The sequence below is a fragment of the Loxodonta africana genome, chromosome 22, assembly GCF_030014295.1.
Source record: "Loxodonta africana isolate mLoxAfr1 chromosome 22, mLoxAfr1.hap2, whole genome shotgun sequence".
Taxonomy (NCBI): Eukaryota; Metazoa; Chordata; class Mammalia; order Proboscidea; family Elephantidae; genus Loxodonta; species Loxodonta africana.
Window position 1 is genome coordinate 55,506,543 of NC_087363.1, and position 288,358 is coordinate 55,794,900.

Sequence of the window (288,358 nt, forward strand, 5' to 3'; positions counted from 1 at the left end):
GCCACCACAGTATAAAAAATTGACAGATGGATGATGATAAGTATATAGTAGATGCTGACTTAGTTACCTAGTGCTGCTATAACAGAAATACCACAAGTGGATAGCTTTAACAAACACAGATTTCTTTTTTCATAGTTTAGGAGGCTAGAAGTCCAGGTTCAGAGCACTGGTTCTAGGAGAAGACTTTCTCTGTCATCTCTAGAGGAAGGTCCTTGTCTCTTCAGCTTCTGCTTTCTGGTCCATTGAAGATCTCCTTGTGTCTTGGCATCAATCTTTCCCTGGGTCTAGGAGATTCTTAGCACAAAGACCCTGGGTCCAAAGGATGTGCTCCACTCCTGGCTCTTCTTTCTTGGTGTAGTGGGTTCCCTCTTCTTTCTGCTAGCTTCTCTCTCCTTTTATCTCTTGTAAGATAAAAGATGTGACTCAAACAAGGGTGTGACTTGAAGAAGGGTGAGACTTAAGCAAGGGTGTGACTTGAGCCATATCCTTTTATAAGGCTGTGAATCAAGGTACGCCTCACACTGATCCTGCCTCATAGAGGTAGAATTTATAACACACCATAAAATGGAGATTAATTACATCATTTCACAAAGTGGAGGATAACCACACAAAACTGGGACTCAAGGCCTGGCCAAGTTGACACATATTTAGGGGGACACAATTAAATCCATGACATTCTACCCTTTGGCTCCCAAAACTTCATGTCCTTACCACATTTAAAACACATTCACCCCATTATATCATCTCAAAAATCTTAAATTGACTCCAAGTCCAAAATCTCATTTTCTGAATAATCTAAATTAAATATGGGTGAAACTTTAGGCATATTCCATCCTGGAGCAGAATTCGTCTTCATCTGTGAACCCGTGAAATCTAGAGTATAAGTTATCTGTTTCCAAAGTACAATAGTGGAACAGGCACAGGGTAGACATTTCCATTACAAATGGGAGAAATTGGAGAGAAATAAGGGATAACGGGCACTAAGCAAGCCCAAAACCTAGCAGAACAATTTACATTAGCCCTCAAGGCTTGAAAATAATCCTCTGTTCTCTGAGACCGTCTAGGCAGTGGCCCTGCCCTCCAGACCCTGGGTGTTGGCCATGCTTTCTGGATTCTGGATGGAGGCCCCTTGGCCCTGGTATGCAGCTCCACCTTCCAGGCCCACTGGGACAGCAAGTCTGCTCCTTCAGCTTTGGGTGGCCACATTCTCCTACTCCATCAGAGTGGTGACCTCACCCCCTTGGCCCTGGTATGCCCTGTTCTTCTGCTTCTTGGGTATGGCAGCCCTGCATCCTCAGCTTTGGACAGCAGCCCCATCCCCTGGCATGCCTCAACTACAGCCCCACACTCAGGAACTGAATTGGCAGTAATCCAACTCTTTGAAACCTAGGAGGCTGTGGTCCCTCCTTTTGAGATCCAGGAGACTGTGGCCCCATCCTTTGAAACCCCAGGGACCACGGCCCCACCATTTGAGATCAAGGCAGCTCTGCTTCCTGCGCTCTTTCTGACAGTTATGCTGATATCCGAGCTTCTCCAAAGATGGCTCCCCCCTCCCCGGCCTTGGAGGACAACGGATGAGCTCCTTTGGCCCATTTCCTGCCTGTAGTAGCCTTCCAACAGGCAGACAGTGTTCATTCCTTTTGTTTTTTCTCTGTTCCCTTCAGTCTAAGCTGATGGGCTTTCTGCTGTGGTAGTTGGTTAGATCCATCAGTCACAGGCTTAATCTCTTTAACAAAAGTTTGTGTAGCCATGTCTTTGGTGAAAATACTAGGACACATCTCCTTAGTTTGTACAACAGAATTTTCCAAATCTTTAAGTTCTGTTTTCATTTTGCACTGCTCATTTTTTAATCCATCTCTTTCCTCTCACATTTTATTATGCGCGTCAAGGAGAAATCATGTGGCCTCTTTAAGATCTTGCTTAGAAATTAATCAGCTGGATATTCAAGTTCCTCACTTACAAGCTCTAACTTCCACCACAGATTTGAACATAATTCGGACAAGTTTGCCACTACATAAAAAAGTCACCCTTCTTCAATCGCCCAATCATGTGTTCATCCACGGAACATTCTGTTGCTGGGCATCATATCCATTCTCTCAGATGATAGAGATGTTCCCTATAGCTCTCCCCACTTCCTTCTGAGCCCTCACCAGAATTGCCTCTGACTTCCATAATACTACCAGCAGTCTCTTTATGGCAATCTAGGCTTTTACTATCAGGCACCTTAAAACTCTTCCAGCTTCTATGCATCCAATTCCAAAACCACTTCCACATTTTAGATATCTGTTAGAGCAGCACCCCACTTCTGGTACCAAATTCTGCCTTAGTTATCTAGTGTTGCCATAAAAAATACCACAAGTGGATTACGTTAACAACCAGAAATTTCTTTTTCTCACAGTTTAGAAGGTCAGAAGTCCAAGTTCAGGGTGCTGGCTCAAACAGAAGGCTTTCTCTCTCTGTTGATTCTAGGGAAAAGTCCTTGACTCTTCAGCTTCTGCTTCCTGGTTCCTTGGAAATCTCCATGTGTCTTGGCATCAACCTTCCCCTGGGTCTAGGAGGTTCTCAGCACAGGGATCCCGGGTCCAAAGGATGTGCTCCACTCCTGGATCTTCTTTCTTACTGTAGTGTGGTCCCTCTTTGCTCACTTCTCTCTCTTTGTCTAAGATAAAAGGTGTAACTCAAGCAGAGTATGACTTGAGTAAGGGTGTGACTTAAGGGTGGACTTGAGTAAGGCTGTGACTCAAGATACACCCCACATTGATCCTGCCTCATTAATATAGAGAGGTTAGGATTTATAACACATCCCAAAAGAGAGGTTAATTACATCATTTCACAAAATGGAGGACAGCCACACAATACTGGGGATCAGGGCCTAGCCAAGTTGATACATATTCTGGGGGGACACAAGTCAGTTCCTGACAATTGCTAATAAAGTTTGCCTGAATTTGGATTCAATTTGGTCAACTAATAGTATGAGTAGACATGTATACACTAGAGTTGCATCATCTCATTTAATTTTATTAACTATTTTCACTATGCCCATGGGAGAAGAATAAAGCAAAATTGAGACATAATTTAAATAATGCAAATTAATTCTATCTGCTCAGCACACGCTGTAAACTAAGTGAGCATGCGAGGGGAACTTGGAGCTGCTGTGCTTTGAGTATTCTTTAGTCCCCATGAGAACTCATAAGGTGGTAATTACACCCTGCTGAGTATGAATCCGAGGATGCACTGTGTGCATTGTTCATACAAGCTGTCCCCTCAACATGAGCCAGCACAATCATTTGGTGCTCAACTGGAGAGATCAAGGTCTATTTCAGTGTTGGAGGAAAACTGGCTCTGGTGGACTTGTTGGGAGATCCTATATCAGTTTCTAATGTGATGCATAAATGTGGCCACAGAAAATCTTGCATCCATGCTACTACAAATATAAACACAACACTACAAATACAGAGAACAGAAATTCATCAAGTCAAGTTACCAGGCACTCTAATGACTACAATGTTGAGAAGTCAGGTACAAGATACTGGTAATATGACCATACATGATTTTCACCTCACTTGATGTCTTTAGATTATAACATCCAAGAGAGGTACAGCTCCATCATATTTATGATATTATTATAAATCTAAGCTTTGAAAATTTGTATTTACTGACACACATTTTCTTATTTTCATTATAATTGAATTTGAAGCACACAGGATAGCTGTGTAACCTTGAACTAGCCACATTAAATTCTGTTTCCTCGTTTGTAAAACCAAAAGGCAGGACTTTTTGATCACTTATGTCCGTTCAAGTAATATTATTCTCATTCCAAATACATTAAGTCCCATCTTGTATGCAGAATAATCTAATTGGGAGATGATTTGGCTGAAGCTTCATTATAAAAATCAGAGCTAGGAAGCCATTTTGTGACACGGAGAATAGTCAGGCAGAATTGAGCATATGAGCTTGCTGAGTGAATTATTAAGATTAATACTAATGAGATTCTATTTTTATGAGATATCCCTTGGCAGCAATTCTTAAATAAAAAGATAGGACTAACATTGTAGGCATAATTCACTGTACAGTCGGCAAATAAAGAAGTACCTTTATTAAATTACCCTTGAATCCAAAGCCTGCTGTCTGTGAAATTAGCCCTTACTATCATTTTTTATTAAAAAAAAAAGGCTGTCATTTATGGCTTTGGGTTTAATTTGAGGACACGTTAGAAAAAAATAACTATTTAAAGCAATTTTACACGTTTAAGAATTCATTGAGCATATTTAAAATTCTATTCACAATAAACACAGGAGGAAAATAAAAATAAAGTGTGATTTCTGATCATTCTTTAGAAGCACTAGAACCTTAACCATAGTGAAATGATGAGACCGTTCTTTAATTATACATCTTCTGCTACTCTAATAAGACAATTTGCTAAAGAGCCAAGTGTGTCACAAAAAAAATTGTTTGAGATGTATTAATATATAACTAATAGAGCTGTTTTGAATTATGTTCCTATTATAAAAGTGTACATTTTCACCCAGATTTCAGCATTGCCTCTACTTTGAAGAGAAGGCTATCAGTCCATGGGGGAAAAAACATCTTTCCCAGTTAAACTTCATATAAGAAATGTTTTTGCCGGTGGTTGTTTGTTTTGCTTTCATAAGGCGTGGCTAACCTCTTTTTCTTTTTTTCCCTAGTCTTTGTGCCCTCTGTTTATATAGCCTGTTTATATAGCCTTTATTGCAAGACAATATTGAAACTTAGATATTTGTCAAAGTTGATTAAGAACCACAGGACTAAAAATTAGCAGTGAGGTTATTTAAAATTATCATTCAGGTTATTCATATGTAATCAGATAATATATGATGTCTTGGCCAACATGTTTTTAGTGCCTGGTGTTTATTGCTACTTCATGGCCCTCCCCCTTCTAGGTAGCAGCTTGAACATTTTAGAAAAGCAATGACTCAGAAGAACACAAAAGAGTCAATTTTTTGTTTTTGACTTTAAAGAAACATAATCATTGTTATGCAAAAGCTGAATGTTTCATGAAAGAAGGTTTCCTGACCCCTCTCTTCCTGTTCCTAATCCACATGACAGTGATAGTACCATGGGTTCCTGAAAAGGAAGGAGAATTAAGGGAAAAATGAAGATCTTGGAAGTTAGTGGTCTTCCAGAGGGAGCCCTGAACCCTTAAAATTAGTCCCAAGGTGGGGGCAATAGAATCACTACATAGGCCTGGTGCATAGAAGGGCAGGGTGGCTGGGCCCCTGTCCCTGGCACAGCAGATTCCCCTGGTTGCCCCACCTGCATGCACTAGACCCATTGTCTCCTTTCTTTAGTAGCAGAATTTGCAAGGTTAGCTGCCACATGGCCTTCCAAGCAAAAAAAAAAAAATTGTATTTCTCAGCCTTCCTTGCAGCTAGGTTTGATCTGTGATTTGTTGTTAGTTGCCTTTGAGCCCACTCCTACACATGGTAACTCCATGTTCAACAGAACAAAATGTTGCTCAGTCCTGTACCATCTTGGCAATGATTGGTATGCGGTATACTTGAGTGGATTGTTGAGGCCACTGTATATATTGAGTGTCTGCCAACCCTAGGGGGCTCATCTTCCAGACAATATTCCATTATGATCCACAGGGTTTTCACTGGTTAATTTTTGGAAGTGGATCACCAGGCCTTCCTAGTTGGTCTTAGGCTAGAAGATCCCCTGAAAGCTCTCCACCATAGGAGAAATAGCAGTGGTGTAGTTTTCAGCATCATAGCAACATGCAAGCCACCCCAGTACAACAAACTACAAATTAGTGATGGATCAAGTGACAAAGTATGGCCTTCCCCCTCTTCCTCCTGAATGAAATGAAAAAGGAATGGTAGAAGTTAAAGCAGCTATCTTTGACCGCAAGATGGAAGCCACAGATTGTAGAAGTCGTAGAGCAACAAGACTAAAAAAAAAAAAAAGCCAAGGTAATGAAACATTTAAAGCATCATATCAGCTCTAAGCTACCATGCCAGCATGGTACCACCTTCCCATATTTTTATGAGATGAAGAAATGAGCTTCTATCTTATACAAGTGACATTATTTTGATGTCTCATAAGGCAGATGAACTGCTATCCTAATATATTAGGTAAAGCCTAAAAGATGGGCAGATACTTTCCCAACCAGCATGGTTGGGTATAGAAGAAATTTCTGCAAGATATATCTAGGCAGATGGAACTGAGACTGCCTCAGAGAGTTTCTGTGGCTATAGCCTAGTTTGGGAGGACCAGGGAGCATAACAGTAGAGATTCCTACCACTCACAGAACTGGCAGAGAGAAGAAAGACCTGAAAATGTCTGGCAGCTGGAAACAAGGAAGAATCTCAGTGGCCACATGGACTGGTGACCAAAATCCAAATGAGAATGAGGACTTCTCAGCAAATGCCAGTGATGACAGATAACAATGAGCCAAATCAGCTTGTGCCATCCCTCCCTCCTCTAAACTGATATGCCTTGACTTTACATAAACTCACTGGAATTTAGACACAAACCCACAGAGAAAGGGAGGCCAGAGGGGATTCATTGAAATCAAGTTTTTACCTCTTAGAATAATAGAATCTTATAATAGACCTTAAGTTCTACTGTAGAAAAACAAAACATATTCCCAGTTCTTGCATTTCTTGTTTTGTGGTTTGTGACTTGCACTTACTATCCAAAGCAAGTGGTGAAGAGTGGTGGAGTTAAGAATCTTAAAATAATATCCAGTTTCTGGATTATTCATTGTATTTATCCATTTACCATTCTGTCTCCAGCCCCCTACACAATGTCCAGCACATAGTGAACACTCAAATATTTTAAATTATTTATTAAATTATTCCAGTTCACTGAGTACGGTACTATATGAATAAATTTAGCTCCATAAATATTTACTGGTAAATATAAAATTATCCCCCTGCAGAAAGACTGCTGAACGTTTCTATAAAAGTCCCCTAGCCTATGTTGTTGTTGTTATATGTCATCAAGTCGGTTCTGATTCATAGCAACCCTATGTACAACAGAGTGAAACACTGCCTGGTCCTACACCATCTTCACAATCATTACCTGAGTCCATAGTTGCAGCCACTGTGTCAGTTATGTTGTTCAGGGTCATCCTCGTTTTTGATGACTCTCTACCTTACCAAGCATGATGTCCTTCTCCAGGGAATGGTCCCTCTTTATAACATGTCCAAAGTATGTGAGACAAAGTCTCACCATCCTTGCTTCTAAGGAACATTCTGGCTATACTTCTTCCAGACAGATTTGTTCGTTCTTTTGGCAGTCCATGGTATATTCAATATTCTTTACCAACACAATTCAAAGTCATCAATTCTTATTTAGTCTTCCTTATACACTGTCCAGCTTACATATGCATATGAGGTGATTGAAAATACCATGACTTGGGTCCGGTGCACCTTAGTTCTCAAAGTGATATCTTTGCTTTTGTACACTTTAAAGAGGTCTTTTGCAGTGGATTTCCCCAAGGCAATATGTCATTTGAGTTCTTGACCGCTGCTTCCATGGGTGTTGATTGTAGATCCAAGTATAATGAAATCCTTGACAACTTCAGTATTTTCTCTGCCTATCATGACCCCTGGAAACCCTGGTGGCGTAGTGGTTAAGTACTACAGCTGCTAACCAAAGGGATGGCAGTTCAAGTCCACCAGGCGCTCCTTGGAAACTCTATGGGGCAGTTCTACTCTGTCCTATAGGGTCGCTAGGAGTCGGAATCAACTTGACAGCACTGGGTTTGGTTTGGTTTTGGTATTATGACCCCTAATCTGTACACTTCTTCATTCCCTTGAATATACGAGTTCCATATTAGAACCTATTTCATACTAAGCTACTGAATTTTGTGGCAATATGGGGTCACTTTTTTCCTTTCAAAGATATTTGAGTGGTATTTTGCAATTGGAGTATACATAGGTAAGCTTCCAATTCCCCTGTATTACCTGAGAAACTATCACATAAAATATTTATTTGACACATATTTTTTGAGCAGTCATTATGTACCAGGTACTGGGTTATCACTGCAGAGACACCAGAGAACAAACCCAATGAAATTCTTAGATTTTTATTAGGAAAGAAAAACATTAAACAGAGGCATACTGTTTAAGATGAGCCCTGAAGATCGAATTGCTTTCACAAGGCAAATAAGGTGAAAGAAGAAAGGGCAGGAGTCTCTTCCAGGAAAGGCAAACAATACATGTGAACTCTTAGATGGAAGAAAATGTATCTGATGAATTCCAAATTTGGAATGGCTATACCATAGAATGTTGACTAGCTAAAGCAAAAGGAAGAAATTATGAAGTAAAAGAACTGAAGATTTCAAAGAGCAGCCCGAGAAAACAAAGTCAAGTATTGTAATGACATGTGCAGAGAACTGGATACAGAAAACCAAAAAGGAAGAACATACTCAGCATTTCTCAAGCTGAAAGAACTGAAGAAAAAATTCAAGCTTCAAGTTGCAATATTGAAGGATTCTACAGGGAAAATATTAAATGACAGAGGAACCATCAAAAGAAGATGGAAGTAATACACAGAGTTGCTATACCAAAAAGAATTGGTCGATGTTCCACCATTTCAGGAGATAGCATATGGATAGGAACCAATGATACTGAAGGAAGAAATCTAAATTGCACTAAAGGCACAGGCAAAAAACAAGGCTCCAGGAATTGACAGAATACCAATTGAGATGTTTCAACAAACAGATGCAGCGCTGGAAGTGCTCACTCATCTATGCCAAGAAATTTGGAAGACAGCTACGTGGCCAGCAGACTAGGACAGATCCATATTTATGTCTCTTGTCAATAAAGGTGATCCAACTCAATGCAGAAATTATTGAACAATATCATTAATGTCACACACAAGTACAATTTTGCTGAAAATCATTCAAAAGTGGCTGCAGCAGTATATCAACAGGGAACTGCCAGAAATTCAAGCTGGACTCAGAAGAGGACCTGTAACGAGGGATAACATTGCTGATGTCAGACGAATCCTGGCTGAAAACAGATAATATCAGAAATATGTTTACCTGTGTTTTATTGACTGTGTAAAGGCATTCAGCTGCATGGATCATAACAAATTATAGATAACTTTGAGAAGAATGGGAATTCTGAAACACTTAATTGTGCTCATGAGGAATCTGTACACAGATCAAGAGGCAGTTGTTCAAACAGAACAAGGGTATACTGCATGGCTTAAAGTCAGCAAAGGTGTGATCAGGGTTGTGTACTTTCACCATACCTATTCAATCTGTATGCTGAGCAAATAATCCGAGAAGCTGGACTATATGAAGAAGAAAGGGGCATCAGAATTGGAGGAAGACTCATTAACAATCTTCATTATGCAGGTGATACAACCTTGTTTGCTGAATGTGAAGAGGACTTGAAGCACTTACTGATGAAGATCAAAGACCACAGCCTTCAGTATGGATTACACTCCAACATAAAGAAAACAAAAATCCTCACAACTGGACCAATAAGCAACATCATGATAAATGGAGAAAAATTGGAGTTGTCAAGGATTTCATTTTACCTGTATCCACAATCAACTCCCATGAAAGCAGCAGTCAAGGAATCAAAAGACACATTGCATCGGACAAATCTGCTGCAAAGGACCTCTTTAAAGTGTTCAAAAGCAAAGACATCACCTTGAAGACTAAGGTGCACCTGGCCCAACCCATGGTGTTTTCAATTGCATCATATGCATGCGAAAGCTGGACAGTGAATAAAGAAGACCAAAGAAGAATTGACACTTTTGAATTGTGGTGTTGGCCAAGAATATTGAATATACCATGGACTGCCAAAAGAACGAACAAATCCGTCTTGGAAGAAGTATGACCAGAATGCTCCTTAGAAGCAAGGATGGTGAGACTTCATTTCACATACTTTGGACATGTTATCAGGAGTGATCAGTCCCTGGAGAAGGACATCATGCTTGGTAAAGTAGATGGTCATCGAAAAAGAGGAAGACCCTCAATGAGATGGATTGACCCAGTGGCTGTAACAATGGGCTTAAGCATAACAACAATCCTGAAGATGGTGCAGTACCAGGCAGTGTTTTGTTCTGTTGTACATAGGTTCACAGTGAGTCGATACAGACTTGATGGCACCTGTCTTGGTCACCTAGTGCTGCCATAACAGAAATACCACAAATGGATTGCTTTAACAAAGAGAAATTTATTTCCTCACAGTAAAGTATGCTAAAAGTCCAAATTCAGGGCATCGGCTCCCGGGGAAGGCTTTCTCTCTTTGTTGGCTCTGGAGGAAGGTCCTTGTCATCACTCTTCCCCTGGTCGAGGAGCTTCTCAGGTGCAGAGACCCCGGGTCCAAAGGACATGCTCTGCTCCTGGTGCTGCTTTCTTGGTGGTATGAGGCCCTCAACTCACTGTTTGCTTCCATTCCCTTTTATCTCTTGAGAGATAAAAGGTGGTGCAGGCCACACCCAAGGGAAACTCCCCCACATTGGATCAGGAAGGTGACCTGAGTAAGGGTGGTGTTACAATCCCACCCTAATCCTCTTAACATAAAACTACAATCACAAAATGGAGGACCACCACAGAATACTGGAAATCATGGCCTAACCAAATTGATGCACACATTTTGGGGGGGATATAATTCAATCCACGACAGCACCTAACAACAATAACAAAATATCATAGAAGGAGAAAGGGATAGTAGCTGAGAAATGAAACTGAATAGGTAGGTGCGTGCTAATACAGATTTCAGGAGTCATAAATTCGTAGAAGGATCCTACAGGTAAAATCCAGGTCTCTAAAAACTGTTATAGAAAATTAGAGTCTTACCATCACAAGTCAAAATTTTGCAAACTTGAAGCACCTCTTAGTAATTTAGCTCAAGTCAATTGTTTTCCATTCCACCCCTTTGGAAAAGATATCAAGAAGTCTGGAGGAGTTAGTAACCCACGGATCTGACCACTTTCATGATTGTATATTTCAACAATTATTTAGAAGCTTGATGTATACTTTAGGTTAATTTTATTAATTTTCACAAAGATTTACAGTTTATAGATTTTTTTTAAAGGGATTTTTTCCATTGCCATTGCCAGTCCTCACTATTACCCTGGAAATCTGTTCAGAAAAGACAGCACCAGTTGAGATATACAGGGAAGACAATTAATTTACTCTCAACCCCTTACACTGTTTTACTCCAGAAGCAGAAATAAAGAATAAGGGATGGCCATTGGGTGCAAAATTCTTAAATTAGAAAAGAAAAATTCAGTTTATTATCAGATCATTTTCATCTTCCTAAACTCATAGAATTTGGGGTATTTCAATTTTGCAAGAAATAGGAACCTGAAGAATTTTCAGGGAAACAGGAGTATACTTTGGGGAAAACATCACCCTTTCTCAGGTCCTAGATACTAACTCACTGTGGCAAGTATCATGACTAAATTCCACTGATGACTCCAAAGAAGGAGCACCAGTTAAGCAGCCCATGATGGAAGGAGGAATCTGGATTTTAAGAAAGGATCACATTACATAATATTTCCTTAAAATTGCTAAATCAGAAAGCAGATCTATAAAGGTTGAATTTAAACCCGAATTTCTGAGATGAATTAAAGGCTATAGTTAAGAATTTCACTATACCTCAAGAAGTCACCAAAAAATGGTAGTTCACTAAATTTTAAGCCCCCAAGACAGGGAAACCAATTGAAAACAGCAGAATGGGGAAGAGCAGGAGAATATTTAAATACCCCAACTGTATACAATTCTAAAACTGGCCTTGAAAGGACAAGAAAAATAGAAAATGGACTGTATAAAGACATGCGGAAGCCTTTCTGTTAAGAGTAGATTAGATAAAGATTCAAAATTGTAAACAAAATAAGGATGAATAAATAAGTGACCTTAAAAATAGACTTCAGATGATGTTCAAACAGTATTCTGGGGTAGATCAAAGATGTGGTGACACCCATGTGAAATTGTGTACTACAGATTAGTAAGTAAATGCAATTAAGCCCATGTGTACCTTGCTCACTGTAAGCCCATGAGTACCTTGTTTACTGGTTAATCCACCTGCCCGTGATTTCTACTTACCTATCAAGTGATAGAAAAAAACATTTCACTCGGGCAGTTATTTGTGAATTATGGAAGGATTTGCCTCGTACTCAAAAAAGTCCAAATCATTCTCAATTCTGTGGAAAAGTAGGAAAAACATTAAACCTCAAATTTTCTAAGCAATCAGATTCTCTGAGCTCCTAGGGCCTTAGGCCCTACCCTTAGCTCTTATGACCCTGTGCTCTTCCCCTCAGAACCTCACAGATACTCTCCTCGTGAACTACCTCCTGTCAGAACCATGTGGTATAGAATAACTCTACCCATACTTTATTCCAGTTGATTTGGCTAAATATTACAAAGAACTAACCCACCATACTCAGTCCTGTTGTCAACAGGTAATGGCTATCATTCCTCACCAACCACCTAATCAGCACTCTCCTGACCTAAAAGTAGAAGATCTGATGTACTAGACAAACATCAGAGAAAAACTCGTGTACATGCCTTATCTCATTCAGATCTTGCAGGAACTCTTTGTTGTTGTTAGCCGCCTTTGAGTTTCTTCAACTCATGGTCACCTTATGTACAACAGAATGAAACATCACCTGCTCCAACCTTATCCTCAAAATCATCAGCATGTTCAAGTCCATCATTATGGCTGTTATGTCAATCCATCTGACCAAGGATCTCCATTGCCATTGTTGGCCCTTTGCTTCGCTGAACATGATACCCCACTCCAACATTGGATCCCTACCGATGACGTTTCCTAAGCAAGCAAGTTGGACAATGTTCTGTTGTGATCCATAGGATTTTCACTGGCTAATTTTCAGAAGTAGTTCACCAGGCCTTTCTTCCTTGTTTGTCTGAATCTGGAAACTCTACTGAAACCTGTCCACCTTAGGTGACTCTGCTGGTATTTGAAATACCAGTGGCATAGCTTACAACATTTTAACAAAACGCAAGCCACCACAGTAGGACAAAGTGATAGATGGGTGGTGGAACTCTTTGTAGTAGGTGTTATTATTATTATCTCAATTTCACAGAAGGGAAAACTCTTGGTTAATTCATCTTCCCAAGGTCAGACATCTAGTAAGTGGGCATTGAACTCAGGTTTTCCTTTTCAGTGAATTTAACCACGTAAAAAAATGGTGCATGCAAGGAGCATGAAAAATTAATTGTAAATTGGATAATTTTTGTGGATTGGGTAGCTCTTCAAAACTGAAACTCAATTACACTAGGTCTTATATTTGTAGAACCATGGCCAAATTTACCTGCCAAAACTGTTTGATCATCAATGTCTCAGGGATTTCTTTCTTCTCTCCATCATAGCTTTTTATCACATTGAAATTGCTGTTCAAAGTGTTTGTCTACTATGTGTGTCATAAGTAGGCACAAGTCTTAGAGATAATGATAAGAGAACACACAATCCAGCTGTCATGCAAAGGCCTGACCAAAACCAAAGTTGGTTTTTGAGAGTGGAGTGATTAGTTAGGAGAATGAACAGGTTTTCAGAGTCCCAGGTGGTTCCACCATTTTGTGGTAGTAATTATCATGAAAAGTGACCTGATTTCTTGAGTACTCAGAGTTAACTGTGATTGGATAAAAAGTCCTCGTCCAGAACTTTCTTCCAGTTCTTCAAATATGTGAGGCTGACAGCAACAAAGCTGGCAAATTAATGCTTACAGCATCATCTCACATATGTAGCTGGGCCCAGATTATACATAGGCATATTGGTTTATCATTAGCATTTACTGAAAGGAAAAGAGCAAGAAATAATAGAGACATATTGGCAGTCTGTAGAAAAATGGAAATAAAGAGGGTCTCATCGCTTTTAAATTTCTTTGAAAAGTATTTTTAGAAGACAATTTCTGTTGATCTTAATTTTCACTGGTATATTAAATAGCTGTCTTGAATTTGTTTTTGTTTTGCAATGGGCATGACATGCATTTTCCTGAAGGCTGGGAAATTAGATTCAGGCCCCACGTGCTTGCTTCATCCTGAAATTTACGTTACAAGCGCTTGACTTATCGATCTTTTAAAAGTCCAGAACACTCACAGATCTGCCAACAAACTTTTATTTATTATCAGTTTTCTTAGTGTGGACTGAAGTAACTCCATCAGTTATTCTTTGCCATTACCATATTCACCATCATCTACCTATATCCTTTTTCATTATGCGAAGTATTAATGTTCCTTTCAACTCCCTTTCTGCTCAGTGCTTCTCTTCATTTGATTTCCCCATCTTAGCCTTTCATTTCCTACGCTACATTTCTACTTACCTGGTGATTGCTTTCAAACCCTTTTCTATTAACCTTAGATTTTGAACTTTGTCATAAACACTTTATAGACCCATTTTCATTACAAAAAAAAAAAAGAGCATACTTAGTTTTCAAAATCCATTTGATTATAGGGCCCAGCCATTCGAATTCAAAGTGGATATATATAATAAAGAATACATTTGAAATGTACAGCATTCTATGCCAAATATCTGAATTTTCTGGGATCAGTTTTTTGAATATTATATAGGCCCTGACAACTGAGTAAATTTTAATTGCATTCATCAAATAAATATTCCCGAATGACTTAGAGTGCATCCTTTGCAAGAGAGACCTTGTACCCTGTCATAAATTTATGCAACCCATGAATAACGAAAATCATGTTCATTTAAGAGGCTTATTAATCCTGAATGAATTATTTAGATACTACCACCAGCCATTTTGTAGCACTGAGGTGTCACATTGATTTCATAAATGAATGAACAAATGAAAGGGTTGATAGAAATGTGGCAGAAATTCTAAAAATATGGACACAAAAGGCCTTTTTAGAAAAAAAAAAAAAAAACATTCTTCTGGACATTCTCAAACTGTGATTTCCCAACCAACTGTAACTTCTCATTATAAAACTAATTGCTGTGTTGTAGTATATTGTTTCTCTTCAATTCTGATACAAAAATTGCTTTTGATAGTCCCTAAATTTTCACATGATTGGATTTAACTTTTTAATAATAGATGAATCAAAGAATTCTAAAAATATTCATAGTTATTTAGGAATACATTTTGCTGAAGGTCTCAGAAAAACCTGCTATAGTGGCTTAAAACATATTTTAATATATTGGTAGGTTGGTGCTCTAGGACTGACAAGATGGTGAGTTGGCCATCCAGGACTGATATATGGCAGTTCAATGATAACAGGGACACAGGCTCTATTTTTCCATTGTTAATTATAGGTCTTCATGTTGATTAACTCATGATCACAAGATAGCTGCTATACTATGAGACCTCATTTCTGTATTCCCTCCCCACCACCCCCAGTTTGAATTTGCCTTTAATTCAAGAAAGAAAATCCCCCAGAAACTTTGTTCTCATACGGCCAGCTGAAACCTTCCTCAAAGCCTGGAAATTGAATATTTTTATTTTCTTGCCTGGAGACTAGAAAAAGATGAATAGGACTGTGAATGACTTTGGGTAACCAATGCACTGTATCTCCTGATGTTCCTATTTCAGGGTCTAAAGGGAAACCATGAAAGATGACTCAAGATATTTTTAAAACAAGGGGATTAAAAAATGATGATTAAGAATAAGCTAAAAAAATTTTTTTTTTTTTTTATATATGAGATAAGATTTGTGGTTTGTGGTGAATGATGAAACTAGACAGGTTTTTACCATATTTGGAAAACCTATGAAGAACATGCTAAGGAATTTGAACTTGATCCCACGGACCACCATTCTCCATTTGGCTTTACATTAGAATTGCTTGTGGGGCTTTTAAAAAATAATAATGGACAGTTAAATCAGAATTTCTAGCGGTAAGTCTTAAACATCTGTATCTATAATTTTCTCCAACCAATTTTAAGGTGCTAACTGAAATGAAAAACGTCTCTGAACTATAATGGAGAGAATGGAAGGTTTTAGGTAAAACCATTAATAGATTCCTTCAGGTTTCAGGAGAGGCAGAGCCAACATGGTGTGATAGCAGTACCATGCCATCCCTCCACAGCAAAGACCTGAAAAACTAAATAAAACAGAGACAAATGTCAACCCTGGAACCCTAAGCAGCAAATGAAGAGATAAAGAGCTCAACCAAACACTGAATGGAATAAGAAACTGACAGAAAACAGAGAGTGAAGACAGATGTGGAGCAGAAGTCCCCTATTGGCTAACCCAGCACGGATTCACTATCTTGAACTCCTGTCAGAGATCAGCAGACAGGGAGTAGGAGAAGGCAGCTTCATGGAGCTCACAGCAGGAGACAGAGCACCAGGTAATCAGCAATATATGCTTTCCCAAACCCCAGCCTTCTTCCCCGTACTCCGCCTCCACAGCTTCCTGGTGGGATGCAGTTGTCACCTGGGAGTCATCAACTCCATGCCACTTGGATTCTACTCACCCACACCAGCTGACTCCTCCTTCAGTGCATTTCTTTGTTGCTGATGTTGCTTTTTTCAGCTTCTTTTGGTTTCTTCCCTCTCTCTCACTTCCTCCCCTTCCTTTCTCTTGAACACCTGGCTCCATGTGCCCTCTTCACTTCTTCTTGACAGGGTGCGAAGCACTGCTAGGCTTCGGAACCACTTCCCAGGTCTGTGACAACATGCTGGTGGGCTCCTGGCACCTTTTTTGTTTGTTTTCTTTTTGTTTTTCTTCATTTCTCAGTTTCTCATCTCTCTCTACTTTCCTTCTTTTCCTGTCTCCTGAATACCTGGCACTGTGTGCCATTTCTGCCCCTTCTAGCTGGGCTGTACCTCATAGCTTTGGAGCCACTTTCCTGGTCTGCACAGCCACGCTGGTGGGATACCTGGGGGCATTTACTTTATTTATTTCTTTTTCTTTTTCGTTTTTCTTCATTTCTCAGTTTCTCATCTCTCTCTCTACTTACCTTTTTTTCCTGTCTCCTGAATACCTGGTGCTGTGTGCCATCTCTACCCCTTCTAGACAGGCTGTGCTCCATGGCCTGGGAGCCACTTCCCTGATTGCCAGTGGGATCCCTGGGAGCATTTCTTTCTTTTTTATTTTTTTGTTGAATTTTTATTTACTTATTTTTCTGTTTTCCTTTTTGATTTTCTTCATTTCCCAGTTTCTCATCTCTCCACTCCAACAGCAGACCCCTCAGCACCTTTTGGGGGGGGCGGTGCTCCTATTTCCCTCTTCTTTCTCAGCTTGCCTGTACCCTCTTAGCTGCACACATCACAACCTCCCCCCTCCTTCCTGCCAATCTGTATTGTGCGCTGAACATCACACCTCCTAGCAGCACAGGCATCAATAAAGAGAATGACCAAAAGGAAATCAGAAAACAATACCATTTCTAATACCAAAAAAAAAAAAAAAATCAAGCCCAGTGCCGTCGAGTCGATTGCAACTCATAAAATAGTGACCCTATAATAGCCCCTAAAAAATAAAATACTTAGGAATAAATCTAAACAGGGATGTAAAAGACCTATACAAAGAAAACTATGAAACACTACTGCAAGAAACCAAAAGAGATCTACATAAATTGAAAAACATACCATGCTTAAGGATAGGTAGACTCAACATTGTGAAAACCCAAAGCAATCTACAAATACAATGCAATTCCAATCCAAATACTAACAACATTCTTTAAAAAGATGGAAAAAGTAACCATTAACTTTACATGGAAAGGGAAGAGGCCCCGGATAAATAAAGCACTATTGAAGAAGAAGAAGAAAGTAGGAAGACTCACAGTACGTGACCTCAGAACCTATTATACAGCTGAGGTAGTTGGAACAGCCTGATACTGATACAATGACAGATACATTAACCAGGAACAGAATTGAGAACTCAGATGTAAATCCATCAGCCTAAAGTCACCTGATCTTCGACAAGGGCCCAAAGACCTTCAAATAGGGAAAAAACAGTCTTTTTAACAAATGGTGCTGGCAAAACTGAATGTCCGTCTGCAAAAAAATGAAACAGGACCCATACCTCACACCACACACAAAAAGTAATTCAAAAGGGGTCAAAGACTTTAATATAAAACAAAAATTACTCTACAGATCATAGAAGAAAAATAGAATCAACACTAGAGGCCCTAACACACAACATTAACTGGATACAAACCATAAGTAACAATGCACAAACACCAGAAGATAAGTTAGATAACTGGGATCTTCTAAAAATTAAACACTTATGCTCATCAAAAGACTTCACCAAAAGAGTAAAAAGAGAACCTACAGATTGGGAAAAAAAAATTCTTGCTATGACAAATCTGACAAAGGCCTGAATCTCTAAAATCTACAGGAAAACCCAACACCTCTACAACAAAAAGACAAATAATCCAATTACAAAATGGGCAAAGTAAATGAACAGACACTTTGCCAAAGAAGACATTCAAGTGCCTAACAGACACATGAGGAAATGCTCGTGATCACTAGCCATTAACCAAAAAAATCAAACCCAGTGCCAAAGTCGAATCTGACTCATAGCGACCCTACAGGACAGCATAGAACTGCCCCATAGAGTTTCCGAGGAGGGTCTGGCAGATTCAAACTGCCGACCCTTTGGTTAGCAGCCGTAGCACTTAACCACTATGCCACCAGGGTTTCCCACTAACCATTAAACCATTAGAGAAATGCAAATCAAAACTACAATAAGATGCCATCTCACAGTAGCATTATTGGCACAAATTAAAAAAAAAAAACAGAAAATAACAAATGTTGGAGAGGCTATGAGGAAATTGGAACTCTTATGCACCGCTGCCGGGAATGCAAAATGGTACAGCCATTTTGGAAAACAATATGGCACTTCCTTAGAAAGCTAGAAATAGAAATACCGTATGATCCAGCAATCATACTCCTAGGAATATATCCTAGAGAAATAAGAGCCATCACAGGAATAGACTTATGCACACCCATGTTCATTGCAGCTTTGTTCACAATAGCAAAAAGATGGAAACAACCTAGATGCCCATCAACAGATGAATGGATAAACAAACTATGGTACGTACAATGGAGCACTATACAACGATAAAGAATAATGATGAATCTACGAAGCATCTTACAACATGGATGAATCTGGAGGGAATTGTGCTGAGTAAAATATGTCAATCACTAAAGGACAAATATTGTATGAGACCACTACTATAAAAACTCATTAAAAGGTTTACACACAAAAAGAAAAAATCTTTGATGGTTACAAGGGAGGAGAGGGGTAGAAATGGAAAAACACTAAATAGGCAATAGATAAGTGGTAACTTTGGTGAAGGGTAAGACAGTACACAATACTGGGGAACACAGCACAACTTGTACAAGGCAAGGTTACTGAAGCTCCATGGACACATCCAAAGTTCCTGACAGACCAAATTGCTGGGCTGAGGACTGCGGGAACCATGGTCTTGGAAAACATCTAGCTCAGTTGACATAACATAGATTATAAAGAAAATGTTCTACATTCTACTTTGGTGAGTAGCGACTGGGGTCTTAAAAGCTTGTGAGCGTCCATCTAAGGCACTCCACTGGTGTCATCCCATCAGGAGAAAGGGAGAATGAAGAAAACTAAAGACAAGGGAAAGATTAGTTCAGAGGACTAATGGACCACAACTACCATAGCTTAGACCAGATTGAGTCCAGTACAACTAGATGGTGCCCAGCTAACACCACCGACTACTCTGACAGAAATCATGGTAGAGAGTCCTGGACAGAGCTGGAGAAAAATGTAGAACAAAATTCTAACTTGCAAAAAAAAGACCAGACTTACTGGCCTGACAGAGACTGGAGACACCGTAAGAGTATGGCGCCCGGACACCCTTTTAGCTCAGTAATGAAGTCTGTCCTGAAGTTCATCCTTCAGCCAAAAATTAGACAGGTCCATAAAACAAAACAAGACTAAAGAGGTATACCAACCCAAGGGCAAGGACTAGAAGGCAGGAGGAGACAGGAAAGCTGGTAATAGGGAACCCAAGGTCAAGAAGGAAGGGTGTTGACATGTCATGGGGCTGGTAACCAGTGTCACAGAACAGTATGAGTACTAACTGTTTAATGAGAAGCTTTTTTGGAGTTTGTTCTGTAAACCTTCATCTAAAATATAATTTTTTAAAAAAGAAGAAATAACAGTGATCACTACACTGGTCTCTTCTGTCTTTGTCCAACTTATTGATGAAACCAATGACTTGTATAAGGAGCCTAGTGGTGCAATGGTTAAGTCCTCAACTGCTAACCAAAAGGTCTGGGGTCCAGACCCACTAGCTGCTCTGTGGAAGAAAGATATGGCAGTCTGCTTCTTTAAATTACACCCCTGGGGCCATTCTACTCTGTCCTATAGGGTCACTAGGTTGGAATCAACTCCATGGCACAGAAGAGCAATAACAAGACTTGTGTACGTGTTTTTCCTTCTTCCTGGAACATCCTTCCCTGAGTCATAGTCTCCAACGCTCATCCTTGCATTTTGCCTAACTTAGTTTTAGTTATCGTCCAGCTCTCCTTCAACATGGCTTTTTCTACATAACAACTTCCCTAAACCTCTACGTTACTCTTTCTCTCTCTTAGCTGCCCTTATAACACCCTAATCATGTCATATTATGTACAGAATAGCATAGTATGTATCATACCCTACTATTAGCCCTCTCGTCTTTCTTGGGTTTCCCCACTACACGGTAACATCCTTGAAAGGAAGATCATGTATTGATACCTGTGGCATCTCCAATGTCTAGCCAAGCACCTGATGTACAGTAGGGTATCGGTAAATATTAATTGAATGTAAAGATGTTTAATAGGAAAGAACTACCTTCAATTTCTATAATCATACCACTAAAGTCCCAACCACATGTCTGTCAGTTTGTCATACTGTGGTGGCTTGCATGTTGCTGTGATGCTAGAAGCTATTACACCAGTATTTTAAATACCAGCAAGTTCACCCATAGTAGACAGGTTTCAGAGGAGCTTCCAGACTGACCGACTAGGAAGAAGGACCTGGCAGTCTACTGCTGAACAAATTGACCAGTGAAAACCTTATGAATAACAGTGGAACATTGTCTGATATAGTGCCAGAAAATGAGCCCTTCCTGCTGGAAGGCATTCAAAATATGACTGGAGAAGAACTGCCTCCTCAAAGTAGAGTCGGCCTTAATGATGTGAATGGAGTAAAGTTTTTGGGACCTTCATTTGCTGATGTTGCATTACTCAAAATGAGAAGAAACAGCTGCAAACATCCATTAAGAATAGCAATGCGGGATGTACAAGATATGAATCTAGGAAAATTGGAGTCATCAAAAATGAAATGGAATGCATGAAGATCAATATCCTAGGCATTAGTGAGCTGAAATGGATAGGTATTAGCCATTTTGAATCAGATAATCATATGCTGTACTACGCCAGGAATGACAAATTGAAGAGAAATTGTGTCGTGTTCGTTGTCAAAAAGAACATGAAGTACAACACTGTCAGTTACCGGATGATATCCATACACCTACAAAGAAGACCACTTAATACAACTATTACTCACATTAGTACACCAACCACTAATGCCAAAGATAAGGTAATTGAAGATTTTTACCAAATTTTATAGTCTGAAATTGATCAAACATCCAATCAAGATACATTAATATTTACAGGTGGTTGGACTGCAAAAATTAGAAACAAAGAAGAAGGATCTATAGTTGGAACATATGGCCTTTGTGATAGAAATGACACCAGAGATCACATGATAGAATTTGTCAGGACTGACTTATTCATTGCAGATACCTTTTTTCTACAACATAGATGGCAACTATACACGTGGACCTCACTGGGTGGAAAACACAGGAATCAAATCTGCTACATCTGTGGAAAAAGACAGTGGGAAAGCTCAATATCATCAGTCAGAACAAGGCCAGGGGCCAACTTTGAGAAACTGACCATCAATTGCTCATATGCAAGTTCAAGTTGAAGCTGCAGAAAATTAAAACAAGTCCATGGGACCCAAAATACACCCTTGAGTATATCCCACTTGAATTCAGAGTCCATCTCAAGAATAGATTTTATGACTTGAACACTAATGACCAAAGACAAAGCAAGTTGTGGGATGATATCAAGGACATCATACATGAAGAAAGCAAAAGGTCATTAAAAAGACAGGAAAGAAAAAAAAAAAGGCCAAAATGGATGTCAAAAGAGACTCTGAAACGTGCTCTTAAACATAGAGTAGCTAAAGTGAATGGAAGAAATGATGAAGTAAAAGAGCTAAACACAAGATTTCAAAAGGCGGTTCCAGGAGACAAAGTAAAGTATTATAATGGAGAGTGCTAAGACTTAGAGTAGAAAACCAAAAGGGAAGAACACACTTGGCATTGCTCAAGCTGAAATAACTGAAGAAAAAAATTCAAGCCTCGAGTTGCAATTTTGAAGGATTTAGATGGGCAAAATATTGAATGTCTCAGGAAGCATCAAAAGAAGATAGAAGGAAAACACAGAGTCACTGTAAAAGAAATGGTCAATGTTCAACTATATCAGGAGGTAGCATATGATCAGGAACCGATGGTGCTGAAGGAAGAAGTCCAAGCTGCACTGAAGGCACTGGCAAAAGGTAAGTCTACAGGAATTGACACAATACCAGTTGAGATGTTTCAACAAATGTACACAGTGCTGGAGGTGTTCACTCATCTATGCCAAAAAATTTGAAAGACAGCTTTCTGGTCCACTGACTGGATGAGATCCATATATGTGCCCATTCCAAAGAACGGTGATCCAACAGAATGCAGAAATTATCAACAATATCATTAATGTCACACACAAGTAAAATTCCGTTGAAGATCATTCAAAAACAATTGCAGCAGTACATCAACAGGGAACTGCCAGAAATTCAAGCCATATGCAGAAGAGAACATGGAATGATGGGTATCATTACTGATGTCAGGTGGATAATGGCTGAAAGCAGAGAGTACCAGAAAGATGTTGTCTGTGCATCTGAGAATACCAGAAAGATTAACTATGCAAAGGCATTCATCTGTATGGATCATAACAAATTTGGATAACATTGGAAAGAATGATGTCTTAGTTATCTCGTGCTGCTCTAACAGCAATGCCCCCAAGTGAATGGCTTTAACAAACAGAAATGTATTCTCTCACACTCTAGGAGGCTGAAAGCCTGAATTCAGGGTGTCAACTCCACGGGAAGGCTTTCTCTCTCTGTTGGCTCTGGGGGAAGATCCTTGTCACCAGTCTTCCCCTGGTCTAGGAGTTTCTCACCACAGGGACTCCAGGTCCAAGGATAATGCTCTGCTTCTGGCACTTCTTTCTTGGTGGCATAAGGTCTCCCTGTCTCTCTGCTCATTTCTTTTGTATCTCAAAATAGATTGACTTAAGTTACAACCTAATCTCTAATACTACCTCATTAACATAACTGCCTCCAGTCCTGCCTCATTAACGTCACAGAGGTAGGATTTACAACACTTAGGAAAATCAGATCAGATGACAAAATTGTGGACAATCACACAATACTAGAAATCATGGTCTAGCCATGTTGACACACGTTTTGGGGGGATACAATTCAATCCATAACAAATGGAAATTCTAGAGTACTTGTGCTCATGTGGAACCTGTACATAGACCAAGAGGCAGCTGTTTGAACAGAACAAGGGGATACTATGATGTCTAAAATCAGGAAAGGTGTGCATCAGGATTGTATCCTTTCACCATACTCATTCAGTCTGTATGCTGAGTAAATAATTTGAGAAGTTGCGTTATATGAAGAATAATGTGGCATCTGGCTTGGTGAAGGACTCATTAACAACCTGCAATACGCAGATGACACAACCTTCCTTGCTGAAAGTGAAGAGGATTGAAGCACTTACTAATGAAGATCAAGGACCACAGCCTTCAGTGTGGATTACACCTCAACATAAAGAAAACAAAAATCCTCACAACTGGCCAAATAAGCCACATCATGATAAATGAGAAAATACGGGAGCAGTCAAGGATTTCATTTTATGTGGATCTACAGTCAATGCCCATGGAAGCAGCAGTCAAGAAATCAAACAATGGATTGCACTGGGCAAATCTGCTATAAGAAAAAAAAAGATCTCTTCAAAGTGTTAAAAAGCAACGATGTCACCTTGAGAACTAAGGTGTGCCTGACCCGAGCCATGGCGTTTACAGTTGCCTATTATGCATGCGAAAGCTGGACAGTAAATAAGGAAGACCAAAGAAGAACTGACGTCTTTGAATTGTGGTGTTGGCAAAGAATATTGGATATACCATGGACTGCCAAAAGAATGAACGAATCTGTCTTAGAAGAAGTATAACCAGAATGCTCCTTGGAAGCAAGGATGGCCAGACTGTGTCTCATATACGTTGGACATGTTGTCAGGAGGGATCGGTCCCTGGAGAAGGACATCATGCTTGGTAAAGTAGAGGGTCATCAAAAAAGAGGAAGACTCTCAACGAGATGGATAGACACAGTGAGCGCAACAATGGGCTCAAGCATAGCAACAATTGTGAGGATGGCACAGGACCGGGCAGTGTTTTGTTCTGTTGTACATAGGGTTGCTATGAGTCAGAACCAACTCAGTGGCACTTAACAACAACAACGAAGAAGAATTGATGCCTTTGAATTATGATGTTGGCACAGGACTGGGCAGTATTTCATTCCGTTGTATATAGGGTTGCTATGAGTTGGAACTGACTGGATGACAGCTAACAACAACAACAACCACAACAATTCTTCCTAATTGGTATTAATTGATCTGTGACCTTTAAATATGGTTGTCTACAGAAGTGAGAATCCACCTAATGACTCTATCACCCAATCCAAATTTTTCTAAAAGGATATCCTGAAAGCCAAAGACTAATCCTCTCCTGAAATATTCTATTATTTGCCCATATCTCAAAACTTAGCAAATATCAGAAAACAAGATTCTTCTCTGGAACTGGATCTTAGTAAACATATACTGGTTTTCCAAGTTTTCTGATGTTTTCATTTTATTTTGTTCCTAAATATCCACTAGTTCTCTATTTACTAACAGAATAAATAGAGAAATCAAATGTGCTATTAGAAGCCTATGTCGAATGTTCTTCACATCTGGTGGAATGTAAGGCCAGCCCTCAGCACAGATAAATAGTAGATGCAGTGGTTTGTCATATTGCTAACTGTGTCCAGATCCTGGTTTTTAGCGTTGCTTTACAAATATTGATCGTTCCCCACCCCCAGATTGTTGGCACTGCAGACTGTTGTAAGGGGACATCTAAAAGCATATGAGTAATGTATCTTTTGTGATAAAAGTCTTCCTGGATTTTTCTCAGAGGGACTAATTTTTATGGTATAAATTGAAATTACATATGTCTACAAGGCAATGCAGAGTGAAAGAAAAGAAACCCAAAAAAAGCAATGTTTTACACAAAGCCAATAAAAAGCAGACAGATTAGCTCTAAATCAACTTGCAGTGTCAGAGAAGTAAATCTAGCTGCTCAGAGTCACAAAGGGAGAATCCATCTTTGTCTCTGTGGTTTGAGTAAGATTTTGACAAGAAATTTAATAACATGAAAGAATAAGTGCGATGCTATACACCGTAGTTTATTTCATGAAAGAACAGAAGAAAAAAGTCACTAGATGTAAGTCATTGTTCTCACTTCATTGTTTCTAATTTGCTGCATCTATTCATAAAACCCTCACTCAGTCTCCACGACTCCCACATTTGGAAATAAAAGTGGAAGGAGAGAAGAAGCTCCCTAGAGCTTTTGACTGACTGAGTGTTTGAGGCCCTGAACACTAAAACAATGCATTAAAAGGATACTATACCGTAAAACACAGAATGTTCTTACGTATTGAAATTAAAAATAGATTAATCCTAGATTTTCTGATTGCAAAATTTTGGATAAGTTCATCAAAACTAAATGTTTCCCTCTTCTCTAGTATTCCTGTTTTATAGGCGTCTTCAGCATCTCCGGTTTTACCAACCATATAATCCAACAGTGGACTTTTTATTTGAAGCAGTGGGCTTCTATTATTTTTAACCATTTCTTAGCAATGGTTAATCATCAGTAGCAAAAGTTTTCCCTCACATGTGCTGATTCCTGCATACTTTATGATTGCTTACATTGTAGAAGAATTGCATTACTCCTAGAACTTTCATGGAATAAGGTATTACCTAGTAAGATGTGTTGTCCTCAAAGGGGACGAGAAGGATTTTCATGATCTCTGAATTCCTTCATGCCTATCGTAGTGCCCGGCACTCTGTAGTGCTCAATAAACATCGTTTGACCAGTATCATGGAGTAGAAAGACTATGGTCTTAGAATTATTAAGACCTGGGTTTGAATTCTAACTTTTCCACTCACTATCTCAGTGACTTCGAGCAATTTCCTTTTGCCCTCTGAGCTTGAAATTAAAAGTAAAATGAAGATAATGATACCAGCTTTACAGAGTTGTTCTGAGGATTTGAGATCATGTGTGAGAAGGGGGAAAAAAAACAAGTAGGCATATGATACAATAGACCAACAATTCGGTTTATTTTCCAAGTATTTATGCATACCCAGTAAGCATACACCCTATGTGTGCAGAGTAGAACCTCACTCCATAGGGTTTTCAAGGCTGTGACCTTTCAGAAACAGATTGCCAGGCCTTTCTTCTGAGGTGCCCCTGGGCAGGTTCAAGCCATCAACCTTTCAGTTAGTAATCAGGCACTTAACTCTATGTGCCATCCAGGGACTTCCTCTTTTACCCTTTGGGTTGCTGTTTTATCTAGCCATTTCCCTTCCTTACACTTTCAGCATTTTCTTTTCACTATGTCTATGAACTTCCTCTGGGAAATGGAACAAAGCCACCAAAACCTTGCTTTAGTTCACTCTGAATCTTGGGGCCAATAGAGTTCACCACAGTGGTCACCTTTTATGTCCAACCCTCTTTGCCTCTAGCCAGTCAAGTGGCTCCAATCAGGCAAGAAGGACAACGAAGTGTGTGCAATCCCTTGGTCCTTATGACTGAAAGTAAGCAAACGGTTTAACATAATTTTTCATTATATAATCAGCAAATTTACAGTGGTGTAGTATCTTATTCTTTTTAAATTAGCTTCATGTTGAAGAACTAAAATTAAGAATTGAAGAACAGTTTAGAACCTCCTGGATTTGCCTTGATTGTAGGAATTCAGGTGATGAACCATTTTCTCATCCAGTTTTGGAGTTCTAAATTTCTTTCCTGTGTACTTAAAACAAACAAACAAAGAGTGAGCAGTTGCTATCGAGTTGATTCCAAATCATGACGACCCATGAGTGTCAGAGTATGACTATGCTTCATCGAGTTTTCAACAGCTGATTTTTTGGAAGTAGATGGTTAGGCCTTTCTTTGGAGGCACTTCTCAGTGGACTAGAACCTCCAACTTTCAGGTTACAGACAAGTGTGTTAATCATTGACACCACCCCAGGGACTCCATGTACTTCTTTATATAAAAGCTGTAGCTATCTTCATTCAGTGCCTTCTTCAGGTGGAAATAAGAGACAAACCATCACTTAAGGATTCTGACCCTGCACTAAAATTCTATGTTGCCACACCAAATGAATTGAAGGTTTAGTAGCCCTAAGTTCAGACTCTTTAAGCTGTTCAGACTTAACATAAATGCGTATGCACCTAGCACCCTGGCCAAGAAGCAGCTCCCCACCAGGAACTGACTAAAAGCTGTGTGTTTCCATTATTGTTTGTATTTGCCTCCTTTGGCTGAACGCATTTTCATGTCCCCTCAGGTTTTCCTTCTTTCCATATTTCTTAGTTGTGATCAGACACTTTGGCAGCGGCAGTTCAAGAGATGAATGCAACTAATTTGGTAGATAAAACTCTAATCTTTCCTGTCTTGATCATCAATTTTTGAAAGGTAACCTAGGATGATGTCTTCATCCTACAGTTTATTGTGTCGAGATTTGACTAAAGCCAGATTTGGAGCGCTTGAGTACATTCTTCCATATGGTCAGCTAAAGGCTAAGACAATGACACAGCATCTTATTTGGGAAAAAAACATACTTCTAAAATCCGTTGTGACAAAACCTCAGGTATCAATTTAGCAGTTAAACGAAGCGTTTATGAAGTCACTAATGAGCGATCCTGGCTTTCTTCCTCGAGGTCTGCCTTACACTGCTTTCCTTGGTCCTGCAGAAAACTGTTGGCATATACGTGAAGAACTGGAAAAGATATTTCTTTTATAGAGAATTCCCTCAGCTCCAAAGAAAATTCAGTCCCACAAAATAAACTCGATATCAGCCTAGGCAGGTGCCAGCCACTGGCATCTGGCAATAAAAAATATATATTTATTAAATTATACTTTGGGTTCAGAGTCATTTAAAATGTTTCTATAAAGTCATCTAAATAGCTCGTAAGGGCCGATGGTGCTTCAGTGATAGAATTCTCGCCTACCGTGCAGGGGATCTGGGTTTGATTCCCACCTCATGTGCAGCAGCCACCACCTGTCTGACCCAGTTTCAGTGCAGCTACCAGACTAAGACAGACTAGGATGAAAGGCCAGGTGATCTACTTCCAAAATTCAGTCAAATCAACCAATCGTGGGTATGGTGCAGGACCAGGCAGCATTTCCTTTCATTGTGCATGGCCTTGACATGAGTCAGGGGCAGGCTCCATGGCAGCTAACAAGAGCAACAACAAATTCCTTGTATATCTCTCATTGTCTCTCTCTCCCAAAAAAAAAAAAAAAAAAATGCGTATATGGTAGACCTCCTTGGAGCCTGCTAACCCTTAAATCCTTTAACCTCTTCATCCTGAAAGACTCTTCACACAAGTGAGTTTAAATGTTCTAACTTGAATTCTGGACTTTCTTTAAGCCAACAATGAGCTTGTTGCTGAATGGAATGGTACCTCCAGCGTTGCTGGCATGGTCTCCCCACGCTAGGCCAGGGCAGTGGCTCCTGACTTTCTCAGGTTTAACCTTTCATGTAGCACGCAACATCCTGAGACTTGCATACGTGATGAATGGAACCCCTGGCCCGTCTGAAAACTAGTTTGTGTCGGCAGGAAGATTTAGTATCCCCTGTGCACCCTCAAGATAAAAAACCGCTCAGGCTTGTGGGAGCCATTTGTCTAAGAAGAGTAATTTTAGAAATTCTTGCAATTACTTCAGAGGGGCTGAATTCATCGTGGTTTTCCCCTTGATTTTATTTCAAACCCCTGTTCTTCATGAACAGGCATAATTCGAAGCCAAGGTAATGGGGGCTGTGAATGCGTGGAAGACACAGAACTGACTTTTGTTCTTAGCGTGGCTTCTCTCTCCGTGTCATGTGCACGCCCGTGTGTGCCTTAAGAATGTTTACTAACTCCGGTTCATGCATTTTCAAAGCTATAGTCCCTATTATGAGCCTCTCCCAGTGTGATGACTCTAACTGATAAATTACTAAAACAAAAATAGAAAATTGATAGCTTTGCCATAACTCTTCAGTGCACAGCTGGTGCAAACATCTTGTTCTCACATCTGTGTGTCAGCAGTGTGCTCCCCCTACCCCACCGCCACGGCACTGCTTTCCTCCTTTGAAGTAAATCTCTTTGCCAAAAATCTGTTAGTTCTGCTCAACAAATGGCACGTGTTCTTCTTTGTGGGTCCTCTTGCATTTTCCACAGTCATAGTTTCAACTATTGTTTTCTTTTACTTAAACACTTGACCGGGGCCTAAGTTTATAACTCTTTCCTCCAAGTGGGCAAGAATATGGGAGAAGTTTGTCTCTGGCCTCCTTGGCATTTCTCTTGATAGCCAAACACTGCGACGTTAGTCTATCCAGCTTGCCTGGCAGTCCTAGGTAAGCTCGCTAGTCAGAGGCGGGTTAACCAATAAGCAAGGTACTCACGGGCTTAGTTGTGCTTACTTACTGATCTGTAGTGTGCAGTTTCACCTCTTTTTCAATACATCAGCCAACCAAAACCCCCTGCAGTCAAGTTGATTTCAACACATAGTGACCCCCTAGGGTTTCCAAGGCTGTAAATCTCTACGGAAGCAGACTACCACATCTTTCTCCTTTGGAGCTGCTGGTGGTTTTGAACCACCAACCTTCTGGTTGCAGTTGATCTCTTTAACCACTGCTCCACCAGCACTCCTTTCAACACATCAAAGATGTGATGAAACCCATGATCATCAATTTTTGCTTATTGGGTCATCCGTCCCTACAGCCAACCCTATAGACAGTGAGAGCAGAGTGCTTGAGAGCACTAAATCTGGAGACAGGCACATCAGACTTTTGTGCTTGCTAAGTGTGTGATCTGAGGGATTACCCCACCTCTCTTTGAGCCCAGTTTCCTCATCTGCAATGGAGCAATAGTGAGATCGTTATATACAGAATACAGGTAAGATATCATTTAGGTCAAGGCTAGACTCCTATAGGAGTCCCTGGGTGGCGCAAATGGTTAGGCTTTTGGCTACTAACCAAAAGATTGGTGGTTCAGATTCACTCAGAGACACCTTGAAAGAAACACCTGGAAATCTGCTTCCTAAAGTTTACAGGCATGAAAACCCTATGGAGTTCAGTAGTACTCTGCACACATAGGGTCACCGTGAGTCAGAATTGACTCAACAGCATCTAGTCCTGGTAGACTGATATAACTCAGCGACCTAAAAAACATGGTAGTTTTTATACACCACACTAAGAGTCTGAATGGAACATTCCAGATTGGGGGTAGCTCTGTTCAACGCAATTACTCAGAGACCTTTCTTTCCACCAAGTTGCTATGCTATCCCCTAGAACTTTGTTTTTATCTACAGGGTCAAGGTTGAGTTTCCATAGGTTCTGGCTCGGGATTTCTTAGGGATATAGAACATCAAGGAGGGCTTTCCACGGTCTTAGATACTAGGCTTGAAATGGCACAAATCACTTCCATTTCCATTCCATTAGGGTGGAGTTAGTCACATGGCCACACTTAACTGCAAGACCAAACCAAAACCCAAACCCACTGCCAACAAGTTGATTCTGACATACCGCGACCCCATAGGGTCTCCAAGGCTGTAAATCCCTATGGAAGCAGACTGCCACATCTTTCTCCCACAGGGCCACTTGTGGTTTTGAACCACCTACCTTTCAGTTAACAGTCAATTGCTTTAACAACTGTGCCACCAGGGCTCCGTAACTGCAAGGGGGGCTGGGAAATACAGTCTTACATGGGCCCAGAAACATGGAAAACAGGTTAAGGGGGATAGCCAGCAGTCTCCACCACCACAGTAATAGAACCTACCTCAGAATTCTCTGGATTAAATGAAATAACATGTATTTGTGACTGACACACAATTAATGTTCAGTATTTTATACATACACCCACATTACTAGTTGCGGTGGTAGTAGTAGCATCTGATAATTTCAAATGTTAAGGTGAAGACAGCTGATCAGAAGACTTTTTCATTTAGTTCTAGCACCAATAAGGAGTCCCTGGGTATTGCAAATGGTTAATGTGCTTGGCTGCTAACCAAAAGGTTGGATGTTCAAATCCAATAAGAAGCATAGCCAAATAAAGATCCGGCAATCTACTTTCAAAACATCAGCCACTGAAAACGCTGTGTACACACATGGAGTCACCATTAGTTGGAGTCAGCTCAGCAGCGACTGCTGGCAGGATATTAAGAGTCTCTGCCCTGCCAGAAAAGGGGTCTGGAATTATCTGATGTCTCAGCGTCCACTGGTCTGGATCCCAGGTGAAGATCTGTCCGCCTGATCAGAGTCCCACTTCATTTAGTGGCTAGGCTGAGATATTTTCTACCCTATCTAGCTCCTGACAGTTTCTTTTCTTGGGGGGATGGACCCTACTTTCTATAACCCCAAGTATCTAATAGGGCTACGCTGACCACCAATTCTGGATTAGAAAGACAAACAGCAGACTCTTTTCTGTGCTTTCTTGTGCTATCAGGACATGTAGTTTATCTTATTGTAATTGCTTGCTTACTTTTTTGTGTTCTGTCCCAGACCATGAATTTCTCAAGGGCTGGGACTAGGTCTGACTTATTTACTATTGTATCCTCAATGTTCAGCAAAGTACCTTGTATATAGTTAGTGCCCAATAGATATCTGAATGAATGAAAAACTAAATAAAAAACAACTGAAAAATGTCACTTGAAACTCATCATATCAGTATTCTTAGATTTAAACAACTGAAGCTGCTACTGGGCAGATTAAAGCAGATAAAGAATTTATTTTAACTCTGAGGCCAAGTAACCAAGACCTCACCTAGCTCCACCCTGGACACTGGTCTGAAGACAGAACTGTTGTCACCACTGAGTATGACATTACATTTGTATTGCTGCCACTTCCGCTCTCAGAACTTGAACTTGAAACTACCATCTCCCATGGGCTCAGCAAAACGGGGGCCCCCTGTTGCTTATTGCCTCACTCGCTCCCAAATGAAAACCCTGCATGGTTGCTTCTGATTGTTTGAGGCTACGTCACAAGCTAGTGCCCTAGCTGCAAGGGAGTGTCTCTAGTGTGATGCGATGTCTTCTATCCACCCGGATTCATAGTAGAGAAGTTCCCAAACGAACACTGAAAGGAGGTTCTAAGCCGTGTGGCCAAAATAAAAGTTTATTATACTCAACTACACCATTGCTAATTTAATGCCCTTGGTTTAGTCCAAGGATAGTTGACCTAACCAGAAAAGGTTTAAATTGCACCATACCATACTGAGTACAGCTGGTAAGAGTGCCTTTGAACACTGGTGGCGCAGTGGTTAAGAGCTACATCTGCTAACCAAGAGGTCAGCGGTTTGAATCTACCAGGCACTCCTTGGAAACCCTATGAGGCAGTTCTACTCTGTCCTATAGGGTCTCAACGAATCAGAATCGACTTGACGGCAACGGGTTTGGATTTTTGGCTTTATACCACATGACACCACACCACACCGTACCATGACTATTCCCAAGATGCTGTCTCGTTTTCTCCTATTCCCTTACCTTTATCTACATGCATATTTATAAATGACTTCTTAATCAATTTATTTATTATGGTAATATTCAGATTTTAACTCTCTCTGGACACACAGTAACTGCACAAGTATTTCTCAAAACCTACTGTCTTACAAAGTCAAGAGCTTACTTATGTACAAGATTAAAGAGATTGCTATGCTTAATGCTGTGGTGTGTTTCCTCCATGAGACTTACTGTGTATTTGTATATTTGTACGTTTGTTTATTGTCTTTTCCCCCTTCCAAATGTAATCTTTTTATGGGCAGGGACAAAGGTGTGTTTTACTGCTGTATCTCCAGCACCTACTACAGTGAGGAAGGAATGAATAAATGGATATGGGCTATATGAGTGTACTGGTTAGCACAAAAGTGAACATTGTGACCTGTTGGGTTTCTTCATGAAGTTTTGGTCTTTACATATTATCTTTTTATCAAGTAGGACAAGGAGACTACAGGAATCTACAAAGAACTTAAGTCTTTACACTTTGAGCTTTGGAACTAAGTGTTTAACCCCCAAAGTCTCCAATTCTGAAATTCTCGTCTTGAACCAAAGCCCTATCTTTCTACTTTTCTCACTCAAAACCTCCACTGAAACTGTCTTTGATTCCAACCTGACCACCAGTTCTGCAAACCCTCTTTATTATTATTATTCATCATCACCCTTGTTCACTTCTTGACTGCTCAGTGTATACTCTACAACCAATCATTTCAATGATACTCTCACTAGCTGTACTAAGTTGAATAGTGTCCCCCAGGATTCACGTCTACCCAGAACCTCAGAATATGACCATATTTGGAAATAGGGTCTTTGCAGATATAATCAAGTTAAGATGAGGTCATACTGGATTAGAGTGGGTTCTGATCCAATACGACTGGGCCCCTCATAAGGAGAGAGAGATTTGAAGACAGAGAGGAGACACAAAGGGAGGACCACCACGTGAAGAAAGAGGCAGAGATTGGAGTTAATGCTGCCACAAACCAAGGATTGCCAGCAGTCACCAGAGCTAGAAGAAAGGCATGGAGTCAACCCTGCCAACACCTCAGTCTTGGACTTCTGGTCTCTAGAATTCTGAGAGAATACATTGCTGTTGTTTAAGTCACTTAGTGCGTGGTATACTTTGTTACAGCACCCTAGCCCTGGAGTCCTTCCCCACTTTGTCCTCCAACAACCTCCTGTCACTGTACCCATTGCCAGTCCTGAGTCAGTCCTTGTACACAATTTTTATGTTGATTCTTTTTTAACTGAAAAGGGCTGCTAGAAAAAAGTTGCACATAGGCCCTACCCATGTCCTTACCCCATTTTCTTCCCCTACCTCGATGTCTTGCTCCAACAAAATACCCACCTCTCGACTCCCACTTCTTACATCTAGAGCCCCTTCCTCTTCACAACCCCTTTTGTAAACTTGTTTACCCTTAAAAACTTTCATATGGCCCTATTACCTCTACAAAGCCACTTTTCTTTCTCTTCTGCAAAGCTTCTTAAAAGAATAAACATACGTATTTTAACTATATCTACCCTACCCCCTTCCTTCCAAACACTTCTGTAAATGCTTCTTACAGTTCTTGACATCTCTGTGATATTTGGCCCTGTTGAGCCCTCTCTTCTTTCTAACATCTCTCTCATATATCAATTCCAGGGACTCTGCAATGACCTGGTCTCTTCCCACCTTCACAGCCACCCCTTTCCTTACTTCTCTTCCTCTTTTCATTATCCCTTAGTATAGACATTCCTCAAGTCTGGTCTTTCACCTTTTTCTCTTCTTTTACTATTTCCCTTAAGGATCACGTGTATTTTCATGAATTCCTCTGTCCACTCTGCTTTATCTATCAAACAATTTGGGAGGTTCTCAATACATGTTTGAATGAATAACTGAAAGAAAGTCAAATCTGTATCTTTCAGATTCATGCATTTCTAAATGTATAATATATATGGGACTAGGTTTTTATTAATTATATATCTCGATTGCCCAGCATAGATCTGTATTCTTTACATGTTAAATGAATGAATTCTTTTTTTACGCAAAATTCCCACTTGAAGAGACAAATTCAATAAATCCAACACTGAATGTATTTCTACCTATACTCACAAGCCAGCTCAGCCTTTTGATATTTTCACAACTATGACTTTTACATTAATGCTTAGAGTTGGCAAACTTGGAGTCATATTCAGTCCCTCTCTTTTTCTTATACACTGTAAGTTTCCATAGTCTTTTGAATCCACATATATAAGACATTTCAAATCTCCCTTCTTTTTCCCAATCCTAATTCTTTTGTTTGTTTGTTTGGTTTTAAACAGCTTTATTGAGATATAATTTATATATGATACAATTCACTCATTTAAAGTGTACAGTTCAATGGTTTTTTGCATATTCATAGTGTGGTCCATCCATCACTACAGTCAATTTTAGAACACACTCATCACCTCAAAGAGAAACCCTATATACTTTAGTTACTAGTACTCTAACCCTATCTTCCCAGCTCCTGGCAACCACCAATCTATTTTCTATTTCTATGGATTTGCCTATTCTGAACAATTCATACAAATGGAATCATGGAATGTATGGTCTTTGTGACTGGCTATTTTCAATGGCATAGTGTTTTCAGGGTTTATCCATGTTGTAGCATGTATCAATACTTCATTCCCTTTTTTTTTCTTTTCTTTTCCATTGCACTCCAGATGAAGACCCACAGAGCAAACCAGCCTCCCACCAAACAGCCAGGACACACATTGTTCCATGATATTGGTCAACAACTCCATGACATGCCAATACTCTTCCCTCTTGACCCCAGGCTCCCTACCACCAGCTCCCCTGTCCCCTCCCAACCTCCAGTCCCTGCCCCTGGGCTGGTGCATCCCTTCCCCCAGTCTCACCCTGTTTCATGGGCCTGTCTAATCCCTAGCTAAAGGGTGAACCCCAGGAATGACCTCACCACTGAGCCAAAAGAGTGGCTGGGGGCCACACTCTTGGGGCCTCTCCAGCTTCCACCAAGCCAGCAAGCCTGATCCTTCCCTGTGAATCAAAGTTTTGCTCTACATTCCTCTCTAGTTTCATCTGGGACCCTCTACAGTGATCCCTGTCAGAGCAGTCATTGGTGGCAACCAGGCACCATCCAGTTGCACTGGACTCAGACTGGTGGAGGCCATGGCAGCTGTGGTCCACTAGTCTTTTCAACCAACCTTTCCCCTGTGTCCTTAGCTTTCTTCATTCTCCCTTGCTCCCGAAGGGGTGAGACCAGTAGAGTATCTTAGATCACCCCTCACAGGCTTTCAAAGATCCCGGACGCTACGCATCCAAGTAGAATGTAGAACACTTTCTCTACAAACCATATTATGTCAATTGAGCTAGATGTTCCCTGAGACCATGGCCCCCACATCCCTCAGCCCAGTAATTTGGTCCCTTAGGGAGTTTGGATATGTCTATGAAGCTTCCATGACCTTGCCCAGGACAAGTTGTGCTAGATTCCCTGGTACTGTACATTGCCTTACCCTTCACCAAAGTTACCACTTATCTATTTTCTGTTAAGTGTTTTTCCATCCCCACCCTTCCCCTCCCTCCTAACCACCAAAAATTGTTTCTTTTTGTGTGTGTAAACCTTTTTGTGAGTTTTTATAGTAGTGGTCTCATACAATATTCATCCTTTAGTGATTGACATACTTTGCTAAGCATAATGCCCTCCAGATTCATCCATGTTGTGAGATGCTTTGCAGATTCATCATTGTTCTTTATCATTGCATAATACTCCATTGTGTATGTACCATAGTTTGTTTATCCATTCTTCCCAATCCCCATTCTTACACTACAGATTAGTGTTCACTTTTCCAGTGTTTTCCACATTCATTTCCATGGCATCCTGAATATCATAATTATATCCCAAATCCCATCTCTTTTCTTATCCAGCTCTTTTGTGGACAGAAAGTATAGCAATGTTATTAAGAATATCAGCTCTGGTGTAAGCTAAATTCAAGTCAAACCTCAAATCTGCCACTTACTGGCTATGTGATCTTGGGCAAGTAACACAATCTCTCAGAGCCTCAGCTCCTCTTTTGTAAAATGGTGGAAAAATAGTACCTATCATAGGATAAAGTCCCTGGGTAGCACGAACAGTTTGCATTCAGCTAATAACCTAAAAGTTGGCTATTCGAGCCCACCTAGTGGTACTGCAGATGGAAAATTCTGGCAACCTGCTTCCATAAAGATTACAGCCAAGAAAACCCTATGGGGCGGTTCTTCTCTGTCACATGGAGTTGCTATGAGTCAAAAATTGACTTGAAGGCACCTGACAACAAACGCTCATAGGGTAATAGTGAGGATTAAGAAGGATCACGCATGCAAAGTACAGGGCACAGTGCCTGGCATAAGAGAGTGTTCAGGAAATGTGAGAGGTCATGAGGGTAAAAGTGGTGTCCATAGTGGTAGCAGTCACTGCAGCCAGATGTCTATTCTCCAACTGCCCTTGCTCTTTCAGGAGGTTGCGACAGAGTACGTCTAATCACCAGCCATTCCCAGGCAGCCTTATACATTCTGTGAGGAAGAACACAGATGCCAGCAATTGACCAGCCATGAGGATGCTGAAAGCAACATCAGAGAATTATAATAGAAATTCAAAGAGAAAGTTCATATAAAAGGTCGGTCCAGTGCGTGGCCCAGACTAAACACTCAATGAATGAGATAATCTTTGGTGGTATTTTAGAAGAGGTATGAGTCACAGTACCAAAATGAAGATATGGGTAACCACCCAAGGAGATTGTAGCAGACATTAAACTTTCCTTAAGGCACACAAAAGGATTCTATCTTCCTGTCCCACAAAAGTTAGACATGTCCAAGTAACTTGTTTCAGCCAGTGAAATGTAAGCCACGGTGACTTTTACTACTTCCTATTGGAAACATTGAAATGCCAACACTCAGTTCTCAGAACCTACCCTGTTTATGAGAACTTCTGTTCACCTTCAATAGGCAGTAGGTATGAGCAAGAAATAGATCTTTGTTTTTCCAAGCTATTGAGATTCAGGGATTGTTCATTACCGCAGCATAACCCAGCCGATCCTGAGTATTCGGAATACTATGCCCCTTGAGAACTACCTAAACTCCCTTCCCTCCCTTAAATTATTTTTTAACAAAGGGGCTACAATTTTTTTTTTTTTTTTAATGAATGAATTAAAAAAATCCTTGGAGTTTTCTCTTTAATGAAGAGTGACCCTGATCCCAGAACTGGAACATGTTGAAAGGTCAAATACTGAAGGAACCTCATTTCTGCTCTCTAGCTTTAATACCTGTTTTGGTCTCTATTCTGAGTCCTGGGATAGAGTTTCCTATCAGTTCACATCTCCTGGTCTCAGCTTTACATCCATCCTTCCCTGCCTCACCTCCTCAAGTTACATTAGATGAATATTCCCCAACAACTCCATGTTTTCTTTCTTCACACATACAAGCTTACTGTTCCTTCCACCCAAAATGCCTTTTTTAATCAGCTTTTTTTTTTTTATCTGCATGTCTAAATTTTACCCATCATTCAGGGTCCAGCATAAACCCCATCTCTTTTTGGAAAACGTCTTGCCTTTCCCAGCAAGAAGTTATGGCTCCTTTTCTGATCTCCCCATGACATTTTATATATGGCTCTTTTGATTTAATTTTTATTTCCATTACTTTTTATCAACATGTATATTTTAAATCCCTTAGTAGATTGAAGCTGTTTGAGGGCTTGTTCCACAATTTATACATCTTAGCAGCTCCTGGGCTTTAGTTTAACAAACTATCTTAGCTGTAGTAAGTCCTTATAGATAATTGTTGAATAATGATGAATGAATATTGATTTTTAACTATGTGACAGGACTTGTCAATCTATGACACAAAAAAATAAAGTCTACTAATATTTTCTTTAATGTTGCAATTTGTAGGAAATCTAACTATTATGGGTTAAATAAATTATGTCCCTCCAAAATATGTATTGAAATCCTAACTCCCATAATTGCAAACATGACCCTGTTTGGGAATAGGGTTTTCTTTTGTTATGCTAATGAAGTCATACCAATATAGCAAGGGTCCTAAACCTAATCACTTCTGAATTATAAAAGGAGCAAAACAGACACAGAGACACACACAAGGGAAAGAGGAAGACAGACAAAGGGGACGGCTGTGTCTACTATCCCAGTAATGCCAAGGATTGCTTGCAGCTACTAGAAGCTGAAATAGGCAAGGAAGGACCTCCCCCTGGAGCCACATGCTGAATGTGTACTTCTAGCCTCCTGAACTGTGAGAAAATAAGTTTCTGGTTCTTTAGAGCTACTCCCTTGTGGTATTTTTGTTTTGGCAGTCCTCGGAAACTCGAACATTAACCACTCATCACTACTCCCTTCTAAATTCTGTCTCCATTGAGAAACTGACTCAGGGATGGAGTTTTGAATGATCACCTTTGTTAGTGGTAACAGTGGACTGGTCATTTGGATCCAAGACCAAAATGAGCCTTCCTGCAAGTCTCTGCAGTTGATCATACCCAACCAGTCACAAACATAACAGCCTTGAATGCTTACAGGCCTCTCCAGCAGAGTGGAGAACCTGCTCTGGTGAGGTTATAACACAGTGACCAGAGCAGAAAGGCAAGCAAACCAAGGGTCCAAGCAGTGTATGAGCAGTGGTCTTCATTCCAGTCTTCCCAGTGAAACAGTAAAGGAGTGGGATTAGAGAGAAGTATTTCCTGTTTGGAGTCCTGTTAATGTGATTTGTTGCTAACCAAAATGTTGAAGGTTCAAGCCCACCCAGAGACAACGTGAAAGAAAGGCCTGGCAATCTACTTCTGAAAAATTAGCCATTGGAAATCCTGTGGAGAATGTAATCAATGCCACTGAATTGTACATGTAGAAATGGTTAAATTGATGTGTGTTTTGCCATGCCGTATGGAACAGAGTTCTACTCTGACATACACGGGGTCACCATGAGTTGTAGTCGACTCGACAACAATTGATTTTTTTTTTTTTTCCCAGTATGGAAAGACCAGGAAGGAAGAAAAAACATTCTCCTTACAGAAGACATTGAGAGCTTAGGTCATAGAAACAAAACTAAATCACTTAACCACAAGTGGTGAGGGTCAAGAAGTAAGAGCACTCGATTCTTTTAATTTCTTTGTGGTTTTGATGTCAGATGTTTAAAAAACAAGTCAACACATACATGAAGAATTTAGATTATGTTTGGAGCCTCTTGGATGCCTGGAATCTCTGAAGTAAATTTCTAAAAAATATGTCAGTTTGGCACTATTTGGTTCTTTATTTACTCAAATACAATTTTTGCACTTTAATTAAAGAATATTAACTGAGCTACATCATATTGTCCAAAAGTCTTATGGAAGCAACAGGCTTAAATAGGAGCCACTGTTTACTGACTGCTTGGCTGGTCACAGGAGACCACGATGGCCCATGTTCCCAAGTGAGGCCAATGTTCATAGGAGCCACTGTTTACTGACTGCTTGGCTGGTCACAGGAGACCACGATGGCCCATGTTCCCAAGTGAGGCCAATGTTCATAGGAGCCACTGTTTACTGACTGCTTGGCTGGTCACAGGAGACCACGATGGCCCATGTTCCCAAGTGAGGCCAATGTTCATAGGAGCCACTGTTTACTGACTGCTTGGCTGGTCACAGGAGACCACGATGGCCCATGTTCCCAAGTGAGGCCAATGTTCATAGGAGCCACTGTTTACTGACTGCTTGGCTGGTCACAGGAGACCACGATGGCCCATGTTCCCAAGTGAGGCCAATGTTCATAGGAGCCACTGTTTACTGACTGCTTGGCTGGTCACAGGAGACCACGATGGCCCATGTTCCCAAGTGAGGCCAATGTTCCTGCGTAAAAATTGTGACATCTTCACTTTTGACACCGAAATCTTTCAGCCTGACCCAGAAATGTGAACATCCAGTTTTTTAAAGGAAGAATGTCAACTGTATATAGATTTAGCAGTCCAGCAACTAGATGGCTTCTCTGGTGAGAATAAGTAAAATACACTCCATTTAAACTTAGAAGTGTGTAGAAGCCAGATAAAAGTGTGTTATTGCTTCTATTGTTTGAATTGTGTCTTCTACATGGGTTTGTAACACAATATTTCATGTTATGTCACTTGCAAAGAGTTTTCAAATTACTAAAAGGCTCTCGTGAATACAGCGATGAACAAAGAGTAAAAAGGTATCCCTTCCCTCTCCCCAGTCCTCATCCGTCCCCAAAAACCAGCACTGGGAATGAATAAGCCATGCTATGCCTTCAAAAAAAGCTGGTGGAAGTGAGAGAAAAAAATAGACAAGATAGAATTAAGAAAAATGGATGTTATCTCACTGACCCTGCGTATAGAAGAGAAACATGGAGAAGGTGTGAACCCTGCAAGCTGGATGGCACAGTAGAAAAATATTTTATTTAAGAACCACATCTTCCCAGGTCTGCCTGAAGGGTTTCACTCAAGCTGCAAAAAAAAAAAAAGTGCAAACATAAAGCTCAGGATAGTCAAGAATCCATCACGTTGTGTGTAGGAGAATCATAAAATCACTTGCAAAAAAAAGACACCGCAGGAGTACCAACTTGTAAACCATTAAGTTCCTGGGCATGCATCATACTTCATCCTAAAGAACCAAAGAGGAATTTCAAATGAATGTCCTCTGTCTATGGAGTGGCTCTTTCTGACGACAAAGTTTGTCTTTCAAGGAATCAAACTCAGAGCTTTGTTTTGTTTTGTCCACCACTCACCTTCAGGAAGAAATGAAATACATTTACATTCTAGGGTCTCAAAAAAAAATATGAAAAATACATTGTAAATTGTCATCTCCCCCCAAAAAATTTAAAAAAAAAAAAGACACAAAAGTTACCTCTTGGCCCTCAAATTGAACACAGGTAGTGTAGTGGTTAAGTGCTGCGGCTGCAAACCGAAAGGTAGGCAGTTCGAATCCACCAGGCACCCCTTGGAAACTCTATGGGGCAGCTCTACTCTGTCCTATAGGGTCGCTATGAGTTAGAATTGACTCAGTGGCAACAGGTTTGGTTTTGGGGGGGGAGGGTTTGGCAATTCATGGAGTCCCTGGATAATGCAAATGGTTAACACCCTCAGCTGCTACCCAAAAAGTTGGCAGTTCCAGTCTACCTCAGAAGAAAGGCCTGGCAATCTACTTTAAAAATTCAGCCATTGAAGACCCTATGAAGCACAATTCTGCTCTGACGCACAATGGGTCACCTTGAGTTGGAGCGGACTCAAAGTTAACTGGTTGGTTGTAAGTCACCGGGGCAAGAGCTAGATCTAAAAAGAATAGTAATAACAGCTGCTTTCCATTTAGCACTTAAGAAGCCCTGATGGCGCAGTGATTAAAGTGCTTGACTGCTAATGGGAAGGTTGGCTGTTTGAAACCACCAGCAGCTCTGCAGGAGAAAGATGTGGCATTCTGCTGCTGTAGAGATTTACAGCCTTGGAAACCCTACGGGATCACTATGAATTGAAATTAACTCGACCAGCCTGGGTTTGGGATTTTTGGGGTCCATTGGCACTTACTTTTCTCTGGGTCTGTGATAAACATTCTGTCTGTATTTGCTCATTTAACCTGCACAATAACCCTGCAGGCTGGATGCTTTGCAGTAGGGGAAAGTGGTGATTACAGAGAGGTAAAGCATCTTGCTCAAAGTCATGCTGTTAGTAGGGGCAGAGCTGGCATTTGAATGCCATCTTTGTCTGACTCTAAAGCCATGCTGCAAAACAACATTTCTAAACATTGTCACTACTGTCATTTTGAGTCAGATAATTTTTTTTATGGGGGCTGCCCTGTGCACTGTAGAATGTTTAACTACATCCCTGGTCTCTAGCCACTAGATGCCAGTAGCACCCCACTCTCAGTTGTTAACAACCAACATCTCCAGACATTGCAGAATGATCCCTGGGAGGCAGAATTGCCCCCAGTTGAGAACCATTGCTCTAAACTAAAAAAAAACAAAATTGTAGACCATGGACTAGTTAACAGTTTGAGAACATAAGGAACTTGTGCCAGAATGCAAATCAACTGTGTCGGCAAGCATACTGTTTACTTCAAATGGCATTTGTTTTTCAATAACAAGACTTTTTCGTTGAAGGAAGCAGTGCATGGATTTTCATTCTGGCTAATCTCTTTATCGCCATGAAGACCATCACTCCTGAAATGGTGATGTTCAATGAGGACTTAAAAAAATCAATACCTTCAATGTTGATTTCCCTCTTAAGCCTGTATAATGTAGTCTTTAGTCTGGCAAAATACCTCTCATTAGTGACAGAAAATTATTATCATTAACATCTCTAAGGTTTGGTTTGAGTTTTTAATTGTATTGCCTGCTGCTCCCTGACCTTCACATTCTCAGATGATATTTCTCATTGGAAAAGTTCATTGTCTAGCTAGCCAACCTGTCTGCATGTTACACCATTACAAGGCCTATCGAAACTCAGTTGAGAGTAGCCATTGCAATCTATAGGTACCTGGGACTCTGCAAACCCCACCTCCCCCTCAGCCACTTTTCTCCTCTCTGTTGATCCAGCCCCAATACTGCAGCCTATTGTCATCCATCCTTTACCATCTCATCAACAAATACCCACAAATGTCAGCACATACTGAGGGGTAAAATAGCAACAGCAGCAGCAGCGGCAGCAACAGCACTGTCTAATAATAATCCTATGCTTCATTATGTGCAGAGAATTAATTAAATTCTGCATATCCATTAGCTCAGATCGTCTTCACAATAATCCTATGAAGTAGAATTTTCATCTCTATTTTACCTTTAACAAAAGTGAGACTCAGAAAAGCTAAAGACTTTGAGAGAAGTCTCTTGGCTGGAATCAGTGCCACATCGAATTCTAAAATCTGTTATATTACTTTTCTTTTTTGAACTTTTTATTATAAAAAAAAAGTAAAGCATATTTAAGAGTAGAAAAGTATAATAGTCATTCATCTAATTTCAGCAATTACCAACTCATAGTCAATCTTCTTTCATCCATACTCCAATTCACTTCCTCCTGCCAAACATTGTCACCCATAAATATTTCCGTATGTATATCTGAATTGAGTAGGACTAAGCAACATCATGATAAACAGAGAAAAGATTGAAGTTGTCAAGGATTTCATTTTATTTGGATCCACAATCAACAGCCATGGAAGCAGCAGTCAAGAAATCAAAAGACGCATTGCAATGGGCAAATCTGCTGCAAAGGACCTCTTTAAAGTGTTGAAAAGCAAAGATGTCACCTTGAAGACTAAGGTTCACCTGACCCAAGCCATGGTGCTTTCAATTGCCTTATTTGCATGCAAGAACTGGACAATAAATAAGGAATACTGAAGAAGAATTGACACCTTTGAATTGTGGTGTTGGGGAAGAATACTGAATATACCATGGACTGCCAGAAGAGTGAAAAAATCTGTCTTGGAAGAAGTACAACCAGAATGCTCCTTAGAAGCAAAGATGGTGAGACTATGTCTTACATACTTTGGACGTGTTATCAGGAGGAATCAGTTCCTGGAGAAGGACATGATGCTTGGTAAAGCAGAGGGTCAGCAAAAAATAGGAAGACCCTCAACAAGATGGATTGACATAGTGGTTGCCACAATGGGCTCAGGCATAACAAAGATTATAAGGATGGCACAGGACAGGGCAGTGTTTCATTCTATTGTACATAGGGTCACTATGAGTTGGAACTGATTTGATAGCACCTAACAACAACAACAATTTTTTAAAAGAAGCCCTGGTGATGCAGTGGTTAAGAGCTCGGCTGTTAACCAAAAGGTCAGCAGTTCAAATCCACCAGCTGCTACTTGGAAACCTTATGCGGCAGTGCTACTCTGTCCTATAGGATCTCTATGAGTCAGAATCAACTCAACAGCAACTTTCTTTTTTTTTAAACAGAACTTCCAAACCATCATCACACCTGAAAATATTGTCAATAATATCTTAATACCATTAAATGTTATCAGTTACATCATAAATGTTCTGAACATTTACTTTTCTGTTTTACAGTTTGTTTGAATGAAGATTTAAATAAAAGTAACTCATTGTGATCAGTTGATATATGACTTAAGTCTTTTTTAGTACAAGTTCCACTTCTCTTTTGATTTGCAATTTATTTATTGAAAAAACTGGGTCATTGGTTCTGTAGAGCAGGCGTCTGTGTAATATTCTTTTTTTTTCTCTGCAACCCCTAAAAATGTAAAAACCATTCTTAGCTCTCAGGCATACAAAGACAGGCCACTTATTGTCACATGCTGTAGCATAACTCAGTCTGGATTTTGAAAATTGCAACCTTATAGTGTCACTAACATGTTCCTCTATTCTCGGTATTTCCTACAAAATGTGGTATAAAATCAAATTTATGTTAAAAATAGGTATTTTACTTATATTTCAAGAGAGCTTTTTCTTATCCACAAACATAAAAATTCCTGACCCAAAATTAATCTTCCGGTAGTTTTTCTTTTACTCTCTCTCACCCCAAATGGCTGTTTCAGAGAAGAGGTCATAACAAAACCATCAACCTGTGATTAAAAAAGGAAGACTAGCCTTCTTTAATTTGAATTTCTGGAGCCCTTTTTTTTTTTTGGTAGTGAAGTGGTTAAGAGCTCAGCTGCTAACCAAAAGGTCAGCAGTTCCAATCCACCAGCCCCTCCTTGGAAACTCCATAGGACAGTTCTACTCTGTCCTGTAGGGTCCCTATGAGTCAGAATTGTCTCAATGTCAGAAGGTTTGGTTTCAGTGTTTGGTTTAGGACTGCAGGTGGGTGGAGTGGCAAGCTTCCTTGAAGTTACCTTTGTAATGTTAACTCAGTAGCCATCAAATACTGCATCACCATGGAAACCCGTATTCTTTAAGCAAAAGTTATTTAAGTCTGTGAAATCTCCAGTCTCTAGATTTGATTTCCTCTCATATTCAGAAACATTTTTCCAATTTGCAAACTGCTTATTAAAACATATAGCAATCAAATATTGTGTTATTCTTTTGAGTTACTACATGATTATATTTTTAACAGTGGTTAAATCTAAAAAAAATAATATATATATTTTTTTTAATCTAAAGACTTGATCAAATTCAGGATCAATTCTTTTGACAAGACTGCTTCATTTGTCAAGATTTATTCCATCTGGAACTGTATAATGTCTATTTTTCTCCATTAAAAAAAAATAATGATACTGCATTATTTATTAGGTCTGGTTTGCTTGCCCATTGCTATCCAGTCAGTTCTACTTCATTGAGAGCCAGAATAGAACTGCCCCATAGGGTTTTCTTTCCTTTTTTCTTTTTCTTCCTTCCTACCTTCCTTCCTTTCTTTCTTTTTTATTGTGCTTTAGGTGAAAGTTTACAGCTCAAGTTAATTTCTCATTAAAAAAATTTATACACATATTGTTATGTGACAGTAATTGCAATCCCTATAATGTTTGACTGTACATTCCCTTTCCACCCCAGAGTTTGCCATGTCCCTCCAACCAGCCCCTGTCCCTTCCTGCCTTCTTATCCTGCCTCCAGACAGGAGCCGCCCATTTGGTCTCCTATATCTGCTTGAACTAAGAAGCACACTCCTCACAAGTATTATTTTATGTTTTATACTCCAGTCTAATCTTTGTCTGAAGAGAGGGTTTTGGATGATGGTTTTAGTTCTTGATTAAGAGAGCACCTGGGGACCATGGCTTTGGGCTTCCTTCAGTCTCAGTCAGACTGTTAAGTCTGGTCCATTTACTTGAATTTGAGTTCTGCTCCACAATTTTCTTCTCCTCTGTCAGGGACTCTCTGTTGTGTTCCCTGTCAGGGCAGTCATTGGTGGTAGCCGTGCACCATCTAATTCTCCTGGTCTCAGGCTGAGGGAGTCTCTGGTTTATGTGAACTTTTTGTCTTTTAGGCTAGTATTTTCTTTGTGTCTTTGGTGTTCTTCATTCTCCTTTGCTCCAAGTGGGTTGGGACCAACTGATGCATCTTCAATGGCTACTCACAAGCTTTTAAGACCCCAGACACTACTCACCAAAGTGGGATGCAGAACATTTTTCTTAATAAACTTTGTTATGCCAGTTGACCTAGATGTTTCCTGAAACCATGGTCCCCAAACCTCAGCCCCTGCTACTCTGTCCCTCAAAGTGTTTGGTTACATTCAGGAAACTTCTTAGCTTTTGGTTTAGTCCGGTTGTGCTGACTTCGCCTGTATTGTGTGTTGTTCTTCCCTTCACCTAAGATGATTCTTGTCGACTATCTAGTTAGTGAATTCCCCTCTCCCTCCTTTCCCAAACCTCTTAACCATCAAAGAATGTTTTCCTCTGTGTTTCAAGCTTGTCTTGAGTTCTTTTACTAGTGGACTCGTACAATATTTGTCCTTTTCCAACTGATTAATTTCACTCAGCATAATGCCTTCCAGATTCATCCATGTTGTGAGATGTTTCTCAGATTTATCATTGTTCTTTATCGTTGAGTAGTATTGCATTGTGTGTAAAACAAAAAAATGTTGTGAGATGTTTCTCAGATTTATCATTGTTCTTTATCGTTGAGTAGTATTGCATTGTGTGTAAGTACCATAATTTGTTTATCCATTTGTCTGTTGATGGGCACCTAGGTTGTTCCTATCTTTTTGCGATTGTGAACAGTGCTGCAATGAACATGGATGATGGCTCTTATTTCTCTAGGATATATTCCAAGGAGTGGGATTGTTGGATCGTATGGTACTTGAATTTCTAGCTTTTTAAGGAAGCGCAAAATTGATTTCCAGAATGCCTGTACCATTTTACATTCCCACCAGCAGTGCATAAGTGTTCTAGTCTCTCCACAACCATTCCGACATTTATTATTTTGTGCTTTTTGGATTAGGGCTAGCCTTGGTATCTTCTTGTAGTTTTGATTTGCATTTCTCTAATGGCTAATGATTGTGAGCATTTCCTCATGTGTCTGATAGTGTTAGGACTCCTAGCATTGTCCCTATTTTTTCTTTCATGACCTTTATCGTTTTAGATTTTATATTTAGGTCTTTGATCCATTTTGAGTTAATTTTTATACATGGTGTGAGGTATGTAGCTTGTTTCATTTTTTGCACATGGACATTCAGTTATGCCAGCACCATTTGTTAAAGAGACTGTCTTTTCCCTGTTTAACTGACTTTGGGCCTTTGGCAAATATCAATCAGCTGCTCATAGGTGGATGAATTTATGTCTGGATCCTCAATTCTGATCCATTGGTCTATATATCTGCCTGTTTTGACTACAGTGGTGGTATAATAGGTTCTAAAATCAGGTAGTGTGAGGCCTCACACTTTGTTCTTCTTCTTCAGTAATACTTTATTTATCCAGGGCCTCTTCCCTTTCATATGAAGTTGATGATATTTTTCTCCATCTTGTTAAAAAATGTCCTTGGAATTTGGATCCAGATTTTATTGTATCTGTAGATCACTTTGAGTAGAATTGACATTTTCACAATGTTAAGTCTTCCTATCCGTGAGCAAAGTATATTTTTCCACTTATGCAGGTCTCTTTTGGTTTCTTGCAGTAGTGTCTTGTAGTTTTCTTTGTTTAGGTCTTTTACATCTCTCGGTTAGATTTGTTCCTAAGTATTTTATCATCTTGGGGGCTATTGTAAATGGTATTGACTTGGTGATTTCCTTTTCGAAGTTCTCTTTGTTAGTGTAGAGGAACCCAACTAATTTTTGTATGTTAACTTGTATCCTGATACTTTGCTGAAATTGTCTGTTGGTTCCAGTAGTTTTCTTGTGGAGTTTTCTGTGTATAAGATCATATCATCTGCAAATGGGGGTGCTTATACTTCTGCCTTACCAATTTGGATGTCGTTTATTTCTTTTTCTTGCCTTATTGCTCTGGCTAGGAACTCCAGCACTCTGTTGAATAAAAGTGTGGATACCCACCTGGAGGAAAGGAGAATGAAGAACACCAAAGAGACAAGGAAAATATTAGGCCAAGAGACAAAAGGGGTCACAAAAACCAGGGACTCCATCAACCTGAGACCATAACAACTAGATGTTGCCGGGCTACCACCAGTGATTGTACTGACAGGGAACACAGCAGAGTGTCCATGAAGGAGCAAGATAAAAGTAGGATGCAGAACTCAAAGACTAGTAAAAAGACCAGACTTAATGGTCTGACTGAAACTGGAGGAACCCCAAAAGACCTAGCTTCTGGACTCTCACTTAACCTAGAACTAAAACCATTCCCAAAGCCAGCCCTTTAGCCAAAAATAGACTGGACTATAAGATATAAACTGATACTCGTGAAGAATGTACTTCTTAGCTCAAATAGATACACGAGACTAAATGGGAAGCTCATGTCTGGAGGTGAGATAAGAGGGCAGAAAGGGACAGGAGCTGGTTGAATGAACATGAAAAATCTGGAGTGGGAAGGAGGAATGTGCAGTCACATTATAGGGATAGCAACTAGGGTCACCTAACAATGTGTGTATATAGTTTTGTATGGGACGCTAATTTGAGCTGTAAACTTTCCCCTAAAGCACAATTTAAAAAAAAAAAAAAGAGTGGTGATAAAGGGCATCCTTGTCTGGTCCTCCTTCTCAAGGGAAATGCTTTCAGACTCTCTCCATTTAAGATGATGTTGGTCATTGGCTTTGTATAAATGGCCTTTCTTGTGTCCAGGAATTTCCCTTCTATTCCTATTTTGCTGAAAGTTTTTTTTTTTTTATCATGAATGAGTGCTGGACTTTGTCAAATGCCTTTTCTGCATTAATTGATAAGATCATGTGGTTCTTTTGTTTTATTTATGTGATGGATTACATTGATTGTTTTTCTACTTTGAACCATTCCTTCATAACTGGTATGAGTCCTACTTGGTCATGGTGAATTATTTTTTTGATATGTTCTTGAATTCTATTGGCTAGAATTTTGTTGAGGATGTTACTGTCTCTTTTAATGAGGGATAGTGGCCTGTTATCATCTTTTTGTGGTGTCTTTACCTGGTTTTGGTATCAGTGTTATGCTGGCTTCATGGAATGAGTATGGGAGTATTCCATCCTTTTTCATGTGCTGAAATACCTTTAGTAGTAGTGGTGTTGACTCTCCTCTGAAAATCTGGTAGAATTCTCCAGTGCAGCCACCAGGGCCAGGGTTTTTTTGTTGTTGTTGTTGGGAGTTTTTTTTATTACCTCTTTGATCTCTTCTTTCATTATAGATTTATTTAGTTTTTCTACCTCTGTTAGTGTTAGTTTAGGTAGATAGTATATTTCTAGAAATTTGTCCATTTCCTCTGGGTTTCCAGATTTGTTGGAGTACAATTTTTCATAGTATTCTGTTATGATTCTTTCAATTTCAGTTGGGTCTGTTGTGATATCGCCCATCTCATTTCTCATTCAGGTTATTTGCTTCCTCTCCTGTTTTCCTTTTGTCAGTTTGGCCAGTCATTTTTCGATTTTGTTGATCTTTTCAAAGAACCAGTTTTGGTCTTGTTGACTATTTCAACTGTTCTTCTATTCTCTATTTCATTTATTTCTGCTCTAGTTTTTATTATTTCCTTTCTTGTGGTGCCCTAGGCCAAATTTTGCTTTTAACATTCATATTCTATATAAGCCCGTAACTTAAAATTACTTGCAAGTCTCTTGAGGGGACATAAAATAAATTTATACAAAAATTTAACAGTACCGAATCAGTAGTCCTCTGACTCATTCCTTCCTACTCTGGCATTTGGGTTACAGAGATGAAAAAGCCAGAATTCAGTCTTGTGATAAGTGCTTTGCTGGAGTCATGTAACAACCAGTGGAATAACTAATCCAGTTTTTCGGGAAACAGGGAAGCTACATCCAACAAGATGGAAATAGTAACAAAGATAAGAATTTGGAGAAGGTTGAGATCACATTCTTCTGCTTTGGACCAAAGATACTTCATAGAACTGGGATGAGTATTGCCTTCAAGGATAGGTAAGACTTTGATGGGGTGAATAGTGAAGACTCCGTAGCAAAGGAACAACATGAACTAAAGTAAAAGTGTAGGTGAGTCTGGGATATGTTAAATAGTGAGAGAGGTGAACAGTTGGGCTAAGCAGAGGGACTGTGTAGCATACGGAAACCTATTAGTTAGGTATTTCAGTGAAAAAAGTCTCCAGAATCAGAAGATCCTTTGGAAACTATCTAGTTGAATAACCCTTGAAAACCTTATGGAGCAGTTCTACTCTGTCCTATAAGGTTGCTTTAGTTCCATAATCTCATTTAATCTTCATAGTAATACCACTGGCTTAAAGCTATTATTCTCCATTTTACAGCTGAGAGAAAGAAGTTTCAAAATTCTGAATTCTCCTACCCAAATTATAAATGTCAGAACAAGGATTGAACTCAACTCTGTGCAGCACTGAGGTCATGTTTTTAATCACAATGTGCTATCTATACCTTTCTCAGAAGCACAGATCTCCCTATGTTATGGATGGAGTTGTGCCCCCACCCCCCCAAAAAAAATATGCTGAAATCCTTACTCCTATAGCTGTGAACTTATCCCCCTATTTGGGAATAGGATTTTTCTTTTGTTAATGTTAAGGAGGTCCTGCCATAGTAGAGTGATAGGTCCAAAACCTTATCCCTTCTGTTGCTGTTGTTGTTGTTGTTGTTGTTGTTGTTGTTGTTGTTGTTGTTGTTAGGTGCCCTTGAGTTGGTTCTAACTCATAGTGATCCTATGCACAACAGAAAGAACCACTGCCTGGTCCTGTGCCATCCTTACAATCATTGTTATGCCTGAGATCATTGTTGCAGTCACTGTGTCAGTCCAACTCGTTGAGGGTCTTCCTCTTGCCCGCTGACCCTGTACTTTGCCAAGCATGATGTCCTTCTCCAGGACTGATCCCTCCTGACAACATGTTCAAAGTGTGTAAGATGCAGTCTCTCCATTCTTGCTTCTAAGTAGCATGCTGGTTGTGCTTCTTCTAAGACAGATTTGTTCATTCTTTTGGCAGTCCATGGCATATTCAATATTCTTCGCCAACACCACAATTCAAAGGTGTCAATTCTTCTTCAGTCTTCTTTATTCATTGTCCAGCTTTCACATGCATATGATGCAATCTAAAATACCGTGGCTTGGGTCAGGCACACCTTAGTCTCCAAGGTGACATCTTTGCTCTTCAACACTTTAAAGAGGTCCTTTGCAGCAGATTTACCCGTTGCAATGCATCTTTTGATTTCTTGACAGGTGCTTCCATGGCTGTCTATTGTGGATCCAAGTAAAATGAAATCCTCGACAACTTCAATCTTTTCTCCATTTATCATGATGTTGCTCATTGGTCCAGTTGTGAGGATTTTTGTTTTCTTTATGTTGAGGTATAATCCATACTGAAGGCTGTGGTCTTTGATCTTCATTAGTAAGTACTTCAAGTCCTCTTCACTTTCAGCAAGTTGTGTCATCTGCATAATGAAATTTGTTAATGAGTCTTCCTCCAATCCTGATGCCCCGTTCTTCTTCATATAGCCCAGCTTCTTGTATTATTTGTTCAGCATACAGATTAAATAGGTATGGTGAAAGAATACAACCCTGATGCACACCTTTCCTGACTTTAAACCAATCAGTATCCCCTTGTTCTGTCCGAACAACTGCCTCTTGATCTATGTAAAGGTTCCTTATAAGCACAATTAAGTGTTCCTGAATTCCCATTCTTCACAATGTTATCCATAATTTGTTATGATCCACACAGTCAAATGCCTTTGCATAGTCAATAAAACACAGGTAAACATCCTTCTGGTATTCTCTGCTTTCAGCCAGGATCCATCTGACATCAGCAATGATATCCCTGGTTCCATGTCCTCTTCTGAAACCTGCCTGAATTTCTGAGAGTTCCCTGTCAATATACTGCTGCAGCTGTTTTTGAATGATCTTCAGCAAAATTTTGCTTGTGTGTGATATTAATGATATTGTTCTATAATTTCCACATTTGGTTGGATCATCTTTCTTGGGAATAGGCATAAATATGGATCTCTTCCACTCAGTTGGCCAGGAAGCTGTCTTCCATATTTCTTGGCATAGACGAGTGAGCACCTGCAGCTCTGCATCTATTTGTTGAAACATCTCAGTTGATATTCCATCAGTTCCTGGAGCCTTGTTTTTCACCAATGCCTTCAGAGCAGCTTGGACTTCTTCCTTCAGTACCATTGGTTCCTGATCATATGCTACCTCTTGAAATGGTTGAACATTGACTAATTCTTTTTAGTATAATGGCTCTGTGTATTCCTTCTATCTTCTTTTGATGCTTCCTGCATCATTTAATATTTTCCCCATGGAATCCTTCACTATTGCAACTCGAGGCTTGAATTTTTTCTTCGGTTCTTTCAACTTGAGAAACGCCAAGCGTGTTCTTCCCTTTTGGTTTCCCATTTCCAGCTCTTTGCACATGTCATTATAATACTTTACTTTGTCTTCTTAAGGCACCCTTTGAAATCTTCTGTTCAGTTCTTTTACTTCATCAATTCTTCCTTTTTCTTTAGCTGCTTGACGTTCAAGAGCAAGTTTCAGAGTCTCCTCTGACATCCATCTTGGTCTTTTCTTTCTTTTCTGTCTTTTCAATGACCTCTTGCTTTCTTCATGTATGATGTCCTTGATGTCATTCCACAACTCGTCTGGTCTTCGATCACTAGTGTTCAATGTTTCAAATCTATTCTTCAGATGGTCTCTAAATTCAGGTGGGATATACTCAAGGTCATATTTTGGCTCTCATGGACTTGCTCTGATTTTCTTCAGTTACAGCTTGAACGTGCATAAGAGTAATTGATGGTCTGTTCCACAATCAGCCCCTGGCCTTGTTCTCACTGATGATATTGAACTTTTCTATCATCTATTTCCACAGATGTAGTTAATTTGATTTCTGTGTGTTCCGTCTGGCGAGGTCCATGTGTATAGTTGCCATTTATGTTAGTGAAAGAAGGTATTTGCAATGAAGAAGTCGTTGGTCTTGCAAAATTCTATCATTCGATCTCTGGCATTGTTTCTATCACCAAGGCCATAATTTCCAACTACTGATCCTTCTTCTTTGTTTCCAACTTTCACGTTCCAATCACCAGTAATTATCAATACATCTTGATTACATGTTCGATCAATTTCAAGCTGCAGCAGCTAATAAAAATCTTCTATTTCTTCATCTTTGGCCCTAGTGGTTGGTGTGTAAATTTGAATAATAGTCGTATTAACTGGTCTTCCTTGTAAAAAAAAAAAACTATTTTTATATTATCCTATCTCTGACAGCACTGTATTTCAGGATAGATCTTGAAATGTTCTTTTTAACAATGAATGCAACACCATTCCTCTTCAAGTTGTCATTCCCAGCATAGTAGACTATATGATTGTCCAATTCAAAATGGCCAATACCAGTCCATTTCAACTCACTAATGCCTAGGATATCGATGTTTATGCGTTCCATTTCAGTTTTGACGATTTCCAATTTTCCTAGTTTCGTGTCTGTCAGTTTGCCATACCGTTGGGGCTTCTGTGTTACTGCGATGCTGGAAGCTGTGCCACCGGTTTTCAGATACCAGCAGGGTCACCCATGGAGGACAGGTTTCAGTTGAGCTTCCAGACTAACACAGACTAGGAAGAAGGACCCGGCAGTCTATTTCTGAAAAGCATTAGCCAGTGAAAACCTTATGAATAGCAGCGGAACATTGTCTGATACAGTGCTGGAAGATGAGCCCCCAGGTTGGAAGGCACTGAAAAGATGACTGGGGAAGAGCTGCCTCCTCAAAGTATAGTCAGCCTTTATGATGTGGATGGAGTAAAGCTTTTGGGACCTTCATTTGCTGATGTGGCATGACTCAAAAATGAGAAGAAACAGCTGTAAACATCCATTAATAAAAACATATCCCTTCTGAGTAGTGTCTTATAAAGGGGAGTATAGACACAGACAGATGGGGGGTAAGGAGGAGAGATGCCATGTGACCATGGGGGTGGATGTTTCTATAAGAAGTGAAGAAACACCAATGATCTCTGTGAACCAGGGAAGAGGCCCACAGAAGAAATCAACATGGCTGAGACCCTGATTTGGACTTTTAGCCTCTAGAACTGTGAGAAAATTAATTTCTACTCTTTAAAGCCACCCGCTTGTGGTATTTTTGTATGGCAGCCCTAGGAAACTAAGTAACTTAGAAGAATACCAACAAGGGAGGACCCAGTTTCTGAGTAAACATCTCTAATACTGAAGATTATTTAGAAAAACCACATCCCAGAAGGAACTACCACATTCCTTCTTCAGAGACTCTATTCTGTCCTCAAATCATTTAGATGCCTTTTCTTTTTAATTTAGGTCCACCACATTAAAAAAAAGACATTTGCTGAGAAAAAAAAAAATGCAGTGAAATTCCAAGCTGGAGAAAATCAAGTGAGTTATCCAAACTGGCCAATACAGCTGTTGTGATTGATTAAAATCTGGTTCAGGGCTCTAAGTGAAAAAGGAAATGGAACTAAAAAGATAGAGACGAAACTCATGCTTATTGAGCCTCTCTATACCTAGCGCTATGCTGGGTACTTTAATATAATTCCTTTAATGTCACATCTTCCCTGTGAGGTATTTGAGAAAGGTTAGAATCGTTTTCTTTGAAGACAGAGTTCTTGCATTTAGACCCAGAGAAATGTCTCCCATGGGGGACGCTGAGTGATGTAAGAGACAATGTTATCAGGAAAAGCTTCACAAACAGCACACACAGCCACCTCTGCCAGTTAAGACCCAAATCCTATCTTCGGTCTTTAGCTGCCTTTGCCAGTTAATACCCAAATGCTGGGAAACTCATGAAAATACAATTATCCCAGTGTGAAATTTTAGTCTGTCCAGTCTTTATGTGAGTTCAGTTTGGGGTGAATAGTGAATGCTAGTAATGGCCAAGATGACTCCTAAGTGGAAAAGAATAAGCAGAACAAGAATGATTATAATAAAAGCACACAGGTAGATACTCACCTGAGAAATGGGGTGAGAGTGCAGAATAAAATAAAGAAAAAAGCAAGTCTTACTTGAGCTTCAAAAAACCAAAACTAAACCCGATGCCTCTGAGTCTGTTCCGACTCATAGTGGCTTTATAGGACAGAGTGTAACTGCCCCATAGAGTTTCAAAGGAGTGGCTGGTGGATTGGAACTGCCAGCTTTTTAGTTAGCAGCTGTATATTTAACCACTATACCACAAGGTTCCCTGAGCTTCAAAGGTGGGTTGGTGAAGCTAACTTCTCCACAGCAAACAGTCTTACTCTGCTTCGAAGTATGATTTTGGAAGGACACTGAGCCCCGGTGGCACAGTAGTTAAGTGCTACACTCTTAGCCAAAAGATTATTACTTTGAATCCACCAGCCACTCTTTGGAAACCCTGTGGGGTGGTTCTACTCTGTCCTAGAGTCACTATGAGCTGGAATTGACTTGATGGCAATGGATTTGAGATTTGGGGGTTTAGTCCAAGCAACTAGCAGTTTGGTGAAGAGAGAACCGTGGAGTGTGCTGTAGAGACAAAAGGGGGGGGGGGGTGATTTGCTTATTCCTGTAAGAACATTAATGCTCATGAATGATACAATTAGGGTGCTAAAATTGAGAGGAAAAAAAGGTCCACTCAAATATCTAGCTCAAGGCCTCTCAACTGAAGTTTTTCCAAACTGAAATTAAAATAACCTTTTTTAAATGAAGTTAATATTTAAATCGAATTTGATTATCCCTTAAATGTTATCAAATTCAACATTTTCAGTAGTCAGACCAGGCATATCTAGTCTGATGGTAAACTAATTGCCGAATGATAATGAGAAAACAGTCCCCTATAATGTCTTTTGAGAGGGACCCTCCTCGGTTAATATGAACGGGACTGAAAATATTGATTCCAGAAATAAGCATGAAATGCCGTGACTTCCAATTATTCTAAAAAATTGGTCTTTGAAATTCTGAATTATGGAAGGTTAAAGCAGGTCCAATTTAATCTGTGAAACAGGACTTTGTCTGGAATCCTTGTTCAAGTTGAGAGCAAAAAAAGAAAAACAAACCAAACCTTAGGGCAATGACGGTGGGAGTGTAATATTGTCGACTGGTGCCCTCCAGTGGCCAAGCTTGGTGAAGTTTTTAATCAAAGTGAGATTGGAAGTGTCTTCAATTTTCCAGTCTCAGGGTTTTTGGACAAATTAGTCCAAACCTTTTCAGAGCCCAATAGTTAAGAATAAAACAGCAAAGGCTTTATGTTGTACTTTTTTTTTTTTTTTTCATCGTATGGTCAGTAGATACCAGCAAAGGAAACTGTTTGCCTTAAAAACAAAGTGGTCGAAATGGAAAAAGGCAGAGAGCCACAGGTGCTTTCAATTAACTTAGCAGAAAGCTGTTGTGAAGACGTTCTAGGTTCCTCAGGCTGTATGATGCCCTTTTATTACATTGCTTTACAATCTTCTCCTTTCAGTTGAAGGAATCACCCCACTCCTCCATCCCACCCCACCCCACCCCCCAGTGAGCAGGAGGTCCTCCCTGTAGGTGCAAACTCTTTACTTCGAGTTAGAGGTGCCAGCCCTCCTGTCTGCTGATGCGGGTATTCAGGGAGGATGCCAAGGGTCACACAGTCACCTTACAAATGTCGAATTTTGGATTTTATGATCATGCTCTGGGTCATTTATTTTGGAGCTAGCAGCCAGCAAGCCAGCCCCTGCCTCACGGAGACCCCATGCGCAACAGAACCAAAATGCGGCCCAGTCCCGCGTCATCCCCAAGATCAGATGCAGATCAGACCATTGTGATCCATAGGGTTTTTATGGGCTGACTGTTAGGAGCAGATCGCAGGCCTGTCTTCCTAGACTATCTTAATCTGGAAGCTCTGCTGAAACCTGTTCAGCGTCATGGCGACATACAGCCCTCCACGGACGGACGGGTGGTGCCTGTGCATGTGGTGAAGTGGCTGGGAACCGAACCCAGGGCTCAGCAAGGAAGGCGAGAATTCTACACTGAACCACCAATGCCCTGAGGGTCATTTATAGTCTTTCTTATTTTGATGTCTTAGCCTCAGCCTCCTTGACATGTCTCTAGGTCCATCTGTTTCCTTGTGGATCTCCCATGGTGCTTTCCCCCACCTTCCTCCAGTGTCTTCCTCTTAGCAACTGGCCATGCGCTCATTTCCCTTTAAGTCCCAGGGAGGGGACAAAGCTATCACATATCAAGAGAGGTCCGAGCCTCCTCTATATTTTTGAGGATCCTGATATATTGAAATATAAACAAATGCCAAGGAAGACTTAGCAGAATTGTCTTAAATTTTAATGTTTCCAAAACAGGGGTATATTTTCCTGTTAATTTTGACACCAAGTGCAATATAATGGTATCGTTCATAAGATGATTACTTACTATACTGATAAAAATGTGGCCCCTACCACTTCACACCTACTAGGATGGCTATTATCAGAAATACAGAAAGTAACATGTGTCGATGAGGATGTGGAGAAATTGAGACCCTCGTGCATTGCTGGTGGGAATGTAAAATGGTGCAGTTGCTGTGGAAAGTAACATGGCGGATCCTCAAAGACTTGAACACAGAACTGCCATATGACCCAGCAATTCTACTCCTAGTTATATACCACAAAGATTTGAAAACAGGACTCAGATACTTGTACATCAATGTTCATTGTGTCATGACAAATAGTATTGGACCCACTTATATTAAATACCTAGAATAGGCAAATGCAGAGAGACAGGAGTTTTTCATAGTTATCAAAAGAGAGGGAAATAAAGAGTTATTGCGTAAGGAGTCCTGAGTTTCTGTTCACGGTGAGGGAAAGCATTTGCAAATGGATAGAGGTGACAGTTGAATCATGGTGAATATAATTAATGTCACTGAATCGTAGACTTAAAAATGATTAAACTGGCAAATGTTGTCTATATTTTACCACGATTATTAAAAAATGAGCTCCGAGTGTTCTAAGAGATGGGTGATCTGGGCAAGGTCACAAAATAGGCTATTTGTACTTTTTTGTCTGGCTGATTTCCACATAATATTTTCAGGGTTCATCCATATCGTAGCATGTATCAGAACTTCATTTCTCTTTATGGCTGAATAATATTCCGCTGTATAGATACAAAACGTTTTGTTTATCCATTCATCTGCTGATGGTCACTTGGGTGGTTTCTGCCTTTTGGCTATTGTGAATAACGCTGCAGTGAACGTTGGTGTACACACATCTGTTCAAATCCCTGTTTTCAAATCTTTTGGGTATATGCCTAGGAGAGGAATTGTTGGATCATATGGTTTTTCTCTGTTCAGCTTTCTGAGGAACCGTATGATCAACACCATTTTCCTTCAGTCCTGTCAGCGCATCAACGAAGTGTAAACTCTCATTGAGGGATAATCTCATAGCATTAAAACTCTAAAATGATATGATAACATTAAAGCCCTTCCTGCATGTGAAATGTGGACCAAATGACCACTCAGCTTCCTTTGTCAGAGGCAGCAAGGAGTAGAATGTTTCTATGCAGCTGAACAAGGAAGTGAGTTTGGGGATGAAAACCTGTTGGAACTGAGAAAATATTTCAGTTAGGGTAGATAGTCTGCTTCTAAGTAACACCACCCATACAACCGTCAGTTAATTCAGATTCAAAGCATACACATTTTAACTGCATGAAAAAACACTTGTATTTTCTCTTTCCACACACCCCCCCACCCTGCCCCACCCCACCCCGCTCCACAAATCTGAGGAGGGTGTGCATCACTTCAGATGGAAGCAGGTGGTTGAGGACCTCTCTTTTTGGATCCTGACATCCACTAGATACAGTTTATATTCTCAGGATGTTATTAATTCTTTCAAACATTTTGGGGCATCTAGAAGAAATAACCTAAAAAACAGAAATAGGAAAGCTAATTATAGCTTACCTTCATTATCTTGTCATCATAGTTTAACTTCTCCAGTCAGTGTTTGCAGATACATGTAAGTAGCTAAGCAGGGTTTTGAGAGTAACTCAGAATGTTGTTTTAAGGAGAAAATAATCTTGTATTCTCTGCATCAGTTGTCGCGTTTCCTTCTCAACACAATCTAAGGACGCATGAGGGTCAGCACCCTTCAGGCTAAGGTCCTGTAGCTATTTAAAGGATGCTAAGTTTCTTGACTTTCAGTCTCATTCATTACTTTTCCGTTTTGCCAACTTGAGGGTTCAATAATAATGATTCTCCGGTTGCAAAAAATGTAACATGTAACCTCTTGCTCTAATATTCTGACCGGAATCTACTCTATGGATTTTCTTGCTGGGTAATGCTAGGAAGAAATGTGCAAAATCAGTAGCCCAACAGCCACCAATAACGATCCACAGCAAGGGTACAGTTAATAAGACTGAAGTTTTCGGGTACATCATAGAACTCGACTTCATTTTGAAAGATCACAGGTGAAAGTTTGGATTTGTAGTGTGAACCGTTGGTGGTGTGCATGCAATACTATAACCTAACATCTCTTTTTTGTACTAATCGGTGATTCTTATTTTATTTTTGGGGTCACTGACGTCTTTGACAAGCTGTCTAGAGCTACGGACTCTCTTCTCCCAGCCCCCCAAAATGCATCTAAGCACATAGGCACTAAATTTTATTTTCAGTTCCCAAAGTTTTGTTGACCTGGTTTTATAATGGTTGTTCTAGACCAGTAGTTCTCAACCAGGAGCAACTTTGCTCTTTAGGAGACATTTATCAAAGTCTGGAGACATTTTTAATTTCACGACTGGGGAGGTGCTGCTAGAATCTAGTGGGTAGAGAAAGGGATGCTACTAAACATCCTTCTTAAGCATAGAATAGCCCTCTACCACCAAGTATTATCAGATTCAAAAATATCAATAGTGTCGAAGTTGAGAAACACCATTGAAGAGTTGCTAGAAACCCTTTTCAAAATGTGCAGTGTCCAATATAGTAGCTGCTACGTGGCTATTGAGCTCTTAAAATGTGACTAGACTGAATTGGTATGAGCGGTCAGTGTATAGTACATGGTAGATTTTTAAAAACCCAACATTCTTTGCCATTGAGTGGATTCTGACTCATAGTGACCCTATAGGACAGAGTAGAGCTGTCCCATTGAGTTTCCAAGGAGCGGCTGGTGGATTCGAACCACTGATCTCTTGATTAACAGCCAGGCTCTTAACCACTCTGCCACCAGGGTTCCAGATTTAGAAAACTTCATATAAAAATATAAAATATTTCATTAATAATGTTTTGTATGGATTACATGTTGAAATAAAATTTTGAATAAATTTGGCTAAATAAAACATTATTAAAATTAATTTCACATATTTCTTTTTACTTCTTATAATGTGACTACTAGAAAACTTTAAATTACACATTTGACTCTTGGTTGTGGCTCTCATTATATTTCTACTGGACAGAGCTGCTCTAGGTGGTATATAAAATGGAATCAATGAAAAATAATTAACTTTTTGATTGTAAATCAGGGGTCAGCAAACTACAGCCTGTGAGCCAAATCCAGCTGGCAACCTGTTTTTATAAATCAAGTTTTCATTTTCTTTTTTTTTTTTTTTGGACTTTAGATGGAAGTTTACAAAGCAAATTAGTTTCCCATTAAACAATTAATACACATATTGTTTTGGGACATTGGTTGTCAACACTACGACATGTCAACACTCTCCCCTTCTCGACCTTGGGCTCCCCATTACCAGCTTTCCTATCCCCTCCTCCCTTCTCATCCTTGCCCCTGGGCTGGTGTGCCCATTTAGTCTTGTATATGTGGTAGAACTACATTTATTATTGTTTGTGTTACAGGCCTGTCTAATCTTTGGCTGAACGGTGAACCTCAGAAGGGAATTAGGTACTGAGTTAAAAGGGTGCCCAGGAGCCATACCCCCGGGGTTTCTCCAATCTCTGCCAGACCAGTAAGTCTGGTCTTTTTTTTGTGAGTTAGAATTTTGTTCGTTATTTTTCTCCAGCTCTGTCTAGGACCCTCTATTGTGATCCCTGTCAGAGCAGTCAGTGGTGGTAGCCAGGCACCATATGGTTGTATTAGACTCAGCCAGGTGGAGAATGTGGTAGCTGTGGTCCTTTAGTCCTTTGGACTAATCTTTCCTTGTGTCTTTGGTTTCCTTCAATCTTCCTTGCTCCTGATGGGGTGGGACCAGTGGAGAATCTTAGATGGTGAAATCAAGTTTTATTAAAACATATTCATACCCATCTGCTTGCTTACTGTCTATGGCAGCTTTCATGCTACAATAGCCGAATTGAGAACTTGTGACAAAAACTCTTTGGCCTGCAAAGACTGAAATATTTACTCTCTGGCTCTTTAGAGAAAAGGTTTGCAGCTCTTCCATCTAAAGGAATGTTCTCTACATGGGCAAGATAAAAATGCTGCCATCTTGACATTAGCAATGATTTTGTGGTTGAACTGAGCAAATCTGGGACATTTGAACAAGAGCTGGGTGAACAGACAGGGAACAGTTATACCAGAACCCACCGATGGGCCAAGCTGCTTTCATATTACTGTGCTTACATTCCTATACAACTGGAATAGGGCTCCTTACAAAGGAGAATAAAAATAGAAACTATCTCACTCCTTAAGAGACACTGAGCTTCTGTTAGAGGTGAAAGAAAAAATTGGAAACAGATAATGGGGTTGGTTACACAACATGATAAATATAACTGTAGGTAGCCCCTGACTTACAACTTATTCAAGTTAGGAGGAACTACACTTATGACTATTTTTTTTCTACATCTTATAGTTAATAATATATGCTACATACACTGGTAAAATATATCTGTAAATTTATATGTAATATTTCCAACCACAAAGACAAATGAGGATCAGATTTATAAAGATACTGGTAATAAAAGGCAATAATAATAAAAACTAAAAAAAAATAGATAGCTTATGTCAGAGTAGACTCACTAGGAGTCCTCGGAACAGAACTTTACTATAAATCGGGGAACTACCTGTACTGACACTAAACTGTACATGTAAAGAATGTTAAAGTGGCAAATCCTTTGTTACACACATATTTACCGCAATAAATAAGGTAATAACTCCTGTTAGGAATGGTTTATTAATTCAGTCAACAAGTATTTTTTGACCACTTACTATTTACCAGGCACTGTTCTAACAGCTGGAGATAGGACAGTGAACAAAAGAAACAAAGTCCCTGTCCTCATGGGGCTTACAGTCTACTGGGGAAGAGAGAACATAAAGAAATAGCTAATATGTTTAGGGATGATAAGTCCAATGAAAACAATAAGGAGCCCTGGTAGTATAGTGGTTAAGCATTTGGCTGCTAACTGAAAGGTCGGTGGTTCAAACCCACCAGCCACTCCATGATAGAAAGTTGTGGCAATCTGCTTCTGTAAAGATTACAGCCTTGGAAACCCTGTGGGGCAGTTCTACTCGGTCCTATAGGGTCGCCATGAGTCAGAATCGACCTGATGGCAACAAATGTAGTTTTCTGGTTTAGATTAAAGAGAGTTGGGGCAGAGAGATACTATTTTATTCATAATAATATGAGCATGGAAGGCTTTGCTGAAAAGCAACATTTGATAGTGTGGAAAGAGGTAACCCCACTTACTGTTTGCAGCATTGTCAATTGCAAGTCTTACCTGAGGGCAGTTTGATAACAGGTGTCTAAAATCTGAAGTGCTATCCAGTAATTCTAAGTGTAAGAAATTTAACATCACCAATTTTTGGAACAATCGAGCCAAAATTTGTGTACAAGATGTCCTCTGGCAGTTTCCTCACAATACAGAAATGAAAACGTCTCAAGTGTTCAACTAAATGTATTAATATAAACAATGTTCGTGGCATATTGTTATAAAAATGAAGGCAGAGAAGTATTACAGTTAGAACCTGTGAAAGCTGGAAACTGTGTAAGGCAGAAACCTGTCAGAGAAGGAAAACTCAAATATTTTCCACTAAAGTGAGCAATAGCAAATTGGTAAGACTGCGTGCACCCTGTCAGAGGTGGAAAACTTGTGAGGCCTGGACGGGCAAAGTAGTCCCGTCAAATGCCTGCTCTCACAGGTTTCACTGTATAATACAACCCAAGTTTCAGAAAAAGTTGTGTTTGCAGAACAAAAAGTCCCGAAGTCTTAACCAAAAATGTTAAGATAACCTGGAAGGTAGAATTTCAAGTAACTTTTACGTATGTCTTTGTTCTACAGTATCACTTAAAAAAAAGGCATGGATAAATAAAATTAAAAAAAAAAAGGGAGAGAGACTTTTTACTCAAATAAGTGAATACAAAAAAAAAAAAAACCCCAACTCCTTAAAGATTACTCTTATTATGATAATATTCCACTAAAACATCAGAGGTGAGTTGACAACAACGAGTAATTAACTTAATGAACAGAATGGATTGCCTTTTTAAACAAATCCAGTAGACTTGGTCTATAATCTACCCCAGAACTAGAGCAAACCTAATTAATGCCTTATCACACGGCCATGATGAAAGGCCCAGCAACATCAATGGACCAGTGGGAATCTCCACAGGGAACAGAGCTCTACCAATCGCAGATGGAAATTCCAGATGGCTACACTTCAACGTGGAGGACTCCAAGTTTCCAGTGTTTCTCAAAGCCTGGTCCAGGAACCTCTGCATGAGAAGGATTTGATGATGGTGGCGGTGGCAGTAGTGATATGTATGTACGTGTGTGTGGTGGGAGGGGGAAGAGTGCTTGTTTAAAATTCAGAGTCTTGGAACTTACCCCACACCCATAAATGGACGGAGTCCGAGATTCTTTACGTGTAAAGTGTTTCTTGAGGGAATTTATGCAAACCAAGGTTTTAAAATATGTGCTTATCGAAGGGGAAGAAGATCATTTTTAACTTTGTTATCTCTTTAGCTTATAAGTAAGTACTTACCTTCAGCAGAGAGAAGGAAAACCACTTCCGAAGATCTGGAGAAATACACATCTGAGCAGGACCCTTGAGAAAAAAAAGGGCAAGTTGGGACCTGCCTAGTCCTCGAGTAAACATTAGAGAAAGGATTCTTGCAGATTTGGGCCCTATAAGGAGGACTTAGGCTAATACAGGTTAGTATAGCCATCGGTCTACTTTTAAACATTGCTGATAGTTTTTGTCTGAGAACTGAAACCAGCCTATGTTCCTATCCCTGGTTAAACAATTGTGGGACCAGGCATATTTTCACATCTTTATGTTAAACAGTAGTAAGAACAAGTAAACTTTTTCCTGGAAGGAAATGCTTCCTCCTGGAAGATAAACCTGTCTAGGAGTCCCTGGATGGCACAATCAGTTATGCACATAACCACTAACCAAAAGGTTGGCCATTCAAGCACACCCAGAAGTGCCTCAGAAGACAAGCCCCAAACTGCTCTGAAGGGTCACAGCCTTGAAAACCCTGTGGACCAGTTCCACTCTGTACCCAAGGGGTCTCCATGAGTCAGAGTTGACTGGATGGCAACTAACAACAGCAACAACTACCAATTAACATACCTTACTTATCAAGACTTATGACTTAACTTATTAAGACTTCATTCAGGACCAGCACCTCTCTGCATTCATCATCAATGTAAAGCTAATATATCATAAAATCTGTTCAATTCCAACCATCCCTCCACCCCTCCCCCGCCCCCAACCTCCTAAGGCTCACCTTAATAGCACCCAGCTTGGGCTCTAAAACCTTATAAATAACATTCCCTAATTTCCCCATTTTGAAACACTACTATGACTGTTATGGTGGCACCTTTCCTTATTGCAGCAGGCCTAATAAGCATGACTTTGCTTAACCAACAGTATATTCTGATTGTCCTTGGAATGTTAATGATCGAAACCTCCTTATTTCTACTGATGTAAGCTGGGTATATTCCAGCCTCTCTAGGGTACATGTTGTATATGGGGTATATGTTATTCATAAAAAGTCTATTTCCAGGTAAGTCTTCATTGTTCCCCTTTCAGGAACCCTGGTTTCTTTCATTCACTACTAAGGCTCTTGGCAAACATCTGCACCCAACCTTGCGTTTATCAAGGAAGACGGTAACTAACAATAACACCCATATGAAAGACGCAGCAACAACAGGAACCAGATCTGTTGACGTTTCTGTAAGACTCGTTGCTAGTTTAAATCCTAGAGATACTTGTGAGCAGTGGCAGTTGAGGTTCACCTTTTATTAACTTTCTTGGTGCAACCGCTGTACCACCCATGACTAGGAAGTAGAGTATAAGCCCCAAGCTCAGTGGATAAACAAGCAAACACCAAAAAAAAAGAAACAGCAAAAATGTGCAAATTAAGAGTTTGGGTTTTAAGGTCAGATGTATCTGGATACATATCTGGTTCTCCCCTTCTCTGCCTGTGAGCCCTTTACCGTCTCAGTGCCTCTAAGCATCAGTTTCCTTTACTTTAAAATGAAAAAAAAAAAAAAAAAATTGCAGTGGTAAGGATTAAATGATAAAACTGAAATGCAATCTCTGTAAATGAGAGCTATTATTTTATTCCTAGAAACCCTTATATAAAAGCTTCCAGATGAAAATTTAAATAAGATATAAACTCACATTTACATATACATCCTGATTCTCTTATGAGCCATGTGTTCTTGGGTGATTAATTCTTTTAAGTCAGTTTTCCCATCTACAAAACTGAAAATACTACTATCCCCTCAAGTAATAAGTAATGTATTTAAAATACATAGCACACTGATCCACTTAGTCAATTCATATTGAGAGCACAGACTTGCAAGTCAGACTGTCTACGTTTATAATTCCCACTTATTCTCTAATACCTTATTCAAGGTACTTAAACTTTAATGCGCCTTAATTGGTCGAGTAAACATATACTAGATTTTGCTCAGAAGCAGAGCCCTGCTAGACCATTCCAGGGACACCCACCGCTACGATAATGCAAGGCTTCTCTTCCTTTCTCTCCCAAAAATTCTCTCATATACATCCATTTAAACTCAAACCTGATTCTTCAGAAAACCAATTAACTCCTGTAGTTCTGAATCTTTAGCTTTTCTCTACAAATCGCAGATGCCTTATTAGGTTTTTCCTCCCTTTCTCCTCCCTTGTTTTCATTTTTTGTTCTATGCCTCTGCATGCCTGTTTGAACCAGACATGATTTCTCCAGGGACTTACCCACAAAGTCATCACGAAACAGAATTATAGAACCAATAACCCGATATCTTGGATACAAGCCTCTTTCATGACTGAAGATTTAAACATTGGAAGTATTTTAGGAAGAAAATCGTTTCATGGTTGTTAAGATATTCGGAGGCTTTTCACTAGTACACGTCTGCTTTGTTTAATTTGTCTCAGAGCAGACAAGAAAAATGCCAAGAGTCTGCCTTTGGGGAGATGTCATTTCATGAGCAATGAAGCAATAATAAGTGGTAAAGATAGAATTTCAAGGAAGCATTTTTGAGAGGGAAATGCAGCCATAAAACTGTTCAGTTCAAGAGACTGTCATAGGCTGTCCTTATTTTCAGTTTTTTTTTTTTTTCCAGCCACCTACCTGTCCATGCAGTCAATGTTGTTGTCAGCTGCCATCGAGTCAGTCCCCAGTTCGTGGCAACCCCATGTGTTACAGAGTAGAACTGTTCCATGTGGTTTTCTTGGCTGTAATCTTTTATGGAAGCAGCTCTCCAGGCTTTCTTTCCATGAAGCTGCTGGGTCGATTTGAGCTGCCAACCTTTAGGTTAGCGGCTGATTGCAACCCACGTGCTCCACCTAGGCTCCTGTGTAGTCAATAAATATTTACTCAGTGACTGCAGCATCACAGGCACTGGAGTGTTGGAAAGATATTACAGCAAGTTCACTAAGATTCCAGGAGATGGCCCTCATTGTTGGAATATTTTTTTCAAGAGAAACAAGGCAGGAAGCAGTGTCAAGAAGTTGAATGCAAGAGGCAGTCCAGGAACCTGACAGTAGAAGCCATATTGGGTAAAAATCATGGAAGAAAGAAACTGAAGTGAACTTATACCAGAAATGCACCCCAGACCATCTCAGTCAAATGGAGGACAAGGATAATGTGGTCCTATTACAACCTGAAGAATGGACTTAGAGGCATGAGCCAGCAGCAATGTGAGGTTTTGACACTTCAGACATGTGATCTTATTCATACCTGACTCCAAAGGTCTTGTTTTTAACCACTACACTAGTGTTTCTTTCAAAGTATCTTTTAGGTGGCTGAATTAAAATGACCACCAGGGTCCCTTCCAATCCTACTTAGACATCTTTCCTCCAATGAAGGCTTCCCTGAGTTCAGAAATCTGTCTTAGTTTCTCTCCTCTATTCTCCCATAGCATCCAGTTCTTTCTCTTATGGTGATATTAATCACTCTGTATAATATTTATCGGCTGCCTTGTCTTTCTCCCGTGCTGGACTATAGGCTTCTTGAAGCCAAGGACTGTCTCTTGTTCACTGTAATATCCTCAGTGCTTTGCACACTGTCAAAGCTCAATAAGTACCCATAGATAACGAGGGGGAGTGGATAGATGAATGTATGGAGTAACACATTGACCAATGGATAGACTGATAGATCTATAAATGCTTAAAGCAGTGAGTGAAGGCACTGAATATTTGTTTACCTTAAGAAGTCTAAGATAATCAACATAAAGATAAATAGCTGCTGTTTGTCAACTTAGATGTCACTCAGTTACTGATCTTGCTGGAATTTGTGTTCCAAAGTATGAAGGAAAATTAAGTCTAAACTTTCCAATATCTGTACTGAAGTGGGAAGGGGGTGGAATGATGGTTGCTGCTCTGTTCCGATTGCCTCCAGAAGCGCAACTCTACTATGGTCTACATGCATACATGTGCTATGGGTAGAAGCAGCTCCAACCCAAACAAATTGGCTACTACTCAGCATCTCCCTTAGGAACTAGCCATAGACAAGTAAGCAACTTGAGCTCTTCTGCTCCTCCTTTTACAACACTTCATACCACATGATGTAGATTGAATTGTGTCCTCCAAAAAGATATGTTAAAGTCCTAACCCCTGTACCTGTAAATGTGACCTTGTTTGGAAACAGGCTCTTTCTTTGAAGATGTTATTAGTGAAAGAGGTGATACTGGGGCAGGGTGAATCCTAATCCCTTCTGAGTGGCGTCTTGTAAGTGGGAAAACAGACACAGACACAGACACACAGAGGGGAGACACCATGTAAAGATACATCTACAAGCCACAAAACAACAAGAGACACCTGGAGCCTCCACAAGTTGGAAGAGATAAGAAAGGATCTTCCCTTAGAGCAGACAGAGGAAGCATAGGCCTACCAACACCCTAAATTCATACTACTAGCTTTCAGAACTGGGAGGTAATAAATTTCTTTAAAACCACTCACTTTGTGGTATTTTGTTACAGCAGTCCTAGGAAACTGAGACAGAGTTTCATACCAGGAAGTAGGTGCCGTGGTAACAAATACCTAAAAATGTAGAAAGGGCTTTGGAATTGGGCAATGGTTAGAGGCCGAAAGAGTTTTGAAACACTCGATACTTAAAGCTTGGGTTAACTTCAACAGACTGTTGTTAGGATTACATACATTAAAGATGATCCTGGTGATGGCTCGGGCAGGAGTGAGGAGAGCTATACAGAAAGTTTCTATTGTCATGGACAGAATGTTGCTAGAAAGATAGATGCTAACTGTGCTGCTGGCGAGGCCTTAAAAGGAAATTGTAAACATAATAGTTAACACAGAAGGAAAGGTGATCTTTATTTTACTGTGGCCAAGAACTTGGCTGAATTATGTTTGAGTATTTTGTGGAAAGCAGAACATGTAAGTGATGAACTTGGATACTTGCCTGAGGAGATTTCTAAGCAAAATCTTGAAGGTGCAATATTTCTCCTTGCTGTTTATGTAAAATGCAGGAAGAAAAAGATGAGTGAGGAATGAACTGTGCAACAAGAAGCCAGAACTTGATGGTTTAGAGAACTCTCAGCCTATCCATGTTGCAAAATTGAGAAAGCATGCTCTGGAGAGAACATCAAGGGTATGGCTGGACAATTCTTGCTAAAGAAATCAGGTTTATGATTTATGGATTCAATCAACCATCTCAGCAGAAACACTGAGAGCTTAGACTGATGGGGACAGAGATAGGATGAACTGAGGGAAAGCTGTCCGAGTCCTGGAATTCTACAAGCAGGATATGGGCCAACGGAGCTACTTGGCTCTGGACATCTGTTGTCCTTCAGGAAAAGGAAAAAAAGGATCCTAGGAGCAATTCAGAGGCCACCAAGGCTGCCAGCATGGGTCCAGGAGGCAGGGCTGCTCTTTCCTGCATTTCAAAACCTCCAGAACTATGAGACAATAATTTTCTGTTCTTAAAACCACCCATTTTGTGGTATTTTGTTACAGGAGTCCCAGAAAACTAAGGCCCCCAAGCTAATGGAGAACAATACACGTTATCAGCCAGTGTGTACTATATGACCTGTTGTCAGGTGCCATCCAGTTGATTCCATCTCATAGCAACCCATGTGACAGAGTAGAGCTTCCCCATAGGAAGCTTCCCCGTTCTTAGGCTGTAATCCTTACAGGAGCCGATCTCCAGACCTTTTTCCCACTGAGCTGCTTGGTAGGTTCAAACTCCCAACCTTTAGTTTAGCAGCCAAGAGCTTAATCGTTGTGTCATGAGGGCTCCTTTATATGACCCTACTTAAGTAAAAAAAAAAATTTTAAGTCATTATATGCATATACAAATCTACAGAAGGAACCTGCCAAAATGATAAAGGGAGATATTCTTAGATTAGAGGAATGAGAAAAGGAGAATTTTTGGCTTTTTGATTACCTCTATTTTCTAATTTTTTCTTTTATTTTCTAATTTTTCTATAAACTGTATTTCTGTTGAAATAAAAACAAGTTTTAGAATAAGATAGCAATTCTGAACTCACAGCAATAATTGCAACCACTATTGCTTTAGCACTTAATATACCCCACCTCTCCAATTCACCGTAAATTCCCAGAGGTCACGTCGTGATATGCCTTACAGTGTCAGTTTCTTAGCCCTTAGCACAGGGCTCTGCAGAGTCGGAGCTAGATGACAAATGAATGGGTTCTGTTTCTCTTCATAATTCAAACACACGTACTAGAAGTGAGGATGGCGAATTCTTAATCTCATCTGAAATTTGGAGAAAGTCCGAAGGATATTTGTACACTTCAGAATTGTCAATCCTTGGGATAACGTGGGCTTGAGGCAAAAAAGGAGAGCAGTAAATGGTGAGTCAGTTGTGCAAGCATGCTCATTGATTCTGACTGTCTTTTAATGGTAAACCTTCTCCAGTTTTCTTCCTCATTCTTCTTAAATATGTGATTTTCCCTTGCAAAGTGGGCGTGTTCTTACAATGCCTTTTAGTGGTAGCCTTTGTCTTTGTATATAGTCTGGCTGAGAATCCAAGGAGAGCCAGGAGGCCAATATTAAATTTATTCTTTCTCTTCTGAAACAAGCAAACTGTGCACACCAGTAGCAAGCTTGGGAGGATCTTACTCAGAGCATTTCATCAGGGCTGACCTGGTGAAGAGCTGGCTTCAAGCAAGGTCACCTCTAATAATGAACACCGAAGGTAGGTACAGCACAGGAAGACCATCATGGGGCTGAGCTTTGCTTTTAAAGAATTGGAGCTATGTACATAGTTTCCAAATGGAATCAAGAGAGGCTCCTAGCACAACATGGAAAGAAACTTCCAGAAAGACACAAGGCAAAGGGTAAGCAGCAGGACTTTGGAATCAGGTGAACTTGAATTCAATGCCTGGCTATACTGGGCCAGCTTGGGGCAGTGTTTCTCAGCCTCGCTTTCCTCTAAATTGGGTATAATATAGTATAATGTAGTCTGTATCCCACAGGTTTCCTGAGAGGTTTTTAAAAAGACAGTATGTGAAGATGGCGGACTAGGCAGACGCTACCTCGGATCCCTCTTACAACAAAGACACGGAAAAACAAGTGAATCGATCACATACATAACAATCTACGAACCCTGAACAACAAACAGATTTAGAGACGGAGAACGAACTAATACGGGGAAGCAGCAATTGTTTTCAGAGCCTGGAGCCAGCGTACCAGTCAGGTACGGCACAAGCACAGAGAGCTGCTCCACCCCCCTGAACTAACCCCGGGAGGGGGACCAGCCAGTTCCGCGGGCGGCGTGGGACGCAGCCGGTAGGAGAAGTCCCCGGGAGGCAGTGACTGGTCTTGGAACTGGGAGAGCAGCGTCCCAGCCAGGGAACCATCCCGCCGGGATTTGGACTGGACGCAGGTACGGCATAAACACGGAGAGCTGCTCCACCCCCCTGAACTAACCCCAGGAGGGGGCCCAGTTGGGTCGTGCAGGCGGCGTGGGACGCAGCCGGTAGGAGAAGTCTCCGGGAGGCAGCGACTGGTATTGGAGCGGGGAGAACAGCATCCCAGCCGGGACACTCGGTCACGGCACAAGCACGGGGAGCTGCTCCACCCACCTGAACTAACCCCGGGAGGTGGCCCAACTGGTTCTCGGGGGCGGCATGGCAACGCGGCTGGAGGGACGAGAAGTCTCCGGGAGGCAGCGACTGATTTTGGAGTCGAGAGTGCACCGTCCCAGTAGGGGAGCCTTGACGCTGGGCGTGGGGCTGGAAGCGGAGGATCTGACCTTGACTCCAGCGGGCCAGACCCCCTGGGGGCAATCTCCACACAGCCAGCACACATAGGCGACGCGCCCTGCGGGAATCTCAGATATAATAGTCATTCCAAGCAAGACAAGCAACTCTGGCTATATTCTGAGGTGCTACTCTCCTATCTCTCTGTTCGCTCCCACACCCTCCCCAGGCAGCTTCATTAACATCCGAATAGCCTGAGCCAGAGGGAGAACTCTGATAGGGATCTGACTGCATTATTTTTTTAGCGGATTTTCTGGAAAAACTAGTTTCCCAGTGATGGCTCGGAGACAGCAGTCCATATCAAACCACATAAAGAAGCAGACTATGACAGCTTCTCCAACCCCCCAAACAAAAGAATCAAAATCTTTCCCAAATGAAGATACAATCCTGGAATTATCAGATACAGAATATAAAAAACTAATTTACAGAACGTTTCAAGACATCACAAACAAAATAAGGCAAACTGCAGAAAAAGCCAAGGAACACACTGATAAAACTGTTGAAGAACTCAAAAAGATTATTCAAGAACATAGTGGAAAAATTAATAAGTTGCAAGAATCCATGGAGAGACAGCATGTAGATATCCAAAAGATTAACAATAAAATTACAGAATTAGACAACGCACTAGGAAGTCAGAGGAGCAGACTCGAGCAATTAGAATGCAGACTGGGACATCTGGAGGACCAGGGAATCAACACCAACATAGCTGAAAAAAAAATCAGATAAAAGAATTAAAAAAAATGAAGAAACCCTAAGAATCATGTGGGACTCTATCAAGAAGGATAACTTGTGGGTGATTGGAGTCCCAGAACAGGGAGGGGGGACAGAAAACACAGAGAAAATAGTTGAAGAACTCCTGACAGAAAACTTCCCTGACATCATGAAAGACGAAAGGATATCTATCCAAGATGCTCATCGAACCCCATTCAAGATTGATCCAAAAAGAAAACCACCAAGACATATTATCATCAAACTCGCCAAAACCAAAGATAAAGAGAAAATTTTAAAAGCAGCCAGGGAGAAAAGAAAGGTTTCCTTCAAGGGAGAATCAATAAGAATAAGTTCAGACTACTCAGCAGAAACCATGCAGGCAAGAAGGGAATGGGATGACATATACAGAGCACTGAAGGAGAAAAACTGCCAGCCAAGGATCATATATCCAGCAAAACTCTCTCTGAAATATGAAGGTGAAATTAAGATATTTACAGATAAACACAAGTTTAGAGAATTTGCAAAAACCAAACCAAAGCTACAAGAAATACTAAAGGATATTGTTTGGTCAGAAAACCAATAATATCAGAAACCAGCACAACACAAGGTCACAAAACAGAACGACCTGATATCAACTCAAACAGGGAAATCACAAAAACAAACAAATTAAGATTAATTAAAAAATAAAAAAAAATACACATAACAGGGAATCATGGAAGTCAATAGGTAAAAGATCACAATAATCAAAAAGAGGGACTAAATACAGGAGAAATTGAACTGCCATATGGAGAGTGATACAAGGCGATATAGAACAATACAAGTTAGGTTTTTACTTAGAAAAATAGGGGTAAATAATAAGGTAACCACAAAAAGGTATAACAACTCTATAACTCAAGATAAAAGCCAAGAAAAACGTAATGACTCAACTAACATAAAGTCAAACACTATGAAAATGAGGATCTCACAATTTACTAAGAAAAACGCCTCAGCACAAAAAAGTATGTGGAAAAATGAAATTGTCAACAACACACGTAAAAAGGCATCAAAATGACAGCACTAAAAACTTATTTATCTATAATTACGCTAAATGTAAATGGACTAAATGCACCAATAAAGAGACAGAGAGTCACAGACTGGATAAAGAAACACGATCCATCTATATGCTGCCTACAAGAGACACACCTTAGACTTAGAGACACAAACAAACTAAAACTCAAAGGATGGAAAAAAATATATCAAGCAAACAATAAGCAAAAAAGCAGAGGAGTAGCAATATTAATTTCTGACAAAATAGACTTTAGACTTAAATCCACCACAAAGGATAAAGAAGGACACTATATAATGATAAAAGGGACAATTGACCAGGAAGACATAACCATATTAAATATTTATGCACCCAATGACAGGGCTGCAAGATACATAAATCAAATTTTAACAGAATTGAAAAGTGAGATAGATACCTCCACAATTATAGTAGGAGACTTCAACACACCACTTTCGGAGAAGGACAGGACATCCAGTAAGAAGCTCAATAGAGACACGGAAGATCTAATTACAACAATCAACCAACTTGACCTCATTGCCTTATACAGAACTCTCCACCCAACTGCTGCAAAGTATACTTTTTTTTCTAGCGCACATGGAACATTCTCTAGAATAGACCACATATTAGTCATAAAACAAACCTTTGCAGAGTCCAAAACATCGAAATATTACAAAGCATCTTCTCAGACCACAAGGCAATAAAACTAGAGATCAATAACAGAAAAACTAGGGAAAAGAAATCAAATACTTGGAAAATGAACAATACCCTCCTGAAAAAACACTGGGTTATAGAACACATCAAGGAGGGAATAAGGAAATTCTTAGAAAGCAACGAGAATGAAAATACTTCCTATCAAAACCTCTGGGACACAGCAAAAGCAGTGCTCAGAGGCCAATTTATATCGATAAATGCACACATACAAAAAGAAGAAAGAGCCAAAATCAGAGAACTGTCCCGACAACTTGAACAAATAGAAACTGAGCAACAAAAGAATCCATCAGAAGAAAACAAATAATAAAAATTAGAGCTGAACTAAATGAATTAGAGAACAGAAAAACAATTGAAAGAATTAACAAAGCCAAAAGCTGGTTCTTTGAAAAAATTAACAAAATTGATAAACCATTGGCTAGACTGACTAAAGAAATACAGGAAAGGAAACAAATAACCCGAATAAGAAACGAGAAGGACCACATCACAACAGAACCAAATGAAATTAAAAGAATCATTTCAGATTATTATGAAAAATTGTACTCTAACAAATTTGAAAACCTAGAAGAAATGGATGAATTCCTGGAAAAACACTACCTACCTAAACTAACACATTCAGAAGTAGAACAACTAAATAGACCCATAACAAAAAAAGAGATTGAAACGGTAATCAAAAAACTCCCAACAAAAAAAAGCCCTGGCCCGGACGGCTTCACTGCAGAGTTCTACCAAACTTTCAGAGAAGAGTTAACACCACTACTACTGAAGGTATTTCAAAACATAGAAAATGACGGAATACTACCCAACTCATTCTATGAAGCCACCATCTCCCTGATACCAAAACCAGGTAAAGACATTACAAAAAAAGAAAATTATAGACCTATATCCCTCCTGAACATAGATGCAAAAATCCTCAACAAAATTCTAGCCAATAGAATCCAACAACACATCAAAAAAATAATTCACCCTGATCAAGTGGGATTTATACCAGGTATGCAAGGCTGGCTTAATATCAGAAAAACCATTAATGTAATCCATCACATAAATAAAACAAAAGACAAAAACCACATGATCTTATCAATTGATGCAGAAAAGGCATTTGACAAAGTCCAACACCCATTTATGATAAAAACTCTTACCAAAATAGGAATTGAAGGAAAATTCCTCAACATAATAAAGGGCATCTATGCAAAGCCAACAGCCAATATCACTCTAAATGGAGAGAACCTGAAAGCATTTCCCTTGAGAACAGGAACCAGACAAGGATGCCCTTTATCACCGCTCTTATTCAACATCGTGCTGGAAGTCCTAGCCAGGGCAATTAGGCTAGACAAAGAAATAAAAGGTATCCGGATTGGCAAGGAAGAAGTAAAGTTATCACTATTTGCAGATGACATGATTATATACACAGAAAACCCTAAGGAATCCTCCAGAAAACTACTGAAACTAATAGAAGAGTTTGGCAGAGTCTCAGGTTATAAAATAAACATACAAAAATCACTTGGATTCCTCTACATCAACAAAAAGAACACCGAAGACGAAATAACCAAATCAGTACCATTCACAGTAGCCCCCAAGAAGATAAGATACTTAGGAATAAATCTTACCAAGGATGTAAAAGACCTATACAAAGAAAACTACAAAGCTCTACTACAAGAAATTCAAAAGGACATACTTAAGTGGAAAAACATACCTTGCTCATGGATAGGAAGACTTAACATAGTAAAAATGTCTATTCTACCAAAAGCCATCTAGACATTTAACGCACTTCCGTTCCAAATTCCAATGTCATATTTTAAGGGGATAGAGAAACAAATCACCAGTTTCATATGGAAGGGAAAGAAGCCCCGGATAAGCAAAGCTCTACTGAAAAAGAAGAAGAAAGTGGGAGGCCTCACTTTACCTGATTTCAGAAGCTATTGTACAGCCACAGTAGTCAAAACAGCCTGGTACTGGTACAACAACAGGCACATAGACCAATGGATCAGAATTGAGAACCCAGACATAGATCCATCCACGTATGAGCAGCTGATATTTGACAAAGGACCAGTGTCAATTAATTGGGGAAAAGAAAGCCTTTTTAACAAATGGTGCTGGCATAACTGGATATTCATTTGCAAAAAAATGAAACAGTACCCATACCTTATACCATGCACAAAAACTAACTCCAAGTGGATCAAAGACCTAAACATAAAGACTAAAACGATAAAGATCATGGAAGAAAAAATTGGGACAACCTTAGGAGCCCTAATACAAGGCATAAACAGAATACAAAACATTACCAAAAATGATGACGAGAAACCCGATAAATGGGAGCTCCTAAAAATCAAACACCTATGCTCATCTAAAGACTTCACCAAAAGAGTAAAAAGACCACCTACAGACTGGGAAAGAATTTTCAGCTATGACATCTCCGACCAGCGCCTGATCTCTAAAATCTACATGATTCTGTCAAAACTCAACCACAAAAAGACAAACAACCCAATCAAGAAGTGGGCAAAGGATATGAACACACATTTCACTAAAGAAGATATTCAGGCAGCCAACAGATACATGAGAAAATGCTCCCGATCATTAGCCATTAGAGAAATGCAAATTAAAACTATGATGAGATTCCATCTCACACCAGCAAGGCTGGCATTAATCCAAAAAACACAAAATAATAAATGTTGGAGAGGCTGCGGAGAGATTGGAACTCTTATACACTGCTGGTGGGAATGTAAAATGGTACAACCACTTTGGAAATCTATCTGGCGTTATCTTAAACAGTTAGAAATAGAACTACCATACAACCCAGAAATCCCACTCCTGGGAATATACCCTAGAGATACAAGAGCCTTCATACAAACAGATATATGCACACCCATGTTTATTGCAGCTCTGTTTGCAATAGCAAAAAGTTGGAAGCAACCAAGGTGTCCATCAACGGATGAATGGGTAAATAAATTGTGGTATATTCACACAATGGAATACTACACATCGATAAAGAACAGTGACGAATCTGTGAAACATTTCATAACATGGAGGAACCTGGAAGGCATTATGCTGAGCGAAATTAGTCAGAGGCAAAAGGACAAATATTGTATAAGACCACTATTATAAGATCTTGAGTAATAGTAAACCTGAGAAGAACACATACTTTTGTGGTTACGAGGCGGGGAGGGAGGGAGGGTGGGAGAGGGTTTTTTATTGATTAATCAGTAGATAAGAACTGCTTTTGGTGAAGGGAAAGACAACACTCAATACATGGAAGGTCAGCTCAATTGGACTGGACCAAAAGCAAAGAAGTTTCCGGGATAAAATGAATGCTTCAAAGGTCAGCGGAGCAAGGGCGGGGGTCTGGGGAACATGGTTTGCGGGGACTTCTAAGTCAATTGGCAAAATAATTCTATTATGAAATCATTCTGCATCCCACTTTGAAATGTGGCGTCTGGGGTCTTAAATGCTAACAAGCAGCCATCTAAGATGCATCAACTGGTCTCAACCCACCTGGAGCAAAGGAAAATGAAGAACACCAAGGCCACACGACAACTAGGAGCCCAAGAGACAGAAAAGGCCACATGAACCAGAGACCTACATCATCCTGAGACCAGAAGAACTAGTTGGTGCCCGGCCACAATCGATGACTGCCCTGACAGGGAGCACAGCAGAGGACCCCTGAGGGAGAAGGAGATCAATGGGATGCAGACCCCAAATTCTCATAAAAAGACCATACTTAATGGTCTGACTGAGACTAGAGGAATCCCGGCGGCCATGGTCCCCAGACCTTCTGTTGGCACAGGACAGGAACCATCCCCGAAGACAACTCATCAGACATGAAAGGGACTGGTCAGCGGGTGGGAGAGAGATGCTGATGAAGAATGAGCTAATTATATCAGGTGGACACTTGAGATTGTGTTGGCATCTCTTGTCTGGAGGGGGGATGGGAGGATAGAGAGAGAGGGAAGCTGGCAAAATTGTCACCAAAGGAGAGACTGAAAGGGCTGACTCAAGAAGGGGAGAGTAAGTGGGAGTAGGGAGTGAGATGTAGGTAAACTTATATGTGACAGACTGATTGGATTTGTAAACGTTCACTTGAAGCTTAATAAAAGTTAAAAAAAAAAAAAGACAGTATGTGTGTTTCACTTTAGCACAGTGCCTAGCATACTGTAAGCATTTAATAAAAATGTTCTCATTATTATGAGCAGTTGTAGTATAGTGTTGTTAGGTGCAGTCGAGTCAGTTGCGACTCACAGCGACCCTGTGTACAACAGAATGAAACACTGCCTGGTCCTGCACTGTCCTCACAGCTGTTGTTATGCTTGAGCGCATCGTTGTAGTGTAGTAGTATGTGATAACGGCATGGGATGGGGACCCACTGCAAATGGAGTCAGACTCTGGGTCCAATCTCTAGTATATCACTAATTATATCATTATGGCCAGATATGTCATTTCTGTCTCTTACTATCCTCATTGGTGCAGTAAATAAATTGGGCTGGATTTAGGATTGCAAACTAGCAACCCACAGACATGCTTTATTTGACTTCTTTGCTGTTGTTAGGTGCCGTTGAGTTGGTTCCAGCTCATAGCAACCCCATGTACAACAGAAAGAAACACTGCCCAGTCCTGTGCCATCCTCATAACTGTTGCTAGGTTTGAGCCCATTGTTAAAGCTATTGTGTCAATCCATCTCGTAGAGGGTCTTCTCCTTTTTCACTGATCCTCTACCTTAACAAGAATGATGTCCTTCTCCAGGGACTGGTCCCTCCTGATAACATGTCCAAAGTACATGAGATGAAGTCTCACCATCCTAGCTTCCAAGGGGCACTATGGCTGTACTTTGTCCAAAACAGATTCATTCGTCCTTCTGGCAGTCCATGGTATATTCAGTATTCTTTGCCAATGCCATAATTCGAAGGCATCGATTCTTCTTTGGTCTTCCTTATTTAGGGCCCAGCTTTCGCATGTATATGAGGCAACTGAAAATATCATGGCTTGGGTCACATTAGTCCTCAAAGTGACATCTTTGCTTTTGAACACTTTAGAGGTCTTTTGCAGCAGATTTACCCAGTGCAATGTGTCATTTGATTTCTTGACTGCTGCTTCCATGGACGTTGATTGTGGGTTCTTAGAATGTTCAAATAATTGGAGAAATTTTACTAAAATATCTCTATTTCCAATTTTTAATAAAATTCAGGCCAGCATTTTCATATGGCTATAAATGAGCAGCAGAATGTCCTTTTAGCCAGGGCATTCACTTTCTTTCCACCACACATTCCCCCCATGTCTTATTGTCTTACACTGGAACCACCTAACAGTTTGCATTAATTAACTGGTTCCTGTAGCCATTTAGGTTTGCAACCCGTGGACTAGAACAGGGACTCTTAACCCAGGTACGCATTACCATCACCTGGGGAGTATTTAAAAACAATAGTGCAGCCACCCCCAAGACCAATTAAATGAGAATATCTGTGGGTAAGGTCTGAGCACTTGTATTTTTTAAAACTTCTTCAGATATTTGAAATCTGCACTCAGTGGGCAAGGTATACTCACAGATTCTGCCATTGTGAGAGTCGCCTGATTCTGGAGTCATTGATTTTTCCATCACTCCAGTCAAAATGTAGAAACACCTACTTTATGAAAGGTACAACAGATATTCAAAATACAACCACTACCCATTAAACATGATGAAGCACAGCAAACAAGAGCCTAAACCATTTCTTTCTGGGCTTTCTTTTTAATAGCCACAAGAGAGCTTGGAGATGAATTTCCTTTGGCTTATTCTAAAAATAATAATTTTTTAAAGGGAAAAAATATACATAGCTGTTCTCACTTTAATGCTTTCTTTTTGCATCTTATTAGTTACCAGTTCCTATATCAAGCTTAGAAACTCTTTGTAGATTTAATGTAGATGTTCCACTGTGATTACTCTAGGCAAGAAAGAAAAGATGTACTATTATTCACACACACTGTATTACAGGAATAACAGAGCAACATTAATTTCCAAGTTTTAAAATATTTTCTTTACCCTTTCTTTTTCCTTTCAGTGCCTCTGAAAATGTAGGGATGCTTTTAGTAAATTTTCTTTTCTGCCTAACAAAGTTTGAAAAGTTCGCTTTAATGCTCTTCACTTTTTAATTAGAAAAAGAGCGTATTTGATTTCATTATTTTCATTTGCCTATCACTGAATGTTATATTTCTATCAACTGGGCTATCTAGAGAGTTGGGGGTGAAAACTGGAAAGCAAAATTAGTGTTCATATAAAGCAGTGGTCCTCAAATAGAGGGCCGTTTTGCCTCCCAGGGGACACTTGACTATGTCTGGGAATATTTTTGGTTGTCACAGCTGAGGAGAGGGGTTCTGTATGCATCTAGCCGGTAGAGACCAAGGATGTTACTAAACATCCTACACAACGCAGACAGAACAACCCCTCACAACAAAGAATTATCTGGCCCCAAATAACAATAGTGCCAAGGTTGAGAATCCCTAACATAAAGCAGGTTTTTTTTGTTTGTTTGTTTCTTTGTTTTTACTTTGCTCCAGATGAATAAATTGTGGGTTTTCAATCCCTGACCATGGAAAAATCATCCAGACTGTGCTTTACATTTAAAAATGTGGACTGTTTTTTTTTCCCCCTTCAAAGTACTCTGTGCTCTGAAATGAATGGTTAAATGCAAATTCTGGCCAGAGTTAGTCTGTGGGTTACTTAAGAATAAGAGTTCTGGTGGTGCAGTGGTTAAGTGCTTGGCTGCTAACCAAAAGGTCAGTGGTTCGAAACTACCAGCAGCTCTGCAGGAGAATGATGTGGCCGTCTGCTCCCATGAAGATAACAGCCTTGGGCAGCTCTACCCTGTCCTATAGGGTTGCTATCAGTTGAAATCCACTCAATGGCAGTGGGTTTGATTTTGGTTTGGTTTTACTTGGGAGTAGGAAGAAGACAAAGTATGGCAATGACTCAGGAAAGGAAACAACCAAAAAAATGTATTTCAGCATATTTATGCAAATTCTTCTATGCCTTACATTTTCATAAACAGAAAATTCTTGTGGGAAAGCCAGTCTTTCTTGGGGAATTAGAATTTGCCAATATTAGTCAACTGACATAATTACAAATTGGCGTGAGGAACCTATATATTGTACTGGGAAAAGTTCATCACCAGCAAAGGATGACCAGTTATAAATGGCCAAATTCCTGCCCTGAAAAAAGACACACTGTTAATTCCCAAGGCTTGAATACTCTGGTTTTTAAGATGGTTCTGGGTTGGTATGCATGTGGCTGGAGTGGGATTTCTCTTTGACCACAGTTACACAAGGTTCATGGCTGCTTGAATAATAATAATAATAAAGGCTCTCTTTGAAATAGAATTTGGAATGGGATGAAACATACGCAGTAACACTTATTGTTTGGTCAGAATTTTGCTTTATGTTTTTTGAGCAAAGAGTTCTCTTTCAACTCTACCTGGCCATTTCACAAAGCTCAGTTGACACACCTGGGGAAGAAACTAGAGAGTGCATGTTCCAGCTAAAAGCAAAGAGAAGCAGGGTCATGGAAACTTCAGAGACACATTCAAACTCCCTGAGGGATGGAATTATGGGACTCAGGGCTGGGGACCATGGTCTCGGGGGACATCTCACTCAATTGGCATAGCACAGTTTATAAAGAAAACATTCTACATTCTACTTTGGTGAGTAGCGCCTGGGGTCTTAAAAGCTTGTGAGCAGCCATCTAAGATATTTCACTGGTCCCACCCTGTCTGGAGCAAGGGAGAATGAAGAAAACCAAAGACACAAGGGAAGGACTAGTCCAAAGGACTGATGGACCATAACTTCCACAGCCTCCAACAGACTGAGTCCAGCACGACTAGATAGTACCCGGCTACCATCACAATAGAGGGTCCCAGATAGAGCTGGATAAAAATGTAGAACAAAATTCTAACTCACAAAAAAAGACCAGACTTACTGGCCTGACAGAGACTGGAGAAACCCTGAGGGTATGGCCCCTGGACACCCTTTGAGCTCAGTACTGAACTCACTCCTGACATTCACACTTCAGTGAAAGATTAGATAGGCCCATAAAGCAAACAGTAGTAAACATAGTTCAGCCACTTATAGGAGACTAAATGGGCACAACAGCCCAGGGACAAGGGTGAGAAGGCAGGAAAGGGCAGAAAAGCTGGACAAATGGAAATGGGGAATCCAGGGTCCAGAAGGCAAGAACGTTGACACATCGTGGGGTTAGCAACCAATGTCACAAAACCGATGTGTATTAATTGTTTAATGAGAAACTCATTTGTTCTGTAAACCTTCATGTAAATCACAGCAAAAATAAATAAAAAACAAAAGCAAAGATAAGACACACCAAAGGGACCAAACAAAACACACCTCTGACCAGTGTCTGGCCTACAGGCCACTAGCTTGAAACTGATGGAAGAAATAAACTCTAAAGTCTCTTTCAATTGAAAAATTGGGTGATTTCAACAGATGAATGGATAAACAAAGTGTGGTGTATACATACAATGGAATATTTTTAGCCATAAAGGGAAATAAAACTCTGACATGTGCTATGAAATTGATGAACCTTGAAAACATTATGCTGAGTGAAATAAGTCAGACACAAAAGGATAAATGTTGTATGATCCCAGTTTTATGAAATATCTAGAATATACAAATTCATAGAACCAGAAAATAAATTAGAAGTTGTAGGGGGATGGTGGGGGGAGATGCCTCGGGGGGGATGAGGAGTTCTTGTTTCATGGGTGCAGAGCTTCTGTTTGGGGTGATGGGAAAGTATTGGAAATGGATAGTCCTGACGGCTGCACAACAGTGTGGATGTAAATAATGCCACTGAATTGTATACTTACAAATGCTTAAAGGGGCAAATTTTTAAAAAAATCTATGACTTAAATTTTAGTATGAAAACTCTATCTTTACATCATTGCCAGGAATTTTTTTTTTTTTAATGCACCCTTTATTGTGTCATTTCCCTTCTCAAAAATCCACAGTGGATTAAGTTCATGCTTTTAGCACTATTTTTTTTTTTCTAAACATGGCTGAGTTCTAAAACTTAACCCAAGCCCCCCTCTTCCACCTGATTTCCCAGTATTCTCTGACTTTACTGCTTGCTTTCAGCCCTATAAGACTACTTCTTATTGCCTAAATGTAATTTGTATTCCCTTGCCTAGCGTTATCTCAGAGCAGACAGCTCTCTCCTACCCCATCTTGACCAAAGGCATTCATCCTCCATTCTTAAATGTCATGTTCTTTTTCAAGTCCTTCCTGATTCCTCCAGGGAGATGTCTAGCCATAACACTTAAATACAGCCCCAGCCACAGTCTGCCTCATATGGTGAAATGGATGAGAATTCAGGCCTGAAGAATATGCAATATACCATGGACTGCCAAAAGAACAAATATATCTGTCTTGGAAGAAATACAGCCATAATGCTCCTTAGAAGCAAGGATGGCAAGACTATGTCTCACATACTTCGGACATGTTATCAGGAGGGATCAATCTCTGGAGACATCATACTTAGTAGACAGTCAGTGAAAAAGAGGAAGACCCTCAATGAGATGGACTTACACAGAGATTGCAACAGTGGGCTCAAACATAACAGTGATTGTGAGGATGGTACAGGACCAGGCAGTGTTTCCTTCTGTCGTACATAGGGTCACTACGAGTCAAAACTGATTCGACAGCACTTAACAACAACAACAACAATCAGGCCTGAGCACTTAAAAAAAAAAAAAAATTTTTTTTTTTTTTTTTTAGCTTTGAGCAATTCATTTAACCCATTAAATCTCAGCTTCCACATGTCTATAATGAGAATGTCACCCAGGTGTCAGCTGTCTCCTTGGCCACAAGAGCTCCACATCAACTAGTTCACAGCACTCAGATCTTAAACTCATTTCTTTAAGAAATCCACACCATGCATTTTGTAAGTTTGTACTTTTTATTGAACACCTATTTTACTTGAATATATTTATATATATAGATGTTGAATACACACACACACACTGACCTGGTGGCTCAGTGGTTAAGAACTCAGCTGCTAACCAAAAAGGTCAAGAGTTCAAGTGCACCAGCCACTCCTTGAAAACTCTATGGGGCAGTTCTACTCTGTCCCAGGGGGTCACTATGAGTTAGAATTGACTTCAGGACAGTGGATTTGGTTTTAGTTTGGTGTATATATACACATTAAAAAAAAAACTAAACCCACTGCCATCGAGGCAATTCCAACTCATAGCGACCCTATAGGGTTTCCAAGGCTGTAAATCTCTATGGAAGCATACGGCCACATCTTTCTCCTAAGGAGCTTCTGGGTGGTTTCAAACCACCAACCTTTCAGTTAGCAGTCAAGCACCTTAACCATTGCTTCACCAGGGCTCCTTAAGTATGCATATATATGTATACATATGCATATGTGTGTGTGTGTGTGTGTGTGTATCTTCTCCATGGTTCTCTTCCCTGGCTAAACCTTCTTCCCCTTCCCCCCTCCCATCCCACCTACCTCTCGGGCCTTAACCTCTTGAGTTTTGATTTCCCGTTGTTGTCATTGGGTGCCATCATTTTGATTTCAACTCACAGAGACCACATGTGACAGAGTACAACTGCCCCATAAGTAATATGGACTACATTCTAGGCTTTAATCATTATAGGAGCAAATCGCCAGGTCTTTCTTCTCCAGAGCAGCTGAGTGGATTGGAGCCACCAATCTTTCAGTTAGCAGGCAAGCATTGAGCCACCAGGACCCACTGCCTTGGACATTTTAAATGTCCCAGCCTCCATCATTCAGAGAAATTTACTCTGTGCTTCTGTGTCCACTCTTGCAATTCCAAAGTCTTCTGTTTCCATAAAACAAGGCACTCTTTGGCTTCCTAGAAAGTAATAGAGAAGATAACTTTTTTTTTGTATCAGTGATAATAGAACCCATCTTATGATATTATCCTGAAGAAATACAATGTTTATAAAGTGCTCAGCATAGATCCAACACATAATGAGTGCTCCAGTCTTAGCCTTGCTATTACAGTTCATTTTATTTCTGTCTCTCTTACAAGATTATGGACACTTTAAGGGGAAGGTTCTTTATTTGTTTATGGTTCAATTAATAGCACAGCAATTAGATTCTCCACCTTGGTTCCACATTAGAGTCACCTAAGGAGCTTAAAAAAAAAAAGCTCCTAATTCAGATCGAATACCTCAGAACGCATCAGGTGGGACTGGGCTTCAGTGTTTTCCAGGTGATTTTAATGGGCATCCAGGGTTGCAATAGCCATTTTATATAATACCTCTCATGCAGCAATAATAATAATACAGACTACATTCTCATTATATGGCAAGCACTTTGCTTGAATCACCTTATCGCAGCAGTTCCCAGGCTTTGATGCACATTAGAAACACTGCACAAGCTTTTAAAAAGTCTCACAACTAGGTGGAGTCCCTGGGTGGTGCAAACAGTTAAGCACTCAACTACTAGCTGAAAGGTTAGAGGTTGGAACCCACCCAGAGGTACCTCAGAAGAAAAGCCTAGGGACCTCCTTCTGAAAAGTCCCAGCCTTGAAAACCCTATGGAACAGTTCTACTCTGCACACATGGGGTCTCCTTGAGTCAGAATCAACTTCATGGCAACTAACAACGATGATGTCCAGACACCCCATAACAATTAAATATCAGTTAGATCAGAAGGCACAGGGAAGGGGGCTGGCAGCAGTAGTGTTTAAAGACCCCCAGGTGATTCGAATGGCCAGCCATGTTTGGGAGCCAGTATCTTATTTAAACTCTCACTACAGCCTAGTAAGATAGAGCACCTTGTTATCCATATTTTACAGATGAGGGCTGAGGTTGAGGGAGGTTAGGGAACATGCTTGGGTCCCTCAGTTAGTAAGTCAGAACTGGAGATGGGATTCCAGCCTCAGCAAGCTGACCGGGAGCCCTAGCCCTGATCCCCGCACCTCTCCTGCCTTCTTTAGGAGTGAAGTAAGTGCCCCTGAACTGAGTTATGGAGCCTTAACCCCACAGGAATGGTTGCTTGTGAGGAATATTCTTGTGACCCCGTATTCTTTCCCTACCGTGGGCAACCTCGTGTTTCTTTCAGCAGCTCTCTGTGTCTGCTCACAGCATCTTTCCCTTCTCTGTGACTCTTTTTTAGCCACAGAGCTTGAAACGCTCAAATATATTGTTTGGTAGTATGACCAAATCCTGAGATCCTGATATGACTTGGTTTCAAACCCACCTTTATACTTAAGAATATTTATAATTCATTTATATTTATATATTTATAATTAAGAATATTTTCTTATCCAAATGTACATTAGTATGTTTGATAATAAAACCCATTGCCATAGCGACCCTATAGAACATGGTAGAACTGCCCCACATGGTTTCCAAGGAGTGGCTGGTGGATTCAAACTGCCTACCTTTTGGTTAACAGCCTGAGGTCTTAACCACTGCGCAATTTAGTTCGATCCCATAAATGGTTTTCATCTAAGAGATAGCAGAAAGCAAACGAAGCCAATATTTTCTTTATTTTCAAGTTTTGATAGAAAAAAAATATTGCTCTCTAGGTGGAAAGAAACAAGTATTGAAGTCATAATATTGCCAATACATGAGACCTATTTTTATCAAAAATGAGTTCCTTTGCCCCCTGAGGAAGCCATGCAGTGGGGTCAGACTTACCTCCCTGGCTCCTTCTCCCCTTCCCTTGGGTAAGCACCATGCTTCACCTTACCCTGCAGCGCACCCACTCAATAAACCCACCACCTCAGAGCATCTAGATCGGTGGTTCTCTGACCACGGCAGACATCGAAATCACCTGGCAGGCCTGTCCAAGCATGGACTGCTCAGCCCCACTCCCAGGGGTTCTGGTTGGGGTCCCTATGAGCTGGAATTGACTCCATGGCAATGGGTTTGGGTTTTTTGTTTTTTGTTTTTTTTTGGTAAAATCTGGAGCCCAATTATTTGTATTTCTAATAAGTAGCCAGGCACTACTGCTGGTTCTGGGATCACATTTGAAATCCGCTGATTTAGATTATCAAATAATCTATTAAAAGCTGAGTTTGTGTGCCTTTTCTGAAACTCAGAAATCAGAAACATGGGAGTTAAGCATAGAATCTTTTAACATCTTCTAAAGATGTGCTTTTGACTAACAACTGCTGACCGTATTTTAACAAGGAGGCAACATTTATTGAGGTCTAGATTCTGAGCAAGGCCTCCCTCCATTAAAAAAAATGAATTAATACTACAGATGGAGCCAGTTTTTCTGAGAATTGTAGCACCTCTTGGCTACCTGCAGGTGGCAGAATATTCTAGCATAAATACCTTCTTTGTTTCTCTTCCCTGTTGTGAAATCATTGACAACTTTCGGAAGGATTTACCACAATCACTGTTCCTATGTTAAAAAAAAGGGGAAAGAAAAAAACTAAAGGGAGGGAGACGTTTTAAAGTATAATGGATACAATTGTTCTTCTCAAGAAAAGGAATATCATTAGCAATTTGGATCATTTATTTGGCACATCTTGAAAAAGCCACCGCATTGAATAACCATTACTATAAACAGGTGCTAAACATTTGCTGTTATACCAGGATATAAATTAAATGTTTACATGGGCTCTGTCTCTTACTGTTCAGAACAGCCTGTAACGTTAAATATTACCCCTGTTGAGTAGAAGAGAAACCTAAGATTCAAAATTCTACCTATCCTCCCAGTCCTATTTAGGCTTTTACTTGTTCCGTGAAGCTTTTGTCAATATCCCAAATCTCAAGAAATCTCTCCCTCGCCTTCTCCTCAAGAGCCGCAGTAGTCACCTAGTTCTTCAGCAACTTATTGGAGTTTGTGCACTCATATTGCTCCCTCAGTTAGAATTAAACTTTTGAATGAGACAATATACTGTAATAAAAATAATAGCTGAAACATTGAGCCCTCAGTACGTGTGTGCTAAGCCCTATACACGCATTTTCATTTAATCTACATAATGAGCATATGAGTCCTGTCAACCTGTTACCCTGGAGTCGACTCAGACTCATGGGGACCCCATGTGTGTCAGTGGAACTGTGCTTCGTAGGATTTTCAATGGATGATTATTTTGGAGGTAGATCACCAGGGACTCCTGAGTCCTGTTAGGATCCCCATTTTATAAGGCAGGAAACTGAGGTCTAGAGAGGTTAGGTAACTCTCCCAGGTCACACACCTACTAAAGGGCAGTGCAAAGACTCCAACTCAGATTGCCCAGACTCCAAACCTCATCTACCTACTACATTTAAATATTTCTCAGTATTATGAAAGGAGCTCTGGTTGCACAGTGGTTAAAGTGCTCCACTGCCAACTGAAATGTTGACAGTTCAAACCCAACAGCGGCTCTGAAGGAGGCAGACGTGGCAATCTGCTTCCATAAAGGTTACAGCCTTTGAAACCCTATGGGGCAGTTCTACTCTATCCTGTAGAGCCACTAGGAGTTGAAATTGACTCCATGGCAAGGGGTTTGCTTTTGGTTTTGTTTTTGCTTCAGTTTCAGTATTATGGAGTCCCTGGTAGTACAAATAGTTAACATGCTTGGCTGCTAACCGAAAGGTTGGAGGTATGAGTCCACTGAGAGGCTCCTTGGAAGAACGACCTGGTGATCTACTTCCAAAAAACTCAAAATCATGACTCATATGGAGTTACCATGAGTCGGGGTAGACTAAGACAGCAACTGGTTTGGTTTTTCACAGTATTGTAGGAAATAAATGGGGAAACCAGAGGGACAGTCCTTTGTTTAAGGCCTTGGTTCACAACTTTCATTGAAGGAGGATTTAACAAATTAAGAAGGAATTTTTTCTTAGCAACACTGCTTAATGGCAGTCATAAAATTATAGTATCACTAGATTAATAGAAAGAACTATGAGCAAAAACAGATTATGAAGCAGTGATTCTCCAACCAGACACAACTGGCTTGGAGGCAGGGAGGGAAAATCAGGGTATTTGTGGGTGGAGTGTAATTATAATTTGAGAGAACATATTCAAGAGTATAATTTTGTACTTAGAGGATGAGAAATTTTTTATTTTAATTTAAGAAATTTTGTTCTCAAGTCTTTAATTCTATGTTCCTCAAAGTGTGGTACCTTGACCCCAGGCACCAGCTTCACCTGAGCCTTGTGAGAATCCCTTGCTCCCCCAGGCCTACTAAACCAGAATCTCTGTGTGTGGGCTTGGGTATGTGCCTCCTTAACAAGCTCCTGGGTTATGCTCCTAAATTTGAAAACTACTGCTTCACTTTTACAGCGATGATGCCACCAAAGGAGGACCTCACATTTAGAGATGGGATATGTGGTACATGCAGGGTGTGAAGTCAGTGGGTTTTGGTTAGAGTCTCCACACCACCACTTAGTAACTTTCTAACTTTGTGCAGTTAAATTGTCTGAAACTCAGTATGGTGAGTGAGGGGTGTCTTCATTCTAGGAGAGGAGGGGTGGGGTAGAGATTGGATGAAGGGATGTTGTAAAGTAAGAATATAAAGCAAATATCAATGATGCTTAAAATTATTCTTTTTTTATAGGTACTTTTTTAAAAAAATTATTTTTGTTGCTGGAAATATACACAGTAGATCATACACTAATGCAACAATTTCTACATGTACAATTCAGTGACATTGATTATAGCCGGCCCTCTCTATCTGCAGGTTCGGCATCTGTGGATTCAACCAACCGTAGATAGAAAATATTTGGGGGAAAATATCTACATTTTTTTTTTTGCTTGTCATGATTCCCTAAACAATATAGTATATAACAACTATTACATAGCATTTACGTTGTATTAGGTATTATAAGGAATCTAGAGATGATTTAAAGTATACAGGAGGATGTGTGTAGGTTATATACAAACACTATGTCATTTTCTATAAGGGACTTGAGGATCTGCAGAGTTTGGTATCCACAGGGGTGCTGGAACCAATTCCCCTGGATACTTAGGAACAACTGTACGTTCTTCAAGTTTTACAACCATTTTCATCCTCCTTTTCAGAATTGTTCCTCCCCGATTAATATAACGTCACTTCTTCATAAACCTCCTATCTGAACGTTCAAGTTGCTTTTGACAATTTGATCCATATAGATAGCTCTTAAAAGAGCACAACACTCAAGGCAGACATTCTTTACTAATTAAGCTTAACTATTGTTTGGTTTTAAGATGACTTCAGGGGATATTTTTGGTTAAGGTTTAAAGATTATCTTAGGGCAATAGTTTCAGGAGTTCCTCCAGCCTCAATGGTTCCGGAAAGTCTGAACTCTATGAAAATTTGAAATTCTTTTCACTTTCCCTTTTTGATCAGGATTCTTCTGTAGAATCTTCGATCAAAACATTCAGTAGTGGTAGCCGGGTACCATGCAGTTCTTCCGGTCTCATGGCGAAGGTGGCAATTGCTCATGGAGGCAATTAGCCATGCATTTCATTTCCTCCTCCCATTCCTGACTGTCCTCCTTCCTCTATTGCTCCATATTTAAAATTACTTTGAAAATGAAAATACTTTCAATTGACCAGAATTTAAAGATTTTTGCCTTTAGGGACCATGTATAGGGGAAAAATGTATCTTTAAACATTTGTCCTCGCCCAAGTATGTTTCCCACCTAACTAGACATACAAGGAAACACAAGCTCCTGGATACAAGATCTTTCTGTAGGAGATAGGACAAAGACTCCCACATTTGTTATTGTTGTTAGGTGCCGTCGAGTTGGTTCTGACTATAACGACCCTATGTACAATAGAACGAAACACCGCCCCGTCCTGCACAATCCTCACAATCGTTGTCATGTTTGAGCCCATTGTTGCAGCCACTGTGTCCATCCATCTTGTTGAGGGTCTTCTTTTTTGCTGACCCTCTACTTAGCCAAGCATGATGTCCTTCTCTAGGGACTAGGCCCTCCTGATAAAATGTTCAAAGTACATGAGATGAAGTCTCACCATCCTTACTTCTGAGGAGCATTCTGGCTGTACTTCTTCTACCACAGATTTGTTCGCTTTTCTGGCAGCCCACGGTACATTCGATATTTTTCGCCCACACCATAATTCAAAGGCATCAGTTCTTCTTTGGTCTTCCTTATTCATTGTCCAACTTTTGCATGCACAAGATCTTTCTGTAGAATGTAGGGCAAAGTCGCCCACATTTAGAGTCATTTTTCTTCCTGCACTTTCCTTCTGCTGCTCTCTCTCACGTTGCCAAGGGACTGTAGCTTAATTCATGTCAGCTGAAGACATTAATGATGGGATTCCAATGTATTCTCATCTGGAAAATAGATTTTACACCTTTTGTATTAAATTCTATTTTTAGTGCAGTGCCAGGCATGCTGTGACTCAGTAAAGGAGAGCCATCTATTTAAAGCTCCTGCTTCTACCATGCTTAGTTTAAGGGTTGTTTGAGGATTAAATAAAATATATGTATGGAATCTGGGCCATAGCAGATGCTTTTTAAAAATATCTATTATTCACTTCATATCCACTAGGATGGCCATTTATTTAAAAATATAATAATAAGTTTTGATGAGGAAGGGGAGAAATTGAACTCTCGTCCATTGTTGGTGGGTAAGTAAAATGGTACAACTGCTGTGGAAAACGGTTTGGTAATTTCTCAAAAAGTTAAACATAGAATTACCATGTGACTCAGCAATTCCACTTCTGGGTATATACCTCAAAGACTTGAAAGTAGGGACTCCAATAGATCCTTTACACCAGTGTTCATTGCACACTATTCATAATAGCCAAAAGGTAGAAACAATCTAGATGTCCATCAATAGAGAATGGATAAACAAAATATGGTACATACACAACAAACCAAAAAAACTGAACCTGTTGCCGTCGAGTCGATTCTGACTCATAGCAACCCTATTCGTACACACAATGGAATAGTATCCAGCCATAAAGAGAAATGAAGTCCTGGTACGTGCTAAAACATGGATGACCCTTGAAAACATTATCATAAGTGAAATAAGCTAGACACAAAAGGACAGATAATGTAAGATTCCATTTATATGAAACATCTAGAATAGAAAAATTCATAGAGTCAAAAAGTAGATTAGTAGTTATGGGCAGGGCAGGGGTTGGAGAGTTATTGCTTAATGGATACAGAGGTTCTATCTGGGGGATGAAAAAGTTTTGGAAATACATAGTCATGTTGGTTGCTCAACATTGTGAATGTGATTAATATCACTGGATTGTACACTTAAAAGTGGTTAAAATACCAAATTTTATATAGTGTATACCACATTAAAAAAAAAAGCTATTATAATTGCCTTCATGGCTTGGCCATAATGTCTGGATCCCAGGGATCCTGCTTATGTTAATCCTGTGTATCAGAGGGAACACCAGACACTGGCTAAGTGAAGGAATTATTTGCTGACCTTTAAAAAATAACTTTGGCATGAGCCTGTATTTACTTGAAAGTTTATTTCTTTTCTGATATCATAATTCCTGTCGAAGAGAAAGTCTTTAAAAAATGTTTGCCAGTTCAGTTATCTGTTGAAATAGGACTTGTTCCATATGGACCATTAACTTGCTAAATATTTCTAATTGGATAGACTAAAAACAAGTAGTTTGAAAGACCAGCCTCTTTCCCAATTGCTCACAGCTTAAGATGCTGCAGGAGGAAGACAACCTGAAATGCTTGCATCAGCACCATTAATTTCTCCACAGGGCTAAATTTGGCTGGTTATTTTTGGACGTATAATATTACTTATTCATTTTGGCAAACCACAGCTCCCTGTCTGCAGTTTTTTTCTTACACGTTACATTAGAGGTTGTTGGACTTCTCCACTGGATGGAATTATCTGCTGCATGATTGCATTCTCAGTCTCCTCAGTGCTTGGATCCCTGATGTAATAGGCCCTACTGGCTCCTCTGGTGCCCACTGGTAATATTGACACAAGCTCAGAATAAAGGCAGCTAATCATTCAGCAGAGTATGTGGTTTGGGGCACTGCGTCTGGGAGTCTGGGATGCAGGACATCACCCTTAAAAACTGCAGAGAAACCTAGAAATGTTAAAAAAAAAAAAAAAAAATCCATTAACCTCTTTCTAGTTCTTTGGTATTTCTTTGCCTTCTGACATTCCCCAATTTATGAAGTCATCTTAAATATAGTCACATATTTCCTTGAAAAGAGAAAGATCTATGGGGGAAAAAAATAAACCAGAAGGCTGAAAAACATTCAAATGAGCTTCTAGTTGGCAAAAAGGAGAATATATATTTAGACCTCATTGGAACTATTCAAAGGGAAGAATTTAGAATAGAAACGTTTCTTTTTTTTTTTGAAAGAGCTCCATTTGCTTTCTTTGATATATCTTGACACGTAAGCTGTACTGGCTACTATTTTAAGATTAACAATACTTTAGTTTGTGGGTACAGTACTTCACAGCATTATTTTAATGGCCTACACACTTTTTTAAACAAACTTTTTATAAAGGTATAACATACATACCAAAAAAAAAGGCACAGAGCTTAAGTGTAGAACTCATTTCTTTTTTTTTTTTTAACAAAGTGAGTACACCCATGTAGCTAGCACTCAAATCAAGAAACAAAATATTACCAGCACCCCAAAAGGCTTGATCTAGACTTTTCAAGGAGCTACTGTTCTCAATAGGTAACCAGTGACTTCTAACACCAGAGTTTGGTTTGCCCATTTTTTGAACTCTTCATAAACAGACTCAGACAATCGGTATTCTTTTGTGTCTGGATTCTTCTGCTCAATATTATGCTTCTGCATTTCTTTGGGTTACATGCTGTGATGGTTAAGATAATGTGTCAACTTGGCTGGACCATGATTCTCAGTGGTTTGGCTATTATGTAATGTTGTAATTTGTAGTCATCCTTCGTGATGTGATCTGGTATGATCAGCCAATCAACTGTAAGGGGAGTTTTCTCAGGGGTTTGACCTGTATCCAGTATCTATGCAGATGTTCTGGCAAATCTTGCTTATTTGCTCTGGGTCCTGAGTTAAGACACCTAAGTACAATGGGGCTAATTGGACCCTGTGGAGGTAGGGGCCAAGTGTTGGCACTCGATTGACAAAGACAAGGTAGGCGTGGTTACCGTAATGGACAGCACAGCCAAAGCAGTAATTAGAATAATCTGGATTTATGACATTGGCTACTTAATCATGGTGTCCCTAAGAGTGAAATAGATCAGAAATCTACTAAATATTTACTTGATATGTACAAGCAGAGTTCTAGGTCAAGTGAACAGCAGTCTAACATGAATCTTCAAACAGAGTCACAGCTTCTCAATTCCCAGACTCGAGCCAGTTTACAGACTCACAACCCCTTGAATGAAGGGGAAGCCAGGCCTCCTTGAGGAAGGACCCCACTACACTGCTCAAAATTTATACTGTTAATCTTTCTCCCAGCCTTCCCCAAAGGGATCTATGGCCTTTTACAAGGGTGACTGCTCATTGGGGAAAAGGAAATAATCAGACTTGGGTGATTACTGGATACTGGCTTTGAACTGGCATTAATTCCAAGAGCTCCAAAATGTTACTATGGTCCACCAGTCAAAGTGGAGACATATGGAGTTAAGGTTATTAAAGGACTCTTACCTCAGATTTTTCGCACAGTGGGTGCCCGAACCCATCCTGTAGTGATTTCCCCAGTTCCAGAATGTATAATTGGAATAGATTTACTCTGCAACTGGCAGAAACCCCACATTAGATCCGTGACATGTGGAGTAAGGGCTATTATAGTGGGAAAAGCCAAGTGGAAGCCATTAGAACTGCCCCTACCTGGGCAAATAGTAAACCTAGAGCAATACTGTACTCCTGGAGGGATTGCAGAGATTACTGCCACCATCAAAGACTTGAAGGATGCAAGGTTGGTGATCCCTACCACATCCCTATTCAACTAGCCTATTTGGCTTATGCAAAAAAAAAAAAAAAAAAAGAAATGGATCTGGGAGAATGACAGTTGAATTATCAAAAACTTAACCAGTTGGTGACTTCAATTGCAGCTGCTGTTTCAGGTGTAGTTTCAGAGCCTCAGCAAATTAATACATCTTCTGGTATTCACAATTTATCTGGCCAATGCCTTTCTCCCAATTCTAGTTTTGAAGTAACGCCAGAAGCAGTTTGCCTTCAACTGGCAAGGCTATCAATACACTTTCAGTGCCCTACCTCAAAGTATATCAACTCCCGAGCCCTATGTTATAATTTACTCCACAGGGACCTTGATCACCTTTCCCATCAACAAGATATCACACTGATCCATTACACTGAGGATGTTATGTTGATGGACCTAGTAAGGAAGAAGCGTCACTGACTCTGGACTTAACTGGTAAAACATTTGTGTGATAGAGGGTGGGAAATTAATCACACAAAAATTTAGGTGCCTTCCACATCAGTGAAATTTCTAGGAGTCCAGTGGTGTGGGGCATGTCAAAAATATCTTTCTGAAGCAAAAGAAAAATTCTTACATAAGGCCTTTCCTACAACTAAAAAGGATGCACAATGTCTGGTAGGCCTCTTTGGACATTGAAGGCAACATATCCCTCACTTGGATGTGCTACCCTGGCCTATTTATCAAGTGATTCAAAAAGTTACTAGTGTTGAATGGAACCCAGGACAAGAGAAGGCTCTGCAACAGGTTCAGGCTGCCATGCAACCTGCTCTGCCATTTGGACCACATGATCCAGCTGATCCAATGGTGCTTGAAGTGTCAGTGGCAGATAGAGATGCTGTTTGGGGTCCTTGGCAGGACCCAGTATTTTGGAGTAAAATCCTGCCATCCTCTGCAGTTTAACCATGGGCCATGAAGACACCATGTGGCCTTAGCTGCTCATCATGAATTGGGTGTTGTCTGACCCACAGAGTCATAAAGTTGGACATGCACAGCAGCACTCCATCATTAAATGGAAGTGGTATATATGAGATCGGGTTCAAGCAGGGCTGGAAGGCACAAATAAGTTGCACAAGGAAGAGGCCCAAATGTCCATGGTCTTCATGCCTGTCACATTACCTGCCCTCTCCAATTCTGCACCTATGGACTCATGGGAAGTTCCATATGATCAGCTGACTAAAGAAGAGAAAATCCGTGCCTGGTTTACAGATGGTTCTGTGCAATATGCAGGCACCACGTGAAAATGGACAGTGACAGCTCTGTAGTCCCTTCCTGGGACCTCCCTGTGAAAGACAGAGGTGAAGGAAAATTCTCCCAGTGGGCAGAACTTCAAGCAGTGCACCTGGTCGTTCACTTTGCTTGGAAGGAGAAATGGCTAGATGTGAGTATATATACTAATTCATGGACTGTGGCCAATTGGCTGGATAGTCAGGGACTTGGAAGGAACATGATAGGAAAATTGGTGACAAGACAGTATGGGGAAGCAGTGTGTGAATAGACCTCTCTGAATGGACCAAAGAAATGAAGGTATTTGTGTCTCATGTGAATGCTCACCAAAAGGTAACCTGGGCAGAGGAGGATTTTAACAATCAAGTGGATAGGACAACACATTCTGTGGAAACCAGCATCCTCTTTCCCCATCTACTCCTATCATTGCCCAATGGGCTCATGAACAAAGTGGCTGTGGTGGCAGGAATGGAGGTTACGTACAAGCTCAGCAACACAGACTTCACTCGCCAAGGTCGAATTGGCTACAGCCACTGCTGATTGCCCAATCTGCCAGCAGCAGACACCGACACTGAGTCCCCAGTATGGCACCATTCCTCGAGGTGACCATCCAGCAACCTGGTGGCAGGTTGATTACCTTGGATCACTGCCATCATGGAAAGGGTAGTGTTTCCTAGGGTAGTGTTTCCTCCTTACTGGGATAGACACTTACTCGAATATGAATTTGCCTTCCCTGCATGCAGTGCCTCTGAAAAAACAACCATCTGTGGACTCACAGAACACCTTATCCACCGTCATGGTATCCCATACAGCATCGTCTCAGATGAAGGGATTCACTTCACAGCAAATAAATTATGGCTGTGGACTCATGCTCATAAAATTCACTGTTCCTACCATGTTCCCCATCCTCTGGAAGCAGTTGGCTTGATAGAATGAAGGTTTGGGTCACCCTACCAGGCAAAGAACCATCACCAGCTGAGGTGTTTGCTGAGGGTAAAGGGAATACAGAGTGGGTAGTAGAAGAAAGTAGTTCTAAATACATGCTATGACCATGTGACCAGTTGCAGAAATGAGAACTGTAATTTTTATGAGTATTTCTTCCTTGTATGTGTACATCCAATATGTTTGTTTTCTTATGATATGTAAGATGTAAACAGGGCTAGTGTGTTTTCAGTTGTATGCATGTTAGTTGTATCATGTTAGGCATAAGTATGACTTGTACTTTTCTTTATTTAGAGATTGTGAATGTTTTAAGGAGATGTGTACAGGTGCCAAGTTGACAAGGGGTAGACTGTGATGGTTAAGGTTGTGTGTCAGTTTGGCTGGGTATGATTCTCAGTGGTTTGGCAGTCATGTAGTGATGTAGTTTGGTAGTTATATAATGTTGTAGTCCTCCTTTGATGGGATTTGATGTGATCAGCCAATCAATTGTAAGGGAGTTCCCTCAGGGATGTGGCTCGCATCCAGTATATATGTCTGGACATTTTGGCAAAGCTCACTTGCTTGCTCTGGATCCTGCAGCAGGTTCATCATCTGACCTCTAGTTCTTAGGATTTGAGCCAGCTGCCTGCCTCATTTCCTGTCAGTCATGGGATTCATCAGCCTCTGCAGCCTATGAGCCAATGGCTTGCCATCTGACCTGCCAATCTTAGGTTCGTCAGCTCCTACAGGCATGTGAGTCAGGAGAAGCCTCCAGCGTGATGCCTGACCCATGGATTTGGGACTTGGCAGCCTCTACAATCATGTGAGTCATTTCCTTGAGATAAACATTTCTGTCTCTCTTTCTATATATATATATATATATACACACACACATATACATATAACCCAAAACCAATCCAGTGCAGTCGAGTCGATTCCGACTCATAGCGACCCTATAGGACGGAGTAGACCTGCCCGTGTATATGTATGTGTATATATATATATATATATATATACACACACACTTCATTGGTTTTGCTTCTCTAGAGAACCCAGCATAAGACACAAACCTATGAACAAAGTCAAGTCATAGGGTAGGCATACATTTAGCTTGAGTAAATATTGCCAGAGAATTTTCTAAGTGCTGGTACTGATTTGTACACCTACCAGCTGTGAAAGAAAGTTTCAGCTGTTTCACAATACCTGATGTGATCTGTCATCTTTAGTTATTCTGGTGGTATAAAATAACGCCTCATTAGGGTTTAATTGCATTTCCTTGATGCCTGCTGAAGCTGAGCACCTTTTCTTATGTTTATTGGCCATTTGGATATTCCTTTTTTGTCAATTGCATGTTCAAGTCTTTTGCACATTTTACTAGTACGCCGTCAACTTTTTCCCTTATTGTTTTGTTGAGGGTCTTTGTATATTCTGGTTTCTAGTCCTTGCTCTTATTTATATTCTGTAATTATCTCCTTCCACCATGTGGTTTGTTATTTTACTCTGAGTGTTTTTTTTTTTTTTGATAAATAGGATTTCTTTAAATGTAGTGCAATTCACATTTTTTTTTTTTTTTTTTAATAAAAGCACTTTCTGTATCTTGTTTAAGAAATCCTTACCTATCACAGGTCAACAAGATGTTCTCTTGTTTTTCCAAAACCTCCATTGTTTCATTTTTCATATTTAGATCCACAATCAATCTAGAATTAATGTGTTTGGTGTAAAAAGCTGGTCAAGACTCTCTTTATCACTTGTGGTATCTAATCCTACATGGTTACTAAGACTGTTTCGCCACTGAACTATCTTAATTTTTTTCCCCACCGTTTTACACAAAGACTAAATATCTACAAAAATGAAATCACATTTTACTTATTTTAATATATTATATTTTATAACCTAGTTTTTATAGACTTAAGAGCTTATCAGAGCCCTGGTGATACAGTGGTTACCCACTTGGCTGTAAACCGAAAGGTTGGCAGTTTGAACCCACCAGGTACTCCATAGGAGAAAGATGTGGTAGTCCGCTTCTGTAAAGATTTACAGCCTTGGAAACACAATGGGGTAGTTCTACTCTGTCCTATAGAGTCACTGTAAATTGGAATTGACTTGATGGCAACGAGTTAAGAGCTTATCATGAGCCTCATTAAAATATAGGTCTGCATTTTATTTTGTATAACTCTGTAATGGTCTGTTGAATAGCTGTGCAATAATTACTTATCCCTTAGATATTCAGGTTGTCCTCAATTTTTCAGTACCCTAATCATTGCCATAAAAGAGATCTTCAAATGTATGGCTTAGTACATTTATCAAAACAGTTGTTTTGAATACAGTTCAGAATTAGATTGCTGGATCATTTTAAGGTTTTTGATCAGAAGTGAATATACTATGAAGGTAATGAAGCTTAAACTTCAGATCTTGTTGTTAATACAGGCACCTTTCAAGTCCCTGCATCAGATTTTTTATTTCTAATTTTGAATCCTTTAGCAGTAATTGAAAGAGATTGTTTCCCTTCATCTTTGCTGCACATGGTATCGTTAGTTCCAGTTTTGATTTAAAGAGGCCATCGTTGCTACTGGTATAGGCTACCTTTGGTTAGACAAAGTCTACTGAGTGCTTTTCCCTGTGTTTATTGTCCAAGCAGTTATTTGCTAAGAGGAAGAACCCCTTGGCTGAGCCTCTCTAAGGGATTTCTGGTGAGTTTTTGTGCTTATCTTTCAATCATGACGAAGAATGTCATCTATTTCAATCTCAAATCAAGATTGAAATTGCAAGCACCTCCTTATCATTGTGTGACAAGGAAATGCTAGAATTCACAGGTGTGTGTGTAACTCAGGGGGGAATGAGAAACGATTTGCAATTTACTTTTTTTTTTTTTTTTGGAATTCAGGCGACCTGAGCTTAATTTAAAATGAAAGTTAAGGTCAAACTAGCACACCATCTGCTTGTGTTGCAGCTTTATGTCTTTGCCCATAAATTTTCCCTATAAAATCTTCTTCCCAAGCACAGGAAAAGATGAGGAAAGGAGAAATAATTTCCTCCAGTCTATTTTTGCTGAGAGATGTAATAAATACAGCATAATCTGATCTGATTTCCTTGTTCAAATCGTTAAAATCTTTACCTAATCTCAGTCACTGAGTTCACTCAAATGATTGAGAGAATTTCTCTCTGCCTCATTTAAAACAATTTAGCTAACCTTTGTCTTAAAACAGAAACCCTGGTGGTGTAGTGGTTAAGTGCTACAGCTGCTAACCAAAAGGTCAGCAGTTCAAATCCACCAGGTGCTCCTTGGAAACTCTATGAGGCAGTTCTACTCTGTCCTGTACGGTCGCTATGAGTCAGAATAGACGGCAATGAGTTTGGTTTTGTTTGTTTTGTTTTTGTCTTAAAACTGTGAGAAAGAATAATTTAAATTTTGGAAACGCTGTTAGTTAAAATGGTATTATAGAAGCCATTAGTATGGACTTAAATTTGTAGACTGCTTGATTAATAATAGGTTTCAATTTTTGATCCACCCTCATATTGTAATAACTTAATTGCATTTCCCACCTGGTGGCTTTTTTTAAAATGACCGTTTTCCCTTGATGAGTTAATACACAACACCCTTTAGCAGAACAGCTTGTTGGCCATTTGTGCAAGAAGTAAAACCACTTTCATGAATACAAGGTAGTCATTTTTTGGTGTAAGTGCTTCTTCATATAATCATTGCAGCCTGCAGATGTTAGGCGTGCCGTCCATCACACAGAACAACCCCATGCAGTCAGATTAATCTAAGGCATCTGGAAACAGCACATCTGAGAACAGGCTTTATGACACCCAGGAAGCAGTCTTCTTATAATACCGAGAAGTTTCTGAGCAGAGAGAGCGTTGCCTGGTGAGCTTTGCAGAGAGGTTGCCCAGCACAGTAGGAGAAGTGATTTCGTTTTAGAACAAAGACCTCAAACGATAAGGCAACTCTAATCAGGAAAGATGTAAATAAATAAATAAAAGCCTAAGATTCCTAGGGGCCTCTTTGTGGTGGATTTTTCTCTGGTGAGCTGAGCACTTCTCAAGTTCTGCTGACTTTTTAAGATCAAATGGAAATAGAAATGCTGTTTTCCACTTTCGAAGCCAAGTCCATGTGTGTGGATAGCTTCATTGGGCAGGGACTGCTCTGAGCTCAGAAAGGCACCAGAAATAACTTTGAAATACTCTAGAATCACCCCATTCCCTTCCACCAGAAGAAATTTTTTAAAAATCTGAGAACTCTATGTTCAAGTTCCTTCAAGTCCTAAGGGTTCTTGATTATTTTTGAATGATGCTATTGTGAGATATGTCAAGCCTACAAGTAAGAATAGATAAAAGTATTAAGAATACCAGCGTATCCACCAGTCAACATTGTCACAGTTTTCATTTATTCATAATTTTAAAGGATATAACTGAGTCCCCCCTGAGAATCTCTCTCTGATTCATGCATGTTTTTATACTTGTGCTGAATATTTCATACTCATACACATTATAAAGTATCATCCTGGGGTTTTAAGACTTTATGTATAGCACATGTTGTACTTCTTTTTCTACAACTTGTATAGATTCATTCGTATCGAATGACTATACCGCAAATGACTTATCCATTCTCCTGTTGACGTATATATGAGTCGTTTCTGTTTTTTACACTTGCAAGTGTGTGTGAGTGAGAGAGGGGGATGAAATTGCTCAATGGAAAGATATGAGCACCTTCAACTTTTGAAAGAATGCCAAATTGCTCATCAATGAAGTTGTACCAACTTATCCTATTTGTTCTTTCTAGGTTCCATAGTCTCTGTTGAAAATTCAACTCTTAGACTTGCTTCTCCATTGAAAATAGTATACTTTTTCCTCTTTGATGGATTTAACATTTTTTCTTTTCCTTTGGTTTTCAACAGTTTGAGATAATGTGTCCAAGTGTGGTTTTCTTTATCCTGTGTGGGAGTCACTGAGCTTTTGGAATCTTTGAGTTGATGTCTTTCACCAGTTTGGGAAAATCCCTGTCCATTTTCTCTTTAGCTGTTGTTTCTGCGCATTTTTCTTCTCTTCTTCTAGTACTCCAAATAAATATATGTTTGCCTTTTTGTCTGTGTCCCTCATTTCTAATATGTCCATTTTTTATTGTTTGTTTTTTCCTGCTGCTGTTCTCTTTTTTCTCTATGCATCAGTTTGGATAATTTTTATTGACTCCTTTTCACATTCACTCTTCTATGTTTTCCAGTCTCCTGTCTGCTGTTAAATTCTTCCAATGAATACTTAAATTTCAAATATAAAATTATTTAATATTTTTAGAGTATTTGATCATTTTTATAGACTCTAATTTTCTATTGAAATTCTCGATCTTTTTATCAGTTTAATCCAGAAGATTCTCTGTATGAATCATGGTTATTTCAAAGTCATTCTTTGTTCATTCTAACTATCTGGGCCATATGTGGGTAAGCTTCCATTGGTTATTTATTTCTTGATTAAGTGTCACTATTATGCCTCTTTGCTTATCTATTACTTTTTGACTTTCTAGCAGATGTTGTATATAAAAGAACAACAATAAACTATAAATAAGATTTTCCTCAGGAGCAAATTCCCCTTCCCTCTGTTTAGAAGAAAGGATGAGGGGCTTATTACCTAAATCCAAGCAGGGGTTGAACTGGGTCAGGATGGGATTGCACTTTTGGTAAGCTATGTTCTCCTTTGCTTCATCCCTGTTCTGCGTTTTTGTTTGAGATCTTGATTTTTCAAGCTTGAAAAATGGCAGGAGATATAATGCTGCTCTGTGGGAGGTTTGAGGTTAGCTCGAAAATTCTATCCCCCAGAGCTTCAAAAGTCTGGCCAATGTTTTAAAAGGGAGAGTGACTTGTGTGTTAAAAAAAAAAAAAAAAAAAAAAGCCTCTTCCCTTCGTTGCAATTTGTCTTGTAAGCACTTCGAGATTATAGGAATTTCACTCTGACTTTAGGAGCCCTTGGTCTAGCTTCCAGTTTCCTGTGTAATCCCAGAACTCACTAAATGTCTTGCGGGGAAAACCAATTGCATTTGGGCCTCTTCAAGTTTTTAACCCATCAGGCCAGAATCAAGTGCTTGAAAAAAGCCTTCAAGTTTGCCCTTGCCTCTAGTACGGTCCTTCCGTTTAGAATAAACCTTATCCTGTCTGCAGCCCAAATCAGCAGGTATCCCAGGAAAGAAAATAGCTAGTGGTTATCAGGTCACCTCAAAAACCCCCCACCCTGAGTTCCGGTTTGCCTAGTCCTTGTTATTTCTACAGCTCTCCAATATTTTTAATCATATGCCTTTTGTAACTAGCTGGCTTTTCAAATTGTTGCAGTGGGAGTATAGGCCTGCTGTAAATTACTACGTCCTTGTTGCTGTTGTTAAGTGCCGTCAAGTTGATTCTGACTCCATATCAACCCCACTTGACAGAGTAGAACTGCTCCATAGGGTTTCCTAGCTATGATCTTTATGGGAGGAGATTGCCAGGTCTTTCTTCTAAGGATCCACTGTGTGAGTTCGAACCACCAACCTTTCGTTAGCAACCAAGCACTCAACTGTTACACCACCAGGGCTCCTTTACTACTTCCTACTCAAGAGCAAAAGCAGTCATTGCATTTCCTAAAACTTGAATGGTCACAGGGTTATTATAAACACTCTGCAACAGTCTCTGAGACTAGCCCTTATCATCAAAACCATAAGCCAATCTCAAAAATTGAGAATCATAAAAGAACAAACTTGTTAAATTGGGCTTCAGTCAAAATTGTAAAATGTCTGCTCTTCAAAGGATACCCTGAAAAAAATGAAAAAAAGCCACAGATTGGGATAAAATATTCCTAAAACATATGTCTCACAAAATATTAATTAGTATTGGATGTGTAAAGAATCCCTACAACTCAATAGTAAGGAGACAAGTAACCGAATTAGGAAAAGTTTTTGAACAGATACATGAATGACCACTAAGCACCTGAGAAAGTACTCAACTTTATTATTCATGATGGAAGTGTGAGTTAAATCCGCAATGAGATGCCATTACATACGTACCAAATGGACAAAATTTAAATGTCAAACACCACCAAATTGTGGTGATGATATGGAGTTGCTTGAGCTCCCATTCATAGTTGGTGGGAGTGTGAAAGTATCACTACCTTAAAACTGGGAAGTTTCTTTTAAAAGTACATATCAAACTGCACGATGACCAAGCAATTCTATTCCTAAGTATTTACCCTAGAGAAACAAAAACGTATGTCCACCCAAAACTTGTACAGCTTTATTAATAGTAGCCCAAACTAGAAATAACTCAAATGTTCATCAGTAGGTAAAGGAATAGTTCTCTTTGAAAGGGCTACGTGTTAGAATTTTGTGAAACTTTTATCATTAATTAAATGATATCAAGTATTTTTTCTTTGGAGGATTAAAGATAGTCATCATTCATTCGACAGCATTTTTCACAGATCTCCTATATTTCAGGCATTGTACTTAATACTGGCCTGACAAATACAATGGTGAACAGACCAAGGCATGGGCTATTTTCCCTTACAATCAGAAGGAAAAAGAAAAAAAAAAATCTGAGTTTACGAAGTCCAAAAAGAATCCATATCAAATCTTTATATTTGTTTTTGAGTCCATTAAACAGCAAGAAAGATAGTACTCATAGATGTTGATGAAGTACCTAAAAATAAGTTCTTATTAAAAAATTTGCCTTCCACTTAAGAAGTTTGCCTAAAGGCCACGAAGCTCCATAGACATATCCAAACTCCCCGAGGGCCCAAATTACCGGGCTGAGGGCTCTGGGGACCATGGTCTTGGGGAACATTCAGCTCAATTGGCAAAACATAGTTTGTAAAGAAAATGTTCAACATTTTACTTTGATGAGTAGTGTCTGGGGTCTTAAAAGCTTGTGAGGGACCATCTAAGATACTCCACTGGTCTCACCTCATCAGGAGCAAGGGAGAATGAAGAAAACCAAAGACACAAGGGAAAGATTAATCTAAAAGACTAATGGACCACAACTACCACAGCCTCCACCAGACTGAGTCCAGTACAAGTAGATGGTGCCAGCTACGACCACTGACTGCTCTGACAGAGATCACAATAGAAGGTCCTGGACAGAGCAGGAGAAGAATGTAGAACAAAATTCTAACTCACAAAAAGAGACCAAACTTACTGTCCTGACAGAGACTGGAGAAACCCCGAGAGTATGGCCTCCAGGTACCTTTATAGCTCAGCAATGAAGTCATTCCTGAGGTTCACCCGACAGGCCCATAAAACAAAACAAGACTAAAGGGGCACACACCAGCCCAGAGGCAAGGACTAGAAGGCAGGAGGGGACAGGAAAACTGGTAATAGGGAACCCAAGGTCAACAAGGGAGAGTATTGACATGCCATGGGATTGGTAACCAATGTCACAAAAACAGTATGTGTACTAATTGTTTAATGAAAAGCTAGTTTGCTCTGTAAACCTTCATCTAAAGTAAAAAAAAAAAAAAAAACTTGCTTAAAGGAATGCTTTATATTTTGGTTAGAGAGCTTTGGTCACTGAGAAGCTTGGAATTTTGATGCCAGTCTCTGCAGCTTCCGTTTGAAAATCCTTGTGGTCATTTAGAAAACCCTGGTGGCATAGTAGTTATAGTAGTTAATGCTATGGCTGCTAATCAAAAGGTTGGTAGTTCAGATCTGCCAGGCACTCCTTGGAAACTCTATGGGGCAGTTCCACCCTGTCCTGTAGGGTCACTATGAGTCGGAATCGATTCGACAGCAACGGGTTTGGGTTTTTTTGGTGGTCATTTCATCTTCTTTGCATTCTCAGCACCCCTCCTTCCTCACAAATAATCCTAAATTTAGGTATGAAATGTTTAAGAACCTCTCATCTAATATTACAGCCCACCTGTATTTTTTAGTCTAATAACACCAGATTGCTCTGAGCGGTCCCTATTCTTATTCAGCCCTCCATTGCTCATTCTCTTCCTTCCACTGGGCATGCTATTCTCCAATCTTCTTAACTACTCTTCATATTTTAAGATGCTGTGTAGATATCAGCTCATTAGGAAGACTTCAAAATTAAGTACACTACCACTGCCCCACCACCCCACCTGCATACTTCTGCATGCCCAACTTCATTATATCGGCCTATTAAAATCTCACAGCTGAAAACAGGCAGTGAATACTCCGTATTCTAAAAAGAGCTACTCGCAGTTGGTACCAACAGCCTGCACTCCAGGTTTTCCAATAGTTAGCTGAAAAGGCCCTGTGACAACCAACTAATTCACCCAATAGTCACAGTCCATATAAGTCAATCACAGAGGAAAAGAGGGAAGGAGAGAGAGTCAAATGCCAAAGACTTTCTGGAACATTCTGTCCCCTTCCCATGCTGCTCTTTCCAGGGTCTTACCAACCCTATCCAAGTGAAAAAGTAGATTTTGAGACATCCACTTAGGGAGAAAAGAAATGTCTCTATGAGGAGGAGGCTGGCATTTCTTTACCTGGTTCAGTATTTGCTCAGGCAAAGGACTTGACTTATTTTTGGTTCAATGGAGAAGAAATTTGGAGAAAGGTGACATAGTCATTTAATCCTCACAATCTGAGCCACTTTACTGTTAAATCATTCAAGAGGGCTACCTGCCAGCCAAGAGACTCCAACAGCTGGTGGATATGGAATAGACCACCAAGAGTAAGAGCTAAAAGAACAGGGGAAAAGGTTAAACCAAACCCAGACTCTGGAGTCGGCATGTTAGTCTCAAGTACCACTCTACTCACTAGTCTACATTTTCCCATCTATAGAAAGGGACAGTCTAAGTATATATACCTTATAGGATTTTAATGAGGATTACATGAAAAAAAAAAAAAAAAAGAACGAATGCTTAACACAGCACCTAGCATGAAATAAAAGCATATTTAATGTGAGTAAATAAAAGTAGCCACTGATTTTTGTTCTTTGCTTCTAAGACTGGACTTTATCTTAGATCTTTATCTGAGCTGGGTTCCTGTACCTTCTTTCCCTTGTTCCTCACCCTCTACGCTGCCTGCCCCATCCAGTATACAGTTTAGTTTCAAGTTCTCAGTCTTTTCCATTTTTCTGTATCTTTGTTGTTGTGGGTTACTGTCGAGCCAGTGCCGATTCATGCCAAGCCTACATGCAACAGAACAAAATGTTGCCTGATCCTGTGCCGTCTTCATGATCATTAGTCTGGGCCCATTGTTGTGGTTGTTGTTTCCAACCTAGGGAGCTCATCTTCCAACACTGTAGTGGACAGTATTCTGTTGTGACCCATAGGGTTTTCACTGGCTGATTTTTGGAAGCAGATCACCAAGCCTTTCTTCCTAATCTGTCTTGGTCTAGAAGGTCCTCTGAAACCTGTCCACCATGAGTGACCCTGCTGGTATTTAAAATTCTGGTGTCATAACTTCTAGCATCACAGCAACAAGCAAGCCACCACAGTATGAGAAACTGACAGATAAATGGTGATGACTGTCCTACTATTGTTTAATTAGATATGCCTTTCTGCATCCCGATATGATTAAATGATTGATTTTTGTAGTACAAACATTCTTATCCTACCTACTGAATTACTGCCAATCATGTGATATAAAAATACTCAAGAAATTTGCAAAAGTCAGAGGTAAAACAAATCCCGGTTCCCAGGTGAAATAAAGAAAACACAGATTTTACAGGATCTGAGATACATAGCTCAATAGTACAAACGGCTGCTGCGAACAAGCACTAAATGAATTTAAAAACAAAGTCATGTTTCAAATTTATCTTAATGAAATATGGTCACATATTAATCTTTGGCTATACGATACCAGGCATAAATGGCTATCTCCACTGTGGCGTAGGTACCATAAAGGCTTCACCTCTGACATCTCAAAAGCACCCAAAAGAAAAACAGCACAGGAAGAAATAAGTCAAGGCCCAGAGCACATGACAGGAAGGACATACAGATTTAAGAACCTCTAAAAGTACACAGGTGGCCCTGTTTGGCGCAAGCAGTTAAGTGTCTACTTATGCAAGTTTGGAAATTTGAATCCACCGCGAAGAGCCTTGGAAGGAGGCCTGGTGGTCTGCTTCCAAAAGATCACATCCGTTGAAAACCCTCTGGAGCATAGTTCTACACTGAAACTCATGGAGTCACCGTGGACTGAAACTGGCTAAAAGCGCATGAGGGTTCACTCCTCTCTTGTCAGTGGAGGTCAACTCTGAGAGAATGACCTGGTTGATCTGTAAGGTAATCTGCAAGTGTTACCTTAAAATTATTTACACACTCTGATGACTTTGATGACCTGTCACATCAGTGAGAATGCTTAACGCTTTTCCTTTATTTTTATATCACCCAGAAAGCTCTGTTGTTGTTGCTGTTGTTAGTGCCGTGGAGTCGGTTCCGACTTATAGGGACCCTATGTACAACAGAACGAAACACTGCCATCCTCACAATCGTTGTTATGCCTGAGCCCACTGTTCCTACAAATTTGGTAAGAATTCCCAAGTTTTGAGCAACAATCAGTTTTTGATCATTTAAAAAATATCGAGATGAAGCAAGTTATGTAATAATGTAAAGATATGCTAAAGTATTTCTTGATAAATACATTATTTTAGCTATTGAGGAATTTTTAAGTCCCCTTATCCTTTAAATGATTACCCCCCATATCTTTTCAGCCCAAAGGAACTAAGATATTTTGAGAGTTAACTTGTTTGGGGGGTAGAAGAAAGGCTGGAGCACCAATCACACAGTGGAACTTGGAAGAGGAGTTACTCTTAAACTTTTTTTTTTAAGTGCATTTTGACAATAACATCCCCAAGCTATGGAGCTAAATTGCTTTGTACATTTACGAGTATCTGTGTCTCCTCAATAAGTCTTTAACTCCCACAGCTGAACTGTGAAGCTGGAAATGGCATCCTCATTAATCCAGGAGAACCTCACAGTAGTGTGGAGTTCAAAACAAGGCCAGCTTGTCTTAGACACTTGGGCTCATATATTAAGGTCTTTTATATATATATGTGAAGAGAGAGAAACAAAGAGTTAACTTTGGTCCACATGCAGTCCCTTGTGCTGACTATGGGGTTGCTGTACTCTGTCAGGAGTAAAGAGTCCTCTGTGTGTGTAACGAAGTACCTTCAGGAGCACTTGGCTGTGATAAGAGCACCTCCCACCCAGTCTCTAGCTTTCAGCACAATCATCATTTCCTCCAAGAAGCTGCCCTGCCCACCCTCAGCTAGTTCCCATCTCCCTGTTATATGCTCTCATGGCACCGCTGACCTCTCTTTCTCTCGCACTTAGCAGAGTTTCAGTTTGGCATGTCTCACTGTGATTATAGGAGCTCGGGAGCTAGTGATTAAGTGCTCGACTGGTAGCCCGAAGATTGGCAGTTCGAACTCAGTAGCTCAGCAAGAGAAAGGCCTGAAGTAGAGAAGGGCCTGGCAGTCTGCTCCCATACGGATTACAGCCTAGAAAATCCTACGGGGCAGATGTACTTTTTCGCGTGGTGTCGTTATGAGTTGAAATTGACTTGACAGCACCTAACAACAACAAAGTGTAATTGTGGAGTCCCTGGGTGGTGCTAATGGTTAACGTGCTTGGCTGCTAACTGAAAGGCTGGCAGTTTGAGTCTACCCAGAGGAGCTTCCAAAGAAAGCCCTGGTGATTTACCTCCATTGAAAATCCTGTGGAGGATAGTTATACTCTGAGGCACATGGATTCACCAGGAGTCTGAATCAACTCCATGGCAACTGTTTTGTTTTGCTTTTTTAGGAATAAGTCAAGGATGCATAGTGAAATCTCAAGGTAACCACTAAAATAATTTCATGTAAATATAGTTCAGGAGCCAATACAGAGGGGGAAAAAATTGTATATACCAAGAAACAAACAAAGCAAACCAAAAAAAAAGCAGATCTAGCCACAAACAGACCTCATAGACCACCATGGCTAATGGAAAATTTTATTTCTTTCTGCCAATGTTTGTAATCAGAGTCCTTTATCCCCCCGATGTGTTGACCTACAACCCTCCTGGTAGATATGTGCTTTAAGTCTGAATGTGTGAAAAAGGGTTCCTCTTTCCAGCCAGTCAGTTACAGATTTCATGGTGGGAGACATCAAAACTAGTATACTCTTTTGGCCAAACTTTCCTCACTATATTTCTAAGTTTTGATTATAGATGAAACAGCCCACAGGGAAGTAGGATAAATACATTGCATTAGCTAGTTCTCACTAGATTATGCTACAATAACTAACAACCTCAAAATCTTAGTAGTTCACAAAGATAAAGGCAATTTCTCACTTATGTAACGTGACAATGGCAGGTTAATCTCAGCTCTATTCCATGTTGTCTTCATTTATGATCCAGACTGAAAGAGCGGACCTTGTCTGAAGCAGTTCCCCTGTTATGGCAGAAGGGTAAGAGTGTTTGCAAAATAAGACAATAACCCTCAAAGCTTCTGCTCCAAAGTGGCATGGGTCCCTTCTACTCACATTTCATTGGCCAACGCAAGTGTCATGGCCAAGGCTGATATTAACAGGGTCAGAAGTATATCTTCCAGCTGGGATAAGTTGAAGTAGTTGGCCTGAAAGCAATGGGTCCGAAAGGGAGGAACAGTGAATACGCTGAGTGAATACTACAATCAAGCATATATATGGTATTTTCCAACCATTCTAAATTTGTTACATCTTCAAGCCATTTGGATACTATATTTACATCTGTTCATGTAGGATTATCTGGTTAAATTGCTTCTTTTTGTTTTTTTTATAAGGCTGAGGCCAACTTGATGCTGTTTCCTATTCCCTTTTTCTTTTTAGATTACAATCTGGTTATATATACTGTGTCACCTTCTCCCCTCATTGCTCAGATTGGGGTGTATTTATATAAAATATATGTAGCTCTCCATGTATAAATTATTTCAAAGAAGCTGTTACTGAATCAAATATGTTAGTCAGTCCATATTATTTCAAAATCAACTATGCCTTTTATTTATCAGTCCTAAAGCATGTGTACATGAAGCAGGCGTAATTTCCTGTTTTTACAAGAGCTATTGATACTACTAGCTGCGATTCATCGTGGTTGGGGGACTACATCATAAAGAAAAATTTTACAAGCCAACACATCTTGAAAGGGTTGCACACAGATGCATCCTTTTAGTAATCTGCAATTATGGGCTTAAATCAGACTTTTAGAGTCAAGACATCAAACACCTCTCCCATTCTCTGCCCCATGTTTCACATGTAATTGCTACCCATGGCATCTTAAGCCAATGGAACTGGGTAAGGAGGAGGGGAATGACCACACAACAACAATAAGGATAGTATCTTACATAAACACCATGCTTTATAGTTTACAAAGCAGTTTCTCATCTGTTAACCTCATTTCAACTTGTATACCACTTTACTGTAAGCAGGACTGGTGTGATTATACCCCTTTTATACAAGAGTGAGGAAACCCTGGTAGCATAGTGGTTAAGAGCTACGGGTGCTAACCAAAAGGTCAGCGGTTCGAATTCACCAGGCGCTCCTTGGAAACCGTATGGGGCAGTTCTACTCTGTCCTATAGAGTCGCTACGAGTTGGAATCGACTCAACGGCAAGGGGTTTGTTTTTTTAGATTATTTTTATTGTGCCTTAATGGTTTTTTAATACAAGAGTGAAATGAGACTCTGAAGCATGAAGTGACTTGTCCAAGGTCACGCAGCTGTTACTTAAGTACATGTCTTTGTGCCCTGCCCACAAATGATTTTCAGATGTTATATGCCTAAGAATCAACAGAGGAATTTGTTTAAAACCCAGATTCTTGCTCTCCATTCCCTTCCATCCACCCGAAAATTCAAATTTAATATTTCTGTGGTGGGGCTCAGAAATTTGCATTTTTACTAAATTCCCAAGTGTTTCTGGTACAGGATGAGCTACATTTTATCTAATATGGGGCCTGAGGGGAGGGATGAGTCTGTGGGCACCATTTAGAATTTAATATTCATCACTAGCCTAATGAGAAATATTGTAGCTGACTCACTGCACCGATGTCACCGGTAACTTTAGCTGCCACGATAGTTGGTTATGATGAGAGAACTAAGGCTGCTGGTGTATTTTTTAAAAAAGTAAAAGTGCTCGTAACACCATTAAACTTAATATCATTCAAATTTTATGAATGTCTGATTCGAGTTGATTTTGCCTGATACTGATATTACTGTCAATAACACCCATGTGGCAAGGTCCACAGATGGGTTCCCTGCAGTTCCTTTGAGACAACCCTAATAAGATGGGACGTCCAGCCTCAAAAGGGTAACAGTTTCCTGATAGACATTACCCACTATTGTTCCCCTTATCTGCCAATCAACATTATAGACAGTGAATCTCCAACCGGTTTCTTTGGGTTTGATTCTGACTCCTGGCGACCCCATGTGTTACACAGTAGAATTGTTCTATATGGTTTCTTGGCTGTAATCTTTACAGAAGCAGATTGCCAGGCCTTTCTTCAATGGAGCCGCTGAGTGGGTTCAAATGGTAGACCCTTAAGTGCACCTATGTTCTTGACTGAAATTTCTTTGGTTCTTTTAATATGACTTTGAGCATCAAGACTTGCGAACTAGAATTTTCAGAGGACTACAATGCTTATCAAGTGAAGTCAAGAGTTGTGTTTTAAAAAGACTTCTTTTACGTTTCAGGAGGCCAAAATCAAAGGACAGTCTCTAAGAAAATGATGGCCTAGTGGTTTTTCACAAACGGAACAAGGAACTTTCATGTTACCATGAATCTAATACTGCCTCCTGTGTTTTCCTTTGCCATCTCTTCGATTGGATTACGTTCAAGGATACACAGGTCACTTGTCTTTTGAATCCATTTAAGAGTTCATTTTCCAACCTTGACATTCAGCTCAAGAGTTTCAGAAGCAATTAATCAGGACTACCCATATCAGAAACATCCTTAATCTTAGAAACATCCTTAATCTTTACCAGGCAGGAGTGATTATGTTTGCAACTGCACTTGAATGGACTCTTTTGGAGGTAGAATTTACTATTTTGTAAACGTTTTGAAAAGGAAGACAAGGCTTTGAAGCAAAGTAGGAGAAACCGTTAAAGAGTTAGAACTGAAACCCGAGAGTTATTCAACCCGTCCTGGAAGGAAACATTTGTTTCTGCTGCTGGTTATGAAAACAGTCACTTCCAGGTTGAACACCGTCCAAGGGTGCGTTAGGGCATATGGCTATCCATCCTTCAACCTTCAGTCCTTGGCCCTTCCCTGCCCACTCCCCTTGAATGAGCTCATTTCTTCCTGATTTCAATTATCACCTCATTGCCTCAGTGTAGATGACTCATGGATTTATTCAGTTACTCGGCAAGTATTGAATTCCACTACCACAATAACCCTTATCATAATAGCTTCCATTTATTGAGTTCTCACCATTGACAGGCACTGTGCTAACTCTGTGTATTGAAGAGGGCGTACAGTATGGTGATTAAGAAAATGCAGGGCCTGGAGGCAGTCTACCTGGGTTCAAATCCTTCCTCTGCCACTTGCAGGCTGTCTAACTTTGGGCAAGTTGCCCAGTTCTCTGTGGCTCTGCTTCCCTCTCTCCAAAATGGGGCTGAAAAGAGAACCTACTTATAGACTCTTTGTTGTGTTTTGTTTAGAATTAAGTAAAAGAGTTCAGGTAAAATGTTTAACACAGTGCCTTACTCATAGTAAACTTTCAATCAACATTGGTTATAATCACTGTTATTAATTATTTATCTTATTTTTTATATAATAATACTATACTCCCAGGATGTAGGTACTATTTCAACCAATTTAAAGATATGTGTGAGTTCTTAACCATCAAGATAAAAGCACCTCTAGATTATGGCCTGTGAGGACCAATGCATTGTTGGAAAAGGGAACGGTCCTCGACTTTAAGTTGAGCGTATACACAAATAAGACTGTGATAACCAAAATGATACTAAAACATGCTATGAGAGTTCAAGAAGATTCCGGGTGGTACAAACAATGAAATGCCCAACTACTAACTGAAAATTTGACAGTTCGAACCCACTCAGAGGGACCTTGGAAGAAAGGGCTGGCAATCTGCTTCCAAAAGGTCACAGCCTTAAAAACTATATGGAGCACAGTTGTACTCTTCACATATGAGGTCATCATGAGTCGAAATCAATTTGATGGCAACTAGTTTGTTTTTTTGGTTTATTATGAGCTCAAGACCCTAAATTTCTATCACTATCCTTATTCACTTCACTTACTTACCAAGTGCTTGTAGAGTCCCAGAACATTAGAGCTCCAAGTCATCCCAATAAAATGCTACAGTGATGGCTAAGAGCATTCATCTCAGAGAAACTAAGAGATGTGGCCGTAGTCACACAGTTAGTGGCATGGGCAGAGCTCCCAACTCTCTTGGCTGTACCACTCACAATGCTGTGCCATCACTTGGATATCCTACCATCAACACAATTCACCATTTCAAAACGTCAAGTTACCATTCAAGACATTCATTACCAATTTGCTACCCTTTAGAAGTCTACTCTTGGGAAGGCCTCATGCTTGATAACATCTCCCTTTTTCTCAGACACCACATTGTAATTAATCAAAACTGTCCATATTGGAGCCATCCTCAATATTTACCAGACAGAAGTGGTCATGTCTGCAACTGAATTTCAGTGGGATTTGACATTTTATAAATGTTTTGAAAGGGAAGGCAGGGTTTTGAAGCAAAGTGGGAGATGTGGTTCTTTTTTAAGTGCTCAGTTAGAACCAAAAACCGAGTTATTGAAGTAGTCCTGGAAGGAATCATTTGTTTTCTGCAGCAAGATACGAGAACTTCATCCTTTCATCTCCTTCCTTCAGGGAATCCTGTTGATTCTACCTTTGGATGGTGTACAGAATCTGACCATCTCTCACCTCCTCCACTGTTACCACACTGTTCTGAGACATGACTCTCCTACCTTGACTATCTCCCTTTTTTTCCCCCTCTACAGTCTATTCTCCACATAGCAGCCAAAGGGGTGATTTAAAACAAGTCAGATTATATTATTCGTACGTGCCCTCACCCTATAGGTCCTCACCTGACTCAGGAAAACTCAACTTCCTTACAAGGGCCTAAACCCATTACCATCAAATTGATTCCTATTCATAGTGACCCCATAGGACAGAGTTAGAACTGCCCCATAGGGTTTCCAAGGAGCAGCTGATGGATTCAAACTACTGACCTTTCGATTAGGAGTCTGAGTTCTTAACCACTGTACCACCAGGGCTCCTACAACGGCCTAGGGCCTGACAACATCTGCCTCTGCTCCTTTCTTCCCTGATCTTTTTTCCTAGAGCCCTCTCCTTCATTCATGCCACATCAGAATTCATTGGCCCCTTTGCCCTCCTTGGAAACCTTAGGTCCTTTGCCTTGATCCTTTTCTCTGTCTGGGATAATTCTCACTGAGACATCTAGGTGGTTCGCCTCCTTCAGGTCTTTGCTCAGAAGTCCCATTCTCGATGAGGCCTACCTGGGCTATCATGTTAAATGTCACAAGCTGGCCCTGAATGTGTATACACACAAACAAACACACACATTCCTGATCTCCTTTAACTGTACGTACCAATTCATATAGCATCTAAACTCAGTCACCATTTGACACGAAAAGGGACATTGTTAATAATTATGCTGGGACAATAGGAATAAACTGACCCTGCCCTGTTCGAACTGGGACATATTTTCACCTACCTTTAACCTGTTCCAATTTTGTCCTTTAGCATTTATCGCCTTTTGACTAAGTATAGTATTTATATATTTATTATGTGTCTCCCCCTCTTAGAAGGAGCCCTGTGGCACAGTGGTTAAAGTACTCAGCTGCCAACCAAAATGTCAGTGGTTCAAACCCACTAGCCAGCTCTGCAGTAGAAAGATATGGTAGTCTGCTTCCATAAAGATTTATAGCCTTGGAAACCCTGTGGGGGCAATTCTACTCTGTCCTACAGGGTCGCTATGAGTCAGAATCCACTTGATGGCAATGGGTTTTGGTTTCCCCCTCTTAGAGTATAGGCACCATGAGGGCAAGGCTATATTAGTCTCTTAGTGCCCAGAACAGTGCCTGGCAGCCTGGCATATGGTAGATTCTCAATAGACATTTGTTGAAATGAATGAATAAATGATTCAAAAGTCCGTTCAAACTTAAAACATGAGGTGAATTTTTCAGTTCAATTCCATCAAAAATGGTAAAAAAAATAAATGAAATAAATATGCATGCCTAAAATTTGTATCAGAGCCATGAAATTCTGTATTTTTAATACTGGAGCTGAAGGAGATACTAATTGATGATCTGGGTTCATCTCCTTCACTTCAGAAAGATGAGTGTTTAAATACTGCTCCCAAGTGATTTGCCTTTTCTTCATCCTTGAATCCTTTTCTTCTTGAAAAATCTCAGGTGGAAGTTCCTCCCTAAAATTTTCCATTTCCTCCATTCCCTACCCCTGAGAGCAAGTCACACCCATAAGACATTGTTGGTCGTTGTCTTGGAATGCTGTTATTTCTGTAGCTTGTGGGTGTTCTAGAAGTGTATATGTCTTACCGCATGATCTATTCCATCACTTTCCACAGTTTACTGTTCGTATGTTCTGTTTCTTCTCTGTGTCTTTTTTTAAGTTTTATTGTGTTTTAGGTAAATGTTCACAGTGCAAATTAGCTTTTGTTCAAAAATTTTATACACAAATGGTTTTTTGACATTAGTTGCAATCCGCACCATGTATCAGCTCTCTCCCCCTTTCCCTTTTCACCCTGGGTTCTTGTTGTCCATTCATCCAGTTTTCCTGCCCCTTCCTCCCTTCTCATCTTCACTTTTGGGCACATGTTGCCCATTTGGTCTCATATACTTGATGGAACTAAGAAGTATGTGCCTCACTTTTTTTTTTTTTTTTTTTTAAATAGCTCTGTCTAATCTTTGTATGAAAGGTAGATTTAGGGAGTGGCTTCAGTTCTGAGATAGCACGGTGTCTGGGGACCATAGCATTGGGGTTCCTCCACTCACCGTCAGACCAATAAGTCTGGTCTTTTTTGTGAATTTGGATTTTGTTTTGAGTTTTCCTCCTGCTCTGCCTGGGCCCTTCTATTGTGATCCCTGTCAGAGTGGTCGGTCGTGGTAGCTGGGCACCATTTAATTTTTCTGGGCTCAGGCTGGTAGAAGCTGTGGTTCATGTGATCTATTAGTCCTTTGGACTAATATTTTTCTTGTGTCTTTCGCTTTCTTCATTCTCCTTTGCTCTGAATGTGCTGGGACCAATAGATGTATCTTAGATGGCTGCTTGCAAGCTTTTAAGACCCCAGATGCTACATATAGAGTAGGATGTAGAACATTTTCTTTAGGAACTATGTTATGCCAGCCGACCTAGATATCCCCCGAGACCACAGTCCCCAGCCCTTAGGCCCAGTAACTCAGTCCCTCAAGGTGTTTGGATGTGTCTAAGAAGCTGCTATGACTTTGCTTTGGTCAGGATGTGCTGACTTCTCCTGTATTGTGTGTTGTCCTTCCTTTCACCAAAGTTGACACTTGTCTGCTACCTAATTAAGTGATTTACCCCCCCAACCCTCCCCTCCCTCATAACAATCAAAGATTGTTTTTTTCTGCATGTGAATTTTTTCCTGGGTTTTTAAAATAGTGATCTCATATAATATTTGTCCTTTCGTGATTGACTTATTTCACTCAGCATAGTGCCCTCCAGATTCATCCATGTTGTAAGATGTTTCTTGGATTCATCATTATTCTTTATCATTGCATAGTATTCCATTGTATGTATGTACCATAATTGTTTATCCATTCATCTGTTGATGGGCAGTTAGGTTGTTTCCATCTCTTTACTATTGTGAATAATGCTGCAATGAACACAGGTGTGCATGTGTCTATTCATGTGACAACTCTTATCTGTCTAGGATATATTCCTAGGAGTGGGATTGCTGGATTGTATGGCATTTCTATTTCTAGCTTTTTAAGGAGGCACGGTATTGTTTTCCATAGTGGATGTACCATTTTACAATTCTCCCAGCAGTGATAAGAGTTCCGGTCTCCCTAAAACCTCGCCAACATTTGTTATTTTCTGGGTCGTTGTTTTTTTTTTAATTCATGCTAGTAATGTTGGGGTGAGATGGTATCTCCTTGTAGTTTCGATTTCCATTTCTCTAATGGCTAGTGATTGGAAGCATTTCCTCATGTGTTTGTTAGCCACCTGAATGTCTTCTTTGGTGAAGTGTCTGTTACTATCCTTTGCCCATTTTTTTCTTGGGTTATTGGTCTTTTTGTTATTGAGGTGTTGAAGTATTCTATAAATTTGAGAGATTAGACCCTTGTCAGATATGTTGTAACCAAAAAAATTTCTCCCAGTCTGTAGGTTCTCTTTTTACTCTTTTGGTGAAGTCTTTTGGTGAGGATAAGTATTTAATTTTTAGGAGCTCCCAGTTATGTTATCTAGTTTGTCTTCTGGTGTTTGTGCATTGTTAGTTATAGTTTGTATCCTATTTATGCCATGTATTAGGGCCCCTAGTGTTGTCACTATTATTTCTTCCATGATCTTCATCATTTTAGGTTTTATATTTTGGTTTTTGACCCATTTTGAATTAGTATTTCTGTATGGTGTAAGGTATGGGTGTTGTTTCGTTTTTTTAATGGTGAGCATCCAGTTTTGCCTGCACCAGTTGTTAAAAAGACTGTCTTTTCCCGTTTAATGGACTTAGGTCCTTGGTCAAAGATTAGCTGACCATAGGTGGACAGATTTACATCTGGGTTCTCAATTCTGTTCCATTGGCCTATGTGTCTGTCATCGTACCAGTACCAGGCTGTTTTGACTACCACGGCAGTATAGTAGATTCTGAGATCAGATAATGTGCGGTCTCCTGCTTTGTTCTTTTTCCATAATGCTTTGCTTCCCTGGGACCTCTTCCCTTTCCATATAAAGCTGGTGATTAGTTTTCCATGTAAAGTTGGTGATTAGTTTTTCCATATTGTTAAAGAATACTGTTGATATTTGGATTGGGATTGCACTATATCTGTAGATGATTTTGGGTAGGATTGACATTTTCACAATGTTGAGTCTTCCTATCCATGAAAACGGTATGTTTTTCCATTTGTGTAGGTGTCTTTTGGTTTCTTGCATCTTCTCTGTATCTTTTAGCAGACTGTAAGTGTTTTAGCCTCGAGTTGCAATTTTGAAGAATTCTATGGGCAAAACATTGAAAGATGCAGGAAGAATCCAAAGGAGATGGAAGGAATACTCAGAGTCACTGTACCAAAAAGAATTGGTTGATGTTCAAAATTTTCAGGAGGTAGCATATGATCAAGAACCAATGGTGCTAAAGGAAGAAGTCCAAGCTACACTGAAGGCATAGGTGAAAAACAGAGCTCCAGGAATTTATGGAATACCAATTGAGGTGTTTCAATAAACGGATGCAGCACTGGAGATACTCGTCTATGCCAAGAAATTCAGAAGACAGCTACCTGGCCAGCTGACTAGAAGAGGTTCATTCATATTTGTACCCATTCCAAAGAAAAGTGATCCAAAAGAATGTGGAAATTATCAAACAATATCATTAATACCACAGGCAAGTAAAATTTTGCTGAAAATCATTCAAAAACAGTTGCAGCAGTACATCAATACAGAACTGCCAGAAATTCAAGCTGGATTCAGAAGAGGATGTGGAACAAGGGATATCAATGGTGATGTCAGATAGATGTTGCCTGAAAGCACAGAATACCAGGAAGATGTTGACCTGTGTTTTGTTGACTAAGCAAAGGTATTCAACTGTGTGGGTCATAACAAATTATGGATAACGTTGTGAAGAATGGGAATTCCAGAACACTTAATTGTGCTCATGCAGAGCCTGTATATACACCAAGAGACAGTTCTTCAAATATAACAAAGGGATACTATGTGAATTAAAATCAGGAAAGGTATGTGTCAGGGCTGTGTCCTTTTACCATATGTATTTAATCTGTATGCTGAGCAAATAGTCTAAGAAGCTGGACTGTATGAAGAAGAATGTGGCATCAGGATTTGGGGAAGACTCATTAACAACCTGAGATATGCAGATGACACCACCTTGCTTTCTGACATTGAAGAGGACTTGAAGCACTTACTGATGAATATCAAAGACCACAGTCTTCGGTACAGATTGCTCCTCAACATAATGAAAACAAAAATCCTCACAACTGGACTAGTAAGCAACATCAAGATAAACAGAGAAAATGCTGACGTTAAAAAGGATTTCATTTTACTTGGATCCACAATCAATGCCCATGGAAGCAGCAGTCAAGAAATCTAAAGTCGCATTGCACTGGACAAATCAGCTGCAAAAGACCTCCTCAAAGTGTTAAAAAGCAAAGATGTCACTTTGAGGACTAAAGTGCACCTGACCCAAGCCATGGCATTTTCAATCACCTCATGTGCATGGGAAACCTGGACAATGAATAAGGAAGGCCGAAGAAGAATTGATGCCTTGGAATTAATGGTATTAGTGAAAAATATTGAATATACCATGGAAGAATGAACAAATTTATCTTGGAAGAAATATAGCCAGAATGCTCCTTAGAAGAAAGGATGGTGAGACTTCGTCTCACATACTTTGGACGTGTTATCAGAAGGGGTCCTCAGTGGAGAAGGACATCATGCTGGGTGAAGTAGAGAGTCAGAAAAAGAAAGGCAGACCCTCAACAAGACGGATTGACATAGTGGTTTCAACAGTGGGTTCAAGCATAGCAAGGATTGTGAGGATGGCACAGGACCCCCAATGTTTCATTCTGTTGTACATAGGGTTGCTGAGTTGGAACCAACTCAATGGCATCTAACAACAACAAGAAGTATTTTAGAGACAAGTGCTCTACTATATTAATCTTTGAGACTTCACAGCAGGCAGCACACAGTGGGCATTGTGTTTGTATTCATTGATCTGAATTAAAGTGGATTTGGCTCAATGACAGCTATGTCTTTCAGGTAACCACTCCACACTAAAAGATATACACAATTCTGGAACACATGCAAGGTATAGAAATAACCATTATGCCCACCCAAAATGTTCTGTGTGACTGCAACATTCCAGTTTAACTGTAAGACTTTCCATCATCTTGGCCCCAAAAGCCCTTTCTGACATATTTTTATTTGTTAATAGTTTCTTATCATCTGGCTGACCCCACCCCCAGCTATAAATGATCTTTAAACTCTAATTTCTGTATTAGAGAGGGCCACAATTTTTCTTGCAATGTTGGAGATCAATTGTCTAAATTGTTCTTTTGTTTAACTAGTGTATAAAAGAACTTTTTAAATGAATGTGAAACTGTATTATCTATCTTTACATGAAATCTTCAGTTGTATTCACAGTCATTAGTTTATACACATACACACGTGTGTGTGTCTATCATCTCTAAGATGTATGGAGGGTGATGTAACAAAAACATATCTCCTAATTCCTTTGGATTGTTTTTTGATCCTCTAATACACTGGGTATTAATATTTTGATAACTCTCAGCCAAGTCTTTATTGACTCTGTAACTGAACCATTTGTCCATCGCTGCACATATTTTCTGCTTCTTAGCCATTCACTGTATTTCATTCTGAGATGCATTGTTACACCATCTACAATTAATTTGATTATACTCAATTTCTACTGTATTCTTAGCCACAAACTACCTTCTTTTCATGCCTCCAAGCCTCCTGTAGATCTGAATCTTTCACCAGTGAAATGTTCAGGAACAACTGAAATATAACATGTCATCTAGGAACTATCCAGACATGCCATTAGCTGTCAAGTTCCTTGTATTTTGTCCCCCACAAATCCATGCCCAGAGCCTTCTGCCGTGAGACCATCTACCTGAATTGGTGATCATCTCAATTATTTAAAAATTTCCCTCTAAAACTTTTATTTTCTCAGTCAAAAAATATAACATATACCATCTTTTTTTCCCATTCTTTCCCAGCCATGTTTGTTTTGTTCACTCTAGAATCAGGTAATTCATATGACAGGTACACTTGATTTAAAGTGTGCAGGTACCCCACCACCATAATTTCTGATTTTATCTTCCTTAAATCACCATTTCAACAAGGAGTGGAGAGAAATAGACAAACATTATTGAAATCCCAAAGGAAAGTTTCTTACCAGATTGAGTCTATCATGGGGTGATATTCACAAAGCCCAGAAGCCACGAGGGGTCTACTGGAAATAGTTGCAAGAGTCAAGCCTTCACAATTACCAGAAATTCAAGTTGCCTTATATATGTGTGGAAAAGATGTGTAACATATTTGCTCTCTAAAGCACCTTAAGGATAACATCCTGTTCAGTTTTCACTCAGATGATATCTGTATTTCAGCAAATGTCAGCAAGTCCACATACTTTGGCAGAACAAATGTTATTTTTCCTCTCATAACTGTCCTAGGAGGGATTGTGCAATCGTATAGATTATCACATGGAGCTCTCTTTGGCATGTGGTCAAGGAGGAATACTCTTCTCCGGAGGAGGCAAATTATGAATTAGGTTCCAGTGCTGGAAAATTCCTTTCTGTGTTCAGTTTAATTTAGTTTTCATGATTTTTCCTGAGGGGCTCATCTGGCCTTGTTCAACTAACTGGTTTAACAGTTTAGCTTAAATTCAGGAGCCCTCAATTTTTCCAAGATTTCAAAATGTCTTTTGTATTTAATTCCTGATTAGGCCAAGTGAGAGTAACAAACACTTTGTAGGTTTTAAATTCTCCAGCACAGGTATTGTTTAGACAAAGAAAAAAATACAAGCAATGGCACCAGGTATAATAGTACTCAAACTCAGAGGGGAAAAAAAAAAAAAGAAGCTTTTCGCCTCAAGTGAAAGTTACATTCTCTGGACAATCACAACAGTAAATCAACTAAGAAAATTAAGGATCTACATTCAAAACAAGAGACCAGGACCCAGGGCCCTGAGTGTTCGGTAACTCAGTTTTTACTCACACTAACTGGCTGGAACAGTCAACTGTGAGTAAACTCAGATACCAGGTTGGTTTCATTAGTGAAATTTTGTTGGAATAATCTGGTTTCTAAGTTTTAATAATAAGCCTGTGGGTGTGTTAGCTGCAGTTAGGTTTAGCTACATAAAACACAAAAAAGAAATATTAAAGTAGCTCGAATGCAGTAGAGATTTCTTTCTTTCTTACATAAAAGAATTCTGGAGATGGGTAGCCCAGTACTGAGAAGATAATTCCCTACTCACCAGGGATCCAAGCTCTTTCTAACTTTATGCCCTACTATAGGGTCGCTATGAATTGGAATCAACTCGATGGAAATGGGTTTGGTTGGTTTTCTTTTATGCTAACCAAAAGGTCGGCAGTTCTAATCCACCAGGCATTCCTTGGAAACTCTATGGGGCAGTTCTACTCTGCCCTATAGGGTTGTTATGAGTTGGATTGACTTGACAGCAACAAGTTTTGTTTTGCTTATACTACCATGGGAGCCCTGGTGGCACCAATGATTAAGTGGCTGCTAACCAAAAGATCGGCAGTTCAAATCCACCAGCTGCTCCTTGAAAACTCTATGGGGCAGCTCTACTCTGTGCTATAGGGTGACTATGAGTCAAAATTGACTCCACAGCAATGGGTTCAATTTTTTACACTACCATGTTGGAGCCCTGGTGGCACAATGGTTAAAAGCTCAACTGCTAACCACAAGGTTGGCAGTTCGAATCTGCAGTCACTCATTGGAAATCGTATGAGGCGGTTCTACTCTATCCTACAAGGTCACTACGAGTCAGAATTGACTCTATGGCAGTGGGTCTTATAATACCATATGGTTTGTATTTCTAATGTTTTCATATTCCAAAATGGCTGTTGACATTACAGCCATTATGCCTGCTTTCCAGGCAAGAGGAAGGAGTAAGAGGGTACAGCAAAAGGAAAATGCCTTCTAGTTGGATCAGGCCTACTTGAGGAGCCTTCCTAGAAGAAACACACTACTGGTTACATCTCACTGGTCAGAACTATGTCACATGGCTAGGTCCAAGGATGCTGGGAAATGTAGTCTTTCAGACAGGCACCTTATTGCCATCCTGACTAAAATGTTGGTTTAGTCATTAAAAAATGAAAGGAACTATTAAGTCATTCTGTCACATGGGTATAGTAATTTTTCAGGAAACTGGAGACATTTTGAAGTTTGTTGAACTCTTTCAGCCATTATCTTACATAAATATTTCATAAATAATTTTTTTCTTTGCAAGTAATTATTGACTATTTTATTATAAAATCATCACGTTAACCAATAAAATTATGTCATGTACCATGACATATTGCTGACTACTCTCAAAATGGTAGTGCTACTTTTAACATGGGTAGTGAGATTTGGGAGGTCACTAAGAAGGTCCATCTGATCAAAACCACCCCTGTCATATTGCCAGAAAGATCTATCATGAAAGCCACTCCTTTTTTTCACCAAGATAGTGTGGTTTTAAAAGATCTTTCTTAAAATGAGTATGTGTTAATTTGGAAGGTTTAACCATTATGCCATTCAATATCCTTTAATCAATTTCTCTGTATTAGTTTATCTAATTAATTATCATATTAGAAAGTAGAATAAGGAAAACCAAAGAAAAATTGATGCCTTTGAATTACAGAGTTGGTGAAGAATATTGAATATACCATGGATTGCCAGAAGAAGGAACAAATCTGTCTTGGGAGAAGTACAGCCAGAATTCTCCTCAGACAGGAGGATGGTGAGACTTCATCTCACATACTTTGGGAATGTTACCAGAAGGGACCAGTCGCTGGAAAAGGACATCATGCTCAGTTAAGCAGAGGGTCAGTGAAAGAGAGGAAGACTCTCAATGAAATGGATCGACGTAGTGGCTGCAACAATGGACTCAAGCATAGCAATGATTGTGAGAATAGCACAGGACCAGGCAGTGCTTCATTCTGCTGTACATAGGGTCGCTATGAGTCAGAACCGACTTGAAGGCACCTAACAACAACAACAGTTGGAAAGTAGGGAGCAAGGTCTAAAGGAGGAAAAACAAGCTAAGTATAATTTCTAGAGGTAGAGATGGAAAAAGAAACCCTGATGGCGCAGTGGTTCAATACTTAACTGCTAACTAAAAGGTCAGCTGTTCGGGCTCACCAGCTGCTCCAGGGGAGAAAGATGTGGTAGTCTGCTTCTGTGAGGATCACAGCCTTGGAGACCCTAGGGGGCAATTCCGCTCTGTCCTGTAGTGTTGCTATGAGTCAGAATTGACTCAGTGGCACACAACAACAACAGAGATGGAAAAGTCAGAGTGGGGGTGTGCTTCATCACCAGGGAACAGTGCGAGGACACTAGTTTGTGTGAAAAAGAGGGTGAAGATTTGGAAGAGTCCACCTAGGAAGAGAGAGCCTGTAGTAAGAGCCCCATAATTATTTTTGAATAAATAAATGAATGAAGTAAAATACATGTACAGAGTAAGCTCTCAGTAAATCTTTCTGCTTGACTTAAGAATGAATGCATGAGTAGATGACCATATGGATAAATCTCCAAAGGTAAATTTTGTCTACAATGGTTCTTTTTTTCTTCATGCTGCTGTTCTTAAGAACACTGGAGGTTTTATTATAGCAACTTTTAGGCATAACGAAAAAAGAGAATGTGTGTGCCATACAGCCAGCCTCCGGAGCTGCTGATTATAGTGAATGGTAGAGCAATAAATACAAGTGCGACACTCAGAACCACAAGTTACATGGCAACCGGGCTGTGTAAGCACCGCCGAGTCTGGCTGGAGGACCAACCATCGGGCTATTAGTATCGGCTTTAATGTGTGGTTATTCCATCCAGTACTGAAGCAGGGAGAGGCTCAAAATATAAACACTCAGCACAAGAAGATTAACAAAGATTTTCCTCACTTGGCCAAGATCAAACGCTATATTCAACTTAACCTTAATTATGTATTACATTATAGCTTTGAGTATGTCTTTCTTTCCTGGCCTGGAGGCACTGCGGTATAAAGAAATCAGCTTTTGCGTCAGGAAAACTGAAACTCAGATGATGCATCTCTACTTATTAGTTGCATGAGCAAATACTTAACTGCCTAAGCTTCAGTATCTCCATCTTTAAAATGGGAAGAATGCTGGTGACTACCTTATAAGAAATAGTTAAGGATCAATTGAAGTAGGGCATGTAAAACCCTCAGCCCATGACTTCATGTTGGCAGCTGCTACTATTCTTAGATATTATTTTCTGGGGTCTTAATGGAGCCTAATAAATATGAAAGCCTTCACCACCTGGATTTTGAACAAATAGAGAAATAAATGAGTTTCAGGTTGGAAAATCCAGTTGTGGCCTGTATGATAGATAAAGGCTAGGTTGGAGGATATTGTTTACATCTGCGGTAAGTGGGTTCCGTGGCCACTTGCCCCTTTTCTCCCATCCTCCACAAGGCAGATTAACACGCGCAGTCCAGGCTGTGCTGCCCAGGTAAGAGAGTGTGGATAGGCCAGGAAGAACTCACACTTCTGCTGACAGGTTTGCATCTGAAAGAACAAAAAGGAAGAGCTGAAATGAACATGTCTAATTTTTCTTCCCAAAAGTCCCAAATCAAATACGTCCTTCCACTTCGCCTGGGATGGAGGCAGTAAAGGGGTGGGCAGACCAGCCCTGTTCCTGTCCATTGCATGCCTTCCACCAGAAGGAATGATCAGGAGGCAAGAAGAATCATTTGTCCCCTGCATTAGTTTCCTGTGGCTGCCAAAATAAATGATGACAAACTGGGTGGCTTACAACCACAGAAATTTATTCTCTCACAGTTCTGTAGGCTGAAAGTCCAAAATTGAGGGGTTGGCTGGGTCCCCACTCCCTCCAAAGATTCTAGGGAAGAATCCTTCTTCATCTGTCCTGGGTTCTGGTGGCCCCAGGTGTTCCTTGGCTTGTGGTATACAACCTCCGCCTCCATCTTCATGTGGCCTTCCTCTCTTTTCTCAAATCGCCCTCTGGCTTTCTGTTAATAAGGACGTAGGTCAGTGATTTAGGGTCTTCCCAGATAATTCAGGATGATCTCCTCTCAACATCCCTAACTTGATTATATCTGCAAAGACCTCTTTTCCAAATAAGGTCACATGCCTAGGTTCTGAGGGTTAGGTCATGGACATACCTTTTTGGGGGCCACCATTCAACCCACTACATCCCCAAGTATCATCATCCTTCTCACCACCACCATCATTTTCCTCATTGACCTAGCAGTGCTTTTTTTACACAGGCCCTTCAAGATGCAGGTCTCTGAACTTGAAGCTCTGGAGGAGTATGAGGCTTCCAAAACCTCAAGTAACTTCCCAAGACAAACCCAGAGCCCTACATAATCTTAAAGGAGCCCTGGTGGTGCAGTGGTTAAGAGCATGGCTGCTAACCAAAAGGCTGGTATTTTGAATCCACCAGCTACTCCCTGGAAACCCTATGGGGCAGTTCTACTCTGTGCTGTAGGATCACTATGAGTCGGAATTGACCATAGCAATGGGTTTGGTTTTTGTTTTTTGGAGGTTTTTTAAATATATAATCTTAAAGGATCCCTAGTGGCACAGTGGTTAAGCACTCAGCTGCTAACTGAAAGTTGGTTTGAACCCACCAGACGCTCCACAGGAGAAAGATGCGGCAATCTGCTTCCATAAAAATTTACAGCCTTGGAAACCCTATGGGGTTGCTAAGAGTCAGAATTGACTCGGCGGCAATGGCTTTTTATATAATCTTTAAAATGGTGCAATTAAGTGCTTGACTATTAACCAAAAGGTTGGTGGTTTAAACCCACCAGAGATGCCTTGGAAGAAAGCCCGGAAAATCTGCTTCCAAAAGGTCACAGCCGTGAGTTGGGAGTCTACAGAAACTGGTTTGGTTTGGTATATAATCCCAGGGAATCCAAAACAGTTGCAAACAGTTAACATGCTTGGCTGGTAACCGAAAAGTTGAAAGTTCGAGTTCACCTAGAGGCATCTGGGAAGAAAGGCCTGGCAATCTACTTCCCCAAAATCAGCATTTGAAAACCCTATGGAGAACAGTGCTACTGTGACACACAAGGGGTTCGCGGTGAGTCAGTGTTGACTCGATGGCAACTGGCTGCTAGTTATATAATCCTATGTTCTACCAACTGCATATTTCCCCTATACTGGACATTGCCTATTTATATCTCCACATCCACCCCATTACCCAGCACTAAGAAATTCAGGTGAGAGGACCAGCTAGGGCTTAAGTGTCACGCCTGGTTTGAAACTCTTGATACCTCCAAAACAAATTCTCCATCACATGGGAAAACTTCTCTACCTTCCATAATGCACTCAGAGACTCTGCTAGCTCAATGCTGAAGGGACTCTGACACGCTCGGGGTAGGGGAAGAGCTGGGTCTTAGGGGCACCCCTGACACTTTCTTTTTAAAGATCCCCCCTTCCCATCCTCTATGAAGAAATCTGAGGGCTGAAACCTGATGTCCTGAGCACATCTATCTCCCCCTCACCCAGGATCCAAGGTTGCTTACTTCCAGTTCACTTGAAGCAGCTTGCCTGGGCAGGTCTGGTTTCATCCCTTATTTCAGTCAGAGCAAGAGAGCGGAAAGTTGCCTGTAAAAAGCAGTTGAAAAATCAAAGTGATCTTTGGCTGGCAGATTCATTCAAAATGTGGCTCCACTTGGCAGCCTGTGAGCAGCATCACATGGTCCCCATGTGAGAGATTAGAAAGTGGGTCTCCAGCACAGCTCATTATTCTGAAGCCAGAAACAACTGGCCAAGCTTGGAGTTTATCTTAAGGAAGTCTTAGTTCTAAAGTGAGCTGGGAAGACTCCTGACTGAATCCCTAAAATCCTTGGTGACTGAGGAAAACTGAAGAAGCCTGAAAGCATGTTGACCTAGCATCTGCCCAGTTGGGAGGCTGTATGGAATCAGGGAGAGAATATGGGCTTTGGAGCCGTCTCACCATGAGATCTTCAGAAAATTATTTGATCTTCTGGAAAATTTACTAATCTCGTTAGGCCCCACCCTGAAGGAACTCGAAAGGTGACATTTTGGGGCTCACTTTTCCTTGCCAGGAGACATAGCATACTATAGTAGAAATAACGAGTGGACTGTGGTTTCAATTTCATATCTATACCATGTATCCTGTGTGACATTGGACAATTATATAACCGCTCTGGGCTTCAGCTTCCTCATCTGTAAAATGGGAACAAGTAAAACCACCTCACCAGGCAGTGTCATGAGAATTAAATAATAAAGCACTTGGCATTCTCCCAACAGGTATTGTTATGGATTGGATTGTGTCCCCCAAAAATGTGTGTCCACTTGACTAGGCCATGATTCCCAGTATTATGTAATTGTCTACCATTTTGTCATCTGATGTGATTTTCCTGTGTGTTGTAAACCCTACCTCTATGATGTTAATGAGGCAGGATTAGAGGCAGTTATGTTAATGAGGCAGGACTCAAATCTACAGGATTAGGTTGTATCTTCAGTCAATCTCTTTTGAGATATAAAAGAGAAGCAAGAAGAGAGATACGGGAAACTCGTGCCACCATGAAAGCAATACTGGGAGTGAAGCCAGTCTTTTGCACCTGGGGTTCCTGCACTGAGACGCTCCTAGACCAGGGAAAGATTGATGACAAGGACCTTCCCCCAGAGCCAACAGAGAAAGAAAGCCTTCCCCTTGAGCTAGCGCCCTGAATTCGGACTTCTAGCCTACTAGACTGTGAGAGAATAAATTTCTTTGTTAAAGCCGTCCACTTGTGGTATTTTTGTTACAGCAGCACTAGGCGACTAAGAGAAGTATGCTTTCTCATCCTCTGGTGTCTTTATTGAAGACTTTGATGTTTAGGGGACTATGGTTCAAGTTTTGCATACAGAAACCTCTTTCCGAATTTCTTGAGTTTTTGCCTGTGTCAAGTTTATTGTATTTCCCCTGTACTTGTCAGGTATGCTCACAAGATCTGTGGCAAAAGCAACCTGTTTAAGTTCCTCAGGTCAATTTGTTCACGGGGTTCTTAGGCAAGGACTTAAGTAGATGACACTGAGGGACCTCCCCCCCTAATTTGCCTAAGCAGCTCGGCACTAATCAGTGTTGGTGGCAGGGTAAATTTCTGGCTCCTAACAAATGTACCACATGGATCAAAAATTAGCTGAGCTCCCAGGTTCTCAGGATGGAGATCATCCTTGTCAGGGGAACTCCAAGAAGTCCTGGAGCCCTGAACAGAAAGTGTTTTCTTTCCGAGAAGATCATAAAGTAAGAACATTTTATGCCAAAAAGAGGCTGAATCAAGTGATAGTGATGTTGGTCAGCAGGGCAAGATTTGATTTTTTTTTTTTTTTTCCATTTCTTTCAAATAAATGAAAGAATTCAAGTGTCCACATGAAACCTACATAATAATATAAAAAATTGTACTAATATGCCACATTTATGAGTTTGTTTTTTTTTTTAATTCCTGTCAGGTGCTTTTCATACTTAACCTCATTGAGTCATCACAGCAACCTTAAAGAACAGTTACAGTCAGTCCCATTGTTTAATTTTTTTAATTGTACTCCAGATGAAGGTTTACAGAACAAATTACTTTCTCATTAAACAATTAACACACGTATTGTTTTGTGACATTGGTTGCCAACCCCACGACATGTCAATACTCTCCTCTTCTTGACCTTGGGTCCCCCATTACCAGCTTTCCTATCCCTTCCTGCCTTCTTGTCCTTGGCCCTGGGCCCATGTGCCCATTTAGTCTCATTTTGCTTTATGGGCCTGTCTAATCTTTGGCTGAAGAGTGAACCTCAGGAGTGACTTCATTATTGAACTATAAGCATGTCCGGGGACCATACTCTCGGTTTTCTCCAGTCTCTGTCAGACCAGTAAGTTGTCTTTGTGTGTGTGTGTGTGATTTAGAATTTTGTTCTACATTTTTCTCTAGCTCTATCTGGGACCCACTGTTATGATCCCTGTCAGAGCAGTCAGTGGTGGTAGCTGGGCACCATCTAGTTGTGCTGGACTCAGTCTGGTAGAGGCTGTGGTAGTTTTGGTCCGTTAGTCTTTTAGATTAATCTTTCCCTTGTCTCCTTGGTTTTCTTCATTCACCCTTGCTCCAGACAGGGTGAGACCAGTGGAGTATCTTAGATGGTTCCTCACAAGCTTTTGAGACCCCAGACGCTACTCACCAAAGTAGAATGTAGAACTTTTTTTTTATAAACTATTATGCCAGTTGGGCTAGGTGTTCCCCGAGACCATGGTCTCCAGAGCCCTCAGCCCAGTAATTTGGTCCCTCAGGGAGTTTGGATGTGTGTATAGAGCTTCTATGACCTTGCCTTTGACAAGTTGTGCTGGCTTCCCCAGTATTGTGTACTGTCTTACCCTTCACCAAAGTTACCACTTATCTATTATGTATTTTGTGTTCTTCTCTCCCACCGCTCCTCTCCCTCGTAATCATCAAAGATTGTTTCTTTTTGTGTGTAAACCTTTTCATGAGTTTTTATAGTAGTGGTCTTATATAATATTTGTCCTTCAGTGATTGACTTATTTCGCTCAGTATAATGCCCTCTAGATTCATCCATGTTGTGAGATGCTTCCCAGATTCATCATTGTTCTTTATTGTTGCTTAGTATCCCATTGTGTGTATGTACCATAGTTTGTTTATCCATTCATCTGTTGATGGCCACCTAGGTTGTTTCTATCTTTTTGCTATCGTGAACAGTGCTGTAATGAACATGGGTATGCATATGTCTATTCCTGTGATGGCTCTTACTTCTCTAGGATATGTTCCTAATAGTGGGATTGGTGGATCATATGGTATTTCTATTTTTACCTTTTTAAGGAAGTACCATATCATTTTCCAAAATGGTTGTACAATTTTCATTCCCACCAGCAGTGCATAAGCGTTCCAATCTCCCCGCAGCCTCTTCAACGTTTGTTATTTTCTGTTTTTTTGCTTTGTCCCAGTAATGTTGGGGTGAGATGATATCTCCTTGTGGTTTTGATTTGCATTTCTCTAATAGCTAATGATCCTGAGCATTTCCTCATGTATCTGTTAGCTGTTTGAATGTCTTCTTTGGTGAAGTGTCTGTTCATATCCTTTGCCCATTTTTTAAGTTGATTATTTGTCTTTTTGTTATAGAGGTGTTGGATTTTCCTGCAGATTTTAGAAATTAAGCCTTTGTCAGATTTGTCATAGCCAAATATTTTGTTCCAGTCTGTAGGTTCTCTTTTTGCGCTTTTGGTGAAGCATTTTGATGAGTGTGTTTAATTTTTAAAAGATCCCAGTTATCTAGCTTATCTTCCGGTGCTTGTGTATTGTTAGTTATGGTTTGTATCCTGTTAATGCCATGTATTAGGTCCTCTAGTATTGACCCTATTTTTTTTTCTTCTGTGATCTTCATATAGTTTTCTATTTAGGTCTTTGATCCATTTCGAGTTAGTTAGTTTTTGTGTGTGTTCTGAGGTAGGTCCTATTTCATTTTTTTTTGCAGAATGAACAGCCAGGTTTGCCAGCACCATTTGTTAAAAAGACTGTCTTTTCCGCGTTTGATAAACTTTGGGCCTTTGTCAAAGATCAGGTGACCGTAAGTGGATGAATTACATCTGGGTTCTCAATTCTGTTCCATTGGTCTATGTGTCTGATAGAGAACCAGGTTGAAGGAGGTTCATAAACCTCCCTTGGGGCCCAGCAGGTGACCATGTTCTCTGCACTCACAATGGCAAATAGTTATTATAGGGGCCAGGCAAAGCAGGGTAAATAAATGAAGCAACCAAGCACAAGACAGAAGGAACCAAATCAAACTGACGAGCACATGACAAGAATGTGGCCAAATCTTCTAATTTTTCTGAATAAGTTGGATATCTGTGTGACTTTTTCTAATGGATAAGACACTGTGCGGGTCAATCAAAGCAGAACTGTGGGAAAAATTTAGTATAGGGTTTTTAGTTTGTAAGCATTGATTCCTCTGCTTCAAGTTAACAAAAGGGCTCCAACTGTCAGCCAGAGCCCGAGGATTTAGAGCCAGTTCTCCCAGTTACCTGCCATGTGGCATTGGATATGCCAGCCTGGTCCTTAATACTCTCATCTGTAAAACGGGTAAATGAAAGAAAATTGATGGTTCTTAATTTTTCTTGGGTACTCTGTCCAATGAAATAATAAAATCTTACATGTTTCAACGTTTTCAATAATGCCCTAAATCTCAAACAATGATTCTCTCTCTCTCTCTCTAGTGGAGATCCTCCACACCTCTCCTTCTCCTAGGGGAATACATGGCACTGATGGAGTAGTTGCCTGTGATCCCTACTGAATGTCATTGAGATTGTGTCATGGTGTTTCAAATGAGATGATGCTTCTCATCTGTATATATATGGTACTTCTAATCAGGTGGAAACCAAGCACGTGAGTACATGCATTGTAAATTTCTAGGTTCTAATTTAACTCTAAGGAGTCCTGGTCACATAGTGGTTAAGCTGCTAACAGAAGGGTTCCACCAGCCACTCTATGACAGAAAGATGTGGTAGTCTGCTTCTGTAAAGATTACAGCCTTGGAAACCCTATGGGGAAGTTCTACTGTGTCCTATAGGGTCGCTATGAGTTAGAGTTGACTCAACAGCACACAACAACAGTTTAATTCTGATAGTTCTAATTTAGTTACCTTTGGACTCCTTCAGCTTTATAATAAAAAAAAAAATACAAACCGTTAATGCAATGCTGCTTTCAAAATAACTTGCAGAACTCACATCCAAATTGATCCTCCTCAGGGCAGATGATTGGTAGTTCCCATTGAATGTCTTTAGAATACATTTTTTCTTTGGTCACTTCATCAGCTCTAGTCTATAACTCTTAAAAATCCATCCAGACAGGCCTTGAGATAGCATCTTTCCCAAGGAACCATTTTGATATTTGTGTGACCAAGAGCATGAAATCTCCAAAGTGTGCATTCAGTAAATGAAGGGAAAGTTCCATTCCAAGTGGGCTCTGATTTCCATCCCACTTTTTTTTTTTTTTTTATAGCCTGTGCTGTTAATGCTTTCATCAGTAGCACCTCTTATTGCCTGTTTTTAATAAAGGAGGGTTCCCTCCCCATTTATCAGCATGCTAAATGTATGAAATTATTCTCTGGGAGAACCTTGATGTGGCTGGAGTGAGACTGGAACTTCTATTAGACAATCATTCAACTAAAATAAAATTGATCAGAAGGGGCATCCCTAACATGGAAAAAGGTCTTAATTTGAAACAAAAAACCCCAAATGCACTGTTAAATATATCAGGAAGCAGGTCCAAGGCCACATGATGAACTGGTCACAGCCCAAACCTTAAGGGTAGAAAGAGAAAACTACGTAGTGTTTTAGGTTAGCGTTAAAGTAATTCAAGCAAGGTAGCTTCCCCAAGATGCTTGGAAATTTTTGAAGGTAATCTGATTCTTTTCAACTGTCCTGCCAACTTCATTTAATCATTCTATTAAGACAGTTTGTCCTGTCCAGTTGTTCATGTTCTTGAAATGTGCATTCAGTTCAACAAACATTTAATAAACTTCCTATATGCATGACACCTTACAAGGCTCTGCCAAATCCATCGCCGTCAAGTCAATTTCTACTGATGCCGGCCCCATGGGTTTCAAAGTAGAACTGCTCCTTAGGGTTTTCAGTGGTTGTAATCTTCTGGAAACGGATCACCAGGGCTTCTTCTGCGACACCACTGCATGGATTTAAACTGCCAACCTTTCTTCATGTGCATGACTCCTTACAAGGTCTTGTAGGGATGGCCAAACAAGAAAGCCAACATTTAAGCAGTAGCTTCAAAAAGCCGATGTATAGATGACTTCTGAGTCATCCAGAGTGTTCTATAGAATACATGTTCCTAGGCCCCACCCCAAGCTGACAAAATCAGAATGTTCAGTGGCAGGATCAAGAATCTGAACTTTAAGCACATTTATCAGATGTATCTTATGCACAGCGGGTTTGGGCCCTACGTTATTCAGGTCCTTGCTGTTACAAGTGACAGACATCTAATGCCAGCTGGCTTAAACAGTAAGAAAATCAGTCGACTCTAGTAATAAAAAAATCCAGCAGAGAGAACTGGCTTCAGACACGGCTGGTTATAAGGACTCAAGCAATGTCATCAGCAATTGAGTGGCTCCCCTATCTGTCAGCTCTGTTTTCCTATACATTGGCTTTATTCTGAAGTACCCCAGAAAATAATAAGAAAATTCTCACAATGTTTCAGGCCCTTCACTTTACATATATTATCTCATTTAGTCTTTACAAAGATAATATGAGGTAGAAAATATTATTTCTATTTAACCTATAAAGAAACAGAGGCTCAGAGAAGTGATTTATCCAAGGTCACACAGTTTTCAAGAGAGATGGAGAGGAGAATTGAGCCCAAGCCTGTCTGATTGCAGTGCCCACTCTCTTACTCATCTTCATGACATGTTTTGTTAATTGTTGTTGTGTTGGCTCTGAGTCATGGCAACCTGATGTACAACAGAACAAAATATTGCCCAGTCCTGCACCATCCTCACAATTGTTGGTACGTTTGAGTCCACCGTTACAGCCACTGTATATTTTGAGTGTCTTCCAACCTAGGGGTTCATCTTCCAGCACTGTATTGGACAATATTCTGTTGTAATCCAGATGATTTTAATTGGCTAATTTTCAGAAGTAGATTTCCAGGCCATTCTTCCTCATCTTTCTTAGTCTGGAAGCTTTGCTGGAACCTGTCCATCATGGGTGAACCTGCTGGTATTTGAAATACTGGTGGCATAGCTTCCAGCATCGCAGCAACATGCAAGCCACCACAGTACAACAAAATGACAGACCAGTGGTAGGTGTACTCATAAACTCTGAGATAAAACAAGTCAAGGTTATACCATTCAAATGCTTAAAGAAGAATAAGTGTCAGAGGGTGTAAGAAGGGCAGGAGAGTATAACTCAGAGTGAAGTCTTTATTTTTGCTTATGAAATACCCCAAATGCTCTCAGCTCTCTGTAGATCAAAGTTATGACAGGCCCAGGAGTCTGCATTTTGGAAGTCCTCCAGCTGGTGTAATTCACACCTCCTACTACCACAGATCTTTCGTCTATGATTCATCTCAGCTTATAGGAAGTCTGCCACTGAGTTTGCATCCATAGACAGCATGTGCAGCGTTATTGCTAAAACTTCTGTTGTGACGAAGAAGGCCTGGAAAATCACAAACAAAAAAGGCAAAGAAAATGATTCCAGGACTGCCAGAGGCAACAGAGTCTTTCTAATCCCAGCTGATAGAGCAGATAAAGCCCGGATTGGTGGTCTGGCTATAGAAAAAAATAATAATAAAGAGATAAAACAGTGGCATCACTAGGGGGTGCAGGGGGTGCAGACTGTACCAGGTGATGCTGTCAGAGGGGGTGACAGCAAAATGACTGTCTATAAAAATATCCCTGTGGTTAGTTATAACAACAAAAACATTTTTTGTCAGCCCAGTTTACACGTATCAACATACTTACAAGGCTAAAACTCTGTGCTAATTTACCTTTTGAACCTTCTAACATGCTCCAGTCAGAGCTGTCATTATTAGCCAATTACAGGGATGCTTTGAATCACTTGATTTCATCTGCACGTGCCACAAGAAAGTGCTGTTGTTTTCACTGCTGCAGGTGTTTTTATAGTCAATGACTTTGTCAAAATTTCTGGTGTTTTAGCTACAATATTATGGCAATTATTATTTGTGAACCTATATCAATAACTTTTATGAGAATGAAGTAGTAATTAAAGGAAAAGGAGTGATATATGAGAATTACGATTTATGAGTAATATTAGTACAAAAAACATCAACTAAGGATTCTGTATCGTCTGGCATGGGAGGAAGTCCATGGGGTGGGGTAACACCAATCCTGGTGACCCTACTGGATAAAACACATGGAAACAGAGTTTAATAGTAAAAAAAGGTATGAAGCATGAAGACAGCTGTTAAAAAAAAAAGTGGTTATAGTGACAGTGAGTCCCAGATTTCTAGCTTGGCTTGTCCTGAGAAATTGTGGTAGACTGTGAACCCCACAAACCATGCCGCCTGATATTTCAGCCTTGTGTTGTTCTGGACTTCATCATATGACTTGATTTCATCAATAGGACATTAACAAGTGTGACATGAGCAGAAACTTGACAAGCACTTGCTTATTGGGAATTGTCCTCTTGGAATTCTCCTTGTTGAAGTGCTGGTTTGAGACTGCCATGATGTGAGGACGCTTAAGTTGGCCACATGCATATAAATAAAGGTACCCCAATGGACAGCTTCTGCTGAGCCCAGCCTCCAGTGCTCTACCTGCTGTGTATAGTCAGTCACATGTGTGACCCCAAGCAAGATAAGGAGAAGGACCATTCCAATCAACTCATAGAATCCTGAAATATTATAAATCGTTGTTGAAGCCACAAGTTTTTGGGTAGTTTGTTATACAGTTCTATGTGAAACAAACCGGAATGTTTTCTTCTAGCTGGCAGTGTTTAATCTGTTATGTTTTCCTCTTTGACCTAGCTGCTAGGACTCTCAAAACTAAGTTTTGTGTTCATTGGCTGTGGCTTTCTTCAGTCAGGAATTCTCCTTAGAGTTCATTTCTCCTTCAAGTTTTTGTCTTTTCTATTAATTGGTTCGGGTCTTATTGTATCTGTTGTTTTATTTTGAACTTAAATGTTTTTCAAAGTAGTCAGGATATATAAAAAATAATAAAAGATTCTTGGTAGATGAGTAAAAGAATAATGACTGATAAGACAAAAATAATAATAAACTACAAATATGTATGAATTAAATAAAATATTAACATATTTTCTGAGCCGGGTCCTATTCCAAAAAATTTACGTATGTTCTATCATTTAATTCCCCCAATCACTATGAGCAAATACTGCTGCCCCCATTTTACAAATAAAGAAACTAAGGCACAGAGTTGTGGCTTGTCCGAGGTCTCCTAGGTAGTTAGTGGTAGAGCCAGGGTGCCCACTGTGGTCTGTCCAACTTCAGAGCCCCCATTCTTAACCATTATGCAGCACTTCTTCAAATGCTTTTTCTATTGTGTTTAGCCTATTTCTTTGGTGGTGGTATTGTTTCTGTGAAATTAAAAAGAGTAAGAATTATCTTCTAAGTGTGTTTAAGTGCAAGAATTGTCACCAGATTACTAAGTAGTTTTACACAAAAAAAAAGAGAAAGTTGGAAATGAAGCTCCTGTTTCCTGAGTTGAGCAAACATTGCCTTTAAAGAAAAGTAATTCTTTACACATTCAAAAAAGAACTCCAAGCCTCAGCTTCTGATAGCACAGTTATGGAAGCCACAATCCTCATCTCATTTTATCCTTTGATAGGTGTATGTCCTTTCAAATGTATATTCTGAACGAGATATAGTAATTTCATCAGTCTATCTAAATTGCTTCAAGAAAGTAAAATTATTGTATTAATACAGGGTGTTACTATATGCAGGTGGTCCCCAAACTTTGTACAAGCAACGCAATCATACCATGCACACTGATAATCTGAAAGCACTCATGAGCCAGATACGTCATTTAATACCTTGGCTGAATGAACATTCCAAAACATTCTATGGTGGCTCTGCCTTTTGGTCAATTGAACAATGCTATCGTCAACTTTGCCTACAAAGTAGAGATTACGGACTTATTTAAATACTTTATTGAATTCAAATATTAAACTTTCATTTCCAAGTGCAAAATGAAAAGCAAAAATTACTGACCGTAATTATCAAGTGTTTTGAACATTATTAAAAACCACAAAGTGGAAAGACGTTGTTCCTAGTTGCTGTGGAATCAGCTTTGACCCACAGTGGGTTCATGTATAACAGAACAAAATGTTGCTCAGTCCTGTGCCATTTTCATGGTCATTGATATGTTTGAGTCCATTATTTTTACTATTGTGTCAATCCATCTCATTGAAGGCTTCCCTTGTTTTTGTTGGCTCTCTACTTTACCAAACATAAAGTCCTTTTCTAGCAATTAGTCTTTCCTCATGACATGCCCTATGTGAGTCAATCTTTACTTCTAAAGACCATTTGGATTGTATTTCTTCTAAGACTGATTTGTTCTTTTTTTTTTTTTTTTTGGCAGTCCACAGCATTCAGTATTCTCCAACTCCACAGTTAGAGTGTATCAATTCTTGTCCTGTCTTCCCTTTTTTATCAAGCAACTTTCACAGGTATATGGAACGATTGAAAAACTATAGCTTAGTTCAGATGCACCTTAGTCATCAAAGTGACATCTTTGTTTTTAAAAACTTTAAAGAGGTCTTTTGCAGCAGATTTATCCAATGCAATATGTTATTTGATCTCTTAACCGCTGCTTCCATGGATGTTGATTGTTGATCCAAGTAGTGTAAAACCCTTGACAACTTCTATTTTTTTCTCCATTTATCATGGTGCTGTTTATCGGTCCAATAGTGGGGATTTTCATTTTCTTCATGTTTGGATGTAATCCATACTGAAGGCCACAATCTTTAACCTTCATCAGTAAGTGCTTCAAGTCATCTTCATTTTCGGCAAGCAAAACAGGTAGTAATGGGTCTCGTGAGACTCATTGAGAAGTTATTAGGAATGACAAATGTGGACAATTTTTAGCCTCAGAGGGATGATTTTTGCTCTTAAGTAGTCAACTGAGAGGGAAAGGAACAAAATTTTAAAACAAGCATAAAATTATGGAAATATGTCATTGAATTTTATATTTAAATGGTAAAATACTATTCAAATTTTTATAAATTTTAATTTTTACATTATGAATTGGGAGTTGGATTATGTAATTCTTTTTTTTTTAATCTAACTTAAAAATTACTTAGGCATCGTTAATAAGAGATTCAAAATTACATTTCTCAATTTAAATGTAGGTCCAGCAACAGACTGCTATTTTATTAAAGTTAAATATTGCCTTTTCAGGTGAAACGTATCTGCCATAGGACGTTTACTTTTCCTGTATCCTTTATGTGTAATTCTTACCAAAGGTAGAAGACTGGCTTAGTTGATCTCTTGAGGCTTGCTCTGTTTGAATGACTCTATTCTCCAGTCATTGAGAACTAGCTTTGTAGCCACCCAGGGCATTTTGAACATCAACAGCCCAGAAAGGTGGGAAGCTGCTCTGTTCTGATTTGCCCATAGCATCTAGGTTCTCATGGGGCTGCTGGGCTTGCAAAGCAGACACCCACTTCTTCTGCCCCATGCAAGTGCTGATACAGATCATGACCTACATCTTTGGTTTCTTCCAGACTATAAATGGACGTTTTCATTGCATGAGGGCAAAGCACTCTTACTTCTCAAGTTCTAAATGACAAACACATTAACAAAAATACTTCAGTAGAGTTCTTTTCAATGTTCACTCTTAGTGTGAGAAGCAACTATTTGTTAAAGTAAACAGAGTGCTAACGAGATACTACCACCAGCAGCACCATCGCCCTACAGTTAATAATTCATGACTTGGCCACCTCGTAAATAATTGTTAGTCTTCTGATCTGAATGTGCCGACAGTGGGAAGCAGACCTTTCCCAATTTCCCTTTCTGTAGTTTGTCATCACACCCCTGACTGTTGTTTTCTCTCCAACAGTCATCCTTTTCAGTCACCTCAGATAGGGACAGAAAGTTCTGTTTAGAAGCTTGTGACTTCTTCTCAAGGATAAGAGAGTTCAAAGAAATACAAAAACCATCTTGTCTTTACTTTTGAAGTAAAGCTTCACTACTCCCTATGCTGAAGAAACTAGTTTCTTATATTGGTGAGGAAAAAATACAAGAAAAGTTAAGTAATTCCCCAAGGTTGCCAACAGCTTTTGCTCTTATCCTAGAATTCAAACCACAACAAAGAACCACTTCAAACTTACCACAAAGTTCTCAAATTTTAGCTAATAATAAGGTTTCTGCCAACTCTAAGTCCAGCAAGGACCAGAACAATTTTTTCTATGTGAAAAAAAAAAAAAATTTTACATTTTAAATACATGTTCTTTCCCATTCTCCCCCCAAAAATATAATTTACTTTAAAATACAATATTTGAAGGGAAAACAAAGATATTCTCCAGACTTGATTGTTTTTCCCACATGGTTTTTGGAACTGATAGCTTGATTCAGAGTAAGAAAACTTGCTGAAATTTTGCAATCTAAGTCAAGTCATTGACTATTTGGGAACTTTCCCCTCTAAAATTATAGCTATTGCTTTCAGGGTGAAGGGTTTAAAAGAGGGCAAAGAGCTTCTAGAATTGCTACTCGATATAACTAAGCTAAGCTTTAAAAATGAGCAAAAACTCTGTACGTGCAGTTGCTATTAAAATAATGGATGCTGTAATTGCATAGCTTTAAATCATGATGGCAAAGGTAATTAAAACAGAAAGGTGACCCACAAACTTAGAAAAAGGTTAGAGATAAGGTATAAATAATTTCCTCCAGCTGCTGACTCCTCTCAGAAGAAACAGATACTATTTTTATCTCCAAAGGAAGATCTTTTTTCTTCCTTAAAACTTTTTTTTCTTTTTTAACCTAAATTGAGTATGATAGCTTTGTCTGGGTTGAGGAGGAAGGAAAATAAAAAGTTACTAGCTAATCTCACATCGCGATTTTCCTTATAAGTCTGCTTCAAACTAGAGGTATTTCATCTGACCCATCAGAAGCCGTGGGCAAGTTTAGAATTCTAAAACCCAACCACTTTTCTGGAACTAAAAAAAAAACAGAGATCCTATTACTGAGCTACTCTCATGGTAACAAACATTTTGAATTGATTAGAAACATGATGTTGATACATAAATGGCTTGTTAGATCCCTTCTCCCTCCCTCCCCCCATGTAGAACCTCCTAGCATCCCTCATGCATTCCCATTTCCACCCTCATCTCTGTTAAAAAAAAAAAATCAAAACCAAACCCGTTGCTGTTAAGTTGATTTCGACTCATAGCAACCCTATAGGACAGAGTAGAACTGCCCCGTAGAGTTTCCAAGGAGCACCTGATAGATTTGAACTGCTGAACTCTTGGTTAGCAGCCATAGCTCTTAACCATTACACCACCAGGGTCTGTTACAGACCCAGAAAATTGTAGCTTCTGTGGTAAGACCTATAGTCACATAGAGAAAGCCATACAGAAAAAAGTAAAGACATAGGTTTAAATCCCAGTTCCCTCTCCTTTTAGCTCTGTGGCAATGGTCAAGTCACTTCAGTTTTTAGTTTGTTATCTGGAAAATGAGGAAACTATCATTTCTAACTTTTGGAGTTATTGTGAGAGTCAATCACATAGTCCATATAAATCTCCTAGCATGGGCCTAGCAAGTATGAAGGGTTTAAGAGTAGCTACTGGCCCTGTCCCTTCTTCACTCAGTTCTTAACTCCAAGCCCAGCAACACTGAAGTCAGGTTAAGGAGGAGCGTGGAAGAAAGAAGAAATGAAACTGGGGGACCAAGCAAACCTTGTGGTAATCTCTACTCTTCTCCCTTTTACCCTCATGTTAAGAATAGCCAACAGCAACCATAGCAACAATAATAACTAACATTTACTGAACGCTTGGTTTATACCTGGCACTTCATGTAATGTCCTATTTAATATTCACAAGAAACACTATTTGTTAATTCATCACATACCATATCAGGTTTTTGGCAGCCCTGCCGCATTTTCCATACACATTGAGCTTACTGTCTATTTAGACCCTGAAATCCTCACCTGGCTTTTTATTTGTGCAGTTAGTGTTTTGACCCAAGGCCAGGACTTTATACTTATCTATAGAGGTGTGACATTGCTGGATTTAGTTCATTGTCCCAGCCTGTCAAAGTCCATCAACATTCCTCTAGTATAGCCACATATTCACTAGGCCCCCCAGACCCATGCCATTCACAGCATGGTTTCTGTATTGTCATCCAAATCACTGATAAAGCATGCCTCTTTCTAAACACTCATTCAGCTGGTCTTTGTCCTACCAAGAGGGTCCTTTTGGGTCTCCACTGGAGTTTTGGAGATAAATTTCATAATAAATTCCAACTGTTGACTGCGGTTCTCTGGGAGTACCAGCTGTCTAGCTCCTGAGATCTTGGAGCTAATGGGAAGTAACAGCCTCTCCCTGAAAGGAACAGTGACTCTTTAGCCCCATGAGAAATTGTCAGCCTGTATGTCCCTCATATCAGTTGCCTAGAGCTGCTGTAATTGGGTGGCTTAAAACAGCAGACATGAGGCGGGGCCAAGATGGCTGACTAGGCAGACGCTACCTCGGATCCCCCTTGCAACAAAGACTCGGAAAAACAAGTGAATCGATCACATACATGACAATCTACGAACCCTGACCATCAAACACAGATCTAAAGAGTTGACCTGAGTGACAGCTGAGCGAAAAGCTGTGCCCTGAACCAGCGACTGCTTCTGGAACCTGCGACCCACCCACAGCCTTGAGCCCTGGCGGTTCCCTGGTGCCAAGTGGCAGGGCTGATTGCGGCTTGCTGAGGCGGGGCAGGCATGGGACACAGCCCTAGCCCCTAGCCCCCTGGCGTAACCTCTGTAGAGACTCAGCCAGCGCAAGCAGGCTGCACACTGACGGGGCTAACGAGAGAATGGACAACCACGGGGAAGCAGCGACTGTTTTCAGAGCCTGGAGCCAGCGTCCCAGTCAGAAAACCTTGGCGCCGGGCTTTGGATTGGGCACAGGGGAGCTGAGCACGGCATCCTGAGACGGCACAAACACAGGTCGCAGCCCTGGCCCCCTGAAGTGACCCCAGGGGAAGCCCAGCCAGTGCACGCAGGCAGCGCAGCAACGCAGCTGAGAGGAGGAGAAGTCACCGGGAGGCAGAGACTGATTTTGGAGCCGGGAGTGCAGCATCCCAGCCGGGGAACCTTGGCTCTGGGCTTTGGACTGGGTGAGGAGGAACTAACCAAGGTGTTTGGGACAGCACAAGCACAGGATGCGGGCCTGACCCTCGGGGGCAATCTCGACCCAGCCAGCGCACACAGTCGACAGTTGACACACCCCTCGGGAATCTCAGATAAAACAGTCGTCCCAAGCAAGATAAGTAACTTTGTCTATATTCCTGGGTGTACTCTCTCCTATCTATCTGATCCCTCCCCTCCCCTTCCCAGGCGCTTTCATTAACATTGGAATTTCCTGGGCCAGAGAGTGAAGTGCTCTGCAGTTTTTTGTTTGTTTGTTTTGTCTTTTCCTAACCCATTCTCCTGGCCTGAGACAAGCAGCTACAAAAAACCCAGGGACCAAGAATCCTTCCCTGACTTCCCGAAATTGGACTAAAAATACAGAACCAGCTCCAGCTAAGCATTTGTGATCCACAGTCTTGGGCTTTCATCCCTACAGGGAACAAGGTGGCTATTATAATGCAAAGGCAATTCTGATAGTGATCTGACCGTAATTGTTTTAGCAGATTACTGGAAAGACAAGTTTCCCAGGTCTAATATCTCTGTGTATTCAACAGAGCCTTCACTGACCCACAACGGAGAACCCAAACCACCTAATCTCCTGCCATAGGGGTCTGAGGATAGTGACATCTACCAATCTGTAGAGGTACATGCATTGGGTGCCTAAGGTACAGCTGCAGAGCCCACCCACCAAAGTGCTTTAGGAATAGAGACACACCTACCTCACTGGCTCTTGGGGGAAGCCTGTCAGCATCCTGCCCACCCCGGAATGTGACCCCCTGCTGCTACTAGAATCTGGTGCACACAATTATCACCACTACTCCTCTAAGCAAATAGGTGACAGTCTACCCCACACACTTGGTGACCCAAAATCAGATTCTACTCAAGAATAGTGAATGGACTCTTAGGCTTATATTTCTGGTACCGGCCCAAACCAGCTTGTAAGAGGACATAAGTGACTCAAAGCCTACAACAATCAAGACAGCACAATCTAGTAGCCCATCTACGTATATTGAAAGAAAACAAAACAAGATAAGACTCAGTGAGCAAATATAAAATAAACCATTACAATATCTTATAGATGGCTCAGAGACAACAGTCAATATCAAACCACATAAAGAAGCAGACCATGATTGCTTCTACAATTCCCCAAATTAATGAATCAAAATCTTTCCCAAATGAAGATACAATCCTGGAATTGCCAGATGCAGAATATAAAAAACTAATTTACAGAATGCTTCAAGACATCAGGGATGACCTCAAAAATGAAATAAGGCAATCTACACAAAAAGCCAAGGAACACACTGATAAAGCAGTTGAAGGAATCAAAAAGATTATTCAAGAACATAGTGGAAAAATTAATAAGCTACAAGAATCCATAGAGAGACAGCATTCAGAAATCCAAAAGATTAACAGTAAAATTACAGAATTAGACTACTTAATAGGAAGTCAGAGGAGCAGAATCGAGGAATTGGAATGCAGAGTGGGGGAGATGGAGGATAAAGCAATTGACACCAATATAGCTGAAGAAAAATCAGATAAAAGAATTTTAAACAATGAAGAAACACTAAGAATCATGTGGGACTCTATCAAGAAGAATAACTTGCATGTGATTGGAGTTCCAGAACAAGGAGGGATAACAGAAAATACAGAGAGAATAGTTGAAGATCTGTTGGCAGAAAACTTCCCTGACATCATGAAAGATAAAAGGATATCTATCCAAGATGCTCATCGAGCCCCATGTAAGATTGATCCAAAAACAAAATCACCAAGACATACTATCATCAAACTTGCCAAAACCAAAGATAAAGAGAAAATTTTAAAAGCAGCCAGGGATAAAAGAAAGGTCTCCTACAAAGGAGAATCAATAAGAATAAGTTCAGACCACTCAGCAGAAACCGTGCAGTCAAGAAAGCAACGGGATGACATAAATAGAGCACTGAAGGAGAAAAACTGCCAGCCAAGGATAATTTATCCAGCAAAACTCTCTCTCAAATATGAAGGCAAAATTAAAACATTTACAGATAAACACAAGCTTAGAGAATTTGCAAAAACCAAACCAAAGCTACAAGAAATACTAAAGGAAATTGGTCAGAAAATCAATAACATCAGATAACAACACAACACAAAAACACAGAACAGAACATCCTGATATCAACTCAAATAAGGAAATCACAAAAACAAATTAAGATTAATTTTAAAAAGGAAAAAATGCTCAAAACAGGGAATCACTGAAGTCATTACGTAAAAGATCACAATAATCAAAAAGAGGGACTAAATACAGAAGGCATAGAACTGCCATATGGAGAGGAAAACAAGGCGATATAGGGTGATACAAGTTAGGTTTTTACTTAGAAAAATAGGGGCAAATATTAAGGTAACCACAAAGAGGTCTAATAATTCCATAACTCAAAAGAAAAACATAAGAACTCAGCAAACATAAATTCGACTACTATGAAAATGAGGAACACACGATTTACAAAGAAAAACATCTCAGCACAAAAAAGTAAGTGGAAAAATGAAATTGTCAACAACACACACACAAAAAGACATCCAAATGACAGTGCTAAACACATTCTTATCTATAATTACACTGAATGTAAATGGACTAAATGCACCAATAAAGAGACAGAGAGTCTCAGACTGGATAAAGAAACACGATCTTTCTATATGCTGCCTACAAGAGACACACCTTAGACTTAGAGATACAAACTAAAACTCAAAGGGTGGAAAAAAATTTATCAAGCAAACAACAATCAAAAAAGAGGAGTAGCAATATTAATTTCTGACAAAATAGACTTTAAACTTAAATCCACCACAAAGGATAAAGAAGGACACTACATAATGATTAAAGGGACAATTGACCAGGAAGATATAACCATATTAAATATTTATGCACCCAATGACATGGCTGCAGGATACATAAAACAAACTTTAACAGAACTGAAAAGTGAGATAGATACCTCCACAATTATAGTAGGAGACTTCAACACACCACTTTCGGAGAAGGATAGGACTTCCAGTAAGAAGCTCAATAGAGACACGGAAGATCTAATTGCTACCATCAACCAATTTGACCTCACAGACCTATACAGAACACTCCACCCAACAGCTGCAAAATATACTTTTTTTCTAGTGCACATGGAACATTCTCTAGACTAGATCACATATTAGGTCATAAAACAAACCTTTGCAGAATCCAAAACATCGAAATATTACAAAGCATCTTCTCAGACCACAAGGCCATAAAGGTGGAAATCAATAACAGAAAAATCAGGGAAAAGAAATCAAATACTTGGAAACTGAACAATACCCTGCTCAAAAAAGACTGGGTTATAGAAGACATTAAGGAGGGAATAAAGAAATTCATAGAATCCAACGAGAATGAAAACACTTCTTATCAAAACCTCTGGGACACAGCAAAAGCAGTGCTCAGAGGTCAACTTATATTGATAAATGCACACATACAAAAAGAAGAAAGAGCCCAAATCAGAGAACTGTCCCTACAACTTGAACAAATAGAAAGCTAGCAACAAAAAAATCCATCAGGCACCAGAAGAAAACAAATAATAAAAATTGGAGCTGAACTAAATGAAATAGAGAACAGAAAAACAATTGAAAAAATTAACTCAGTCAAAAGCTGGTTCTTTGAAAAAATTAACAAAATTGATAAACCATTGGCCAGACTGACTAAAGAAATACAGGAAAGGAAACAACCCGAATAAGAGATGAGATGGGCCATATCACAACAGATCCAAATGAAATAAAAAGAATCATATCAGATTATGACGAAAAATTGTACTCTAACAAATTTGCAAACCTAGAAGAAATGGATGAATTCCTAGAAAAACACTACCTACCTAAACTAACACAACCAGAAGTAGAACAACTAAATAGACCCATAACAAAAAAAGAGATTGATAAGGTAATCAAAAATCTCCCAACAAAAAAAAAGCCCTAGCCCCGGATGGCTTCACTGCAGAGTTCTACCAAACTTTCAGAGAAGAGTTAACACCACTACTACTAAAGGTATTTCAAAGCATAGAAAATGGTGGAATACTACCTAACTGATTCTATGAAGCCACCATCTCCCTGATACCAAAACCAGGTAAAGACACCACAAAAAAAGAAAATTACAGACCTATATCCCTCATGAACATAGATGCAAAAATCCTCAACAAAATTCTAGCCAATAGAATTCAACAACATATCAAAAAAATAATCCACCACGACCAAGTGGGATTTATACCAGGTTAAAAAAAAAAAAAAAAAGTTGGTTTAATATTAGAAAAACCATTAATGTAATCCACTATATAAATAAAACAAAAGGCAAAAACCACATGATCTTATCAATTGATGCAGAAAAGGCATTTGACAAAGTCCAACACCCATTCATGATAAAAACTCTCAGCAAAATAGGAATTGAAGGAAAATTCCGCAACATAATAAAGGGCATCTATACAAAGCCAATAGCCAACATCATTCTAAATGGAGAGAGCCTGAAAGAATTTCCTTTGAGAACGGGAACCCGACAAGGATGCCCTTTATCACCGCTCTTATTCAACATTGTGCTAGAGGTCCTGGCCAGAGTAATTACGCTAGACAAAGGAATAAAGGGCATCCCGATTGGCAAGGAAGAAGTAAAATTATCTCTATTTGCAGATGACATGATCTTATACACAGAAAACCCTAAGGAATCCTCCAGAAAACTACTGAAACTAATAGAAGAGTTCGGCAAGAGTCTTAGGTTACAAGATAAACATACAAAAATCACTTGGATTCCTCTACATCAACAAAAAGAACATCGAAGGGGAAATCACCAAATCAATACCATTCACAGTAGCCCCCAAGAAGATAAAATACTTAGGAGTAAATCTTACCAAAGATGTAAAAGACCTATACAAAGAAAATTACAAAGTACTAGTGCAAGAAACTGAAAAGGACCTACTTAAGTGGAAAAACATGCCTTGCTCATGGATAGGAAGACTTAACATAGTAAAAATGTCTATTCTACCAAAAGCCATCTGTACATACAATGCACTTCCAATCCAAATTCCAATGACATTTTTTAAAGTGATGGAGAAACAAATCACCAACTTCATATGGAAGGGAAAGAAGCCCCGGATAAGTAAAGCATTACTGAAAAAGAAGAAGAAAGTGGGAGGCCTCACTCTACCTGATTTCAGAATATATTATACAGCCACAGTAGTCAAAACAGCCTGGTATTGGTACAACAACAGGCACATAGACCAATGGAACAGAATTGAGAACCCAGATATAAATCCATCCACATATGAGCAGCTGATATTTGACAAAGGCCCCGTGTCAGTTAATTGGGGAAAAGATAGTCTTTTTAACAAATGGTGCTGGCGTAACTGGATATCCATTTGCAAAAAAATGAAACAGGACCCATACTTCACACCATGCACAAAAACTAACTCCAAGTGGATCAAAGACCTAAACATAAAGACTAAAATGATAAAGATCATGGAAGAAAAAATAGGGACAACGTTAGGAACCCTAATACAAGGCATAAACAGAATACAAAACATTACCAAAAATGACGAAGAGAAACCCGATAACTGGGAGCTCCTAAAAATCAAACACCTATGCTCATCTAAAGACTTCACCAAAAGAGTAAAAAGACCACCTACAGACTGGGAAGGAATTTTCAGCTATGACATCCCCGACCAGCACCTGATCTCTAAAATCTACATGATTCTGTCAAAACTCAACCACAAAAAGACAAACAACCCAATCAAGAAGTGGGCAAAGGATATGAACACACACTTCACTAAAGAAGATATTCAGGCGGCTAACAGACGCATGAGAAAATGCTCTCGATCATTAGCCGTTACAGAAAGGCAAATTAAAACTACGATAAGATTCCATCTCACTCCAACAAGGCTGGCATTAATCCAAAAAACACAAAATAATAAATGTTGGAGAGGCTGTGGAGAGATTGGAACTCTTATACGCTGCTGGTGGGAATGTAAAATGGTACAACCACTTTGGAAATCTCTCTGGCGTTTTCTTAAAAAGTTAGAAATAGAACTACCATACAACCCAGAAATCCCACTCCTCGGAATATACCCTAGAGAAATAAGAGCCCTTACACGAACAGATATATGCACACTCGTGTTTATTGCAGCACTTTTTACAACAGCAAAAAGCTGGAAGCAACCAAGGTGTCCATCAACAGATGAATGGTTAAATAAATTATGGTACATTCACACAATGGAATACTACACATCGATAAAGAACAGTGATGAATCAGTGAAACATTTCATAACATGGAGGAACCTGGAAGGCATTATGCTGAGTGAAATTAGTCAGATGCAAAAGGACAAATACTGTACAAGACCACTATTATAAGTTTTTGAGAAATAGTATAAACTGAGAAGAACACATTCTTTTGTGGTTACGAGAGGGGGCAGGGAGGGAGGGTGGGAGAGGGTTATTTACTGATTAGTTAATAGATAAGAACTACTTTAGGTGAAGGGAAGGACAATACTCAATACAGGGAAGGTCAGCTCAACTGGAGTGGATGGACCAAAATCTAAGAAGTTTCTGGGATAAACTGAATGCTTCGAAGGTCAGCGGAGCAAGGGCGGGGGTTTGGGGACTATGGCTTAAGGGGAATTCTAAGTCAATTGGCATAATAAACTCTATCATGAAAACATTCTGCATCCCACTTTGAAGTGTGGCGTCTGGGATTTTAAATGCTAACAAGCAGCCATCTAAGATGCATCAGTTGGTCTCAACCCATCTGGATCAAAGGAGAATGAAGAACACCAAGGTCACACGATAACTATGAGCCCAAGAGACAGAAAGGGCCACATGAACTAGAGACTTACATCATCCTGAGACCAGAAGAACTAAATGGTGCCCGGCCACAACCGATGACTGCCCTGACAGGGAGCACAACAGAGAACTCCTGAGGGAGCAGGAGAACAGTGGGATGCAGACCCCAAATTCTCATAAAAAGACCAGACTTAATGGTTTGACTTGAGACTAGAAGAATCCCGGCAGTCATGGTCCCCAAACCTTCTGTTGGCCCAGGACAGGAACCATTCCCGAAGACTACTCATCAGACATAGAAGGGACTGGACAATGGGCTGAAGAGAGATGCTGATGAAGAGTGAGCTACTTGTATCAGGTGGACACTTGAGACTGTATTGGCATCTCATGTCTGGAGGTGAGATGGGAATGTAGAGAGGGTTAGAAACTGGCAAAATGGTCACGAAAGGAGAGACTGGAAGAAGGGAGCAGGCTGACTCATTAGGGGGAGAGTAAATGGAAGTGTGTAGTAAGGTGTATATAAGCTTATATGTGACAGACTGACTTGATTTGTAAACTTTCACTTAAAGCACAATAAAAATTATTTTATAAAAATTATTTAAAAAAAATACAGCAGACATTTATTCTCTCATGGTTTTGGAAACTGTAAGTCTGAATTCAGGGTGTTGACAAGACTGTGCTCTCTCCAAAGACAATAAAAGAAATCCTTGTTTCTCCCAGCATTCCTTGGCTGTGGCAGCATAACTACAATCTCTTTATATCTCTCCTCCTCTTTTTATAGGGGCACCAGTCATACTGGACTAGGAGTCACCCTACTCTAGTATGACATCTGCAAAGATCCTGTTTCCAAATAAGGTCACATTCACAGGCAGTGGGGGCTAGAGCTTTAACTTATATTTGGCGAACACAATTCAACCCATAATACCTCCCAGTGGAGGAAAGGGCCCTGAGTTCCAGCTAGTCCTTGTCTGGTCAGCCTAGATTGAGCTCCCAGCATCCCATTTGGACAATTTTCCCATCTTAAAGACTCAAAAGAATGAATGGGCTTTCTTGGTCCTTAGAGAGAGCTTCTGCTTTCTCCGTTTTTTCCTTTCCTTGCATCTACCACCTCCTACATGCACTTTGTCCCTTCTTCGCTCATGCCTCAAGAAGGGGCCTGATCTGCCTCTCTGTTTTCCTCCTGAGCGTTTCTCTCAGCTTTTCATGTTTCTGACTGGGTAAGAGGCACCTCAGCTGTCCGTCTTAGGAAAACTCAGGCAGCTCTCCTCATTGCCTCTACTTTGCTCTCTCTTTCAACAATCCCTCTTCCCTATGGCTGGTGTTATTAATTTCCAAACTCCAGACAGATATTAATCTTCTTTAGGATTCAGGGAAAGGATGGAAATTCTTAGGAACGTACTAAATCATATATTTTTATTAAAATAACTTTCAACTTTCCTACTCTTAATCATTATTGTGAATACCCAAAAACTGTTTAGTAAGCAAGATATGTTAAGTTTAATAGTATTTACAAAGAACTGTAGCCTAGGTTGAATATACAAACTCTGGAAAATATCTGCAGACATTATTGGGTGGTTTTCTGATATTGTAACACTCAGATCTTCTAGTAAGATTAACAACACTACACAGAATCCCATGTAGAAATTGCCAATTTAAGAGCTTATTTTGCTTCTGAATGTGTTATTTCTTGGAATACCACTCATAGAATTAATATTGAGTATATCATGTGAATTGCAATTCGAGGCTTCAGTTATAATAGTGAAGCCTTGAGTTGCAATAGTGGAGGATTCTATGGGAAAAATATTAAACAACGCAGGAAGCATCAAAAGAAGATGGAAGGAATACACAGAGTCATTATACCAAAAAGAATTAGTCGACATTCTACCATTTCAAGAGGTAGCGTATGATCAGAAACCGATGGTACTGAAGGAAGAAGTCTAAGCTGCAGTGAAGACATTGGTGAAAAACACGGCTTTAGGAATTGATGGAATATCAATCGAGATGTTTCAACAAACGGATGAAAGGCCAAAAGTGCTCACTTGTCTATGCCAAGAAATTTGGAAGACAGCTACCTGGCCAACTGACTGGAAGAGATCCATGTTTATGCCTGTCCCCAAGAAAGGTGATCCAACTGGATGCAGAAATTATAGAACAATATCATTAATATCACACGTAAGCAAAATTTTGCTGAAGATCATTCAAAAGCGGCTGCAGCAGTATATCAACAGGGAACTGCCAAATATTCGGCCGGATTCAGAAGAGGACGTGGAACCAGGGATATCATTGCTGATGTCAGATGGATTCTGGCTGAAAGCAGCGAATACCAGAAGGATGTTTACCTGTGTTTTACTGACTATCCGAAGACATTCGACTGTGTGGATCATAACAAATTGTAGATAACATTGCGAAGAAAGGGAATTCCTGAACGCTTAAATTGTATGCATGAGGAACCTGTAGATAGATCAAGAGGCAGTTGTTCAGACAGAACAAGGGGATACTGAGTGGCTTAAAGTCAGGAAAGTGTGCGTCAGGGTTGTATCCTTTCACCATACCTATTCAATCTGTATGCTGAGCAAATAATCTGAGAAGCTGGACTATATGAAAAAGAACAGGGCATCAGGATTGGAGGAAGACTCATTAACAACCTGCGTTACGCAGATGACACAACTTTGTTTGCTGAAAGTGAAGAGGTCTTGAAGCACTTAGTTATAAAGATCAAAGACCATAGCCTTAAGTATGGATTACACTTCAACATAAAGGAAACAAAAATCTTTATAACTGGACCAGTAAGCCACATCATGATAAATGGAGAAAAGATTGAAGCTGTCAAGGATTTCATTTTATGTGGATCCACAATCAACACCCATGGAAGCAGCAGTGAAGAAATCAAAAGACACATTGCATTGGGTGAATCTGCTGCAAAGGACCTCTTTAAAGGGTTGAAAAGCAAAGATGTCACCTTGAAGACTAAGGTGCACCTGACCCAAGCCATGGTATTTTCAGTTGCATAATATGCATGTGAAAGCTGGACAATGAATAAGGAAGACCAAAGAAGAATTGATGCCTTTGAATTATGATGTTGGTGAAGAATATTGAATATACCATGGACTGCCAAAAGAACGAACAAATGTCTTGAAAGAAGTACAACCAGAATGCTTCTTAGAAGCAAAGATGGCGAGACTGGGTCTTACATACTTTGGACATGTTGTCAGGAGGGATCAGTCCCTGGAGAAGGACATCATGCTAGGTCAAATACAAGGCCAGTGGAAAAGAGGAAGACCCTCTACAAGATGGATTAACACAGTGGCTGCAACAATGTGCTCAAGCATAACAAGGATTGTGAGCATGGCGCAGGACCTGACAGTGTTTCGTTCTGTGGTACATAGGGTCGCTATGAGTCCGAACAAACTCGATGGCACCTAACAACAACATATCATGTGAATAATTTTATTAACATTTCCTTTATTTGACTATTCACTATTAGCAGCTTTTTTTTTATTAGCAGCAGACAGGACCATGAGCATATATTTATAACGTGACCACAGCTGTAAGCAAAATTGATTAGTTTGTGAATGCTTCTCTCCTCCTTGTCCCTGTCACCTTCACTGGAAATGTCGTCGTCAACCTTCAACTCCACATAGCAGCTTTCTCTGCTCCTGCCTTCTACTTGAAATTGGTGTATTGTTTTGTAGAGTAATACCTTTATGTTGATTATTAATCTTTAATTTTTGAAGAAAAATTACAATATGTTTTCCTAATTTCTAAATTGATTTTTCTCAGGATGTGGAATTCATAAAAAAATATGATTTTTCTAAGAAATGCCAGAAGGGAATCCCCACATGGAATTATTATTATAATAGATAGCTATTGTTTTGGCGTAACCAGCTATATTTTCTCCATTCCTTTAGAAGCAGCATCCTGATTTTTGTTTGTGATACATCCCTGTCCCAATTTGTGTTGTCTTGGTGTGGCTATCAACCACGGTACCCCACTTCCCCACATAGCAAACAGATTTCCCACATTCTTTCTAGTGACTGTATCCTAGTCCATTGACTGTGTCTACCATTGTATAGTTAACTGGTCCTTATTCAGAGCCATTTAGTAGTTGTTAGTTGTAAGCATGGAACTCCAGCCAAGGTATTTGATATTTAGTTTTTTCATGTGCTAAACCTAGATTCCAGGAGTTTCACTGGTTCTTGTTCTTACCAAATTCCCGATTTTTAATCAGTGACATTCCAATATATTGCAAGTTTTGCTTCTTACCAAGAGTTCTTTTTATTGCAACCAAAGAAACCCAGCTGATTCTGATGAAAAAGAAAAAAAATGCTTTGGAACTTCTGGTTTGATCCGGAAAGCCTTCATAAAATGGCCCATACCATGTCCACTCAAGACATTTAGATTAACTCTCCCTTGCTTTTGAGCTTATATCTTTTATTTGGCCCATATTTTTTCCTGGAATGAATTTATCTTACCAATGGCGATATCAGATTAGATGTTCTGGGCTTTGGTGTGAAACTTCATAGAATGACTCAAAAAAGTCCACTCTAAAGTTTTTGATTCTAGACCCAAGACTAGCATTTAGCCCAGGGAACAGGGAATTTCTCTTAGCCCTTAGAGCCCTATATAACAGAAATATTTTGTTTGGTACATATATTTTTTAAATTATTCTATTAACTAGAAACTATGGTTTTCACTTAAAAAATCTGGATTTCCATTTTCTTTCAAAGAGATTAAAAATATTAAGAAATATTGAGCCCGTATTTCCGTATGATAGTCTTTTAGGTAGATCACTCATTCTCCACTCGGCCCAGGTTCTACCCAGTAAGATTTCCTTCTTTCCATTTACCTGCCCAGCCCCTGTAGGCAACTAGTTTGCAAACTCTACCCTGCATGATCCAACCAAGCTCACAAAGGACTAGCGTTTGAGACCAAATCCTCATCTTCATATATATCTTCCTCGTGAACCTCCATGGGTAGTAGGTGGCCAGCTGAGGACAGAATTCAAGAATTCAGTATTCTGGGTCCAAGCCAACATTCATTTTTTTCTCATATCCAACAGGCTATTTATTGGTTAGGATATAGGATAAGCTACCAAATCTAAGAAACAACCAACAATACAGTGATTCAAACAAAACAGAAGATGATTTCTCTTTCTTGAAACATTCCAGAGATAGGCACGTGCTCCAGGGTGTAGGTAGCTCTCCTGCAAGGAAAATCATCCAAGGATCCAGATTCCTTGGCTCATGTTGCTCTGTATCCTCTAGTGTGTTTTCTCATCCATGGGGTTAAAACTGGCTCACATTACACACCCAAGCTGCAGCTAATGAGGAGGGAGAAAGAAAGTGCAGAGGAAGGAAATTGCATTTAAGCTGCTCCTTGGAAGCCCTGTTGGGCAGTTCTATACTGTCCTATAGGGTCACTATGAGTTGGAATCGACTCAACAGCATTTTTTTTTTTTCCTTATAAGATAAACTCATTACTTTTGCCCTTCTTCCACTGGTTATAGCTTTGTCATGTGGCCTCACCTAGCTGCAAGGAAGCATTTCTAATATTTCTGACAGCCATGTGACCTGCCAAAAATCAGTGAGATGCTCTTACTAAAAGGGGGCAAGGGTAAATGCACACTCGAGAACAGTGACCATTCTCTGATGTAATAGACCTCCAAGGAATAATTAAGGAGCCCTGGTGGCACAATAGTTAAGTGCTCAGCTGCTAACAGAGAGGTTAGTGATTTGAACCTACCCAGCAGCTCCACTGGAGAAAGACCTGGTTATCTGCCTCCATAAAGATTAAAACCAAACCAAACCCATTGCCATGGGGTTGATTCTGACTCATAGTGACCCTATAGGAGAGAGTAGAACTGCTCCATTGGGTCTCCAAGGCGTAATATTTACAGAAGCAGACTCCCACATCTTTTTCCCACGGAGCTGCTGGTGGATTTGAACCACAGATCTTTCAGTTAGCAGCCAAGTGCATAACCACTGCACCACCAGGGCTTCTTTTGGTAAAGATGACAGCCTAGCAAACCCCATGAAGCACAGTTCTACTGTCATATAGGGCCACTGTTGTGTCAGAATTGACCTGACAGCACACAACAAGAAGAAAAAATTGCGAGCAGAAACACCTTCCTTCTTGAAGACTGTGTGTGTGTGTTACGGCCCACAACCACCACAGCCAAAGGCACCTATTTATAAACCCCGGGTGTTCCTTTTTTTTTTTTTGAACCAAACAGTAACAGACATGAGGAAATGATCTTCCTATCAATCACGTATTAGACACCAAACCCAACCTCTCAAAATCTCTTTCCAGTTTTCCCTTCTACTAATCACCTGATATGTAAGACTTCTAATTGTATCAGTCTGGAAATTATACATTTTCTGGAATATTTAGCAGCAGAAGAAGTCCTATCTCCCTGGTTTTCATCTTTTTAAAAAAAAAAAAACTATCCTTAAAAACATAAATCTCATGCCATAAATATGTGTGTATGTATGTGTGTGTGTTGTGTGTGTGTGTATACATGTATATATTTTTTATGAGTGAACGAATATAGCATGCCATGTCCATTAGGAAAGAGGAGAGAGAGAATTGTAGTCAAGTAGTCATGTGGTGGAAACCCTGGTGGCGTAGTGGTTAAGTGCTACGGCTGCTAACCAAAGGGTCAGCAGTTCGAATCCGCCAGGTGCTTCTTGGAAACTCTATGGGCAGTTTTACTCTGTCCTATAGGGTCACTTTGAGTCAGAATCAACTCGACGGCACTGGGTTTGGTTTTTTTTTTTTTTTTTTTTGGTTAGTCATGTGGTAATCTTGCCCCAGGGATTCTCCAAATCTTTGATCAAAGTTGCTTAACAGCAGGTGTTCTCATCCAATGGAATACTTACACACACCATTTATTTTTCAGAACTCTATAGCTACCTCCTACGGTTTTAATTCCACTTGTAATGATTTTAAGGAGCTTTGCATTTAAAGCCAGATTTTTGAGATAGCTCGAAGAACATCTTTATTTACTATTCACAAGGAGCCGTAGTTTTCATACTTTTTTCAACCTTTTGCTAGTCTCAGAAATCTCATATTCAGAGCCCCAGTATATAAGAGAGACCAAACCACTACTGCTCTGGTAAAAGCGAGGCTTGAAAGCCTGGAGCTCTAACTACTGAATCTTCCTGTCGTCTCTCACAGAAGTCCCTGAAACCTCGTTGAGGAGCCCCCCGTGACTCTGTGAACAGTATTTGATATTCATGGCGTGATTTCAGGGATGGGTAAGAAAGAGGAGAAAGAATTCCAGGAAAACTGAAGTATTTTCTATGCAATACCAGTGCAACTTGCCAATTGTGTTGACTGTAGACCAGGTGTTATACAGACAAAGCAATGGTATGTTACAAGACTCCTGCAGTTTTGTATGAACCTTGAAAACATTTTGCTGGGTGAAATAAGTCAGATACAAAAAGGCAGATACTGTATGACCCCACTTATACAAAATGCTTAGAATGGGCAAAGGTGTGGAGACAAAAGTTCATGAGTGGTTGCCAGGGGCTGGGGGAAATGGAGAGTTATTGACTGGAGGATGTGGGGTTTCTGTTTTGGGTAATGAAAAACTTTTGGAGGTCGATACTGGTGATTTTTACACAAAATGGTGAACGTGATCGGTGCCACTGAAATGTGCACTTGAAAGTGGTCCAAATGGCAAATTATTTGTTTTGTATATCCTGTCACACTAAATTTTTAAAAAGAGAGACTCATGCAGCCTATAGGTTCCAGCTAGACAGGCTGGCCCTCTGTAGTTAGAGCCTTCTTCTGACCTGCTTCATTTTATAATGTGATGCAGATGCTGCAGTGGGATCTGGTTGGACCTTTCACCTCGTATTAAATAAGACCTCAGAAGCTCAGCTTTCCCATCCATAGAAAGGACTAGACTACCGCTCTCTCTGTGTGCAGTGCTACTCCCCACATCCTCATGGGACACACTCCATCCCTTACTTTGACATCATCAAAGTGCCCTCTCTGACCACCCTGTTTATATAGCACCCACCTCACCTTCTGTGGGAGTCTCTGAGCGGTAAAAAAGATTAATGTGCTTGGCTGCTAATTGAAAGTTTGGAGGTTGGAGTCCACCAAAAGACTCCTTAGAAAAAGGCCTGACAATCCACTTCCGAAAAATCAGCCACTGAAAACCCTATGGAACACAGCTCTATCCTGACACACTTCAAGTTGCCATGAATTGGAGCTGACTCGAAGGCAACTGTTTTTTGTTTTGTTTTGGGTTTTTTTTTTTTTTTTGCCTTTTAGTATTCTCTAGTTCCCTGCCTTTTTTTTTCTCTGTAGGGCCTCTCACCACCTGAGGTCAGATGTATTTATTTGTTCCTCATATCTCTCCTCCCCCAGAATCCAACCTCATGAGAACAGGAACTTTATTTTTGCTGCTATCTCCCTGGAGCTCAGGAGTGTGCCTGGCACACAGTATGTGGACAATAAATATGAGTTAGCCGTTGAATGAATCATGAGATTGTTGTGAAAAATAAAAGAGTATGTGTAAAATGCTCAGCATGGAACCTGGAAATCCCTCATGATAAATTAGTTATTTCTATTACTGTCATTTTGACTTTGTTGACATTGCTGCCTTCCACACAGAAATGCTAAGATGATGACCGACTTCATGATCTCCCCAATTTCTTCATTGCTTGGTGGGTCTCTTTAATAAGGTTCCCAAGTTACTACACAGATTTCCAGCACACCAAAAGGCATAGGGAATAGGGGCATCATTATCACATTTCTGAAGTCAATAGATGGGGTATAAAATCACATATAGTTTGAATTACCTTGAAAATTCCTTAGGAAGGCCCTCCCTGGAAACCAAGGCATCATTTTTCATTAAGTCCACCCCTGCCAGTTTTCCTCCAGCATCAGAAGAGATCAGTGATTCTTTGGTTGAGTACCAGATGGAGTGTTTGGCTTCTGTTAGAGACCGCGTTGTATCGCAAATAATAGTAATAATAATTTAAAACACTAGAATGTTTAACACTAGTATGTTTAAGTACTAGAATGTTTCTCAGCAGGGTGAGATGCTCGTAGGATGAGAGGCTCCTGGGGTCTCTGACCAATGTAGGAAGTGAAGATTCACCTCTCTTCTAACTCACTCCCGTGTGTCTCATAGACTTGAAGACCAGAATTATGGCCACTGTTTTATTTATGTGTTTGTTCCTGTCTTTGCCTTTGTCTCTCTCTCCCTTTCTGGCCCCTCTCTTTCCTTTTCTCTTGTGTGTATAGTTGAATTAAAACCAAACCAAAACCATTGTTGCTGAGTTGATTCCAACTCATAGTGACCCGACAGGACCTAGTGCAACTGCTGCCCCATAGGGTTTCCAGAGAGCAACTGGTGGATTCAAACTGCTGACCTTTTGGTTAGCAGCTGAGCTCTTAACCACATGCCACCAGGGCTCCATAGTTGAAATAACCCATTGCCATCAAGTTGATTCTGACTTATAGCGACCCTATAGAACAGAGTAGAACTGCCCCATAAAGTTTCCAAGAAATAAATGGCTGGTGGATCCGAACTGCTGACCTTTTGGTTAGCAGCTGTAGTTTTTAACCACTACGCCACCAGGGTGCATGCATTATAGAATCATAAATAGTGACAAATGACTGTTACACCAGAACATTTTCCAGTTTGGAAAGATTTTCAGAAGACATCTCATCTAACCTTTTCATTTTACAGGGGGTATAACTTGTCTAAGGTCACATAGTTAATGAATTCTGGTACCTGAACTCTTTAGTTCTGTGGCTCCCTAATCCAAGACCTTTTCTCCATCTTGCACAACTGCCATCTAGTGTGTCACAAGTAACACTTGTTCTCCTTTCTCTCTTTCACACTCCTGAAACCATTCACTGAAGGGAATACAGGATGCCGTGGGTGGTGCAAATGGTTAATATGTTTGGCTGTTAACTGAAAAGCTGGAGGTTCAAATCCACCCGGAAGTGCCTCAGAAGAAAGGCTTGGTGATAAACTTCTGAAAAATTAGCCATTGAAAACTCTTAGGCGACACTAAACTTTTGTTAAGGGTGATATGAAAATTTGGAACAGATAATAGTTGGACAACATGATAGGCATAACTAATGTCACTGGATTGTACACGTGAAGAATGTTGAAATGGCGAACAATTTGTTACAGCTATGCTTACCACAATTAAAAAAGAACCCTATGGAGTGCAGTTCTACTCTGACACAAATGGTGTCACCATGAGTAGGTGTCAACTCGAAGGCAACAGGTAAGGGGATACAACATTCTTTTCCCTCAACTCAGGATGCAAGAGTCCCTTGATGAAGGTTGACATGTTTCTTCACCCTGTTCCTCCTTCAGCCTCTAGCCCTATCCCCATTACCCAGGAGTCTGTTCAGGAAACTCTGACTCATTGCTCTGTGATCAGGCCAGTGCCCGCCTCCTCCATCTCTTGGCAGCTACCGTAATTCTTTGTGGGAAACGTCATGTGTGAAGCCTCTGGCACAGGAATCATGACAACACAGGGCATTGGGATCTAGTATTTTCTTTTTTGAGTTGTACTGAGCAGGGGCAACTTCATCACACACAGATCACTAAACACATACAGGCAGACAGTACAAATAGATAATGATGAGGACTTAGAGACTCCAGCAGTATAAACAGAACTGCATTTTTGAAATAATGATAATTCACAATCTAATGCCAGATTATTGCTGTGGATTAGATTGTAGATCCAAATGACCTCATGTAGCATTTATGCCCTGAGAAGTGTTTTGATGGGGTGAGACGTTACACAGAAGAACAGTTTGTTGTCAGAGAGCCAACAGAGTTCTAGAAGGTGTTTGACCATTTATAAACTGGATCCTTCTTTTGTGTTTTGACTGGAGCCATTGGGTTGTTTTCCCAATGATTCAAGCACAAATCCTCACCACCACCCCATCAGTCCACTCCACCCCCATCGCTCCCTCTATCCACTCTCCCATACTAAACATAGGCACACCCCCCACACGCATAAACAATTCTCTTTTCAAAATTCTGCCAACATATACTTGCATCTCATTTCCTCCTGCTCTAGATACGGCCTTTTAAACATTCTCAAGGGCTCTGGCTATGGACAAAACTGTAGAAACTAAGAGGAAGGCGCCTTGAAGCGGAAGCTAAATTGGAGCAGTGCTGTCCCTGTCCTCCCCCAAGAGCATTTGAAGGTAAACCTGTTGTCCTGGAGTCAATTCTGACTCAAAGAGACCCTACAGGACAGAGTAAAACTGTCCCATTGGGTTTCCAAGGCTGTAAATCTTTAAGGAAGTGGACTGCCACACCTTTCTCCCACAAAGTGGCCAGTGGGTTTGAAACACCAACTTTTCAGTTAGCAGCTGAGCACTTTAACGGCTGCACCACTGGTGTGTCTCATTTGATGGTGCTGACTGTTAATTACCCAGCACCCTCTGCCCCCCGAGTTCTCTCTCCTTTTGATTCTAATTAGTTGATATTAAGTCTCTCCATGTGTTCCACGGACTCTTTCTCCCTCCACCATTATACTCATGGGTGGCGGGGAGCGGGGAGGTGGGTAGAAAAGGAAAAAATAAAAAAGCTGTATAAAATTTCTATCTGTACAACTCTCCCTTCAACCTTTCAGCTAACGCCTGAGGTAACAACTCTAATGGTCTTTCAAGTTGAAAATGGATTTGACTATGTAGTTGCCTTCACAGTCTGACTGATGACATTTCATGTTTTAAAACAGTTTTGCTCCAGTGAGTCTTGCTTCTAGCATTGGGATAGGAAAACTCTAATACATGAGGATATCTCATGATAAGTGGATAATAATCAGCAGGGACACAGGATGGTGCACAAATCAACCGTGTGTGTTATTTTTAGAGCATTCATGGATATGATTCATCTTAAAAGCATTTCTAAAGTGTTAGGATCTGAAGCCATCATCATGATTTACTGAAGTCATGGAGAACACATGTGACTTTCTTGTTCCAGAAATGACATTACGTGAACACCATTGCTTTTTCTGCACCCCCCCCCCCCACCCGCTTCAGGTTCTTTCAGAATTATTGGGCCAAACCAAAAGACCAACATAAATTCTCCCTGGTACCCTGCTGCCCCTGTTCAAAGACTTGGAGTATCTGGTGTACATGATCTATGTACCAAGGTGATAGTCGAACAGAGACAAATTATGTTCAGACATCTGAAAGTCATCATTTCTATGCCTGTGCAGGCATTTCGAGAAAAATCTATAGGAGGATCAAAAACCAGATTAAACCACATCTGTTTGGGCTTAAATGACATTGTCTATGTAGTTCAAAGTTGTTTCCTTTTGTCTAAAAAAAACCTGCCCAGCTGTTTTTTATCTTAAATTCTTAGCCATTATCAGAAAGTATTTTCATTGGCCAGCCAGTGTTATTTCTAAAAGTTGAACTAGTCGAGAAAGGGGGTTAAGGAAAAAAAAAAAAAGCTTTATTCATCTAAATTCTATCCCCAGAGCCTTTTCTTGGCACTCACAGAAAACTAATACAGGGGTTTTGTTCAATTCTAAATAGAAGGGCTATATCTACTGTGTGTCATCATGTCATAAATTAGGTCTTCCACCTTTTTATGTAAGTAATTGATTACAACTGACGCTGATAAGAAACATGAAACAGAAAAGGAATCCTAGAAGGCATGAATTATGTAATAAATAAACATTTAACTCTGGGAGTGTTATGCACTATTACATGGGAAAGAGAACGTTCTGAAAGCCACCATCCATCAGTAAACAGTCTTACTTAATAGAGACGTAGGTGGAGAGTGGTACTACCCTGGTAGGGTGTTTCTTTTGGATATTTGACACGTTTTTATATTAAAAACACACATCTGATTACAAAGTCCTTCTATCTTATGAGGAATAAATAAACTCCACTATGACTAAATGGTTCATTAGAAAGGAACTTGAAAGGGAAAAATAAGAATGAATCAAAGGAATATAATAAGACAGCCAAACCATTCTAAGCAATTGCTTGGCTGTTTTCTGGCTCAGTGATTCTTTGTGTAATTTCCAGCAATGTTTAATATAATGTCTAAATAATATAATACAAATAGGTAAGTTTTCATGCACGCACACATACAAATTGACGCAATCATTCTTACCATGTGTCAACAATCACAAGGTAAGTTTCAGGAGGATATTATTACTTAAAAGACAACTTTTCATTGTGGCATTTACAATCAGTTTGTTAGACATGCAGAGTAGTTTTCTTTTTCCTTATCAAACAAGAACATTTTTAAAGCTTTTTGTCCCTAGTTTGTGTCAAAGAAGTAGTTCCAGCTTTCTTCAGTTTTGATTGCCATAAAAACATATTCTTGTGAATTTAATAAATAAATATTAAGCCCTAGGTATGAATGCAAAAGTCACTGCACATTCCAATTGGTTGTGTTTTATCCATCTTTTAGGAGCTGTGAAGGAGACCTAGTGAAGCAGTGGTTAAAGAGCTTGGCTGCTAACCGAAAGGTCAGAGGTTCGAACCCACCAGCTGCTCCATGGGAGAAAGATGTGGCAGTCTGCTTCCATAAAGATTTACAGCCTTGGAAACCCTATGGGGCAGTTCTACTCTGTCCTACAGAGTCGCTAGGAGTCAGAATCAACTCAACAGCATACAACAGCAACAAGAGTTTACTTAGCATATTCATGATGCTCAATTTAGTGTAGTGCTTGGGCTCCAATACCATACTGCCTGGCTTCAAATTCTGTTTTTTGCCACTTCCTAATTAAGCAATTTTGAGCTACTTAATTTACCTCAGTTTTCTCATCTACAAAACAGAGGTAATACTGTGACTAATTTCATAAGGTTATTGAAAGAATTAAATGAGAAATGGTATATAATACACCTAAGAGAGTGCCTAAACCTATTGTTGTCAAGTGGATTTCAACTCCTGGTGACCCCATGTGCTACAAAGTAAAACTGCTCCATAGGGCTTTCTTGGCTATAATCTTTATGCAAGCAAATCACTAGGCTTTTCTTCTGTGGTGCCACTGGGTGGGTTCAAACCACCAACCTTTAGGTTAGTAGCCAAGAACAAATCTTTGCACCACGCAGGGACACTAGCAGAATGCCTAAAAACTCTGTTGCCATCAAGTCAATTCTGACTCATAGCAACCCTATAGGACAGAGTAGAACTGCCCCTTAGGGTTTCCTAGGAGCAGCTGGTGGTTTAGAACAGCTGAGCTCTTAACCAGTGTGTCGCTAGGGCCTAGAACATAATAATTGCTCAAACAATATTTGTCATCATTCCTTTGCGGAGACTAGTCTAAATCTCTTCTCTGCTCCTCAATCCCCGTGGTCCCCACTCAGTTGCTATCCCATGAGCTCAAACCAGGTTCATATGCTGTGAACAAGGCAGTTAAGATTATTCAACCACTTCATCTTGGGATTTCTCAACATATTCACCCTCCCCTTCTTCCTTAAGTCCTACTTCTAGCAAAGCCCTCTCTCTGAGACGCATCCCACCATCTCCAAAGAGAGCACACCGGTTATGCCGAGTGTGGACAGTGACAAAGCCCTCTGTAGTGATTGCTCAGTGGGAAGGACCACCATGGCCAAATGGTGCTGGCTGCACTGGTCCATAGAAAGAAGGTGGACAGGTGGGTGGTACGAATTTATCACCAAGTCCTATGTTCTTGGTCCTGTCCCACCTGTGTCGTCTGTGTCCTTACCCCATCCTTTATCACCTTTCTCAATCTTATTTTCTGTGCCTCCTTCTCAGAGATCATTAAAATAACCTCTTAATAGGTTTCCTGACTATTGCCTGACCTCATTCCGTCCCCTCTCAAAGCTGCTGCCAGGCTAACCTGGCACAGCTACTCCTGTTCAACAGCCTTCGTAGTTCTTATTACACACACACACACACACACACAATCCACTCTTCTTAAAGCTGATAGAGAGGAAAAAATATCAGGACTTTGCTACCTTTATTGAAGAAGAAAAATGGAATTGCCTTTTAAAACGTAGATAAAATTTACTGAGGTTTCTGCATGCTAGACCCTGTGCTAAACGCTTTGCCCATCTTATGTCTTTTCATCTTCATGAGAACTCTGTGAGGTAGGTCTTATTATCGTCCCCATTTTATTTAATAAGGAAGCGTGGGTCTAGCTAGAGAAGTTAACCTTGCTCAAAGACACCTGGTGCAGAGGGTTGCTGTTTAATCACAGTGTCTGTGTGTTTCCTGTCTCCCCACCCTCCCACCCCCAGCTCCACAAGCTGTTTGGCACCAGCGAATGCATGCTAAATGCAGAGTAGGTGCCCGGTAAATTCCTTTTAAATCAAATTGGGCCACAGGCTTCAAACAGATCCCTCATCAGTCACAAAGTGCAGCTGCCTGACTCCTTGGAGCGTTTCTGATATTTAAAGCTTACGTTATGTTGCCCTTTTAGTTCTCAAAGGATCTTCCCATGCATCTGACCACACCCCTATGATGCAAATCTGATTGTTTCCATTTGGCAATGTGGAAAATGAAGTTCAGAGTGGTCAAGTGATTTTCCCAAGGTCGCATAGCAAATAAGTTGCTAAATCTGCAAACAGGACCAAGGTTCTCCCATCTTTACTGTGGGTTTCTTAAGCTAAGGCTTTATATATATACCGATTGCCATCAAGCTGATTCCAGATAACGGTGACCTCATATGCGTCAGAGTACACATGTGCTCCATGGGGTTTTCAGTGACTGATTTTTCAGAAATAGATCACCAGGCTTTTCTTCTGAGGCACTTCTGGGTGGACCAGAACTTCAAACGTTTTGGTTAGCAGCTGAGTACATTAACCCTTTGCACCACCAAGGGTCTCCATGCAAAGGCTTTAAGCATACCTACATAAATGCCGGGAACAATAGCTCAAAAGCTACAAAAAGATGGTGAGTTACATTATTTTTAAGTACAGATAACTGTTAAAGATTCTAAAAGCTGAATCAGTTGTTCAAGAGTACTGGCTCCCAGCATATGGCTTCTTTCCCCACGTACTGCTTGGGAGGTGAGCTAAGGACAGAGTCTCTGCTTAGCAGTGAATGTCTTGGTTTTCCTGAATTCATTTAACAACCACCCTAGATGTTATTTCAACACAGTTTATCTTCCTACGCAGTAATATGCCCCTGTATAATTTCAAGGCGGATCGACACGCACTGGGGCTTTTGAGGTTTTTGGACAAAGGTGGCACTGAGGCTTATTGAAGGGATTTGAATTTCAAACAGGCAGAGGGAGGGCTTGGCAGAAAGCCTGCCCGGGGACGTTGGACTGAAATGCCAGCAAAAGAACACTCATGCTGCTGCTGTGTTTGGCTGTTCTTCATCCAAGGAGGGAACGAGTAAGCACAGGGATGCTTCTCAGAGTGGTCTGATGTAATCCAACGGTCTTTAAGTTTTTTGAACTGTTGTTTCCAGAAAGATTTGGTTAAGTGGCTTTGCAAAACAGAAATTAGGAAAAGGCCAGGAGGTGATTTATCACTCCCTCACTCCCCGCAACGGCAGAAAGCACCACTCATCCTATAAAACTTGAATCAGACCAAGGTAACATTGTCTTCAGTCTTCTGTGGTAGATGGAATTATTGTTCTCAAGTGTTTCCTCCCCTGTGAAGTACTAGATGTCCACCCTGATGAGATATCCGTGGTGGGCAGATTGTGCTTCTTATCCCTTGACTTTGGCCTTGGTCATAGGACGTACTTTGGCCGATGAGACATTAGCAGATGAGACGATGGCAGAGGTTTTTAATGTTCCGATGTGGTTGGTCTTACCCTCTTGTTCTTGTATCATTGCCATGATAAGAACATATCACAGGTATCTACTGCTCCTCCAGCTTGGGCCCCAGCGTAAGATACATGGAGCCGAGCTACCCCAGCCAGCCCATAAATGTGTGAAGGAGAAATAAGTGTTTATTATTGTATGCCACTGACATTTTATGTGTTTGTAATGCAACATTATTATGGCAATAACTAAATAATATACCACCCTAAAGGGTCCTTAAGTATGAGTCCTCCCAGAGGCTCCTTGAAAGAAAAGTCTGGTAATCTTCCCAAAAATCAGGCATTGGAAGGACTATGGAATACACTCCTTCCCTGACATACATGGGGTCACCATGAGTTGGAGTCAACTCAACCACAACTTTTTTTTTTTTTTTATGGTGGATCCCTTATCTCCCATCCCCAAATTCTATGAGCAGATAACTTCCTAATGAAATACTATGTCTTTTTTTTTTTTTTTTTTGCTTTCCCCTGTCCCTATTCCCTTTTGACCAGGTAGGGGTAGCAGACAAAATAAGGCCATGGCAGAGTTATAGACTAGTGATGTTTGCCTTCGGTTTCTTCTTTCCTTCTCTTTCTCTCCTCCTCTTTAGGAGCTCTCTCTGCTCCATGCATGTTCTCAGGGCTCTTTCCTGCTGAGAATTTTTAATGTCAGGTAATACAGGCACATGAGAGAAAGATGCAGCAGACCGTTTCCATAAAGATTTACAGCCTTGGAAAACCCCATGTCCTGTGGTGTCACTATGAGTCAGAATTGACTCGATGGCAGTGGGTAGTGGGGTGAGTGTAGCCATTCAGAAATCAGGCTGGGTTTGAATCTTGCCACTTCCTGGCTGTCTAACCTTGGTCAAGCTATATGACCTCTCGGTGTCCTAGTTTCCCTGTCTGAAAATAGAGATAGTCTGCTACCTGTTTGTATTGTTGCCATAAAGTCTAGATGCATTGCTCTTGGAAAGCACTTACAACAGTGTCTGGAGACTAGTAAATTCGTGATAAATCTTGCCTGTAAGTCTGTTCTTTGGAGAACAGATGACTTGGTCGGCTTGCTGAAGCATCATGCAGTCCGACTCTAGCAAGGGATACCCTGTCCCACATTCACTTGTCTGTCATTCAGTTCACAATAGGCAAGCACTAGGCAAAAGGGCACTGACATGATGAAGATGTAGGCTAGAGCTGGAAGGTTGGGGAAACCGTCACTGACAACCTCAGCCTGAAGTGCCAAAGCAAGAACTTTTCAGAAGTTTGCAGGAATCTGCAGGAAAGCTCAAAAGCCCACCGGCCTTTTCAGTCTGCAGCAGTGAGTTGGGTGCTGAGAAGCCTGAAAAACCAATTTGAACCTCATGGCTGTCCATGCGTTTGAATGTCATGACTTGCCAAGAAAAGAGCTTACACTACAGTGGCAGAAGCAGAAATATAAAGATGTCACCACAGTTCATTCATTCATTCAGTACATATTAAGGAAGGCATACTTATTCGCTACTCTTCATAGAATAAAAGACTTCTGCTCCCCTCCAAAGTTGGAGAAACCCTTTGTGTTTCTTCTCCACCCTTCCTTAGTCCCTCTCCATGAGGATGAGGAATGGCTTATCTAGGAATTGAAACTGGTGAGAGGCTGGCATCCATTGGAGCACATTTCCCCAGGAACATCAGAAAAGCAGGTGGAGCCAATGATGGTCTCTCCCTCACCAACCCTACTGCACTGAGGCCTGGCAAGATCTCATGTGTCCCAGGTAGTAAGCAGGCACAGAAGAGCTGGCCTCAGGCAAGCCGCACCATGTCTTGGCTCCCTCTGCTCCAGCTTCTCCACTTATTCCTCAGAGGTGAAGTCAGGTCAGCCTTCCCTGGTAGTCCCTTATCTTCAATTCAGGAAAGTTCCATGAGGGAGAGTAAAGAAGCTCCCCTTGGGCCTAAAGCACAAGCTGTATTCTTTAGTTCAGCCTTGTGTTCAATAAAACCAGTATTTGGATAGTATTTGGAACCTTGAGCCTATTCTCAATTAGTTAGATCCCAGATAAGTGACTGGTGAGTCATCGATACCGCAAACAGAAAGCAAGTATTTTTTTAATTCCTACTACATGCTAATCAGTAGTATTTTTTTTAATTCCTGTTGCTGTTGTTAGGTGCTATAGAGTTGGCTCTGACTCCTGGCGACTCCACATACAACAGAACGAAACACTGCCCCACCCTGCACCATCCTCACAACGGTTGCTATGTTTGAGCCTGTTGCTGCAGCTGCTGTGTCAATCTATCTCATCGAGGGTCTTCCTCTCTTTTGCTGACCCTCTACTTTACCAAGCATGATGTCCTTCTCCAGGGACTGTTCTCTTCTGATAGCATGTCCAAAGTACATGAGACAAATTCTACTATGTGCTAATCAGAGGAGCCCAGTACCACAGTGGTTAAGCTCTTGGCTGCTAATCGAAAGGTTGGCACTTTGAACCCACCAGCTGCTCTGGGGGTGAAAGATGTGGCGGTCTGCTTCTGTGAGGTTTACAGCCTTGGGAACCCTATGGGAAGTTCTACTCTGTCCTATATGGTTGCTATGAGTTGGAATTGACTCAACTGCTATGGGTTTTTGGCTATGTGCTAATCCACCACCCATTTGTCAGTTTGTCGTTCTATGGGCTTGCATGTTGTTATGATGCTGGATGCTATGCCAACTGTATTTCAAACATCACCAGGATCACTCATGGTAAACAGGTTTCAGCAGAGTTTCTAGACTAAGACTGACTTGGAAGAAAGGCCTGGCAATCTATTTCTAAAAATTAGCCAGTGAAAACCCTGTGAATCACCTTGTCTGTTACAGTGGTAGAAAATGAACCCCTCTAGGTTGGAAGGCACTACACAATGGCCACAACAATGGACTCAAACATGCCAATGATCATGATGGTGCAGGACCAGGCAACATTTCACTATGTTGAACATATGGTCACCATGAGTCTGAGGCCTACTTAATGGCAACTAACAAAAACACTATGTGCTAAACATGTGCAAGGCTCTGGGGCTGTCACAATGATTAAGGCATCTTCCTAACCCTCATGTTGCTTCTAGTCTGACGGGGAACACTGACAGGAAACAGGAAAGTATGCTGCCTCTAAACGGAGGCCAAAGGGCCCTAACCTAAACTTGGGTAGAGAAAACTTCTTGAGGAAAGTGATGTCCAAAATGAGAACTGAAAAATGAGTATAAATTTGCCCAGAGAAGAAAGGCGACTTATATTCTGAACAGAGAAAGCAGCAGAGCAGAGGTCCAAAGGATAGAGAGAACACATCGTGTTTGGGAGGTCAAAGACGTGAAAAAATAGATGTGTAAATGAAGGGTGGTAGAAGGTAGAATCCATACTAGATGATGGGGAAGGCTGAGAGGAATTGGCATTCCAGTTGGCATTGTTCATGATAGCAAAAACGTAGATTCAACCCAAGCATACTTCAACAGAAGAGTAGATGAATGAACAGTGGTTGATTCAAAAAAATGAAATACTATACAATTGTAAGGAGCCCTCGTGGTGCAGTGCTTAAGAGCTCAGCTGCTAACCAAAAGGTTGGCAGTTCAAATCCACCAGCCACTCCTTGGAAGCCCTATGGGGCAGTTCTAATCTATCCTATAGGGTTGCTATGAGTCAAGAGCAATGGATTTTTTTTTTTTTGCTACAATAGTAAAAACAGCCAAAATACAGCAATACACAACAATACGGATAAATCTGAGCGGTATAATATTAAGATTAAAAACAGCATGATTCTTCTTTTGTAAAATTTAAAAGAACTAAAATTTAGTAACATACTTTTGAGAAATACACATAGATACACTAGAACAGGAGGGAGCAGTCCCTGAAGCAGGATGTCATGCTTATTTAAGTACAGGGTCAGCAGAAAAGAAGACCCTTGACAAAATGGATTGACACAGTGGCTGAAACAGTGGGCTCAAACATAGCAAAGATTGTGGCAGTGGCTCAGGACCAGGCAGCATTTGGTTCTGTTGAACATAGGGTTGCCATGAGTTGGAACCAACTCAACCGTCTGTAACAACAACAGCACTAAAACAAAATAGAATGGATTTATGATAATGGTTGCCTCCAATGGGGAGAGGCAGGGGGATGGAATGGAGAACCATATGATTAGACATAGGATACTGTTGAGGTCTTGGCTTTTATTTTGATAGTGGTTTTCTAGTGCTTATTACATAATCATGCATAAATTAATAGCACAGGAAAGGGCCATATATGAATAAATGGTGATGGAGTGTCATGAAACAGCATAAAACTAATCCATCACTATTGTGTGTACTTGAGATCAAACTCAAAAAGGAAGAGAAGGGAAGGGAGGAGGGGAAGGAAGGGGAAGGGAGAAAAGAGGAGAGAAGGGAAGAGACAGCAAAAGTGCTAAGACTAGAAGGAGAATTTGGTCCAGATTGCGGAATGAGTTAAAATTATTCAGAAGGCTACAGACAGCCTTCAATGGCTCCAACCTTTCTCATTTCTCTCCCCCTTCAGGACCTGCCTTCTGTTTGTATCATCCTGTAAAGTCCTTCCTTCCTACTGTCCCCATGTGTTCTCATGCTGGCTTCTTTTCTCACTCAGATCTCATCAAAAAGTACCTCCTCTGATAGTCCTTCCATAAAAACAAAAGCTGAAATATTCCCACAGATTATTAACATCTCTCTGGGTGTGATAAGGGAGCTATGGTTTTATGCACAAAGAAAAATTTCCTTTGTCTTTTAGAAAAACATCACAAAGTATTTACAAATAAAACGTAAGATGTTTGGTATTGGTTCAATTGGTTGAGATAAGGAGGCAATAAGATTGACCAGAAGTTGATACGGTTGAAGTAGTTTATGGTTACATAGGGCTTTGTTTTGCTATTCTCTCTACTTTGAATTTTTCCAAATTAAGGAAAATTTTCAATAGTTTTTGAATAATGAATATAAAACAACCCCATCCCACCACCACCCATACCAGATCACTTTTTCGCTTTGCCATTTCCATTTTATATTATTACTCATAGCACCTAGCCCTCTGGAATCATCTTGTCCGTGTATTTGTTTACTTCCTCACCGCCCACAAGAATATAAGCTCTATGAGGGCAGACACCTGGCCTTGATAATTTGTATCTTAGTAGTAACAGCACAGATGATGAAATACTCAGGTCTAGGATTCTATTGCAACCTCATAGTTTTTTAACTCTGGGCCTGGGGCTAGTTAACCAGCTTCTGAGCCAGTTATCTCACCTTCCAAATGGAGATAATCTCTCTTCTCAAGGAGTATTATGAACATTGAATAAGTGCATCTATAATGAGCCATGTTCTAAACAGTCAACATGCTTGGCTGCTAACTGAGAAGTTGGAGTTTGTGTCAACCCATACGTGCCTCAGAAGAAAGATCTAGCAATCTACTTCTGAAAAATCAGCCATTGAAACCTATGGAGCACAATTCTACTCTGACACGCAATCAACTCAATGGTAGCTGGTTCACCAAGGGCCAATCAGAGGACTTGTCACTTACTAGGTATGTCATTTACCAGCCTTTTAACAAGGAGTCGCTGGGCGGTACCAACAGTTATGCTCTCGACTATTAGATAAAAGATTGGTCATTCAAACCTACCCAGAGGTGCCTTGGAAGACGGGCGTGGCTACCTACTTCCAGAAGATCACAGCCTTGGAAACTCTATGGAGCACAGTTCTATTCTGCACACATGGGGTCACCATGAGTCAGAATTGACCCCAAAGCAACCAAGATCAACAACAATCTTTTAACAGGCTACCTTTTTTTTTTAGCTCTTTCTTCATTATGAGTTTGGGATATTTACATTTTAGGTGTGTCAACCATTTGGGAAGATTGGGTAACCAAGTATTTCTCTTCATTTTGTAAATAGACATAGAAAGCAAAGAGTTTGGCTTGATCTGTTGTTTTTTATTTTTTTTTTTGCTGATTTCTCTTTCTACAAAATGGAAAACCAGAGTATATGAGTTGGGGTGATCATTAAGATGAGAGAGAGAAAACTATTTGGAACCCCATATAAATGCCAAGCCAATTTTTATAGAAATTCAAAATGCATTTGAGATGTTCAGCCATTCTCCTAAGACCTGATTACAGGTTTGATGGCCTGAATTTTTCTCTAATATATAATTCTCTGTTATAGTACTTTACAAAATGTTGTAACATATCATTAATGCTTCAAAATATCATAAAAGTCCCCAGAGCAGAAAACCTCCCAGCTAGAGAAATTTTATAGTCTACAGATAGAGGCAATTAACTTTCATCTAGACAGCTGAAAAACAACCATGGAATAGGAGGCCATCTTTTAGAAAACGTTCCTTCCAGTTCTTTTGAAGTAGGAGACAGTATTTGAGAAGGGACAGTGCTTTGGCTGTAGAGGAAAATCCAAAATAAGGTCCAAAGCTATTCATGGTGAAGGGAAGGAAGAATAGGAATGAGGGAAAGAAATTTTGAAATAACCAAATGCTGAAATTTATTGAAATTGATTAAGGAATAAAACAGAAAAATAATTTGTCTGAAGATAGATTTCTTTTTTTTAAAAGCAAACCAAAGTTTGAAGTTTTTGGGAATCAAAGACAAAAGAAGCACTATGGAAATTTGGGGAGCTGTGTTATATTGCCCACCAAATGCACCAGGACTGAAAACATGATCAGTGTGTGATTTCTTTTCTTTCTTTTTTTTCTTTTAATTGTACTTTAGATGGAGGTTTACAAAGCAAATTAGTTTCTCATTAAACAATTAATACACATATTGTTTTGTCACGTTGGTTTTCAACCCCACAACACGTCAACACTCTCCCCTTCTCGACCTTGGGTTTCCCTTTACCAGCTTTCCTGTCCCCTCCTGCCTTCTGGTCCTTGACCCTGGGCTGTTGTGCCCCTTTAGTCTCATTTTGTTTAATGGGCCTGTCTGACCTTTGACTGAAGGGTAAACCTCCGGAGTGACTTCAGTACTGAGTTAAAAGGGTGTTTGGGGGCCATGTTCTCAGAGTTTCTCCAGTCTCTGTCAGACAAGTAAGTCTGGTCTTTTTTTGTGAGTTAGAATTTTGTTCTCGATTTTTCTCCAGCTCTCTCTGGGATCCTCTATTGTGATCCTTGTCAGAGCCGTTGGTGGTGGTAGCTGTGCACCATCTAGTCTGGACTCAGTCTGGTGGAGACTGTGGTAGTTGTGGTCTCAGTGCATGATTTCTGGGTTGCCAATATTCTGAACTGTTACTGGCCTATGATGCTTCTTCTCAATTTGAAAGAATAAATGCATCCCAAATGTGGAAGTCATTCAGTGAGTCCACAAATATTTACTGAGCACCTGTTGTAGGATAGGCACTGGAGGTATACATGGGGGAATAGGGAAGGCACAATCTCTGCCCACATAGCATTTATACTCTACTACCTACTGCCATCAAGTTGATTCTGACACATAGCGACCCTATAGGACAGAGTAGAACTGCCCCATAGAGTTTCCAAGGAGTGCCTGGCAGATTTGAACTGCCGACCTTTTGGTTAGCAGCCATAGCACTTAACCACTATGCCACCAGGGTTTCCTATACTTTACTAGAGAAAGCAAATAATAAAAAGTAACTCAACAGCACTGGGTGGGTAAACCAAAAAAAATAAAGTAAAATAATCAAACTCATTGCTGTCAATTCCAACTCATGGCAACCCCATGTGCGTTAGAGAAAAACAGCCCCTATTGGGTTTTCTTGGCTGTAATTTTTATGGAAGCAAGTAACCAGGCCTTTCTTCTGTAGCAGTGCTGGGTAAGGTTTGAACTGCCAACCTTTGGGCTAGACGTCATGTATAAACCATTTGCACCACCTAGGGACCTATAGATAATTAAACCATGATAAGTTAGCAAAATAGCTGTTCAGGAAGCCTCCAGAGCATTTAATAAGGAGATCTATTCAAGTCTGGTGGAAACCCTGGTGGCATAGTGGTTAACTGCTAGGCCTGCTAACCAAAAAGCCGGTAGTTCGAATCCACTAGGCACTCCTTGGAAACTCTATGGGGCAGTTCTACTCTGGCCTGTAAGGTTGCTATGAGTCGGAATAGACTTGATGGCAACAAGTTTGGTTTTTAATGGGTTTTATCCAAGTCTGGGGTTATGAGGAAGGGAACAAGGAGATACAGAAAGTAACTTTGAACAAATGACATTTATTCAAGTTTAATCTCAAATACATAGCAGCTGGCTAGATCGCCAAGGGGAAAGGCTTCCTAGAAATGATGAATAGCTTGTGTGAAGGTCCCAAAGTAGGAGAAAGCAGAATGAGTGAAGTTCAGGATAGCTGAAGTGGAAAGAGAATGGGGAGGAGCAAGCCAACATGACACTGGAGGAACAGGTAGGGGACAGAATCTACAGGGCCTTGTTAAGGACTTAGGCATTAATCCATGGGCAAAAAGAAGTTCTAGGAGGTAAGACCAAAAAAAGCATACTGACTCTTCTTGTAAAGTCAGTCCATAATGAGATGAATTGGAATCAAAGTGTACTGGAATACAGGCTATCTGTACATACTGTCCCAGACACTTCCAGAACCTTAGGCGTCTGAGAACTCATTGTGCTGTACAGCTGAAGAATCATGGTGCATCCTGCCAAAAGGAAGACAAGCACACAATAAACGAAGTCCTGGAGATCATCACTGGAAAACAGACAAAATAATTCCAAACCACATCTAAGGCATAAGCGCTTATGAAGAGATGTCGAGTGGGTGCAGTCAACCCACCTCAGAGGCTTGTTGGGCAATCACAGTGAATAGCTTAGGGTGGAGGGCTAATCCAAACTGTTGGCATCTTCAGAAAGTGCCACAAATGGGAGTGGTGGACTACTATCCCTAGAAATTCTGGCTTGTGGTCTGTCTCATAGGAATCTACTTAGCATATCTTGTGAAGATTCCATCCATTTGCTCAAGACAAAAACCTGGGAATCATCTTTGATTCATCTTCCTTTTTTATTCCACTCTCTGAATCCATCAGCAAAGTACTTGTTATTCTCACTTCCAAAATAGATCTCGAATCTACATCCACCACCACCACATGGGTCTCTGGCTTTGACTACGAATACAGCATGCTACAGAACGCAGCCCATTCTTAATGCGGTGGAGAACGACCTTATAATCTTAAATCAGATCTCGTCACTCTCCTGCTCAATATTCTTCAGTGGTTTCCCACTGCACTTAGAATAAAATCCAACTCCATATTATGGCCCCCTACCTACCTCTCCATCCTCATTCCCCCCCACCCACCCCCATGACTGTCAAGTTGACTCTAACTCATGATGACCCCACATTTCAGAGTAGAACTGCATTCCATAGAGTTTTCAATGGCTGTAAACTTATGGAGAAGAGCCCTGGTGGCAAAATGGTTAAGCCCTTGGCTACTAACCAAAAGGTCTGTGGCTCAAACCCACAAGTGGCTCTGTGGAAGAAAGACCTGGCAATCTGCTTGTGTAAAGATTACAGCCCAGGAAACCCTATGGGGCAGTTCAGCTCTGTCTTACAGGATCTCTGTAGGGTTGCCATGAGTTGGAATCAACTGAACGACACACAATAACAATCTTATGGAAGTACATTGCCAGGCCTTTCATTTGCATTGCCACTAGGTGGATTCAAACTGCCAACCTTTTGGAAAGTAGTTGAGAGCAAACAGTTTATACCACCCAGGGACCTTACCCTCACCTCAACCACCTGCTATTCTCCAAAACTAGCTTCGTTTCATTTTGTCGAGTATGCTAAACTCGCTTCTGCTTCAGAGACCTAGAGTAGGGCTACTCAAAATGTGGTCCAAGGGCCACATCTGCATCATCTGGGAGTATAGAGGAAAAGCAAATTCTTGGGTTCCATCCATGACCTGGAGCCCCTGGGTGATGAAAACGGTTAACACATTTGGCTACTAAACGAAAGCTTGGAGGCTCAAGTCCGCCCAGAGGCACCTCGGAAGAAAGGCCTGGCGATCTACTTTTGAAAAATCAGATGTTGAAAACCCTTTGAGGCTCAGTTCTACTTTGACATGCAGGATTACCATAAGTCAGTATCAACTTGACAGCAAATGACCTACTGAATCAGAATTTTGGGGGAGTAGAATCTAGAAATTTGTGTTTTGAACAAGCCCTCTAGCTGGTTTTTATATGCTAAAGTTTGAGAATCACTACCCTAGAAAATTCTGTTTCTTGTGTCAGAATCGACTCAGCAGCAGTGGGCTTGGGTGCCTGAAATGCCCTTGTTTTCGACATTAGTGATGATTAGGTTCAGCTGCAAGTTTAACAACAACTAAAATAAAAAACAAAACCCCAAACCCATTGCCATCATCTCAGTTCTGACTCATAACCAAGAGTAGGGTTTTCATAGTGCTTCCAAGGCTGTAATCTTTATGGAAGCAGTCTGACACATCTTTCTCCTGCAGAGTGGCTGGTGAGTTCGAACCACCAACCTTTTGGTTAGCAGCCAAGCACTTTAACCACTGTGTCACCAGGGTTCCTTAACAACCAAAATAGCAGTGGCTAAAAATGTAGAAATGCATTTTTTTTTTTTCATGGAAACCTCTGGGTAGGTGGTCCAGGGCTGGAATGGTATTCTACTTTTCCAGCAACTCAGATGCCTACTTTCTTGTTGCTTCACCATTCATGGCCTCCATTCTTGAGTTCACGTTATGATCCATGATATCTGCTCCGGCACTAGCCATCATGTATTCATTCTAGGAAACTGGAAGGAGAAAAGGGAAGTGACCTTTCCCTTAAAGACACTTCCCAGAAGTTGCATCTGCCACCTCCACTTATATCCCATTGACCAGAATTTAGTCTCACGGCCACACACAGCTGCAAAGAAAGCTGTCAGAGATAATGTATATTCCGAGTGGTCTCTGCCCGGTTAAAATTTGTGGGTATATTGCTAAGAAAGTAGGAAAAATTACATGCTGGGAGAGAACCGCAGCATCCTCCACCCTGCACATGCCTTAATTTAAATGTATCCTCTTCCAAAAGGCCCCCACCACCACATCAGAGGAAACCCCACTCCATTGTTTTCTCTCCTTGTACCCAAATTATTTCTAATTTTTATAATAATTTAAAAAATTATTATAGGTATGCGTTGCTTGTCCCCTGTACTATACTGTAAGCCACACAAGGGCAGGAACCATATCTATTGCATTCAACATTGCTCACCCAGCACCTGGTACAGAGCCTGGTACATAGTGGGCCCTTAGACGATACAGTAGACAAAATGAATAAAGGAATGAGTGAGCTAACACAGAAACAACTAAGTGAAAAAACCCTGCTGTGGTAGGTTCAAAGGAACATGCAGAGAAGGTCAGATCCTCAAGGCGAAGGCACCTACATCTGCCCCTGCCGTAGAGATAAGCATGCACTCAAGTTAGAGGACATCTGATCACAGAGACAAAAAGGACTGATCACAAACCCCACTTATGCTGTAAATTATTAAACTTTCAACCAGTCTAATAGAATAGAGGGGAGAAAAAAAAATTGTGGTAGAGAGAAAACCGAAAGTAAGGGGATAGAAATAAAACAAAATACATTGGTAATTACAATAATATAGATGAATAAAACTTGCCAGTTAAAAGTGAGAGGTTCTCAGATTTGGATAAAAAATAAAATAGAATTCATAGTTTACAAAAGGCCCACATAAAACATAATGACACGGAAGAGTTGAAACTAATACAATATAAAAATACATGTAAGACCAACACTAATCACAAGAAAGCTATTATAGAAAATATGAATTTCAAACAATATAGACAAGACTAGAAGAATCATTAAGAAAAAAGGACGTAATAATAATTCTGTATGCCTTATGCCTCTAAAAGAATTTCAAAATACATGTCAAGATGAATAGAAATAAAAAGAGAAACTGCCCCACCTACAACACTGAGGAAGAGTTAACACTCCTGCCCCCAAAAGTGCTCTATCAAGAGCTAAAAATTAATAAGGGTATAAATGGTATAAACACAACTAACAAGCTTGAACTAATGGCAGCTTAGGACCCTTCTCCCAACAATCTAATACTTTTCATCCTCATCAAAAACACATGAAACATTGATTTAAAAAAAAAAAAGTCAGCATATACAAGGCAACAAAGCAAGTCTCAACAAATAGCAAACAATCTAGATCATCTGAACCGTGTTCCCTGACAATAGGACAATAAAGTTAGACCTCAATAAAAAAAAAAAAGTAATCCTCCCCCAAAACACATACATTTAGAAATTTTAAAACTCATGACTATTAGTCATTAGTTTACCAAAAAAGGCAAATGAGAATTATTTAGAAATAACTGACCTAAAAACCTCCATATGTATTACAGAGTACAAGTTCTACTCGGAATACAATGCATCATCTTAAGAACATACCTCAAACAAAGGACAAATTGAAAGCCAATGTGTTAAGTGTTCAGCTCATGAAGCTGGAAGAAGAATAACAGGACTAACTCAAGCAAGAGGCAGGAAGGAAATAATAAAGATAAAAGCAGAACCTAAGGAACTTAAAAAAAAGTAACAATGAGGATCAACCCAACCTAACTGCAGCCCTTTGAGAAACTAATAAAATGGACAAATTTATGAGGGATAAAAAGGAAAAGACTAGTGGTAAATGTGTTGAGTGAATGATAGGCCAAGAGGCGACCTTACTTTGGTGAATATAAGGATGGCATGTGATTGCATAGGTGAAAAGTGTGTGGTCTAGTGTTTGCAACTTGGTATAAATCCAATACATATCAGTTTCTCTTCTCTAAAATAATGAATTAAAATGAAGTAGTCACAGGCGGTCATAGTTCAGTGCAGTGGTTTTGAAATACAGAGCACTTTTTAGGAACAAATCTTAAATGGACTCCCACCATATAGAACAGATAATAGCAAAATGGCTCTGAATGAAGGTGGTAGCAGAGGAACCCCTTGCTCACTGCTTCTCAGCAGCCCCTTGGACAACCTAGAAATCCTTAGGGCACTTGATATCCCAGCTTCAAACCAATAATGTATCACCTAACTAAATAAACATCTATGGGCAGAGTCCACTATGCCCAAAGCATTCTGTTCTCCAGAGTCTTTATACATTAATGCAAGAGTGAGTCATATTATGGAGATAGAAAGTAATCAAATTGTGTGACCTCTTCTTGGAGTGTAGGAGTCTTCTGGCTTTGCCAAAATGAAAGCTTAAAGGTGTTTCCTCCCTCATCCTTCTCATAGATGAATACAGGTTGGACCATATCTGCATCCTAGTGTCTTTGTTAGAGTTCCCAGTTTTCAAGTAAGAGAAAACTCCAGCCAAAAGTTTTAGGAAATAAATTAACAGAAAAATAATAGGTAAGTCCCAAAACCATGGATGAGATAAACAACGATGCACAGGTAAGGTTAGGAATCAGGCCAGGTCCAGCTTTTAAATTGTAGGAGTCAAGGAGAATTTACTCACAAAGGTGCTGCCATAAGATGAATCAGCTCCAGCAAAGACCCATCTCCGTGTGTCTCTGTTCAAGCTATGCTTTCCCAGGGAGAGACTTCATTGGGTCCAGCATCAGTTACAAGCTGACCTTCCTTCAATGTGAACCTGTGGTGGTCCTTGATGCCCGGCCTTCTGTGGCTCTATGCATTTTCCAAGTCTGGTCCCCCAAGCTCCTACTAAGTCTGTAAGCTGATATTCTTTGGACGAATTATCTTTTCCTTAAGATAACTGTAGTCAGTGCCTATTGGATGCAAGCAAAATCCTAGTTAATATGAAGGGGCTTTGTTCAGAGGGCTGTGAACAACTAACATTCACTCAGGAAAGTGGGGTTGTTATGATAGTGATACAATAGACTAGAATAGTATGAGTCTGTTACAGTTTAAAGCTAAAGTAATAGGGGTTATGGACTTAATTGAGATGTGATAAGCCTAAGGACCACCATGTGACTGTCAGTTTGTCGTACTCTCGTGTCTTGCATGTTGCTGTGATGCTATGCCACCAGTATTTCAAATTCCATGAGGGTCACCCATAGTGAACAGATTTCAGCAGAACTTCTAGACTAAGACAGACTAGAAAGAAGGATCTAGCAGTCTACTTCTGAAAAAATTGGCCAATGAAAACATTATGAATAGCAGTGGAACATTGTCTGATATAGTGCCAGAATATGAGTCTTTCATGTTGGAAGGTACTCAAAATATGACTGGGGAAGAGCTGTCTCCTCAAAGTACAGTTGACACTAATGATGTGGATGGAGTCAAGATTTCATTTGCTGATGTAGCATGACTGAAAATGAGAAGAAACAGCTGCAAACATCCATTAATAATTGGAATGCGGAGTGTACAAAGTATTAGTCTAGGAAAACTGGAAGTCATCAAAAATGAAATGGAACACATGAATATTGGTATCCTAGTGAGGTGAAATCAATTGGAATTGCCCATCTTGAATCAGACAATCATATGGTCTACTGTGCTGGGAATGATAAATTGAAAAGGAATGGTGTCCCATTCATCATAAAAAAGAACATTTCAAGTCTATCCTGAAGTACAACGCTGTCAATGATAGGATAATATTCATACGTATACAAGGAAGACCAGTTAATATGACTATTATTCAAATTGACACATCAACCACTAATGTCAAAGGTGAGGAAATTGATGATTTTCACCAACTTCTGCCTTCTGAAACTGACCAAACGTGCAATCAAGATGCATTGATAATTACTGGTGATTGGAATGTAGAAGTTGGAAACAAAGAAGAAGGATTAGTAGTTGCAAAATAAGGCCTTGGTGATAGAAATGACACCAGAAATCGTATTTTAGAATTTTGCAAGACCAATGACTTATTCATTGCAAATACCTTTTCTCAGCAACATAAATGGTGACTATACATGTGGACTTCACTGGATGGAAAACACTGGAATAAAATCAACTACATCTGTGGAAACAATGGAAAAGCTCAATACCATCAGTCAGAAAAATGCTAGGGTCTGACTGCAGAGCAGACCATCAATTGCTCATAGGCAAGTTCAAGTTGAAGCTGAGGAAAATTAACACAAGGCCATAAAAACCAAAATATGACCTTGAGTATATCCCACCTGAATTTGGAGACCATCTCAAGAATGGATTTGACTCATTCAGTGCTAATGACCAAGACCAAATGAGTTGTGGGATGATATCAAAAACATCGTACATGAAAAAATGAAACAGTCATTAAAAAGGCAGAAAAGAAAGAAAAGTCCAAAATGGATGTCAGAAAAGACTCTGAAACTTGCCCTTGAACATAGAGTAGCTAAAGTGAATGGAAGAAATGATGAAGTAACAGAGCTGAACAGAAGATTTCAAAGGGTGGCTCTTGAAGACAAAGTATTATAAGGAAATATGCAAAGACCTGGAGTCAGAAAACCAAAAGGGAAGAACACACTCAGCGTTTCTCAAGCTGAAAGAACTGAAAAAAAAAAAAAAATCAGTCATAGAGTTGCAATACTGATGAATTCTATGGTCAAAATGTTGAATGACCAAGGAGGCATCAAAAGAAGATGGAAGGAATACACAGACTCGTTGTACCAAAAAGAATTGGTCGATGTTCAACCCTTTCAGGAGGTAGCAGATGATCAAGAACCAGTGGTGTTGAAGGAAGAAGTCCAAGCTGCACTGAAGGCATTGGTGAAAAACAGGGCTCCAGGAACTGACAGAATATCAGTGGAGATTTTTCAACAAATGGATACAGCACAAGAGGTGCTCATTCATCTATGCCAAGAAATTCAGAAGACAGCTACTCAGCCAGCTGACAAGAAGAGATCAGTATTTGTGCCCATTCCAAAGAAAAGTGATCCAACAGAATGCAGAAATTATTGAACAATATCATTAATATCAACCTGCAAGTAAAATTTTGCGAAGATAATTCAAAAGCAGTTGCAGCTGTACATTACGGGGAACTGCCAGAGATTCAAGCCAGATTCAGAAGAGAACATGCAGCAAGGGGTATCATTGCTGATGTCAGGTGGATCTTGGCTAAAAGCAGAGAATACCAGAAAGATATTTACCTATGTTTTATTGACTGTGAAAAGGCATTTGTGTGGAACATAACAAATTATGGATAGTATTGGGCAGAATCAAAATTCCAGAACACTTAATTGTGCTCTTGCAGAACCTGTATATAGAGCAAGAAGCAGCTCTTCAAACAGAATAAGGGGATACTGTGTGGTTTAAAGGCAGAAAAGGTTGCCTCGAAGTTGTATCCTTTCACCATACTTGTTCAATCTGTATGCTTAGCAAATAATCCGAGAAGTTGGACTATATGAAGAAGAACGTGGCATCAGGATTGGTGGAAGACTCATTAACAACCTGAGATACGAAGATGGTACACCTTTGCTTGCTGAAAAGCAAAGAGGACTTGAGGCACTTCCTGACGAAGATAAAAGACCACAGCCTTCAGTACGGACTATACTTCAACGTAAAAAAAAAAAAAAAAACCCTCACAATTGGAACAATAAGCAACGAAAGAAATACTGAGGTTGTCAAGGATTTCTTTTTGCTTGGTTCCACAATCAACACCCATGGAAGCAGCAGTCAAGAAATTGCATTGGGCAAATTTGCAACAAAAGACCTCTTTAAAGTGGTAAAAACCAAAGATGTCACTTTGAGGACTAAGGTGCACATGACCCAAGCCATGGTATTTTCACTTGTCTCATATGCATGTGAAAGCTCGACAATGAAAAAAGGACAACAGAAGAAGAACTGATGCCTTTGAATTATGATGTTGGTGAAGAATACTGAAATATACCATGGACCTGCAGAAGAATGAACGAGTCTGTCTTAGAATAAATACAGCTAGAGTGCTCCTTGGAAGCGAGGATGGCAAGACATGTTATGAGGAGGGACCAGTTCCTGGAGAAGGATATCATGCGTGGTTAAGGTAGAGGGTCATCAAAAAGGAGGAGGACCCTCAACGAGATAGATTGCCACAGTGACTACAACAATGGGCTCAAACATAGTAAGGATTGTGAGGATGCCGTGGGACTGGGCAATGTTTCTTTCTGTTGTATGTGGGGTCGCTATGAGTCAGAACTGACTGGGCGGCACCTAACAACAACAAGCAGAGAAGGAACTTGGCAAAATCCAAAAGCGAAGGCTATAATTCCTGTTACTTGTTGCTATTATATATTTGTGTCCTACTATGTATTCTGAGTGAATGGTTTCATTGATTACAATTATGGTCTTGCCTTTATTATAAACTCTTGAAATTAAAGCAGATAGGGCTGCAGGAAACTCTTGTCTCTGTCAAAGTAAGTTTGTAAAAACAATAGAAAAACAAAACTCAATTTGCTCATCTCAGAAGAACAGAACTTGGAATCCTTTGACCAAAATATTTTAAGAGCAAGCCTTCATTTAAGAAGGTGCCTTTTATCTTTGGAGACATCAGTAAACTGACCTTAAAAAAATTGTAGCTATGTTCTCTCTCGCCTTAAATGTGTGGGAACCAGACGTATGTTTCCATATGCCAGAATTTTTATTACAGAACTAACCCAAACCCCTCAAAGAGCATCGTAAATTCACAGTAACATGTCCATTGAGACCTTTACCCAGTAAATGTGTGGGAAAATACAAATATTGTCTAGGCCAGTATTGGCCAAACAACATCCAAAAGACCATTAGCGACCCAGCCCAGGGCATTCAGTGGCTTTCTCCTCAGCCTGTCCTTGACTTTCTACATTTATTGAACCAACTCCCACATATAGAAAGCTTGCCTCAAGAGAGCCACTTCCTGAGAAAGAACAGAGCCCCACAAACCTAGAGGGTGTCTATCTTAAAAGAAATAATGAAAACCATAAACTTGGAGAGCTGAAAAAAGACTGCACTCTTTGGAAACCATATGCCCTCATCCTTTGCTCTAAAAATATATGCCAAGAAGTGGCTATCTAATAAATAATACTGGGGAAATAGCCAAAAAACATATGAAAAGTTGTTCGACATCATTAGTCATCAGGGAAATGCACATTAAAATCACAACGGGATAGGGCTGTACCCACCGGAACAGCTAAACCTAAAAAGACTGACCATACTCAATGTTGTGGAGAACGTGGAGAGACCAGCGCTTTCCTAAACTGCAGGTGGGAATTTAAATTGGTGTAACAACTTTGGAAAACTCTTTGGCACTATCCACTGAAGGTGAACATATGCATACGGTGTGAGAAGCAATTCTACTCTTAAGTCTGGCAGAAATTTATTCACATGTATAGTAAGAAACATGTATGAGAATGTCCTCAGTAACATTATTTGTAATTGCTGTAAACTAAAAATAATCCAAATGTCCATCAACTAGAAAAGAGATATATAAATTTATGCAGTTAGTGCTACACAGCGATGGAATTGAACAAGCTACACACTAAACCGTGAATTTTACAAACTTAATGTTGAGCTAAAGAAGCCAGACACGAAAGAGTATGTATGGTATTCTTCTATTTATATAAAATTCAAAACCAGGCAGAACCAAACTATGGTGCTAAAAATTAGGATGGTGGAGAGAGGGAGGAGGGAAAGGTGTTGACTGAGAGGGGCACCAAGGGTTCCTCTGAGGCACTTAATGTTCTAGATCCCTGGTCTTAGTGGTAGTTAAATGGGCATTCGCTTTGTGACTACTAAGTTGTACATTTATGTGTTGAGCACTTTTCTGTCTATGTACACTTCAAAGTGAGGTGTTGAAAAATAGTATTGGAGGCCACTGGGATAAATATATTTCCAGGTCTCAGTTGGAAGAAATCCACAGTGACCAAACTCATGGACTTTAAAATCAGACCTGGATTTGCTACTCGTTAGTCTCAACAAACAACAACCCATTGCCATCAAGTTGACTCCAACTCATAGCCACCCCAAAGGACAGAGTAGAACTGCCCCATAGGGTTTCCAAGGAGCACCTGGTGGATTTGAGCTGTTGGGCTTTTGCTTAGCAGCCGTAGCTCTTAACCATTATACCACCAGGGTTTCCTTGTTAGTCTCAGTTTCCTCATATATAAAAATGGGCTAACAATTCTTACCTCAGAGAATTTCCTCTGGGACTTCAAGGGTACCATTCTCTCTGTGTGGGATCTTCTTTTCCTGCTCCGTTCATCCAATATTTTTAGCCTGGATAAAAAATAAATAAATAAATAATTTTTTTTTTTATCCTGGATAATCCCTACTTACCTTTAAGATCTACATGTTATTGTCACTTGCTCTAAGAGAGTACACCTGAGTGCTGCTCGCTGATGACCCCTAACCCCTGTCCTTTTTATATCACAGTATGTATCAACAGGGTACTTAGTTTTACACAAGAGAGTGACTCAGATCGATCAAAAGAAAAGGAGTTATTAAAAGAAATACAATAGAAACCCAGCATCACTGGAAAGCCTGGAGAATCAGGCTTAAAGCAAGCAGCCAGAAGAAAATCAAAACCCATGCCTCTGAGAGGTTTTAGTGCAGAAACTGCTACCTGATATCACAGCCACCATCGGAGAAACAGAGTGCTTTGTCTCCTCCTTGAGACACCAGAACCCTACTCAAAGTCTGGCAAGGTGTTATCTGATTGGCAGAAACTCTGTCACATGTCTGTGGCCTAGCTGCAAGGGATGCTAGGAAAAAATACCCAGTGTTTCTAGCTTTTACATTTAGAGGAGGTCTTTGCCCCGTCTCAGACTGATATGGAAAGCAATTTCTCGTTATATAAAGTGAACCAAATACTGAGTAGCCAAAATGAATTGTGAAAGTTAATCACAACATGTTGTGATGGCTTGTTTACTTGTCTGCCTTCCCCGATAGATGGCAGTATCTGTGAGGCCAAGAGTCATGTCTAGCTTGTTTACTATTTCATCTTTGCAGTCAGAGCAATGTCTGGTACAGAGAAGGCTCTTAAAAAATATTGTTGAACAAGTGAGTAACTAACAATTATAAAATATTTAGCATAGTACCTGGCACACAGTAATGACTTTTTAAAAAATACGGTATATATAAGATGAAGCAATGAGTCCTTTGAAGTCAGAGGCCATTTCTCATTCTACTTTGTGTCCCTCAAAATATTTCAGGTATGTTCCAGTGCCTCCTGTTACCACCAGGTTGATTCTGACTCATGGTGACCCCGTATGTGTCGGAGTAGAACTGTGTTCCATAGGGTTTTCAATGGTAATTTTTCAGAAGCAGATCACCGGGGCTTTCTTCCAAGACACCTCTGGGTGGGCTCCAACTGTCAGCCTTTCAGTTAGCAGCCAAGCACGTTAACCATTTGTACCACCCAGGGACTCTCAGATCTGTTTGTGTTTCTAATATTTGTCAAAGGAGTGATTAAATGAGAGGAAGAATGAATGAATCTGTATCAATACCATTTATCTCTAGTAGGGTAAATCCAAGAAGCTGCTCAGAGCAAAGACTGATTGAGTACTTGAAGACTGAGCAAGGTCACGGTGAGGTGGCTGAATGGCTAGTGGAGCACCTGAAAAGGATGGTTTGATGATGGGCTTCCTACCAACTGGAACTAAAAGTCCACTGAAGCTCACAACTATATATGCAACCTGTCTATGAGGGATCACAGACAGTAGAAATGCTTCTTTTCCCTCCTTAATGTACTTCTCAAGGCTGATACTGTTTCTTTTACCCCCAACTGCCTAAGCCTGTAGGGACAGAGGGATACACAGTGTGATTTGCTCTTTCCATTCCCCAGATACAGTCTCGACCCCTCTGCTGAGAGCCCAACTGATAGAATAGGAAAACACTGTGTCCCATGTTGCCTTTTCAGCGCTATGGCTCATCAAGACACAACATGGGTTCCCATGTCTGTTGATTAATCTAACCCAGTCGGTTGTAACCAGAGCTTCCCTTAAGATTTCTTTAGGTGGTGAGTATCTGAACTGGCACTGTCACAAAACCCAAAGTTTGACCCAACCACATCCTTTCCAGGTACAGCCAGAAACACTGACCTAGACACAGTTTTGATCCAGAAAGGAAGAAAACTGGACAGTATTTGATCAGGATCCATGATTACATTTAGTCCCATCAGAATACAGCCTAATGGAATCATTTATCAGGAGATAGAATGTGAATCAGAGAAAGGCCATCCAAAAATCTTATCAGATTATTTCACCAGGCAATCCAGCTTAATGAGGAGGAATGGGAGGAGGAGAAAGAGAAAGAGGAGTTGAAAAGCTCCAGATGGTTATATCTGCTTGCAAAGAGGAATGTTTTGAAGCACTTTATGGTTTGTTTTAAAATTTTGCCTAATTGTGGAACTACTTTTAGCATGTAAGGCTAAGTAATGATTACCAAATAAAAGGGTCTGAAATTGTTATTACCCCGGAGCCTGGAACGTTTTTATTTCGCTAACTTCATGAAAAACTGTTTAACTGTGAATGGTCACCAGTAGGTGGCAGCATTACCTCCACCATTTTGATCCTTCATCTGCCAAAGGCTGAGGCTATCAACATTTCAAAGTTAACAATCGCAAATTGCATACCAGCTGCCAGTTCGTTGGCTGATAGAACCTTTCTTTTATGATACACTCCTTCTCTTTTAAAAGAGATCCATTTAGCCAATACCTCTTTTAAATATGTGCACGGAGAGATACATAAGCAACGTGCCAACTTTCCTTTTGTTTCCTTTTATTTGCTTTTATACGAGCAAGTCTCTGCATGTCTGATTGTATAGAGACAACTGGCTGTTCTATAAAATGTTGCCTCCTCCTATCTTTCGTGTGCAACCACTTTCATACAAATTCACTTACAGGTACCAAAACACAGCCCATGGAAACAGAGGGGATGGAAGGTTTATTTTAAACAGGTTGAGATTTACGTCCTGGTTCCGTCAGTTAATTTCTCTGAATCTCATTGTTGTTGCTGCTGCTGTTGTTTTGTTTTTTTGTACATAAAGAAAAAATTACCGGACTTAGTAATATCTGCCTGGCAGGATTATTATGTATATAAATAGGTGAACTCAGCAAATGTTTACTGAGCTCCTGCTGTGTGACAGGCATGGTGCTAAGCATTAGGAATATAAGTAATATGTGGCCATTTGTGCTCAGGAAGGTTGCAGTCTAGAGCTGTGCTGTCCAGAATGGTATCTATTAGCCACTTGCAGCTATTTAAATTTAAATGAATTAAATAAAATAAAAAATTCAGTTCCTCAGGCATACCAGTCACATGTCAAGTGCTCAGTAGGCACATGTAACTAATGGCTACCATATTGGACAACACAGGTATAAAATGTTTCCAGAAAGTTCTATCGGACAGCACTGATGTAGAAGGCTAAACAGACTTATAAAGGCTTAGAATCATGTGAAAAGTGCAACCACAAAACCATATATAAAGCAGGGAGAAGAAACAAAGAGGGGAGTGATTCAACTCTTTCCAGTGGTGTCAAAGAAGATTTATCACAATAGCTAGATAGAGATAATATAAATATAGATATGAAAAAAAAAATTAAATAAATAAATTTAAAAATATATATTTTTTATTTTTTTATGAATGATAGAGATATAACCAAAACCAAACTCACTGCTGTCAAGTGGATTCCAACTCACAGCAACCCTACAGGACGGAGTAGAACTGCCCCATTGGGTTTCCAAGGAGTGGCTGGTGGATTCGAACTGCCGACCTTTTGGGTAGCAGCCGTAGCACTTAGCCACTGCACCACCAGGGCTCCGATATAGGTATACTTTTAATGGAGGCCTTTACACAAAAGATGATACTGAAGAAAAAGCTTAAGGAGCACCAAAGCATTTTCCAGGAGGATTTGTGGGGAGGAGGAGAAGGTATCCCATGAAGAGTCATATCACGCACAAAGGCGTTGAGGAAGACATAAGACCACAGGTGTGTTCAGGGAACTCAAGCTGTCCTCGATTGTGAAGGATAAAGATCAAGGGATAAGGAAAGTTATAGGGAAGATGAAAGAGAGAATCACAAACAAGATTTTGAGTGTTTATGGGAAACACTAAATATGGGTTAGCTTTCCTTTTCCCTGTGTAAGAGAACCAGCGGTGACCCTTCTTCTTATGTCTGAGCACAGGGAGACGAAAAAGAAAGGGCGAGAGATTCCTGACCAGTTCTTTCCACAACTGCTTCTGAGTGGAAAATGAAACCAACTCCTCTTTCCAGCCCTGTACCGTACTTCCCAGATGAGGCTACTTTCCTCACGCTTATCTCAGACTGTGAGAACAACCCACCAGCCATGTCACCAATAACACAGCTGCTCCCATCAGCCCCCGTGGATGCACAGCTCTCCTCTCCCCTTCACCGCCCCCCCAATGAGTGAGGAACGCCTTCTGCCAAGGTTAAATAAAACATATTCAAGCCTCATGAGTCCTGAGCTTTGAACCAAACTCCAACTTTTTGCGGTTACAATGCATAGTCGGCTGGCAAAATGTGACTTCCTGGTTCGAAGATAAAAGACTTGCTGGGGGTGGGAGGGGGTAAAAAGTCTTGCTTGACATCAAATGGCTCTGGCAAAAGAGAACTTTGACAACCAAAGCACAAACGAATCCTAATCATGCCGATTACATTTCTGAAAATGTACACACTTTCGAAACTTCTGAAGGAGGCTTGGCGGAAATGTGTTTGGAGTTTCTCTGGCCTCAAGACGTTTGGGGAAGGGTTGGAAGCATATGCTGACTAGCAGCACACAGCTGGGAGTACCAGGGCCTCCTTTCAGGGAAGGGAGGATAGAGGGGGGGAAGAAAAAAGCTCTGCTCTAATTAAAAAAAAAAAAATTTTAGATGTTCCAAAACTCACCGGTCTGTCACAAAAGGTGAGGTGGGGATGGGGGCGGGGAGGGAGTGACGCCGAGCTCTTCATACAGTTTTACTTAAGCCTAGAGAGAGAGAATCAGCTTTCTTGTTTATTTCTATACCAAATGCTCACAGTCCAGAGTCCTGTCACATTCCTAATGGATAATTTTAGCAGCAATCTTTCTGGAACAGAAAATATACCAAAGACACTTCCTAGTCAAGAGTCCGCCAAATGACCCAGAGGAGCCTGTCCTGGACTCTGACAAGCAAAAAAGGTCTTCTCCCGGGTGGCCAGTTATTTGGGTGACAACACCTCATACTTTCCATGTGATGCCATTTGACAAAGGGCAGCCAGGCAAAATGCTCACCAGCCTGAGACTCAGTCACTATCTCTTTATCATCCCAATTAGAAAGGTGGGGGAGGGGAGCTGGCACTAAGTGTCCACTCAAATTCTTGTTTTAGCAGAGATGCTACAATAGGGCATGGTTTTCAAAAGTGGGCCTTTGGCATTAGATAATGTGTATTAGAGCCCTAACTCGGCAGCTTGGGCACCTTGCTTAGCCTCAGTTTCCTCATCTGTAAAATGGGAACTCTTACAAGGTTTTTTTGAAATGGTGTGAGATCCATAAGCAGGCTGCCTAGTTAAGTTAGTTATGGCTTTTGTCCGTATGGTGTTACATAAACCGATTAGGGTATTGCAGAGCCAGAGGGATGGCCACCATCCTCTCACCAAGGAATTTATTTTCAGCTCCCTTAATAACAAATTGGGAGTCCCTGGATGATGCAAATGGTTAATATCTTCAGCTGATACCAAAAAGGTCTGAAGTTGGAGTCCGCCCACAAGAGCCTAGGAAGAAAGACGGTTAATCTAGTTTCAAAAAATCAGACATTGAAAACCCTATGGAGCCCAGTTCTACTTTGACACACATAAGGCCACTATGAGTCAGAATTGACTCGGTGGCTACAGGTTTGTTTTGGGGTTCTTTTTTTTTAGTAATAACAAATGGTGTGTCCACCTTCTAATTTAATCTGTCAGTACTGGAAACTTTTAGGGGAGGCTAAGTCCGTAATCGACTCGACGGCATTGGGTTTCATTGGGTTTAAGTCCGCCCTGGTGGTACAGTGGTAAGCGCTCAGCTGCTAACTGAAAAGTTAGTGGTTTGAACCCACCAGCTGCTCTGTGGGAGAAAGAGGTGATGGTCTGCTTCCATAAAGATTACAGCCTTGGAAACCCTGTGGGGCAGTTTTATTGTGCCCTATAGGGTTGCTCTGAGTCAGGGTCAACTGGACGGCAATGGGTATTGAGCTTTTTAAGTCTGTCCTCATTAATATCAACCTCAGGTCCACAAAATTTGGCCTGTAGTTTTCTCTTATTAACCTAGAATCATTCATCAAAATCTTATTTAAACTTAGTTTCAAACTGTATCACCTCGGAGGATCATTTCATACCCATGTTATCTCTCAGGGGGTTTAGTGCTTTCTTTCATTGGAATCGAAGTGGTTTTCTTAAACTTGGCAGGTGGAAAGGGGGCTCAAGAGAGGATGTAGGGCCTTGGGAAAGAGGAATTCACAAGCCCCCTACAAAAACAGCCTAGCTATGCCAAACCAGGAAAAAGAACAAAATCTGTTAAGCAGTCAAATATGCTTCCCTTTGCATTACCTTTGACAAGGATATTTCACCATTGACTTAGCACTCTCAAAGCCAAATCATGAGCAGTGAGGAAGGGTTATGGAAACTTCCATTCTTAAGATATGGTTGAGTTTTTTTGTTTTTTTGTTTTTTTTGGATACTATATTCAGCCTCTACCCTATGAGGTTGGCAGTTACATGGGGAATCTTTGGGCTCAGAGCAGGGATCTCAAAACCTGATGCTTATAGGGGCCAGCCATGTAATGCCAATGAAGGAAGCAAGGGAGGCATAAGAAACATTTACTTCCTTCTTAATTGCCAACTTCAAGTGCAGTTGTCACTAGGCCTCAGTCTAGGGGTGGTGGGGGACCGTGACAAACTGCAGAAGGCATGCCTTGCTTAAGAGGGCAACCCCTTCTCATCTCTAGGTGATCATTGCCCTGTGAGAAAATGATCCCAATGTTGCCTGATACTTCAATTTCTCAAGAGAAGCCAGGAATCTTGGATTTTTATGTTAAACCTTCCAATTTTTTAATATTGGCAAGTAAACTAATCAATGCAATTAGAAGTACTGGGAGACATTGGAGTGCTGGTCATGTTCCATTTCTTGATCTTGGTGCTGATTACACAGTTGTATTCTCTTTGTGAAAATTCATTGACCTGGGCACATATGTATGTGGGCTTTTCTGTATGTGTGCTATACTTTAATGAAAAGTTTAAAAAAATGTTGGCAAGTAATTTAAATCTTAGGAGTAATTCAAAACATTATCTGGGCCAACATTGTGTTGGCCAAATAAAGCTGTCTGTGTGCTGAATTGGGCTCTCAAGTTCTCTTGTCCATAAGCTTTAATTTGGAAGATTTAGAAGGGAAAGAAAATGCTGATTTTTGTACCACTTCAGTCAAAGACAGGAGAGAAAGGCCAGGTTTATTTCCAGGGCATACAGTCATGGCCAGACGTACTTCCAGGGCATATGACTATGGCCAAGTCAGACGGGCCCTTCTCACTCCCACCTATAAGACCCTGCCTTCTTTGAGTTGCCAGATGCTTCCCTTGGTTGGCCATTATTGGGCCCTCCAATTCTTGCTTTACCGAGTCTCCCTCATTGGGCTTAAAGTAGCTCAGCTTTAGGGAAAAAAAGAAGGCAGAGCTAGAGAGAAAAACAGACAAACCTTGAAGCCAGATGGAACAGGATTTAAATACCACACTGAAACTAACTAGCTGAGAACTTGGCCAAGTTATTTAACTAGGCCGAGCCTTTGCTTTCTCATTTAAGCAACAGTGATGTGAATTACTGTCCCCTAAGGAAACCCTGGTGGTGTAGTGGTTAAGTGCTACGGCAGCTACCCAAGAGGTCAGTAGTTCAAACCCACCAGGTGCTCCTTGGAAACTCTCTGGGGCAGTTCCATTCTGTGTATAAGGTCGCTATGAGTCAGAATTGACTCGACAGCAGTGGGTTTGGTTTTGGTTTTTTACGAGTATTTATGGAAACTCTGGTTGCATAGTGGCTAGAGCTTCAGCTGCTAACCAAAAAAAGACCAGCAGTTCAAATCCACCAGCCACTCCTTGGAAACCCTATGGGGCAGTTCTACTCTGTCCTATGGGGTTACTATGAGTCGGAATTGACTCAACAGCAATGGGTTTGGTTGTTTCGGTTTTAAGGGTATTTATGGGGCCCTGGCAACAGAGTGGCAACACAGTGGTTAAATGTTGAGGCTGTTAACCCAAAGGTCAGCAGTTTGAATCCACCAGTTGCTCCTTGGAAACCCTATGGGGCAGTTCTACTGTTCTGTAGGGTCACTATGCTTCAGAGTCAACTTGACGGCAATGGGCTTATGGAAGGGTTATTTACTGGTCAGAGGTGGTTCAGTGATAGAATTCTTATCTTCCATGAGGGAGATGTGGGTTTACCTCACAAGCAGCCACCACCTATTTGTCATGTTTTTGTTGAACAGGTTTCAGTATGATGCTGAACAGGTTTCAACGGAGCTTTCAGACTAAGACAGATTAGAAATAAAGGCCTGGCAGACCACTTCCAAAAATCAGCCCATGAAAACCCAAAGGATCACAATAGTCTGAACTGCAGTTAGTTATGGGGATTGTGTAGGGCCAGGCAGCATTTCGTTCTGTTGTGTATGGGGTCGCCATGAGTCAAGGGCCAACTCAACGGCAGCTAACGACAAATACAACAGCAAGGGTATTAAATGCCTAAATAAAATGCCTAGCAGAGCACTGCTGCTTGATCTTTAACGTTCATGAGATTTTCCTGTAAATCTTGTTAAAATGCAGATTCAGGAGGGTTGGAGTGGATTCTAGATTCTGATTTCTAGCAAGCTCCCAAGTGGTAACAATGCTGTTGGGTCCACAGACTGCACTTTGAGTAGCAAGGCTGTTGAGCGCTTGATCACAGTACTTCATAGGTATTAGCACCCCCAGCCCATAAAAGCACACACCACAACAAGGAGTTCGAAATGGAAAGTTGGAGAGGGTTCACTGTAGGCATTGACTTAGTTCACTTTCCACGTGATTCCAGTAAACCCTGGGCAAGTCGTTTCCTCTCTAATGCTAACAACCAACTCCATGATGACTTTCACATGGAGAAGGCTGGGACCCGTTTCCACCCAGATGGTGGTCAACAGGGTTTCTGAATTAGGAAATGAGACAAGAAGGGTTAAATGTGCTTCTTGCTAGGAGACCTCTTTGTTCCTTCAAGACGACTACCAAACTCACTGCTTTTTGTTTTTTCATCTGAATGTTTTATTCCATGAATAGCCTAACAATAGAAATGTGTTTCAAGTACATGAATAAACAACATAATAATAAAAAGCACATGACTTTCCCAAGAATGCATCCCTGCAGCTCTGAGTTAACCAGAAGACAGCAACTTTCACTTTGAGGGGAGGGAATGAGGAAAACGTTTCGAATGTGCTTAAAAGACTGAAAGGGGAGGGAAACAGGAGACGGGGAAAGAATTGGCCTGTGCTACTTGTACGTTTCCCAGAACTGTTTTGGTGAGATTGGGGAGGATGAGGGAAAACTATTATGGAAGAAATTAAAGTGGTAAGAAAAGACGCATCTGGATTTATACTCATTTTGAAGACAGGAAGGATACCTTTCCCCTGGGCAGAGTGGAGTATGGGAAAGAGCCTGGGTTTGGAATCAAGCAGAGCCTGCTGCAAACTGGCCTCAATCTCCTTTACTACTGGGCAAACCTGTGTAGGTCACTCGAGTCTTAGTTTCTTCATCTGTAAGACGTTGTTGTTAGGTGCCTTCAAGTCGATTTCAACTCACAGTTAACCTATGTGACAGAGTAGAACTGCCCCATAGAGTTTCCTAGGCTCTAATTTTTATGGAAAGAGACTTGGTGGCACAGTGGATAAAGTGCTCAGCTGTTTAGAGCCCACCAGCCACTCCTCAGGAGAAGGATGTGGCAGTCTGCTTCCGCAGTCAGCTTCCTTAAAGATGTACAGCCTCAGAAACCCCATGGGGCAGTTCTACTCTGTCCTATAGGTTCTCTATGAGTTGGAATTGGCTTGATGGCAGTGGGTTTGGGTGTTGTGGGAATATTTATGGGAGCAGATCACCAGGTCTTTCTCCAGTGGAGGCACTGGGTGGATTCAAACCACTGACCTTCTCATGGGCAGCCGAGCACTTAACCGTTGCATCATTGGGGCTTCTCATCTGTAACATAAGGATAGCAATAACTACCTGGTTGAATTGTTCTACGAAGCTAATAAAACCACACACAGAGAATTGCCTAGCTCAGTGACCACCGAGCATTAATAGATTTTCAATAAGTGTGTTTTGCGTCTTCTATCTCTAGGGAACTGAGGCTATTAGTCACAGTCCCGGAGGCCAGAAAAAGCACCTTATCAGGACTCACCACCACCACCAGCTGCCATGGAGTCAACTCTGACTCATAGTGAACCCATTTGTGTCAGAAGAGAACTGTGCTCCATAGGATTTTCATTGGCTGACTTTCTGGAAGTAGATTGCCAGGCCTTTCTTCCAAGGCTCTTGTGGGTGGGCTCAAACCACCTATCTTTTGGTCAGCAGCCAAGCACATTAACCATTTGTGCCACGCCGAGACCCCCCAGCCTCATCTAAATCATCAGGACATCTCTTCTGCTAGGCAGGTGTTCTGCTCCAAGGTGGTAGACCATAGTACAGGTTCATGGACTGTGTTTCAGATCACCACTGCCATCACTTTTGCTCAACACCTACTATGGCCCCCATGGCCAAGCAGCCTCTCATTCAAACACATAATCATCTGGCCCCACTTCAGCCAGCACTAACTGACCCTCCCTGACCCCTCTTCTCCATGCCTCTGAGACTGTCAGGATGAAGTCACAAAGGTCTAGATTTGAATGGAAGCTTCCCTACTCACTGGCTAGGAGAACATAGACACATCACGTAATTCCTCAAAGTCTCAATTCCTCCATCTGTAAAATGGGGATATAATGACCCCTCTTTGTAAGTTATTGCGAGATCGAATTAAGGCATTAGCCAAGTGCCTGGCATGTGGAAAGCACTCTGACATGTTAGCTATTATTATTATAATATTGTTGTTGTTGTTATTTACAGTGTGCTTTCCCCTTGTTTATGGTTGAGACAATTGGTATTCTAGGGCAACAAGTTTTAAAATCTGTTGGCTGCAAAGCCCATGCTCTTTTCACAGCAGCCATTGCTGCACCCTGAAGAAGGTGCAAGGAAGGTTAAGACACAGTTGCTGCCCTATAGGTGCTTTCCAGGACTCCGGTATTAATCCTGTACATAGAAGGCTGTGAACTACAACAGAAGTGTTTTGCCTCTCTTAACAGATGTTATTATCAATGGATGCCAGAAGAATGAACTAACCTGTCTTGGAAGAAATATAGCCAGAGTGATCCTTGGAAGTGAGGATGGAAGAACTTGGTCTCATGTACTTTGGACATGTTATCAGGAGGGACCCAACCCTGGAGGAAGGACATCCTGCTTGGTAAGGCTCAGCAAAAAAGAGGAAGACCCTCGATGAAATGGACTGACACAGTGGCTGCAACAGTGGTCTCAAACATAGCAAAGATTGTGAGGATGACACAGGACCAGGCAGTGCTTCAGTCTGTTACACATAGGGTTGCTATGAGTCAGAACTGACTTGATGGCACCAACTAACAACAGCAACAGCGTCAGTGGATACTTTTCTCTCTGCTCTGTCACCCTTCCCTCTAGCCAAGTACTTCCATGTACCTCCACCTAAAATCTCCAGACCGTTTCTGCTTTAGTAATTGGTCACTTTCTCCAAAAGAAAGCTACAAAAGTTCCCTGGCTAAGGCAAGATGAAGCCTCATTATATCAAAAGTGATTTAACAGTTTTTGTTTTGGGTCATCAAGTCTGTTCTAATGATTCTCCTTCTCATGTTCTGGGTATTTATTGGGTACCTGGCTTCAGACCTCACATTTTCTTACACTCGTGTTTGCCTAATTTGCTTCTTGCCTGTTAAGGATTGAACTGTGTTCTCAAAAAAATATGTTGAAGTCCTAACTCCTGTACCTGTGAATGTGACCTGGTTTGAAACAGAATCTTTGAAAATGTTATTGAAGTTAACACGAGGTAGTACTGCAAAAGCGTGGGCTCTAATCCTGCTGGGGTCAATGTTGGTTCAGTGGCAGAATTCTCACTTTCCATGTGGGAGATCTGGGTTTGACTCCTGACCAATGCACCTCATGTGATGCCACTACCCACAGTAACACAGGTTTGAGTGTTACTGTGATGCTGAAGAGGTTTCAGCAGCGCTTCCAGGCTAAGACAGGCTAGGAAGAAAGGTTTAGCAATCTGTTTCCAAAAATCAGCCAATGAAAACCCTATGGATCACAGCTTTGTGTTGTACATGGGGTTGCCACGAATTGGTGGCCAGCTCAATGGCAGTTAAAAACAACAACAATCCTATATGATTGGTGTCCTTGAAGGAGAGAAGATACACAGAGACAGAGGAAGGACACAACGTGACACTGCAGCTGCAAGCCAGGGAACTCCTGGAGCTACCAGAGGCTGGGGGAGAGGCATGGAACAGTTTCTGTCTCAGAACTCTCAGTAGGAAGCCACACGGTCAACACTCTGATCTCAGACTCCCAGCATCCAGATCTGTGAGACAATAAATTTCTGTTCTTATCAAGGCTTTCAAACCAGTTCTTCCCAGTTCATTTATGACAGAGGAAGCAACACTGGAACAGACCCTCATTTTTAAAATTTGAGTAAACCAGAGCTGGAAAATTGTAGGTCGAAGCCCTGCTAGAGACTCAACCTCCCTCTTAGAAAACAAGGGCAGCATATGTGTTGCATAGCAACCAGATCTCTTGCCTGTTGGATTTAGCACAGAGTCAGAAACAGCTGTGCCCCACTCAGAGATGGCAGCCAACCATACCATTTTAAATGTGTGTTGCTCTCCTCAGTCTTGGCAGTAATCGAATCTCGGGTATCAGTCTCCTGAAGGGACTCATTACACCTCTTCCGAGTCTCCCATTCCAGGACTTTAGCTCGTAATTTTTCCCATTCTGGTTATGGCTCCAGGTCACCCAGATTTTAAAAATTTGGGTTGTTCTGGTTTCGATTTTTTGCACATTACTCAACTGGTTCAAACCAGTCCAAAGTCCTGGTTCTTATAAGCCACCCAGTTTGTGCTGTTTCGTCACAGCAGCTATAGGAAACCAGTACATTGCCCATTGCTTCCCCTGACCCAGGAACTCAGTGCTTGCCCATTTCAGGTTTGCTTTCTTCATGCTTTCGACTCCTCATCAGGCTCTTACCCTGAATACCCACTTGATTCCTCGAAACTTGCCTCAGGTTTTGTGGAGCCTGACCTTCAAATTGTTATAGCAGTTCTGTGTGCCTAGAGTCTGACTTCTCCATCAACTAATGAAAAAATACTGTAGTAAGTAAAATGAAAGTGGCATTAGGTAAAATAGAGAAAAATGGACCATAAAGATTGGCACTTTTGGTTGTGTTTCTGAACTTCTGGTTACAAAGTACCCATGGCTCCAGCTTTCTGTTTCTCTTTTAGCAATTTCCTCTTCTTCTGGGCCGAGGACTCCATTGAACCTCTTCTCTCCTCTGTCACTTTCTAGGTGACCTCATTGAGTCTCAGCTTTAAGTGCCATCTGTCTGCTGATGTCTCCCAAATGAATATCTCCAGCACAGGTTCTATGTTGAGCTCTGCATTTGTATGTCCAACCACCCACCTGATACATCCACTTGAGTAGATACCAACATGGTACACTTAGCATGTCCAAGCCTTACTCTTCTTCCCCAGTTTTTCCTGTCTTGGTTAACAGTAGCTCCACCTTCCATTTGCTCCTCCTTGAAACCAATGTTTCTCCCTTGTGCTACATACAATGTGTCAGTAAGTTCTATGGGTTCTACCTTCAAAGTATATCCAGAATCTAACCCCCTAAAGCCACCCTGACTATTATCACCATTAGTTCTTGCCAGGACAGTTGTAATAGCCTCTTAATCAGTTTCTGTTTCCATCATGACCTCCTACAGTCTATTCTCAAAGCAGCAGCCAAAGTGATGCTAACAAGTCAGACCATGTACCTCGTCCAGCTGTACATTTTGCTCAGAGTAAATGTTAAAGTCCTTAAGGTGGTCTACAAGGCCCTACATGATTTGACCTCTCCCCGAGTTCATCTCTGGCCACTGTAAATACCTTTTTTCAGCAACACAAACAGCGACTATACACATGGACCTCGCCACATGGAATACACAGGAATCAAATGACTACGTTTGTGGAAAGAGACAACGGAAAACCTCAATATCATCAGTCAGAACAATGTCAGGGGCCATCTGTGAAACAGACAATCAGTTTCTCATATGCAAGTTCAAGTTCAAGTTGAAGAAAATTAGAACAAGTCCATGAGAGCCAAAGTATAACCTTGAGTATATCCCACCTGAATTTAGAAGCCATCTTAAGAATAGATTTGATGCATTGAACACTAATGACAAAAGACCAGACGAGTTGTGGAAGGACACCAAGGACATCATACATGAAGAAAGCAAGAGATCATTAAAAAGACAGGAAAGAAAGAAAAGACCAAAATGGGTGTCAGAAGAGACTCTGAAACTTGCTTTTAAATGCAGAGTAGCAAAAGCAAAAGGAAGAAATGGTGAAGTAAAAGGGCTGAAGAGAAGATTTCAAAGGGCGGCTCAAGAAGACAAAGTAAAGTATTATAATGAAATGTGCAAATACCAGGAGATATAAAGCCAAAATGGAAGAACACACTTGGCATTTCTCAAACTGAAATAACTGAAGAAAAAAAATTCAAACCTTGAATTGAAATGTTGAAGGATTCTACAGGAAAAATATTAAATAATGCAGGAAACGTCAAAAGAAGATGGAAGGAATACATAGAATCACTGTACCCAAAATAATTGGTCAACATTCAGCCATTTCAGGAGGTAGCATATGATCAATACCTGATGGTACTGGAGGAAGAAGTCCAAGCTACACTGAAGGGAATGGTGAAAAACAAGGCTCCAGGAATTGATGGAATACGAATTGAGACGTTTCAACAAATAGATGCGGCCCTCAAAGTGTTTACTCATCTATCCCAAGAAATTTGGAGGACAGTTACCTGGCCACTGACTGGAAGAGATCCATATTTGTACTTATTCCAAAGAAAGGTGATCCAACAGAATGCAGAAATTATCAAACAATATCATTAGTATCAGGCACCAGTAAAATTCTGCAGAGGTCATTCAAAATCGGTTTCAGTAGTTTGTCGATAGGAAACGGCCAGAAATTCAAGGCAGATTCAGAAGAGGATATGGAACAAGGGATATCATTGCTGATATCAAAGGGATTATGGCCAAAAGCAGAGAATTCCACAAAGATGATTATGTGTGTTTTATTGACTACGCAAAGGCATTTGACTATAAGGATCATAAGAAATTATAGATAACATTGTGAAGAATGGGAATTCCAGAACACTTAATTTTGCTCATGAGGAACCCGTACTGAGACAAAGGGGCAGTTGTTCAAACAGAAGGGGATATGGTGTGGTTTAAAGTCAAGAAAGGTGTACATCAGGGTTGTATCTTTTTACCATACTTATTCAATTTGTATGCTGAGCAAATGATCCAAGAAGCTGGACTATATGAAGAAGAACATGGCATCAGGATTGGAGGAAGACTCATTAACAACCTGCTATATGCAGATGACAACCTTGCTTGCTGAAAGCGAAGAAGACTTGAAGCACTTACTGAAGAAGATCAAAGACTACAGCCTTCAGTATGGATTGCACCTTAACATAAAAAAAACACAAATCCTCACAACTGGACCAATGAGCAACATCGTGATAAACGGAGAAAAGATTGAAGTTGGCAAGGATTTCATTTTACTTGGATCCGCAATCAACAGCCATGGAAGCAGCAGTCAAGAAATCGAGGGACACATTGCATTTGGCAAGGACTGCCAGGTCCTTCTTCCTAGCCTGTCTTAGTCCAGAAGCTCTTTAAAGTGTTCAAAAGCAAAGATGTCCCTTAAGGACTAAGGTGCTCCTGACTCAAGCCATAGTGTTTTCAATTGCCTCTTATGCATGTGAAAGCTGGACAACGAATAAGGAAGACCAAAGAAGAATTTATGCCTTTGAATTGTGATGTTGGTGAAGAATATTGAATAATATACCATGGACTGTCAGAAGAACTAACAAATCTGTTTTGGAGGAAGTACAACCAGAATGCTCCTTAGAAGCAAGGATGGCATGTTTGTCTCATATACTTAGGACATATCCGGAGGAACCAGTTCCCGAGGAAGGATATCATTCTTGGTAAAGCAGATAATCAGTGAAAAAGAGGAAGACCCTCTTTCCTTTGTTCATACCCTTTGCCTATCTTTTAATTGGATTATATGTCTTTTTGTTGTTGAGATGTTGAAGTATTCTGTAGATTTTAGGGATTAGACCCTTGTGGAATATGTCATAGCCAAAAAATTTTCCCAGTCTCTAGATTTTCTTTTTACTCTTTTGGCAAAGTCTTCCAATGAGCATAAATGTTTAATTTTAGGAGCTCCCTGTTATTTAGTTTGTCTTCTGGTGATTGTGCATTGTTACTTACAGTTCGTGTTCTATTTATGCCTTGTATTAGCACCCCTAGCATTGTCCCTATGAGTTGGAACCAACTCGATGGCACCCAACAACAACAACAGCATTGGTCCCTATTTTTTCTTCCATGACCTTTATAGTTTTATCTATTTTGATCTATTTTTGAGTTAGCTTTTGTGTATGTTGTGAGGTATGGGTCTTGTTTCATTTTTTTTTACAAGTGGACATGCAGTTTTGTCAACACCGTTTGTTAAAAAAGACTGTTTTCTCCCCCATTTAATGGACTCTGATACTTTGTCAAGGATCAGCTGGCCATAGGTAGATGCATTTACATCTGGATTCTTGATGCTCTTCCATTGGTCTATGTGTCTGTCATTGTACCAGTACCAGGTTGGTTTGATTACTGTGGCTGCATAGTAGGCTCTGATATTAGGTAGCATGAGGCCTCCTACTTTGTTCTTTTTCTTCAGTAATGCTTTGCTAATCAGGAGCGTCTTTCCGTATAAAGTCGGCTTGGCGATTGGCTTTTCCACCTCACTAAAGAATGCTGTTGGTATTTGATCAGGATTGCATTATATCTGTAGATCGCTTTGGGTAGGATAGACATTTTTACAATGTTGTGTCTTCCTATCCATGAGCATTGTATGTTTTTCCATTTATGCAGGTCTCTTTTGATTTCTTGCAATACTGTTTTGTAGTTTTCTTTGCATAGGTCTTTTAAGTACCTGGTTAGATTTATTCGTAAGTATTTTATCTTTTCTGGGGCTATTATGGATGGTATTGTTTTCCTGATTTTCTTTTCTAAGTTCTCTTTGTTGGTGTAGAGGAATTCAATTATTTTTGCATGTTGATCTTGTAGACTGCTACTCTGCTGAATATTTCTATTAGTTCCAGTAGTTTTCTTGCAGAATCTTTTGGGTTCTCTATATATACAATCATGTCATCTGCAAATAGGAATAGTTTTACATCTTCCTTTCTAGTCTGGATGCCTGTCTTAGGCTGGGTTCTCTAGAGAAACAAAACCAGTAAAGCGTATAAACATATATATAGAGATTTGTATCAAGGAAATGGCTCATGTGGTTGTAGAGGCTAGAACATCCCAAGTCCATGGGTCAGGTTTCTCCTCATGCAAGTAGGCACAGGGGCTGGCAAACCCAAGATCAGCAGGTTGGATAGCAAGGCTCTTGTTCACAGTCTGTGAAGATCGTTGAATCCCAAAGATCAGCAGGCAAGACCACAGGTAAGCTGCTAGCTCAAATCCCAAGAACTGGAGATCAAATGAACAGAAGCCAGCTGCCAGATCCAGAAGAAGCAAAATCCCACAAGCCTTGCGAGAATATCCACTTATATTCAGTGCAGGCCACACACCCAAGGAAACTGCCTTTCAATTGGTTGGCTGCTCACAGGAGATCCCATTATGGAGGTGATCACATGATATCAAATCTCATCATGGAAGTGATCATACCATCACATGACTATCAAGTCACCAGGGATCATGGCCCAGCCAAGCTGACATACAACCTTAACCATTACAATGCCCTTTATTTCTTTTTCTTGCCTTACTGCTATAGCTAAGACTTCCAGCACAATTTTAAACTGAACTCGAGCCTGTTGCTGTTGAGTTGATTCTGACTCATAGCGACCCTACAGGACAGAGTAGAACTTCCCCATAGGGTTTCCAAGGAGTAGCTGCTGGATTCAAACTGCTGACCTTTTGTTTAACAGCCTCTTAACCACTGAGTGGTGATAAAAGGCATTCTTGTCTTGTTCCCATTCTCTTGGGGAATGCTTTCAGCCTCTCTCTGTTCAGAATGATGTTGGCTATTGGTTTCCTATAGTTACCCTTTATTATGCTGAGGAATTTTCTATCAGGAATGAGTGTTGGACTTTTTCAAATGACCTTTCTGCATCAATTGAAATAATGTGATTTCTTTTCTTTTTTTCTATTTATGTGGTGGATTACATTGATTTTCTAATGTTGAGTCATTCTTGCATGCCTGGTATGAATCCCACTTGGTCTTTATTTTTTGATATGATGCCAAATTCTATTGGCTAGAATTTTTGCGTCTATATTCATGAGAGATATTGGCCTGTAATATTCTTTTTTGTGGTGTTTTTGCTTGGCTTGTTATTAGAGTTATACTGACTTCAGAGAATGAACTCAAGAGTATTCCTTTATTTTTTATGCTTCAAAATAGTTTGAGTAGTATTGGTGCGAGCTCTTCTCTGAATATTTGGTAGAATTCTCCAGTGAAGCCGTCTGGGCCAGGGGTATTTTGTTGTTGTTGTTGTTGGGATTTTTTGTTGTTGTTGTTGTTATCTCTTTCATCTCTTCTCTTGTTATTGGTCTGTTCAGATCTTCTATCTCAGTTTGTGTTAATTTATGTAGGTAGTGTCTTTTTATAAATTTGTCCAATTCTTCTACATTCTCAGATTTGTTCGAGTACAATTTTTCATAGTGTTCTGTTATGATCCTTTTTATTTCATTCGAGTCTGTCGTAATGTCCCACATCTCATTTCTTATTTCCTTCTTCATCTGCTTTTGTCACTTTGGCTAATGGTTTGTTATTTTGTTGATCTTTTTCTAGGAACCAACTTTTAATTTTGTTGATTCTTTCTATTGTTTTTCTGTTCTCTTTTATTTCTGCTCTAATCTTTATTATTTCCTTTCTTATGGTGGCTGTGGGCTTCTTTTGCTGTTCTTTTTTGATGTGTGTGTTTATTGCTAAAAATTGACCTCTGAACACTACCTTTGCTGTGTTCCAAAGGTTTTGTTATGATGTGTTTTCATTCTCATTTAATTCCAGGAAACTTTTTGATTCCCCCATTGATTTTTTCTGTTGCCCAGTTGTTTTTAAACAAGGTGTTATTCAGTTTGCATGCATTTGATTTTTTTTTTCCTTGCTCTTCCTGTTATTAATTTCTACTTTTATGGCATTGTGATCACAGAGAATGCCTTGTATTATTTTGATGTTATGAATTTTATTGAGGATTTCTTTGTGGCCAAAAATGTGGTCTATTGTACAGAATGTTCCATGCACATTGGAAAAGAATGTATACTTTGCTGCTACTGGGTGAACTGTTCTGTATGTGTCTCTTAGGTCAAGTTGGTTGATTTTGGCTTTTAGATCTTCTGCATCTTTTGTTGAGTTTCTTTCTAGGTGTTCTGTTCTTTACTGAGAGTGGTGCATTAAAGTCTCCTACTATTATCCTAAAAAAAAACAACTGTCTATTTCTCTTTTCAGCGCTAGTTAGACTTTGTTGTATTTATTTTGTATCCCTGTCATTGGGTGTGTAGATGTTTATTAAGGTTATGTCTTCTTGGTAGATTGTCCCTTTAATCACTATATAATGTTCTTCCTTTTATGGTTGATTTTGCATTAAGGTCTGTTTTATCAGAGATTAGTATTGCAACTCCTGCCCTTTTTTAATTAGTTTTCTTGATATACTTTTTTCTATCCTTTGATTTTTAATACATTTATGTCTTTGTGTCTAAAATGTGTCTCTTGTAAACAGCGTATTGACGGGACATGCTTTTTTATCTGTCACTCTCTGCCTTTTTACAGATGCATTTAAGTAATTTATAGTGTGATTATTGATAGGTATGAGTTTATTGCTGTTACCACTGCTATGCTTTTTTTTTTTTTTTTTTTTTTGGTGGTGCTGACATTGTTTTGTTCCTCTTTCCTGTGCTGAGTTCCTTTCGTTTGTGGATTTTCTTTTCTTTTCTTTCATAATTGTAGATTTTATGTTTACTGAATCTTTTTGTTTTTCTTTTTTATCATGATGAGTAGGCTTGTAACTTTCTTTATGGTTACCTTGAAATTTATACCTATCTTCCTAAGTTTGAGCCAGTCTTTTATTACTTGATATCACCTTGACTTCCTCTTCATTTGAAAGTTTTATACCTACACCATTTATTCCCCCTTTTATTGTATTGATGTTGTTGTCATTTACAGATTGCCATCTCTGTTTCCCTGTTTTAAGTCGTTTAACTTTATTTTATTATTAAGAGTTCTTTATCTACGTTGGAGCTCTGGTGGTGCAGTGATTAAGAGCTCAGGCTCCTAACCAAAAGGTCAGCAGTTCGAATCTACCAGCCATTCCTTGGAAACCCTATGGGGCAGTTCTACTCTATCTTACAGGGTTGCTATGAGTCAGAATCCACTCAATGGCAGCAAGTTTACCTAGGTTGGTATCTGGTTGATGCTGTACTGTACCCTAGGCTCTGATTGTTGTCTGACGTTATTGGTTCTCTAACCAAAGGACTCCCTTTAATATTTCTCGTAAATTTGGTTTGCTTTTTATGAATTCCCTTCATTTCTGTTTTTCTGGAAATGTTCTAATTTCACCACAGTATTTGTCTTAGTCATTTCGTGGTTCTGTAACAGAAATACCACAACTGGATAGCTTTAACAAAGAGAGATTTATTCTCTCACAGTCTAGTAGGCTTCAAGTCCAAATTCAGGGCATCAGCTACAGGGGAAGGCTTTCTCTCTCTGTCAGCTCTGGAGGAATTCCTCGTCATCAATCTTTCCCTGGTTGAGGAGCTTCTGACACAGGGACCTCAGGTCCAAAGGACCTGCTCTGCTCCCTGGTGCTGTTTTCTTGATGGTACGAAGTCCCCCACTCTTTGCTTTCTTCCCTTTCCATTTATCTCTTGTAAGAAAAAAGGTGGTGCATGCCACCCCCAGGGAACCTCCATTTACATTGAACCAGGGGTGTGACCTTAGTAAGGGTGTTACAGTCCCACCCTAACCCTCTTTAACATAATCTAATCTTGCCTCATTAACCACAGACAGAGATTAAGATTTACAACTCATAGGAAAATTACAATCACAAAATGAAGGACAACCACACAATACTGGGAATCATGGCCTCGCCAAGTTGACAGATAATTTTGGGGGCACACGATTCAATCCATGACAGTATTTGGGAGAGATTTTTGCAGGATATATTATTCGTGTTTGGCAGCTATTTTCGTTTTGAGGTTTTATATATGCCATCCCATTACCTTCTTGCCGGTATGGTTTCTGCTGTGTAATCAGAGTTTAATCTTTTTGTTTCCCCTTCATAAGTGACTTTTCATTTTTCTCAAGCTGCTCTTGGGATTCTTTCTTTGTGTTTTGTTTTGGCTAGTGTCATCATGATATGTCTTGGTGACATTCTTTTGGGGTCTATCCTATATGGAGTTGTATGAGCTTCTTGGATGCTCAGCTTTTTGACTTTCATGATATTTGGAGAGTTTTCTGCCAGCAAATCTTCAGCAGTCTTCTCTGTATTTTTGACTTTTTCCCCCTGTTCTGGAACTCTGATCATACACAAATTCTTGCCCCACATAGTTCTCAGGTTTTCTTCATTTTTTCCATTCTTTTCCCTGATTTTTCCTCAAAGTGGTGTCAATGAATTTATCTTCAATCTTGCTGATTCTGTCTTCTATTGTTTTAACTTTGTTCCTAAAACCTTCTGTTGAGTTGTCCACTGCTGAAATTTTGTTGTCTGTTTTTCTGATTTCTAGTTGCTGTTTTTGTATAATTTCTAATTTTTATTTATTTTGATGTTTTGTTCTTGTGTTATTTTCCTGAATTCCTCTATTCTTCTGTCTGTGTTTCCCTTGATTTTGGCTATGTTTTTGTTTGTTTTCCATGATTTCATCTATTTTGTCCTTGTTTTTGTCTGTGTTTTCCTTGATCTCCTTCCTAATCAGGTCATCTGATTCTTTATTTTAGTCACTTGCTGGAGCCATCTTGTCCTGCTTTTTTGTATGTTTTGATATTGTCTGCTGTCTCTGAAATGTTACAGTATTATTTTCTTTATTTATTGATCGCATGTTCATTTGTTTTGTTCTGCTTGTTTGTTTTGTTTTGATATGTCAGGGTGAGTAGGCGAGGTGTGCTTTGCTGCTTGCTTGTCTTTTGGCACAACAGCTCTCACCAGCTTGTCCAGGTGGTCAGGGCAGCAGCAGGCAGGGCGAGCCAATGTCACTGTACGCTAGTTAGGCAAGGTGGCTGAGGGTGGACTTAGTGGTCACTTCTGCCTCCTATTGTTGGTCTAGCAGTCTGGGATCATTCACAGCCCCTCCCCAGATAGGGAAGGATGTTGGACAGGGAGTGGTATGGGCTCACTTCCCATCATTCAGCAGCTGGTCAAGTGTTGGGAGGAGAGGGGCCATGTGAGCCCAATGCAGTGGTGGATCTGAACCGAGGGCACTGTAGCTGCAGTGACACAGTGAGGGACGGTGAGAAGGGAGGTGGTATATCAGGCTAGGTGAGGGAAAGAAAGAAGAAAAACAAAGGTAGCCAGTAGGTGGGTGCCAGGCAGACCTGTGGGCCAGCAGGAAGGGGGGAAGTGGTGTACAGGGCTAGGTGGAAGGTAGAAGGAAGCAGGCCAGTGGCTCTCTAACCACAGCAGTGCAGCGTGGCCTGGCAGGAAAGGCGGGAGGTGGCATACAAAGCTAAGTGGGAAAGAGAAAGAAAAAGAAAAAATGGAAAAAAAGAGACAAAATTAAAAATGGCATGGCAGGACTTGTTGGGGGGGTGGTGAGGAGTACCTGGACTGATTGTGGGCCACTGACTCTAGCCAAGGTGGTGCAGCATGACCTGGAGGGAAGGAATAGATAGGATACAGGGATAGGTGGGAGGTAGAAATAAAAGGAGGAGAGGGAAAAAAAAGAAAAATGGTGTGGCAGAAGCCAGCAGGTAGGGGTGGAGGGGACCCTGGGTGGTAGTGGACTGGTAGTTCTCTACCCACAGTGATACAATGTGGTCTGGCTTACGGGGCTAGGCATGAGCGAGAAAGAAAAGGAAGAAAGGGGGAAAACGGTGCAGCAGGAGCTGGTAGGTGTAAGCAGGGCATACTTGGGGTGGCAGCAGGCCAACAGCTCTCTAGCTGAGCAGCATAGTGTGGCCCATCAGGAAGGGGTGGAGGTGGCATATGGGTCAGAAGGGTGAGGGGTAGGAAAGCATTTTTCTCTGCTTACTGGGTGCTCTGTCTCCCTTTGGGAGCTCTGTGAAGTTGCCTTCCTGTACTCCCAGTCTGGGGTTGTTGCTGGCTATGCTCCAAGATGGCAGTGCTCTGCTGTGTTTGTCAACAGGGGACTCCACTCCATCTCTCTCCTCGTTCTCTATTTTCTTTCGGTTTCTTCTTCCATTCGTCATTTGATCTAGTTCTTTATCCCTTCATTTGATACTTAGGGCTCCAGAACTGACGTTTGTATCTGTTTTACTTAGTTTTTTGGGTCTTTGCTGCAGAGGGACATCATAATGCTTCTGTCTAGGTGCCATGTTGGCTCCGCCTCCTTCTTGATTTTTTAACATATGACCAAATCAATATTGAGCCATCTTGTGCATCTGTATCCAGTTTCCCACTATAAACACTTCAGAAATGGAGCAGGGTATATTTGGTCTGTTGTTTGGTTTGATTTTGGAGGTTGTGAGAGGAGCCTGCCTCAGCTGTTGCAATCAGTCCCTAAGTTACACACAGTTTGCATGATGGCAGATAATACTCAGAAACAATGACTATAAAGGCTGAACCACTGCCATCAAGTTGATTCCAACTCATAGCAGCCCTATAGGAGAGAGTAGAACTGCCCCTTGGGGTTTCCAAAGTTGTAAATCTTTATGGAAGCAGATTACCACACCTTTCTCCCATGGAGCAGCTGGTGAGTTTGAACTGCCAACCTGTTGGTTAGCAGTGAGTAGTTCAGCTGCTGCACCACCAGACCTCCTACAATGGCTGCACCTGGGGTTAAAGCAGCATTGTGAATGAAATTGCGTTTCACATTCTCCTTTCTCTTCCTCGAAAGAACTAGCAGTGTATTTGGCAAATGGAAAACAAATAAATAAATAAAAGATGTCTGATTAAAAACATGTTTGTAAACACTCCCTCCTTTTTTACTTAAAGAAGAGAATAGAGCTAGCATATTTTTACTTTATTTTTAGCATATTTTTACTTTACTCCAGAATAAGTTTGTTTGGAATAATGTAATAAATAGAAAAGAAGAGCAAATATCTGTTGCCTTAAAATTTGAGTGGTGTTCCAGAAACGAAAATAGTGCTTTCCTTGCTCAGTGTTGGGCAAAGTGGGTCATGTTTCATAAACTTCTTTAGAAGGTTAAAAATTTAGGTTAGTTATTTAAAATTTAGTATTGCAGTCTTCTTCTTTCCTTCCTTATTTCTTCCTTCCTTTCTCCCTCTCTTCTTTCCTCCCTCCCTCCCTCCCTTCCTTCTTTCTCACTCTTTCTCTCTTTCTACCCAATTATATTCAAGGTTTGGGAGTTGACAGTGGCATTCATAAAATACAGAACAAATTTCAAGATCAAAATAAATTGTAAACATTCTTTACGGTTTATTTATTTATTTTTGTTCCTTCTGTTTGGATTTGTTTGTCATGTGGTGACCAGGGATATCCTGAGATTAAAGTTGTGCTGAGAGAATGAAATCTCCCCTCCCAAACTTGCAAACAGTACTCCAGGCAATCAGTCTTCCCGGGGTTTGCATGTTAATATAGCCACATGTCAAATTCAATCTCCTGAAGGGTGTTACGACCTTGAAATCGGCATCTCAGGAAACACAGCATACATCCTGTGGCCATCTGGAGTCTGCTTGGCTGAGCCATCTATTTTTCACCAGATATGTTGCAGAAAGGGTTAATCAATCACTATGCCAGTTCAAACACAAAGCCTTCCTCCCGCTTGCTTAAGCTCACACACCCTAACTCCTAGAGCTCAACACAGCCCAACATCAAAGCCAGAAACTCAAAGCAAATGTGCCAAAGCCCAAATGGAAGTGGCGGAACTGGAGAAGCCTTTATGAAGTGTCACTTCTCAGTGCAGCCCATGAAACCAACAGAGGTGATGAGGTTCACACCCAAACAGAAGATCACTCCGCCAGGCCTGGTGGAGACTAGCACTCCCAGTCACAATCTGGCCTTCCCTCAATGCTATTTCTTTAAAAACCCACCTTGCAAATGGCGGCGAAGACAAATGACACAAGCAGCATTTCCCCTGGAATGCCAGAACCAACCATGCTGTTGTATTCTTTCATGGATTTTCTGAAAAATGTGCCAACAGCCCCCCCACTGCCCCTTCTCCAACATAGTTTTGAATAGGACAAAACTGGCAATCCCTTGACCATTCATGAGGCTATTTGAGAAAGAGAAGATGGAATCATTCTGTTATCTTTCTTGGTCTGCCTCTTTGTCCCTTAATTAGAACATTTTCATTGTCCTTAAAGGTAATAATTCCATAGCTCTCTCTTCCAGCTTCATGTCTTGCAAGCAATGACGTTAAAGCCTGCTGGGCTTGGTTGAGAATCATGGTTCTCGTATATACCAGTTGTCAGCACTGCACCTGTGAGGCTCACCTTGCTAAGCCTCTGTTGTAGCATCTGTAAAGTAGGCATAACACGCATTTCTTGAGGAATAATGATTTCTTGAGGAATTCAAGTTGTTGAGAGGACTAAACGAGGGAATATATGTAAAGGGGTCAGCATAGCCTGCCACATACTAAGCACTCAATATCTGTGTTTTGATGCTGTTGTTCATTCTATATCCATTCGATAAATGTTCACTGAACTCCCACTCTTTGCCAAGCACTATTCTTGGCACCATGGGCAGTGGTGCACAAATAGACAATGCCCTTGCTCTCATGGCATTTCCAACCTGGCCAGTGGAAACAGAGGATAAACAAGCAAATAAATAAATGAGCAAGATAGAAACTGATGAGGACAATGAAGAAGGAGAGAGTAATGTGATGGAGAAAGGCCTGGGGCCGGGAAATTCACACTAGGGACTCAGAGATTGCCTCTGAAGATATGAATACTGAACTAAGCCTTGAATGGCAGGAGACACCAGCTGGGTGAAAATCTTGAGATGAAGCATTCCAGGCAGAGAGAACAGCAAGTGCAAAGGCCATGAGTCAGGACCAAGCCTGGCATTTCTGTGTATGGAAGAACAGAGGTTCGGTATGTTAGTGCCCAGTGAGGGGAAGGCATGGCAGAGTGGAGAGCAGATGGTGTGGGGTGGAATTATTTCTGTGCAAGTTCTAAGTTTTAATATGATCTGAGGAGTGTTTTTGCCTTTGCCTCTGCCCACTTCTTTCTTGACTTTGCCAGTCCCTTGCACTGAACAAGGGGAAAGTTAATTTATTCTTCCTTAGCTAAAAAGCACCCCCTGCCATTCATAATGGTAGAGATTATTTCCAAGACGAATGCAGATCCTGAGAGTCAAGCAGCTTTGAAATCTCTGGAGGGAAGTTCACATGCATTTCAAATAAGACAAAGTGGAAACATGTCTCCCGCCGCCCCTTTCCCAGAGCTGAAATGGACATTGTAAATGGAAGAAGACACAGTGACTAAAATTTCAGTTTATTTTCACTTGATTTTTCATGCTTTGGACAAAGGGCTAACCGTCTATTGTTTGCATTGTCTCTTCAGTGAGGAGGTAGTAGGTTGTGAGAGAGAGAACATGGCACGTGGAATCGTGTTCTATGATTTACTTCTCAGTTCTGCAACTTAATTGCTGGGTGACCCAGGCAATTTACTTACCTCCTCTGAGCCAATACTGTAATACTTCTTCTAATACTCATTCTTCTAATTTGTCTGTAAAATGGGAATAATATTATTTATATTATAATATTTATGTTAGGATGATAGGAGAAACACCTAGTATGGTCCTGGCATTGAGTAGGGATATTCAATCTATAGTAACAGCAATAGTGCTACTATAACAATAAAGCAGGTCTCTAGCTCAGGGGCTAGCAAGTTACTACCTGTGGAGCAAACCCAACTGCTGCCTGTGTTTTTGTAAAGTTTTATTGGCACACAGCCACACCCATTTCTTTACATATCTGTGGCTTCTTTCACATCACAGCATCAGAGTTCCATGGTTGTGGCATAGACCACATGGCTTGCAAAGCCTAAAGTATTTACTGTCTGGGCCTTCACAGAAAAAGTCAGCTGACCCTTCCTCTTGACTCCAAATATCAATGCTCTTTCCAAGTATTCAATCTGCTTGAAATTCACTCTGTGTCATAAAATTCTCTTGTGTTCTCCACTGTGACTTGCACGTAGTTGGCAGTCACTACATAGTAATTTAAAAGAATTTTTTAAACATATGCCTTTGAATTTCTTTGTTGTTTTGTTGCATTGTGGTTGTTGTTTGGCCTTTTATTCTCCCCAAAGAGCCCTTCCCTCAGTTAACCACTTTATCTGTATATGGCTGACAGGTATTATAGGTTTGTAGCCACCCAGCTAACCTCACCCCTTTGCATGGTATAATGTCTCTGGATTGAGCAGACCCTGCTGACCAGCTGATGCTGAGCATTTTATCTTAGCTTCCTCACCCACAAGGAATTCCACCATTGGTATGGATGCCAACTCTTGGAAGGGGTTACTGAAACCTTCTGAATGTCCCCAAGAAGGAATTGTGAATAATGGACCAGAACATATTAGCTAAGCCATCGATTTTTCACCAGATAAGTTGCAGAAAGGGTTAATCAATCACTGTGCCAGTTCAAACACAAAGCTTTCCTCCTGGAAATCAGGATATGGGATCTGTTATGGATGGAGGTGGCTGAATTGAATGGATTGAATTGTGTCCCGCAAAAGATGTGTTGAAGTTCTAACCCCTGTACCTGTGACTCAGGTTAAACAAGGTTATAACAGAGGTGAGTGGATGCTAATCCTAATACTTTATGAGTGGTGTCTTATAAAATGGGAGAACAGACACAGAAATAGAGTCACATGGGGGAAGACAGCACATGGAAGACAGAGGTTGAAAGAGAGAGGGAACACACACACACACACACATAGCATGGCCCTGCTGGTGCCCTGAATTCGGGCTTCTGGCCTCCAGAACTGTGAGACAACAAACTTCTGTCTTTAAAGCCACCCGCCTTGCACTATTTTATATGGCAGACTAGGAGACTAAGGCAGGATCCTAAAGAAAGCAGCCTGGACCAGGAAACCCTACAGTGTTGTCCACCCCCGCTCTCCCCCCATCACCTCTCTGACTACATGTCCTGTCACTCTTCCCCTTGCTCACTCCAACCTACCACACTAGCCTCCTTGCTGTTATCCTCAGGTCTCTCCTCTAGCTGGTCTCCTGCCAAGAATACCCTTCCCTGAGATACCACAGTACTTTGCTCAGATTTCACCCTCCCAATGAGGCCTGCCCTGACTCCTACATTAACACAGCAACCCACCACCTCTATGGAAATTCTTGATCCATCCCCCATATATTGGTCTATTTTTTCTTAGCACTTATCATCTTCTACCTTATTCTAACCAAAAACCAAACCAAACCCATTGCCACTGAGTCGATTCTGACTAATAGTGACCTTATAGGACAGAGTGAAGCCCTGGTGGCACAGCGATTAAGAGCTTGGCTGGTTAGCAGTTGGAATCTACCAGGCACTCCTTGGAAACCCTTTCGGGGAAGTTCTATTCTGTCCTGTTGGGTGGCTATGAGTCAGAATTGACTTGAAAGCAATGGGTATAGGACAGAGTAGAACTGCCCTGTAGGTTTTCCAAGGCTATAATCTTTATAGAAGCAGACTGCCACTTCTTTCTCCCTCATAACCACTGGGTGGGTTCAAACCACTAACCTTTTGGTAAGCAGCTGAGTGTTTATCCATTGCGCCACCAAGACTCCTAGACATTGTTTTAACCTCTTTAAAAACATTGATTCATTTAATGGTAAGTACTGGCTAAATATTTCTGGAACTAGTGAATAAAGGCAGACAATAAGTATGTGGCTAACACTGGCCCTAGAGTCACACTGAGTGGTGTTCCAGCCCTCACTCGGCCACGTTTCTGCTGTGTGATCTTGGGTGAGTCACTTAACCTCTCTGAACAGATTTTGTTTTCTTTCGTTTTGCTTTGTATACTGAGAAAATAGGAATGAGAATTCTCATTCATAGATTGATGGGAGGATTAATAACATACTATTTATGAAGTCTCTGTATTGTTTGCTACACAGAGAAGGATCCAGTGACAGTAATGATATGATGGTGATAGTCACTATCACTAGGCAGAGTTTTTAAAGGGCCAGGCTGGCCATGATAACTTCCTGTTTCTTATCTGTCTTATTTTCTTTAAAGAGCACAAAGGGTTCAGAAACGTCTGGAAGATATCTGTTCTTCATGCCAGATTAATGAAGGAATCAGAACAATCTTCTTGGGCAAAGTGCCCTTGACATGTAAAATGGAAACTATTTCAAAAAGTTCATTTCTAGTGCTTTCTTTGTATACATTTGACTAAAACACAAGAATGGATGATTTAAATATGGACTTATTTAGCCATTCAACAAACATTTATTTATTGTATTTGTTGAATACTTGCTGTATGCTAAAACTTTAGTGCCAGGGACTGAGGAAATAACAGTGATGGGTACAGATAGGGTCAGCACTGTGTCAGAGCTCACATTCTAGCGGTGACACATGGGTTAACAACACGATAAATGCCGTGATGGGAGAAACCCGGAGCCATGGGCACACACAGAGCATAAGGCATAATCATGACTGTCATAATGGCTAACGGCTCTTCTTCGTTTTGTGTGTGTGTGTGTGTGTGTGTGTGTGTGTGTGTGTGATAAAATATACAGTGAAAACTTGGGAGTCAGAACTAGACAGGGCTGCCTTGTTTTTCTGGATCTCACAAGTTTTACGCCTTTGACAGGGTACAATCTTACCACTTTTCTATCACTATTAGTGGAAAATTTTTGAGTTTTCTTTCTCTGACAGGTTTCCGTCTTATCCAGGTGCTGGCTTTCGCAGGTCTTATTTTACATAACAAACAATTTGCCATTTTGACCATTTCTAAGTGTGCCTTTCAGAGACATTACATTCACAACGGTATGCAACCATCACCGCTACCTGTTTGCAAAAGTTTTTTTTTTTGACCACCCTAAACATCAACTCTGTATCCATTCAGCAACAACTCTCCACTCCTCCCTCTCTGCAACCCTGGTAAGTGCTAATCTACTTCTGTCTCTATGACTTCACCAATTTTAATATTTTATATAAATGGGAAGTATTTGGCCTTTCTTGACTAGCTTATCTCTCTGAGTGTAGTGTTTTCAAGGTTCATGCTTATTGTAGTATCTATTACAATGTCATTTCTCTTTATGACTAGATAATATTCCATTATATGTATAACATTTATTATATATAATTATATATATAATGTCCCATTATATATATTATATATATATAATATTATCCACTCATCTGTTCATGAACACCTGGGTTATATCCACATTTTGGCTATTGTGAATAGTGCTTCAGTGAACACTGGTGTACAAGTATATATTTGAGTCCCTGCTTTCCAGTCTTTTGGGTCTATATCTAGGATTGGAATTGCTGGGTCTAATGGTAATTATATTTTTAACTTTTTGAGGAACCACCAAACTGTTTTCCATAGCAACTGTACCATTTTACGTCCACACCAACAGTGTACAAGTGTGCCAATTTCTCCATAACTTCACCAATATTTGTTTTTTCTGATAATAGCCGTCCTAGTGGATGTGAAGTAGTATCTTGTGGTGGTTTTGATTTGCATATCATTTTTTTTTTTAATGACTGGACGGCATACAACAACAAAAAAAAATGGCTAATAACATTAAGCATCTTTTTGTGTATTTAATGGCGATTTTTATATCTTCTGTTGAAATCCTCTGCCCAATTTTGAATTGGGTTGCTTGTCTTTTTGTTGCTGAGTTGTAGGAGTTCTTTATGTATTCTGAATATTAAAACCTTATCCAATATATGATTTCCAAATATTTTCTCCCATTCTGTAATTTGGCTCTTCTCTTTCCTGATATGGGCTAATGGTTCTTTGTGTATGCGTGTGTATTTTTGGTGCAAGCTTGTACTGGCTAATGGTTCTCAATCACTATCTTTCAAGTACTGTGCTAAACATTTGCGTGTATTAATGTTTTAATATTTTTGCCATATCTGTGAGGTAGTCCCTATCATTATCTGCTTCTTGCAGGGGCAGAAATTGAATTTTGAAAAGATTAAATTGCCCAAGGCAATGGAGTTAGTAAGTGACAGAGACAGAAATTAACCCTAAAGCCCAAGCTCTTTAAACCCAAACACAGATTTGGGTTTAAAGTAAGTAGCTGACATTAGCTCTAACAAGCTATAGCTGATAGACACTATTTGAGTTGCTTACATTTTTATATTTTTATTCTTATCTGTGGAGATAGTATCTACTACCTTAAGATCATTAGGAGAATTAAATATAGTAATAAATACAGAGTAGTCAGCATAAGACCTAGCCCACGATCCTCATCCTTCTTTCTTCTTCTTAGACAACTTTATGATTTTGGAGTCCTGGGTGTATGTATGGAGCCCTGGTGGCACAGTGGTTAAGAGCTTGGCTGCTAACCAAAAGGTTGGTAGTTTAAATCCACCAGCTGCCCCTCAGAAACCCCATGGGGCAGCTCGACTCTGTCCTACAGGGTCACAATAAGTTGGAATCTACTCGACAGCAACAGGGTTTTTTGTTTGTTTGTTTTGGGTTGGGGGTGTGTGTGTATAAACATATAGACCAAATAATGATATTCACAACAGCTAACATCAAACACTTCCGGCCATGCACTGTTCTAAGCTCTCTACATGGATTGGCTCATTGCATTAACTCGATAACTTAAGGGGTAGGTACTATTATCCCCCTTTTTCCTCGAAGAAGACAAAGGCACGGGGATATTAACTAAGTTACCCCAGGTCAGAACTCCTAAGTGCAGAACGGAATTCAGTCCCTGGTGGTCTGATTCCAGAGCCTCCTCTTGACCATCAAAATGCCATCCAAGAAAGGACTGCAGATAGCCTTGGAAGTGGTTGCTGGTAGTAATAGTGTTGTGGTTGGTATGATTCAAAAACCCAAGGACTTTTATTTAGTCTCAAAATAATTAAAAAAAAGTTTATGTATTTGTTTTCAAATTGGGTAGATTTTTCTGTGTCACCAATAGTTTCATACAGCTGATAAACCCATCCATTTCTCCTTGTTAGCGTCAGCCGATGCTATGATAAGGTCTGCATTATCTTTCTTGGAATGTACTTGTACTTCTCACCTGCCTTGCTCAGTAGCAGTGCACAACCAAGTGCAGTAATGACCCTGTGGGTAATTTCAGTGATTTTGTAACTCCTACCAAGGTATATGATACAGCTCACGATTTTATTTTGGGATGAAAAACTGGAAAGCTGTCTCCATATTGCTATTCTTCAGAGCTGCTCAGTTATTTACATTTCATTAACTAAAAGCTGTGCCAACTTCCTTCATGACTTTGTTCAATTCAATAAGATAAGTAGCTCAAGTCAAGGAAAATACCACGCCCCACCCCCCACCCCCCAAAATACAAAAAGTAGACTTCAAGACAAGTACTGAGAGGAGTTATTCCTTTGTGCTCATTTTCAAAGCTCCAAAACTCAGCCAATGACTCCAAAACTTGAGTGTTACCTCACTGGACCCTGCTTTGCAAATGAATTGGTCCTTTTGGGGGCAGTGAAACGTTTGCTAACTTCTCTTAATGAGTGTGGTTTGCAGCCTGTAAATTCTCTGCAGCTACATTGCCAGGGCAGGTTTGAACAGAAATATGCAAACAATAAAGCACGACAGGGGACGCAGAGTTGGGTCATAAAACGCACGTCCCCTGTGTGTCGTGAGGCAAGACGCCAATGGCCTTGTGCCCTCGGCCACCTGTGTATGATTCCAGCTGATCATCTGTGACTCACTGGAGGCTGATTAGATTGTTTCTGTCCTAAGGCCATCTTATTATAACGTTTGGTTGTGAATTTCATTAAGTTTCACAGTCCTATACACATGTGTTTATAACAAGAGCTATCTTCCCTCGTGGGACGACATTTGTTTTTATGAACCAAAATTAAATCAAAATCTAAGCTTACAAAGTTAAAAAAAAGAAAGAAAAAAAGTGTGTGAAAAACAATAGGCAGAAAATAAATTGTTGGCATAAACCAAGCTGAAAGTAAATCAATGTCAGTTGAGGGGCTTGGAGAGCTATTTTTGGTATTACTCAAAACGCTGTACAAAATACACTTAAGTTGCAATGGAGACCGTACAAGAAACCATTGAATAGCTAGGTATTTAATTCTGCCATGTGCTAAGACACACTGAAGAAGACCAAACCAAAACCAAACCCATTGCCACTGACGCAAATCCAACTCATAGCAACCCTTATAGAACTGCCTCACAGGGTTTCCATGGCTGTAATCTTTACAGAAGCAAACTTCCACATCTTTCTCCTGTGGAGTGGCTGGTGGGTTCAAACCACCAACTTTTCGGTTAGCAACCGAGTAGTTAACCACTGTGCTACTAGGGCTCCTCACTGAAGAAGAGGTGTGTGAAATTTTACATAGGCAACAGAAAGGAGATACGTCTTTCTTCATTACAGAAAACGGTGGATCCGTGCTGCAGTCTGTGGGGAAAGTCAACGGAACCACTACGTCTGGGTTTCCTACCTTCTCAGAGTGATATAGACTCAAGGGGCTAAATGTACATATCAAATATAGTGTTCACCTGTTTGTCCCATGGTACAGAGTTGTTAAGTCCTTTCGAGAGCTATGTAGAATTACATCATTTTATATCTGAGTGAATCATTTAGCCCAGCGGTTGGCAAACATTTCCTGTAAAGCACCACACAGTAAATATTTTAGGCTTTGTGGGTCATATGATCTTGGTTACAACTGCTAAACTCTACTGTTGTAGTGAAAAAGCAGCCATTGATAATACATAAATAGGTGAACATGGCTGTGTGCCAATAAAACATTTTAAGGCCACTAAATTTCCTGTAATTTTCACATCACAAAATATTACTTTGGCTTTTTTTTTTTTTTACAACCATTTAAAAATATAAAGCTCACTTTTAGTTTGCAGGCTGTACAAAAATAGGCGGTGGGCCATAGTTTGCTGACTCCTGATTTAGCCCAATGACGGAAACCCCAGGGTGAGGATGGAAGATGGCCACATGCAAAGTGACTGGCTTTGCTCGTATACCCTGTGTGGCTACTCTCAAATACACCAGGATGGAAACGTTGTTGTTATCTGCCATCAAGTCGGCCTCAACTCACGGAAGCACAGCAGAAGGAAACATAGCACGGTCCCACATCATCCTTGTGATTGGTTGCAGATCAGACCATTGTGATCCATAGTGTTTTCACTGGCTGATTTTCAGAATTTCTTCTAGTCCATCTTAGTCTGAAAGCTCCACTGAAATCTGTTCGGCACCATCTAAAACCAAACCCACTACCATGGAGTCAATTCCAACTCACAGTGACCTGAGAGACTGAGTAGAACTTCCCCGGAGGGTTTGCAAGACTATAAATCTCTACAGAAGCAAACTGCCACCTCTTTCTCATGCAGAGCAGCTGGTGGGTTGAACTGCCAACGTTTTGGTTAGTAGCCAAGTGTTTTACCACTGTATCATAATAACATGCAAACCACCACTGACAGGAGGATGTATGTAAAGCCAGGAATCAAACTCAGGTCCCCCACATGGAAGGCAAGAATTCCACCACTGAACCCCCACTGCCCCCTGACAAATACATTAGAGCAGCTAAAAAGCGATGACAGTTTTCTCATTGACGTTCTTGTGTTTAATAATATTATTGTTGTTGTCAGCAGCTGCCAAGTTAGTCCCCAGCTCCTATTAACTCCAGGCACAATGGAACTAAACACTGCCTAGTCCTATGCCATCCCCATGATCGGTTTGTGGATCTGATCAATTTAATATTATACTTCACCTAAATAATAATCTTTATGGAGATCATTAAGACTATTTATTTTGTGTAGTTAATTAAATACAGTTAATAACCACTATTCTGATTTTAGATAGATTTCGTCATCTCTATGTGGTCCAAAAGGAGGCCTGGTGGCACAGTTGTTACGTGCTCAGCTGGTAATCGAAAGGTGGGCAGTTCAAACCCACCAGCTGCTGCACAGAAGAAAGATATGGAAGTCTGCTTCCATAAAGATTACAGCCTTGGAAACCCTATGGGGCAGTTCTGCTCTGTCCTTAGGGTCACTATGAATCAGAATCGACTTGGTGGCAATGGGTTTTTAGTTCGCATGTGGTCCAAGGCCCTATTTTACATATTAAAAAAATAGAGTTGTGAATTGAAGTTATGGCAAATTCTATTGTTATTCAGCCAATGTTCACTTCTTACTCTCCTCCATGGGAAGAGGATACTTCTCTTCTCCAACCCTGCTTCTACTTTGACTTTCAGCTTGGTTATATGACTTCATTTGGTCAATGGAACAAGAGGATAAATAAAAGGGAGCTACTACCAAAAATTGCCCTTAACAGGAATCACATGTTTCCATTTGTTCTCTAGGAGTTTCTGACCTGGGATCGATATGCCCTAAGAAGCCACCACCCCATTAGCTTGGTTCCAGCCTGCAAGACTCATGGGATAAGCTTGACCTTGATTGGCAGCCTGAAGCAGGGCCACTCTGGCTGACTCATAGACCCAAGGCCTAAGCAGAGCTGCCCCTGCCAACCCCCAGTCCCCTGAACAAGAAATAGACGCTTATTTTTGTATACTGTTGAGATTTTTCGTTGGTTGTTTTGCAGCATAATTAAGGCAATACTAGTTGAAACCAGTTGCCATCAAGTTGACTCTGATTCATGATGACCCTGTTTGTGTCACAGTAGAACTGCACGCCATAGGCTTTTCAATGGGTGTGACCTTTCAGAAGTAGATTGCTAGGCCTTTCTTCCCACATGCCTCTGGGTAGACTTGACCCTCCAATCTTTTGGTTAATAACCAAGTGCTTAACTGTGACTAAAATATTAGTTAGTGGAAGAACTGGGATCAAACACCAAATATCCTAAACTTATTCTACTTGCCAGCACACAAGAAGAGAAAATGTATTTACATAAAGCAGCTCTTGGCTACAGAATATCTTGTCTGCGTGGCCTCATGATCGCAATTTCCAGAAAAATATAGAAGAATAGGTATTTATGGGGTGAAATTATTGATGCAGCTTAATTCCTATGTAAAACTTCTGAGCCACCCTGGTGGGCCACCCTTCAACTGCCTTCTGACACTCTTGCAGTTTGCTTCCTACCTTGTCCCTCACCCTGCTTTAAAAAATCGCTGCTTTATTTATTTTTCTTTTTTCTCTCTTTGTTTTTATTCCCAACAAAGCTTGGCACATTGTGAAGGAGAACTCTGATTTTGTTTATCTTGAAAGCAGATTTGAGGGAAAAAGATCATGTTTCCTCAAAGTGGAAAAGACAGTGTTATGAAGAGAAGAGCAATATAAACGTAAAGAGCTAAACAAGGATTCAAGTAACATCTAAGAGCTTAAAAGGAGCAGGAGAGAAACCCTTGGGTGGAATAAGTTTCCATGGAATTGGGTATGCCTGGAATTTTTTTTTATATCATTTCCAAATATTCCGTTTGCGTGCAACCAGCTAGCTTTGTTTTCTCAAACAATGGTTATAAATTTGGTGCCAGGCTTTATTTAATGGTTGTCCTAAATGGGGCCAATATTTGGCATACTTACTCTATACTTGAGAAGGACAATTCAGGAACAAAAGAAAATTGACACAATTGAGTGCAAAATTTTCCTCTGTTGCTGGTAATAATTTTTCCTGAGCTCAGTGGTTTGAGGGGAGGCCTTTCCTAACAAACCATTCTGTTTGCTTTCCCCTAAGTTCTTTGGTAATTGAAACAACTTAAAAAACAATGTGAAAAGCAAAGCAAGTTCACTTTAGACTGCTACCAGCTTGGTTTTTCTGAAAGCATTTACCGGTTGACATTGAGTCGATTCCAACTCACAGCAACCCCATGTGTGCCAGACAGAACTGTGCTCCACAGGGTCTTCAATGGCTGATTTTTCAGAAGTAGATTACCAAGGCTTTTTTTTTCTGAGGCATCTCTGGGTAGACTTAAACCTCCAACCTTTTAGTTAGCCCCCAAGTATATAAACCATTGTACCACCCAGGGACCCTTCTGAAAATATAAAGAGCTGAGCCCTGGTGGTACCATGGTTAAGAGTCTGGCTGCTAACCAAAAGGTTGGCAGTTCAAATCCACCAACCGCTCCTTGGAAACCCTATGGGGCAGTCCCATTCTGTTCTATAGGGTCACTATGAGTCAGAATCAACTCGACAGCCTGGGTTTTGTTTTGTTTTTTATTTTTTTAGAACATGGAGAGAAAGAAAACTCCAGAAAAGCACCTTCGAAGAAAAGTTATACTTCTAGCACAGTGTAGCTGAACACTGTGAGAACAGAGGCTTTAAAATGAATGGTCTCCTTATTCATTAACTAAATGTGGGGCCAATTTGCTGATCTTCTCTGTGAAAATAAGACATCACGTGCACAGTATGACCAAATTGACATCAGCATGAAAGATGAGGGCAGGTTACATTCTGGAGTTAAATATTGGGAACACAAACAAAAGAAGTGATTCTCAAGGCTTGCTTTTTTTTTTTTTTTTTTTTTTTTGCCTTTTCCTGTGAGAAACCATTAAAATAAAAATGAGGCCACCAACCTAATAGCCAAAATGAGAGTAAGTCAAACCAGGACCACATGCATGGTTTTTTCGATTGTGCGTACCTAGATAAGGGGTGAGCAAAGCTGAAGTATAGCTATAATCCCCTTGCAAAGCCATATACCTTAATGACACAACACTGGCAGGGGGCAGGAGTTGGACATGTAGCGTTTCCTAATTTACACAGACACCATATCAGACCACCAAGCCAAGCACCTGCCATAGGAGACACCATTTTCTCATTCACACAAAGGCATTGTATGGGCTAGTGGCAACGCTGAAGTAAAACAAAATGATGGCCAAAGATTACGTTTGCACAGAAATGTAGTTTCCTTGGAAGCTTCATGACTATTGTCAACAAATAGCCATGTCAAAAAATGGCTGAAACTTTTATGAAAAATATGTCCTAATTCTGTGCCATGTCCAAGAATATCACGAAAGTCTATGAACTGAGTGACAGCATTCTTGCCTTTAAATCTTCATTGTTTTTCTCTGTAGATACTGTAATTTTGCTGGCTAAGAAGAGACAGGGCCCAGGATTAGTGACTGGTAAAATAGCCCTTTGATGGAGCCTGCCAAATGTGACTAAGCCCATCTAGTCACTCTGCAGATTTGTTCAGGCGGTGATGTAGGTGTCTCCTTTAAGCCCAACCCAGATGAGATTTTAGGTATGGGCTGTTAAATAAGAGTCATGAACACTATTAAAGTGGTATTTCTTATGTGGTTTTGCAGATTCATTAAGGTTTACTCAGCCTTCCCAGCACCATGTCCATAACCCAATAGCTTATTTATTTAAATTTGCTCACTAGAATGGCTTATAACCCTCAACTAACTACCAGTTTCCATCAAGTTGATTCTGACTCATGGCAACCCCATGTGTGTCAGAGTAGAACTGTGCTTCATAGGGTTTTCAATGGCTGATTTTTTCAGAAATACATCACCGGGCTTTCTTCCTAGGTGCCTTTCTGTGGACTTGAGCCTCCAACCTTTTGGTTAGCATCTGAACACATTAACCATCTGCACTACCCAGAGACTCCTTGACACTCAGAGGGGTATCTAAAATGTAACACAATTAAATGTGATACAGCATTTCTTGAGGGCTGTAAAATAAATTAAACCCTGGAATTATTATATCTTTAGATCAGCAATTCCTTGCAACATCCTGGTTACGTTCATTTCCATTATACTGACTTTCATTTAGTCTTTTGTTCTAGCATGCTCTCTTTTGTCCTTGAACCTCTGCACCTACCGTTCCTTCATCCTGTGACCCTGTTTCCTCCTCTGTTCACCTAATTCGTGTTCATCCTTCCCATCCTGACTCAAGTGTCACTTCCTCAGGGAAGTCTTCCATGATGTCCCTAAATAAACCAAATCCCCTAGTGTAGTCCCCATAGACCTGTACATTTCTTTGGCATAGTGCAAGTTACAGTAGTTAATTTAATAGTCATTTTGTGTGATTATTTGAAGAGGAACAAGTCTGTATCCCTAGAATCTTACCTAGTGCTCAACATCGAGAAAATACTCAGCAAATTTGTTGATGGATAGATAGATGGGTGGCTAGGAGGGACGAAAAGAGGGAAAAAGGGAGGAGAGAAAAGTTACCTGAAGGAAATTGAATAAGTGTGCAAAAAATTAGCAATCAGGGTATTAATCGGATCAATTACTATAATAGGAAAGGCCTGAATATCAGTATTTCCAGCCCAGCTTGTTGTTAAAAGAAAAAGTTATAGAGCCATGTATACTACATGGATCTCATTTTCTTTTAAGTATAATGAAACAACATAATAATCTAGAACAAGGACCAGAAGACATCAACACATTAAAGCTAGCTATCTTTGGGTAGTAGAAATACGAACGGTTTCTTTCTTTCCTTTTATTCTCCCGTGATTTCTCCTTTTTCCACTATCAGCATGTGCCACTTGCATAAACCATATGTTGGTTTCCTCTCAAGTGGGCTCTGTCCTTTCTTCACACCCAGCTTGAAGCAGGCTCAACACCTTTCTATATTCTCCAAAAGGAATCTTGTCAAACCATGAACACTAGTGAGCTTTGTAAGTTCTATGGAAGATTTTACATGAGAGAGAGAGAGGATGTTTTTGTCATGGAGTCTGCAGTGTTTATGTCAAGGGAGTCCCCACAAGACTTTCTGTTGAATCAGGGCTCCTTTCCAAGTAACCAGTGGGTTTCTTCTCTTTCTCATCTTTTTCCCCACAGAGCTTCTCAGTCTTCCTTGGCCCCTTGTCCCGACTCCAGTTCCTGATTCACAAAAATGCAGTTACTTCCTTCCTGTGTTTGAAAACTAGTCCCAGCCCCATGCTTTCCCTTAGCCCACAGCTGGCTGAATGGAACATCTTCTCAACAAAGTCCATATTTCCTCTCAAAAAAAGTTCTTAAACCAGCTGCTAAGAAGACGTAATTGTATCCATACCGTTACACATAAACAATAAAAAATTAAACCATAATTATCTAAAAATGAAAAAAATTCATGTGCAACTTACCATTTTACCACATGGCACTTCTACAAGAGAAGACCATCGCAAGCCAATAAAGGAGAAGCATTTCAATCAAGAACAGAAATGTCAACCACAGTCTAAAGTAAGATTTTGCTGATCTTTGGGGAATATTATCCTCTGCACATTTGTCTAGTTATCAGATTTAGCAACATGCTCTAGACATTGTTTTTCAAACTCTCTGAAGTGATAGAAACTCTGAAAACCCAATTCTTAGCAGGATTTTTGGGTATCTTAAATAGTCTGGCACAAACACAAATAAATGTATATACACTAGGACCCTATTTTCTTAAGGAGTCCCAACATTTGACTTCTGAGACTTACAGATTTCACAGTGCACAATGTGAAACCATAGTTATTGATGGTAGAACAGAAATCAGGAAGGAGCTGGCCAAGTTCGAAAGCAAATCCCAACAATCTCAATTCTAATTCAACTCACTTTTCATCCAGAGCTCACATGAATAACCAAAGTCAGGATTTCTATCTTTGTTGTAAAAAATAATGAGTTAACATTTGTTAGTTTCAACGAGTCATTGTAGTATGCCCCGTCCTGTGCTAAAGGTTTAACATGGATTGTATCATCCAATTCTCCCAATAACCCTATGACGTAGATGCGTTCATGTCCTTATTTTATAGGAAAACTATCAACTAGGGGTTAAATTACTTGTTCAGATTCCTGTAGTTTAATGGTGGAGGCTAGATTTGAAACTACGGGTGACATGAATCCATGCTCATAAACCTTTTGAAACCCTACTGTTTCCCCTATAAGTGTAAATCTTCCCTGCCTTCATTTTAGCATATATGACATCCTTAGAACAGATGTACTAATATTACATATTTGCAAAAAGGTTTTCTTTTGTTTTAGTCCAGCTATCTTTTTAAATGACCCCTATTACTTAGCAGTTGAACATCTATGTTCCCAAATGGTTGGGAGGAATACCATCACATGGGTCTCATTCCCTAACATTTAACTACTAGAAAAGAAGTAGAGTAAGACTGTTGTTATGAAACATACTAATATTATTTATTTTCACAGTCCTGATCATCTGAAATGAAAAAATACAAATCTGGTAGAAATGGACATATAAGTATACAGAAGCACAAAATGCAATTTTCCTGAAAAGTTACAAAAAGTAAATACTCGTATTTTATCCTTTCTTTACTGTGTAAGTTCAAAAATGTCTTGAAAATTATTTGTCCTTTAGAATACATTGTTAAAAAAATATATAAAATTTGAATATAAGATTTGTTCTTCAAGATAAAATTCATGGGCATGAAAATTCTCATCTCTCCATGTTGATATGGAGAAAATTTGCTTCTGATTGGATTTAGTTAATCCTCACCGTGTTTCCATATTAGAGCTGTTTGTAATTCAACAGAAAGCAAAATGAAGGTCCAGCGAAAGTGAGCATTTTTGGTTTTATTTTTCAAATACAAAATCAATGATAATCTTTAATGAGTATTCTAGTAGACATTATCCCAATTCTTGACTTCTGGATAAATATTCTCACATTCAGAAATAAATTCTGAAGATGAAAAATTTATGTGTCCTAATAGACCCTCCAAGTTTTATTATATCTATTTTATGGTATAAAAAATTAGATATCCATAGTTACTTCTTTAGAGAGCCCCATTTCTTGTACTCTCGTCATTAGGAAGCTCAGACAACAATCCAATTGGAGTTCCAATCTCAGCTCCACTGTACATTAAATGTGTCATTTTGGGCAAGCTACATAATCTCAACTTCTGTGCTTGAAAAATCATGATAATTATAGAGTTAAAGTGAGGATAAAATGGGATAACATCTGTAGAAGTAAAATGCCCAGCATGGCACATAGCACACAGTAGGACCTTAATATGTAGTAGGTCTTATTATCATTTCCAACCTTCCTCTACCCTCTTCTGAGGTATCTTATGGCCCAAAGATGAATGCCATACCTACAGTCCTGCTATAGCCTACTCACTCTGGAATACACAAAGTTATGGTCATTAATAAACATGATCATCTATGTGGTTTTGTTTAATCAGCCCTTTAGGGTCCTTTCTGACTCTCCAAATTTTTCACCATCTGTTTAACTGTTTGGGATGAAAGTGCCATTTTAGGAAGGTCTCTAACATAATGCAAATGTCTGGGATATCACCTTTGAGCCATTGACACTGGGTCAGCTGTTTATATAAACAGCTCTCATATCGCAAGAATTTTTGAGTTTGAGGAACACAGGACAGATGAGATTTGACAATGGAAAGGGACGGGAAAACTACTGAGTAAAAAGTGGTATCAAGGGATCACATGTCTGAGCAGTTTACATGACAACCACTTCATATGCAAAAAAGAGGAATCTTATTTACTAGTAGGACCCGTGATGCCAACATCCTTCACTAGCCAGCCTGGCTCCCCTTCCAATGCTGAGTCCTCAGGACTAAGCCAATGTTCATTATTCCCAACATATATGGTCCTTATTAACAACAATTGCACCATATATAGTCAATCCTCATTATTTGTGGATTCTGTATTTGTAAATTCACCTACTTGCTAAAATTTATTTGTAATCCCAGAATCAATACTTGCAGTGCTTTTGTGGTTATCCTTAGACATGTGCAGACCAGTGGAAAATTTGAGTCACCTGCTATGCATATTTCCAGCTGAGGCTGAACAAGGCGACGCTCCGACATCTTGTTTCAGCTCTCATACTGTAAACAAGTCTTCCTTTCGGGGTCTATTTAGTGCCATGTTCTTTACATTTTGTACTTTGTGTAGATAATTTTTCTGTTTAAAGTTCTTCCCAAGTGTTGTCTAGTGTTTCTAAGCACAAAAAGGGTGTGATTTGCCTCACAGAGAAAATAGATGTGTTAAGTAAGTTTTGTTCAGGGATGAGTTATAGTGCTGTTGGCCATGAGTTCAATGTCAATCAATCAACAATATATGTTAAATACCATGTCATTAAACAGAAATGCACTAAAACAAGGTTATGTATTATTTGATTCACAAAATGTTGTGACCAGAGGCTTGCAGGAATCCAACGTTTTATTTTCCCTAGGAGGAATGGTTCAGCATTCACTGCTTCAGTGTTGGCAGCGACTTTATAGAACATAACTACTGCCTATAATAAGAATGACCATATTATAGAGCCTTTTAAGGTGGTGCTTCTGAAACTTTAATATGCATGCCAATTACCTGAGGATGTTGTTCTAATGCAGATTCTGATTCAGTAGGGCTGATGGGGCCTGAGATTCTGCATTTCTAACAGCCCCAAGTGATGTCAGGGTTGCTGGTCCTATGATCTCGTAAGCAAAGACTTAGAGCTTACAGATCATTTTCAGTGACCTCATGTATCTTGACAAGAAGAGGGAGGGCAACTATTTTATCTCTATTCTACAAGTGAAAAGACTGAGGGGTATGGAAATTAAATGGCCTTCTTAAAGTTGATGGCCAGACCTTCAGAGTCCTAATCCAATGGTCTTCTAGTGGATCATGCTAATCTCACTTCATCGTCAGTGCCATTAAGTATCAGTACTGGCTTCAGGTACATTCAGAAATTCATTTTACAGGAAAAAATAAATAATATACCTGACTTTTCTTTCTAGCGATCCTAGGTTGATAATTTACTGTATCATATCCTTCTATCCCCCTTATGCCTTCTGCTGCCTCCTTCCCACAGTTTTCACTCTACAAATGCAAACATTTGAACATAGCTGAGCCTCTTCAATTCCACCCAACAAATATTCATTGTCCTTTCATTGGGCAAGGCATTGAGTCATTGTCTAGGAACAACAAGATAAGACTTGGGTCCTGTCCTCAAAGAGCTTACACAATAGCAGAGAAGATAGACATCAGTACCAATTGTGTAGTACAAGACATGTTATGCCAGTACAAGGCGGGATTTGACAAAATGAAGAATAAACAATGAGCTATGAAAGCACTGAGGAGAGAACAATTAGTTCCAACTTAAGAGGATCAAGGAAGATTCTTCAGTGGAGGTAGTATTTGCGGCTTGACCTTTAAAGTAAAGCAAGATTTCGAAATGTGGGAAAAAGAGGTGGAGGAGGAAGAGAAGGAAGAAAGAGCAAATTCCAGGCATAAGGGAAGGCTCAGTGGAAGAGATGTGCCAATGGGAGGTGGTTGATCTCCTGCGCCTCCAAATACCCTTTAGCTTGGACATCTGTAATACGGTCCAGCGAAAAACTCAACATTTCGCCTCTAAAGTACTGGCAGCAGAGTGCAGTCTGGTATCCCCTCCCACTTGGAATGGATCCTATCCAGATTCCCACATCTCATTCTTTCTGAGTTCAGTCCACCTCGGGAAAAGAATTACTTTTCAAGAAGGGACTTAGAGACTCAGATAACAAATCTCTCATTGGTGAGTCATGTTCTTCTTGGCAATCCAACAGCCCATAGATTATTTCCTTTCCAATCTCTTTCTTTTCCAATCATCCCTAATGGAAACATTGCCTCATGCCTTCCTTTGCCAAGCCCTCCAGCTTACCTGAAGCCCAGCTTCTGGGATTTCTTGCTGGAACTCAATTCCTATCTCCCATAAACAAATCAGCCAGGCTGTCTCCCTTGAGCCATTTGAATGCTAAGCACAGTGGATGACAGTAGATCAATGTAAGATATTTTGTGTTCTTAGCTTTTCCAGACTTTCCAGGTTAGAAACTGACAGTAAAGGGGATGAGGCAGGCAAAGTACTGAGCACAATGTCTGGCAAACAGTAGGTACTCAGTAACTGCTCATTGTTGTTGTCTTTCATTTACTGACTTTGGCGAACCCCAACTTCAAGGCATTTGTGATCTTAGTTAACAAATATTTCCCCTTGTGCATACTTCTCCTTATATCTTCTTTCAATGAGATAAGTCATTCTGCACAAGCTCGGCAATTGTGAAAACTTCAGGATCCCTGCATCAACCACCTCTGAAGAAGAAATCCTCAATGAATACCAGGTGTGTCTGACTCAAAAGAAAGGCTCTTAACCATTGGAATGTTGCCCCAAATCCTCAACCACAGCCATTTTTAAGGTTTCAAATTTCAAATGAATCTTCCGTAGCTACTTCTAAAACTATGGAGATTTTAATATTAAAAAAAAAAAAAATTGGCCATGACTAGCAACTCTTTAAAATGCCCCTGTTATCTTCAGTCAAGTTCTTCCCTTGCCAACATTCTATAAGCTCTTTAAATGAGAGAGAAATCCTTGCTACCATCACTATGGTGAAGTCCCCCATCTGCTACAGAAAACATCTGCTATTTTACCAGAAGTCACCTTCCATTCTTGTGACTCACATTTTGGAAGGATATATAATGTATAGAATTTGCACTTATTACAGGGAAGGCTAGTCTGAAATAGAGAAAGCTTGTATTCCAGTTAAAATGTAATCATTTTACTTTGAAATACATGCAGTAAAAAATTAATTAAACCACCAAAGTGTTGACAAGTTGCAATTTGTAACTAGCACGCTAATTGGTTATAAATTAAGGCCTCTAACGTGCCTAACACTTGAAGTAATTTTGTACTCGAAATAGCTTTTCTACTTTTTTGACAAACAAATCCCTCTATTGAAATCCAAGTCCCTGTTCCAATTAAGGACAGTTCCAAATTGGAAGGTATAAAAGTGCAATTAAAAAAAAATGTTTTATTCTTTTCATAAGAAATATGTTCATTATGCACAAATTTGAAAATCTACACATTTCAAGAATGAACTTTCTTTAGTTCTTCTCTTTAAAGAAACACTCCATCAACATATTAATGTACATCCATTGTGTCTTTATTTTAAATATACTTTTTCATAACTGGAATTATATTTATAATTATAGTATTTCTGATTTAATTCCCGTAACACAAAAAATTTTGTATCTTCTGTGTTGGTTTGCCAACCACTCCCTTTCCCCTTCAAGGTATTTTTGCAAGCTCACTATGCTAATTCTTTTACAACAACATGTAAAAACAAATTGCCATACCGGCATTTACAAAAATACCTCGCAGGGGGAGGAAGCGGTTAGCAAACAGAGAAGGTGTGTGTTATCTGCGCAAAAAATATGGTATATCTATTTGAAAAACTTCATTTTTCTAGCTACAAATTTTTTATTAATGCTTATTCTAATTGTTTAAGCATTCTACTATAATTTCACGTGTATATTATTTCCAATATTTCACTATTATAAATTACACACAGTGGTTAAGAGCTTGGCTGCTAACCAAAAAGTCAGCAGTTCAAATCCACCAGCCTCTCCTTGGAAACCCTACAGGGCAGTTCTATTCTGTCCTACAGTGTTGTGTCATGGATTGAATTGTGTCCCCCCCAAAATATCTGTCAACTTAGCTGGGCCATGAGTTCCAGTATTGTGTGATTGTCCACCATTTTATGTGATTTTCCTATATATTGTAAATACTATCACTATCATGTAATAAGATGGATTAGCGGCAATTATATTGATGCGGTCTACAAGATTAGGTAGTATCTTAAGCCAATTTCTTTTGAGATATAAAAGAGAGAAGCGAGCAGAGAGACATGGGGACCTCATACAACCAAGAAAGCAGCACCAGGAGCAGAGCATGTCCTTTGAACCTGAGGTTCCTGCGCTGAGATGTTCCCAGACCAAGGGAAGACTGATGATGAAGACCTTCCTCCAGAGCTGACAGAGAGAGAAAGCCATCCACTGAAGCTGGTGCCTTGCATTTGGACTTGTAGCCTACTAGACTGTAAGAGAATAAACTTCTCTTTGTTAACGTTATCCACTTGTGGTATTTCTGTTATAGCAGCACTAGAAGACTAAGACAGGCTGCTATGAGTTGGAATTGACAGCAATGGGTTTGGGTTTGGTTTGTTTTGTTTTTTAAATAAAGTTATAGTGAACAGAGTTATACATAAATATATTTCTGTATTCTATTTACCTAAGAGATGTTCTTAGAAGTGACATCATCCAGTCAAAAGTACAACTGTTTAGATTTTTATTTTTACCTACTTTCAGACATACAGACAAATTAAAAGAATATTACAAGGCATTCACATGAACCTCTTCAATTAGATTTCCCAAATTGTAATATTTTGCCACACTTGCTTTATCATTCTCTTTCTACTGTTTGAGAGGCCTGTGTAGACATGACATATCATTACCCCTATATCTTCAGTGTATATTTCCTCAAATTAAGGATATTCTCCAACTTAACCACAAAACAAATAACAAAATCCAGAAATTAACATTGATAGTATATATTATCTAATCTACAGAATTTAGGAAAATCTCTCCAATTGTCTTGATGATATTTATGTTGTTCTTGTTGTTAGGTGCCAACCAGTAGGTTCTGGCTCGGAGCAATGCTGTGTACAACAGAAAGAAACACTGCCAGGTCCTGTGCCATTCTCACAATTGTTGCTGCTTTTGAGCCCATCATTGCAGCCACTGTATCAATCCATCTCATTGAGGGTCTTCCTCTTTTTTACTGACTGTCTACTTTAGCAAGAATTATATCTTTCTCCAGGAACTTGTCCCTCCTGATAAAGTATCCAAATTATGTAAGATGAAGTCTCGCCATCCTCCCTTCTAAGAAGCATTCTGGCTCTACTTCTTCCGAGACAGATTTGTTCATTTTTCTGGCAGTCCATGGTATATTTAATATTCTTTGTTAACACCATAATTAAAAGGTATCCATTCTTCTTTGGCCTGCCTTATTCATTGTCCAGCTTTCGCATGCATGTGAAGCAATTGAAAACACCCTGGCTTGGGTGAGGTGTACCTTCATCTTCAAAGTGACATCTTTGTTTTTTAACACTTTGAAGAGGTCTTTTGCAGCAGCTTTGCCCAATGCAATACATCCTTCGATTTCTTGACTGCTGATTCCATGGGTGTTAATTGTGGATCCAGGTAAAGTGAAGTCCTTGACAAGTTCAATCTTTTCTCCGTTTATCATTATATTGCTTGTTGGCCCAATTGTGAAGATTTTTGTTTTCTTTATGATGAAGGCTGTAGTCTTTAATTTTCATCAGTAAAAGTTTCAAATCATCTTCATTTTCAGCAAGCAAAGTTGTGTCATCTGCATGTTGCAGGTTGTTAATGAGTCTTCCAACAATCTTGGTGCCGTGTTCTTCTTCATATAGTCCAGCTTCTCAGATTATTCACTCAGCATACAGATTGAATAAGCATGGTGAATGGATACAACCCTGACACACACTTTTTGTGATTTTAAACCACTCTGTATCCCCTTGTTCTGTTAGAATGACTGCCTCTTGGTTGATGTACAGGTTTTACATAAACACAATTAGGTGTTCTGGAATTCCCATTCTTCGCAGTGTTATCCATAGTTTGTTATGATCCACAGAGTCGAATACCTTTGCATAGTCAATAAAACAAAGATAAACACCTTTCTGTTGTTCCCTGCATTCAGCCAAGATCCATCTGACATCAGCAATGATATCCCTGTTCCACATCCCCTTCTGAATCCAGTTTGAATTTCTAACATTTCCCTGTCAATGTACTGCTGCCATAGTTTTTTAATTACCTTCAGCAAAATTTTACTTGCATGTGATATTAAAGATATTGTTTCATAATTTCCCCATTCTGTTGGATCATCGTTCTTTGGAATGGGCGTAAATACGTATCTCTTCCAGTCAGTTGGCCAGGTAGCTCTCTTCTAAATTTCTTGGCATAGACAAGTGATAGCTTCCAGTGTTGCATCCATCCGTTTCTTGAAACATCTCAATTGGTATTCCATCAATTCCTGGAGCCTTGTTTTTTGCCAAGGCCTTCAGTGGAGCTTAGACTTCTTCCTTCAATAACAACAGTTCTTGATCATATGCTACTACCTGAAATGGTTGAGCACTGACCAATTCTTTTTGGTACATTGACTCTGTGTATTCCTTCCATCTTCTTTTGATGCTTTCTGCATTATTCAATATTTCACCTATAGAATCCTTTAAAATTGCAACTCGAGGTTTGAATTTTTCTTCAGTGTTTTCAGCTTGAAAAATGCCAAGCATGTTTTTTCCTTTTGGTTTCCTAACTCCAGGTCTTTGCACTTGTCATTATAATACTCTACTTTGTCTTCTCCAGCTGCTGTTTGAAATCTTCTGTTCAGTTCTTTTACATGATCATTTCTTCAGTTTGCTTTAGCTACTCTATATTCAAGAGCAACTTTCAGAGTCTCCTTTGACATCCATTTTAGTCTTTCCTTTCTTTCCTGTCTTTTTAACGGCCTCTTGATTTCTTCATATACGATGTCCCTGATGTCATCCCACAACTTGTTTGGTCTTTGGTCATTAGTGTTTAATGCATCAAATCTATTCTTGAGATGGTCTCCAAATTCAAGGGGATATACTCAAGGTCCTACTTTGGCTCTTGTGGACTTGTTTTAATTTTCTTCAGCTTCAATTTGAACTTGCATACGAGCAATTAATGGTCTGTTCCGCAGTAGGCCCCTGGCCTTGTTCTGACTGTTATTGAACTTTTCCATTGTCTCCTTCCACAAATGTAGTCGATTTGATTCCTGTGTATTTCATCCAGTGAGGTCCACGTGTTAAGTCACCGTTAATGTTGTTGAAAAAGGTTATCTACAATGAATAAATTGTTGGTCTTGCAAAATTCTATCATGCAATCTCCAGTGTCATTTCTATCACCAAGGCTATGTTTTCCAACTATTGATACTTCTTTGTTTCCAACTTTTGCATTCCAATCACAAGGAATTACCAATGCATCTTGATATTGATCAATTTAAGACTGTAGAAGTTGGTAAAAATCTACAATTTCTTCATCTTTGGCATTAGTGGTTGGTACCTAAATTTGAATAATAGTCATATTAGCTGATCTTCCTTGTAGGAGTATCGATATTATCCTATTACCGACAGGATTGTATTTCAGAATAAATCTTGAAATGTTCTTTGTGACAATGAATGAGACACCACTTCTCTTCTATTTGTCATTCCCAGCATAAGAGACCACTTGATTATCTGATTCGAAATGGCCAATACCAGACCATTTCAGCTCACAAACACCGAGGATATTTATCTTCAGGTGTTTCATTTAATCTTTGACAACTTCCAGTTTTCCTAGATTCATACTTCATACATTCCACTTTCTGATTATTAATGAATATTTGCAGCTGCTTCTCATTTTGAGTGTGCCACATCAGCAAATGAATGTTCCAAAAACTATTCCGTTCATGTCATCAAGGTAAAATGTACTTGGAGGAGGTAGCTTCCCCGCTTGCATTCTGAGTGTCTTCCAACCTGAGGGGCTCATCTTCTGGTGCTGTATCAGACAATGTTCTGCTGCTATTCATAAAGTTTTCACTGGCCAATTTTTTTTTTTTTTTAAGTAGACTGCCAGGTCCTTCTTCCTAATCTGCCTTAGTCTGGAAGCTCTGCTGAACACCATGGGTAACCCTGCTGGTATTTGAAATACTGGTGGCATAGCTTCCAGCATCACAGCAACACACAAGCCACCGCAGTACAACAAACTGCTAGACGAGTGGTGAATGATCTTTATAGCAAAAGAAAATCCTAAATCACTCATGTTTTCAGTTGTCATGCACCTCTGGTCATCTGTAATACAGGCCAACTCTTCAGCCATTTTTTCTTTCGTAACATTGATGTTTTCCAAGAATAAAGACCAATTATTTAACATTTTAAAAAGCAAAGCTGTCAGTTTGATGACTAAGTTGTGCCCGACCCAAGCCATTGTCTTTTCAGCCACTCCATACGCATGTGAAAGCTGGATAATGAAAAAAGAAGAGTTGATGCATTCAAATGTAGTGTTGGTGAAGAATATTGAATGTACTGTGGACTGCCAGAGGAATGAACAAATCAGTCTTAGAAGAAATACAACCAGAACTCTCCTTAGAAAAGAGGATGGTAAGACTTTGGCTCACTTTCCTTGGACACATCATCAGGAAAGACGAATCACTAGAAAAGGACAACATGTTTGGTAAAGTAGAGCATCAGCAAGAAAAAAGGAAACCCTCGATGAGATGGATTGACACGGTAGCAGCAACAATGGACTCAAGGATACATACCAACAATCATGTAGATGGCACAGGACTGGGCAACATTTTGTTCTGTTATACATAAGGTCACCAAAAGTTGAAGCCCACTTAACAGGAACTCACAACGACGATTTTTTAGAATGTTCCTGAGCTTGTGCCTCTCTGATATTTTCTCATGACTAGGTTCAGGTTATGTACATTTGGCAGGAACATTGAAGAAGTGATATCGTATTTTTCTCAGGACATGATATTATAAGGCCCTTGCTATCGATTTGTCCTATTACTCATGGTATTAACTGCGGTCACTTGGTTAAGGTGGTGTCCTCCAGGTTTCTCCACTGCACAGGTACTATTTTCACTTTGTAATTACTAAGTATTTAATGAAACTAGCTAAATATTCTATTATTCATCAAACTTTGACCTACTGGTTTTAATATCTATGGAATATTCTAACTTGAATTAATTATTACTAAGATAATTGCCAAAGGGTGTTTTTCTGATTCCGTCATTCCTTCTACATTTACTAGGTGGTATTGTCTGTGAGAAAAGATCTGGCAATCTGCTCCCATAAAGATTACAGCCTAGGACACCCTATGGGGCAGTTCTAGTCTGTCATATGGGGTCATTATGAGTCCGAATCGACTCGAGGACATGCGACAACAATAAAATAATTCTCCCGTGAGGAGTAACTTTCTTTTTCCTTCATTAATTTATATCCATATGGACATGTAGTTTTCTTTTATTTTATTCAATAGTTCATAACCAGTTACTTAGCACTATTTTGATGCTCTGATTGTGTCAGATTCGGCCGGTGGGAGCCCCCTCAATTTGGCTCCTGTATCCTTTTGATGTGACCCCTTAATTCTTTGAGCACTTCCTAGTTTCTGACATAACATGAAATTCCAAGCTCAGCTTGGTTTTGTTTTGTTGTGTTTGTTTGCCCCTCCCCTGGAATTAGCCATGTCTTCAAGGAGCCTGAGATCCTTTTAAGGAAGAATGGTATTTAGAAACCAAGATAGGTGTGATGTGGCTACTAGAGTGTTATTGCTTTCTAGAGTCTTTCAGCCAACAAAGGTAGAAAATACAAATACGTGTATACGCACACTCATATGTACATGTGTATACACACACATGCACACACATCTCTATTTGTATCCACCATTTCTATACTTGTGTCCATATCTCAGTGTATTGAAAATCCTGAGTATCTCCACTTCTAGTCTAACAACCCAAGGTTTAGTCTAGCCTTTGCCCTTTCTATATTTGTAAGTCCCTTTTCTAATAATCTGAAACATGGCTATCACTATCCACAATCTATTTACTTATTTGCTTAATCCTAGTTTACACTGAAAGTAGTTTCAAAATTCCTAACCCAAAACTCAGTGAAAAAATGTAAACCAAATAGAGTTAAATTACTTTTATATTTAACCTTAGGGTTGGTAGTCCGAATCCAGTGTTCAAAAAAGTACAAACGTTTTGAAGATTCTCAAAACATATTGTCAAATTTCTTTACACTGTCACTAGCAGTAGTTGAGCGTGAATGTTTGATAGAAACTTATCCAACATTGAATATGGTCCATTTAAAAAAAAAAGTTTACTCATTTGCTTAGTAAAAAAAATGTTACTATTATCAGTTGTATTGTTTTGATTGCTAATGTAAGTTATTATTGGAGGAAAATAATTTTGAAATCCCAGATGTTTTCCATGAATCATTATACGTATAATTAACAGATCAGCTCTTGAGGCAACACCCCTGGAATATTTCCTGATACTGAAGAGACTAGGCAGTGGGGAGCGGCACTGGGAGGGGTAGGGGAAAAAGTAAGGTAGCATGATGCTGAAAAATATATGAGGCTCATATATGTATGCAAACAGTTACAAAGAATGGCCTTTGTCCCTTCTTCCTGCTGCCAAACTCCAGACTTTTATATCTCCTGCCCTGAAAATTCATTTTAACCTGAAATCACTGTATTCAAATGTTGGGTTGGAGGCAAGGCCACCTACACTGTGATTTGCCACCAACATCAATCCCCTTTGGGCAGACCTCATTCAATAACTCTGGTTTTCAGAGAAGACCAATGTCATTCAAAAGTCCTGTGGATTATACAAGCTTGATAATAAATATTAAATGAAATCACAGGTATATGAGAGCTAGCTTCAGAGTTCAAGCAGAGAGAACTCATTCTAAGCAAACCACATATGCCTGGATGTACATGTATCTCTCCTACTGGACAACCAGGGCCTGTGTGAAATTAGATTAGATCCACCAAACCCTCCTTGGTTTGCTCGTATATACAAAGACAGTACCCATTAGCAAACCCTCCTGGTCCTTAAATCGGCAATGCAATACCAAGAATCCAACTAAAACTATCCCAACCAAAACTATGTTCTGAACTTTAAAAAGGCAAATTCTATGATATATGAGTTACATTTTGATGGAAAAAACTTTTAAAACCTACTCCCTAAAGCCTCCCTAATGACGAAAACTAACCTCCATGGTGAGATGATGATATGCCAAGCACTATGAGGCAGAGCATCGTATTATTCCCATTTTACACGTAAGGTAACTGAGGCTGAAAGAACAACAACAAAAAAAAAAAAACAAAGAAAGAAAAGTTGCCCAAGAACACCAAGAACATACAGATAGGAGGTGGCAGAACCAGGACTCAAACCCAACTTTTTTTGTTTCCAAAACCTAGGTTTTTAACCAACATACTATGACTTAAATGAAGACATGCTAGGAGTATCCTGCTGTTAAGACAACCGTAAGTCAACACAGCTGCCTCTCAGATCAAGGCTTTATAACAGGGATAATCCAATTACACAGGTAGGTATTTTGGTCTACACTATAAGGAACGATTGTTTTGGCTGATGGTTTTGGAAGTGTGTGAAAATGCATTTTTTTTCCCCACAGAATTGAACACCCATTTGACCAGGCTAGTTGTTTCCACCAGGAGGTTCAGCTTCATGAAATCACGGTCCCTGAACTGAGATTTGAGTTAAGAGGCTGTATTTAGTTACCAAAAAAATAATAATAATACAATAAAATGAAGTTGTGGACTGTGTAAGCAGAATTCTATCATTTATAACAAGAACAGTGGTTGTCGTATTTCACATTACACTGGTTTAGGGCATCACTTCCGAAATGCGTATGTGCACGTGAACCACCTGGGGATCTTGTTAAAATACAAACTCTGACTTGCTAGAACAGGGTGGGGGGGCTGGATTCTGTGCTTCCAGGTGATGTTGCTGATCCATGGACAAAACTGAGCAGCTGGGATCTAGAGTCCTGTTTCCCATAGGACCCTGACCGTAAGAATCACATGGGGCCCCTGTGGAAACACACGTCTCCAGGAACCACCAGCTCCTGCTGAATGAGAATCCCCAAGGGAGAAGCCAGGAAAGCTGCTTGTGTCAGGCATATGGGTTGCTATGAGTGTTAATTGATTCAGCGGCAATGGGTATGCTATATAATGCTATATAATGAACTGTATGTATATTTCTTCTCCCCATTGCCGAGGAGTCGATTCCAACTCACAGCGAACTATAGGACAGAGTAGAACTGCCCCGTAGGGTTTCCAAGACTCAGCTATAAAGCTTTGCTGAGCAATGGATTAAGGTCCACAGATACCATACCTACGCATGCTTGGGGTTGGTGTGTATATATGGCCGGAGTTTTATTTGCGCAGGGATGTTAGTTGGCCGGAGGTTAAAACTGTAAAAGGAAAAGGAAGGGACAAGAGGGAAGGTTGTAAGGCTTGAAAACCAATAAAAATTGTACCATTTAATACCTTGATGCAAAATATTTTTTAATTAAAGATTGTCAATTCCGATTTATAGCGACCCTATAGGACAGAGAAGAACTGCACCATACCGTTTTCAAGGAGCACCTGATGGGTTCGAACTGCTGACCTTTTGGTTAACAGCCCTAGCTCTGAACCACTATGCCACTAGGGTTTCCAAGGCATGTTAAAGATTTCCTACATAACTAAGCACCCCTCTCCTACCCCGACTAACCCCTATCCTTGTCAGTTAGAGTTGTTGGAATTAATAAAATTATCTGCCTTACATTACTCAAATGCATACATATACTATTATTAACTGTATTCTTCAGCTTTCTGAGACAAGGGAAAAAATACTTGCTGGTATGTAAGTTCAAAGAAATAGCCCTTTTACCAGACGTGAGCAGTTGTCTTGGGAATGCAGATTTATGAAAATTGATAGCCTGTCTTTGTCTGGCATAACAAAGTGCCTTTCTTTCCCGTTTTGTTCTCTGCCTGTGTAACAGAGACAATTTTTTTGGAGGGGGGGGGAGGAAATGAATTTTTAAATTCAACATACCTCTCAAGCCCATTGCAAGAGAACACCTCTGGGGTCTCTGCAACTCCTTTGAGCCCCAGAGAAAAAGCTGTTGACTTGGAGTTGAAGCTAAAATGAAGACTGAACGCAAATAGGGTGGAAGGAGACAGATGTTCAGATCTTGTGTTTAAATTGATGACGAGTAAACAGGTTATTATAAACAAACCCAGACGGCTGGATGTGGTTAGAGAGTGCTTATTAAAAAAAAAAAAAAAAAAATTTTTAAAGTAAAACAAATAAAATTAAAGTTCTCTTTCAAAAAAATAATTTTATTCTATTTTGGAGTCAGGGAGGCAGTATCAAGGATTTTATGTTTTTTATTTCCATAAGCTATGTTTGTATGGGTGTTACGCTTATGAGTGTTATGCTTATGTAGGCTTACTTAGCATATGCTAAAAATAATAAGGACTTTTCATCTCCTGGGACATGTCACATGTTCCTCCAGTTACTCTGCTTTCGGTTTCAGGGCCGTGAACAGGGCCGTTTACAAAGGTAAACAAAGCAGCTGAGATAACACTACAAATATAAGATGTTGCTTGAACATATCCATTCAATAAGGAAACAAAGAGGCTATAATGGCCTTTTTTTTTTTTTTTCTTTTTCTGCCTTAAAAATCTAGAAAGCAACTGGGTTTTCTATCACACTTTTAGGGATTTGAACAACATCCAGACATCTGTAAGACGTGTATTTTTAATCACATCTGACTTTCACTCCTAAGCTTGTGTACCAAAAACTTGAAACTGCCATGTGGCCTACAAGCCTGTAAAATCCCCCACCCCCAAACACGAAAAGTTTTCAAAAGCATTTGTTCCCAATTTCCACAGCTTGGACTAGTATATCCATAAGGCTCCCTGACTCTTGGATACTGGGAAACCTGATTTGATTTGGCAACATTTCTGCTAGCTACACCTTCCCTGGAGGCTTGCCTCAACCCTGTTTCTGACCTGATTGAATTGTGTGTATATTTTTTCATTTGCCTGGAATGATGTCATAATTTTACTACTAAATAAAGAAAATACTTATTGAGCATTTATTAGGCATAAAGACATTGTACTGGCACTGGGGTGAGAGAGGGTCCAGCAAAGGTGGGCAATACAGTGTCTGCTGTCACCGAGCTTGGCATCCAGTGGACAGAAAACACAGGAGCAGCTAAAATGCTCAATGACAATCAAAGATGTAAATAACTACCTGAAAAAGAGCAGATTAAAAAAAAGATATGTTTGTTACTATCACCAAAGGATGAAGTAAAAGAAGGATTGAAGTTCAAAAGGGGAGAGAGAATATAATGAGAAGCAAGCTGAGTAAGGCATTATACTAGGTTGACCAGATATACAGGTTTGGCTAGGCCAACCCCAGCTTTACCCACTGTCCTGGTATAAGACTGGCCCGTTTTATTTTCAAGAGTGTCCCAGTTTGCATGAGATTTTATGTGGTCACTCTAGAAGAGCAAATTTAGATACAAGGACGGAAAAAAAAAAAAAAAACTAAACCCATCGCTATCTAGTTGATTCTGACTCATAGCAACCCTATAGGACAGAGTAGAACTGCCCCATGGTTTCCAAGGAGCACCTGGTGGATTCAAACTGCCAACCTTTTGGTTAGCAGCTGTAACTCTTAACCACTGTGCCACCAGGGCTCTGAGTTCAGTGTAATCACGGAAAAAGCAGTTGTGCTGTGGCTCTGAGGCTGCACTTAACCACTACAACACCAGAGTTTCCTAAGGAAGGAAGAGTGGCAAAGCTGTTCCAGGGGAAAATGAATGAAGATATTAAGAGTGAAGACGACAGATATAAGGCATATCCCAAGGCGCAGTGAGCAAACCGTTGCATCTAGCAGTAATGCCAGAAAGTATACGTCGTTTGTATATGAAGTTTAGTACTGCCAAACCAATCCCTAAATATAAGGAATGTTTTTGAAATTAGCTTCTTAAAATTATGCAAAGTAATACTCTAGTATATGGTAGAAAAATAGAAAAATAACAAGAGGAAAAAAAGTTCCTAATTGCCCATAATTTCTAGCACCTGTTGTTGTTGGTTGCTGTCCAGTTAATTCCGACTCACGGCGACCCCATATGTGCAGAGTAGAACGGCTCCATAGGGTTTTCAAGGCTGTGACCTTTTGAAAGCAGTTATACTCTGACACGCATGGAAGAGACCTTTTGGAAACCTGTCTTCTGAGGTGCCTCTGGGTGGGTTAAAACCTCCACCCTTCAGCTAGTAGTAGAGCACTTAACCATATGCCCCCCTATACTTATTTTCAACATGGTTTACTTGCTCAATTTCTATATTATGAATATCTGTCCATTTCCATAAATGTATTTATTTTTATCTTTGATAATTGTTTCAAAGAATTCCATTATACATGTGAATTGTGATATGCTAAAGAAGTTTCTATGGTTGGATATTTGGGGCATTCAGAGTAATTTTTTCGCTATTATAAATAGCATTGCACTGAAGAGTCTTCCAGAAAATCTGTATGCTGTTGTCCAATTATTTCCATACAATACATTACAAGCAGTGCAATTTCCAGTCAGATATTCTTTTAGAAACTTTTAAACTCACTATGGAGAATTTGAGTCAACCAGGCCATTGGCCTATTTTCATTTAGTTCCCACTTGACCAGAAAGAATAAACTTGAGAGATCACTAACTTTCCTCCTTCTCCACTACAACCGTATTAGTTTTTCTGAGGCATCATGATAGTTTCTTACCTTGTCTTACTTCTTCTACGCTGGCTCTAATCAAAATAGCCTCCACACTACAGGGGGACAAGTTCTTTTAAAATACAGCCTAGATTGTATCATTTCCCTGTCTGAAACCCTTCAATGTGTTGCAGCAAACCTCCAATGAAATCCATGTCCCTAGCATGTTGCTGGAGTCCCTGCATGGTCCAAAGGCTACCTGAAAGGTTGGGGGTTCAAATGCATTCACAAATACCTTGGAAGAAAGGCCCAGTGGTCTGCTTCCAAAAAATCAGCCATTAAAAACCCTATGGAGCACAGTTCTACTCTGACACGCATGGGATTGCCGTGAGTTCTACTCAACTGGGTAGCTTGTTGCAATACAATCTAACATTTGCTTGCCTTTCCCATCCAATCCCCTGCCTACCCCCTCCCCCCTCCCCCCCGGCAACTACAGTCCAGCCCTGTGGCCGCCTTTCAGTTCCTAGAACAAACCAAGCTTTTTCTTTTTTCTGTGTCTCTTCACATCCCAGCCCCTTTGCCTGCAACACTCTTCCCTTTTATAGCTTTGCTCAAATTGTAATTATATTGATGTGTTTCTCACTGGTTTCTTTTTAACACCCTCCAGTAGGCTGTAAGTTCTATGGTAGCATTAACAAAAAAAATTTTTTTCCACCATTAATTTGGCAGTGAACATAGCAAGATTGCTTGGCACAAAATAGGTGCTCAGTAAACATTAGAAATTTGGATGGATGGGTGGGTAGAGGGGGGAGGGAGGGAGGGAGGGAGGGAGGGAGGGATGGATGGATGGATGGATGGATGATGGATGGATGGATGGATGGATGGATGGATGAGGTCTGTAGCCAAGGACTCAAAAAACTTCCCCTAAAACAAGCCTGTGCCCTTCATTAATTAGCACAGTATTCTAAAAGAACATAGGTAACCATAACAGGGATGAGTATTTTGGTGTCAGGTCATAAAATGCCAAGAAGGGAAGTACTTAACTGGAGATAGACTATTGTTTTCAGTAAACTATCTAGAATCTGGCACCACAGATACGTCTTTAGTCCTTGCATAGTGTGTGTCTGCTGAAGGCCAACTCAAGGCCACACTTGAAGCAAACCGCCAGAGCACTATCAGCCTGACTTTGGGAAGGAAATACTCTGCAAGCAGAAGTCACCCGAGAGCCGGGATGAATGACACAACACAGCCGGCACTGGAATGACCACCAGGATTAGCTGGGTCAAGGCATCGGCCAGCCAAGGCAGCCGCGACAGGCCCAGCAGATGTCGAGGAGTGATCGGCTGTCACCTCTGCTCATCCCCATCTGTTCCTTCAGCTGACCCCGGGGCTGGCCCCAGCTTTCTTTCCGGACTCCAGGCAGCTGGGATCCGAGGAAAATGAGTCTCATGCAAGGGTGTTTGGCAACTGTGTGTCTGATGTGTGCTCATAAGTCATGGAAATGACCGTGGTGAGGTGTCAGCTTACGATTTCTGCATGCTTCCCCTGGCCACAGAGCCCACCACTCCGTCCCCATCCCTGCAAGCAGAGACAGGAGACAGTGCTGGTTGGCAGAAATCTCTACACAGGTAATTTAGGGGATAAACAAATCCCAGGGAGCGGCCCAGGAGTATGTCTCAGCTGAGACTCCCATTGTCCCATGTTCTCCCAACGTGAGGGAGATAATCTTGAGCCCAATTTCTCTACATTTAGAGTGGCAGTTCAAGAACAACATTCTGAAGTAAAACTTCATGGATCTGAATACTGGCCATTTCCTAGCTCTGTGACCTAGGGCAAGTTTCTTATCTTCTTTAAGCCTTAGTTTTCTCGTCTTGAAATTTAGGCTAAAATCAGATCCTACCACAAAAATTGGAGTCCCTGGGTGGTGCAAACAGTAAACACACTAGGCTGTTAACAAAAAGATTGGGGGGTTTGAGTCCATCCAGAGGAACCTCAAAAGAAAGACCTGGCAATCTACTTCCAAAAAATGTGTCATTGAAAACTCAATGGAGCACAGTTGTACTCTGAAACGTGAGGTCAACATGAGTCAAGGTTGACTCACTGGCAACTGGTACTGGTACTGGTACTGGTACTGGTACTGGTACTGGAAAGAATAAACGAGATAATGTTATTAAGAGTCTTAGCACAGGATCTGGAACATAAAAAAATTGTCAATAAATGGCAGTTATTGTTATTAAAATATACGTAGACATATGTATTCATAAACAAGTGAGTGTTTTGCCCTAAGGTCCTCATTCTTTGAAGAAAGAAAGAATCATGGAACAATCAAAACTAGGATGGAGCTTTCACTGAGCCCACAAGAAAATGCACTCATTGGAGGACCCAGGACACCCACTTGCAAGTGCTGTTAACCCCAGGCTCCTCTATAGAAGTTTATGGGAAAAAAAGGGGGCATCAGAATATTAGATGAGCTTTTTTATGTGTATATGGTAAGAGAGTATTCTGCCACATTACAGGATACCTAGGCGTCTCAATGATTTCTTTATCAAGGGCCTCAGTGTGCTTTGTTCTACGCAAATATGAACAAGAATGTCTCTGTCTTAAATGATTTCACCATCCTATGGAAGGAATAAACAAGTTCAAGGGAATTAAAAATAGAGTGATAGGGCTTCTGTGTGTTTTTGCACCCTTTTGAGTGTGGGGAATGGCATCTGAATATAGTGACCGTTAAGTCCTAGATGTAAGAAAATCTTTGGAGGGAGAATGAGGAGTGAAAGAAAAAGCAGCTACGGAATGAAAGTAAAATATAGTAGTTATGACTGTGGCCTACCACTTACCTACTCTGTGACCTTGAGAAAGTCTCCTAACCTCTCTGAGCCTCAGTTTCCTCATCTAAAAATGGGAATGTCCACCTCTTACCTCACTATTGTGAGGATTAAATGACACAAAAAACAGCTCAGTGCCTGACACATGGAAAACACTTAACAAGCAATAGCTGCTGTTATTGTCGCTGATAATGAATTATCCCAGGTTTCTCACAATCTTTTACAAGGAAGCAAATAATCCCCTCAAGACCCAAGGAGGATTTGGAACCATTCTGTGACAACCATTATCTTGGTCCTACATCTCATCTGGTCTGAAACATTCTTTCAGATCTTCCCTGGAGGTCTACTTAAGTATCTTCTTCTATGTCATCTTGAGTGCTAACTCTGATCAATTGCTAATGGCTGCCTAGAGTAAAAAGAGTGCTGTGATCTATTGGCAATGTCTGTCACAGGCAAGGTGAGGGAAGTGGTGACATGAGTGCCTGGTATTTACTATCTATGAATAGCTACTGTCATTTCTTTGTCACCAAGGTGGACTATAGTTCTTCCTTAGCACATCTCTGGCCCTGGCAGGTGGTGCCAACTTCTATTCCTTCTAACACTACTACATGTCCTGTACTGTGTCCTCTTGAAACTCCTGCCATGCCCAGGAAAAAAAAAAAAAAGGCAAAACCAAAAGCTACCAAACACATTTCTCCTTTCCTGCCTCTTCCTTGATTTTCCTTCCTGAGCCTGAGTCATTCTCCACACCCACCAGCACTCTCAGTTAAAGTTACTATTTTCTACAGTACTTCAACTTTTCCTGTCTTAGGGACCTGCTTTCTATCTGGTTCAGAAAGCCTTGTGAGGCTGAGGGAGGGAACTCAAAGCTTCTCTCCTACAGCTATGTCTTCCTGAAATGTGTCTTCTCCATATCAAAGTCCATTTGAAACACAGAACCTTCAATCCATCAGTGGTTATAAAGTGGTTATACACATATCTAAATCCATCCATCCATTTGTCTAACCCTGGTCTTTATCAACAGTAACTCCTTTACAAGGCCCCAAGTTTTTAAGAAGCACATTTCATAAAGCAGCTGACATGGTCGGTGTTCCAACGCCCTTGAGGGGTGAAAATAGGCATTTTCTCTGCTTTGCAAAACTGCGCCTGACGGCCATGTTGCAATCAGTGTGCTCCTTCCTAATTGTTGCTTTCTGAGGCCAGTTCAAGGAAATCTTACTGAGTAGCAACAAAATCTGTGCACAGCATGATGCAGGCCACAGGTTCTGCAGCAAAGGAAATTCCATCGCGAGGGAATGTCAGCCAGCCCCAGAGAGCCAACTTCTCGGGCCCTCTGTAAGCAGCCGGAAAGCCGAGCTGATGAACAGATCTGAGCAAGTAACTCACTACAGCAGGAAAAACTCTGGCACCGTTTTCTTACCCAACTCTTGCCTCCATCAAGAAAAAAAAAAAAAAAAACAGAATCATTGTGTCTAGAGCAAGATTTCTCAAGATCTGAATAAAAATTACAGTGGGGGGGGGTTCCTTGCTTAAAATGCAGGCTCCCAGGCACCCACCAGAGCTGCTGAGATAGAATGGCTTAGGGTAGAACCTAGGAATCCGAATTTTACCCAGACATGCACACGTGGGTGTGAGGTTCATAAACACGCTGACGTTTGAACATCTCTGCAAAGAAAAGGTTAACTAGTCAACTGTGGAACAACCTCTTTCTTCACGGACCAGTGAAGAAAAGTGCTGCCTGATCGCTGAGCAGAGGAAAGTTTGCTAGCGCTGACTTCCCAGGGCAGGAAATGTTTTCAGGGCTTAGTTCCATGGCAGCTCTTTTGTTGTGGGGTCTCAGCTGCCCACATGCAGGCTCTGCACCGCTTCTCAGTAGGAAAGCTGCATTTTCTCCCTCTATTGTCATGTCCTTAGATGGGTAAATTCCACAGCCACATCTGCTGATAAGATCCAATGGGGCAAGACAGGTTTAAATCATATCTGTGACAGTGCCTCTTAAGCTTGTGAGAATACCACACTATGTTTTTCCCGATTAGTTTATTTTCCCACTGGCCTTGGTTTTAATTCTGTTTCTTTTGGGTTGTAAATGACAGAATCTGCTCAAATGAATTTAAGCAAAACAGAAAAGGGATTATAAGGTGACAGCGAGATTTCAGGCACTCAAGGTAGGAAATAAAATCCAGGTTCCCAAGGATCTCACACCAGGATCTTGGTAAACAAGTTAGGAATTGTAGTAGATACAGCTGACTGCCTGCCCAGCCTCCTCCTCTTCCTCCTTCCTCAAAGAATCCTAGTTCCCTCAGGTACCCATGCCTCTGCTACAGAGCCCAGGGGCCTCAGAAGAAGCTGAGGTCAGCTCCAGCTGTAGGTGCTGAGCTAATGGGTCCAAACCATTGGCTCCCAGCCCTGGCAGATGACTGTTATTTGCAGTATGCCCTGCCTTATCCTGAAATGAAATTCAGAGAAAACAGAATCTATGTATTTTTTTTTAATAAATCAATATAATGACCTCACTTCAATATAAAGGACAAATAAAAGTCATATGTAATAAAATTATACATTATAATAAGGTAAATGTTCAGGCATGACGCCACTAAAATGCGTAATAAACAGTGGGAAGATTGTACCTATCAGAAGAGGCACTGTGAATTTGAGAGCTGTGGGTATAGAGCAGAGTTTCTCAATCATGGTACCGTTGACATTTGGAGTTGGAGGATCCTTTGTTGTGGGGCTGTCCTGTGCACTGTAGAATGTTTAGCAGCATCCTGATCTCTAACTACTAGATACTAGTAGCAGCCCCCAGACAACCCAGAATGTCTCCAGATATTGCAGTAACCTGTGGGGGTCAAAAATCACCTTTGATTGAGAACTACTGATAGAAACTGATATCCCGAAACCAAAACCACTGCCGGCAAGTCGATTCTGACTCATAACAACTCTATAGGACAGAGCAGAACTGCCCTGTAGAGTTTCCAAGGAGCGCCTGGCAGATTCGAACTGCCAACCTCTTGGTTAACAGCCATAGCACTTAACCACTACGCCACCAGGGTTTCCATAAACTGATTTAGGTATGTTTTATTGGTGACTCAAATACAACAAAAAGTGTGGTTGTCACTTATGTGATTTTTCCAAAATGGCAAACAGCTCCTGGTAAATTTCCAAACAAAACGTAATACAGTCTTCCCTCAATTGGCACAGCAGTAGCATTCTTGAAAAATTCAGGGTGCATCAGTACCATGCAAAAAAAAAAAAAAATCCTTGTGTGTAAATTAGGGTCAAATAATGCACTCAATAATAGTAAAAACAAAAAAAAAACCAAACCCAGTGTCATCCAGTCGATTCCGACTCATAGCGACCCTATAGGACAGAGTAGAACTACCCCACAGAGTTTCCAAGGAGCACCTGGCAGACTCAAACTGCCGACCCTTTGGTTAGCAGCCATAGCACTTAACCACTAGCCACCAGGGTTTCAATAATGTAAATAACCAAAAAAAAAAAAGGCCTTCTAGTGGATTCTGACTCATAGCAACTCTACAGAACAAGGTTTCCAAGGAGCGACTAGTGGATCCAAACTGCCAATCTTTTGGTTATATTCAAAGGTTCTGAAGATTAAGTAGGGAGGTCAAATGGTACAGCCACTTTGGAAAACAGTCTGGATGTTCCTCAAAAGATTAAACCTAGAGTTAGGGTGTAACCCAACAACCTGTGTAGGTACAAAAGAGGAATGAAACCGTTTGACCACTTAAAAACTCAAAGAATGTTCCTAAGAGCATTATTCATTATAACAGAAGAGTGGAAATGGTGCAGATGAGTGGATGAAGAAAACGTAGGATATCCATGCAATAGAATATTATTCGCAATAAAAAGGAATGAAGTACTAACACAAGCTACAAAAATGGATGAATCTTGAAATATGCTAAGCGAAAGAAGCAGATTATCAAAGGCTACATTTTGTATGATTGCATTTACGTGAAATGTCTAGAATAGGCAAATCTATCGAAACAGAAAGTAGGTTAGTGGTTGCCTGGGGCTGAGAGTGGGAGAGGGAGGTCACTGCTAATGGGTGTGGGGTTTTGGGGGTGATGATGAAAATATTCTGAGATTGATTGTGGTGATGGTTCCACAGCTCTATGATATAAAAACATTGAATTATGCACCATAAATAGGTTAATACTATGATACATGAGTTTTTATCTCAATAAAGCCACTGTATTATTAAAAAAAAAAAAAAAAAACAAGTCCTGGAAATTTTGTTATTGTATGAGACTGTATTGCAGCCCTCTTTAAGTTTTCAGGATGTTTTGCAAGACATTTAACTTGTCTTGCATCCCTCATATCATGACAACAATAACAGCTCTTTAAATTCCCTACAGAACTAGTTTCAGCCCCTGTGAGAATTACTGGCCTAAGTATCTACATATATCGATCCTTCCTTGCTAGTGATTGGTTCAGTCATTGGTTAAGTCTGGCTCAGGAATCCAGACTTAAGCCAATCAGGGTAGAGACTCCCCTCCAGTAAATATATGCAGAGAGCAGTGGTCATATGTCCTGTGTTAGCCCAATCACACCAAAGGAAAGACTTTTCTTAAGTGGGTCCTGGGAAAGTCTCTTTTCTGTCTCTGACTGGGCTCCAATGAAGAAGTGCATAGTTCAGTTGCCTCTGACAGCGATCTTGATATGATGAGTGGAACAAGTTGTAGAAAGAAGCCAATAGTGTGGATGGTAAGGCAGAAAGAAAGCATCTGGATCCATTGCCTAGCTGCTGAACCAACTTATTCTAAAGCTCAGCCTTTCAATTTCCTGTTAGGTAAAATAATAAACTTCCTAGTTGTTTTAGCCAGTTAGAAGCGCGCGCGCGTGTGTGTGTGTGTGTGTGTATGTGTGAAATAGGATCCAAAGTGGAAAGGCAACAGAGAATGGAATTTTCTAGTCAGTTGTATACTGCCCCAAGACAACCTGAGGCCCCAGGACATCTGTCAATTCGAGGAAGGATTTCCAGCTTTGCCCAGGATGTACAGGAAGTAAAATCGATACCTTCCCTCAAGGAAAGGGAAATGCCAAAGAGCACATTTTAAGGCCCCAACCATAAGGACTAGGATTCAGGTCAAGATCTAGATCTAGAAAGAGAATCAGGCAGATTACAAGGTCAAGGTCAAGAGAATAGCTGAGAAAAGGCTCAGCCATAAAGGTACCCAGAGTATCATCTCTGGCTCTTTTAGAGTTTCCGATTGTAGAGGAGCCATAGTAGCACAGTGGTTAGGCACTCGGCTACTAACCAAAAAGTCTAGCTGCTTCACAGGAGAAAAGACCTGATGATCTCATCCCATAAAGATTACAGCCTAGGAAACCCTATGGGGCAGTTCTACTCTGTCCTATTGGTCTCTATAGGGTTGCTATGAGTTGGAATCAATTTGATGGCACACAACAATAACGTTAGCCAGGCTGAGGGTGGGCTGAAGTCCAGGGACTTAGGGGAAGGAGAGAAGCTTAACCAAAATTTGGTTAACAAGCACTTTATTTCAAACCCACCAGTGGCTCCATGGGAGAAAGATGTGGCAATCTGTTTCTGTAAAGATTAAAAAACCCAAAAACCAAACCCACTGCTGTCGAGTCAATTTCCACTCATAGTGACCCTGTAGGACAGAGTAGAACTGCCCCCATAGGGTTTCCAAGGCTGTAAATCTTTATGGAAGCAGACTGCCACACGTTTCTCCCAGGGTGCAGCTCGTGGGTTTGAACTACCCACCTTTTGGTTAGCAGCCGAGTGCTTTAAGCACTATACCACCAAGGATTCTCTCTAAAGATTACAGCCTTAGAAACCCTATAGGGAAGTTCTACTCTGTCCTATAGAGTCTCTATGAGTCAGAATTGACTTGCTGGCAACAGGTTATTATTATAGTCCTAGTGGTGCAGTGGCTAAGAGCTAAGCTGCTGCTAACTGAAAGGTCAGCAGTTCAAATCCACCAGCTGCTCCTTGGAAACCCTATGGGGCAGTTCTGCTTTGTCCTGTAGGGTCACTATGAGTAGGCATCAACTCAACAGCGATGGGTTTGGTTTTATTCTCAAGCTTGTCTTTAATTTGGTTAAACATTCTAAAAATAGTTGTTTTATTATCTCTTATTGGTGATTCTACTACCTGAATTCTTTCTGATTTTGTTTTTGCTCTCCATTGTTTCGGGTCATTCTCACTCTTGGGGCCTTGTTTCCTTATGTGCTTGATCATTTTAAACCGCGTATTGGTTAACGGCATGTCCTTGAAAAAGTATTTGTGAGGATTCTGCTTTCAGTTGAAGATACTTTCCTCCAGAGACCATTTGAGTTTGCCTCTACCACATACCCAGGTTCATAATCAGGCCAGGACAACTTTAAAGTAAATTCCTAAGTTGAGGTCTCGATGCCCTTCACTTGATTGGCAACTTCCTTTGGATTCCTTATTGTTACCATTATTGGACACGGACTCTGGACATGCATTATTCACAGCACTAGTGTTAGCTTCCTAGGGCTCTTTTCACTAATTACCATAAATGGGGTGGCTTAAAGCAACAGAAATTCATTCTGTCACAGGTCTGGAGGCTAGAAATCAAGAAGTCAGCAGGGCCCTCTCTGAAGGCTCTCGGGGAGAACCTAGTACACGCCCTTCTCTTAGCTTTTGGTGTTGCTGGCAATCCTTGGCATTCCTGGCTTGTAGATGTATCACTCCAGTCTCTGGCTCCATTGGTGCATTGTGTTCTCCCGGTGTGTGTGTCTGTGGCTCTTCTCCACCTCGTATAAGGACACCCATCATATTGATTAGTGCACCCCACTCTGGTATGACCACATCTTTTCTTGATTACATCTGCAAAGACCAAACTTCTAAATAAGGTCGCGTTCATAGATGCTGGGGGTTAGGACTTCAACCTATCTTATTGGAAGACACAATTTACCCTCTAACAGCACTTCACATGCATTATCACACTTAAATTTCATGGAAACCCTATGACATAGGTATTACTATTATTCCTATAGCACACATAGGAAACTAGGACACGGTAAGTTAATTAATGAATGAACTTGAGGTAATATCGCCAACTACTTCCTGTCGAGTCAGTTCTGACTCATGGTGACCCCATGTGCATCAGAATAGAACTATGCTCCATAGGGTTTTCAGTGGCTAATTTTTCAGAAGTAGATCACCAGGCCTCTCTTCTGAGGTGCTTCTGGGTGGACTTGAACCACCAACGTTACAGGTGGCAGCCAAGCACATTTGCAGCACCCAGGGACCCCTTGCTAGTGGCAGATATGCGACTATGACCTAAAATTCTACACTCCACTGCCAGTCAATTAATAATGGTCCCTAAAATCACAAGGACTTAATAAGTGCGTGTTGATGATGTTATTCACTGTAAAACTATTGTTCTTCTGGGTTGAAAAGGGAAATAGAAATAAAAATACAAGCTCAGCTGAATGTAGGTTTTGAGATAATGTCCACCAATCTCTCTTTCCTTCCACTCTATCTGGATGGATTGAGTATCCCTGCTAGTGAAACACCAACCAAGGCTTGAGGATCCAGCCTAAAGGTATGCACAGAGCCACAGCCCTAGATCAAATTCCAAAAGGAGTAGACCTCTGAACTCACAACTAAAATGTAAAATTATTTTGCATGAAGAGAGGGAGTTTTGCAGGATACTGTCAGTAACAACTTGAATAACTTATCCAGGAAAAAAATCGGAGAGAAACCTCATGGATTTTCTTGCTAACATTAAGCCAGAGAATAAGCATGGAACTGAGATTCTCCAAGTGCAACCTTCCGAAGGGGGTTAGGCTCATTTTCTCACTTCACTAGAGAGATTCCCATTGCCTGTCCTTGGAACCATGTCCTCAGGAGTGCTGAGGCTGCCAGGACAAGTCGTTAGGCCAGTGAGCCAGATGTGCCAATGCGTTGTCACTGCCTTAGTTTGGACCTTCTTAGTGGTTCACCCGGACAATTGAGGTCGACTCCAGACTGGACTCCAACCTCTAGTAGCCTGCAAGCTCCTTGAGGACTGTTGATCTTTTCATCACTGATATGCAGCACGGTGATTCAGGGAGCAATTTTCTATTGACCGTCTGCTCCCTGCTAGCCACTGAGGATACAATGCTGAACAAAGGACTTCATGGTCTTTGTTCCTATGGGGTAGCTGGCCTAGTGTGGGGCATACAATAGACAAATAATGAAAGCCAAATGCACAATTACAAACTCTGATAAGTGTTATGAAGGAACAGAACTCAGGACGTTGAGAATCTGATCTACTCTGGAGCCTTGTGGAAATATTCCAGTAGAAAGTGACAGCTGCACTAAGATCTAAAGGGTACAGGTGAATCAGCTAAAGAGGAGAAAAATATTCCAGATAAAGGCAACTATAGTTGCAAAAGCTGTGTGGCCAGAAGTGTGGCACATAGTAGTCAACCAATAAAAACTGGAGTTACGAAGGAATGGTTGATTGACTAGGAATAACAGCAAACAGTGGTATGTAATTTACTATATGCCAGGCGCTTCGTTTATATCAACTCATTTAATCTTCACAACAACGTGATGTGGAAAGTATTATTATTATTATGTCCATTTTACAGGTAAGGAAACTGAGTTACAGAGAAATTCAATAATTTTCCCAGAGTTACACAGCTAGCAAACTATGTAACTGGGATTTGAAACCAAGAATATGGCTGGAGCAGAAAAGCAGGACTTTCTAGGTAGTTTATGAAGTACCTGGAATAATACCAAAACCAAACCTATTGCCGTTGAGTCGATTCCTACTCGTAGCGACCCTACAGAACAGAGTAGAACTGCCCCAAAGGGTTTCCAAGAAGTAGCCGGTGAGTTTGAACTGCTGACCTTTCAGTTAGCAGCAGCTGAGCTCTTAACCACTGTGCCACCAGGGCTCACCTGGCATAATATACGTCATTAAACAGAACAAGTTTGGTGAGCTGAAACAGTAAGCATCAGTTCTACATTTGAGCCAGTAAAGCAAAGTCCTTTAAAAGATGTGAGTTTCTCTAAAGAATATGGAATACAAGGAAGCGCAATGGAGATAAACAATCACTGAGGCTTTTAAAACTCAGTTAAATTGCCATTATAAAAATACTGTCTGTAAATTTGCAGTAAAAAATAGTAGAGAACACCTGTCAGGAGCAAGGGAGAATGAAGAAAACCAAAGACACAACGAAAGATTTTTCCAAAGAACTAATGGACCACAGCTACCACAGCCTCCACCAGACTGAAAACAGCACAACTAGATGGTGCCTGGCTACCACCACCAACTGCTCTGACAGGGATCACAATAGAGGGTCCCAGATAGAGCTGGAGAAAAATGTAGAACAAAATTCTAACTCACAAAAAAAGAGCAGACTTACTGGCCTGACAGAGACTGGAGAAACCCCAAGATATGGCCCCCGGACACCCTTTTTGCTCAGTAACAAAGTCACTCCTGAGGTTCACCCTTCAGCCAAAGATTAGACAGGGCCATAAAACAAAACAAGACTAAAGGGGCACACCAGTCCAGGGGCAAGGACTAGAAGGCAGGAGGGGACAGGAAAGCTGGTAACAGGGAACCCAAGGTCGAGAAGAGAGAGTGTTGAAATGTCATGCGGTTGGTAGCCAATGTCACAAAGCAATATGTGTACTAATTGTTTAATGAAAAGCTAGTTTATTCTGTAAAACTTCATCTAATATACAATAATAAAAATAAATATAGAGTTGGCATTCAGAAAAAGTAGAGGACAATAAAACAGCAATGCTGTTAACTAAATAAAAGCTTGAAAATCAAAATATTAACAATACAGTAGGCGTTATTTCTCTTGCGTATCTTTTTCTCTTCTATGTGCATTCTACAAAATATCACAAACATCATTTCTTGTATTTTTTCCCTCTCTCTGCAATCTGCAATAGACCTCAGCTATCACTTTGTCTCCAAGGACAAGACATTAAGAATTAGGAAACTTTGGAAAACCCCTTATTTCATCACGATAATGATGTACTGATGAGCCCTGCTGGAAAATCCATTCTGGTTATCAGTGGGGACTTTGTTTCATCTCTGATGCTCCTCTTTGCGTGAATTCAAAATCCAAGTGAAGGTCTAGGGTCGTGGGACTAGGCAGGCAGCCAGCCAGCAGCTCTGCCAACAGCAGTTACCCTCACACACCAAGGTATTTTAGTATTTATCCAAGAAGCCCCCAAGTAAGGTTTGCCTTTGAATTGTTTCAGTTTTTAGCAAGCAGAACATTCCAGAATATGTGGGGCTGTGCGCTTACTTTAAAATCTCTCCCTCACCCTCCTTTTCCTTCCCAGCTTCTTTGCTTCTTTTGACCAGTCTTAAGAGCAGGCACTGGCAGGCAATGAATCAAAGTGGGCTATTTTTGTTCTCGCTGTGAGAATGTTTACAACATATCAGAAACTTGGCCTGTGGTTTATGTTGTGTATATTTTCAGAAAAGCTGACTGGTTTCCAAATTCAGTGGGTGACTGTGAAGCCCACAGAGGACTTTGTGTATACAACCAATACCTTATGCGCCATCCTGACCCTCACAGCCCGCACTGCCTCACGTATGACCTCCCACGTGTAAAAGCTGAAGGATTGGGCGATTTTATTTCTTAACAATGCCGATTTCATGACGGATGACTCAAAGACATGAAAAAAGAAATCCAAAACTGGCCATGTATGACAAGGAATTCTGTGAAAACTATATAGCCTAATTAAATTATCCTTTCCTCCCACCCAACAAAGCTGCCCCAAATGTTTGGATACATGTACCATTCCATTAAAAAAAAAAAAAAAAAAACCATTCCATTAGAAGACAGTTAATCTTGAATATACTTTAGTATGAAATACGAACATAGTAATTACAGAATTTTCCATTCAACTTCCCCTATCATATTCCTAGCACACTGGATTCTCTTAGAGCAGCATTTAACTGTTTTCATATGGGCTTCAGCTGACATCTACAAGATTTGAAATAGCCAATAATTTCACCAGAGGAAAAACCTGGTCAAAATCTCGCTCTCTCTATTTTTCTCCCTCCCTCCCTCCATTGCTCTCTCCCTTCTTTTCTTCCTCCCTCCTTTCCTCCTTTCTTTCCCTTTGCTATAACTCCATGTTTCAAAACAAGGTTAAGCCCAATCTATTTCTCTAAGAACCTCCTGCTGATAGATCAACTGATAGATCAGCTGAGAGCAATTCCGAGGTATTCAGGCCAATTAAACTGGCTCGGAAAGTATTGCTCAGTGGGTAAGTATGAAGTAGAAACAGTCAGGAGGTCTTATCTTGTCTGCAGCTGAATCAGACGGAGCAGAGCCTCACAGGCTGACTGGAGCCTGTCAGGGACAGCTCATGGGAAGCCTGGTAGGGAAAGAGCCCACTGGTGTTCAGTAAAAACTGCAGTGGTAGCGGCTCTTGTTAGCAGGCGGACCGAGCAGAGATGCTCACACGGTGGGCACTGCAGACAGAGGGGAACCGACATTGGGCTGGCCTGCTTTCTTGGGCGTGGGCTAACTTTACACCAAGGTTTCGTTTCTTGGTGCTCGCTTAAGTCCTTGTTTTGTGAGTGCCTTCTATTGTCTGAGTGTTCTGCTGGCTCACACTGGGCAACACAGAGCCTGTTGTTCCAATTCATTTTGAGATTCTGTAATTTCAACAACACAGAGCGTGGGCCAGCCCCAAGAGTTATAGCCTAGTTTAACTGGATTTAGAAAACTGGTTAAACTAGGCTGCAACTCCCTAGGTCTTAGACCTGGTCTTTTTGTTTTATTTTTGTTTTTCTTTCTCCTCTGTTCAGAGGAGAAGTTCCCTTGCTTTAGGAAAGCTAAAAGGATAAGAAAATGGGAAGTGACAAATGGGTTGGGAGCATTTATTTGTACTGGCACAGCACCCTTCCCTTCAACAAAGAATTTCTTTAAAATCTCTAGCATTTGTTAACGGCACTGGGTCTTGCTGTGTTATAATCACTTGTTTGTGTCTAACTTCCCCACTAGAGCAATGGTTCTCAAACTCCACCGAGCATCAGGATCACCCTGAGGGCTTGTGAAAACAGACTGCTGAGCCCCACTGCCAGAGTTGCTAAGTCAGTACATCCAGGGCCCAAAACCAAAAACTGAACTCACTGCCATGCAGTCAGTTCTGACTCGTAGTGACCCCATAGGGTTTCCAAGGCTGTAAATCTCTACAGAAGCAGACTGCCACGTCTTTCTCCTATGAAGCTGCTGGTGGTTTCAAACCACCAACCTTTTGGTTAGCAGTCAATCACTTTAACCACTGTGCCACCAGGACTCTTACATCCAGGGCAGGGCCTGAGAATTTGTCTTTCAAACAAGTTCCCAGGTAATGCTGATGCTGCTGGTCTGAGGAAGACACTTCAAGAACTGTACAAAATATGAGCTCCTTGAAGGCAGGACTTGTCTTACTTATCATGTATTCTTACCACCTTGCCCTGTGCCTGCCACAAATACATATTTCAAGAACAGATTAACTAATATCTATTTATTCAAGTAGTATTTATTCAGTATTGGTGCAAACAGTTAACACACTCGGCTGCTAACTGAAGGGTTGGAGGTTCAAGTCTACCCAGATGTGTCTTGGAAGAAAGGCCTGGCAACCTGGTCCCAAAAATCACAGCCGTGAAAACTCTGTGGAGCACAATTCTATTCTGCACACGGGGTTGCCAAGAGTTGGAGTTGACTCAAGGGCAACTGGTATTATGTGCCAGAAACTGTTTTAGATGCTAGAGATTTCACAGTGAATAAAACAAAAAAATACTTCTGTTCTCTCATAAGATTTTCATTCTAGAAGGACAGTCAGATAAGAAACAAATAAACAAATGTGTAAAATAATGTTAGATAATTTTACAAGTGCTAAAACTAAAGCAGTTCAAGGAAATAGAAAGTTTAAGGGAAGGAGGCAACTTAGGGTATCATGGAAGGTCTCTCTGAGGAGGTGACATTTGTAGAGAATTGAATTAAATGAAGGAGTAAGTCATGTGAAAACCCAGTGGAAGAAGATTTTCATCAGTGGAAACACCAAATGCAAAGGCCCTGAGGCAGGAGTTGGCTTGGTGTTTTCAAGACACAGAAAGAAGACCAGAATGGCTACAGCTAAGTGAGTTGAACAGAAACTGGTAAAGTAGGAACAGAGAGGTAACAGGAAGGCACACGCAGAGCCTTAAAAGGGATGGTAAAATACTTGAATTTTATCCTGAGTGTGATGGGATGACAATGAAGGGTTTTGATTGGAGAAACAATGTTATAAGATTTCATGTTAAAGATCACATTAGAGGCAAGAGTGGAAACTGAGACACCAGTCAGGGGCAACAGCAATAATCCAGGCACATGGTAATAATGATCATTCAAATTAGGATTAGGGGGGTTAAAGGAACAGGAAGTAGTCAGATTTAAGGTATGTTTTGAAGGCAGATCCAACAGCAATTACTAATGGATTGAATATGGTGTGTGAGATAAAGTGAGGAATCAAAGATGACTCAAAGTTGTTTTATTTTTTTTTTTTTGAGTGAATGGGAGTGACAGTTGCTGGGGTGAGGAAGAGCATGACAAGTTTGGGACAGATCGTGAACTGCCCATTAGATATCCAAGTGGAGCTGTTGAGTTGGCTGTGTGAGTCTGGAGCTCAGGAGAGAGGTCCATGTTGGAGTGTAAATGTGGGAGTTATCAGTGGTGAGATGGCTTCAAAGTCATGGGTCTGGACAAGACCACCTAGGACATGCATACAGAGAGAAAAGAAAGATGGCCAGTGGCCAAACCCTGGAGCTCCAACATTGGGGATAAGAAGAGAAGGTCAAGCCAGAAGTCAAGTCTTTGCAGAAAGAGGGAGTTGCTAACTCTGTCAAATGTGCTAAATGATCAAGTAAGACAAAGACTGAAAATTGACCATCAGGTTTGACAAAATGGAGGCCCTCAGTGACTTTGACAAGAACAGTTTAAATTAAGTGATAGAGATGAGAGCCTGATTGAAATGGGTTAGGAAAGAATAGTAAATGGAGAAGGGAGGACAGTGAGTAGGCCTAACTATTTTAATAAGTATTTATTATAAAGAGAAGAGAGAAATGAGAAAGTAGCAAGAAATGGAAGTGGAAACCTAGGAGGTGTATTAGCGTCTTAGTGCTGCTGTAACAATACCACAAACTGGGTGGCTTATAAGAACAGAAATTTATTTCCTCACAGTTCTGGAGGCTGAGTTCAAAATTATGGTGTTGATCGTGTTGATTCCTTCTGAGGGCCTTGGAGGAGAATCTGTTCCACACCTTTCTGAGCTTCTGGTGACAGCCAGTGATCCTTGGCATCCCTTGGCTTGTAGATCACTCCAATCTCTGCCTCTGTATTCACATGGCTGACTTCCTTGTCTGTCTTTCCTATCTGTCTGTCTGTCTCCCTCTCTTTTTCTCTGTGTGTCTGTGTTTGTGTGTGTCTTCTTTCATAAGAACATTATTCGTGTTTGATTAGGACCACCCGATTCCAATATAAACTCATGTTAACTGATAAATAACATCTTCAAAGACCCTATTTTCAAACAAGCTCACATTCACAGGTACCAGTGGTTAGAACTTCAACATATCTTTTGTGGGGGGACACGATTCAATGCACAATAGGGGAGTTTTCAAAGACGAGAGATTGTTTATCCTGTTGGCAAGCTGGGTAACCGCCCAGAGGGAAGGAGATGTGTAGGAGAGAGCAGAGACAACTATACTAGCAAAGAGCTTGAATCAGTGAAAAAAGAAGGGGCCCGCCCACAAGTGGTAGCATTGGCCCCAATAGGAACAGACGGGAAGATGGAGAACGAGGGTACAGATGCAGTACGTTTTTAGGAGTAAGTGGGAAGCTAGGAGAGTTCTTTTCTACCCTCAGTATTAGGGAAAGATGAAATTTCAATGAGCAGAAGACAGTTGCATAGATGAGTAAGGCAATAAACTAAGGAAATGTAGGCAAGTTCTTGGACTACGATGGATCTCACTTGATATTTGTGGCTATAAACTAACATGAGGCCCATCGGCATCTTTATATGTTTTCCTTAAATCACACTTCCCTCCTGGGGATCAGGTATGGAGTAGGAGAAGGTTGGGTTTGGGATATAACCTGAGATGTAACCTGGGATGAGATGTACCAGGTGAGGGGCAAGGAATTTGAGGGCATGTGCAAGGGAGTAATGGCCATGGTAAACCATGGAATTTCACCTGGGTAAGGAGGGAAATGAGAATATGAGAGTCTTCTCAGCAGACGATAAAGTGGCATAATCAATGGCTGGAAGTCTTGAAGGGATAGATATATAGTTGGGCTGGAGAGATGAATTGGAAGGACAGAAGGAAGTATAACTATTGGTAATAACAAAGTCTAACACTGTTCTCCGGGAGTTCTCTGAGATGAGATAGAAGAAAGGATCACTGGAAGTGATGAGGTCCATGAACAGGGGCCTGTGTGTTGGTTGGATCATAGGGGCAGCAGATGGAAGCCGCTGAGGGCAAGCAACTCAAAGCAATTAAAGTTGTCATTCATTGTATAACTACCAATCACTTACTATTTACAAAGTGTTGTGCAAGACACAAACACGAGTAAGATTAATCCCTTAGCCTCCAGGAGCATAAACCTTAAGATTTAAGACTTGAGGCTTGTGAGGGAAAACACAATCTGCTTTAGAAACAACACCTTTGTTGCACAAAACAAAACATACCCCAACAGAATGAACACGGATGCTTAGTTTTGTTTTGTTTGTTTGTTTAACTTCAGTCGATCAGTCATAAAACACCAACAAATATGTGTATGTTTATCATATTCGCAATATTTGAAGGGGCCTGAATGACTGATTTTCGTGATTCTGAATGATTCTAAAAGTGTAAGATTGACCACTGAAGAAAATTCCCTGTAGCCTTGCCAGCAAGAATAGTTGTACATCTCTTTACAACTCATTTGCATTCATTGCTTCTGTTCTTTCAACAAACAGGTTGTGAAGAAGATCAGTCCTTCTACTATGGAATCTCACAGTCTCGTTTCTTCTATCTCATGTGCACTGGGACTCTTGTAACCAACTGCAATTTCCTCTACTTCTTGGCTTCTAAAGATCAAAGCTAAATATTTGGCAAGCCACTAAAAATATACAGAACTTCCTGGAAGATACTTCATTCCTCTCTGTCTACGTTTAGGTTCCTATCATCTTTTTCTCTTTTGCCTTGTTTTCCTCAACTATTTTGATCGTGCATTTGTGTGCACCTTTGTAAGAGCTTTAAATCCTTTATGGAACAGGGTGGAAAAAAATAAATGGTATAAGGTGTTGTGTTATTGACTTTAGTAAAATTGACATTAGTTAAAAAAAAAAAAAAAAGAACATCGTTGGCCCATGTAACTGGAAACTCTAGGGATGAACTTCAGGCACAGCTGGATCAAGGTGCTTAAATGATGTTGTCACAAACCTGCCACTCTCCATTTCTGGACTCTGCATTCATCTGGGTAGGGTTTATTTCCAGACAGGTGCTGAAAAGGAAGTGGCAAAGAGAAACACCAGTAGCTTCAAGTTTAGCAATCTCAACAGAAAAATGTTCCTTTTCCTCCAGTGGTTCTTGGTTTGAGTCAATGTTGTTGTTGTTGTTTGCAGCTGTCAAGGTGACCCAAGACTCATGGCTACCACATGCACAATGGAACAAACTGTTGCTCAGACCTGCACCATAGCCATGACTGATTGCAGATCAGACCATTGTGATCCATAGGGTTTTCATTGTCTGATTTCCAGAAGTAGATCACCAGCCCTTTCTACCTAGTCCATCTTAGTCTGAAAGCTCTGCTGAAACCTGTTCAGCATTATAGCAACACGCAGTCCACCACTGATGGATGGGTGGTGGCTGAGCTTAAGGTACATTGGCTGGAAATCCAACCTGGGTCTCCTACGTGGGAGGCAAGAATTCTACCACTGAACCACCTAAATCAATCACTGTTGCTAGAGTAATGCTGTGTTCTATTCTGATAGATCTGGGTCACACATTCATCCCTGGAGTGGGGAGGAGAGTTAGCCCCGTCAGAATCCCATGGATTGAAAGCTGAAGAAAGGATGACTTTCCAAAGGAAAATTATAGTGCTATGCCAAGGAAGATGGGCTGGATCATTGGTAGCACAAAACTACAGATGTTACTGGCTCTGATTTAAAATTCGGTTGGGGAAACAGGTCACAGGTACAAGAAATGAAGGGGAGAGTGTGTACATGATATGTGCCAGAAGAATGGTTCAGACCTTATGTATATCATAGGATGACATAGAAGAAGTAGGTCATTGTGAACAAGATGATCCAATCATTCAACACAATTTCCTAAGGACCTTCTATGTGCCAGGCTCTGTTCCAGGTTCCTGGGATATATCAGTGAGCAAAACCGACAAAGATCCTTGTCCTCCTGTTGCTTACATTCCAGCGTGGAGAGATAGGCAATGAACCATAGACATAAAAGTAAGTATACAGTTTATGGTTGTGGGTATTTTGGAAAGAGGAAATGTCAAGCAGAATAAGGGAGATTTATGTGATGCAAGATTTTAGTGACCTCATTGCAAAGGTGACATTTGAGTAAACAGGTAAAAGAGCTGAGAGAACTAGCTGTGTGAGTATCTAGGAGAAGGGCATCCTAGCAAAGCCCCAGCAGCCACAGTGTGCCTGGCCTGTTCTAGCAACTATGTAGAGGTTACACAGCAGGAGCAGAGCAAACAAAGGCCAGAGGAGAGACTAGGTCAGGGACAAGATGGTGGGTAAACAGGAGGCAGGTCAGATCTCGATAGGTCTTGGTGTGCTTGGAACCTTCGGGAAATGGGAAGCCATTGCAATGAATACATGAAGGTTGCTCCTCTTCCAATGTACATCTTTAAAGGGCCATTCTGGTTGTGGGATGAAGAATAGCTACGGCAGGACAAGAGTAGAAGCAGGTAAAACCTTTACATGGCTACTACAATAATCCAGGAGAGAAATGATGGTGGTTTGAACCTGGGAAATTAGCAGAGAAATTGGGATTGAGTCAAATTCTGGATATGTTTACAAGATAGAGCCAGTAGTATTTCCACTCCACATGGGATGTGGGCTTTAAGGGAGGATGGGCAGGATTTTAGCAAGTGAGAAAGAGAAAGCGCATTCCAGACTAAATGAAATGTAAGGGCAAAGCAGAGAAATAGAAAGCAATTCCCTGTCAATGTACTGCTGCCACCGTTTTTGAATTACCTTCAGCCAAAGTTCACTCGCGTGTGTTATTAGTGATGTTGCTTTTCTAACTCCAGGTCTTTGCATATTTCATTATAACACTTTATGTTATTTGGACATAGTGGTGTAGAATACAGAATTGGTAAACCATCACTGAGGAACTATGTGTGTGTGTGTGTGTGTGTGTGTGTGTGTGTGTGTACTGGACATGAGGGAATCACTTCCACTTTGTACACATATGCACGAAATTCTTCCAGGAAGCTGCATAACAGAAATGTGAGGTGAGAGCAGAGATGATGAAGGGTATAGAATCAGGTTAAGTATAAACTGAAAAGGGTGATATTTGAAGACAAGTATATAGACAAGGTCCCCAAAGGAGAGAACTTCAAAAAATAAGAGGAGATCTCCACGGACAACTAAACATTAGTGAATTTCCACTTAAGACTAGGTGAAAGCCAGAGAATGACAGAGGTGAGGTCACAGAGGGAGAAGGAGAATCAGGATCAAGTACCTCACAAGAACTAAGAGAGGAGGCTGTTACACAAGGTCAAGTCAACCTTGACCACTCTATGGTCAGACCGCGTAGGAAAAGGACTGAGAGAAGGCCCGAGGAGTTGGTGAGTAAGAGGAAAGTGATGACTTTCAAAAAGACCATTTCACTAGATAAAAGTGATCAGAGGCCAGATATCAAAGGGGTAGGAAAAATGATGAAGTAGAGGCAGACACATGGTTGCTAGGGCTTGAAACCTCAAGCATGGCCCTAATTAGATGCTCAACCTTTACAAGGAACTAGGAAATCCGATATTCTTTCACTTCTTCATTGAAAAATTCCCGAGTACCCACTGTGTGCTTGGTGCAGGATTAGCTCAAGCACTCTGTGCTTGATATCCCATGAACAAGAAAAACACTCCCATGTCCCTGGAAAGCTTCAATCCTAGTACATTCTGCACACCGGTGTTCTGACTCCAAAAGATATGCTAACACAGCTGGCCTTAAATCTTCTTTCTGTAATAGACTGAAAGAGATACCGAGGAGTTAGCAATGATACAACCTTTTAACTTAGCACTAGAAGTATGGGTGAGATGACGATGACTTACATTATGTGATCCAGGCTTTGAACGTTGGATCGACAGCCCAGTCCCCTAGTGTGACTACTTTTGCTTGTGGGTTTGAGGAAATCCCCTCTTTTGTTTTCCACAGACAGCAAATCTTATGACACCATGCTTAGTTCTGCTGGACTTCCAGATTTCCCAACATGAACTTTATGAGCAGTGTGCTTTCTTTGAAAAAATTTTACTCACAAGTTGCTGAGTTTAATTTTATAAATAAGAATGAACTGGTATATTAAGACAGTAAAACCATACTCTTACAGTAGGCAAGTCACAGTAACTTCCTCTGTTAGGCAAAATTTAAACCTGGTTTGACTAAAATAAGTACAATTTATTTCTCATCCTGAGATGACTAAATTCATAAACAAAAACAGGGAATATTCAGCTGTGAAACTGTGAGGCAAATCTTATTTGCACGAGCCAAGTACACATACAGTAACATGGCTTCAAGGAGAGTACCTTGATATTGTAGGGCCCCGAAAAGTGTTAAGTTAAAGGGCCAGGCATAGGGAGAAATTAAAAATGTTTATCCCTTCCTTAAATTTCTCCCAAACTTTTAACTGCTATTTTGTTGTGACTTTACAGCTTAGTAACAAAGAACAGGAGAGTTAATGCTAGGAGTTGATCTTGGTCTGCAGTAATTCTAACACACTAGGAGAAATGAGAAACTTGAAGAGGTTATCAAGAAGGGTATCTCATCTCCTATAAATTTCCAAAGATAGGTCAAGAGCGTTTGCAAATGCTGGCCTACTTACTACCTATATGACCTGAGCCAAGTTACTTAACCTTGCCGAGCTCTGTTACCTTATCCGTAACACAGGAATGATATACTATTATTTATTTCACATGGTTGTTTTGACTATTTAACGAGATAATTACTTATAACACAGTGACAGCACATAGTAAATGTTCAGAAAATGATCACTATTTTTCTCATCATCCCTTAAATAAATTTGACAGTTTGTTATGTTTATTTATCATTCCGTCCTTAACACCAGAACCTTGAGCAATGTGCCAACTGAAAAGCCTCCCTTGCACATAGGAATAGCCAATGGGATGTATGTAAAAATTATGATGCAGGGTGCTTCTGAGAGATCCCCTTTTATCCTTGCCCTTCTCACCTTTCCTACCTGGCAAGTAGATATGAAGCAGCATTTTTGTGACCTGAGGATGGAAGCCATGCACTGGGGCTGGCAGAGCAAGAAGATAGTGGGAAGTTGAGTCCACGTGAGTGTATGGAGCCTTTATACCAGCCTTGGACTACTAATTACCAATATTTTTTAAATAAGAGAAAGTAAATCCCTAATTGGTGTGAGCCAATATAAATGGGTCTCTGTTATTAAGGGCATAAAGCATTTCCTAACTTAGATAACAAATAACTAAACTTGAAGATCTTGGAATTTCCATTCACTTTCATAGTTGACCTGAAAACAGACACTTTTACTGCTTTACTTGTTTCCCTTGTTCATCCATTGCCTGTCACTGGTCCTTCACTTCAGTGGTGACAAACTGGTCCTTCACTTCTGCCTAGGGTTGACTTGGACTTTGGGAAGATGAACATTCCTTGATTACCTACAACTTTACCCATTAGACTTAGTACCCTTCATCTTCCCATTCTTCTGTTCCCCTCTCCTAATCACCCTACATGGAACTTGAGCTTTGATCTAGACATGTCTTATATAGGGAGATAGGTAGAAACTGAAGACCAGTTTCTGGCATGAGAACAGAAGTCCTGGCCAAATGAGTTTCTAGAAAAAAAATGAAAAGATTGAAGAGTGTGCAGAAGTACTTTACCAGAAAATTAGGCATTCTATGTCAGTTTCTGTCCACCGCATAGAAATATAAAAGTTCGCCTCTCCTGCAGTTGATCACTTAAGTTTTTCTCCATTTCAACCTTGAGTGATAAGGAAGAAAGAGGTCAAAGGTAAGAATATAGAAAACCTGCTGCTGAAACCATATGATGGGATAATTTTCTTGGACTTTGAGCACAGGTGTCTTAGCTTTTAAAGGCTGTCATAACCAAGTACCACAAAGAGGGTGGCTTTATAAACCAAAAATGTGTTGTTTCACAGTTCTGGAGGCTGGAAGTCCAAATGAGGGTATCAGCCATACTGACTCCTTCTGCAGGCTTTGAAAGAGGAACTGTTCCATGCCTCTCTCCTAGTTTAGTGGCTGCCAAAAGTCTTTGACTTCCTGTGCTGCTAGTAGATGTATCTTCACATGGTACTTCCCCTGTGTGACTCTGTGTCCATAGTCCCCTTTTATAAGACAGCATTCAGTAGGGGTTAGGATCTACCCTACTCTGCTGTGACTGTGTTAATTTACTGACAACAAGAAAAACCCTATTTCCAAACAAGGTCACATTCATAGGTACAGGGGTTAGGACTTCAACATATCTTTTGGGGGAATACAATTCAATCCTTAACAACAGGTCACAAACTCGAATGCCTACATCAGCCATGCCGGTGTAAGAAAAATCACATGAAAGCTTTTTCTATCTTCCATTTTCCCAGTTTGATAGAGACATGGGTTTTAGGGAGATTCCTGTACTTTAGGAAAATGACATTGTAAACAAAGTAATAAATAGCAAGCTGACAGAGCCTTGGTGCAGGGAGAGACAGGCAGGAATGATGGGGACCATGGTGAACCAAAGGGCACTTCCTTTGGTTCCCTAAAGGGGCCCTTCTACTTAGTTCCAGCAACTATCTCCATGCTGGATCTTCTAATTTTTCAAGAAAAACAGGAAATCATATTTTTTGTGTTAAATCTCTTAACTTTTAGATGTTGGCTCAATTTTTAAAATACTATGTAAGCCAAATGAAACATACCAGTTGGCCCAAAAAATGGCCAGCCCGTAACTTAGCCTTGGTTAAGAGCAAAAAAGAGAGAAGAAAAGTAGGGGAAGGAAAATTGAGAGTAACGTCATACATTCATTCATTTAACAGGGGTTTATTAAAGTGGTCTTTTGTGCCTAGGATTATCCAAAGCACTAGGTTTGAGTGAAAAAAAGAAATAAATGATAAGGAATTGTTCAATCCAACAAAGAAATTTAGAAATATGAAAATTACAAATTTTTTTCAGAAGCCTATAAATCCCAGCAAGGAGGAAAAAAACAAAGTATTGAGTGTTAACAAAGACATGAACGGCAGGCACGTAACCAGGCTCCCAGTGACTCTTGCCTTCTCTACACACCATTGTGTAGAGTTCCCCTTCACATTTAATAGATGGATCCTGGTTGAAAGCAGAGAATACCAGCAAGGTATTTACTTGGGTTTTATCGGCTATGCAGAGGCATTTGACTGTGTGGATCATAACAAATTATTGATAACACTGTGAAGAATAGGAATTCCCAAATATTTAATTGTGCTTACAAGGAACCTGTACATAGACCAAGAAGCAGTCATTCAAACAGAACGAGGGGATACTGCGTGGTTTAAAGTCAGAAAATGTGTGCATCGGGGTTGTATCCTTTCACCATACTTATTCAATGTGTATGCTGAGCCAGAAATTCGAGAAGCCAGACTATATGAAGAATAACAGGGCATCAGGATTGGAGGAAGACTCATTAAGAACCTGAAATATACAGATAACACAACTTTGCTTGCTGAAAGAGAAGAGGACTTGAAACATTACTGATGAAGATCAAAGACTACAGCCTTCAGTATGGATTGCACCTCAAAGTAAGGAAAAAAATTCTCACAATTGGACAAATAAGCAACATCATGATAAACGGAGAAAAGATTGAAGTTTTCAAGGAATTCGTTTTACTTGGATCCACAATCAATGCCCATGGAAACACCAATCTAGAAATCAAATGACACATCGCATTGGACAAATCTGTTGCAAAAGACCTTTTTAAAGTGTTAAAAAGAAAGGTGTCACTTTGAAGACTAAGGTGTGCCTGACTCAAGCCATGGTATTTTCAGTTACCTCGTATGCATGCAAAAGCTAGACAATGAATAAGGAAGACCTAAGAAGAATTGATGCCTTTGAATTATGGTGTTGGTAAAGAATACTGAATATGGCATGGACTGCCAGAAGAATGAACAAGTCTGTCTTGGAAGAACTATAGCCAGAGCTCTCCCTGGAGGCGACGATGGCGAGACTTTGTCTCACATACTTTGGACATGTTTTCAGGAGAGACCAGTCCCTGGAGAAGGACACCATGCTTGGTAAGGTAGAGGATCAACAAAAAAGAGGAAGACCCTCAACAAGACAGATTGACACAGTGACTCCAACAATGGGCTCAGGCACAGCAACGATTGGTGACAATGGTGCAGGATCAGGCAATGTGTCATTCCATTGTACATGGGGTCACTATGAGCTGGAACCAACTCGACATCACCTAGCAACATAAACAACATGGGTTTGCCATGAGTCCAAATCAGCTCAACGATAACTAACAATGATATGTAACCAAGAGGATGTTGCCGAAATGGTGGAGTGTAACTTCCAAGGCTAGAGCATAAAAACATTGTTGCTTCCTCCTTACTCTGAAATCACTAACTCAGGGGAAGCCATCTGCCATGTCATGAGGTCACTCAAGAAGTCCTATGGAGATGCCAACACAGCAAGGAGCTGAGGCCTCCTGCTAAGAGCCACATGAGCAATCCATCTCAAAGTGGGATCTCCCAGCTCCAGTCAAGCTTTCAGATGACTCCATCTTAGTTGCTACCTCATGAGAGACCCTGGGACAGAACCACCAAACTAAGCTGTTCCTGAATTCCTGACCCAGGAACACTGGGAAGTAATAAGTGTTTGTTGTATAGTGCTGCAAAGTTTGGGGGGTAATTTTTTATGCAACAATAGATAACTTATGCAGTAGGAGAAATGGAGGCATTGGGTATATACCACCAATCCAAAAACAAACAGAGAGACAGAAAGAGAGAGCAAGCAAGTGTGGGCTTTTAAAATAAATCAGACATGAATTTGAAACCCAGCACTGCCATCTATTACCTATCTGACCAAGAACAAAACATTTAATGTCTTTAAGCTTCAGTTTCCTCTTTTTTAATATGCGTTCTCAAAATAATAGTAAGTGTTTGAGTGAGGCGGGGCCAAGATGGCAGAGTAGTCAGATGCTTCTGGGCATCCCTCTTATAACAAAGACCAGAAAAAACAAGTAAATCAATTACATATATGACAAGCTAGGAACCCTGGGCATCAAAGGCAAAGTTAAGAAATCGGACTAAGTGACCAGGGAAGAAGAGATGGTACAGAAGCAGCAAGGAGTTGCCGAGCCTGCAGCAGCACCTCAGCCCCAATTCCTTGGCGCAACTGTAGCAGGGCTGATGGTAGTTTTCGGGGACACGGCCACATCAGCAAAAGAAGGCAAGCAAAATGCCACACCCCTGATCCTGTGGCATGTCTGCAACAGGGTTGGCCATGGTGTTTAGGATGCAGCAGCTTCAGTGAAAGAAGGCAAGTGGGGTGCAGCCCTAAGCCCCTGGTGTGATTTCAGCAGGGACCCAGCCAACACACACAGGCTGCACACACCTCTGGAATCTGAGATAAAACTGCATTCTCGGTACAAGAAAAGTGATTCTGTCTAATTTGTGACACAGATCTAATAGCTCCTCCTTTTGAAATAACTGTCTCCTACCTATCTGATCCCTCCTCCCTCTGCCCCAGCTGACTTCATTAACAATTGATTTCCCTGGGCCTGGGATAGAACCTGCTGTGCTCCCTGAGCCATTCTCCTGGCCTTGAAGAAGGAACAAATTAACAAACGGGGAAAAATACTCTGCCACCTCCCCTAATCTGGAAACTCAGAGCAGAAGTGGCTCCAGTCTAGCCACAAGCGATCCACAGACTTTGTCTTTCACCCCTGCATGGATCCAACTGACTCCACTATGCCAGATAGGATATGGCTATTATATTGCAAGGGTGAATCTGTTTGAGGCCTGAATGTAACTTTTTCAGCTGTGCATTGGAGAGGCAGGTTTTGGACATTTGATATAGCTCTGCCTATTAAACAAGGCCTTCACCTACTCACAGCAGGGGCCTGAGGACTAGAAGCTCCAACCACACCACCTAGCCACCCATCAGTACTTACAGGTAAAAGCATTGGGTGCAACCAGAGTGCTGTAGAGAAAAGGGTCATGCCTTCTTCACAGACACTCGGGCGAAGGTTGTCAGCCCCGTGCCTCCCTCAGAGTGTGACCCCCTGCTACTACCAGAAACCTGTGCATACACCAATCACCACTGCTCCTTTAAGATATTAGGTGAGAGCCTACACCACACACTAGGTGACTAACTATGAGCACATCTGAGCTGAGTCTATACAAGAATAGCAAATAGACTCCTAGGCTCGTATACCTGGTAACAGCTCTGCCCATCTGGTAACAGGCCATTAGTGCTTCAAAGACTCCAATAATCAAGTTAGCTCACTCTAGTAGCCTATTTGGGTATATCAAAACAAAACAAAGCAAGAAACTAGGACACAGTGAGCAAACATAAAATAAATTAATACAATAACTTATAGATGGCTAGGAGACAACAGTCGATATCAAATCACATAAAGAAGCAGACCATGATTGCTTCAACAAACTCCCAAAACAAAGAATCAAGGACTCTCCCAGATGCAGATGTATTTCTGGAATTACCAGATGTAGAATGCAAAAGATTAATATACAGAAATCTTCAAGACATCAGGAAAGAGATCAGGCAAAATGCAGAAAAACCCAAGGAACACACAGATAAAGCAGTTGGAGAAATTAAAAGGATTATTCAAGAACATAATGAAAAATTTAATAAGCTGCAAGAATCCACAGACAGCAATCAGAAATTCAGAAGATTAAAAACAAAATTACACAATTAGACAACTCAATAGAAAGTCAGAGAAGAATTGAGGAAGTGGAAGGCAGAATTAGTGAGAGTGAAGATAAAAGACTTGGCAGCAACATATTTGAAAAAAAAATCAGATAAAAGAATTTAAAAAATGAAGAAACCCTGAGAATCACGTGGAACTTTATCAAGAAGAATAACTTCTGAGTGATTGGCATACCAGAACAGGGAGGAATAACAGAAAATATGGAGAGAATTATTGAAGATTTGTTGGCAGAAAATTTCCCTTATATCATAAAAGATGAAAGGATATCTATCCAAGATACTCATCAAACCCCATACAAGGTAGATCCCAAAAGAAAGTCACCAAGATAAATGAGACTTGCCAAAACCAAACATAAAATTTTAAGAGCAGCCAGGAAGGGATAAGCAAAAAGTCGCTTACAAAGGAGAATCGATAAGAATAAGTTCGGACTACTCACGAGAAACCATGCAGGCAAGAAGGCAATGAGATGACATACATAAAGCATTGAAGAAGAAAAATTGCCAGCCAAGGATCACATATCCAACAAAACTGTCTCTCAAATTTGAAAGCAAAATTAAGACATTTCCAGATAAACAGAATCTTAGGGAATTTCCAAAAAGCAAGCCAAAACTAACAAGAAATACTACAGGGAATTCTCTGGTCAGAAAATCAATAATATCAGATATCAGCGCAACACTAGAACACAGGACAGAGCAACCAAATATCAACCCAGATAGTGAAATCACAAAAATAAATCAAGATTAAAAAAATGCTCAAAACAGGGAATCAGTGATTTCATTATGTAAAAGATGACAATATTAAACCAATAAAGAGGGACTAAATAAAGTAGGCATAGATCTTTAATATGGAGAGGAAATCAAGGCGATATGGGGAGATACAAGTTAGGTTTAAACTTAGAAAAATAGGGGTAAATATTAAGGTAACCATAAAGAAAACTAACAATCCTACACATCAAAATAAAAAACAAGAAAAAGATAGACTCAACAAAAACAAAGTCAACTGCAATGAAAAAGAGGAACACACAATTTACAAAGAAAAACCACTCAGCACAAAAAAATAAGTGGAAAAATGAAACTTTGAACAACACACAAAAACAGGTATCAAAATAACAGCACTAAACTCATACGTATCCATAATTATGCTGAATGTAAATGGACTAAATACACCAATAACGTGACAGAGAGTTGCAGAATGGATAAAAAGAACATTATCCATGTTTATGCTGCCTACAAGAGACACACCTTAGACTTTTAAAGACACGAACAAACTAAAACTCAAAGGATGGAAAAAATATATCAAGCAAACAACAACCAAAAAAGAGGAAGAGTGGCAATACTAATTTCTGCAAAAGAGACTTCAAACTTAAATCTACCACAAAGGATATGGAAGGACACTATATAATGATTAAAGGGACAATGTACCTGGAGGATATTACCATATTAAGTACTTATGCACACAACAGGGCTTCAAGATATATAAAACAAACTCTAACAGCATTGAAAAGTGAGATAGATAGCTCCACAATAATAGTAGGAGACTTCAACACAACACTTTCAACGAAGGACAGAACTTCCAGAAAGAAGCTCAATAAAGACACAGAACAGCTAAACGCCACAATTAACCAACTTGACCTTATAGACATATACAGAACACTCCACCGGACAGCATCCAAGTATACTTTTTTCCCAATGCATATGGAACATTCTCTAGAATAGGCCACATATTAGGCCATAAACCAAGCCTTCACAGAACCCAAAACATCAAAATATTACAAAGCATCTTCTCTGACCATAAAGCCAAAAAACTAGAAGTCAATAACAGAAAAATCAGGGAAAAGAAATCAACCACTTGGAAACTGAACAGCACTTGGCTCAAAAACTATTGGATTATAGAAGAAATTAAGGATGGAATAAACAAATTCATAGAAATCAATGAAAATGAAAACAGTTCCTATCAGAACCTTTGGGACACAGTGAAAGCAGTGCTCAGAGGTCAATTTATATCAATAAATGCACACCTACAAAAACCGAACCACCAAACCCACTGCCATCAAGTCGATTCTGACTCATAGCGACATACAAAAAGAAGGGCCCAAATCAAAGAATTATCCCTACAACCTGAAGAAATAGCAAGAGAGCAACAAAAGAAAGTTTCAGGTACCAGAAGAAAGCAAATAATAAAAATTGGAGCAGAATTAAATGAAATAGAGAACCAAAAAACAATTGAAAGAGTTAATAAGACCAAAAGCATGTTCTTTGAAAAGATTAACAAAATCAATAAACCATTGGCCAGACTGACAAAAGAAAAAGAGGAGACGAAGCAAATAACCCAAATAAGATGAAATGGGCAAAATCACAGCAGAACCAACTGAAATTAAAAGAATCATTACAGAGTACTATAAAAAGTTGTACTCTAACAAACTTGAAAACCTAGAGGCAGATGGACAAATTTCTAGAAATATACTACATACTAAACGAACAGAGAGGCAGAACAGCTAAATAAACCCATAACAAAAGAAGAAATTGAAAAGTAATTTAAAAACTCCCAACAAAGAAAAGCCCTGGCCCTGAGGCCTTCATTGGAGAATTCTACCAAACTTTCAGAGAAGAGTTAATGCCATTACTACTAAAGGTATTTCAGAGTATAGAAAAGGATGGAATACTCCCAAACTCATTCTATGAAGCCAGAATACCTGATACCAAAACCAGGTGAAGACTTCACAAAAAAAGAAAATTACAGACCAGTATGCCTAATGAATTTAGATGCAAAAACCCTCTACAAAATTCTAGCCAATAGAATTCAACAACATATCAAAAAAATAATTCATCATGACCAAGTGGGATTCATACCAGGTATGCAGAGATGGTTCAACATTAGAAAAACAATCAATGTAATTCATCACATAAATAAAACAAAAGACAAGAACCACATGATCTTACCAATTGATGCAGAAAAGGCATTTGACAAAGTCCAACATCCATTCGTGATAAAAACTCTCAGCAAAATAGGAACAGAAGGAAAATTCCTCAACATAATAAAGGGCATTTATACAAAGCCAACACCCAACATCTTCCTAAATGGAGAGAGACTGAAACCATTCCCACCGAGAACAGGAACCAGACAAGGATGGCCTTTATCACCACTCTTATCCAACATTGTGCTGGAGGTCCTAGACAGAACTATTAGGCTACATAAAGAAAAAAGGGCATCCAGATTGGAAAAGAAGAAGTAAAAGTATCTCTGTTTGCAGATGACATGATCTTATACAGAGAAAAACCTAAAAAATCCTCAAGAAAACTACTGAAACTAATAGAAGAGTTTAGCAGAGTATCAGGATACAAGGTAAACATACATAAATCAGTTGGATTCCTTTACACCAACAAAGAGAGCGTTGAAGAGAAAATCACCAAATCAATGCCATTTACAATACAAGATAAAATACTTAGAAATAAATCTAAAAAAAATAAATAAACAGGGACGTAAAAGACCTATAGAAAGAAAACTATAAGACACTACCGTAAGAAACCAAAAGAGACCTGCATAACTGGAAAAACATACCTTGGCTCGTGGATAGGAAGACTCAACATTGTAAAAATGTCTATCCTGCCCAAAGTGATCTATAGATATAACACAATCCTGATCCAAATACCAGTGACATTTTGAATGAGATGGAGAAGCAAATCACAAACTTCATGTGGAAGGGAAAGAGGCCCCGGATAAGTAAAACATTACTGAAAAGGAAAAACAAAGTGGGAGGCCTCACACTACCTGATTTTAGAACGTTATACTTCCACAGTAGTCAAAGCAGCCTGGTACTGGTTCAACAGATACATAGACAAATGGAACAGAATTGAGAATCCAGACATAAATCCATCCACATATGAGCAGTTGATATTTGACAAAGGCCCAAAGTCTGTTAAATGGGGAAAAGACAGTCTCTTTAACAAATGGTGCTGGCATAACTGGATATCCATCTGCAAAAAAATGAAATAAGACTCATGCCTCACTCCATGCACAAAAACCAACTCAAAATGGATCAAAGACCTAAATATAAAATCTAAAATGATAAAGATCATGGAAGAAAAAAACAGGGACAATGCTAGGAGCCCTAATATATGGCATATGCAGTATACAAAACATTACTAGAAATGTACAAACACCAGAAGAGAAATCAGATAACTGGGAGCTTCTAAAAGTCAAACACCCACGCTCGTCCAAAGACTTCACCAAAAGAGTAAAAAGATTACCTACAGATTGGGAAAAAGTTTTCAACTATGACATTTCCGATCAGCGTCTGATTTCTAAAATCTACATGTTACTGCAGAAACTCAAGAATAAAAAGACAAATAACCCAATTAAAAAATCGGCAAAGGATATGAATAGGCACTTCACTAAAGACGACATTCAGAAGCTAACAGATACATGAGGAAATGCTCACCATCATTAGCCATTAGAGAAATGCAGATCAAAACTACAATGAGATTTCATCTCACTCCAACAAGGCTGTCATTAATCCAAAAAACACGAGATAATAAATGTTGGAGAGGCTGTGGAGAGATTAGAACACTTCTACACTGCTGATGGGAATGTAAAATGGTACAACCACTTTGGAAATCCATTTGGTTCTTCCTTAAAAAGCTAGAAATAGTACTACCATATGATCCAGCAACCCCACTCCTTGGAATGTATCCTAGAGAAGTAAGAGCCGTCACACTAACAGATATATGCACACCCTTGTCTATTGCAGCACTGTTTACAATACCAAAAAGATGGAAGCAACCAAGGTGCCCATCAACAGTTGAATGGATAAATAAATTATGGTGTATTCACACAATGGAATATTGTGCATCGATAAAGAACAGTGATGAATCTGTGAAACATTTCATAACATGGAGGAATCTGGAAGGCATTATGCTGGGTGAAATTAGTCAGTTGCAAGAGGACAAATAGTGTGAGGCCACTATTATAAGAACTCAAGAAATAGTTTAAACAGAGAGGAAATTATTCTTTGATGGTTACGAGAGGGGGGAGGGAGGGAGAGGGGGATTCACTAATTAGATAGTAGGCAAGAAGTAATTTAGGTGAAGGGAAAGACAACACACAATACAGGCGAGGTCAGCACAACTGGACTAAACCAAAAGCAAAGAAGTTTCCTGAATAAACTGAATGCTTTGAAGGCCAGCGTAGCAGAGGCAGGGGTTTGGAGACCATGTTTTCAGGGGACATCTAGGTCAATTGGCATAATAAAATCTATTAAGAAAACATTCTGCATCCCATTTTGGAGAGTGGGGTCTGGGATCTTAAACGTTAGCAAGCAGCCGTCTAAGATGCATTAATGGGTCTCAATATACCTGGAGCAAAGGAGAATGAAGAACACCAAAGACACAAGGGAATTATGAGCCCAAGAGAGAGAAAGAAAGGGCCACATAAATCAGAGACTACATCAGCCTGAGACCAGAAGAACTAGATGGTGCCCAGACACAACCAATGACTGCCATGACAGGGAACACAACAGAGAATCCCTGAAGGAGCAGGAGAACAGTGGGATGTAGACCTCACATTCTTGTAAAAAGACCAGATCTAATGGTCTGACTGAGACTAGAAGGACCCCGGAGATCATGATCCCCAGGCCTTCTGTTAGCCCAAGACAGGAACCATTCCCAAAGCCAACTCTTCAGACAGGGATTGGACTGGACTATAGGATAGAAAATGACACTGGTGAGGAGTGAGCCTCTCGGATCAAGCAGACGCATGAGACTATGTGGGCAGCTCCTGTCTGGAGGGGAGATGTGAAGGCTGAGGGGGACAGAAGCTGGCCGAATGGACAGGGAAACACAGGGTGGAGAGAAGGAGTGGGCTGTCTTTTTAGTGGGAGGGCAACTAGGAGTATAGGGCAAGGTGTATATAAGTTTTTGTATGAGAGATTGACTTGATTTATAAACTTTCACTTAAAGTACAATAAAAATTTAAAAAAATAAAAATAAAAAGTGTCTTTCATTTCTAAATAGACCCCCTCACTTAAATATTTGGTCGGGTTAGAAAGTAACTTTCTCTCAGGGCTACTTCACTTCTTCCCCTTGTCCTTTCCAAAGACAGCATCTAGATGTAATTCAACGTTTGTGATCTTCATTGTGTTTCATGGAGAAAGAGCTGTCTAGAGTTTTATTGGTCCTAGCATTGGTCTCCACGAAAGGGAGCCTGGTCTGGTATTTGTATGTAGACCGATGGTATCTGTTGCAATGCAGCTGGTGTAGCCAAACTGAGCCAATCACATTCTCTTTTCACAAGTGCTTTGATGCGGCCCTTATATATCATTCAGAAGCAGGAATATAAATGGGCAGAGAAAAATAAAAATTGAGATAAAATAATTCCTATGTTCCAGATATAATTTCACTCCTCAGTCCAGCCCTTTTCTGTGGTCTTGCAGCATGTTCGCCCTTGGACAATGGAAGACATTTAAGTCTTCATAATAAATGCCCGGTTGTATTCCCTTAAGCCTCCTCAAATTGATTTCTGTTATATTTAAAGAGTTTTAATTACCACATCTGTTGTAGAGAAAAGAATCTCTCTGACTCTCTTAGAGTAAAATAATAGATTTATTGAAGCCAATAATCATTCAAACTAGGGAATCGTGAGAAGCTCAGGGTGTAAAGCTCACAGATTCCAAAGGGAGAGGTACAAATCAACCATAGCTATACTGCTGTATAAGGAACTATAAACAATATTCTGATTGGTTTGTAGTGATTGAGATTGGTCAAAGGCGGGACAAGGCAAAGCTCAACCTTTACCATTATAGGTTCCGTTAATAAAACCGGCATACATTGATTGGGTAAAAGACATAAAATTACAAGATAAGTATTCAAGGAAGGAGTCCATGACTGGTCACAAACAATGGCAGGATGATGGCATTATGGCTACTGTTGGGAAAAGGTTGTTAAACATTATCTTGCCGAGAGCATAAGATTTCTTGGAGAGATTTAACACAAAGAGTTTTCAATAAGGTTTGGTTACTGATTCGCCCTCTTAGCCTAACCACTACTCCTTAATAATAGTAGAGAGACTGTGCTGTTGTTGTTGTTAGGTTCCATCAGGTTGGCTCCAACTCATAGCGACCCTATAGGCCACAGCAGAACTGCCCCACAGGGTTTCTAAGGAGCAGCTGGTGGATTTGAACTGCTGACCTTTTGTTTAGCAGCCAAGCTCTTAACCACTGTGCCATCAGGGCTCCACAATCAACATTTTTTAGTTCAGAAATTGCTGTATTTATTTTAATGCCTCTGTGCCAGATTTCTTCCTTGTGCCCCTCCAAATCTGTTCTTCATTCTTCTACACCCTGCTCTCTGCCCTGGAGGCTGACCCGTTTGGTCTACTTCGGTGGTTCTCAAAGTGTAACCTCAGGCTGCAGCATCAGAATGGCCTAGAGACTTCTTGTTGTTAGTGGCTGTTGAGTCAATTCAGACTCAGGGTGATGCCATGTGTGCAGAGTAGAACTGCTCCGTAGGGTTTTCAAGACTGATCTTTCTGAAACAGATGGCTAGGCCTGTCTTCCAAGGCACCCCTGGTTGGGTTTGAACCACCAGTCTTTCAGTTCATGGTCAAGTGCTTAACTGTTTGCTTCACCCACGAGACTTGTTAGAAATGCAGATTATTAGGCCCAGTCCAGGACTTCCTGAACCAGAAACTCCGGGGCTAGGTCCCAGTGGTCAGTTAGCAAGCCCACCAGGTGTTTCTGATGCACGTTCAAGTTTGAAAACCAGTAGTCTACTTCCATGGGCTCTCCCATTTCTGGCTTTATGGTTGGGTTCAGCCAATGGGTGGCCTGGTAGGAGATCAAAAGGAAGTATGATTGAGAGACTGGTTCCCTTACCCTGGCACAAACCTTTGAACGTGGTCACATTATTCAGCCCTCTTCTGTTCATAACACTGTAAGTGTGCCATCCATTTCCTGTTGGTACCCTGACTGATATACTGTCTATATTAATTTATAATCAGCTTAAGTAATATGACCCAATTATACTCTTTTTTTCCCCTCCCTTCTTGCCTCCTGTCAGTTCATTCCTCAAAGATCTAGATATCTTAAAACCAAACCCCTTGCCGTCGAGTCAATTCCGACTCGTAGCAACCTTATAGGACAGAGTAGAACTGCCTCATAGGGTTTCCAAGGAGCAGCTGGTGGATTCAAACTGCTGACCTTTTGGTTAGCAGCCAAGTTCTTCACCATTGTGCCACTAGGACTCCCTAGGCTTCTTAGGAGGTACAATATGTAGAACAATGGCCCCACAAAGATGTCCATGTTCTTTTCCCCAGAATCTGTGAGTATGTTACCTTACGTGGCAAAAAGGACTTTACTGCTGTAATTAAGGATTTTGAGATATGAGATTATTTGGATTTCCTTGGATGAGTCCAATGTAACCACAATATAATCGCCCGTTATATAAGGGAGACAGGAGGGTCAGAGTCAGAGAAGGAAATTTGAAAACAAAGGTAAAGGTCGGAGAGAGAGATTTGAAGATGCTACACTGCTGGTTTGGAAGATGAAGGAAGGCGTCATGAGCTCAGGAATGCAGGTGGCCTCTAGAAACTAGAAAAGGCAAAGACAGATTCTCCCATAGTCTCCAGAAGAAGTGCAGCCCTGCCGTCACCATGGTTTTACCCTAGTTAAGAATCAGTTTGATTTCAAAACTATAAGAGAATAAATAAAATGGGTTTCTCGATCAAATAGTTTGGGAAATCTGGTATACTATAACCTCTACTTGGAGATCTGATACAAAAACTACCTTGAGAGACATTGTAAGAAAGAACCCTTTTTAACTTCTTATAATCCAGTGTTTCCCAAACTTGTTTGACCCCTTTTTTCCTAGGAAAACTTTTTAATATTCCACAGGCAAATAATAATAATACTAACTAACAATTGCAGTAAACATTGGTGAAGTGCTTATCACATTCCAGACACTATGTAACATGCTCTAATATCATTTAATTCTCCTAGTAGCCTTTAGAAGTAGTTAATATTATTATTCACATTTTACAAAGTGGTAAACTGAGGTTCAGAAAGGTTAAGTAATTTGGTTCACGGTCACACCATGGTAAGAAGCCAAGCTCAGATTTAAAACCTTGCCTGACCCCAAAGCCCACACTTTCAACTTTCCCCTCTACCATATGTCCTTCAGAAACATACTTCGAGAAACACTAAATAGTCCCAGGCTACTCGATGGTTACATTGAAAATGCTAATATGCAACGCCCAACGCCTTTACAAATGCCAAGTGCATCATCTCTTCTCAACTGTCCATGTTAATTCCACTGCTAATCTCAGGGCCAAGTACAGAATGGAAACCACTTCAGTCTGGTTTGAAAGCTATTACCCCTGCAGAGCCTGCAGGGAAAGGGGAGGTTCCTTTCAAAGAAGAAATGGTTTTCAGATAGAAAGTAGCTGAAGTGTAGATATGTGACCAGGCCGCAAAGGATTAGCACAGTTAAATTTAACTCAGTAGAGAGACACCATTCAGAAATCGCCAGTCTGTCAACATTTCTCTTTTAGAAAGCTGTGATTTCCCATAAAAATTAATTATTGGCTAAAATTAGGGTAGAAAATAGACTGTTAAATGCAAAATGTTTTGACAAGCAATCCTAATTATACAAAATATTTGGGCATGTACAGAAGAGAGGCTTATAGAGCAAAGTAAGAAAATTTTTTCTTCCTAAATAAATGTTTATCACTTAAAAATAGTCTTTATGAGGCATTTCTTTTGTTTTAAATGTACATTTTAGTGAGGAGATGTACTCTTCTGAGCTAGAATATTCTATCAGAATGAGGTTTAACTTCTTTAGCAGCTACGACGGAAAAAGTTGGTGCTTGTAATTCTTCTAAATAGTTTTTCTCTTTTTATCAGTTTCTATGTTAAATATTGTGAACTATTTTAACATTCATGGACATTAAATGAATTTTAAATTAGTTATTATATTTAAGCAGTTTTTTTTTTCAACACAAGTTTATACAGACGAAGCAATTTGAAAAGATAATCTCAGATACTGATGGACTTTAAATAGTACTTCCTTCACATTTACCATTCTTTATCTTAAAAATGAACACTAAATGCAATGTGGTATCATAGGAAAGCTGGCGAGATGCAAATATGGTCTGTCATTTAGTTAATAGTAATTTCCTAGTTTTCACAAATGTACCACACGTATGGAGGCCCTGGGTAGTGCAAATCATTAATGAGCTTGGCTATTAACTGAAAGTTTGGGAGTTCATACCCACTTAAAGGTGCCTCGGAAGAAAGGCCTGGTGATCTACATCAAAAAAAAATCAGCCATTGAAAACTCTAGGGGGCGCAGTTCTACTCTGGGACACATTGGGTCGCCATGAGTTGGAATCGACTTGACGGTAACTGGTGACTGCAGTTACGTAAGATATTAACATTCGTGGAAGTTGGATAAAGGATATGTAGAAACTCTTTGTACTATCTTTGCAACTTTTCTGTAAATCAAAAAGTATTCTAAAATCAAAAGTTTATTTGAAAAATCGAATAAAGCAACATCACATAGGTTTAAAGATGAGTAGGACTCAGACAATGTTCGAGACAGCATTCCATTGCTCTCCACCTCGACTGCCCACTTTGAAGGCATCTAGTAGGAAAGCAAAACCAATTAGCAGAGCAATAAAATGTTCTGAAGTTGACGCTTCTAAGAGATAATGGTTGGGCTATGCAACCATTTTTAACTTGATCAGCATCTTCAGTAAATAGCTATCTCCCTATGGGTACCACCTTCTTGCACAAGATACCATTCACAACAAAGTAGCAAACAAAAATCAACCTCAATGTGTCAACTCACAGCCAGTATGTGTCAGACCGTGTGGCATTTATTTGTTTGTCGTCTATCTCTCTATCTAAATTGTACATTCCTCTAGGGCAGGAACCAGTCAACCAGCACCACAAATGCTGTTTGAAAACACATAGATTAATAAACGAATTAACTGGCATCTATACTAGAGGAGTCTTGCAGCATGTAAAGGCAAGACAGGATGCCTCCATATATACAGTGAAAACAGAGCGCTGGGTCCACATGTATATTTTTCAGTCCATCAGAGAAGATAGTTCCCAGTGGCCTAAGTCTTAAATGTGGATTCAGAGCTGAACAAGCCCATGACACCCAGAGTATGAGGAGTAATTCCCTCCTTAAGAAAACACACTGGATAAACAGAGTTCAGTCCAATCCCTAGCACAATGAAGACAAAGAACATCACCACCATATTAAAACACGACCTTATGTTTTCTAATACAGGGACGCTCAGATTCATTCACTCATTTATTGAACAAATGTTTGTTGAGCCCCAGGGATTCAGCAGTCAGTGATGGAGACAGACAGGTGCCTGCCCTCATTGAGATGACCATGCAGTGGTGAGACAGAGCGTGAACGAGAGGAATTAGCAAACAGGGTGATGACGGGTGGGATACCTTGCCACAAAGCCAGGTCCAAGAGTGCAGTGGGAGAGAACGCACTCATGATTTGAAGATACAAGTCTTGGGCTGGCTTTGTTAACAGAAGAAACACAGGTAGGGCAGAACTATAAGGAGGATCAAGTGAAATTGCATGGAAGCTCTTTGTAAATCTAAAACATTAGGAAGCATTAATGTGCATGTTCATTCATGCATGTAACTATTTCCACAATCATTCACGTATCATAGTTTCAGTGAGCACCTAGTAGGTGCCCGACACTGCCATAGAGACACAAAGATTAACAGAATGCAAACCCTACACTCAAGGAGATCACAGATTAGAACCAAAAAACTAGTTGCAGTCAACTCCGGCTCCTGGCGACCCCACGTGTATCAGAGTAGAGCTGTGCCCCCTGGGATTTTCAATGGCTGACTTTTCAGAAGTAGATTGCCAGGGCTTTCTTTCGAGGCACCTAGTGGTGGCCTCAAACATTCAACCTTTCTGTCAGCAGTTGAGCACATTAACCGTTTATACCACCCAGGGCTTCCCAAACTAGAACACGGACAAATGTCTTTCTGAAAAGGGCCAGAAAGTAAATATTTTAGACTTATGGGCCTTATAGGGACTGTGTCACATACGTTTCTGTTCTTTTTTTTTTTTTTACAACACTTTACAAACGTAAAAAACATTCTTAGCTCAGGGGCCATACAAAAATAGTCCACGAACTGGGTTTGGCCCTTGCACCATTCATTGCCAACCCCTGCTGTAAAAGACTGACAAAATAAAAATTAAAGTATAATAGATGATGCAGTTTATGTCAGGGCTGACAGTCTTTTCTATTTTGTGATATAATCCTCACAGAAAAATCCCGTGAGTTAGCCTCCAGCTTCTCACTCCATTTTCTGATTGGAAAACTTGAGGGCAAGTGTGGTTATTACATCCATAACCCCCTTTCCTTGCTATCAGAACCCCAGTTTTTTCAAAGTATCACTGTATCCAGCTAAATCCTTTTTTCTCAGGCTTCCTTACAGCAAAAAAGTAGACTTTGACATAATGCTGGCCAATAGGCTGCAAACAGAATTCTTCTGGGGATTTCTGGGTGAATTTTTGTTTTCTTGATGAACAGGGAAAAATACATCTGGTGCCATCCATCTCCACCTTGTTCCTGCTTGTACTCAGATGTGATGTCTGGGACTACAGCAGCCATCTTGTGACTGCGAGCCAATCGGAATGAAAAAAAAAGCCAAGAATTCACAGAGAGGCTAGCCCTTAGATCACTGAGGTTCTGAGCCAGTGCCAACAGCACCCTCCCTCCATGAACAATTACTTATTTTGTAGGCCACTTTATATTCAGTTTTCTCTTACTGGTTGCTAAAAGCATTCCTGATGGAGTGAGGTTGAATGATCTTCCCAGGGTCCATAGAGAGTTTGTGACAAACCTGGAGTGAGATAAGAGGTTGCTGGGTTCCTGAGTTTCATCACTAACATCATCATTATCATCATCATCACCATGGCTACTTATACTTACTGAGCACTTATATATACAACCTAATTTAATAACCACAACCCTAATGTTGGTGCTATTATTATTCTCACTTTGAGGGGGGGAAGCAGGCTCAGGTAGTTTAAGTGTCTCGTCTAAGATTCCACAGCGAGTAAGTGGCCACACCACAATTTGAATGCACACAGTCTGATTCCTGATGCCTAATTCTTAACCAGTGTGCCTTTCTCATTTGACCCCATCGCCCTATTGATCAACACAACTAATAAGCGTTAAGGATAAACTCTGGAGTCAGCTGTCTCAATCTGTGGCTTTGGTCACAGTGACCCTGGTTCTCAGACACATCCCAGAAATAAGCCTCAGCCTTTAAAATGAGCAAAGTGAAAGTAGCCTGTCACTTCTTTTTCTTTTTCTCTCCAGCATTTAGAATTACCATCCAGTGGGAACACACCATTTCCGAGAAGTTGGCCTTTCAGCTAACTTGGCATCTTATTTGAAAATTATCATTATTAATTTTAGCACCTGAGCAATTTCTTACAGCCTAGTTGTTTGCAGAGATTTTTTATTTAACCTTTTAACTAATGATGGGATGACATTTTAAAATTTATTTTTCAAAGGCTTCCTTAGATTCCATCATAATAAGACACCTGATTTAAAAAAAAAAAAAATTGTTATCAAAAATAAATAAATAAAACCTCAGTTTAACTTCCTATTTTATTTTGGTGCTGCAAGACCAGTTGGAAAGATAAAAGAAAGTAATAGAAAGTCTTTAAAATTCATTTCCCTCACTTATTTAAAAAAATCAGCATTCTGAAGAATTTGACAGGTAGCTTACGCTGAGTGCCAATCTTCTGTTTAACTCATGACTGATATTATCTTTGTCATAATGAGACAGAAAGTGAATATTAATAGAGTGATTAAGAGCTCGCCTGCTAACCAAAATGTCAGCAGTTCGAATCTACCAGCCACTCCTTGGAAATCCTATAGGGTGGTTCTATTCTGTCCTGTAGGGTCTCTGTGAGTTGGAATCAACTCAATGGCAATGGGTTTTGGTTAGTGAACAAGTAAAGTTGTTAATAAATAATTATAATCGTCATCATCATAGCAAAGCTTTATACTAAGTGC